The 288,358-nt window shown below is 39.4% G+C and overlaps 3 protein-coding genes across 5 annotated transcripts; all 3 read right to left on the bottom strand.

Annotated features, from left to right (window-relative positions):
• Positions 1 to 11,916: 11,916 nt before the first annotated feature.
• On the bottom strand, positions 11,917 to 17,352 carry ACTC1 (actin alpha cardiac muscle 1). Its single transcript, XM_003418642.3, has 7 exons — positions 17,257 to 17,352; positions 16,437 to 16,587; positions 14,937 to 15,261; positions 14,114 to 14,275; positions 13,767 to 13,958; positions 12,799 to 12,980; positions 11,917 to 12,250 (listed from the first exon to the last, which is right to left on the bottom strand). The coding sequence occupies exons 2-7, from the start codon at positions 16,563 to 16,565 to the stop codon at positions 12,107 to 12,109; spliced, it is 1,134 nt and encodes a 377-aa protein (XP_003418690.1). The 5' UTR covers positions 16,566 to 16,587; positions 17,257 to 17,352; the 3' UTR covers positions 11,917 to 12,106.
• A 75,371-nt stretch (positions 17,353 to 92,723) lies between these two features.
• On the bottom strand, positions 92,724 to 213,840 carry AQR (aquarius intron-binding spliceosomal factor). Of its 2 annotated transcripts, XM_003418728.4 has the most exons (35): positions 213,555 to 213,840; positions 211,054 to 211,110; positions 208,638 to 208,678; positions 202,052 to 202,087; positions 197,223 to 197,343; positions 195,036 to 195,176; positions 193,559 to 193,627; positions 192,417 to 192,517; positions 182,937 to 183,013; positions 180,537 to 180,601; positions 179,240 to 179,356; positions 177,723 to 177,836; positions 175,682 to 175,785; positions 171,100 to 171,202; positions 168,274 to 168,394; positions 162,169 to 162,310; positions 159,561 to 159,739; positions 156,707 to 156,874; positions 147,324 to 147,493; positions 142,967 to 143,208; positions 141,003 to 141,149; positions 140,190 to 140,259; positions 135,823 to 135,933; positions 133,039 to 133,148; positions 129,964 to 130,099; positions 127,671 to 127,880; positions 125,367 to 125,504; positions 122,802 to 122,873; positions 121,563 to 121,750; positions 120,751 to 120,922; positions 114,234 to 114,404; positions 110,064 to 110,149; positions 98,958 to 99,132; positions 96,436 to 96,549; positions 92,724 to 93,385 (listed from the first exon to the last, which is right to left on the bottom strand). In XM_003418728.4, the coding sequence occupies exons 1-35, from the start codon at positions 213,627 to 213,629 to the stop codon at positions 93,011 to 93,013; spliced, it is 4,518 nt and encodes a 1,505-aa protein (XP_003418776.2). In that variant the 5' UTR covers positions 213,630 to 213,840; the 3' UTR covers positions 92,724 to 93,010. The 2 variants fall into 2 exon arrangements, with proteins under 2 accessions (XP_003418776.2, XP_064148289.1); XM_064292219.1 differs by lacking the exons at positions 211,054 to 211,110; positions 213,555 to 213,840 and having other exon boundaries at positions 202,023 to 202,087; positions 208,638 to 208,654.
• Positions 213,841 to 221,052: 7,212 nt separating this feature from the next.
• ZNF770 (zinc finger protein 770) lies at positions 221,053 to 231,878 on the bottom strand. Of its 2 annotated transcripts, XM_023558634.2 has the most exons (3): positions 231,761 to 231,865; positions 227,403 to 227,602; positions 221,053 to 226,961 (listed from the first exon to the last, which is right to left on the bottom strand). In XM_023558634.2, exon 3 carries the CDS (start codon positions 226,903 to 226,905, stop codon positions 224,788 to 224,790), a length of 2,118 nt encoding a protein of 705 aa, XP_023414402.1. In that variant the 5' UTR covers positions 226,906 to 226,961; positions 227,403 to 227,602; positions 231,761 to 231,865; the 3' UTR covers positions 221,053 to 224,787. The 2 variants fall into 2 exon arrangements, with proteins under 2 accessions (XP_023414402.1, XP_010596617.1); XM_010598315.3 differs by lacking the exon at positions 227,403 to 227,602 and having other exon boundaries at positions 231,761 to 231,878.
• Between the last annotated feature and the right edge of the window lie 56,480 nt (positions 231,879 to 288,358).

Below are 288,358 nucleotides of genomic sequence, written 5' to 3'. Positions count from 1 at the left end.
CTCCAGCATCCCTAGGCCACATCACACATATCCAGCTGTTATGATCCCCTAGAGACCTAACATCCAGGGACAGCCTCTTCTTCCTTGGGCCTATGGAATTATTCCAAATACCCAATCCTCAGGAAGCCCATGAAACCTAGCTAACCCCACCCTACTTGCATATCTAAGCCATCTTCTCCAGTTCCAACTTGCTGTTACCAGTTGTACCAGGTACAACTTCCTGCGCGGCCCTCCTGGCAGCTTTCTCTCATTTGGAACTATTAGTAACAAAGAGTTTTGTCTTTCATCTATCTGAGTGTCTTTGTGTTGTATCTCATTATCCAAAGAACCTGTAATAATACTTAATATCTTATAACTGTTAAACAGATACATCTACAACATGGATGAACTTTGAAAACGTTATGCTAAGTGAGAGAAGCCAGGCACAAGAAGTGACATATTGTATGATTCATTTATATGAAAAGCCCAGAATAGGCAAATGTGCAGAGACCGAAAGTAGATTAGTGGTTGTTCAGGGGTTGGTGGGAATGAGGGATAGAGGGCAATAGCTAAAGGATATGGGGTTTGGGGAGTGACAAAAATGTTCTAAAACTGACTGTGGTGATGGTTGGATATATCAGTGAATGTACTAAAGACCACTGAATTATATATACTTTAAATGGGTGAAGTGTATGGTATGAGAATTATATATCAATAAAGCTTTTTTTTTTTTTAAAAAAAATAATTCCATGATGAGCCAGTTAGGGTGCAAACTTTGGCCAAAGTAAACTGGATGAAACCCTTTATTTTGACTTTCTTACTGTCACCCATGCTGGACCAACCAGATTCATCGAGTACCTGGAGTAACTTCAGATATATTTTCTATTTCATTCATATTTACAAAGCAAAAAAAGAAAAACTCCTCCCCTCAAAATGAAATAAGATTACCCAATAAATTGACAACATGGCACTTTGGATACCCTGAACATCCCTCCCAAGTGAAACAGGAAAAATTCTGGATAACATTTATTGTTTTAAATATTTTATTCAGCTGGCATGAGATCACTTTTTTTTTAAATCCTGGTGGGGAGTGGGGGTGAATGTCCAAAATGGATGAAAACTAACAGAATGGGCTGGGTTTTGAAGTGGTTAAGCTAACAGTTTGTTTCTCACTCATGCTTCAAGTCTGCAGGGACCTTTCCCAGGTTGATGGAGGCTCCAACTCAACATGGGAGCGTTGCAGATTTTGGATTCCTTAGACCATGCTTCCTTCTCTTACAGTTTGGATATATATTTTCTTTCTTTTTTTTTTATCCTCCCTATTAAGATTTTTTTTTTATTAAGATTTGGTTTTGGAGTAAACACTCATCAAGTTCTTCCTGCTGAACCCCTCATCCCTACCATCCTACGGATTTCTTTTTAAAAACTGGAATCCTTATACCATATTTCAGTGACGAAAGCTCCCTTTTATGTATTAAAATCTAACCAGTTATTATAACACAATGGCATTGACACTCTAGGGCAGTGGATATAAAAGGGGATATGGCTTTCCTTACTGTAAAACTTAAACAGTTTTAAATAAGTTCCTTCAACTGAGAGGAGACTCAAAACGGTATGAAAAGTGCTTCCTACACTTAGAATTCAGGAAGTCAATTTAGATAAAAGGCCCCATATCGTAAGGTCATGGTAATTATTAATCAAACTCCTTAAACCCTGTATCATGAAGCCACATGTTTTTCTTCCTTCAAGAAGCTATGTAGGTCAGTCTTTCCTTTGGAAGACAAAGGAGAAACTAGCTCTACATTCATGGTATTTGAGGCATTGCTCCCTGAATTTTCTAGTAGTGACTCTTGGACTGTTAAATTATTTAATAAGGATCTCCTGCATACTATTCTGGACACAATTGCCAGAATTCATCTTGTTTAAACATGATTTCAGTGGACCACTTCTCTCAGAAAATGTCATCAACAAAAAACATATATTCTCTCGTATCAAATCCAAATTCCTGTGGCTGTCTTTCAAGTTCTTCCACAATCTGGCTCAGTTGGCCCATAATAATGTTAATAACAATGATTATAGAGTGTTAATTAAGGTCCTACTATGTGCAAAGTCACAGTAGGAGCCCCTGGGTGGCGCAAATGGTGAAGCACTGGGCTACTACCTGAAAGGTTGGCTGTTCAAACCCACCCAGAAGTGCCTCTGAAGTCAGGCCTGCTGATCTGTTTCTGAAAGGTCACAGCCTTGAAAACCCTACAGAGCAGTTCTACTCTGATCACACCTGGGGTCAGAGTAGGAATCGACTTGACAGCAACTAACAACAACAATGCTTACAGCAAACCTGAATAAAAGGTGCTGGAGCCCTGGTGAGGCAGTGGTTAATAGCTTACACTACTAGCCAAAAGGTGAGCAGTTCAAATCCACCAGCTGCTCCTTGGAAACCCTATGGGGCAGTTCTATTCTGTCCTATAGGGCCACTAAGAGTCAGAATCAGCAACAGGGTTTGGTTTTTTGATTTCATCATCATTCATGTTTTATAGGCAAGAACACTGCCCACCTGTGTCTCTAAAACCATGTCCCAATATACCTGATTTCTGCATCCCAATACCATCTGCCTGTCCCCCAAACCAATATGTCTCTGCTCACTTACACAGCTTCTCTCCCTTTTTTCCCAGCAAAACTTTAGCACTTTTCAAGACCCAGCACAAATCCTATCATCAGGCTACTCCCTCTTTCTGATGTAGGACTGGAGCTGCCTTGAATTCCGTTGTAAATATATAGCCCACACACTTGTTCAAGTCAGAAGCCTGGGTAGTCTCCCTGGTTCCTCCCTCTTCTTTCCTGCCCCCATCCAAGCCACCAGCACATGCTGTAATTGCTGCTTACCTGCACATCTAGATCCTGTCCATGTTTCTGTCTTCACAGCTACTGCTGGGTCCAAGCTGTGGACCTTACCTGCATCAATATAAGAGCCTCCCAATGGTTTACTTGCCTCCAGTCTTGCTGCTTGTGAGGAGATAGTCCTTCAGACAAGGCGGACGACTATGGTTTTCTCTGTTCCTCACCTTGTTTGAGGACTGATTCTTGTTACACACGTACACCTGTTGCCTTTGAGTCGATTCTGACTCATAGCGATCTTATAGGACAGAGTAGAACTGCCCCATAGGGTTTCCAGGAGCACCTGGTGAATTCAAACTGCTGACCTTTTGGTTAGCAGGGTTAAAAAAGAGACAATTCTAGGCTAATCACTCCCAGTCCTCAGGAAGTCAGGAGAGCATGATGCAATAGGGTGTTTGTTAGCAGGGTTAAAAAAAAAGAAAATTAGTCAGCCTTAGGTAGGGGTATAACATACCTGGTAGAGGTAGTTTTCTTTGTCTTCTCAGCTGTAATGTTAATGGGCAGCACACACAACATTAAGCTTACAGCCAGCCTAAGTGGGCCTACCTGGCCAGGGGAGGCCGACAGAAGGTAGGTTCCCATTGTGTCACTCAATATGTCCCCAGGGCCTGCATGGAAGAATTCCAGCAGGACATTTCCCAGAAACGTGTAGTGTTATTGTCCAATTTAAGTGTCTCATCCATGACACAAAGTAGGGGAGGCATGGAAAAATTATCATCTCTGCCCGGACAGCTTTCGAGCCAGGGGCACTGTTCCTCTGTTGTATTCTGTCCAGTTCTTGTTATAAGTAATAAAAGCTACTTTCCATGTGCTAATACGTGTTCAGATTCTGATGAGAAGGACATGATGTTTACGGAGCAATCCATATTAGCTATTAGTTCTCTTTTTCTAATGGCTTCCTGGCTAGCTAGAAAATGGGGACGACCTGAGGGTACAATGCAGATTTGCCATGTCGCACATCCGATTTGGAGCAGCAGAGTCTAGCGGTACTGTCATTCACTTCTCCAATCCGGTCTCCATGTGGCAACCTAGAATGATCTTTGAACATGTGTGTTGGACATCACTTCCATGCTTAAAACTCTTTAGCAACTTTGTTAGTTTCTAATTAGAATTGAATCCAAATTTCTTACACGATCCATGTGGTCTGCCCTTTGACAGTCACCTCTCCAGAGTCACTCAGTTCACTTCCCCCTCACTTTCCATCCACTTGGTCTTCTCTCACTTCAAACACTATTTCGTCTGCCCGCTTTTCTCATTCTTGAGGTCTCCGATTTAATGTTGCCTTTTCAGAGAGGGTTTTCCTGCCAAACTTACCCTCCTCTCCATTTGTAACCTGACCTTACGAATGCCAATAAATTTCTGTTAGTCCTTAAACTAGCCCAAACCAGATTTGGACCACCCTGCACGCACAGAAGAGCCAGCTGTGACCACTAATAGACTTCAGCAGAAGACTCAGCAACAGGTAGAATGAACCAGAAGGAAAATCAGCACCCGGACCCTGTTCTGAAGAGAGAGGTCCAACAAGAACCATGTCACCTCCTGTTTCCTGGCCACCATCTAGATTTTTCCCTCCCCATTATGCCTGCTCAGCCACCATCTTGCTCCCCAGATCACATATAAGCCCTGCTTCCCTGTAGCTCAGAGAGCCAGATGTGAGGAACTTCCTCCTGGCTTCTTGCTGTGTGCATTGCAACAAAATTACTGTCTCTTTCTCAAAGACTGGTGTCCAGATAATTGGCAAGTCTGAGTGCACCAGACAAGGACCCACTTTTTAGGGTTCAGTAACACATTTTTATCACTGCACCCTGTTAATCTCTCCATGGGCTGTGTATTTGTTTACTTGACTAATGCCTGTCCCCCCACAAGACTGTCAGGCGCATGAGCACAGGTGCCATGTCTCTTTTGTTCATCACAGTGTCCCCAGCACCCAGTGGGAGGAGCACAATAAGTACATGTTGACCAAATTAATCAGTCAATCAAACAAACAATCCTCCCAAATAGATTGAAGGGATTGAGAGGGATTATTGTTACTTTCTTCTTCTTAAAGCATCTGACCAAATACTGAGAATATGACAGGTATTCAAAAAACTCCTTACTGGTGGTTTGAATTCATGCTGAAAACATGTCCTCTTGTTTCCAGCTACCCTTGCTGCTGACGAGATTCACCAGGCTGCTGATAGGGAAGTAGACTGGCCTCAAGAATGTGGACTCTGATCTTCAATCTTGGTTCCATCATTTACTAGCAGTGTGACTTAGAGCAAGTAGCCTCTTTGTGTCTCAGTACTTCATTGTTTCGTTGTAAAGTTAAATTAGATATATTTGAAGAGCTTAGTAGCAGTACTATTATAATCATTATTTTAGGCACCCAGTTTATTGATGGGGTTGTTTATGTCTGAGGAAGCCAATGAGAGAAGCACAAAGACCCAAAACTAACCTCCTAAGTGGAGAAGCCATGTCTATTTCACTCCAGGAAACAGTAAAGATTCCCTCTATGTGAGTATTTTATCTCCTACCCAATTTAATTCAGCAAAACAAAAATATATCCTATACACCAGCTACCCTTGCTAATGATAACACTGCCCTCTCAGCAGCTCAGAGGATATATAAGGAACTGTTTGGGCAAGGGGAGTAGGGTTTTTAGGGGTATAAAAAAAGCAATGGGATGCCATTAAGGCCCTCAAGTTGCTTCCTTTCTTATCCACTCCAGCTCTTCTTACAACTTGTGGGAACTCAGAATTGAGAATGTCAGATGTGGTGGGGAGAACAACAGGAAAAAAAAAAAAATACACCCAGGTATCTGACATTAGAGAAATAAACCTTTCCCCCAAAAGTCTGAGGTCAATGGACATTTCTATCTGGCCACTACACTGCCAACAACTGAGCCTGCTTGCTTTATATTTGCAATTGTCCAGGAGAACAAAGTTTCATCCTGTCTGGCCAGTCTCTCAATCAGTTCTGGAGGTGGAATAACTTCTTCTTTACCCAAAACCACAGATTGTGCACAGAGCCATATTCATGGTTTTTCTAAAAGAGAAAATACCTTGACTCTTTGGATTAATTAAGCCAAGCAGCCCAGAATAAGATGTCAACATACCTTTCATAAGCATCTTTAATATAATGAAGATAGTGTCAATGTCTTATATCATTCAGTAAGCCCTCACTAAGCAACTCATAATACTGAATAAATATATGAATAAGATAGCCTCCTGCTCTCAAAAACTCCACGGTCTAGAGGGGATTCATAAGTACACCAACAATAATAATTTAATGTGATAAGTGCTCAGCAGAGTCCAACACCGGATGCTAGGGGAACATAGAGGAGAGACTCCTAACATCTGTACTTTCTCTATGACAGAAGATATGTTTCCAAATATGGATAAATGAGCATCTGGACAATTCAGGGTCTGAGTTTCAGAGATCTAAACACTAGTATGGGGAAAAACGAAGAAAAGATATAAGTGATAGAATTAAAACCTTGGAGTCAGACTTACTAAGAAATGAAATAGTTTTTTAGAAGCCCAACACACACACTAGTCCTTCCCACTTGCTTAAAGATATCTGAAATCCCGCCACAGTCACTTCATTTATTTGGAGTTAAATACAAATCCTCTAGGAAGTATGATAGCATGAGTTGCTCTCAATCACTCACTCTTAAGTTTGAATGTGTTTTGAGTTAGATTTCTGACAGGGATTTAAGATCCTGGGATAGTGTTTTGCCTAAACCCTCCCGTAATAACTATCTCATGTAGACACACAAACAACCCCTACCAAAGAAATGGGTTTAAGTAGTTGTGTTTGTCTCCTCAGATATAACAACTTCATTTTCTTGTTTCTCAACACAGGTTTTAACTTCCTTTGCTTTCTCAACCCATCATAGCCACCACCTGCAATGTGTCAGTTCCAGACACCAGGAACAACTAACAGCATTGTCTGTGCCTCTTAGTTCAAACTAGAGAAATAGAAAAAAGTACAAGTCCTCAATCACATATATCCCCCTCTGGTCCCATCAGTCCTAGAGCCATGCATGAAACAATCCTGCCTACCTATGGCCATCCCTAGGGGTGTTATATGAGTAAGTGTGTGTGAGATGGGTACAGTTCCTATATAAGGGGTAGCTCAGTTCCTGATGGCCTTCCAGTTGTTAACTTTTCATTTCCTGTGAAGACTTACTCTACTTCATATCCTCAGGTTCTAGAAGTTCCTTTATTTATATTCAATAAACTCCCTTCCTAACTTGATCTAGTTTGAGGGATGCTCTGTTCCTGGACACTAAATGAGCTTTGGCTAGAACCTAGAGCCACCATATATGGAATCCGACCCCTCAAGAAATCAAGAGAAAGCCCACGACGCTGGAACGTTCCACAGAGCCAGGAAGCTGAGTGAACGTAGAGATGGGGCAATGTTTCTCCCTAAGGACGCCTCCTCCAAGAGCCCAGTTGATTGGAGAAGGAGTTCATTGAACGAGTTTGTTTAGGGAGTCAACTCCTCTCATGTCAGCTTTACTTGAGTGAATCTGCTTGTCTATCTAATCTGATTCTATAGACACAAAGTGAAGAGAGGAAAGCCAGGCTATTGAATGGGGATGAGAGGAGGGACAACGAGGATGGTGGAAGATGAAGAGCACAAAAAAATACTCATGGCCAACATCCTAGCTCTTTGTTGATTGTTTCAGCCCGTTTTATGTGTGGGAGTACAATCGTTGCGCATGTGCACGCACACACACACACAAACACACACACACACACACGGACTCTGCTTCTCTGGCCTCCACCACAATTCTCTTTAATATCTTTCAGGGATCCACGAAAGAGTCTCTGGTTTCCACCTTGCCCTCCTTTGCTTCCTCATTCAAATCCCCGTTAGCTGCTATCTCCCTCCTGAGCTTTCTATTCCTTCAGTTTTCCTGTTTTGATTATTTGGCTCAAGAAAGACTCAGAATCTATAGAGCTACCATGACAACGCATTCACCTCTCCAGAAATACCTCTATCAAGATCCAGTCTAATACACTTCTTTCTATCCACCCCCTCCAGATTCAGCCTCCAAAGTCCATGCTAGAAACAAAGAAAAAGGGGAAGGAGGGGAGGCAAACTTTGATAAACCCTTTATTCCGAGCTGACCACTGCACTGTGTGTTTTAAGTGCAGGATATCATTACATCCGTATCACAACTCTAAGAACAGAATTTCAGCTAGCCCCTCTTTACTGAGGTTCAGAGTGGCTCAGTGATTTGCTTAAGTTCACTCAACTAATCAGTGGCAACACTAGGATTCGAATTCGAACTCAAAACATTTCCACCCATAGCCAGTGCAACATCAACACTTCAAGTTCGTCTAATAAAATATTACGTGCAGGAAACTATTGTTAAATTACACTTGTGTTCACTGGCAGAAAGATCTGTTCTAGCTTTTTCCCAAGGACATAGATTAGGTAAGTAATACCTTGATTAGCAGATTCTGCTATCCAAGGGCAGCAAGGAAAGGACAGGTAAGTTTCAACATGGGAGAGTGGTAGGGAGTGTTTCTAGTAGCTGGTGTCTAGGGATGAGAAACGCTGGGCATGTCCAAGCACTAGACTCTAGAGTTCACGATGTGTTGGGGAAATTTCATGGTTTTGCCTAAGGTAGATTTGCATTTAACTTTCCTACAGGAAGCCTGTGCTATCGCTACATGATGCCTACCCTGCACTATCCAGTAGTATTGTAAAAGTTCCCCAAGTTCTGGGTTAAACGTCCAACTTGTTGATCTACTTCCTTGCCTTCTGTGCACTTACACTTGACTCCTGGGTCCACTTCTCATCTCCTATTAATGCCATGTTTAGTTCAGCTTTACTACAACCTCCCCTTGGGTCTATTTTTTTTTAAATCTCCCCTCCCCACCCCTGATTTCTGTAGAAGCTGCAGAAAAATAAACCAACACAGATACTGAAGGCCATGCAGACTACACCTGCTTAACTGTCTCCTGACTCAGCGCCACTTTTTTGGCCTCCACCAGGGTGGGGAGCGGGCCCAGAACGAGAAGGACTTAGGGCAGTTTTATTTGAACTAAGGCTCTTTATCCTCATAGTCGGCCTTGCTTGCATCTATGGCTAGTGAGTGAACTGCAATGAAAATCTTCTAGCAACAAGCTCACCTGCGACCAGAACGCTTTGATAGCCTCCTCCAAGCTTTTTTCAAAGAGGGTGAGCTTGGTTGGTATGGCAACAGCCAAACTCTGCCCGGGGGAAGAATTCCTTATATAAAGAGCCTGAAAGACCTTAAGGTGAATGTAGGCAACCTTTGTTGTTTTAGGCCTATCAGCTAGTAGAAAATACTTATGGCATTTATAGCATGTTAACCATAAAGTAAAACTGACTTATTAGTTATTTTCTCTTAAAAAGTTGGCTCATCTGGTCATATAGACATCACGGGGTTCCGGGGTCTCTGGGCCACATTGGGTTCAAAAAAAAAAAATTGTCAATCTTATATAAACCACTATCTAAAAGTTCTTCATCTCGCCTCCTAGTTGTGAGTAAAGTCACTACCCTCTCAGGACCTGACAAATCAAATCAAACTCCTGAATATGAATATTGGAGCCCTCCAACAATTGGTCCCTCCCCTTCAAACTGCATCATTTTCCTCCTGCTCTAGTGTATTGGATATGACGTATCTGAGCCATTCTGCTCCCTTCCTTTGGAGAATCACCTCTCCCCACTCAATAATATTGATTATTACCTGTGGTGGGGATGGTACGACTCAGTTCCCAAGCCCGGCCAGACATAGAGACTTCCCTGGAACTTTTGCTGAAATTGCATGGGAAGACACTCTTTTGTCCCAGGGACTAGTAATTTGGTAGGCCATTATGTTCAACATGTGGAGAGATGCCATCCAATAATGGAGACAAAGGTGGGGCACCAGTGACATTTTCTGAGGCCCTGGATCCCGCAAATCAGCCCTACCTCCCCAGATACTACATTTTCTTCAGTAATTTTCCTTTTTAACCTCTAACTCTACTCTCTTGAATATTTAAACACATTTGCGTAATCACAATTGCTTGGTTTAAAAAAAAAGGAAGAAATTGTGTTTTGGGGTCTTAGCAATTATTAAAAAACACTATTTTAATTATAAATTGAGAAGAAATATGATCTATGTAGACTTTGTACGTTATATTTTAACTAAAGACTTACACACTGTGTTGGTTTTGTTAGGTGCCATTGAGTTGATTTTGACTCATTCCTACCCCACATTACAGAGAAGAACTACCTCATAGAGTTTTCTTGGCTGTAACCTTTATGAAAGCAGATTGCCCGGTCTTTCTCCTGCAGAGCTGCCATGTGGATTTGAACTGCTAACCTTTCAGCTAGCACCTGAACGCTTAACCATTGCGCCACCAGAGCTCCTTTCTGTATGAACATAAAGATGCAATTATGACAAGGAACTCTAATGACAGTGGCAACTTATTAAGGATGTCTGATGAGCCCAATGTACTCCAGACTTTGATGCTAACCTCCCAAAAGGGTGTGTGAAAGAATGGGATAACTCCTGATAAACTATGCCTAAAGTAAGACAAGATAGTTTTAGAGGCGCCATCAGATTCAAACCAAAACCAAACCTGTTGCCTTTGTGTCAAAGTCGAGTCAATTCCAAATCATAGAGACCCTATAGGACAGAGTAGAACTGCCCCATAGAATTTCCAAACAGCAGCTGGTGGATTCAAACTGCCCATCTTTTGGTTAGTAGCCTGAGCCTTTAACCATTACGCCATCAGGACTCCACCATCAGATTAAGTGTCAGAAAATCTGGGTTCCTGGTCTGGTTATTCCGCAAACTGTATAATACTATATAAGTTGCTTAATCTCTGTGTCTTGATTCCATTATAATAAAGTTGAAGTAAGTCCATTTGAACGTCCCTGTGGGCTCTAACAGTTCATGAACAACTAATTTGCAAATGAAAAATTTGAAGGATTCTTCAGTCAGGTTGAAATCTACCTTTCCAACTTGATTTCCTAAAATTCATTAGCATGTCTTTTCTGCTCCCAGCAGCCTGCTCTGTGCCTTGTACCCTGGCCTCTGCCCCAATTTCCCTCTGCTAATATTTCTCCCCTGCTTTCTCACTTTTCTAATTCTAAACCATTCTTCAAGACCCAGATCTATGTCCACACCTAATTGAAGCCCCCCAGACAACCCCTAGCTCCAAAAAAGGTAGCAGTGTCCCTTAGCACATTGGAACGTTATGTGTTGTGTATGTGAGCCCCTCAAGGACAGAGTGTGATTCATTTTGATGTCGCCCCCCATATTTTGCAGACAGCCCCAGCATGGAGGAAAGTGAATATCATGGATTTCTCCTCCCCTTGCTCCCTTGGGACTTCATAATCTCATGCCACCCAACCTAAGATTCCAAGATTTCGAAGAAACAAGAAGGTAGAGGATCTCTGTCCCATGGTTAGGAGGAAGTATCTGGTGGCCATAGTTTTCTCTCACTTGTTTTGAACATGCCCAGTGGTCTCAATTTGTTTAGAGGACATTTGGAATGGGAAGCAGCCCGGCTTAACTGTCGGCTGACATCAGCGTTTCACCATTAACACACCTAGCCTCTAGAAAGATGTCCAAAAAATTGAAAATTTAAGTGAACTCATTTAAAATAATCTTGTTTTTCCATTACCAAGATATGTGTGTTTTTTGCAAAGTGATAAAAACAATTGGAACATACACTAATACAATTTTTTAGTGTCATCCAAAAGTTAACTCATAGAATTGCCTTATCAGATTCCATTTCTTGCTTATATGGAGATAAATCTAATCTACTTTTCAGGTATGCAATATATTCTTGATTCTGTTCCAAAGTGTAAAATTAAAATTTAATACTGTAACGCCCAGCTAAATCTCACACTAGTTCATCCAATGAACTTTATGGTGCTGTAATGCTATACAGTATAATATATACAATGGAATGTAATACTGTACATTGCTCATGGTGTCCAAGCCATTCATGTACAAGTTGACAAGCTGAATGAAGTAAGCAAACAACTGCCCCACATCATGCCCACCCCCAAAAAGAAATGAAAGGCTTTCGTAGGTTGCAGGTCCTGGTCTGGTTTATTTATAAAGCAATAAATATTAGAAGCACAAATAAATTGCACGTGTGTAAACAAACTGTACAATGATTGATGAGAGAAGAGGGAGGGTGGCTGGGAAGACTCCAAGAAGCATAATACTGTTGTCATCCTGAATGGTACGTACACTCTGAGGGGAGGCACCTTAGAAGCATTTGCGGTGGACGATGGATGGGCCTGCCTCATCATATTCTTGCTTGCTAATCCACATCTGCTGGAAGGTGGAGAGGGAGGCAAGGATGGAGCCCCCGATCCAAACAGAGTACTTACGCTCAGGAGGAGCAATAATCTGCAGAGCGAGAAAAAGAATTACAATGAACTTCCAAGTTCGCAGCAACTGAGCAAGAGGAACGTAGGAAAGATTCGCAGAAGAAAATATTCGTTATTGATTCAGTGTAATGTGGGATATTTCCTACTGCAAAACAATATGGCCAGGTTGAGTTTTGTGAACTTCCCCCTATTTCACCATTTCCATTATCAAAGGGTCTACAAAATAAGAACTTCCCCTGTTCTGTGAACTAGAGTATAACGGAGCAATATTAACTTACATATAACTATGTATGGTGGAAGCTAGCCCAAGTGTTGAGGACTTTTAAAATGTGTTCAAAGATTTCTTTTTTTTTTTTCCTCCAAAGATATATTTTTATCCACTGCTTCAAAGCATTTTTAAAATTTCCTATCTTGGAACTGGTGCTAGAAAACCCAGATGCTGCAGAAGCTAAAAGGTGAAGTGTATAGGAGACAGGAAGCTAAGTGTGGAGGAAAGGAGTTGAGAGTCCAGTTCTGTTTGGAATATCAAGACCTGCCTTGGCTCTCCCACCTACAGATGATCTTTACCTTAATCTTCATAGTACTGGGAGCCAGGGCAGTGATTTCTTTTTGCATACGGTCAGCAATACCAGGGTACATGGTGGTGCCTCCAGACAAGACGTTGTTGGCATACAGGTCCTTGCGAATATCGATGTCACACTTCATGATGCTATTGTAAGTAGTTTCATGGATGCCAGCAGATTCCATACCTAGGAACAAGTTTTAAAAAAAAAAAAATCACAGTGCACTCAGGCCAGAGTAGGGGGGAAGAGAAAAGGACTTCTGTGTCACCATTTGTCTCCGAAACATATGTTCCCCTAAAAAATACACTCCAGGGCATTTGTGGAACAGGTGTTTCTTAAAAGGGCTGACAGTTAATCCACCACAGACTGCCAAGAAACGAACAACTGTGTTTAGCACTCTGTTTGGAGCAAACACTTCCGTAACCATCAGATGGATGGCGAATGCTTTGGTGAAGGACAAGACACATATTTAAGTTAAATTAATGCATTTCTTATTTATGGACTAAAATAAGAGCTTAACAAGCTTCCTCTTGGAAATTATTCCTTATGAAAAGATGTTTGGTGACAGAGACATGTCTATGTATTACTCGGAGTAGGATTTTTGCATTTAATGACGAGTTACTTAGAAGAAAAGTCCAGCTACTTGGTAATTGGAACTTAATGGAGTAAGTCAGCTCTCTTGACTAACTGTCCCTCCTTTCCTGGAGATATGTGATATTCACTTACTACTCTGTCTCATCTTTTATTTGAAATCAACTCAGTATGTCATCCCTTATTTTATCACTGGAGCAGAATATGGACTGTCCATTTAATGTGACATCAAAGCTTGAGACTGAGCTCTGTGGGACTCAAAGCTATGACTTCTCCTAACTCAAGGACTGCTTAATCCTTCCTGGTTGTGATAGATCGCTCCAGGAGACCCTAAGATTCTCAGGGGAAGGCTGTGGCTCTGCATCAGACCCTACAACTCACCGATGAAGGAGGGCTGGAAGAGTGTCTCTGGGCAGCGGAAGCGTTCGTTGCCAATAGTGATGACTTGGCCATCAGGCAGTTCATAGCTCTTCTCCAGAGAGGAGGAAGAGGCAGCTGTGGCCATCTCATTCTCAAAATCCAGGGCGACATAGCACAGCTTCTCTTTAATGTCGCGGACAATTTCTCGTTCAGCTGCAGAAATAAAGGGTGTCACAGTCAAGCTCTGAATAATGAAGTCAGTTGTGGGGAGGTAGGTGGATTCGTCGTGGAAAGGAAAAAGCAGAGACATCTGTGGTAGGCCACACACAGACACAGACACACACACACACATACATACAAAGACTCACCGGTGGTGACAAAGGAATAGCCACGCTCGGTGAGGATCTTCATGAGATAGTCAGTGAGGTCCCGACCAGCTAGATCCAGACGCATGATGGCATGGGGCAAAGCATAGCCCTCATAGATGGGGACATTGTGGGTTACACCATCCCCAGAGTCCAGAACAATGCCTGTCAGATGAAACAGACCAAAACAAGGTAAAACCTGCTGCTCAACCTTGGCTAAGAGATGCAAGCACTGAGCATTGATCTAGATAATATCAGATCTCTAACACATGAAAAAGAAAAACGAGCCTAATGGTTACTAAACCTGAAGCCGGCGAGAGCTCATCCTTTTAAATATTGCTGTAAAAAATTTCCCCCAGGCACTTTCAAATGGCCACCTCTGGTATCAGCCATTAGCCCATTAAGTAGGCATCCAGTCCTTTTTTTTTTTTTTTCCTTCTCCTGTCTAACTTACACGCTTCTCTCTTTTTTCACTCACTTTGTAGGGAATGTGGATTTTCTCTGAAGATGTTTGCCCAGGGGCTGTGATGGTATAAATGACAGCTGCATTCCAGGGTGCTACATTATACAGAGCCTTTATGTGTGACAACAGATACTTTAGATACGGGAAGAATCTAACCCAAAATACTCTAGCTCTTAGAAATGGGCACGCTCTGAAGCTAACCTTGGGGTACTATTGTTATTACTCTCTCAGCACAGATAAAAGTCATGTCAGGGCATGTGAGGAAGGGACCATTCCTTCTCCAACTGGAGAGACTGATTCACAGCAAGGCCAATGACTTGGGAATGTGACTAATCAGTGACTGTCTCCATAGCCCAAGCATACCTGTAGTACGGCCAGAAGCATACAGGGACAGCACCGCCTGGATGGCCACATACATGGCAGGGACATTGAAGGTCTCAAACATGATTTGGGTCATCTTCTCACGGTTGGCCTTGGGGTTGAGCGGGGCCTCAGTGAGTAGGGTGGGGTGCTCCTCAGGGGCCACGCGGAGCTCGTTGTAGAAGGTGTGGTGCCAGATCTTCTCCATGTCGTCCCAGTTGGTGATGATACCGTGCTCAATGGGGTACTTGAGAGTCAGGATACCTCTCTTGCTCTGGGCCTCATCGCCTACATACGAATCCTTCTGACCCATGCCCACCATAACTCCCTATACGAAGAAAAAAGATGCAAAACTCAAACTTCGACCACGTCACTAATATAATTCATGAATTACCAATTTACTTCTAACTAGTTTTTTTAGTATAAATACCATCAATAATAAATGACTGTAGGATTTTACACCAACTTAGAAAAATCATTTAAAATCAATCTTGTACCCTCTCCTCCCCTTCCTCTAAAAGAGGTATAATTTTATTGTTCAGAATATTACTGGGACTTGGGTACTGAGTCTGGGTTATTTCCCTGAAGAAGCAGGTCCTTACCTCATTTTAAAAATACTGTACTGTAATGCCTTCATTAAATTAGTAATCTCATCACCCATGCCAACCAAAATATAGATGGCTACACTTTAGAATGACTGAATTAATGGCACACTGTATCTCTGCTAGGAAAGGGTTTTGACATTCATCAAGTGAACTTAAAAAGATGGACAGCTATGCCATTATCACCCTGACAGTGAAATCCAGCCTGCCCAGAGCTGTCCTGGAGAACCCATCAGTCACGGACACTGAGGAATGCAGCTCTCCTGCCCTCATAGCCTGTCTGGACAGGCATGTTGCAAACCCAGAGAGCATGGCATTTCTTTTAATAAACAAGGTGGTATGTCACTATCACCATGGCACTGTCATGCCTGGATTCTAAAAATGCAACAGCCAGAAAGGAGATAGATTACATCTTTTGGAAGCCCTGTAAACTGTGAACAAGAGGGAGGAATTTCAGTTGGATCCTGGTTGGTTGAGAGAAGTTACATTATTGTAAGTTTCGAACAGGACTGAGCAGGGAGGGCAGGGAAGAAGTGAAGTGTGTAAGAGTTAGAAGAGAAGATGCTGAGGATTAAAAATGCAGAAGGTTGGGAGTGGAGGGGAGAAGCTGGTGGCTTTTCAGACCACTGAGTTGGATCCTTTGAGAAATGTGCAACTGGAGTCGATTGGGGGAAAAGGGTACATTCCTTGGTATGTTGGGGGTTGACATGGGTATTGCTTGTCTTGGCCTGGGTTTCAAGCGTATCCATCTTTTCCTTATTTGACCTAAAGTGTTCATGGAACAGGAGGGTCAGGTGAGTCATTTCCTAGATTGCTCAGCTAAGGAGGTGAAGGGAAGGAGCACGGAGTGGGGCTGGGGCCTGCTCCAGGCCGGAGCAGGCCAGGAGAGGGGAAGGTTTACCTGGTGGCGCGGGCGGCCCACGATAGAGGGGAAGACCGCGCGGGGCGCGTCATCGCCCGCGAAGCCGGCCTTCACCAGCCCGGAGCCGTTGTCGCACACCAGGGCGGTGGTCTCTTCGTCGTCGCACATCTTGGCACAGCTTCAGCGGGGTCTGCAGGTTGAGGGGAGCAGAGTGGCCCATGCTCAGTGCCTGTGGAGGCTGGCCTTAGCGCCCCCGGAGGAGGGGACAGAAGGTAAGGGGTACCTGGGGAAAACGCCTGCCATCTCTCCTTCCCTCGGGGCAAATACAGAAGCGGGAGGAGGGAGAAGGCTCAGAGGAGACTAAGGCGGGAGGCGGGTGGGGTGGGTGGTGGTGGTATATGCCTAGAGAAGGGGAGAGGAACCCACCCAGGCTCCCTGGCCGGGAGTCTCAGCTTCGGTTCCAGGTGCGAGGAGGGACCGTTCTAGAGACCCAGGAGACTCAGCCCCTTAGCGGGTCCTCCCCAACCCTTTAACTTTGCGTCTTTTCACCAACCGGGAACCTACCACGCCCCATGCCGGTGCCTCAGCTAGAGGAAAAAGCGCGCGGAGCGCTAGATCCCCAAACGCCGGTGGGATTGCACGGGGCTCTCCCTCTGTGCGCCCGCTCCTCTCCTGAGATGACTGAGACCCAGGGCCAGTTAGAACTCAATCTAAAAGTTTGGGCATAAGTTTGGGCAGCGGGAGCGCAAAGCCTTGGCTCAGGGCGGGTCGGTGGACCGGGTCCTGCTGCGGGGCTGGTGTCCGGCGCAGCCCGCGGAGCTGGGCGGGGAAGGGAGGGCGCAGGGGCGGGCTGACTCACCGCGTCCGCGGGTCGGGCTCGGCTCGGCTCCGGTGAGGCTGGCGCTGGGTGTGGGGCGTGGGGCGCCGGGCGCGCCGCTTTATAGAGCGCTGATGGACGGGGTCAGTTGGAGCGGCCGGGGCCAGGGGTGGGGGGCCCGGCCGGCCACCTTGCCTTATTTGGTCGCCTTCGCACTATCGAGGAGCGCTGAGGCCATTCATGGAGCCAAGGGCAGGGGAGAGGATCAGCCGGGGGCCCCCCAGACCATGTAAGGAAGGGGAGGGGGCAGCCAGGGGGATGGCCAAATAGGGAACTAGGGAGGGGCGGGCGGTGAAGGGTAGGGGGCAGGGGAAGACAAAGTGACGCCAACCCACCCCCTCCCCTTGCTAGGTTGGGTGCTCCCAGGATGTGCTGTGGGTTTGTTCCTCCCAGCCCACCAGCCTAAGAGGACAATAAGCCACATACATACAAGTGGGAAGGCTTGGCGTGCTGCCCTCTGCTGAGGGGTCCCGACAGCTGGGCCAGGGCAGCAGAAGAGCGACAGCAGCTTCTCATCTTCCAGGACTGGGAGCTGGAGGAGCAGAGCCCTGGCAGTCCTCATGGGCACAAAGGGCACCCCAGCAGCACATTGGGTGGCTGGGAAAGGATCCCTGGGACAGGGAACCTTCTGATCTAGTCCCCACCAACCTGGGTGGCTTTACTTTGGGAATTAGGGCTGTGCCCCTCAAGGTCAGAAGCTGAGATTAGCAAACACCGCCTTAGCCCTCAACCCATGCATGGCTCAGGGTCTCCCTAGGGAAGAGGCTGAGAAGGGCAGAGTCTGAATGACTGGTGTGAGAGCTTGCTTAAGTCTTGCTGGAGAAGGGAACAAGGTTTACCCCAACCCAGATATGAGGTATCCCTCATCCATACTGGGAGGTGGACGGAAAGGAGACACTTGCTCAAACTTAGGCTCTGGTCTTTAAGCCAGAAAAGGATCCCTGGTCATCAAAGTAAATGAAGAAAGAAATGCTAGAAGTAGCTTGCCTACTTGCTGACGGGTGGACATTTTAATCTAGAGGTAAAAGCCTGTCTTCCAAGTAAAGATGAGACTGAATAATCAAATACAGGCAGTCCCTGTATAATGAGTTCCATTCCTAAATCTGTCTCTAAGTCGAATTTGTATGTAAATCGAAACAGTTAGGTACATTTGGTCTCTAACTTCAGTTAGTTAAATGTTTGTCTTAGTATATAGCATATAGTGTACCTTTGTATGCATTAAAAAACATTAAGGCAACACTTCCAGGTACATTAAAACATCTTTAACATAATAATGCAGTAATAATGATATATATTTTTAATTTTATTGTGTTTTAGGTGAAAGTTTACAGCGCAAATTAGTTTCTCATTCAAAAACATAGACACAAATTGTTTTGTGACATCGGTTGCAATCATGGCAACACGTCAGCGCCATCTTCCTTGTTCTTTCCACCCTGGGTTCTCTGTGTCCATTTGTCCAGTTCTTGTTCCTTCCGCCTTTTCATCTTTGCTTTTGGGAATAATAATGTTTCCATGCAAGTCGCAAAATAGCACCTGTTTGCTATTATGAACCATTGTGTATACCTCGGATTTTTAATATAATAGACTTTACAGAGGTTGGTTCCTAAGTAGTTGTATGTAAGTCAGACGTTCATACCCCGGGGGCTGCTTGTGCTCTGGTCGGGATGATAACAGCAATTTAAATCATACTAACGTGTAAACCCACACAAAACGTGGTCTGTGGATTAGCAGTATGCACGTAACCCGGGAACAAGTTAGAAATGCAAAATCTCAGGCCCCACACCCAAACTGCTGAATCAGGCCTGTGTTTTAGCAAGACCTGCACCCCACCCAACTGATTATACGTGCATTGAAATGTAAGAAGCGTTGGCATGTATGACTGATATCCACTCCTTCAGGGAAAATATATTTTGAAAGCTCAGTGGCTTTTGAGGAGGAAAAGGAAAGGCTGCATGAAGTGAGGAAGGGGGAGGCAGAGAGACGGGGAGACCCCTAAGAAGGATGCAGGCCACTGGTTTGCCCTGGCGTGCCCTGTATTCTCAGTTCTTGACTGGCACATTGATTTTTAAGGCTTGTGTTTTTCCTCCAGTTCACACCAGTTAAAAATAGAAAACTGGGCACAGGCATCCCTCTTTAGAGTGGTCTTGGATTGATATGCTGAGGAGGCCTGCTGATTAGAGATACTTGTCCATACCGGGGAATGCTAGGCGTCCCCCTGAGCTCCCCAACCATGTTTGGGTTGGTCTGGGGACAGCTGTGCAACAGAGCCAGGTGAGAGGACTGGCTGGGTCCGTGCCCTGCAGAGCAATAGGCATTTTACAATGAGTGCAAAATCGTAGAGCTGCCTTGGTCCAGGCAGATGTGAATGAACTAAAGAAAAGGGGAAAGGGTTGCCCTTGGTTCAAATCCTGTCTCTATCACTTCCTATATTTTTGGCCTTGGACAAGTCACTTAACCTTCACGAGCTTCAATTTTCCCTTCTGTAAAGGGACCCAACAATTTCTCTCTTATGATTATTATAATCATTAGAATCAAACGATCCAAGGCACGTAGAAGATACAAAGCAAATTGTCAGCATTACAATTCAATAATAATGACGCTTTTTGAGACAGCAGCCTGCACTTTTGAAGAATCGGGTCAATTTCACTCATTCATTGATTCAGCCAAGAACTGTGCTAGACAAAACAGAGCAGGACTCATCCTCTGTGGCAATTACAGAATAGTTGAAGAGAGAGCTATGGTATGTGCCACCAAAGAGGGGAAGGGGGTCTGAAGGAAGGCTCAGAGAAAGCCTAACTGAGGAAGTGTCATTTAATTGTTTTTAAAGCAGGGTAGAACTGAAGTTCATCAACAGTTGTGTGGGAGACAATTTCTCCCTGGGAGTGGCTGATGGGAGATTCCCACGTTTGCTGCCATGTGCAAATGCCCCTGGGAAGTCCAGCACACTGAGCACCACAGTCGATGACCTGAATCCCTTGCACTGATTCCAGGGCTCAGGAGACCAATTCCAGCTCACCCACACCTGGATCAGTGTGCCCTATTGGGGGCTGGGTAGGTCAGTGGAGGACGGACATCAAAGTTTCATGAAACAACATTTGCTTTTAATTTTTTAAAAAATGTTTTCTATGCCATTCAATTTCATTTTAAAATGCCAATTATGACTGACTAAATTGATATCAAGACTCAGGAATGGCTGTGTCCTGCAGTTTAATAACCAGGTAAACCAGTTGCCATCAAGTCAGTTCCAAGTCGTGGTGATCCCACGTGTGTTAGAGTAGAACTGGGCTCCATAGAGTTTTCGATGACTGATTTTTCCAAAGTAGATCAACAGGTCTTTCTTCCAAGTGCCTCTAGATGGACTCAGACTTCCAATATTTTGGTTAGTGTGTTAGGCTTTTGCAACATCCAGTTTGATAAAGACTAAATTATATCTTATAATGCAAGGAACCACTGGGCCTGTTTTGCCTGAGGTCACATAAATGAGCAAATGGTAAAGTGGATTCAAACCCAGGCAACCTGACTTTAAGCCCTGTTACTACCCACCACCCCAAATGCCTTCCTGTCTACTTGGACTGCTCTTTCTCAGAGTATGATGCTAGAACTTGTTGTTGTTGTTAGGTGCCATCTAGTCAGTTCTGACTCATAGTGACCGTACATATACAGAATGAAACACTGCCTGGTCCTGTGCCATCCTCACAATTGTTGTTATGCTTGAGCCCATTGTTGCAGCCACTGTGTCAATCCATCTCATAAAAGGTCTTTCTCTGTTTCGCCACCCTCTACTTTAGCAAGCACGATGTCCTTCTCCAGAGACTGGTCCCTCCTGATAACATGTCCAAAGTATGTGAGACGAAGTCTCATCATCTTTGTCTCTAAGAAACATTCTGGCTGTACTTCTTCCAAGACAGATTTGTTCATTCTCCTGGCGGTCCATGGTATATTCAATATTCTTTGCCAACACTATAATTTAAAGGCATCAATTCTTCTTTAGTCTTCCTTATCTGTTGTCCAGCTTTCTCATGCATATGAGGTGATTGAAAACATCATGGCTTGGATCAGGTGCACCGTAGTCCTCAAAGTGACGTCTTTGCTTTTTAACACTTTAAAAAGGTCTTTGTAGCACATTTACCCGACACAATGCATTGTTTGATTTCTTGTCTGCTGCTTCCATGGGCATTGATTATGGATCCAAGTAAAATGAAATCTTTGACAACTTCAATCTTTTCTCTCTTTATCATGATATTGCTTATTAGTCCAGTTGTGAGGATTTTTGTTTTCTTTATATTGAGGTGTAATCCATACTGAAGGTTGTGGTCTTTGATTTTCATCAGTAAGTGCTTCAAGTCCTCTTCACTTTCAGCAAGCAAGGTTGTGTCATCTGCATAACACAGGTTGTTAATGAGTCTTCCTCCAATCCTGATGCCCATTCTTCTTCATATAGTCCAACTTCTCGGATTATTTGCTCAGCACACAGATGAGTAAGTATGGTGAAACAACACAACACTGATGCACACCTTTTCTGATTTTAAACTATGCAGTATTCCCTTGTTCTGTTCGAACAACTGCCTCTAGGTCCATGTACAATTAAGTGTTCTGAAATTTCCATCCTTTGCAGTGTTACCCATAATTTGTTATGATCCACACAGTCGAATGCCTTTGCATAGTCAATACAACACGGGGAAACATCTTTCTGGTATTCTCTGCTTTCAGCCAAGATCCATTTGACATCAGCAATAATATCCCTTGTTCCACGTCCTCTTCCGAATCCGTCTTGAATGCTTGGTGCTAGAACTACTTGCAGCCAAATTTTACCTGGAATACTTAATAGAAATTCACATTCCCAAGTTCCACCCTGGAAGATGAAATCTGCATTTAAATACGCCACCTCCCTTCTTCCCCAGGTGATTCAGGGTAAGAAATTTGGCAGCACAGCCTGGCTGTTCTCCCCCAGGCTCACGGAGCTTTGTTGGATGCCACCCAAGCCGCCAGAGCTGGCAGGAGTCCAGCCTGGCTGACCTTGTGCATCCCAGTGGGACAGCAAAGCCAGGGCATATCCCCAGGGCTCTCGAGGGCCAGCAAGGCCCTTCTTGGTAGGGTCAGGACGTGAGGGAGACGTGCAGGGCAAACTGAAGGAACAGAAGGTGGGACAGTCCCCGCTGCCCTTGCCTCAGGGGAAGCCTGTTTCATCCACCATCTGCTGGGATCTGGAAGGGAGCAGCCCAGCCTCCTCCCCGGCACTGGGGGATTAGCAGTCACTTATCTCAGCTGTTCCTCCATTCGGAGGTGTCCCAGTATTCACAGAGAAGCCACAAACAGACTGAGCCACACTTAATTCTTCCCCAGGAGTCTTCATCGTAGCCTCCTGTCCCTCCTGCATTCCACGGGCTAGGCGGGAGGGAGAGGCCCTTTCTTGACTAGACCACAGGTCGGGGGAGCCAGCCTTCCTAAACCTTTCTATTTTCTTTCTCTACACATTTGTTCACCCTCACTGCCCTCTGGCTGGAGCTGGGTTTCAGTTTTCATTAAAAGAAGCAAGTGACGTGACTAGAGGGATGAAGGCCCCCACACATCCTGGTGCTCAGAATTTGATACCAAACCATGGCTAATCTCTGCCGCATGCTGCCCCGTGTTTTACATGCAACCACCAAAGAGCTTAACCCAGAGGGTGGGTATAGAACCGCAAAGTGGATTCTGTTCTCAGCAGATTCCAGCAATCACTGCTTTCTGACGTGATAGGACCAACTGTGATGAAACATTTCATGCATTTTTGAGAAAGAGGAGGAGAGAAGTGGGGAGGGGAACAAGATTCTACTGGCTCCTGGGGTCACCTGGGTCTAATTACCTAAAGTCTGCATTTTTGCTCCCTATTCTGGTGTGAGTTAGGGAAATCACAAAGGATTTCTAGGTAGACGTTTTAATTCCTTAAAAGGAGTTCGTCCTTCAAGAATGAAATGCAGGTTCCTGCTTGGAAGGTATTCCTCTTAGCTCAGGTTTGGCTTGCTCCCCACACTGGTAGTAATTCTATTTATGGAGTTTCTGTTTTTCCAGTGTTACCTGGAGCGAGCCGGCCTTTCCCAGAGAGCCCAAATGTGGCATTCTTCAACCTAAGCCTGGCCATGTTTCCAGCAGCAGAGGTGCTAGAGGGCTTGTGTAGGAGATGAGAGTTGTGAGCTCAGAGAGACTCCAGATAGCCTTCCACTTACCTGCACCAAATATAGACCTTCTCTTCCCAATTAAACATCAGGTGCACACCTGACAAACAATAATAGTAACAGCAATAATAATTGCCAACACTTACTGAGCACTCTCCTGAGACTTTATATAAATGTGTGGTCAGTATGACCAACTTCTAGATGAAGCCAGACTGATGGCTGGCTGCAGAATCCATTTTTGTTGAACTGCTTATATTGAAGGACTGGGCAAGAAATAGGTCACAGCCTCTATGTAAGGACATTGTCATGGCGTTCATCATAGTACACACTGTCTTCTTTATGAGCCTATTGGAAGAATTTCCTGTCTGGCTTTGTACCAAGAACAGTAGCACTTCCACGAGCAATTGGTTTGTTTTGACCTGTGGGCCCTCAATCAAGTGACCGACCAGGTTTCCCTTGTACTGGTGGCTGAGAAAAATCTTAGAAAATCGCATGTGTGGCCCAACTGTTAATGTGATTGTAAGTCAATATGATCTGTTTTAGATGCCCAACTTTATTTATTTTTCTTTTTCTTCCAATTTTAACTTTTTAAAAAAAAATTTATTTTTTTGTTGTTGTTATCGAGAATAGAACATATACCAATTCGACAATGTCTACAAGTGCAATTCAGCAACATTGATTACATTCTTTGAGTTGTGCAACCATTCTCGCCCTCCTTTTCCAAGTTGTTCCTCCCCCATTAATATAAACTCACTTCCCCCTAAGGTTCCTATCTAATCTTTCAAGTTGGTGTTGTCAGTTTGATCCTGTATAGATAGGTCTTAAAAGAGCACAATGCTCAAGGCAGACATTCTTTACTAGTTAAGCTAAACTATTATCCAATTTTAACTTTTATTTTTCCATCTTTGTAAGATGACACAAATATTTTATGAAACAAAGCAAATGATGAATGGATGGATAGATGATTGATAGATAGATAGATAGATGTGGTGTGCCATCATGTCTATTTCAACTCATAGCTACCGCATGTGACAGACTAGGACTGCCCCATAGGGTTGTCTTGGCTGTAATCTTTATGGAAGCAGATCACCAGGTCTTTCTCCTATGGACCCACTGGATGAGTTTGAACCACCAACCTTTCGGTTAGCAGCTGAGCACCTAAACTTTTGCATCACCAGGGCTAAATAGATTAAAAAAAAAAAATTTCCATCGATTTTATTCCAACATATGGCGATATCGTGTGTCAGGGTAAAACCGTACTCCATCGGGCGTGATCTTTTGGAAGCAGATCCACAGGCCTTTCTTCTGAACATTTCTGGGTGGATTCAAACCACCTTTTGATTAGTAGCCAAGCACCTAACCATTTGTATCATCCAGGGACTCCATATAGATAGATAGGTCGATAAAAATGAACCTATAGGAACCAAGAGACAGAATATTTGAAATTGGAATTGCAGTGATCACTGTACAGGTAGCCAAGAGTTCAAGATGACTTGCCTATGTCTGTAGATTCCTTTCATCCCAATTACAGCATATTATGCTTAATGAAAGTGTCCACTACCTATAAAGTGTCTTATCATTTTGATTTTCCCCTTAAAATCACAGCAAATGCAATTGATAATCTAAAATAACTTCCTCCATTGTAAGAATAATATATGCTTATTATGCTAAACTAGAAACACTGAATGGAAAGATACAAAGAAAATGACATATATGAGCACGCTTTTAAAGGCCTAGACTAAAACAAAAATGCACCACAGAATTCCTGAGACCTTGGCTTCCATATATACTTACAGCCACTGAACTGAGAAACGACAAACAGCCTCCTACTCTGGTAGTTTGCAAGAATGTCCACTTGTTCATCAAAGAGAGACATGCAATGCAAAGAATTTGTATTAAAAGCATTTCTTGGTCCTACTGTTATAATCTAAATTCACTCTCCTCAACAGCTGGAACCAAAGAACACTAAACTGGGAGTGGCTTTGCTCTTGGGATTATACCACCCATATCTCATTTATACATTTTAGAGGGTGGCTCTAGTTTCCCACTCAGCTGTTGAACTCTTTCAAAATTGCAGTCTAAGAAGAACAGTGATCTACTCACAAATATAAAACTAGAATACATAAATATATTGCTGAAGGCTTTGTTCTTACATGGGGAGTCTGAAAGTCGTTGTTTTAGGGAAAATCTTTACAGCAATTTTATGGTCATTATTTCCAAAGTCTTTATGGTTAGGACTAGAAACAATGAATTCATTTTACCTTCATAGCTGCTAATTTAACGTCATAAATTAATAATAATAAAGACTTTGCCTACAACCAATTATCTGTATTAAGCAGGGGAAGGAATCAGAGATTGTGCCTCTGGGAACAAAATGGGAACAGCCCAAAAGTCTTTTTAACCGTTACTTAAGTACAAATGTTGGCACTCATACAGATAAACAGGCCTGGGGCTTATGGCATTTTAGAGAGAGGAATCAACCTTCAAGGACTGAGAAAAGAATCAGCCATGAAACCATGATGTGGTAGAGCAAACCTGAGCATGACCCAAAGGATACAATAAAGCAAAGCATTACATCATCAAAGAAATACCTTCAATGATTGATTAGACCGAAGGTGAGAACATTCATCAGGGGTAAACAAGAAGGGTACTCTCTGTTCAGTTAACCCTTTTGCAAGCTCTGTTTAAATATGCAACTCCCCAAGGAGAGATTCTAGTTGCTGTTTAATATTTCTCAATATTTATAGCTGCCAGAAAATATTTATGGAGTAGGCTCATCTCTGCACTAATGGGTATAGCCATCTTCTTTCTGAGTCCTTTGTTCCATGATATTAGAGTCCAGAGCCCCACTCCTGAGAGTGCAGAGAGAGAGCCCTCAAATCCTAAACCAAGCCTGATCTCTTTGACTGGCATAACTGGTCATTTCTGGTGTCCACCCAAGTATCACATCACTAAGCTACTAACTCAAGGCAGTGTGTAGGGGTGAGGAGAGGGGGTAGGGATGCAGTGGAAAACCTTAGGTAAACTACGCTGATTTGGTAGGTTCTCCAAAATTGTGACAGAAAAGGCAAAATTGATCCCATTAGGCAGAAACCATAAGTATTAGGATAGCTTCAATGTTCTGGTTCTTTCTAGAAGTGTCCACACCTCAGGCTTAAATACCAAACCATAACATATCATTGTATAATTTATATCTTTGTATAATCAGATTTCTCTTAGATCTATTCTGGAAATGAGCCCTTATTGTGACTAAATGTGAAAAGTTAAATGTTAAGTTTGCTTACATTCTCACCTGGAAGAGGCTTGTGCAAATCCGGGAGAATTAGTCTTGAGTGAGTTTATTGCCTCTAATTCCTCCATGTCATATAGATGCCATACGATTAGATCAAGCACATCTTTCCGAAACATCTGATTCAGTCACAATCATGTAGACAGGGTTTCGAAAATCTTAAGATTAGTGTTGGGCAACAACTAATAACGAACAAATGTTCTTTGTTTTCTCAGATATTTGTGAGTGTATAAGATCTAGATAATGCTGAGAATGTGATATGTATATACCTTTTACAAAGAGATGTAGCATGTTAGGAAAATACAGGATCCTGTTGTCACAGCGTGTATTATTTCCAACAAAGTGTCTTTTACCCACCTGGTCTCTCTGAACATTACTTAAATTCTCAGCGTTAACCAAGAAGACAACCAGTTCTCAGTGATTGATTTTGAACAAAGAACTTCAGATGATGTCTCTGAGAGAGCCAAGGTTTGCTTTCACCTATGTGGAAACTCAAACTTGCTCTGAGTCTCTCATTTTTGCAAATAACTTAGCAAAACATCTCAGGTGAATAAACTCTTTGATTCGAAAAGGCATAATTTTTAACTAAATAGAATCAAAATAGCAATACTTATTGTGCAAACGTAGATATGAACAAGAGGAAATACAGTGGCTAAATGTGGCTCTCTTAGAATAAAAATGTGGTTTATTCAATCTCTTCATCAATCAATAGTTATTGAATGCCTTCTCTGCTCAAGGCATTATACCAGGTACAGCAGGGAATGTCAGAATGAATGAGACGGTGCCTGCTCGCCAAGAACACATTTACACTATATTATACAATACACAGAAACCCTGGTGGTGTAGCGGCTAAGTGCTATGGCTGCTAACCAAATGGTTGGCAGTTCAAGTCCGATACAATACACAAACTGAGACATCCACCACAAAGATCTACACTAAGCCTCACAAAAAAGTCTTAAACAAAGGCTGGGGGGTGGGTGGGAGGGAGCAGAATTGGAAAAAGGGAGCGTATTCTTCCTATTAAGGCATTTGAGCAAGTCTTCATTGTCTATAGATTTTCAGCTGAGCCTATAAGGGCTAATTGATTAATAGGTTCCTTTCCAGTCCCAGCACTCATGAATCTGACATAATTTTGCAAAGAAATTAGCAAAGAGGACAGGACTACTGATGGCAGGTGAGACTTCAAAGATAAGAAAATACTGGGGAGAAACAATTAGTATTAAGCTTTAGTCTATTGTGCTATTTTGGTGAAATTATTTTTTAGCCTAGTCATTTTTTTTAATGAAGAAAACAAAAACAGATATGTTGTTCCCTCTTGGAATAATTACAGATACTTATTGAAGGACTACTATGGGCCACATGCCATACTTCTGAGACGACAACATTAAAGTCCCATGTAAAGTCAGAAATAAACACACTTTTGAAGGCACCACTGAAAGTCTTCTGGAATGAAAAATGTGCACATGTGTTAAAAGCTAGCTACATCTTAACTCTTCATGAATTGAAACCTGCTAGGCATCTGAGAGAAATTTCCCCATTTATCCCAAGTCATCTTCCACAATTGGTTTGAAAATCTCCAGCGAGTGAAGGATTTCAAGTTCACCTGCATATAGAAACTTTTGACTGCTGAAGGCTGTCACTAAAATGTAATCAAACACACCAAACTGTTAACAGTGGAGAGAGTGTTGAAGGGCAAGGAGGAAGGGACCAATACATTTTTTTTTCATTTTATACTTATATATTGTTTGAATATTTTTCCAGAAGCATGTATTAATTTTATAATTTTAAGAAAGGAAGAAGGCAATTTAATTTAACATCCTCTTGTTGAAATTCAAGCAGGTTTTGTCTTGTTTACCCAGTGGAGATTTCTACACAATAGCTTCTACATATTTGAAAAAGATATTCATCCCTCAGTGTTGTTTCAGATCTTTTTCACCAGCGGTGCTATTTTTAAAACTTTCTTCATATTTGGGCTATAATCAACTCTGCTTCAGATTTTCCATGCACAATAAAATCTCCTTCAGTCAAATTGATTAGAGATTGGGTTTCTGGTTAAGTTGGAAACAACTACCATGATTCAGAGAATTAAACTCATCTAAATACACCCAAGCAAAACTACAGAGAAGATAATTTGATTTTTCTTTGATGTTTCAGGAGTTATTTAAAGAATATTTTCATTTTGAAAACTAATTCTTGTCACGTACTGTGGTATAATAAATATGACTGATGCAGAACATTAAAGCATTGGGCTAAAGCAAAACTATAACATTCTGAAAAGCTGCTTATATGAATTAACTGTTGGTATCAGCATATCTGTCATCTATTTGTTTCTGTTAAAAATCAAGTATAGACCAGACTTCTGGTTCTGGTCGAGATGGAGCAGCCCTATCTCTCCCAGGTCCTCCCACTTACAATGACAAAATTCCAACATAACACAACAACCATAGGAAGACTCTGAAAGGTAGGAAAAAAGACGGCTATGGATCTCAGAACTTGAGAAAAAATATGGCAGTGAGTTCCCTGGGTTTCTTTTTTAATCAACTTCAACAACAAAACCCAAACTCATTGCCGTTGAGTCAATTTCAACTCATACCCCCTCCATGTGTTACAGAGTAGAATTGCTCCACAGTACTTGCTTGGCTGTAATCTTTTACAGAGGCAGATTGCCAGGACTTTCTTCCATGGCACTGCTGGGTGGGTTTGAATTGCTAACCTTTAGGTTAGTAATTGGGCACAACTATTTGTGCTACCCAGCTTCCCACATATCCCAGAGAGAGTGCCACAGAAGCTTCCAAACTGGAACTGCAAATAGGCACAAGCCAAAAAGCCCCCACCCACCCAAAAAAAAGCCTGTTCCTCCTAGTCAAAGGACTGCAAAAAGGGTGGACTCATAACAGAAAACCTTTTTTGGCAGCATCAGCCCTACTCCAGCCAAACGGTAATGGAAAGACTGCATCTCCCTTCCCCTATGGTTTCAACTGATTTTCCTCCCCAACTCTTGTCCCTTCAGAAGTAGTGGAGGTGCTCCAATTTCCCTGCACAGTAGCATCTGTGGGGCTGAACAGGGAGCTAAACTTTCATTTCCCACCTAGTGGGAGCAGGCAGTGCTTGGATTCTCCCATCAGGATAGGGTCAGCAGGGTCCAGCAGCAACCTGAGGCTTTACCCCCACCTGACATCAACGAGACCTAAAAAGGCAATGGAAGTTGGGACTAGCTAACACTCTACTTCAGCCCCATCTCTGGTGTCAGTGGAGCCCAGTGGGAAGCTGAGCTGCTCCACCCACCCAGCAACAACTAAGGAGAACGAGGTATTGGAAGGTAGGTCTATATGGCCTTCTGCTTCCCCGCACCCCCGCCCCATCCTCTCCCATGGTTTCAGCAGGGCCCTGTGGAAAGCCGAGCTTCTGACTCTCCAGCAGCAACAAAGTGGTGTGAGTCAGCCCTCTGCTTCTCCTCTCCCTGGTGACTGTGAGGCCCGGGAGGGAGCTGAACTTATACGCTCATTTGGTGGCATAAAGATGGTAAAGTCAGTGCCCCACTTTCACAGGGAAGGTGTCAGCAGGGCAAAGAAGGAATCAATTTTCCTTCTTACCTACACCTCTGCAACGAGGCAGTATGAGTTAGTGCACCACTTTTGTCAGGATGGTTTGGCAGGGCCCAGGGGGAAGCTAACCATACATACTAACCCAGTTCTCAACACTTCAACAGGGGGACTGCCTGCTTCAAAAAAAAAAAAAATATATAATATGATCCAGCATCTCATAATCTAATATCCAAAATGTCCAGAATACAAATAAAAATCACAACATGGATGAGGAAAGAAAATCAACAGATGCCAACATCAAGATGAATATGACATGCTGGAGTTATCTGACAAGAATTTTAAAGGACCCACCATAGAAATGCTTCAACAAGTAATTACAAATTTTTTGAAACAAATTTAAAAAATGGTAAGTCTCAGCCAAGAAATAGACATTATAAAAAAGAACCAAGTGGAAATTATAGAACTAAAAATACAACAACCAAAATAAAAAAAACTCAGTGGATGGACTCAGTAGAGTAGAAATCACAGAGTAGATTTGGTGAACTTGAGGACAGATCAATAGAATTTACTCATTCTGAACAACAGAGAGGGGGGAAAAAAAAGATGAACAGAGTGTCAGGGACCTGTGAGACAATAACAAAAGAAATAACATCTGTATCAGTGAAGTCCCACAAGAAGAGGAGAGAGTGGAACTGAAAAAAGTATTCAAAGAAATAATGGCTCAAAACTTCCCACCTTTGATGAAAGACATAAACCCACATAATCAACAATTGAGAAAACCCCATATAACATAACCCCAAAGAAATCCTTCTGCTTGATGCCGAGACAGATCATCGTTAAACTTCTGAAAACTAAACCAAACCAAAACCAAACCCACTGCTGTCGAGTCAATTCTGACTCATAGCGATCCTATGGGACAGAGTAGAACTGCCTGATAGAGTTTCCAAGGAGCGCCTGGAGGATTTGAACTGTTGACCTCTTGGTTAGCAGCCGTAGCACTTAACCACTACTCCACCAGGGCTGAAAACTAAAGACAAAGAAAAAATCTTGAAAGCAGCTTGAAAGAAATGGTGCAGTAGTTGTAGGGGAATATCAATTGGAATGACAGCAGATTTCTCATCTGAAACCATGCAAGCCAGAAGGAAGCAGCACAACATTTTTCAAGTACTGAAAGAACAGAACTGTTAACTGCAAACTCTATATGTGCCAAAATATCCCTTAGGAAGGAAGGTGAAATAAAGACATTCTTAGTTTTTTTTTAGATGAAGGAAAACTAATAGAATCTGTTACTAGCAAACCTATCCTTAAAGAATGGTTAAAGGAAGTTCTCTAAACAGAAAGGAAATGATAGTAGAAGAAAGCTTGAACTTCAGAAAGGAAAGAAGTACATTGGAATGGGTAAAAATAGTGTTAAATAAATAGAATTGTCCCTCCTCTCATGAGTTTCTTAAATCATATTCGATGGTTGAAGCACAAATTATAACACCACCTGATGTGATCTGATGTGGTCTCAATGTAATTAGAGGAAATACTTAAGACAATCATATTTAAAAAGAAAGGAGGATAAAGGACCTAAATGGAAGTAAGAGTTCTACCATACTCAATGTGGTAAATCATCATTATCAGTAGGCTTGATAAGTTATGTATGTATATTATAATACCTGAGCAACCACTAAAAAAACTACACAAAGCAGCATTTGTCAAAGTGTGTCTTCAGATTACGTACAAAGGAATCATCTAGATATCCTCAGACCTATGGAATCACAGTCTCTTGTGGGCATGACTCCAAAATATGAAATGTTAAAGAAGCTGTCATCAAGTGGAGCTTATTTCAGAGTTGTAATCTGAGTACCATGCCCATAAATTGAACATAAAATTCCTCTTCTTCTATTTCTTAGAGTGATATCTTGTCTAGGGTTGCTTTTAATGTTATTTTAAACTTCCGGCTTAAATTTTTGAATTTATAATATACTGTTTTGAGTATATCAACTAGAAGGGTAAATAGTTTGAGAAAAGAAGTAAAATTTAACATTTAACCTTTCGTGGAAGTCAGTATTGAAATCAAAGACTATCTGAGCTATCTGTTTCAAAACCTAAACTATTTCAATATCTGGTGGCTATGGAAACCAACTCAACACGTAAGATAAGCAAAACACTTTCTTTTAGAGGAAAATCTTTTTTAAATTACACCTACATCTCTGACCTCCATGTTGTACCTCCTCAATTTAAACAACTCAGTATTTAGACTTTTTAAAATAAGATTGACACAGTGGAGTTTCTTGGAAAACCATTCCTGCTTAAGGAATTCTTCTGATTTAATGTTGTCAATGAGCACATAAATTTGAATGACGCAAACTTCTCCTCTGGCCATGATGGACTAACATGTTCCCATCCAGAACAACTTGAAAAGCTAGATAAAATATTTTTAAAACACTTCTTTCAAGGCATCAAAGAGCTATCAAGGCAGGGAGGATATTAGGGACTAAGATATAGGAGAGAAGGGAAGCAAAGGGTTGAACCCAAATTTGTTGCTGCTTTTCCCATTTAGGCATTTGCCAGTTTGTAGGGAGAGAGAGAATGAATCCCAGTTAGAGCAGAAGCTAAGAAGAAAATGGCAGCTGAGAAGCTGGGCAGAGATTTGAGCAGTCCCATAGTTTTTTTTTTTTATAGGTCTGGGGTGGGGGAGAGACAGAATTGGACTACAGGGCCTGCCAAGGAAGAGCGGAGTGGTCCTGATAAACAGTCTAGGCCTTCAGCTGAGACCTGTAAAGGGTTATACCTTAGGAGTAACAACTGAGAGTAAATAGACTACATTTGTTACCTGCAAACTCTATATGTGCCAAAATATCCCTCAGAAAGCAAGATGAAATACTAACAAACCAAGACTAAAATGATTGGCCTTGCCTTGCCTGTCAAAAAAAAAAAAAAATACCCTTTGGAAGAAGATAATATCCTACAGAGCTTTAAATTATATCTACAATTTCTCATACATAGCCTTGCACTTAATTTTAAAAAGATACTTTAATGGAAAAACCATAAGAAGAAAACAGACAATGGAAACAGTCTATCAGAAGATCCAGATATTGAAGTTTTTAAAAACTATGTAATATGTTCAGGGAAGTAACGGCAAAATAGACAATTTCATTGAAGAATTAGAATCTATTTCTAAAAATCACATGGAAATTCTAGACCTAAAAAAATACAGTAATAGAAATTAATGGCTCAACAGATGAGTTTAAAAGCAATTGATACAGCTAAAGAGAAAATTAGTGAGCTGTAAGATAGGTCAGTAGAACATATCCAGACTAAAGTATAGAGAGCAAAAGGGCGGGAAATACAGTAAAGTGCAGAAAAGACAAATGGAACACGGTGAAAAGGTTTAGCACACATGTAATTGGAGTCCAAAAAGGAGAAGAGGAAGAGAATGTGGCAAAAGCAATGTTTGGATAGATAATGGTCAAGTCTCCAAAAGTGAAGAAAGACTCAACTCACATGTTCAAAAGTTCTACAAACCTCGAACTGAATAAATGCAAAGAAAACCAGATTGAGCACATGGAATACAACTGCTAAAAATGAAAGAAAAAGAGAAAATCTTATAAACAGCCAAAGAAGAAGACACATTACCATCAAATAGGTAGTAGTAGGAATGAAAGCTCACTTCTCAACAGATAAAATGGAAGCTGGAGGCAACATAGTAACATCTTCCAGCACTAAAGTCCGGGGCGATGGTGAGAGGAGTTGGTGTCCTCAGGTGCTTGCATTGCCTGGTAAGTGGAAAAATGCCTGGAAGTGCATTGCCATTTAACAAAAACCAAACCAAACCTAGTGCATTCGAGCCAATTCCATCTCATAATGACCCTATAGGACAGAGTAGAACTGCCCCATAGAGTTTCCAAGGAGCACCTGGTGGATTTGAACTGCCGACCCTTTGGTTAGCAGCCGTAGCACTTAACCACTATGCCACCAGGGTTTCCCATGGCCATTTAGACTATAATAAGTCAAGAATAAAAATTGTATTATCTAGGATAATCATTAAAAGATTAGTAAAATAACGTGTAACTAATAAATTAACAGAGGGGAAAATGAGGTAATAAAACTACTCAATTAATGCAAAAGAAATCAAAGAAAAAAGAGCAAAAAGTAAAGCAGGTTGAACAAATGTAAAACAGATGGCTGATTTAAACCCAATTTAGTAGAAATTAAAAAAATTCCAATTAAAAGAGAAAGATTTCCAGACTGGATTTAAAAAAAAAAAAAATACCTAAATTATGTAATGCATACTAAAAATACACCTAACTATAAAGGTACAAAATGTTGAAAGAATAAGTGATGGAAAGAAGTATATTATGCAAATAAGAACCAAAGAAAACAAGGTAAACTTCATAAAAATATCAGAAAAGGAAGCATTACCAGAAATAATGAGAAACATTTCATGACGATAAAAGCATTGATCTGACAGGAAGATATAATAGTACTAAATTCATAAACCTAATAATATGACCTTAGAAAATGTAAATACAGTTCGACAGAAATTAAAGAAGTATCTACAAACAAGCAAATCAACAACCACTGAGAATATATTATTGCCACTGATTGACTTTAACTCAAGGCAGTCCCATGTACAACAGAACACAATGTTGCCTGCTCCTGAGCCAGCTTCATGTTTGTTGATATGCTCAAGTCCACTGTTAAGGCCACTGTGTATTTTGATTGCCTTTCAACCTGGGGGTTCATCTACCAGTGCTGTATCAGACAACATTCTTTTGGTACCCATGGTGTTTTCATTGGCTAATTTTTGAAAGTACATTGCCAGGCCTTTCTTTCTAGTCTCTGTTAGTCTTAAAGCTCTGCTGAAACCTGTCCACCATTTGTGACTCTGCTGGTATTTGAAATAGTTGTGGCATAACTTCTAACATCATAGCAACACACAAGCCACCACAGTATGACAAACGGACAGATGAGTGGTGGACTGAGAATGTGGATGATTTTAATCACAAGATCAAATAAGTCAATTTGCAGTGAAGCGGCAGGTTCATGAGAGAAGATTCAACATTAAAAAGATACCAATTCACCCCGAATGAAATCCCATCAAATTACCAGCAGTATGTGTGTGTGTGTGTGTGTGGGTGCGTATGTAAATAAGAGAGGCTGATTCTAAAATTATATAGAAATACAAAGGACCGAGAGTAACTAACATAACATTTAAAGAAGAACAAAGCTAAAGAACTTACACTACTGGATATCAAGTTTTATTATATGGTTATCCTAATTAAATGGGGGTCATTATGGTGCAATTTTAGACAAATAGCCCAGAAACTGGCTCACACATAAATGTATTCTTGATGTTGACAAATGTCACACCAAACAATATTGAGGAAATGACGGCCTTTTCAACAGTGTTGCTGGACAATTTGGACAGTCATATGGGAAAAATGAATCTTTACCCCATCTTACAGCATATGCAAAAATCAACTCCAAGTGAATCATATATCTAAAAGGGTGAGTTTAAAATATTAAGTTCCTAAAGTATTACAAGTTTAAAAAATTAAGTTCCTAAAGTATTACATAAAACCAAAAACAAAATCAAACCCATTGCTGTTGAGTGGATTCCGAATTATAGCAACCCTACAGAGTAGACCTGCCCCATAGGGTTTCCAAGGAGCACCTGGTGGATTCAAGCTGCCAACTTTTTGGTTAGCAACCAAGTTCTTAACCACTACTCCACCAGGGTTTCCGATAGAACACAGAATAACAAATTGATTACTTTGAGATAGGCAAAGATTTCTGTCAAAGATTTTAAACAGAAAACACTAACCACAAAGGAAAATGATGATAAATTGCACAACAACTTCTCTTCAACAAAGACTCTATTAAAAGAATGAAAAGATAAGACATTCTCTTGTAGGAGAAAATATTTGAAATATATGTATATATATATATATATCCAACAAAGGGTAGAATGTATAGGGAATTCATATAAATCAATAAGGAAAAGGCAGACACTCAAATATAAAAATGGGCAAACTACTTGAATAGGCATTACACAAAAGATGATATCCAAGCAGTCAATAAACATAAAAAGGCACTCAATCTTAACAGTAATAAAGGAAATGCAAATCAAAATTACAATTACAGCTACAAAATTACAATTTTGTAATTGGCAGACCTTTTTAGTTAAGCTAAACTACTATTGGGTTTTAAGATGACTTCAGGGATATTTTTGATTTAAGGTTTAAAGATTATCTCAGGGCAATAGTTTCAGGGGTTTGTCCACCCTCTGTGGCTCCAGAAAGTCTGGAATCCATGAGAATTCTAAATTCTGTACTTCATTTCCCCCCTTTGATTAGGATTCTTCTATGCAATCTTTGATCAAAATGTTCGGTAATGGTAGCTGGGCACCATCCAGTTCTTCTGGTCTCATGGCAAAGGAGGCAGTTCTTCCTGGAGGCAATTAGCCACACATTCCATATCCTCCTTCTATTCCTGTCTCTCCTTCTGTTGCTCCAGAAGAATAGAGACCAATTGTTGTGCCTTGGATGGACACTTAAAGTTTTTAAGACCCCAGGGACTACACAACAAACTAGGAGGTAGAACAGAAGCCCTAAACACATTATCAGGCCAATTAACTGCACTGTCCCATGAAACCATGGCCCTAAACCTGCAAATCAAGGAACCAAATCCCATGAGGTATTTGCTTGTACATAAACAGCCTCAGCAGCTACCTTTTTTTTTTTTTTTGTCTGTGTTGTAAATATATCTATCACACAAATTTTTGCCAGTTCAACTTTTTACAGGTGTACAATTTATTGATAGCAATTACAATAATTGGCTGTGCAACCCTATCCTTAATCAATGTGATTATTCTGTCACTGTTCACCCCTTCCCCCCGCCTCCCACACCTAGTAATCACTAATAAAGTTTACTCTCTATACATTTACCTTTTCTTATCTTTTTATATAAGCGATATGGTACAATATTTGTCCTTTTGTAATTGGCTTATTTCACTCAGCCTAACATCTTCAAGCTCCATCCATACTACAGTATACATCAAGATTTTATTTCTCCTACTGGCTGAGTAGTATTCCATTGTACGTATGTACCACGTTTTGTTTATCCATTCTTCTACTGATGGGCATTTAGGTTTTTCCACCTTTTGGCTATTGTGAATAGTGCTACAGTGAACAATGGTGTACAAGTCTATTTTTGAGTGTCTGCTTTCAAGTCTTTTGGGTATATATCTCGGAGTGGAATTACTGGATCATATATTAGTTCTATTTTTAGTGTTTTGAGGAACCGCCACACTGTTTTCCACAACAGCAGGACCATTTTGCATTCCCACCAGCAAATGGATGAGGGTTCCAGTTTCCCCACATCCTGGCCAGCGTTTGTTATTTTCCGCTTTTGTTTGTTTGTTTTGCTTTGTTTTTTACCTTAGCCATCCTAGTGGGAGTGAAATGGTATCTCACTGTGGTTTTGATTTGCATTTCTCTGGTGGCTGATGACACCGAGCATCTTTTCATGTGTTTCGTGGCCTTTTGAATGTCCTCTTTGGTGAAATGTCTATTCAAGTCCTTTGCTCATTTTATGATTGGGTTATTTGTCTTTTTGTGGTTAAGTAATGGAAGCTTTATATATATTTTGGTTATTAGATTCTTATCAGATATATGGTTTCTAAAGATATTCTCCGAGTCAGTAGCTTGTCTTTTCATTTTTTTTTGGTAAAGCCTTTTTTTTTTTTTTTTTAATTTTTATTAAGCTTCAAGTGAACATTTACCATTCCAATCAGTCTGTCACATGTAGGTTTACATACATCTTACTCCGTACTCCCACTTGCTCTCCCCCTATTGAGTCAGCCCTTACAGTCTCTCGTTTCGGGCCAATTTTGCCATCTTCCCTCTCTCTCTATCTTCCCATTCCCCCTCCAGTCAAGAGTTGCCAACACACTCTCCAGTGTCCACCTGAGTTAATTAGCTCACTCTTCATCAGCATCTCTCTCCCCGCCACTGACCAGTCCTTTTCATGCCTGATGATTTGTCTTCAGGGATGGTTCCTGTCCTGTGCCATCAGAAGTTCTGGGGAGCATTGTCTCTGGGATTCCTCTAGTCGCAATCATACCATTAGGTATGGTCTTTTCATGAGAATTTGGGGTCTGTATCCCATTGGTCTCCTGCTCCCTCAGGAGTTGTCTGTTGTGCTCCCTGACAGGGCAGACATCGATTGTGGCCGGGCACCAACTAGTTCTTCTGGTCTCAGGATAATGTAGGTCTCTGGTTCATGTGGCCCTTTCTGTCTCTTGGGTTCTTAGTTGTCGTGTAACCTTGGTGTTCTTCTTTTGCCTCTGCTCCAGGTGGGTTGAGACCAATTGATGTATCTTAGATGGCCACTTGTTGGCATTTAGGACCCCAGGCGCCACAATTCAAAGTGGGATGAAGAATGTTTTCATAATAGAATTATTTTGCCCATTGACTTAGAAGTCCCCTCAAACCAAGTTCCCCAGACCCCAGCCCCTGCTCCGCTGACCTTTGAAGCTTTCATTTTATCCCGGAAACCTCTTTGCTTTTAATCCAGTCCAATTAGGCTGACCTTCCTTGTATTGAGTGTTGTCTTTCCCTTCAGCCAAAGCAGTTCTTATCTACAGATTGATCAATAAAAAGCCCTCTCCCTCCCTCCCTCCCTCCCCCCTTTGTAACCACATAAGTATGTGTTCTTCTCCGTTTTTTCTATTTCTCAAGATCTTATAATAGTGGTCTTATACAATATTTGTCCTTTTGCAACTGACTCATTTCGCTCAGCATAATGCCTTCCAGATTCCTCCATGTTATGAAATGTTTCAGAGATTCGTCACTGTACTTTATCGATGCGTAGTATTCCATTGTGTGAATATACCACAATTTATTTACCCATTCATCCGTTGACGGACATCTTGGTTGCTTCCAGCTTTTTGCTATTGTAAACAGAGCTGCAATAAACATGGGTGTGCATATATCTGTTCGTGTGAAGGCTCTTGTATCTTTAGGGTATATTCCGAGGAGCGGGATTTCTGGGTTGTATGGTAGTTCTATTTCTAACTGTTTAAGATAACGCCAGATGGATTTCCAAAGTGGTTGTACCATTTTACAATCCCACCAGCAGTGTATGAGAGTTCCAATCTCTCTGCAGCCTCTCCAACATTTATTATTTTGTGTTTTTTGGATTAATGCCAGTCTAGTTGGTGTGAGATGGAATCTCATCGTAGTTTTAATTTGCATTTCTCTAATGGCTAATGATCGAGAGCATTTTCTCATGTATCTGTTGGCTGCCTGAATATCTTCTTTAGTGAAATGTGTGTTCATATCCTTTGCCCACTTCTTGATTGGGTTGTTTGTCTTTTTGTGGTTGAGTTTTGACAGAATCATGTAGATTTTAGAGATCAGGCGCTGGTCTGAGATGTCATAGCTGAATATTCTTTCCCAGTCTGTAGGTGGTCTTTTTACTCTTTTGGTGAAGTCTTTAGATGAGCATAGGTATTTGATTTTTAGGAGCTCCCAGTTATCGGGTTTCTCTTCATCATTTTTGGTAATGTTTTGTATTCTGTTTATGCCCTGTATTAGGGCTCCTAGGGTTGATTCTATTTTTTCTTCCGTGATCTTTATCGTTTTAGTCTTTATGTTTAGGTCTTTGATCCACTTGGAGTTAGTTTTTGTGCATGGTGTGAGGTATGGGTCCTGTTTCATTCTTTTGCAAATGGATATCCAGGTATGCCCGCACCATTTGTTAAAAAGACTATTATTTCCCCAATTGACTGACACTGGTCCTTTGTCAAATATCAGCTGCTCATACGTGGATGGATTTATATCTGGGTTCTCAATTCTGTTCCATTGGTCTATGTGCCTGTTGTTGTACCAGTACCAGGCTGTTTTGACTACTGTAGCTATATAATAGGTTCTGAAATCAGGTAGGGTGAGGCCTCCCACTTTCTTCTTCTTTTTCAGTAATGTTTTGCTTATCCGGGGGTTCTTTCCCTTCCATATGAAATTAGTGATTTGTTTCTCTATCCCCTTAAAGTATGACATTGGTATTTGGATTGGAAGTGCATTATATGTATAAATGGCTTTTGGTAGAATAGACATTTTTACTATGTTAAGTCTTCCTATCCATGAGCAGGGTATGTTTTTCCACTTAAGTATGTCCTTTTGAATTTCTTGTAGCAGAGTTTTATAGTTTTCTTTGTATAGGTCTTTTACATCCTTGGTAAGATTTATTCCTAAGTATTTTATCTTCTTGGGGGCTACTGTGAATGGTATTGATTTGGTTATTTCCTCTTCGGTGTTCTTTTTGTTGATGTAGAGGAATCCAAGTGATTTTTGTATGTTTATTTTATAACCTGAGACTCTTCCAAACTCTTCTATTAGTTTCAGTAGTTTTCTGGAGGATTCCTTAGGGTTTTCCATGTATACGATCCTGTCATCTGCAAATAGTGATAGCTTTACTTCCTCCTTACCAATCTGGATACCCTTTATTTCTTTGTCTAGCCTAATTGCCCTGGCTAAGACTTCAACTACGATGTTGAATAAGAGCGGTGATAAAGGGCATCCTTGTCTGGTTCCCGTTCTCAAGGGAAATGCTTCAGGTTCTCTCCATTTAGAGTGATATTGGCTGTTGGCTTTGCATAGATGCCCTTTATTTTGTTGAGGAATTTTCCTTCAATTCCTATTTTGGTAAGAGTTTTTATCATAAATGGGTGTTGAACTTTGTCAAATGCCTTTTCTGCATCTATTGATAAGATCATGTGGTTTTTATCTTTTGTTTTATTTATGTGATGGATTACATTAATGGTTTTTCTGATATTAAACCAGCCTTGCATACCTGGTATAAATCCCACTTGATCAGGGTGAATTATTTTTTTGATGTGTTGTTGGATTCTATTGGCTAGAATTTTGTTGAGGATTTTTGCATCTATGTTCATGAGGGATATAGGTCTAAGATTTTCTTTTTTTGTAATGTCTTTACCTGGTTTTGGTATCAGGGAGATGGTAGCTTCATAGAATGAGTTGGGTAGTATTCCGTCTTTTTCGATGCTTTGAAATACCTTCAATAGTAATGGTGTTAAGTCTTCTCTGAAGGTTTGGTAGAACTCTGCAGTGAAGCCGTCCGGGCCAGGGCTTTTTTTTTGTTGGGAGTTTTTTGATTACCGTTTCAATCTCTTTTTTTGTTATGGGTCTATTTAGTTGTTCTACTTCTGAATGTGTTAGTTTAGGTAGGTAGTGTTTTTCCAGGAATTCATCCATTTCTTCTAGGTTTTCAAATTTGTTAGAGTACAATTTTTCATAATAATCTGAAATGATTCTTTTAATTTCATTTGGTTCTGTTGTGATGTGGTCCTTCTCGTTTCTTATTCGGGTGATTTGTTTCCTTTCCTGTTTTTCTTTAGTCAGTCTAGCCAATGGTTTATCAATTTTGTTAATGTTTTCAAAGAACCAGCTTTTGGCTTTGTTAATTCTTTCGATTGTTTTTCTGTTCTCTAATTCATTTAGTTCAGCTCTAATTTTTATTATTTGTTTTCTTCTGGTGCCTGATGGATTCTTTTGTTGCTCACTTTCTATTTGTTCCAGTTGTAGGGACAGTTCTCTGATTTTGGCTCTTTTTTCTTTTTGTATGTATGCATTTATTGATATAAATTGGCCTCTGAGCACTGCTTTTGCTGTGTCCCAGAGGTTTTGATAGGAAGTATTTTCATTCTCGTTGCTTTCTAAGAATTTCCTTATTCCCTCCTTGATGTCTTCTATAACCCAGTCTTTTTTCAGGAGGGTATTGTTCATTTTCCAAGTATTTGATTTCTTTTCCCTAGTTTTTCTGTAATTGATTTCTAGCTTCATTGCCTTGTGGTCTGAGAAGATGCTTTGTAATATTTCGATGTTTTGGATTCTGCAAAGATTTGTTTTATGACCTAATATGTGGTCTATTCTAGAGAATGTTCCATGTGCACTAGAAAAAAAAGTATATTTTACAGCAGTTGGGTGGAGAGTTCTGTATAAGTCAATGAGGTCAAGTTGGTTGATTGTTGTAATTAGGCCTTCCGTGTCTCTGTTGAGCTTCTTACTGGATGTCCTGTCCTTCTCCGAAAGTGGTGTGTTGAAGTCTCCTACTATAAATATGGAGGTGTCTATCTCACTTTTCAATTCTGTTAAAATTTGATTTATGTATCTTGCAGCCCTGTCATTGGGTGCATAAATATTTAATATGGTTATGTCTTCCTGATCAATTGTCCCTTTTATCATTATATAGTGTCCTTCTTTATCCTTTGTGGTGGATTTAAGTCTAAAGTCTATTTTGTCAGAAATTAATATTGCTACTCCTCTTCTTTTTTGCTTATTGTTTGCTTGATATATTTTTTTCCATCCTTTGAGTTTTAGTTTGTTTGTGTCTCTAAGTCTAAGGTGTGTCTCTTGTAGGCAGCATATAGATGGATCGTGTTTCTTCATCCAGTCCGTGACTCTCTGTCTCTTTATTGGTGCATTTAGTCCATTTACATTCAGGGTAATTATAGATAAATAAGTTTTTAGTGCTGTCATTTTGATGCCTTTTCATGTGTGTTGTTGGCCATTTCATTTTTCCACATGCTTTTTTGTGCTGAGACGTTTTTCTTAGTAGCTTGTGAGATCCTCATTTTCATAATGTTTAACTTTATGTTTGTTGAGTTACGTTTTTCTTGGCTTTTTTCTTGAGTTATGGAATTGATATTCCTTTTTGTGGTTACCTTATTATTTACCCGTATTTTTCTAAGTAAAAACCTAACTTGTATCCTTCTATATCGCCTTGTATCACTCTCCGTCTGGCAGTTCAACGCCTCCTATATTTAGTCCCTCTTTTTGATTATTGTGATCGTTTATTGATTTCCATGATTTCCTGTTATGTGTATTATTTTGTTTATTTATTTATTTTTTAGAATAAGTCTTAATTTTTTTTGTTTTTGTGCTTTCCCTATTTGAGTTGCGTTGATATCAGGACGTTCTGTTTTGTGACGTTGTATTGTGCTGGTACCTGATATTATTGGTCATCAGGCCAAACAATCTCCTTTAGCATTTCTTGCAGTCTTGGTTTAGTTTTTGCAAATTCTCTAAACTTGTGTTTGTCTGTAAATATCTCAATTTCTCCTTCATATTTCAGAGAGAGTTTTGCTGGATATATGATCCTTGGTTGACAGTTTTTCTCTTTCAGTGCTCTGTATACGTCGTCCCATTCCCTTCTTGCCTGCATGGTTTCTGCTGAGTAGTCTGAACTTATTCTTATTGATTCTCCCTTGAAGGAAACCTTTCTTTTCTCCCTGGCTGCTTTTAAAATTTTCTGTTTGTCTTTGGTTTTGGCGAGTTTGATGATAATATGTCTTGGTGTTTTTCTTTTTGGATCAATCTTAAATGGAGTTCGATGAGCATCTTGGATAGATATCCTTTCGTCTTTCATGATGTCAGGGAAGTTTTGTGTCAGGAGTTCTTCAACTATTTTCTCTGTGTTTTCTGTCCCCCCTCCCTGTTCTCGGACTCCAATCACCCGCAGGTTATCCTTCTTGATAGAGTCCCACATGATTCTTAGGGTTTCTTCATTTTTTTTAATTCTTTTATCTGATTTTTTTTCAGCTATGTTGGTGTTGTTTCCCTGGTCCTCCAGAAGTCCCAGTCTACATTCTAATTGCTCGAGTCTGCTCCTCTGACTTTCTATTGTGTTGTCAAATTCTGTAATTTTATTGTTAATCTTTTGGATTTCTACATGCTGTCTCTCTATGGATTCTTGCAACTTATTAATTTTTCCACTATGTTCTTGAATAATCTTTTTGAGTTCTTCAACAGTTTTATCAGTGTGTTCCTTGGCTTTTTCTGCATTTATCCTAATTTCATTTGTGATATCTTTAAGCATTCTGTAAGTTAGTTTTTTATATTCTGTATCTGATAATTCCAGGATTGTATCTTCATTTGGGAAAGATTTTGATTCTTTTGTTTGGGCGGGTGGAGAAGCTGTCATGGTCTGTTTCTTTATGTGGTTTGATATGGACTGCTGTCTCCGAGCCATCACTGGGAAACTAGATTTTCCAGGTAGTCAGCTAAAAAAAATGCAGTCAGATCCCTATCTGAATTCTCCCTCTGGCTCCGGGTATTCGGATGTTAATAGAGCCGCCTGGGGAGGGTGGGGGAGGGATCAGAGAGCTAGGAGTGTAGCACCACAGAATATAGAGCTGAACACCGCGTTCACGCTCCGCCCCCGTCCGCCAAAATCCTGGCGGGACAGGTCCCTGGCTGGGATGCTGCTTTCCCCGCTCCGAGACCAGTCACTTCCTCCCGGGGACTTCTCCCTCCAGTGCGCCGCACCACATGGGCGGACTGGGTGTGCGTCCCCCCGCACGAACGTGTGGGCCCCGCCCTGGGGTCGCTTTAGGGAAATATAGCTGACCCCCCCCACTCGCGCCCCGCCCGCTTCCCGCCAAACTCCCGGCGGGACGGCTTCCCGGCTGGGACACTGTTCTCCCCACTCCCAGATCAGTCACTGCCTCCCGGGTGCTTCTCCCTCCGGCTGCGCCGCTACGCCGCCCGCGCCAACCAGCTAGACTTCCTCCCGGGATGGGTTCGGGGGGGGAAGGGCTGGGCCCCCCTTCTGTGCTGTCTGCCCCCCTGGGCTCTGCCCCAGATCGGGCTCCGAAGGTCACCTGCCTGGTACGCTGGCTCCTAGTTCTGAAAACAGTCGCTGTCTGCCCGTATTTGTTCGTTTTCCATCTCTAAGTCTGTGCTTGTTGTTCAGAGTTCGTAGATTGTTATGTATGTGATCGATTCCCTTGTTTTTCCGAGTCTTTGTTGCAAGAGGGATCCGTGGTAGCGTCCACCTAGTCTGCCATCTTGGCCCCCCTGCTCCTGGTAAAGCCTTTTGATGAACTGAAGTTTCTGGTTTTTATGAGGTCCCATTTATTTATCTTGTCTTTTGCTCTTTGTGCTTTTGTTATTGTATTAGATAATCCATTGCTGAAGGCCAGGCCCCTGCTTATTCTTCTAGGAATTTTATGGTTTTAGATTGCACTTTTAGGTCCTTAATCCATTTTGAATTTCTTTTGTATGTAGTGTGAGGCATAGATGCTGTTTCATTTTTCCGCATGTGGAATCCAGTTTTCCCAGCACCATTTATATTAAAGAGACTGTTTTTTCACCCTGGAATGAACTTAGCACCCTCGTCAAAAATCACTTCACCATAGATGTGTGGGTTTATTTCTGGACTCTCAAGTCTATTGCACTGGTCTCTGTATCTATTGTTATACCAGTACCAGGCTGTTTTGATTACTGTAACTATGTAGTGTTTTAAAATCAGGAAGTGTGAGTCTTCCTACTTTGTTCATCTCTTTCAACACATTTTAGCTATTCAGGGAAATGAGATGGTTTTAAATAATTTTATTTTTGTCAGTCTTTGAAAAGGAAGTTTTGTTCCGTATTTTGATTATTAAGGGTGTCTGGATGAGAAAAAAAAGCTCTTTAAGAATTTGGTTGACTTTGCAAATGCTTAAATTCAACTTACTGCTTTGACAATCTTGAAAAACAGCCAAAAGATTATAAATTTTCTGAGCAACAAACTGAGATAGAATTCTTTTCCTGTGACAAATCATCTCTAGATTCTATTGAATTACATGGAAAAAATTTTTTTTTACTGTGTGTGTATAGCCCTGGTGGTACAGTGGTTAAGGCACTGAGATGCAAACTGAAAGGTTGGCAGTTCTAAACACACTAGTGGCTTCATGGAAGAAAGATGCAACAGTCTCCTTTTGTAGAGATTTACAGCCTTGGAAACCCCACAGGATTGCTACGAATCGGAACGGACTCCATGGCGATGTTTTTTTTTTTTTTTTTTTTGGTGTGTTGGGGGAGGGGATGAAGGGATACACAGGTGCTGCTATGTACCATTCATTATGCATAACATTGTGTCAATACAATGGAAAATAATTGAACTTTGGCCAAAGGAGGAAAATCAGAGTGTCACAGATCTATGCTGGTCCTGTCACTCTGCCCTGCCTTCAGAGTCAGGGCCAGATTCCCATCCTGTGCTAATTTATGGATTTTCTCTGGTAGAAAGTAGGATGTGAATCTCACCTCCAAAGTCAATTTGAGATATTTAATTCAAGACTACATAAAACGGAAAAAAAAAAACCTCATAACCAAAGTTCTTCTCATTAAAGTGTCAGCGAGTCTTCAAATGTCTCTCCTATTTCATATAAATGAAAAGACAATTAGCTGACACAAGTCCAGGAAAACAAACACCATGGTTGTCACATCCATGCGTGAGTGAACCAACACAGTCTGAGTAATTCACGGTGCACCTGGAGGCATAAGGTGCTCCGTTCTAGGAAAAAACCCCACGTGCTCTCCACAGTCCACCCGACTGTGCTGTCCTCAGCGTCTGGCAGTGGCAGGGAGAGTCACCAGAAATATCACTGTCCTCCCTTCTCCCCAGTTCTCAAAACTACATCCCTTACTAGTCAACTAATTAAAGGGTCATTTAGGATTATCAAGATTTTTCTTTTTTCCTTTTACCTCAGGAAGGTGAAGCCTAACCAAAACAAACAAAAAAAACAAACCCACTCATAGCAACCCTATAGGACAGAGTAGAACTGCCGGATAGAGTTTTCAAGGAGCGCCTGGTGGATTCAAACTGCCGACCTTTTGGTTAGCAGTCGTAGCTTTTAACCACTACTCCACCAGGGTTTCCAAGCCTACTGTATTGTAAATATACACTATTCTCGATTATTGACATTAGGCTTTATCCACTTCGATGATCCAAAGGCAAAGGAGATTTTAATTGGAACCAAAGTCACTTGATCTCTTTTGCTGGCTTGAGCTGGCTGGCACGATGACATAAAGGGCACTGGGACATTGTTATTGTCACATGGGTCAGCAACGATGTCTTGTTTTACAACAACAAAGAGACAGACAAGAATGCTAACTGGCACAGGGGAGGCATACTTAGAAGACTACTGGGGAACTTGACAGTGGAGAAATTTGTGAAGGGGAAAAGGTGTACATTATTTTTACCAAGTGCCCTTCTGCAAGCAACTGTAGACTGCCGAAAGTCTCCTCTGCTGGAACTCTGCAATGGATAGATCGCATCTCCTAGTATTCATTTGAAAAAGTATAAATCACAGTTCCCACTCTCAAGGACTTTGTCGAGTGGGGAAAGAGATTATGACAGCTGCAATGATCAGGAAAGGCTTCCTGGAGGAGGTAGTATTTGGTCTTGAGGTCTAGGTTGAGTTGACCAAGAAGACAAAACAGAAAAAGCTACAAAAGTGGGAAAGTTCGAGATGTTTTCAATGGAAACTAAGGAAAGTGATCTGACTGAAGCAGAGATGATCAGGGATATAGATTATTAACTGCATTTAACCATTTAATTAAGAGAGAGATGCGTTCCAATGACATACTTTTTTTCCCTTAACCAGAAAACCCATTGCTGTTGAGTCGATTCTGACTCATAGCAACCCTAAAAGACAGAGTAGCATTGCCCCATATGGTCTCTTTATGGAAGCAGACTGCCACGTCCTTCTCCTGTGTAGCAGCTGGTGGGTTCAAACCACCAACCTTTTGGATAGCAGCCAAGCTGCTTAACCACTGTGCCATCAGGGCTCCACAAACAATTGTTGTTAGGTGCCACTGAGTTGGTTCTGACTCACAGCGACCCTGTGTTCAACAGAACAAAACACTGCCTGGTCCTGTGCCATCCTCACAATCATTATGCTTGAGTCCATTGTTGCAGCCATTGTGTCAATCCATCTCATAGAGGGTCTTCCGCTTTTACACTGATCCTCTACTTTACCAAGCATGATGCCTGTCTTCAGGGACTGATCCCTCCTGATAACACATCCAAAGTATGTGAGACGAAGTCTCACGATACTTGCTTCTATGAGCATTCTAGCTGTACTTCTTCCGAGACATATTTTTTCATTCTTCTGGTAGTCCATGGTGTATTCAATATTCTTTGCCAACATCATAATTCAAAGGCATCAATTTTTCTTCAGTCTTCCTTATTCATTGCCCAGCTTTCACATGCGTATGAGGCAATTGAAAATGCCATGGCTTGGGTCAGGTGCACCTCAGTCCATAAAGCGACATCTTCGCATTTTAACACTTTAAAGAAGTCTTTTGCAGCAGATTTTTCCAATACAATGTGTCACTTAATTTCTTGACTGCTGCTTTCATGGGCATTGATTGTAGATCCAAGTAAAATGAAATCCTTGACAACTTCAGTCTTTTTTCCATTTATCACGATGTTGCTCATTGGTCCAGTTGTGAGGGTTGTTTTCTTTATGTTGAGGTGTAATCATACTGAAGACTATTCTTTGATCTTCATCAGCAAAGGCTTCACTTCCTCTTCACTTGCAGCAGGCAAGGTTGTGTCATCTGCAAATTGCAGGTTGTTAATGAGTCTTCCTCCAATCCTGATCTAATGTTCTTCATATAACAATTGTATTCTTCTTCACATAGCCCAGCTTCTTGGATTAGTTGCTCAACATACAGATTGAGTAAGTATGGTGAAAGGATAAAACCCTGAAGCACACCTTTCTTGAATTTAAACCACACAGTATCCCCTTGTTCTGTTCAAATGGCTGCCGCTTGGTCTATATACAGGTCCCTCATGAGCACAATTAAGTGTCCTAGAATTTCCATTCTTTGCAATGTAATCCATAATTTGTTGTAATCTTCATAGTTGAATGCCTTTGCACAGTCAACAAAACACAGGTAAATATCTTTCTGGTGTTCTCTGCTTTCAGCCAGGATTCATCTGACATCAGCAGTGATATCCCTTGTTCCACGTCTTCTTCTGAATCCAGCTTGAATATCTGGCCGTTCCCTGTCAATGTACTGCTGCAGCCACTTTTGAATGACTGTCAGCAAAATTTTACTTGTGTGTGATATTAATGATATTGTTCAGTAATTTCTGCATTCTGTTGGATCGCCTTGCTTTGGAGTAGGCACAAACACGGATCTCTTCTAGTTCGTTGGTCAGGTAGCTGTCTTCCAAATTTCTTGGCATAGATGAGTGAGCACTTCCAGCACCGCATCTGTTTGTTAAAATGTCTCCATTGGTATTCCGTCAAATTCCTGGAGCCTTGTTCTTCTCCAGTGCCTTCAGTGCAGCTTGGACTTCTTTCTTCAGTACCATCATTTCCTGATCATATGCTACCTCCTGAAATGGTTGAATGTCGACCAATTCTTTTTGATGCAGTGACCCTGTATATTCCTTCCATCTTTTTTTGATGTTTCCTGCATCATTCAATATTTTCACTGTAGAATCCTTCAATATTACAACTCAAGGCTTGAATTTTTTTCTTCAGTTCTTTCAGCTTGGGAAATGCTGAGTGTGTTCTTCCCATTTGGTTTTCTAACTCCAGGTCTTTGCACATTTCATTATAATATTTTGTCTTCTTGAGCCACCCTTTGAAGTCTTCTGTCAACATTTCTTCCTTTTGCTTTAGCTACTCTACGTTCAAAAGCAACTTTCAGAGTCTCTTCTGACATACATTTTGGTCTTTTCTTCCTTTGTTATCTTTTTAATAACCTCCTGCTTTCTTCATATATGATGTCTCTGATGTCATCCCACAGCTGGTCCAGCCTTCGATGATTTAGTGTTTGATGCATCAAATCTATTCTTGAGATGGTCTCTAAATTCAGTGAGATATACTCAAGGTCTTACTTTGGCTCTCATGGACTTGTTCTAATTTTTCTTCAGCCTCAGTTTGAACTTGCATATAAACAATTGGTGGTCTGTTCTGCAGTCAGCCCTGGCCTTGTTCTGACTGATGAGCAAACATAAATAATAATAATCAAATGCAATATACACGTGACTGACATAAAACCTGGCCCTAGATGAACACACCATCCACCTTCTGTACACCCCAGCGATTGAAAACTGGTGGGGATATTTTACCCAACACAGCATCTAGAATCCTGGAATCTCAGCACCATCCAGCAGTCTTCTAGTTTCTCTGATCAGCTCTTGAGTTGGAATTGACTCGACAGCACACAACAGTAACAGTCAGCTCATGATTCCATTCTCCACACTCCTTCACCCCTTCTCCATTCTCTTCAAACCTCCAGTGACCTCCTCCTCCTGAGCCAGGCCTGTGAAAAGGAGTTTCAGAAATGAGGCTAGTGGGTAAATCACAGTCAACCCCAGGCGTTTGGAACGAGATAGCTCCACCAGCGTCATTTTCTAGGGCTTCATTTGTCCCATCTTTTCCTGAATTTCTCCTTCCACGTTTTGTACATACTAACTTCAGAGCTTTCTCTGCTCTGACCTGTCTACTCTCTCACAGTGGTGAGCTGGTAAACTGGCTCGCCAGAAAAATAAAGCCTTGATTTGTAGTGTTTGCTGCTTACTGTGGTATAAATGCTCCTACCAGGGCTGATTTTACAACGGACTCATGAGCCCTGGGAACTGGCTCTAGCTCTCTGGGTCACCTGCTCTTTAAAGTGCATCTTCTTATTCCCAAGGGGCTCTGGGCTCTGGCCTTGGCAGGGATTTTGTGCTTGATAATAAGGTCACAGCATACCACCTGTCTGTCGGTTTGCCACACTGTGGTAGCTTGCACTTTGCTATGATGCTGGAAGCTATGACAAATGTCAGCAGCATCACCCATGATGAACAGGTTTCAGGGGAGCTTCCAGACTAAGACAGACTAGGAAGAAGGCCTGGTGATCTACTTCCAAAAATTAGCCAACGAAAACCTTATGGGTTACAGCATAATACTGTCCAGGATGGTGCTGTACAATGAGCACCCTGAGTTGGAAGGTACTCAAAATACACAGTGATAACAATAGTAGACCCAGAGATCACGAAGATGGCATAGGACCAGGCAACATTTTGTTCTGCTGTACATAGGTAAGTACAAGTCAAAAACAACCATGGTAAGCTGCTGAAATATCCTCCAATAACTCATGTCAGAACTGGGGGACACTAAGCTACATATTTTACTGTTCACATGGTAGGGCTTACCTTCTATCTCTCATGAAGCTCAATATTCTAGTAGGACCGGGTAATGTTAGGGAAGCACAACAAGAAGCATGCAAAAGCCTCTGCTCTATTCAAAAAAATTCTGATTCCTTAGCGTTCTGGGCATGCTTCTCTCTGTGGCTACACTCCAGACAAGAGCCTTCAGATAGGTGTTTGATGCACTTTCATGTATATACAATTACCTGGTGTTATGGATTGAATTGTGTCCTCAAAAATGCTATGTTGATGATCTAACCCCTATGCTTGTAAATATGACCCTGTTTGGAAACAGAGTTTTTCTTTTGTTAGGTTAACAAGGCCATACCAGAGCAGGTCATGTCCTAAACCTAATCTCTTCTGAGTGGTGTCTCATAAGAGGAGAAGAATAGACACAGAACCCACAGCAGGAAGACAGGTACCAGGTGAAGATATCTACATGCAGCCAAGAAACACCAATAAATGCCAGAAGCTGCAAGAGTCAAGAGCCTTCCCCCTAAAGCCCACAGAAAGAGAGAGAGCCTAGCCTTGTCAACGTCCTGAATTCCAACTCCTAACCTCCAAAGCTATGAGACAATAAATTCCTTTTCTTTAAAGCCACCACTTTTTGTTGTTGATGTTGTTATGGCAAGAAATCCATAGTGAGATCTTATTAAAATGCAGAACCTAATCAGGAAGGGGGAGACACTGAGATTCTGCATTTTTAACATCTCCCAGATGGTGATCTGAGGACTATACTTTGAATAGCAAAGAACTGGGCAACCTCTAACATCCTTTCCAACCCTGGTTGGAGAATCACCCCATGCAGGTCCTCGGACCTCTGCTTTGCATCTACACTCAACAGCCCTAAGAACTCTAGCGAGAACTGTAGCCCTTCATTGCCATGATCCCACTGCCCTCATTTTTTGCGGCACCTTGGTTTGAACTCTTGACTGCATCTCATCCTGGCAAAGCCAACTCGCATCCTCTGCTCCTCACTCAGTCACCTTCAAAGCATTTCTCCTGACCCCCTCTTCCCTCCCACCAACCCACCTCCATTCCCAGCTCATACCCACTTCCCAGGCTAACACGTCCTGATTCCAGGTCCTCGATCCAGTTTCAGCAGTGCCCTTAGCACTTGTACGTTTCTAAATGAGTCCTATTTACATGGTGTCACTTTCCTTTTGTGTTCTCATGCACATAATATCTATTTACCTCCTTTCTTGAGTCTTCAAGGATAGAGGTCATGACTTTTCTCCCTTTTTCCCTTTGTTGAGAGCCAGATATGGAGCTCTACATAGGTTGCCTCAGGAAAACAGCATTCAAATATGTCAACCAGACTCTTCTAGGGGCTCATCTTCTCTGTTCCTTCCTACGTCCATTCCTTGACCAACCTTTCTTTTTCCATGCTGCAAACTTCCCTCTGTTCGTCTGCACTGTGATATTACTAGAAAAACAGGGGCTTTAGGGTCATATAAACCCAAGTCTCTCCCAGCTTTAGCATGTGAGGCAGTATCATATTAAGAGCACAGGACTTGGGATGAGAAGGTCCTGGATTCAAATCTCACTTTTACCTCTCAATAGGAATGCATCTTCAGGTAAGGAATCCTAGTGGCACAGCAGTTAAAGTGCTCAGCTGCTAACTGAAAGGTCAGTATTTAGAACCCACCACCTTCTTCTCAGAGAAAGATGTGGCAGCCTGCTTCCATAAAGATTATAGCCTTGAAAACCCTATGGGGCAGTTCAACTATCTCCTACAGGGTTGCTATGGGTCAAAATCGACTCAATGGCAGTGGGTTTGATTTTGGTTTTATCTTCAGGTAGGTTATTTCACCTCTTTAAAACTTTCTTCTGTAAAATAAAGTGGTGGGGTGGCGGGTATTAGTAGTGCCAAACCCAAGAAGTTATTGTAAGGGTTACATAAAATAATTCATGAAAAGAATGTAATACAAAATAGCAAAATAACAAAAATGTGTGACCTTAAGAAAATTATATAAACTCTCCAAGCCATGATTTCCTCACACACAAGATAGGAATACCGGTATCCATCAAACAGCGTGTATGGAGTACCTCAACACTCAACCCACAGTCCATTGGTTATCTTCTCCTCCTGTATAGGCAAAGAACTCCTGAGGTAGGACTTGCTCCTGGTACATTTTCTCTTTCCCACACTGCCCACCCCATACTCATTTCCTCAGGCTTCTTTCCTTCTCTCCCTTCCTTTATAAATGTCCCTTAACTTAATGACAATGTGAGGAGAACGGAATAAAATTGTTGGTCTCCCTTTAGCTTAACTGATAAAGAATGTCTGCCTTGATCATCATGCTCTTTTAAGAACTATCTATATGGGATCAAATTAACAGCAGCAACTAGAAAGATTAGATAGAGAACTTAGGGGGCAGAGGGTTTATGTCAAGGGAGGAGGAACAATACAGAAAAGAAGGATGAGAATGGTGGCACAACTCAAAGGATGTAATCAATGTCACTGAATTGTACATGTAGAAATTGTTGAATTGGTGTATGTTCTGCTGTGTCTATTCTCAGCAACAGCAACAACAAAATCATTGGTCTCCCTTATTCTCCTGTGCACTTAAAAGCATGTGATGGAGAAAGACCAGGAGAGGTAAAGGGGGATCAAAATACAAAATAATGGCCACTTCTACATTAGCTCTTTATTCAGTCACTGGAAACTAGGCACTGTGGGGAATATCTGATTATCTAAGACATAATGTTTAGACGCTTATGACCTGACAAACCTGAAGGACAAAAAATTTAAGCAAGACTATATATTGAAGAATTCAACCTCAAATAAACATTCAATAACCTAAAAAGTCAATGGTCCCAAACTTAAAATAACAATCTTTTTTTTTTTTACTTCACAGCTGCCTAAAATCAGTCTTTGCTTTTGTCTGTCTCTCCTGTTTCAATTTTTACTTTGATAGTTGCTTAAAAGAAGAGGAAAAAAAAAAAAAAATCAAGCCCACTGCAATGAAGTCAATTCCAACACATAGCAGCCCCACAGTGTTTCCAAGGCTGTAAATTTTTACACAGAGCTGCTTGATGGTTTTGAACTACCCATCTTTTGGTTAGCAGTCGATTACTTTAACCACTATGCACCAGGGCTCCTTAAGTGATTTTCCTCTTTTGTCTTTCAACAGGTCCCAGAGGTCATGTAAAACACAAACAACAAAACAAAATTTAGAAAAAAAAAAAAAAAATGGAGAGGGCAGGAATGAGAAGAAAGTCCCAGGAAACAAGTCCTTGGAGAAGAGATGAAGAAGATGGAATTTACAATCTTCCTAGATGCCCTTTAAGTTTAATTGCTCTCAACCCTAGCTGCAAAGTGCAATCACCTGGGAAGATATTTTGAATTACCAAAATCCAGGCAGTCTCCATGCTAGACCAATTAAATCAGAATTTTTAAAATCCGAGACCTGGGTTTCAGTAGTTTTATAAGCAGCAACACCCCACCTCCCCCCTGAAAAAACCTCATTGCCATCAAGTCTGTTCCTACTCTTGATGACCCCATGTGTTACAGATTAGACTGCTCCATAGGGTTTTCCTGACTGTAATCTTTATGGAAACTGATTGCCAGGCCTTTCTTCTGAGATGCCGTTGGGTAGGTTTGAACCACCATTAGGTTAGTAGATGAGTGCAAACAATTTGTGTCAACCAGGGACCCTAGATAAGCTCCTCAGGTGATGGCTAATGGCAACCTGGATGAAGAAGCACTGTGGTAGTTGACCTACAGCAAACACCACCTGTTGATTGGTAAGGAAGAATGAAGAATCCAATGTCCCCTGGCAGTGGGAAGGGCCAGCAGTGAGAAGCCTCCAACACTGAGTTAATTAAGAGACTTTTGGGGGACTCTCTTTAGACCTGAGATGGAAGCAACAAAAATATGACACAAAAATAATAGTTATTCTCACTTCTTCTTGTATGGCATGAACTAATGGAAACTGGAATGATTTCTCACTCCCTTACAGCTATGAAGGCACTTCTGAAAGGAGGTGTTCATTATGTGATTACCAAGTGAAGGGAAAATTAATTTCAAGAAGCCAAAGAAGGGGGAATCTCAGAGATGCTAATAAAGTTGCTACGTATTACCTATGACTGAAAAGATAGGGAGCACTTGTGGCACAGTTATAAGCACTTGGCTGCTAACCCCATCAGCCACTCAGCCGGAGAGTGAAGATTACAGCCTTGGGAACCCCATGGGGGCAGTTCTACTCCATTCTACAGGGACACTATGAGTCGGAATCGACAACGGGTTTGGTACGACTGAAAAGGGATTATTTTGTTCAGAGTTTGGTTTGTGTTCTTGGCTGCTTTAAGGAAGAAGAAACAAAGCAAATCTAAATCAGAAGGGAAAATACACTAAAGAAAATGAAAAAATATGTTTTTAAAATGTGAAATAATAAAAATATTTTTAAATTGCTTTTCAAAGTTATATTTTTCATAAATTTTTATAAAATTTTGATGCATTTTAGAAGCAAAATGCCAGAAATGGCCAAAACCAAAAATCCCAAAACAAACCCAGTGCTGTTGAGTCAATTCTGACTCATAGCAGCCCTATAGAACAGAGTAGAACTGCCCCATAGAGTTTCCAAGGAGCGCCTGGTGGATTCGAACTGCTGACCCTTTGGTTAGCAGCCATAGCACTTAACCACTATGCCACCAGGGTTTCTAGAAATGGCCAAAAGGAATATAAAATACATATGTTTGTATTTTTCAAGTTATTTTCACTTAACTAGATGTTTACTTTTTTAATAATATTTTACTGAAAAAAAATTTTATTGACTTTTTGGTGAAAGTTTACACAGAAACTTAGGTTCCCATTTGACAATTTCTACACAAATCCTTCAGTGACATTAGTTACATTTATCACAATCTGTCTGTAGTCTTTTTTTTTTTTTTAAGTTTCTAAATTACATTTATTTAATGACATTGATTACATTCCTCGAGCTGTGCAGCCATTCTCATCCTCTTTTTCTGAGTTGTTCCTCCCCCATTGTCTTAGGCTGGGTTCTCTAGAGAAGCAAAACCAGTAAAGCTATTGTAGAGGCTGGAACATCCCAAGTCCGTGGATCAGGATAGAGGTTTCTCCTGACTGACATAGCTGCAGGGGCTGATGAACTCAAGATCCACAGGTCAGAGAGCAGGGCTCTTGCTCACAGGCTGTGAAGGTTGATGAATCCCAAGATTGGCAGGCAAGACGGCAAGGCTTCTCCTGATTCATGTAGCTGCAGGGGCTGGTGAACCCAGGATTGGCACATCGGAGAGCAGGACTCTTGCTCACAGGCAATGAAGATCAAAGAATCCCAAGATCGGCAGGTAGGTTGCTAACTCAAGTACCAAGAACCAGAGGTCAGGTGAACACTAAGCAGCTGCAGGATCCAGAACCAGCCAAAAGCCTTGGCAAGGGGAGCAGGAAGGAAGTAGGCTGCCAAGGATGGAGAGATGAAGGCTGAGGAGGCAGTGAGCCACCACAGGCCCCTCCCCTGCCAGTACCACTCAACAGATTCTATCACGGGGGTGATCACATATCAAATTTCATCAAATTTCCATCACAGGGGTGATCACATATCAAAATCACAATATTATACAACTGCCAGAACACTGAGAATCATGGCCTAGCCAAGTTGACACACAATTGTTAACCATCACACCCATTAACATAAACTTACTGCCCCTAAGGTTCCTATCTAATCTTTCGAGTTGTTGTTGTCAATTTGACCCTATATAGATAGTTCTTCAGATCCTGGTGGCGCAGTGGTTAAGAACACTGATACTAGCCAAAATGTCAGCAGTTCGAATCCACTAGCTGTTTCTTGGAAACCCTATGGAGCAGTTCTACTCCATCCTGTAGGGTCACTGTGAGCCGGAATCAACTCAATGGCAGGTTTGGGTTTTTTTTTTTTTTTTTTTTTTGTAGATAGTTCTTAAAAGAGCATAATGTTCAAGAAGGACCTTGTCTTTCACTAGTTAAGCTCAACTATTGTTTAAGAAGACTTTAAGGGATATTTTTGGTTTAAGGTTTAAAGATTATCTCATAGCAATAGTTTTAGGGGTTCATCTACCCGACATGACTCCATAAAGTCTGGAGTCCAAGAGAATTTAAAATTCTGTCCTACAGTTTCCCCTTTTTGATTAGAATTCTTGTATGGAATCTTTGATCAAAATGTTCAGTAATGATAGCCAGACACCATCCAGTTCTGGTCTCATGGCAAAAGAGGCAGCTTTTCATGGAGGCAATTAGCCACACATTCCATATACTACTCCTATTCCTGGCTTTCCTTCTTCCTGTATTGCTCCAGGTCAATAGAGACCAATTGTTGTGACTTGGATGGCCACTTGCAAGCTTTTAAGACCCCAGGCACCATGCAACAAACTAGGAGGTGGAACAGAAGCACTAAACATGTTATTAGGCCAATGAAATGGGATGTCCCATGAAACAACGACCCTAAACCTCCAAACCAAGAAACCAAATCCCATAATGTATTTGTGTTACATAAGCTGCCTGGGCAGCTACCGTTTTGTTGTTGTTGTTGTTGTTGTTGTAAATGTATCTCTCACATAACTTTTGCCAATTCAACTCTTTACAGGTGTGCAACTTACTGACAGTAATTACAATAATCAGCTATGCAACCCTACCCTTCCAATATGATTTTTCCATCACCATTCACTCCCTTCCCCCCCATCCCCCCACTGCTGGTAATGACTAATAAACTTTATATATTTCCCTTTTCTTGTCTCTTCATGTAAGTGATGTCATACAATATTTATCCTTTTGTGATTGGCTTATTTCATTCAGCCTACTGTCTTCAAGCTCCATTCATACTGTAGCATATATCTCCATCTGGCCAAGGAGTATTCCATTGTATGCATGTACCACATTTTTTTAAATACATTCATCTACTGATGGTCATTTAGCTTGTTTCCACCTTTTGGCTATTATGAATAGTGCTGAAATGAACAATGAAGTACAAGTCTCTTTTTGAGTCTCTCCTTTCAAGAATTATGGGTATATATTTTTTTTTATCTAGGACTGGAATTGCTGGGTCATAAGTAGTTCTATTTTTAGTGTTTTGGGGAATGACCACACTGTTTTCCACAACATGTTCACCATTTTGCATTCCCACCAGCAATGTATAAGCATTTCAGTTTCCCCACATCCTTTCCAACATTTGTTACTTTCTATTTTTTTATCTTAGCCATTCTAGAGGGAGTGAAATGGAATCTCATTGTGGTTTTGATTTGCATTTCTATGAAGGCTAATGACGTTGGGCATCTTTTCATGTGTTTGGTAGCCATTTGAATGTTCTCTTTGGTGAAATGTCTATTCAAGTCCTTTGTCCATTTTATGGTTGGGCTGTTTATCATTTTGTTGTTAAATTGTTGATGTTTTATATATATTTTCATTATTAGATTCTTGTCAGATATATGGTTTCTGAAGATATTCTCCCAGTCAGTAGCTTGTCTTTTCATTTTTTTGGTAAAGTCTTTTGATGACAAAAGTTTCTAATTTTTATGAGGTCCCATTTATTTATCTTGTCTTTTGCCATTCGTACATTCGTTACTATATTAGATAGTCCATTGTTGAAAGCTAGCCCTGACAGCATTGCCCCTGTTTGTTCTTCTAGGAATTTTATGGTTTTAGATTGCACATTTAAGTCCTTAATTCATTTCAAATTTGTTTTTATTTATGGTGTGAGGTATGGATCTGTTTCATTTTTCTGCATGTGAAAATCCAATTTTCCCAGCACCATTTATTGAAGAGATTCTTCTTTCTCCATCAAATGGACTTATCAACCTTGTCAAAAATCAGTTGACCATAGATGGGTGAGTTTATTTCTGGACTCTCAATTCTATTCCATTGGTCTATGTGTCTATTTTTATACCAGTACCAGGCTGTTTTGATTACCTTAACTGTATAAAAAAAGTATGTCTTAAAATCAGGAAGTGTCAGTCTTCCTATTTTGTTCTTCTCTGTCAACATTGCTCTAGCTATTTAGAGCTTTTGCCCTTCCATATATAGTTGAGGATTTGTTTTTCTATTTCTAGAAAGAAGTTTGTTGGAATTTTGATCGGGATTGCTTTGAATCTATAGATCACTTTGGGTAGCATTGACATCTTAACAATATTAAGTCTTCCAATCCCTGAACATGGGTCATGGATAGAATTGTGTCCTCCAAAAACATGTGTCAACTTGGTTAGGCCATGATTCCCAGTACTGTGCAGTTGTCTTCCATTTTGTGATTGTAATTTTATGTTGAGAGGATTAGGGTGGGGTTGTAACACCTTTACCCAGGTCACATTCCTGATCCCTAGGGAGTTTCCCTAGGGTGTGGCCTGCACCACCTTCTATCTCTTAAGAGATAAAAAGGAAAGAGAAGCAAGCAGAGAGAAGGGACCTCATAACTACCCAAAAGCAGTGCCGGGAGCAGAGCACATCCTTTGGACCTGGGGTCCCTGCTGGGAGAAGCCCCTAGCGTAGGGGAAGATTGATGAGAAAGCTGACAGAGAAAGAAAGCCTTCCCTGGAGCTGGTGCCCTGAATTTGGACTTTTGGCCTACTTTACTGTGAAGAAATAAATTTCTCTTTGTTAAAGCCATCCACTTGTGGTATTTATGTTATAGCAGCACTAGATGACTAAGACAGCATGGAACATCTTTCCATTTATTGAAGTCTTCTTTAATCTCAGCAGTGTTTTATAGTTTTCATTGTATAAGTCCTTCACATCCCTGGTTAGATTTATTCCTAGGTATTTTAGTCTCTTAGACGCTATTGTATATGAAATCGTTTCCCTAATATCCCTTTCAGATTTTTCACTGCTGGTGTGTAGAAACCCAACTGATTTTTGTTTGTTGACCTTGTGCCCTACAGCTTTGCTAAATTCCTCTATTAGTTCTGGAACTTTTCTTGTGGGCTCTGTGGGATTTTCTATAATAAGATCATATCATCTGTGAATAGAGATAATTTTACTTCTTGTTTTCCAATCTGGTTACCTTTTATTTCTTTCTTTCTTTTTTTTTTTTTTTTTTTGTATTATTGCTCTGGCTAGGACTTCTAATACAACATTGAATAGAAGTTGTGAGAGTGGCACTCTTTTTCTGATTTCAAGGGAAAAATTTTCAGTCTTTCTCTTTTAAGTATAATGTTGGCTGTCGGCTTTTCACACATGCCCTGAATCATACTGAAGAATTGCCCTTCTATTTCAATTTTCTTTATGGTTTTCATCAAGAAAGTGTGTTGGATTTCATCAAATGCTTTTTCTGCATCCATCGAGATGATCGTGTGGTGTGATGATTAAGTTTGTGTGCCAACTTGGCTGGGCCATGATCCTCAGTGGTTTGGCAGTTATGATGTAGTTTGGTAGCTATGTAATGATATAATCACCTCCATAATGAGATATGATGGAATGTGATCACCTCCACGATGAAATCTGTTGTGAGCAGCCTATCAGCTGAAAGGGAGTTTCCCTGGGAATGTGGCCTGCACCCAATATAGATGGACTTTCTGGCAAGGCTCACTGGCTTTTGCTGTCTCTGCATCCTGCAGCTGGCTCCCGTTTGTCTGATCTTCAGCTCTTGGAACTTGAGCTAGCAGCTTACCTGCCATCTTACCTGCCAGTCTTGGGATTCATCAGCCTCCATAGCCTGTGAGCCAGAGGGCAGCTCTCTTACTTTCAGATCTTGGACTCACCAGCCACTGTGGCTATTTGAGTCAGGAGATGCCCTCAGCCTGACCTACAGATTTGGGTCACATATGACAATCAATAACATAATCACAATTTGTAAGCTGCCTTTTTTTTTTTTTTTACTGTAATTCTTCCCCAAACCAAACAAACAAAAAATTTCCTAATGTAATCACATGTTCAAATGTTATAGTTAGGTTGGGTGGCCCTACTGTGAAGAAGTTAGAAAGAACAACTGTAGTTCTTAATTTATTGAGAACTAGTAACTTAGCTTGAAGAATTATAGCTTCTGGTCAGCATTTCATCATCATTACTAGAAGGGCAGGCACCAGTCTCATTCATATGTAATGTAATTAATGGTGGCTAAAAAAAAAAAAAAAAGAAAGAACGTCACATTTTCAGATATAACATAGCAAGTTCATTGGTGTTTCTTGGTAAGCCCCAAAGAGTGTTCTTAGGATGAGAAAATTGACAGTGAGTTTAGTTTTTAGGCTTAGAAAGTGTAGCTTTTGCTAAGTTGTCAGACAAGACAATAAATAAATTCCTACTACATATATACTTATGAAGTAGAGAGTTTATCCTAAATTCACATACTCCCTACCTTCAGGGATAGAGAACTCCACTGCAGACCTTTAGGCCATACACTCATTCATCCAACAAATATTTTTCAAGCAGGTAGCTCTCACAGGACACCATGGAGGAAAAACAACAACAAAAACCAGACATGATCCTTGCCCCTCTCGTGGAGTTTATATTTAGCCCAGTGGTTCTCAAATTTCAGCCGGCATCAGAATTGTCTGGAGGGCTGGGTAAAACCCAAAGTGCTGGGCCCACCCGAGAGTTTTAGATTCAGTAGGTCTGGAGTGCGGCTGAAGAATTTGCATTTCTAATAAGTTCCCATGTGTTGTTGCAGTGTGATGGATCACTTTTGTACGGCCTTTCTCGCCACGGTCCTGTAACCCTCACTCAAGTGACTGGGTAAACCAAAAACCAAACCAAACCCAGTGCCGTCGAGTCGATTCCAACTCATAGTGACCCTATAGGACAGAGTAGAACTGTCCCATAGAGTTTCCAAGGAGCACCTGGAGGATTCGAACTGCTAACCCTTTGGTTAGCAGCCATAGCACTTAACCACTACACCACCAGGGTTTCCAAGTGATTGGGAAGGACTGTGCAAATAAGGTAATTTGGCCCACCAAGGGTATTGGTCAGTTTTGCCATCCCACTAGGCTTAAAAGAGAGCCAATTCCAAAGCAGGAAGAGGAACTCACCATAACCAAGGAAGAAGAGCCAAGAGCAAAGCACATCCTTTGGATCCGGGATCCCTACACTAAGAAGCTTCTGGAACCAGGAGATTGACAGAGAGAGAGAGGAGAAATGTAAAACTGAAGACAGAGAAATGGCAGAAGGAAAGACAAACAGGAGAGACCCACAGGAGATGGTGCAGTGTGCGTCCCCACCCATGGAGCCAAAAAGCTGAGTGTCTTTGGGCAGGAGGCTTGCTGGCAGAGTACGGTGCCTCCACGCACTTGGTGAAACTAGGTTTGCTGACCCATGGAACTAGAGTTGAGTGCCTTTTGGTCGAGGCTTACTGGCGAAGTGGGTTGCCTCCAGGCACTTATTGGCAGAACTAAAAGAGCATTGTAACACTTGTCTGAGCAGGACAGAGGCCAGGGGCCAGAAAGAGGCATGCCTGCAACCACAGCTGAAGAGAGGCTATTCTGATGGAAGAATTGTATCTGGAGCGTTCCTGAACCTTAATTCCAACCTGTTACTACCCTAATAAACCCCGTAACCTTGAGTATGGTCTGTGAGTTCTGTGTGGTCATTGCCTTGTAGGAATCAGCCTTGGGCTGTTGGCCTTGATTCTCCTTCACCCTTGTGATGTTGCAGGGGGTCAGACAACACCTCTGCCACACCATTTTTGCAGTTGTGATGTGACCATACTTTGAGAACTTCTGTTCTATCAGGGAGTACAGGTAAAACACAAATAATTACACAATATACATTATTTACGATTGAGATAAATGTGAAGGAGAAGTATGTGGTTAGCAAAGGCTTCCTCGAGAAATTATTGAGCTGAACCTTCAGAATGAGCTAGAATTGGATGGGTCAAAAAGGAGAGAGAGAAAGATCATTCTAGGCAGAGGATCTTTGTGAAGATTCTAGGTTGCAGGGTGGGAAGGGATTGGATGCATTTTGGAATTGAAAGAAGGCTTTGACTGGAGTGCAGAAAGAGCGAAGGTATGACCTGAGATAAAGTTGATATTGTTGGCAAGGGCCAGCTCACTTAGGGACTTAACAGGCTTTATTAAAGATGTTAGTGTTAAGAGGAACTGGAACACATTAAAGGATTAAACAGTATAATGACAAGTTTAGAGGAAGGATAGAGTGATCTATAGCTAAAAGACACCAGCTTCAAAGGAGGAAGGTCCTTACAACAGGAAGGAGGAGCAGTCATGACAAGTGGGAAAGGAAGACTCTGGGCAGTGAGGGAGAAGGAGCTGGTGCCCCTCTGAAAGGCTGGGGAAGGCAGACCTTGGGGAAAGACTGGTTCAGCTAAGGCCCAAGGGGAGGGTGTGGGAAGAGACATTTGAAGAAGAGGTTTGAGGAACTGGGAAACTGCAGAGTGCCCCTGGAGGCACAGGACGGCTCTGGGGTTCTCTGTGTTGGGGGTCAGGGTGGGAGCTCTGGGAGGAAGAACAGAACGAACAAACCAATCTCAACAGTCTCCTGGAGGAAGGGAGGAAGGTAGGCACTGGACCTAATGGCAGACTTCCTAGTTTGTGATATTGTCTGCCAGGCAGCTACAGTCTCAGATAAAGTGGATTGTGGCCCATATAATTTCTAATCATGAGGAATTTAGCTCAGCATTAAGGAGGACCCCATATCCTTGTTCCATTAATAGTGCCCGGATTTTGGCCCTGATCCTTGGAACTGTATGCCCCAAATACGATACTCGTTCTCATTCTCATAAGTTGGTGGATACGGTTGCACTTTCTTTTTCTCTCATTCGTTCATCTACCATGTGCCAGGTAGTTGTCATGGATTGAATTATTTCCCCCAAAAAATGTATGTATGAACTTGATCAGGCCATGGTTCCCAGTATCGTATGGTCGTCCTCCATTTTGTGATTGTAATTTTATGTTGAGAGGATTACGGTAAGATTGTAACACCACCCTTACTCAGGTCACCTCCCCGATCCAATGTAAAGGGAGTTTCCCTGGGGTGTGGCCTGCACCACCTTTTATCTCTCAAGAGATAAAAGGAAAGGAAAACAAGCAGAGAGTTGGGGAACTCATACCGCTAAGAAAGCAGCACCAGAAGCAGAGCGCCTCCCTTGGACATGGGGTCCCTGTGCCTAAGAAGCTTGTCGACCAGGGGTAGATGGAGGCCAAGGACCTTCCTCCAGAGCCAACGGAGAGAGAAAGCTTTCCCCTGGAGCCAACACCCTGAATTTGGACTTGTAACCTACTAAAAAAAAAAAAAAAAAAAAACCTACTAGCCTGTAAGAAAATAAATTTCTTTTTGTTAAAGCCATCCACTTGTGGTATTTCTGTTATGGCAGCACTAGATGACTAAAACAGGGAAATAGAACTGCATTTTGAAAAGGTATTTAAGTTGTATGAAAATCCATATGCATGAGGATAGCCACACAGCAGAGAACATTTAGCCAGGGCTTTTTTTCTTTTTAACAAGAAAACAGTGGAGTCCCTGGGTAGTGCAAAGAGTTAATACACTTAGCTGCCAACCAAAGGTTGATGGTTCAAGTCCACCAAGAGGCTCCTCAGAAGAAAGGTCTGGCAATCTACTTTTCAAAAAATCAACAATTGAAAATCCTACTCTGACACACAGGGGGTTGTCACGAATTGGAATCGACTCAACAGCAACTGGTTTGTTGGTTGAAGAAAAGAAAAACAGCCACTCCATTTCTGCCGGATGTGCTACGCTCCACCAAGCTAAAGATGAAGGCAATGTTTTCATAAAATAGATTATAAAACAGGTAAAGAGACAAATTCTAGTAAAAGATGAGACAATGAACTATGCTAGAAATCCAACTCTTTCCAAAAGAGAGAATCGGGTACATTTCTGTCTTATTTTAACGCCTCTAGAATAAAATAAAACCAAAAAGATCATGTGGAAGGGGAGGAGGAACGAAGGCTAATAGTTATCCCCTTTTTAGCAAAAATTTGAAAACATGGTAGGAACCGAACAGATGGAATTGAATTAAATTGGAGATTCCACGAGGCAATATGGCTGGCTTCAGGGAGGGTTTTTTTTTTGTGGCTCACCGTTGGAAATTTAACATCTCATTTTTCATTCTATTGAGTGTTATGCTAAAAAAGCCCCCACGTTTCTATACAAAGTAGTGAGGCCTGAAATTATGTCATTTTAACACATGGTCTTATTTCTGATATGCTAATTTTGGTAGCTATTTGGGGTGTTTAGTGCTAAAAAAATGAAATAAGAAAAGCTACCACCTACATTCTACTACAGCAATGTTTTTCACTTAGTGTTTTCCAACTGCCAACACTTCATTTGAATCAACTTTTATTTTCTGTTGTCTTACTATCATTTTAGTAAAACGACCCTTGAAGTTGGTATTAAGAAACAAAGTGGCTAATGATTCCAACAGCTAAGTAATCAACCTTTCTAACCCAGAGAAACATGTGTCTCTAGGTAAAACCAAGTCTTAACCCATCCATGGCTGTGGAGTCAATTCTGACTCCTCATAACGACCCTCTCCAAGGCTGTAAATCTTTACAGAAGCAGACTGCCAGGCCTTTCTCCCACCAAGCCACTGCTAGAACCGAACCCCCGACATTTTGGTTAGCAGCCAAGCGCTTAACCACTGTGCCACCACGGTCTTCCCAGTGCATCTCTCAGCATGCATGCATTCCAGAATTTTCAGCTGTATCTGCACTTTAGTGCTAGTAACAGCCAACAGTATGAAAAGAAGATACCAGAAAAAGCAACTCAGGTCATAACTGCACCAGGCAAATTACCAGCGTTGCAAAAACCCAGCGCCGTCGAGTCGACTCTGACTCATAGCGACCCTATAGGACAGAGTAGAACTGCCCCGTAGAGTTCCCAAGGAGCGCCTGGCGGATTCAAACTGCCGACCCTTTGGTTAGCAGCCATAGCAGTTAACCACTACACCGCTAGGGTTTCCACCAGCATTTGCAAGGGAATACAATTCACTGATTTTTGTCTTTTTTTTCACTGAAAGACTGAAATTATTTTATTCTTTTGACAAGTAAATGCAGTTCACAAAGTAAATATTTTCAGTCATCAAATAAATACTTGCATATAAACTATGTGCAAGACACTGTACTTACTATTATAAAACAGACTGAACAAAAGGTAGAAGATTTAGTCTCCAAATTTCCAGTTTTAAAATGTTCTTAGCTTATTTCTCCCTATCAGTGTTTCCCCTGGAGTCATTCAATCCTCATGCCATTTAAAACCTGTTGCGGTCAAGTCGATTCCAATTCATAAGGACCCTATAGGACAGAGTAGAACTGCCCCAGAGTTTCCAAGGATCGCCTGGTGGATTTGAACTGCTGACCTTTTGGTTAGCAGCTGTAGCACTTAACCACTACGCCACCAGGGTTTCCTCATGTCATTTAGAATGCCGTAAAAATGATGCTTTTGTTCCATTTGTACAACTTCTTTGAAACTTTGACTAAACCGGTTTAACTATGTTTAATTTTTTTCCAATTAAAATAAACACTTTTTCAAGATTTTCTTTTTTTTTTCTGGGTTTAGGTTATCTCAAGAGCATGTTTGAAAATGGTCCCCAGAAAACACAACCTGACAAAAAAAATGTTACTCCTGTGAATAATTCCCCACTTTTTTTGTCTAGTAGGGGTAAGCATCTGGGTGTCTGACCCCCAGGTCCCAATCCTCTATGTCTGCACACAGTACTTGCATGTTTAGGAGTCTGTCAGTTGTGAGATACACCACCGAGTCAATAACAGACATTTGGGAAAGAAAAAGCCATTCTGTAAAATAGGTACAATATTATAGATGTTAAAACAGGGAAAAGATATATCTTAGAATCCAGGAAATCTAATTTTCTCATACAACAACATATATATATTGCATATATACATATATAAAATGTTTCTAATAAATGTACATCTATATATTTCAATGTCTTGTGCGTGTATGTAAATACACACCTACACACAACACATCTATGTGGGAAAACCTCCAACATCGCAGTAAGTATATTTCAATCTCACATCCTGATTAACACATGCCATCTGTAAAAGCACACTTCTCACATAAGTGATGTAATTATCACAGTTTGGGTGCAATTTTCCCTTCTTTAAATATTTCGGTGCAAATGAGAATTTCAGTGTGACAATGTCATGGGAAGTTTAAACTTACCACGGCCAGGAAATTCCCAAAGCAGATGAACAACTTCTGAATATCACATGTGCACAAGATGGCTGAGTGCAAACAGCAATGGTGACTTGTTGTTGTTGTCAGGTGCCGTGGAGTTAGTTGGTTCTGACTCATAGCAACCCTATGTACAACAGGACGAAACACTGCCTGGTCTGTGCCATCCTCACAATCGTTGCTATGTTTGAGCCCATGGTTGTAGCCACTGTGTCAATCCATCTCATAGAGGGCCTTCCTCTTTTTCACCAACCTTCTACTTTACCAAGCATGACGTCCTTCTCCAGGGACTGACCCTTCCTGACAACATGTCCAGAGTACTTGAGATGAAGTCTTGCCATCCTTGCCTCCAAGAAGCATTCTGACTGCACTTCTTCTAAGACAAGATTTGTTTGTTCTTTTAGCAGTGATGGTATATTCAAAATTCTTTGCCAACACCATAATTCAAAGGCATCTATTCTTCTTCAGCCTTCCTTATTCATTGTCCTGCTTTCACACGCACATGAGGTGATTGAAAATAACGTGGTTTGGGTCAAACACATCTTAGTCCTCAAAGTGACATCTTTGCTTTTTAACACTTTAAAGAGGTCTTTCGTAGCACATTTGCCCAATGCCATCTGTTGTTTGATTTCTTGACTGCTGCTTCCATGGGTGTTGATTGTGGGTCCAAGTAAAATGAAATCTTTGACAATGTCAGTCTTTTTTCTGTTTATCATGATGCTGCTTATTGGTTCAGTTTTGAGGATTTTTGTTTTCTTTATGTTTGAGGTATAATCCACACTGAAGGCTACAGTCTTCGATCTTCATCAGTAAATGCTTCAATTCCTCTTCGCTTTCAGCAAGCAAGGTTGTGTCATCTGCATATAGCAGGTTCTGAATAAGTCTTTCTCCAAACTTGATGGCATATTCTTCTTCATATAGTCCAGCTTTGTGAATTATTTGCTCAGCATACAGATTGAATAAGTATGGTGAAAGGATACAACCCTGACACACACCTTTCCTGACTTTAAACCACACAGTATTCCCTTGTTCTGTTCCAACAACTGCCTCTTGGTCTATGTACAGGTTCCTCATGAGCACAATTATGTGTTCTGGAATTCCCATTCTTCACAATGTTATCCATAATTTGTTATGATCCACACAGCGAATGCCTTTGCATACTCAATAAAACACAGGTAAACAATGTTCTGGTATTCTCTGCTTTCAGCCAAGACCCATCTGACATCAGCAATGATATCCTTGGTTCCACATCCTCTTCTGAATCTGGCTTGAATATCTGGCAGTTCCCTGTTGATGTACTGCTGCAACATTTTTTGAATCATCTTCAGCAAAATTTTACATGACTGTGATATTAATAATATTGTTTGATAATTTCTGCATTCTGTTGGATCACCTTTCTTTGGAATGGGCACGAATGTGAATCTCTTCCAGTCAGTTGGCCAGGTAGCTGTCTTCGAAATCTTTTGGCATAGACGAGTGAGCACTTCCAGCACTGGGTCCATTTGTCAAAACATCTCAATTGGTGTTCTGTCAATTCCTGGAAACTTGTTTTTTGCCAGTGCTTCAGTGCAGCTTGAACTTCTCCTTTCAGTACCATCGGTTCTTGATCATATGCTGCCTCCAGAAATGGTTGAATGTTGACCAATTCTTTTCGGTACAGCGACTCTGTGTATTCCTTCCATCTTCTTTTGATGCTTCCTGTGTCATTCAGTATTTTGCCCACAGAATCATTCAATATTGCTACTTGAGTCTTGAATTTTTTTCTCCTGTTCTTTCAGCTCTGAAACTTGCTCTTGAACATAGAGTAGCTATGGTTTTCTATGAAACTGGATTCGTCTTATATTTCCTATGGTAGCTTTTGGTTTTCTAACTCCAGGTCCTTGCACATTTCATTATAATACTTTACTTTGTCTTCTCGAGCCACCCTTTGAAATCTTCTGTTCAGTTCTTTTACTTCATCATTTTTTTCCTTTCGCTTTAGCTATGCCCTTGATGTCATCCCACAACTCATCTGGTCTTCGGTCATCAGTGTTCTTGAGATAGTCTCTGAATTCGGGTGGGATATATTCAAGGTCATACTTTGACTCTTGTTGACTTGTTTTAATGTTCCTCAACTTCAGCCTGAACTTGCATAAGAGCAATTGATGGTCTGTTCCACATTATTGCATTAAAAAAAAATCAAAGCCGTTGCCATTGAGTTGATTCCAACTCACAGCAGTCCTATAGGACAGAGTAGAATTGCTGCATAGGGTTTTGAAGGAGCGGCTGGTGGATTTGAACCGCTAACCTTTGGGTTGGCAGCTGAATGCTTAAACACTGCGACACCAGGGCTCCCTTATTGCATTTAGTGCTATTTAAATCACGCCACAAATGAAACTGGATTCTTCTTATGTTAGTTGATGTAATTTTAAATGTTCAGGACCAATCACTTTTTAAAATTCAATGTAGCAAATAGGTTAGATGTCAGATTTTGTGTACAGTTAAACATGGCTCATAACCACAGGAGAAAATATAAGGCAAAAGAAAAAAGATTAACAAAAATAGAAGATGATATAGCCATCTGCCAGCCTCCCAAAGGATATGCTGGTTTTCATGATAGTGTTTTTTTTTTTTTTCAGTGCTTTACTGGACAGCATGCTGCTTAGGTAGCAATACGTAGGTATAGGGTTCAGAGAACTACTGATAAGAGTCAGCTGCCTTCAGATATTCCTGATAATAATTTGTCTTGTCCACTAACAAATTTGGGGCAATGGTTTTAAAGCACTGGTTTTATCCCATAATGTTCTCAAAGCTCCTGAAGGGAAGATGGACTTCTTATGCGTGTGGCTAAAGATACCATAGCCAAAGTCATTAAGAAGGTAAGTTTTCCTAGTAGGTAGTATACTGGAATATCCCTAAACCCTTCCATGACAACTGGAAAAGCCAGATAAAATACAGCAATATTTCCTATAAGCATCAAGCTGTCTCTGTAAGAAAGGGAAACCCTTGGAAATGGTAGAGCTAAAGAGGAAACTGAAAACCTGAGAGGTAAGCCTGTGTTCTGATGCAGTGACTCATCTAGAAATATCCACCTCAGTAACCTATGGGCTAGAGCACTTTTTCCCTTTTATATTGATTTAAAAGCTCCGTAAGTTTTACCCCAGAATTACAAATCTGAAGTGTGTAACTTGAGTCTTGAAAAAAATGTATGCCCCCATGTAAGGTACACTCCCAATCAAGTTACAGAGCATCTCTATCACCCAGAAAGTTCCCTGGTACCCCTTGCAGTCAATCTCTGTGCCCATAGGCAAGTAGCGTTTTGACTTCAATCACCATGGATTAAATGTGTCTGTTTCTGAATTTCTTATAAATGGAATGATTATACATGTACTCTTTTGAATATGGCTTCTTTCACATAGCATACTGTTTTGGAAATTCATCCATGTTGTGCATATTAGTAATTCATTCTTATTCACTTCTGAGTAATATTCCATTGTATAGACAGAATATTTGTCCAGTAGATGAACATCTGGGTTGTTTGTATTTTTGTTATCAGTCTCATATCACAACTTGCAGTGCATTGTATGGTAGCCCCCCAAAAAGATATGTCCATATCCTAACTCCTGGAACCTATGAATGTGACCTTATTTGGAAAATGGTTTTTCAGATATAATTCAGCAAGGGGTCTTGAGATGAAATTATCCCAGATGATCCAATGACAATATCCATATAAGAGAAACACAGAAGAGAAGAAGGCCAAGTGAAGATGGAGATGGAGATCAGAGTTAGGCACCCACAAGCCAAGGAATGCCTGGAACCATTAGAAGTTGAATGAAGCAAGGTAGCATTCTCCCCTAGAGACTTGAGAGAGAGTGTGGCCCTGCTGATACCTATGTTTCAGTCTTCTGTCCTCCAGAACAGTGAAAGAATAAATTTCTGTTGTGTTAAGCCACCCAGTTTGTGAAGATCTCTTACAGAACCCTAGGGAACTAATACTCACCTCATCAAGAAGCTGGTAGAAACCCTTGACTAGTATGGGTGGAAAATAGCCTTTGTGTTCGTTCTATCTCTATGGTACAAAATATTCCATCACACAGGCATGGATCTGTGTGCAGATGTTGTCCTTTTCTTCAAGGGCCACAGTTTCAGAGTTTGGTCTTCACAATACACATTTGTCAAAAGGGTTACCTTCAAGCATTGAGTTTTTACTTGTTAACCTGAATAATCCCACAGCTTCCTGTTTCTCACCTGAGCATTCTTGGTCTTCTATTTCTTTGGAGCTGAGGCTCAGGTGGGCTTCAGTCTGTCTTCCTGGGACAAAGATGTTGGAAAGCTTCAATATGTAGTCTCCTTGTAAAAGCCTCTTTCTGCCTGAAGAAACTTTTGTACTGTACCTTGACGCTTCCTCCAAGAAATAAGAGCACAGACGTTCCTTTTAGTTATACTATTTCCAAATTTGTATAGATCACAACTCAAGCAGTGTAGAGCAGTGAGGACCTCTTTAAAGTGTTGAAGAGCAAAGATGTCACCTTGAAGACTAAGGTGCGCCAGACCCAAGCTATGGTATTTTCAATTGCATCATACGCATGTGAAAGCTGGACAATGAATAATGAAGACCTAAGAAGAATTCACGCCTTTGAATTGTGGTGTTGGTGAAGAATATTGAATATACCATGGACTGTCAAAAGAACAAATTAATCTGTCTTGGAAGAAGTACAACTAGAATGCTCCTTAGAAGCAAGGATGGTGAGACTGAGTCTTACATACCTTGGACATGTTGTCAGGAGGGATCAGTCCCTGGAGAAGGACATCATGCTTGGCAGAGCACAGGGTCAGCGGAAAAGAGGAGGACCTTCAACGAGGTGGATTGACACAGTGGCCGCAACAATGAGCTCAGGCATAACAATGATTGTAAGGATGGCTCAGGACTGGGCAGTGTTTCGTTCTGTTGTGCATAGGGTCTCTATGAGTCGGAACCAACTCAATGGCACCTAACGACAACAACAACAGAGCAGTGAGAGGCTATGTTAGGGATTCTTGTCTGGTTTCCTTTTACCTTTTCTGAACAGTGGGGAGGACAGCAGTCTAGAGATGGTATGACATTTCATTGGCTCTCCAGATAAGGTAAATAAAGAGATAGATTGATACAGGGACGGATGGACGGACGGACGGATGGATGGATAGATGATAGCTAGATGGATGAATGAATGAATGTTCCCAGGAAAAGCTAACATAAAAAAAGAAACAACTATAAATTCCCCATTTCTACATTTTATTATGCACACCAGTGTATTTAAGTGAGTGAGTGTTGTAGCTTACTGTGTCATGATTGATGCTGACACTAAGCAACATAGAAAGCTGCAGAAAGGCCAGCATCCTACAGGTGCTCCAAACTAATGGGCATATGATTAGTAAACTGCCCCCCACTGAGTTCTTAAATGGGGCCATGATAGCTTCCCAGGCTTGAAAAGAAATGCAGGTGATAACATTCGAGCGCATAACCTTGTGATGAGTTTTCTAACAGCACCTCTCCACTTGTTAACATCTCTGTCAATATGTGCACCACTTTTATCCTAGAGAAGCCCTGGTGGCACAGTGATTAAGAGCTGTGGCTGCTAACCACAAGGTTGGCAGTTCAAATCTACCAGCTGCTCTTTGGAAAGCCTATGGAACAGCTCTACTCTGTCCTACAGGGTTGCTTTGAGATGGAATTGACTCGACAGCAATGTGTTTAGTTTTTCTCCTAGCAGTCAAATTTTAGAAGTTTTAGTTAGTCCATAATGGCAAAAGGTCATCTTTGTTTGAAGCTCCAGGAAAGATTTAATCATAGCAGCTCAGGGCTGGAATGGCCCAGAAAGGTCTGGTCAAATCAAGGCTGCTGAGATTCAGGCTTAGTGTTCTGTGGCTTCTCCATCTTAAATGGCATTGGACACCTTCTCTGTAACAGCAGATGAAGGAGGAAGAAAAAATTTCAGTTAGGACAAGATGAGTGTGGAAAGGAAAAGAGATTAGAAATGACTCTGCACCTCATTCAGCAATGGAGGAGCCTATGCTCAAGTAAATGGGGCACTGGTGATCTCACCTTCTATCTTTGTCATCTAGTGCTGCTATAACAGAAATACCACAAGTGCATGACTTTAACAAAGAGAAGTTTATTTCCTCACAGCGAAGTAGGCTAAAAGTTCAAATTCAGAGCGTCAGCTCCAGAGGAAGGCTTTCTCCCTCTGTCAGCCTTCTCATCAATCTTCCCCTGGACTAGGAGCTTCTCCTCGCAGGGACCTCAGGCCCAAAACACAGGCTCTGCTTTCGGCACTGCTTTCTTGGTGGTATGAGGCCCACCCCCCTGCTACTTCCTTTCCTTTCCTTTTTATCTCTTGAGAGATAGAAGGTGGTGCAGGCCACACCCCGGGGAAACTCCCTTTACATTGGATCAGGAATGTGACCTGGGTAAGGGTGTTATGGTCCCACCCAAATCCTCTTTCACGTAAAATTACAATCACAAAATAGAGGACAACAACACAATACCGGAATCACGGCCTAAAAGAGTTGACACATATTTTGGGGGGAGACAATTCAATCCATGACACCTTCCATGCGGGAAACTCCAGTTCAGTTCCCAGCCAACGCACCCCACGTGCAGCCACCACGTGTCTATCAGTGGAGGCTTGCATGTTGCTATGATGTTGAACATGTTTCAGCAGAGCTTCCAGACTAAGACAGACTAGGAATAAAAAGCCTGGATATCTACTTCCAAAAATCAGCCTACCAAAACCCTGTGGATCAGAATGCAACGGTCAGATCTACAGTCTATCAGTGGGTGGTGCAGGACCATGCAGTGTTTTGTTCTGTTGTGCATGCGGCCATGAGGAGCTGAAGACTGATTCTACCACAGCTAGCAACAAGGCTCAAGTGGGAGGGAAAAAGCCCCATAGGCCAGTGAGGAAGAGGGGACTGGGATGGTCTGAAGAACCAGAAGCTTGCACAGGGAAGTTGCAGCAAGAGTGATGAGGAAAAGCAAAAGGGACCCATGGAAGAGCCTGGGCCATGAGCCAGAAGCTGAGGAGAGGACTTTGAATAGCCACAGCCCAGCAAGGAGGCAGCTACTGTGTGAATTCCTGCCAGAGCCTCTCTCTTGGCCAGGGGCAGTCGCAGCTGAGCTGTGAGTCAGCACCAGGCAGTCATTCATCCTTTTTGAAGCCAAGAGTCTAGTTATTTCTGAAGAAAAAAAATAAAAAAACAAAAGACCAAAGAAGAGAAACTGCTTTGTTTCCTTCGGAACTGGCATGAGTGAACCCGTTATGTGTTTTACTAATAAAAGCAATCCCCTCTTAAGAGGACCATAGGTTTGAGAGATGAATGTTACTTTTTATAAAATTTTGTCTAAAATTTTGCTGCAATGGTGCCAAAGGATAGATATAGTTTGCCCAGCAGTAATATGTGAGGGTAAGACAATGCACCACCAAAAAAAAAAAAAAAAAAAAAAAACCCACTGCCGTTGAGTCGATTCCAACTCTTAGTGACCCTTCAGAGCAGAGTAGAACTGCCCCATTGGGTTTCCAATGTGGTAAATCTTTATGGAAGCAGACTGCCACATCGTTCACCCAAGGAGCAGCTGGTGGGTTTGAACCATTGACCTTTCGGTTAGCAGCCGAATGCTTTAACCACTGCCACCAGGGCTCCTTCCAGTGCATTTAAGAAGGCCATGTAAGGGCTTTCACTCATTTAAGAGGCCGGAATAAGCCAGCTCATGCACATACGTATTTCAGTAAGAGACAAAAATGGATTTTGTGCCATTTCTTCTCTCTTGGTAGGCTCTTCTCCACACCTCCAAAGCATCCATGTTGTTTCTTGGGGCACAGAGCTCCATACTGAGCCACCTCCTCCTCTTTTCTGTAATCTAGAGTCTTCCCTTATGGGCAGTACCTCCATACATGAACTGAGTCCCTCAAGTTTCCTGGTTCAAATCCTAGCTCTACCACTTACTGGCTGTGTTAACCTTGGACATGTTTCTTAATTTCTTTGAACCTGAATTTTCTTATCTGTAAAACCCAAAATATAATAGTACCACGGGATTGTACTGAGAATTAAATGTAATTATGCAAAACACCATAGTGTCAGATACATAGTAAATATTTATCATTACTATTATTATTACCATCATCATCTCAGGTCTTTTCCCCACTCAGACTTTGTCTGCTCTGTGTCTTCCTCCCTCGAGGTCCTGTTCTCTAACACTGGTCTGATAAACCCATGTGTGCCAAAAGCGGAGGATTTGGACAATACCAGGACTGAGAAGAAACATTCTTGACCAAATCCTTTCAAATGTTTAAAACCATGCAAAGCAGATAAAAGACAAACCAAAAAACCTGTTGCCGTCAAGTCGATTCCGACTCATAGGTACCGTATAGGATAGATTAGAACTGCCCCCATAGAGTTTCCAAGGAGCTCGTGGTGGAGATAAAAGATGGCACATATTTATTTTACTATTGGTCAGTCTCATGGAAGGGTGTGATACATGATAATGGTGCCCTAAAAATTTTTGGCCAAATAAATGATTCCTGGAAATTTCTGACTAGCAAACCAAGCCAGGTGCTCCTTCTTTATATCAGGTGGTTTCTAACCTGCTTGAAACAGGAAGTCTGCCCTGGATTCTGGTGTAGGATGGAGAGAAGAATGTCCATAAACAACTAAGTGTATAACTAAGTGTATGCATCATACAGTAATGCTACGATTCAAATAGATGATTATAATAATGGTAATGACCAACCAAAAACCAAACCTGTTGCCGTAGAGTTGATTCCAACTCATAGCAACCCTATAGGACAGAGTAGAACTGCCCCATAGAGTTTCCATGGAGTGCCTGGAAGATTCAAAGTACTGACCTTTTGGTTAGCAGCCATTGCACTTAACCACTACACCGCCAGTGTTTCCATGGTAATGACAGCTATTATTTATTCAGTCCCCACTATGTGCCTGGCATTGCACCACTCAATTTGCATATCCTGACATATTTAATCCTTACAACACAGGGAGGTACCATTACCTCAACTATGTAGATGAGGAAACCAAAGCAACGTGGTTAAAGGTCACCCCGATAGCAAGTGGAAGAGCCAAGATTTAATTTGGGCCTAACTCTCAAACTTCTATTCCACACGAGAAGGCTAGAAAAGGTGGTGGTGGAAGAGCATGGATGAGGAGTGATTGATTTTATAAGGAAGGAGGTTAGGCGAAGCATCACTGAGGAGATGAATTTGATCTTGTAGAATAAAAGAGTTTGCTGGGCCAATGAGAAGGAGCATTTTAGCAAAAGAGGCCATGCAAACAATGATACGGAAGCATGACATGTTTGGAGAACAATGATGGACCAGCCCAGTGTGATGATGGCACAGAGCACACGGGATGGGGCTGAGTTGTTCAGCTCACTGCTGCCCATTGTCTCACTTCATTCACAACCTTCAATGTGAACCATGTTGTCTTGCCCCACCTTGCCTTGTCCCACCTTGGGTGACATTTCCAGTCTGTCCTTGCTCTCCTGACATTTAATACTACTCTTCTGGACTGACCCTTGGTTTCTTTTCCTGATCATCATTTATACCTCCAACTGGACTGCTTCAACCTGTTCAGTCTAGCTTGAGACCTAAGATGTTATCCACACACTATCTGTTTCCCCATTCTAGCAATGGGGTTGGACAAAGCCAGTTCAGGATCTTGGACTTTACCCCCTGGGCCAGGCTTCTTAGAATACATGGATGGGATCCATGGACTCACAAATCATTACAATGCTAGGCAAAATATTGTACGTGAATTTTTAAAGGAAGATTGTTCAGAACTTTCATTAGATTTCCAAAGGGAAATATGACTTTCTCAAGTGATTAAAAACCACAGAAATTCTGTGCTGTCCAGTATTGTAACTAAAAGCTATATGTGGCTCTTTAGAGTATCTAAAATTAAAATAAAATGAAAATTTTAGTTTCCAAGTGTGGTACATACATACAATGACATGTTACTCAGTTATAAAGAGAAGTGAATTTCTGATACATGGATGAACCTTGAAAACATTATGCTAAGTAAAATAAGTCAGTCACAAAAGGACAAGTATGCGATCCCACTTATATGAAATGTCTAGAATAGGCAAGTGTATACAAACAAAAGTCTGTTAGTGGTTTACTAGGAGTTGGTGGGAGGGAGGGGAAAAAGGGAACTTATTGCTTAGGGGGCAATAAGTTCTGTAAGGGTGATGGAAACATTTGGAAATGGATAACGGTGATGGTTGAACATAATGCCACTGAACTGTACGTGTGAAGAACGTTGAAGTGGCAAATGTTTTGTTACATATGTAGTTACCACAATAAAAAATTCAGTTTCTCAGTCTTGCTAGCCACATTTCCAATGCACATGTGGACGTTGGACTGCAGAGATAATAGAATATTTCCGTCATTGGGGAAAGTTCTCCTGGACAGTGCTGACATAGAACGGGGGACTATCAAAGACGTTAAAGAGGAGGATAACATGATCGGGTACATGATTTGAAAGACTAACTCTAACGGCAATGTGGAGGACAGATTTGGAGAGAAAAAGCCATGAATCAGGGAGACTAGCTGAGAGGAACTGATCTCATGCGGTAGCAATGGGAGTGGAAAGGAGGTCGTGGTTCTGAATAATGTTTCAGAGCACTTGGAGAAGGACTAGACCAGGGGATGGAGGCAGAGAAAGAAGTCAAGGACAACTCTAAACTTTCTAATTTCAACAACAGTAAATTCCAGAACTGGTTCCTCCCCTCACTTTCTATTGTCCCTTCATTCTCCTTGAGCACCTGGGCCAAGTCGTCATGGTCCTTCCACTGCTCTTCCCTCTGCCCAGAATATTCTTCTTCCAGCTATCCAAATGTCTCCCTCCCTCACCTCCTTCAAGTGTGTGCTCAGTGAAGCCTTCCCTCACCAGCATGAGTGACTAGGAGTCCGGGATACAAAGAACATCATAGAAGCAGGTGTGAAGGTGAGGAAGACGATGGGTCATTCTGTAAGTGCTGAGTTCGAGCACCCACCCCCCCGATAAAATGCCAAGTCTTCAAAGATCAGTAATTTGTAGTCATTGAAGAAGGGTAGAATGTTGATAACAGGCCAGGCCCTGGACAGCATTTTCAAACGGGTGAAATTGCCCTCTTACACCAGATACCCTCCATCTTTTCAAATTTTTTCTCAGGAAATGTCCTCATAAACACATTAATACTAAGGCATGAATGACTAATAGGTGCAATGTGTTGTCCCACCCAAATGATTTTCATTTTAATGTGGGAAATGGTCCTCAGCACCAAGACTGAATCTGGTGAGAACACACTTCCCTCCAGGACCTCATAGTTAGCTTTCTGATCTTATGAGCTGACTAAAGCAATTTTTGAAAGACATTCAGCAAAAGGTGGGCGCAAAAATTCTTTGTGATTAACTCCCCATTACTCAGAACATTTTGTGGGTAAAACGTCCCAACCCCTCGCCCTCTGAGTCTGTTGGTAATCACAATGTTACTGTATAATATGAAAATTTTCAAAGAGAACTAAACTCAGGTCTATAAATATACATGATTAAGGCTTCAAATATAGCACTGCTTTATTTTCATGGGGCTATTTCTGTGTGGTGATTGCCTGGCTGGTTTGCAATTTCAGAATACAAATGGCTTTTCTCCATAACTAATGGGAAACTTGGCAGAGGGCCGCACACCCAGGCCCTCTCTGAGGAACAGTCTGCTCAACAACGGTAAGTGCTCTTCTTCTGAATTGCTTAACACGGCTGACAAGTGGGAACAATGCAGCTCCAGGTCCTGCTAAGATCAAATAGTGCCTGTTTGGTTTCTCTTCTGGTGCTTGAGGCATACTAATCTTCCTGTAATAAATAATAAAGTGATCACGAGCACTTATCTCTTTGATATGCTAAATTAAAGACGCTGATATGAATTAGGAAGAGATGCCCTCAGAGATTTCCCCGACACTGGACTCACAAGAGGAGCCCTGGTGGCACAGTGGTTAAGAGCTCGACTGCTAACCAAAAGTTTGGCAGTTCGAATCCACCAGCTGCTCCCTGGAAACACTATCAGGCAGTTCTACTTTGTACCATAGGGTCGCTATAAGTCAGAATCGACTTGACAACAACAGGTTTGGGTTTTTTGGGCTCGTGAGTAAATTAAAAAAAAATTTTAATAAGAATGATGTAAAAAAACTCATAACCATAGTGACTAAGCCATGGAGGAACTGCCTGAAGCAAAATCTATGGCTGTTATAAGCAAAACACTGACTAAAGAGCTTATTATCTCCATAGAAAGGGAATAAAGAAGATGTTTAACCATATGCTAATCTCAGTATCATAAAGCAACTTTTCCAATATCATCACAGAAAATAAATACCTCTGAGTTAGGCCTTTCTAGGAAAATATAAAATGGTGAGATTTTGTAGCAGTTCAGAGGATGGATTTTAGAGTCAAAATTCAAATCCCGTTTCTCTCACTTACTAGTTTTGTGTCTGGACAAATGTGGCTTAGAGAAGTTTTCTCATTTGTAAAATGGGGATTCTAAAGTAATACCCGTATCTCAGGGTTATTGAGAAGATTAAATGAGATAAAGCATGTAAAGCAGAATATCTGGCATCTAGTTTTTTTTTTAGTTAAAACCAATGGAAGATAAACATCATCAATATTTGGACTTTCAGCTGCTCATTACAAGAGGATTTAATGATGGCAAAGGCAAGCTAGGAACAAAAAGTTTAAACCTGAACCAGAGGCAGGGTTAGTATGAAGCTAACGAAGGTTAAGTTTCAAAGCTCCCCTCTTGCATGGCTCTTTCCAAGACCTTATTCCTAATTTTATATTTGTAATTTTGCATTATATTTCCTAAAGATGGTCCTAAAAACTATTTTGCTTCAGGTCTCCCAAAACCTGTAACTGCCCCTGCCTAGTAGTGCATATGCTCTGAGCTTGACTGGTAGCAGGGATGTCTGGAAGCTGTGGATCACGGGGTTAGCCTTATTTTCACCTCCTTTTTTTTTTTCTAGTGAATCTCCGGACTGGCCAGAAATCAGTGATAAGGATAAGCCTGCAGGTAGCCTCTAGAGGTTCCTATCATGAAAAAGCCAAGGTGTGGCAGGAATGAGGTGGGTTCTGACTGAGCTGAATATTACGGCTATTCCCCAGAGACTTAGGGTTCAGTACGAGGAACGAGATGTTATAAAAACAGGTACAATAAGATATTAAATCAATGTTTCTCAAATGCCCTTCTGCTGTCCATAGCCCGGCTATGATGGAATAGCTGGACCAACACGTTCATCAAGGATAACTAAAGAAGAAATCTGTTGGAAGGTAACAGGAAGTGCTGAGACATCCAGGACTTGAAAAAAGAGAAATTTATTGAGATGATTCCAACTTTCACACACTACTTTATCACTTGGGACATTTGAAAATCCTTGGTGCAGGGCCAGCAGCTTTTGGAAATTTGATGGAGCTGTAAATGTCCCTGGGTGGTGCAAACAGTTTGTATTCAGCTATTAATTGAAAGTTGGTGATTCAGACTTACCCAGCAGAACCACTGAAGAAAGGCCTAGCGGATCTGCTTCGTAAAGATTACAGCCCAGAAAATCCTATGAAGCTAAGTTCTGCTGTATAATATATGGGGTCACCACGAGTAGTGCTTAAGAGCTATGGCTGCTAAACAAAAGACCATCAGTTCGAATCCACCAGGTGCTCCTTGGAAACTCTATGGGCCAGTTCTACTCTGTCCTATGGGGTTGCTATGAGTTGGAATCGACTATACAGCAATGGGTTTTTTTGGGGGGGGGGTGGAGGGAGATAAAAATTGAAGTTTCGTGTTTGAAGCTGCCAACTCAATTAGGACTTGTAGAGTTAAGATCCTGGAGAGAAGATGGATACCATAAAAGCGAGCCCAGCATCAGCATCAGTTTCCTTCAAACTGTTCACTGATTAAGTTGTTCAGCACAAGAGACTGAACAGAAAGGGGGAGAAAGAGCAGAGTGAAATTTTTGATGGTCTTGTAGTGCTATGGAGACAAAAACTGAGTTCAGAGCTTTGCAAGGGAGACTGGTCCCAAGAAGTATACTAGGCCCTCAGCTGGGACCTCGAAGACTACATTCAAGGAGCGAGTGTGAGCCAGAGGTACACTGGCCTTCCCAAAGACTAAAAGCCAGTCTTGGGACAGCTTGGTCCCAACTGGACCAAAGCGTAAGCTTTTAATAACATAGCCTCAAAATACATAAAGCAAAATCTGATAGAACTAAAAGGATAAATAAACAAACCTATGGTCACACTAGAATTTTTTTTAAATACATCTCTCTTGGTTACTGATAGAACAGATAAAAAAATATGTGAGGATATAAGGAATTTGAACAAAATCATTAACATACTTGATGTAATTGATACATAAAAATATGGTACCTAACTACTGCAGAATTCCACAATCTTTTCAAGTACACGTGGAACATGTACGTAAAAGTCATAACAAATTTCAAAGGATTATCACCTGGCCAACAGTGAAATGAAGTAAAAAAAAGCTAGAAATTAATAACAAAAAGATAGAAAAAATCCTCAAATGCCTGGCAATGAAGTAACCCAATTTAAAAAAAAAAAAAAAGGCTAAGGAAGAAATCACAATGGAAATTAGAAAACAATTTGAACTGGATGTTAATGAAAATTTGACATGGAATGTATGGGATATACTTAAGCTGTGCTACGAAGATATTATTCATTACTTTTGTCAATATCAATTTGAAAATTCAGCTGAAATAAACAAATTCCTAGAAGAGCACAACTTACCAAAAGCAAAACAACAAAAAATAGAATAGTCCTATACTGTTAAAGAAATTGAATCTGAAATTTAAAACCTTCCCACAAAGAAATCTCCAAGCTTAGATGGCTTACAAACTCTTCAAGTGAATACAAGAAGAAACACTGTTTAATGCATTTTATGAGGTCAGTGTAACTTTGATATTCAAACTGACAAGGATAATATAATAATTATAGACTAATCTCTCTCATAAAAACAGATGCAAGAATCCTAATCAAAATATTAGTAAACTCAATACAGCAATATATTTAAAACAAGAATAGAAATGTAAAGTTGCTTTAATATTTGAAAAATCAGTGTGAGGACTTCTACTTCTGCTCATCACCCTACTACAATCAACTAGAAAATTGGACAAAATATACAAAGCAACTATTTTCAGACACTGAAGAACAGGCAGAATAGGTCTGTGATCCCTGAAAGAAAGAAAAGAAACAAGGTGAGGCCTATGATAGCCCTGGAGGCAATTTCCAAACAGCAGCTCAATGAAGAAGAACATAAGAAGAAAACCAGTGGTCTCACTGAATTTAGGACTTAGGATTTAGGGGGGCTAAACTTGCTGGAATTTGTGGGGCAGAGTGTCTGGGAGGGGTTACACATAGAGAGAGCCCCAAAATCTGAAGAGAGGTCCCCTAAGACTTTAACTAAATACTAATCTGCACACGCAGAGGGTGAAACTCTATTAGGTCAAGCAAAGAACAACTGTCTGGGAGCTATAAGCTAAATAATTCCCAGAGCTCACAAAGGTTAGGAAATGTTTAAATTTCTACCAGCCTTAGTGAACAGACCTCACTGACAATCTGGGGCATTTGATAGGGACTGAACAACTCTGAAGGATTACAGCTTAGTGATAGAGCTAAACTATCCCTGGTTAAGCGATCCACTGCTAACAAAAAGGTTGGCTGGTTTGAACCCACTGGTGACTCTGCAGGAGAAAGACCTGGTGATCTGCTCCTATAAAGATTACAACCTAGGAAACCCTATGGGGCAGTTCTATTCTGTCATACAGGTTTGCCATGAGTTGAAGTCGAGTTGATGGCACACAACAACAACAACAAAGCTGAAAAACAAACATCCAAAGGCGAGACCTAACCCACAAGCAACTGCCTGCCCAAACAAACTTCAACACTCTTCAAAGGAAGACAAAACCAAACTTTCAACAACATAGCATTTTTAATGTCCAGCACCCAATAAAAAATTACAAGGCATGTGAACAAGTAACACTATATGACCCAGAACCAGAAGAAAAATCAATTACTAGAAAAATAAATCAATAAAATTTATCATATTAACAGAATAAAGCAAGAAAGCAAATAATCATCTTGATGGATACGGAAAATGTACTTATTAGAATTCAACATCCATTCATGAAAAAAATTCTTAGCAATCTAGGAACAGAAGGAAATTTTTAAATCTGAATCCTATAACAAACATTATACTTAATAGTGAAATGCTGAAATCTTTCTCCCTAAAATTGGGAAGATACAAAGATGCCCATTCTCACTGTCCCCATTCAACACGGAAGACCTCAAAAGTGCATTAAGGGAGGAAAAGGAAATGAAAGACATATAGATTGAAAAGAAATAAAGTGTAAGGATTGAACAGGAAGAAATACTATTAATATTTACAGATAACATAATTATGTATGCAGTAATTCCAAAAGAATCTACAGTCAAACTTAATAAATAATAAGAGAATTCAAAAAAGTTAATACATACCAGGTGAAGGTATAAAAATCTATTATAGCTCTAGCAACAAACAATTAGTGTAATGGAAATACTATTGCATTAAAAATCAAACAGCTAGGAATAAACGTAACAAAAGATGGCCAAGACCTCTCTATATAAAACTGTAAAACATTATTGAGATTAAAGAAGACCTACATAAATGGAGGGAGCTACTATATTCTTAGATTGTAAAGATGCCACTTCTCTCCAAATTCATCTATAGATTCGATACAATCCCAATAAAAAATCCCAGGATTTTTTTTGTGTGTGTGTGGAAAGTGACAAGATGATTCTATAATCTATACCAGGACTAAGAATGGCCAATAATTGTGAAGAGGAATATAGCTAAAGAATATACACAATTACATGTCAAGATTTATTATAAAGTTACAGTAATTAAAATAGAGATGCTAGCATAGTAAAAGGAAAATAGACCAGTAAAACGAGAGATTCCATAAACTGACCCACAAATATGTGATCACTTGATTTAGGACAATGATGACAGTACAGTGCAGTGGGGGGGGGGGGGGAAGGGTGATCTTTTCAGTAAGTAGCATTCAGTTAATGGGATATTTACATAGGAAAAAAAAATTAATCTTGATCCCTACCTCACATCATACAGTGAAATGTATTTGAGAAAGCAGACACAAAAACATATGTTCTATGTGATTTCCTTACATAAGGCTCAAAAACAGGCAAAACTAACGGTGCCAGAAGACAGGATGATTATTTGCTTTAGCAGGTAGTAATGACTGGCAAGGGAGCCCTAGGGGTGCGGTGGTTAAAGAGTTCGGCTGCTAACTAAATGATTGGTGGTTCAACCCCACCAGCCGCTCTGCAGGAGAAAGATGTGGCAGTCTGCTTCCATAAAGATTTACAGCCTTGGAAACCCTATAGAGCAGTTCTAAGCTGTCCTATAGCATCGCTATGACTCGGAATTGACTTGACGGCAGTGGGTTTAATGACTGGCAAGGAATCCAACAGGGAATTTCTGGGGAGCTGGTACTATTTTATTACTTGATTTGGGTGGTGATCACATGATTGTGTTCACTTTATGGAAATGTACTGAGTTGTTTATCTATGACTTGAGTACTTTTCTGTCTGTGTAGTATATATATTTCAATAAAAGTTTACTTAAACTGAAAAAAAAATGGTCTAGACATGGCTGGCATCAGGAATAAAGGAGTTTGCTTGTTAAAAATTCAGATTTTTAGGCCTCACCCTAGACTCTTGGACTCAATCACTGGGAACTGGGAGTGGCTCATGCAATCTGCATTTTTATCCATCTTTCCACTATGGGCATGGGCATCTGAAAACCACTGCATTAGAAAGTAAAGAAAGGTGGCTAGAATTTTACTTCTGAAGTCATTTTAAATGAGTTGATTTTGGTGATCTAGTTTGAACATGGCATTTTAAAGCCATTGTTTCATCCTGAAGTATCAATAACAGCTGAGATTCACGATTCTTTTTTCCAAATCTAGGACTTCGTTTCTGCATGGGAGACACATTCTCTACATGCACAAAGGCACCCATTCTTTCAGTAAGAGTTCAAGACTTGCAATAGTGGCCTCTAAAAAAACTTATCAGTCGGTTTCTGTAATTGTTTAAAACCAAAAGTCTTGTTTTATTTTGCTTTAAAAAGACATTTCTTTCTGGGACCTTTAGCTCACATGGACATTCTTCTCTGTTCCCAAATGCGGTAATGCTTGGCTTGTGACAGGAAGAGTAAAATTGGAAGGCTGAACCAGTTGATGTGTAATGGTAACATCAAGTGCAGATCTTGGTACCAGTCTCTTTTATAACTATCCTTATTAGTGGCGTCTGGGGTCTTAAATGCTAGCAAGCAGCCATCGAAGATGCATCAATTGTTCTCAACCTACCTGGATCAAAGGAGAATGAAGAGCACCAAGGACCCAAGGTGATTACGAGCCCAAGAGACAGAAAGGGCCACATGAACCAGAGACTACATCATCCTGAGACCAGAAGAACTAGATGGTGCCCGGATATAAATGATGACTGCCCTGACAGGGAGCACAACAGAGAACCCCTGAGGGAGCAGGAGAGCAGTGGGATGCAGACCCCAAATTCTCATAAGACCAGACTTAATGGTCTTACTGAGACTAGAAGGACCCCAGTGGTCATGGCCCCCAGACCTTCTGTTGGCCCAGGACAGGAACCATTCCCAAAGCCAACTCTTCAGACACAGATTGGACTGGACAATGGGTTGGAGAGGGATGCTGGTGAGGAGCGAGCTTGTTGGATCAGGTGGACACTTGAGACTCTGTTGGCATCTCCTGCCTGGAGGGGGGACGAGAGGGTGGAGGGGGTTAGAAGCTGGCAAAATGGACACAAAAAGAGAGAGTGGAGGGAGAGAGCGGGCTGTCTCATTAGGGGGAGAGTAATTGGGAGTGTGTAGCAAGGTGTATATGGGTTTTTGTGTAAGAGACTGACTTGATTTGTAAACTTTCATTTAAAGCACAATAAAAATTATATAAAAAAAACCTATCCTTATTTAGCCTCTTCTGCCTTTGTTTAAAAACAAAACAGCTTAAGGATAATTAGCATTCTATAAGTACAGATAGTACTCCTCACTGGAGTACTTTCCCATTAGGTATTTCTCATAGCCTTTTCTAACCAAATACTAATTTGGCTTCCACTCATAAGTACATACACTATAAACATTGAAGCATGCTTTCTACAGGCTTGTTATTTCTTTTTCTGATTCTGGCAACTTAGCATCCCCTCTAGTATTCTAACCCTAGGAAGACTTTCTTGTTAGGCTTGCTTTACTCACATGGGAAGTGTGAGTGTTGCTTCTTCTACTTTGATGTGTCCCAAGGTAAGAAGTTTAAAGAACGGCATGGTAAGGGATTTGCCTGAAAGTCAGACCGTGGTTCTAGTCTCAGTTCAACTACTGTAATGTCCTGGGCAAATCACCCAATCTAGATGCCCTTATCCATAAACTAATGGCACACAGCAGGCACTCAGGAGTCTATGAATGCACAAGAGCTAGATCCTTTCAAAGGCATCTTTCAACTTTTTATACTCAGTTCACTTCCGTGAAAGAAGTCAGCAATCAAAACAAGATGCAAACTAACCAGGTCAACTGCTAGTCCACTGCTCTTCTTGGGGGAGTCTGAGATTGGAGGAAACCAGCACCGGGAGGTGGTACTAGAAACAAAGCGGGTAATGAAAATACTGTCACAGAGTAGGCACTTTCATTTGTAAATGACTGAACTAAAAACCAAGAACCAAAACAACAAAGTGGCCAAAATAAACCAACGAATGAAAGAAGAGAAAGATGGTATTTTATATGACCAGTTTCCAGCCAAAACTCCTGACTTTTTGAAAAATGTCAATAAGCTCAGCTTCTTAAAAGATCTGCTTTATATTAAATCAGGCATCTCCAAGGAGAAGCAGCTGCCTTTGAGGTTCTAGCAGTCAGTATACTCACTCCACATAAATCATTAGATTTATTGCAAACAGGAGGCAAGTGTGGCGTGAGTATACAACGTGAGCCACAGATGGAGGGGAAGGGAATGAATGGTGCGGGCACTCGTCCCTGGAGATTAACCAAGAGAAATCAACATGTCTGTTGGAAAAGGTAACTTTTGGAGTCCTCTGTATTAAATATTAATATAATAGGAAGCTTTCTTCATTTTTTATATTTACCTTAATTTTCTTCTACTACTTCTGAGCCACCCTGTTGGCAATGCTAAATAATTCCTTTCCTTTTTGGAATTTAAATGCTTTAAAGGAACAAAAATGTAAAGAACCAAGAAAACAAGACTCATCAGAAACATAACCTGTTCTTTCACTGCATGGTAAGAAATGAGAAGAAAAGCTAAGTGTGAAATGCTGGTGCTTAAAATTACAATGTAAACAGAAAGCGCACAGTGACCCTTTCTTAGGAAGCTCACATGGAGGAACATTGTGGTATGCTGACCAAACTTTTGTTCATTTGTGGTTTCAGGATGTTGCTGTTAATGCCAGATGGCACTCAACAAATTACACTACAATATGACATTTTGTACAAATCACTTCACCCCTAGTTTACTTTTCGCTTGTGTTTCTGCGTCTAGTTACTTACAGAAAAAAACCAAAAACTGTATTATGGCCTTATTTTCTAAGGGGGTGTCAAAGTTCAATTGCTAATGCAAAGACAGTGGTTCCCAGACTTTGTTCTGAGGAGATCGTTCCCAAAGGTATCTTAACAGAAAACAAAGGGGGGACAGTTCCTATGGTCAAACAAGTTTGCGGAATGCTAGATTCAACAAAATTAAACAGGATTCTTACCAGCAGGAATTCTCAGAACCTTTAATTAGCTAACAATGCATTGTGATTCTGCAAAAGGAAAATATTAATTCATTGTGTTCCCAAAACTTATTCGACCATGAAACATGCTTTTCACTGAGTTTTTCAACGCAGTGTTTTCTGTGTTTGCAAATAATGAGATCAGGCATCTTTGTACGTACAGAAGTTTAACCAGCCACTGAAATAAGCATGAGCCAAAGGTAGAGCACTAACTGAACAGTGTTGGCACACTCGTAGTCAGCAGGGACCATGCTGCATGGAGTAACTCTCCAAGGTACTATCCTAGAAAGAAAAACTAAAGTGTCCAAAGCTTCTCGATCTCATTTAACCCAACCCCCTTCTAGGGCACTAAAGAACACCAGTGGATGAAGGAAAAATGATCTCACGTCTTCATTTCCATACTTGGCTCAATAGAGCTCCCGCTCCGTTATTCTCAAACGTCTATTAACATGATTGCTTCATAATTACAAAGGCTAACTGCCAAGAATTTTTCTCAGGAAGCAAGGCACTGCTTGTCTTTAACTGCTCTTCCGGCACGTGCAAAAGGGTCAAAGTTTTTTTTAAGTTTCCTATCTTGTTGTTTTAACTGAATAATCACTAAAAATACCATTTGAGTGACTGCAAGATAAACAGAGAAAAACATCGTCCAAGGCACAAAGTAAATCCAACAATATAGATGATTTTTGATGGGAGTACAGGATTCTGAATTGACGGAAGTTATCAGCTCCATGGACCAGAAGTACGATAGCACCTAATGCTTTCTCTCTGGTTATGCTGTTCTGCCAGAATTTTAATTCCTTCAAAGACCACCCTCAAAGTTGCAATGGACAGCCTCACAGGTTCCCTGTCAGTAGACTTTATCCTTGATAGATAGATCCTCAAAGGTCAGTTGCTACCCATGGGTGCCTTCTTCATCTTTCTTCGTTGTTCCTGAATAGAGAGGCACTGCTAAGCACCTTTCTCCCACCCAAGTTAGAGGACCGATGAGCGATATCCTACATCGTCCCAAAGCTTGGGGCAAAACGGAGAGGGGGAAGGTATTTACAGAGCACTCAGTGCCAGATATTTTCATAACTATTTCCCCATTAAAAATAAGGAAAAAAAGAAAGATTCCTTCCTTGTTTTGCAGATAGGAAAACTGGGGCTTAGAGGAGTTATAAAACTTGTTCAAGGTCAAACAGCTAGTAAGCAAATTAGGTAAAATTTGAACCAGGTGTGGGTGAGCCCCAATCTGTTTTACAAATGTCAAGCTATCTCCTAATCACAAGAAACTTCACTTTATACAGGAGCACATATGGCTCATTTATTACCATATCTTTCAGTATCTAGCAAAACATCGCAACTTCTTTGAGTTATGTAGCCCTTTATTATCAACTAAAATAAAGAGTATCTGTTGTACAAGTTTGGTAATGCAACTTATTAAAAAAATTCCACCATTTTGTTTATGTAAATAAAAATAGTGCTATCGTTTATGTAGAGCTTGCCAAACTATTTGGAAAGAGAATATATGTGCATCTCAACTTATATCACTACTCCAACTCATGTTCAGATCTTCTCATTCATTTGCTCAAATCCATGGAGTTATTTATTCTTGACTGCTGGGAACAGACTTTCTTAACTCAGCATTTTGTGAAAAAAAAGTCAAAATACTTGAATAGCTTCATTTCATGCTCATTATCTCGGCTTGCATTTTTTCCTTTTGTTTGTTTCTTTGCTTTTAAAAATAGATTTCCAAATCAAGATACATTCAGATAAAAAAAAAAAAAACAGGATGGAAAGCAATGCCACCAATCTGAAAGTCACATGGCTACAGCACCTGTGTCTGCAGTAATCCCAAATTAAATATGAAACTCATATAATTTATGAAACAATCTCTTGTGTACTTGATTAGAAAAATAATAATACGTCCTAGGACTGTAGACTTGGATTCTATTCCACTCTAACAGTTGCCACTCTGGTTAAGTCTTTCTGATTGTTTCCTCATTATTTAAAATAAGAGATCTTTTACAGTTCTTTAAAAATCCCCATGATTCACTAGTCAATTGCAGCTCAACTGCCTTTCCAATGAATAAACAATTTAAAATGATCCTACCCTCCCACCCCTTTTTAAATTTCTTTGGCAAAGGCCAAGGACTTACCCATCTTCCAGTTAAATGTGCTTTTTAGTGTGACAGAAAATTAAGCAGCAAAGTACAGTCACCAGCTAGACAAAGTGATGAACAGTGTTTGAAAAATGGTTTACTAAATTAGAAAGCAACAAACCAGTTTGCTTATTTTGGCTGCAGGTATCATAATTCATATCCTCTCAAAAGGTAGAGAGAAAAAGTAATCTTTTCTAGGAAAGGCTGCAATACAGTAAAGCTGCTTTCCCTCTTGCTTAGCCTGATATTGTATATTCACAAATGAAAATAATTCTGAGGGCTTTTCCTCATATAGATGCCCACAACACCTGCTTTCAAATTCTTATAATCAGAAAAATTATGTAATAGACTATCTGGCTAGATCCTTACTGTGGTAACTAATAGCTTCATCCCATGAGACCTAGGTTTCCCAGTGTAGTTTCCTTGGCATTTCACTCCCTCAGAATCAACTTGAAGGCAACGCGTTTGGAGTCCTGGTGACACAGTGGTTAAAGAGTTTGGCTGCTAACCAAAAGGTCAGCAGTTTAAATCTACCAGCCACTCCTTGGAAACTCTACAGGGCAGTTCTACTCTGTCCTATAGAGTTGCTATGAGTTGGAATCGACTCAACAGCAACAGGTTTGGTTTGGTATTATCCCATCGTTTTCATTTCCCTTCTCACCTGTTATGGATTGAATTGTGTCCCTCCAAAACATGTACTGTAAATCCTAACCTCTGTGCCTATGGTTCTAATCTCATTTGGGAATGGGCTACCTTTATGTTAATGAGGCAGGATTAGTATAGGGTGTATTTTGAGTCAATCTGTTTTGAGATAGAAAATAAATTAAAACAAGCAAGCTAGGCAAGCAGAGATGGGGGAACAGACATGCCAAGCCACATGAAGATTGCTCAGGAGCCGAAGCTCAGAAGAGACAAGGACCTGCCTCTAGAGCTGACAGAGACAGAAAGCCTTCCCCTAGAGCTGGCACCCTGAATTTGGACTTTTAGCCCCCTAAACTGTGAGAAAATAAATTTCTGTTTGTTAAAGCCACCTGCTTGTGGTCTTTCTGTTATAGCAGCACGAGATAACTAAGACATCACTCAACATCTACGCAATTGTCCTGATGTAGTAAGACACACTGTAAAATGAGAGTGTCTAAATCATTTCCATGACAGTTTGGTAGAGTTGAGCAAGCATCAGTAACTCAAAAATCTCATTGACTCAACCTGATTTTCTGGGTTTAATTTACGAGTTACTCCTTCCAAACGTCAGCATTAGGAGCATTTCAATGTCAGTGTGCAGTCCTTGTGCATTTCTCTCTTCACAGGTTCCTGGGACATGGTCATGTCTATAGGGAGATGTACTAGAGGAGACTCTTTGGGGGAAAACGCTCCCCTAAGCTACTCTCTCTAGCAGATGATCAGCTAGTGGACAATTTCCCCTTCCCATATACACATACCCATCTCTTTTTCACAGCTCTGGCCACCAGGCCCAGGGACCATACAAGCTAACATTCCTTGTCAGAAAACTTTAGTCACACTAGCTATAAACCTAACATTATTGCCTCATTTATGTGGACAGCAGAATCATCTTAGTACGGTGCTTCTTTACAGAGTGTGTATGAATCAACTGGGGACTTTGCTAAAAAGCAGATTCAGAATAAACAGGTCTGCGGTAGGGCCCAAACTTCTGCATTGCTAACATGTTTCCATACAATGCTGACACTGCTGGTTTGCAAACCACACTTAAGTATCAAGGTCCTAGCACCTTTGCCTTCTCCAAATTTGGAGCATATTTTAGCTGAAGGTGTCCTTGTGGGAAATGCAGGATCTCTGGACTGGAGAATTCCACCCTGCACAAAGGGGCTGTTTGCTGGCTGTAACTGCTGGGACTCAGGATCCTGCCTCCTACCCAGATCTATTCGCCAGATTCTTCCTAGTTAATTGAACGGCCAATCCTGGCTCAGCCTCATCAGCCTTGCCTGAGGCACTCTGCCAGCAACCCAAACATCTGTGGCGTGGAGCACTTGCTAAAAATGTAGATTCCTGGGCCCTATCCCTGCAATTCTGATACCTTAGGTCTGCAGTGGCTCCAAACACCCGCAGTTAAACAGACAGCCTAGATGATTCTAATGCAGGTGGCATCAGGAACCATTCTGAGATTCTGGGGAAGGAAATGTATGAAATCTCTTTGATGGATTGGAGAAATCTATATCCTATGGTCGCTGAAGCCTTTATATCAAAGAAAAGACACCATAGAGAGGTGCGAAAAAGAAAAAAGGACTTCAGTATCTGATACTACGATAGAAGAAATAATTTCCTCCCCATTTGGACAAACTGTCAAAGCTTTTATGGTTAATTTCAATATATTCTGTCTTTTTCCTTGGAGAAGTTCCTTAAAAATGTGCAGTATGTCTGTGTATTCTATAGAAAATCCTTTTAATGCCAGTATGATTACAGATACAGTCCATTAATGATCAAAATATCAAGGAAATGGCTATTTGCCCTCTGACTAAACAAATGAAACAGCAGTGTGTGTGGGTACATGTACATTTTTAAAAAATATATCCAAGGAGACAAACATTGAAATCAGTTAATAAAAATAAGGAATGAACATTTTAATCAGTGCCACAGGAAATGGCAGAAACAAATGTAAAATGCAAAAGTAACTTCACTTAGGCCTCTGTGAAGAAAATGTCCTCTCTAAGAAGGGTTGCCATTTGGCTGCTTGGTCTCTGCTGGGGCAGGTGTGGCATCTTCAGGGGCATGAGCCTTTGTCGGTGCAGTGACAGACGCTGCCACAGCAGCAGTGATCTCTGCTGGCGCAGCAGTGGCTTCTGGGTCGGAGCTGGCTGTCTGACTGGGGGTGGCCTCAGCTCCACCTGGAATGATCTCGGCTAAATCCGGGGTGGTCTCAGTTTCAGAGGCTGATGTTTCTTGACTGGAGCTGGTATCTGCTGAACTGTGTAGAACGTCCCCTTGAACAGGTGGGGTCTCTTCTTCTGTTTCCAATTCTGTTTCCTGACTTTGAACTTCCTCACCTTCTTCTACCATAGCAGGAGGGAGTTGCAATAAAGTCTAATGAAAAAGAAGACAACGTCAATGTGAATTCAAATGAAAAAACACTGTGATTTACAATGCCAAGTTCTCACATTATGTTCCTAATAGATACTGTTCACACCAGAGCTCTACTCCAAAACACGGAGCAACTCTCACTGGCAACAGTGGCCTAGGTTTTGCTGACCCCACAGAATATGCCTACCTGTATGTCACATATTAATGATCAAAGTATGTATTAAACCTTCAGAGATGAAAACTACACAAAAAGAGGCTGTTAGATATTTTAGCAAAGAAATTTGCTGTAACATTTCTGTGAAAAACACTGGCTGATTAGGACTAATGGGCACATGAACTCAAGCAAAGACCAACTCTAGTCAAGAAGTCCTGTGGAGGGGTAGTGACGAGCCAAGCCTTGAGGCAAGGCCATGGCAGGGAGGGAGCAGCAGGCAACAGGGCTCTGCCCTCGCTCAGATCAGAAAACTGGTGCAGATCTATATGCTGGGCCTATGGCACCCCATGGCACCTAGAGCTAAGACTTGGCTTCTCTCCTTAGGGAGTGTTTATCTTGTTGGAGACTGAAAAAATGATTTTTTAAGGGCCACTTACAATAGTAGCAAAAATACACAATGCTTAGCAATAATGCTATCAAAATATGTGTAAGGTTTGTATGCTGAAAACTAGAAAATGCTGATGAGAAAATTCAAAGGAGATGTAAAAAAATAGATACCATATTCATGGAATGCAAGACTGAATACTGTTAAGATGTTAGTCTTCCCAAATTGAAGGTTTATAAATTCAAAATAAATCTACACAAAATCTAAGTTTTTTTGGGGGGGGGGGCGGAGGGAGGGGTGTAGAAATTGACATGCTGATTCTAAAATGTATATATACAAAAGCAAAGAAACTAGAAAAGCCAAAACAGTTTTGAAAAGGAACAAAGCTGAAGAACTCACATTACTTAATTTCAAGATTTATTATAAAGTACCATAACGAAGGTAATGTGGTGTTGGCCAAAGATACACAGATCAACAGAACAGAACAGATCCTAGAAACAGAGGCCCGCGTATATGGTACACTGATTTTCAAGTAAGATAACCAGGCAGTTCAACAGAGAAAGAGGAGTCTTCTCAGCAAACGGTGCTGAAACAACTGGATGTCCACATGAAAATGAATAAAACCACCCGTACTATGCGCCATATAAAAAACTAACTCAAAATGTCCCATTGCACTAAATGTCAAACCAAACGTAGAAAACTCCTCGAAAAGAACGTCAGGGAAAATCTTCATAACTTTGGGGTATGCTAAGATTTTTTAGGACATAAAAAGCATGAATCATAAAGAACAAATTGATAAGGTGAACTTCATCAAAATTTAAAACTCTTGGAAATATTCTGTTAAGAAAATAAAACAAAAAAATTATAGACTTGGAAAAAATTGTAGTAAAACACATATTTAATATTTGTAGCCAGAATAAATTTTTAAAAACTTTCTAAACTCAATAAAGCAAATAACCCAATTTAAGAAATGGGCAAGAAATCTGGACAAATCCTCAAAGAAGATATAAAGATGTCAAATAACCACATGAAAAGATTCTCAAGATCAATAATCATTAGAGAAACACAAACCGAAACCACAATGAGACCACTACACACCTTATTAGGGGAATGGCTGAAATAAAAAAGACCAGCCATACCAAGTGTAGGTAAGGATGCTGAACAACTAGAACACTCATACACTGCTTGTGGGAATATAAAATGTTACAACCACTTTGGAAAATAGTTCGGCAGTTTCTGAAACAGTAAAAATATGCCAACCATATTATCTAGTCATTCACTGCTAGGTATTATGCCCCAAAGAAATAAAAGCCTATGTCCACACAAAGAGTTGCACAAGAATGCTCACAGCAGCTTTATTGGAAATCGCCAAAAACTGGTGTCATGGATTGAATCATGTCCCCCCAAAAACGTGTGCATCAACTTGGTTAGGCCATGATTCCCAGTTTTGTGTGGTTGCCTTCCATTCTGTGGTCGTAATTTTATGTTGAGAGGATTAGGGTGGGATTGTAACATCACCCTTATTCAGGTCACCTCCCTGATCCAAGGTAAAGGGAGTTTCCCTGGGATGTGGCCTGCACCACCTTTTATCTCTCAAGAGATAAAAGGGAAGAAAGCAGACAGTTGAGGACCTCATACCACCAAGAAAGCAGCACCGGGAGCAGAGCACATCCTTTGGACCTGGGGTCCCTGCACCTGAGAAGCTCCTTGACCAGGGGAAGATTGACAACAAGGACCTTCCTCCAGAGCCTACAGAGAGAGAAAGCCTTCCCCTGGAGCCGACACCCTGAATTTGGACTTGTAACCTACTAGACTGTGAGAAAATGAATTTCTCTTTGTTAAAGCTATCCACTTTTGGTATTTCTGTTATGGCAGCACTAGATGACTAAGACAAGTGGAAACAATGCAAATGTCCCTCAACAAATGAATGGGTAAACAAATGACGGCACAGTCATACAATGGCATACTACTCAGAAATAAAAAGGAAAGAACTATCTATACACATGATAAATGAATGAATCTCAAAAAAATTATGTTAAATAAAAGTAGCTGGGTGGGGGGAAGAGTACATACTATACAATACTATTTACTTAAGTTTCTAGAAAATGGAGGCTAATCTATAGCAACAGAGTACAGACTGTTGGTTGCCTAGGGGCAGCGAGGGAAGGGGTGGTGAAGGACGGAGGGGGAATTACTAATGGGCACAAGGAAACTCTCAGGGAGAGTAAATATGTTCTTTATCTTGACTGTGGTGATAGTTTCACAGATAAACACTTAGGCCAGAACTTACCAAACTGTATACTTTGAATATGTGTAATTTACTGCATGCCAAATATATCTACATAAAGGATGTTTAAGAAATATGAATGTATTTATGTAACCATGAACAATCACAGTCAATTCTAGTTTAGTTGCTTTTCTACAAGGACTCGAATACTTCAAAGATTTATTCTGCAAAAGAGAAGATTCTTCTTACACCAAGAAAAATAAAATATTAATTCAGAGAAGACTCACCTGATGATAGTGATGTGTAGTTTGTATCAAATGCATGTACATGTTGTACACAAAGTTTGCCATCTGCGGCATATTCTTTATTATCTGTACTTCATGAGATGGTCTCTCTCCATTCTAGAAGAAGGCAAAAAGAAAGTATACAGTGAAACACCCTAAAAACTAACATTTCAATTGAAGCCCAGGTCTCTATCTTAGCTACAAACACCATTAGGGCAAGAGGACATAAGACACAAGCAACACGGGTGTCCAAGAGAAACGTCCTGAAGAGTAGTGACACAATTCAGATTTAGAAAAGCTAGAGTCTAGGAGTACAGGTTCACTATGAGTCACAACTGACTCCACGGCAGTGGGTTTAGAGTCTAGGAGAGCAAAGAGTTGCCAGTTTTTAATACAGTTTCCTGCTGGCAAACAGAAGGCAGCTGTAGTCAATAAAGCTATGTAGAGAATCGGTAAGGGGTAAGGAATCATTTCAATAGAAAGAAAAATCAACACGTCTAAAGTAGTGGTCTCCGGCACTGTTTATGCCCCAAAGGGAGTACACGAGATAATTCAGAACTATTTTAACTATTCTTCCTGTTGACGTTTTCTAAAAAATAATAAGATTTACTATTATTTAATATATAGGTTGTTAGTCTGGGGTGAATATTCAAGAGTTTTTTTTAACTAATAAAGTATATGATTAAAATTTTTGGCAAATTTTGTATAGACTTTGTGGTGTCCATCAGAATTGCCTAAGGAGTTTGTAAAACCGCAGACGTTCCAGCCCCTGGAGATTCAGCTTCGGCAGATCTGGGGTAGAAGGAGATTATTCTGACGGAGTAGTTCTGACAGTACTCTGAGAAACACTGCTCTGTTAATGTAGGCAAAACAGTAAACTAAAGGAAAAAATACAAGATTTGCACCTTCTTCCTAAACCACCCTAGAATAAAGATTAATTTTTTTGTCATTAAAATGTTTATAAAGTCTTCCTCTTTCTTATTATAGGAATAATTCAGAAAACTTATTCTAAGAAAAAGGATTGTACTTTAAAATAAGAAATTATTTAAAGCATAAAAAGTTAGAAATAGCACATTAAATAGTATTGTTCAGAATTAAGCAGGATGGCTGTATTACATGTATGCGGGTGTCCCTTTTGATACTGATCCCTTTTTGCAATCCTTACAACTTCCGTGTGCACAGATGCCATGCTATATTATGTCTTCAATTCTGAAATATTGCCTTCAAAACACAAGGTTTTCTTGTTTTGTTTTGTTTTCTGGTGGGCGCTGCCTCTCCTGAGATGCGTGCTAACTGCTCAACCCTTCCATCCCCCACACTGTCACTAGAGCAGAAGATGAGGAGATGTTCTCAGCCCTCAGCCCCCAGGGGCTTGAATCCATGAGTACTGTGGAAAGCAGCAGTTTCCCAGCTTTCTGTTCACTGGTATAGCCCGAGGTAGCCTCCAGGTTATGTGCCTGGAGTCCTCGTATGGGAATCACCTCACGAGTAGGTTAAACATGAAGGCGCCTAGGCTATGCCACAAACCGCTTGTCAGGAATCAGCCTGTTTAACAATCAGTTCACAAAAGACTGAGAACTGGAGAACTTTAGGGTGCATCCAGACTTCAGAGGAGATACTCGAGGTTTTAACGATCCCAACCATCATTATCTTTCCACCCTGTTCTCCCTATTCCCCCACAGCAGCATTTAAAAAAAGGGGGAGGGGCAGTTAAACATACGTATTTAGCATTATTATAAAACAAACATACATCATTTACTTTTTTTTAAGGTGGTGGGATGAAGAACTGTACCATGAACATTTAAGGACATACTGTTAAATGAAAAATGCAAAGTCAAAAAGTATGCTACCCTTTGTGTAAGAAAGAATATAAGGAAATACAAAGGTTTCTGTACTCCTTCGTGGCAAAAGGAATACAAGAAGGATAAACTAGAGAGACCGGTTACTTACGGAGGGTGGAGGGGGGAGTGGTAAAAAAAGGGTTAGAAAGCGGGTAGCGGGGCAAGGAAGGAGTGGTATGTCTCTGTCTATCCCTCCTTCACTCCCCAGACTGTAGACTTCTTAAGGGTTCATCAGTTAGTTAGAGAAGTTCTCCTAACAAAGCTGAAGACAGGCAGCGCATACAATGATTATGAACATGGACTCTGGAGTCAAACTGCTTGGATTTTCAAAAACTGGGCCCTACACCTATTAGATGTGTGGCTGAGCTACTTAACCCTCTAACCCTTGGTTTCCTGACATGTAAAGTGGAATTAAAAAAAAAACTAACAGGGTTGTTTCCGAGACGAAACGAGATAATGTAAAGTACAAATAGCCCAAGACATGCTGAGTACTCAATAAATGTTAGCTGAAATTATTATTTTAAGATAAAAAAATCTAATTCAGTTCCTTCATGTAAGAAGTACTTTAGACCAGTGACCAGATTATTTGTGACGATGTTCCTAGCTAACGTGGTCACCTCTAAGAGGATCCTAATCTCCCACTCTGGTGAACGCTGTACTATGCAACAAGGAAAGAAGTCCTACCTTTCTAGCAGTCGGGAAAGGCTCTGTTGGAATTATATGCAAATGAAGTGGGCGGGCTGTGAGCTGGCTGAAAGCTGGCGTTAGTTCAAAACAGTTTTGGAAGAGGGACACTCTGGCGAAGATGTAAAGTCCAAGCCTGGCTCTGGACATGGCCACCACTAAGCGACGGACATCCCTTCAGGAAACAAACAAAATAATAATCAACACACTTCTACATTAGTTACATATTTACTTACACAACTTTCTTCTTCTTTTTTAACATATACCACTAAATATTTGTTAAGCTATGGCAATAAAAAATTAAGCTTCTTAAAAACTTAATAAGCACAGAGGGACTGCTTTGTTAACTGATGCCATGAGTCTAATGAATGAAGGAAAAGTTAATGCTTTCTTACTAACCTCTGTTTTTGTTTGGCAGGGAGGGGGATCACAAAATAACCAATGCAGATGGGGCCAAGACAGAGGGATAGCCAGATGCTTCTGGCGGTCCCTCTTACAACAAAGACCCAAAACATCAAGTGAAACCATTATATTTATGACAAGCTAGGAGCCCTGAACATCAAAGGCAAACTTAGAAAACGGACTGAGTGGCAGAGGGAGAGAGAGACTGTTCAGAGGCAGAGAGGAGTTGCTGGACCTGAATCGCTGGTAGCCCTCAGGCACCATTTCCAGAAGCAGGTGCGGCAAGCTGGTGGTAGCATTTGGCTGCAGTTTTCTCAGGGAAAAGCAGCCAGCTACACAGCCTATTCACACCTCTGGAACCAGAGAAGAACGGCGCTCTCGGGAAAAGCCAAGTACTTGTGGATATTTTACCACGCCTGCCCCGCCCCCAAGCTGGCTTCAGTGGCTATTGATTTCCCTGGGCCTGAGATAGGCCCTGTTGAGCACCCTGAGCCATGCTCCCAGACTTTGAGAAGGATAATTTGCCAGCTCTACTAACCTAGGGAGCTCAGGACAGATGCGGCTCCTGCCCAGGCATAAACTGTCTGTGGACTTTGAATACCTTTGCCCCCTGCATGGACCTGTGTGGGCCTACTCCAGGAGAATAGGCCCTTGCTGGCCGACTGCAACTGTTTAAGCTGGGGGGTGGAGGGGTTGGTGTTTGATATTTGACACAGCTTTGCCTATTAAACAGGGTCCTCACCTACCCACATTAGGGGTCTAAGGACTGGTGGCTCCACTCAGGTCACCCAGTCACCTGCATCAGAGGTCCAAGGATAACTGATACCTCCAGTCCTTACAACCAAATGCATTGGGTGCCCATGGTCTGTCTGCAGAACCAAACCACCAGAATGCTCTAGGGAACAAGGACACGCTTTCCCCAGAGACACTTGGGGATCAGTTCTCAGCCCCCTGCCTTGTTCAGAGCATAATCCCCTGCTGCAACCTGATACCAGTACCTACACCAAACACGCCTGCCCCTCTAAGACTGTAGGACAGCCTGTACCACACACTTGATAACCAGCTACCTGGATACCTGAGATGAATCCACACAAGAAAAGTGAACAGACTCATAAGCTCATATACCTGATAACGGCCCTAGCCATCTGGTGACAGGACGTCAGAGACCCAAAATGCGAAAATAATTAAGTTAGCTCACTCAAGCAACGCGTTTGGGCATATCAAAACAAAACAAAGCAAGAAACTAGGATACAGTAAGCAAACATAAACTAATACAATAACTTATAGATGGCTCAGAGACAACAGTCAATATCAAACCACATAAAGCAACAGACTATGATCGCTTCAACAATCTCACAAAACAGAGAATCAGAGGATCTTCTAGATGAAGGTACCTTCCTGGAATTACTGGATGCAGAATTCAAAAGATTAATACACAGAACTCTTCAAGACATAAGGAAGATCAGGAAATATGCAGAACAACACAAGGAACACACAGATAAAACAGCTGAAGAAATTAAAAAGGTTCTTCAAGAACATAATGAAAAATATAGTAAGTTGCAAGAATCCATAGTGAGACACCAACTAGAAATTCAGAAGATCAACAATAAAATTACAGAATTAAACAACTCAACAGAAAGTCAGAGGAGCAGAATCCAACAAGTGGAAGGCAGAATGAGTGACCGTGAAGATTAAGCACTTGGCACCAATATGTTTGAAGAAAAATCAGATAAAAGAATTAAAAAAAATGAAGAAACCTTAAGAATCATGTGGGACTCTATCAAGAGAAATAACCTACTAGTGATTGGAGTACCAGAACAGGGACAGTAAGAGAAAACACATAGAGAATTGTTGAAGATTTGTTGGCAGAAAACTTCCCTGATACCGTGAAAGATGAGAAGATACCAATCCAAGTTGCTCATCGAACTCCACTTTAAAAGAAAGTCACCAAGACATAATATAATCAAACTTGCCAAAAGCAAAGATAAAGAGAGAATTTTAAGAGCAGCTAGGGATAAATGAGAAGTCACCTACAAAGGAGAGTCAATAAGAATAAACTCAGACTACTTGGCAGCAAACATGCACGCAAGAAGGCAATGCGATGACTTACATAAAGCACTGAAGGAAAAAAATTGCCAGCCAAGAGTCATATATCCAGCAAAACTGTCTCTCAAATATGAAGGTGAAATTAGGACATTTCCAGATAAACAGAAGTTTAGGAAATTCATAAAAACTAAACCAAAACAAGATATACTAAAGGGAGTTCTTTGGTTAGAAAATCAATAATATCAGGTATCAACCTAAGACTAGAACATTGGACAGGGCAAAAAGATGTCAATCCAGACAGGGAAATTACAAAAATAAATCAAGATAAAAAAAAAAACACTCAAAACAGGGAAACAGCGATATCATTATGTAAAAGAAGGCCACATTAAAATAATAAAGAAGGACTAAGAAATGTAGTCATAGATCTTTCACATGGAGAGGAAGACATGGCGATATACAGAAATAAAAGTTAGGTTTAAACTTAGAAAAATATGGGTAGATATTAAGGTAACCAAAAAGGAGATTAACTATGCTACTCATCAAAATAAAACACAAGAAAAAAATACAGACTCAGCAGAAACAAAATCAACAATATGAGGAAAAGACAATATATATAACAACTCGGCACAAAAAATTAAGTGGGAAAAAGAAACTGTCAACAACACACACAAAAAAGACATCAAAATACCTATCCATAATTACACTGAATGTTAATGGATGAAAAGCACCGATAAAGAGAGAGTGGCAGAATGGATAAAAAAAACACGATCAATCTATATGCTGCCTAGAAGAGATGGACCTTAGACTTAGAGACACAAACAAACTAAAACTCAAAGGATGGAAAAAATATATATCAAACAAACAACAAGCAAAAAAGAGCAGAAGTGGCAACATTAATTTCTGACAAAATAGACTCTAAAGTTAAACCCACAACAAAGGATAAGGAAGGACACTATATATTGATTAAAGTGACACTATACCAGGAGGATATAACCATATTAAATATTTATGCACCCAATGACAGGGCTGCAAGATACATAAAATGAACTCTATCAGCATTGAAAAGTGAGATAGACAGCACCACAATTATAATAGAAGACTTCAACACACCACTTTCAGTGAAGGACAGGACATCCAGAAAGAAGCTAAATAAAGAAATGGAAGATCTAAATGCCACAATCAACCAACTTGACCTCATAGACATATACAGAACATGCCACCCAACAGCAACCAAGTATACTTTCTTTTCTAGCACGCATGGAACACTCTCTAGAATGGACCACATATTAGGTCATAAAGCAAGCCTTAGCAGAATCCAAAACATCAACATATTACAATGCATCTATTCTGACCATAAGGCCATAAAAGTAGAAATCAATAACAGAAAAAGCAGGGAAAAGAAATCAAACACTTGGAAACTGAACAATACCCTGCTCAGAAAAGACTCGGTTATAGAAGATATTAAGGATGAAATAAAAAAATTCGTAGAAACCAATGAGAATGAAAACACTTCCTATCAGAACCTTTGGGACGCAGCTAAAGCAGTGCTCAGAGGTCAATTTATATCAATAAATATATACATACAAGAAGAAGAAAGGGCCAAAAATTAAAGAATTATCCCTATAACTTTAACAAATAGAGGGCAACAAACGAAACCTTCAGACACTAAAAAAAAAAAAAAAAAAAAAAAAGACACTAGAAGAAAGGAAATAATAAAAATTAGAGCAGAATTAAATGAAAAAAGAAAACAGAAAAACAATTGAAAGAGTTAACAAGACCAAAATCTGGTTCTCTGAAAAAATTAACAAAATTGATAAACCACTGGCCAAACTGACAAAAGAAAAACAGGAGAGGAAGCAAATAACCCAAATAATAAATGCGATGGACAATAGTAAAACAGGCCTAACTGAAATTAAAAGAATCAGATGAGATTACTACGAAAAATAGTACACTAACAAATTTGAAATGGATGAATTCCTAGAAACATACCACCCACTGAAACTAACACAAACAAAAGTAGAACTAAATAGACCCATGACAAAAGAAGAAATTGAAAAGGTAATCAAAAAACTCCCAACAGAAAAAAAGCCCAATGGCTTCACTGCAGAGTTCTACCAAACTTTCAAAGGTGAATTAACACCACTACTAAAAAAAAGGTATTTCAGAGCACAGAAAAGGACCGAATACTCCCAAACTCATTCTATGAAGCCAGCATATCCCTGATACCAAAACCAGATAAAAACACCACAAAAAAAGAAAATTATATTTTTGTGTTTTTACAGACCTACATCCCTTCTGAACTTAGATGCAAAAGTCCTCAACAAAACTGAAGCCAAAAGAATTCAACAACATATCAAAAGAATAACTCACCAGGACCAAGTGGGATTCATACCAGGTCAGCAGGGATGGTTCAACATCAGAAAAACAACTAATGTAATCCATCATATAAATAAAAAATGAGAACCACATGATTTTATCAATTGATGCAGAAAAGGCATTTGACAAAGTTCAACACCCATTCATGACAAAAACTCTCAGCAAAATAGGAGTAGAAGGAAAATTCCTCAACATAATAAAAGGCATTTATACAAAGCCAATAGCCAACATCATCCTAAATGGAGAGAGTCTGAAAGCATTGCCCTTGAGATCGGGAACCAGACAATGATGCCCATTACCACCACGCTTATTCAACATTGTGTTCGAGGTCCTAGCCAGAGCAATTAGGGTAGATAAAGAAATAAAGGGCATCGAGACTGGTAAGGAAGAAGTAAAAAAGTATCTCTATTTGCAGATGACATGATCTTATATACAGAAAACCCTAAAGAATCCTCAAGAAAACTAGTGAAACTAATGGAAGAGTTCAGCAGAGTATCAGGATACAAGATAAACACACAAAAATCAGTTGGATTCCTCTAAAATAACAAAAAGAACATTGAAGAGGAAATCACCAAATCAATACCATTTACAGTAGCCCCCAAGAAGATAAAATACTTAGGAATAAATCTTACCAGAGATGTAAAAGATCTATACATAGAAAACAAGACACTACTGCAAAAAACCAACAGACCTACCTAAGTGGAAAAACATACCTTGCTCATGGATAGAAAGAGTTAACATTGTAAAAATGTCTATCCTACCAAAAGTGATCTATAAATACAATGCAATTCCGATCCAAATCCCAATGACATTTTTTGATGAGATGGAGAAACAAATCACCAACTTCACATGGAAGGGAAAGAGGCCCCGGATTAAGTACAGCATTACTGAAAAAGAACAAAGTGGAAGGCCTCACTCTATCTGATTTTAGAACCTATCATACCCCCACAGTGGTCATAACAGCCTGGAACTGGTACAACAAGATACATAGACCAATGGAAAAGAATTGAGAATCCAGACATAAATCCATCCACATATGAGCAGCTGATATTTCAGAAAGGCCTGAAGTCAGTTAAATGGGGAAAAGATAGTCTTTTTAACAAATGGTGCTGGCATAACTGGATATCCACCTGCAAAAAAATGAAACAAAACCCATACCTCATACCATGCACAAAAACGAACTCAAAATGGATCAAAGACCTAAATATAAAATCTAAAACGATAAACATCATGGAACAAAAAAATAGGGACAATGTTAGGAGCCCTAATACATGGCATAAACAGCATACAAAACATTACTAACAATGCAGAAGAGAAACTAGATACCTGGGAGCTCCTAAAAATCAAACACCTATGCTCATTCAAAGACTTCACCAAAAGAGTAAAAAGATTACCTATAGATTGGGGAAAAGTTTTTAGCTATGACATTTCCGATCAACGTCTCATCTTTAAAATCTATATGATACTACAAAAACACAAATAACCCAATTAAAAAATGGGCAAAGGAAATGAACACACTTCACTAAAGAACACATTCAGGTGGCTAACAGATACATGAGGAAATGCTCACAATCATCAGCCATCAGAGAAATGCAAATCACTGAGATTCCATCTCACTCCAACAAGGCTGGCATTAATCCAAAAAACACAAAATAATAAATGTTGGAGAGGTTGTAGAGAGACTGGAACACTTCTACACTGCTGGTGGGAATGTAAAATGGTACAACCACTTTGGAAATCGATTTGGTGCTTCCTTAAAAAACTGGAAATAGAACTACCATAGATCCAGCAATCCTGCTCCTTGGAATATATCCTAGAGAAATAAGAGCCTTTACATGAACAGATACATGCACACCCATGTTCACTGCAGCACTGTTTACAATAGCAAAATGATGGAAGCAACCAAGGTGCCTATCAACGGATGAACGGATAAATAAATTATGGTATATTCATACAATGGAATACTACGCATTGCTAGAGAACAATGATGAATCCGTGAAACATAATATGGAGGAATCTGGAAGGCATTATGCTGAGTGAAATTAGTCAGTTGCAAAAGGACAAATACTGTATAAGACCACTAATAAGAACTCAAGAAATAGTTTAAACAGAGAAGAGAATATTCTTTGATGGTTACGAGAGGCGGGAGGGAAGGAAAGGAGTTTTCACTAATTAGATAGTAGATAAGAACCATTTTAGGTGAAGGGAAAGATGACACACAACACAGAAGAGGTCAGCACATCTGGACTAAATTAAAAGCAAACAAGTTTCCTGAATAAACACTTCGAAGGCCAGTGTAGCAGGGGTGGGCGTTTGGGGACCATGGTTTTAGGGGACATCTAAGTCAACTGGCATAATAAAATCTATTAAGAAAAAATTCTGCATCCCACTTTGGAGAGTGACATCTGGGGTCTTAAACACTAGCAAGTGGCCATCTAACATGCATCAGTTGGTCTCAATCCACCTGGAGCAAAGGAGAATGAAGAATACCAAAGACGCAAGGTAATTATGAGCCCAAGAGACAGAAAGGGCCATATAAACCAGACACTATGTCAGCCTGAGACCTGAAGAACTAGATGGCGCCCGGCTACAACCGATGACTGCCCTGACAGGGAACAGAACAAAGAACCCCTGAGGGAGCAGGAGAGCAGTGGGATGCAGACCCCAAATTCTCGTACAAAGACCAGACTTAATGGTCTGAGACTAGGATGACTCCGGAGGTCATGGTCCCCAGACCTTCTGTTAGCCCAAGACAGGAACCATTCCTAAAGCTAACTCTTCAGACAGGGATTGGACTGGACTATGGGATAGACAACGATACTAGGGAAAAATGTGCTTCTTGGATCAAGTACACACATGACACTATGTTGCCATCTCCTGTCTGAAGGGGAGATGAGAGGGTAGAGAGGGTCAGAGGCTGGCCAAATGGATGCGAAAGGGGAGACTGGAGGGAAGGTGACTGCTGTCTCATTAGGGGGACAGCAATTAGGAGTATATAGCAAGGTGTTTATAAATTTTTGTATGAGAGTCTGACTTGATTTGTAAACTTTCACTTTAAAGCACAATAAAAATAAAAAAAAAAAGTAAAATAACTAATGCACCAATTAAAGCCAAAGTAATAAATCAGTACTATGGTACAGTTCAGCTTTCAATAATCAATTTACTTTACCATCACTGTTGAATCAATCTGAACAAGCCCTTCCTCCAAATTCTCAGACTTCGCTTACCAAATCCTCAAGGTACATCGAGATCAAATCTTACTTACTAGATAACTCTTGCCACACTGTTTATACTTATGACAAATACACATAATACATAGGTATAACATATGATATAATACCATGCCCTATTCACGTATTTACTTTAGTACCTAAGCGCACAGCTTTGTCTACAATGTGCATTTAAAGTTCACATGAACAGTAATAAAAATGGCTAAATTGAACAATTTGACTATATATGTAGCTGACTATCTGATAAGTGATGTCAGTTTTCTTTAATCTATCTTCTAAAAAAGCTATAGGTTCTAAAAAGGGACTTGAAACAAATTTATAAAAGAGGATCTATATTTTAAGTCTCATTTCACCTCACTATTACACAGAATGCGTTTTAGTGAGAAAAGATAATTTTGGTTTCAAATACAGAGAACCGTTTGCTTGTTTGTTTTTTCCCTGAGATGATTTTAGACGGCTATTGAAATCTGTGAATACTCTACAAACGAGAAGACTTTCACAAAGAATAACATTTTGTGAAGGAATAACATTTCCTGAAGGAAAATGTTAAAGAGTGTTGCAGAGACGTAAGGTTACAAAGACAGTAATTAATCAGACAGAGAACCAGTGTTGGGGAATGGTCTGCCTCTATGCCTCCTATGTGGGATGCCCAGAACATTCTGATAAGGAGACTGAAGATTGGATCATACCCTCTCTCCCAGTTCCTTCTTCTTATCGGAGGTGGCTTTCCCCTATTCTGGGCACAGAATAACTTTCTCTGTCTCTTGAACATGTGCAAGCACTTTATGGCACCTGGCCAACCCCATTTCTGTATCTGTTCCTGGTGGCAGAGAGGGAACACGGTCTCTCTTGATTGTGGCACAAGAGGCATGCACGAAGAACACTGGCCTCGCACCGGCCTCACAGCCCACCAGTGAAGCTGATCTCGTTGTCTCTTGTCTATGTGAGTTAAGCATTAATACACGAACAAGTGGAGCATGAGTGACTCTTCTGTTGGCGACCAGGAGTTGGAATGTTTACATAAGGACTTTTGTCTCTGTACAATGTTAGATATTTAGGAATATCTCTAATTCAGCCCCATTTTCCATGGTGTTTATGGCCCTGATAGCAATCTAGTTTCCCTTGTCAGGACGTACTGTGTTACATCAGTACCTAACGTCAGCATGTATGTGGGGAGGGAAGGGATAGACACTCTCCTCCCCTACACAAAATTAAGACATTTAGGCAGAAAGAGCTTGGAGAAAATAAACCCCTTTGCAGTTTGTTTTCTCTACATTAGCCAGACACTGGATTCATAAAGGAAATACTATCTTCTAGGTTACTATAAGACAAATTGCTTTTTATTTTCTTTGCATTTCCTCAGTACCCTAAGAGGTCATGCTATAGGTGGGTGGTTCTAAAACTGATAAATGGATGTACAGTGCCAGAAATACTTAGCATGGATTCTCACACAAATATTATAAAGAAAATTATGGTTAAAACTTAATGTTTCAGGAGAAAAAGGAGGAGGTGGAGGGAGGTGACCTAAACTGTTGGTTTCATGGTAATGGCTGTATTATTACATTCAGGTCTCCCCTTCACATCCAGAAGGTATAACAACACGTCCTCTTGCTGAGGTGGAGAGTACGCACCAGCTTACAGTAAGCAAGGTATGCACAGCTTAATTGTGTTTACTTCCTCATCTGTAGTGCAATTTCACTTGGGTTTCACGTCCCTGATGTGAAAAACAGGTGAAACCGTGCACTATGATTAGTAAGTAAGTACAATTAAGCCCAGGCAGACCTTGCTCACTGGGTCATCTGTCCCTGTTCTTGAGCATTTATGGGGGGAAACAGGCCTACTTTCATCTTCCTTCCACACTTCGTATAAATTTAAGGCTAACCTGCAAGAAAGGGAGAATACATCATAGCTTCTAAGAGAGAAACTCTGTGGGTGGAGGACTCTTCTGCTAGACAGTCATTACAAAGATCACAACTTGGCACTGCTGTGCCTAAACACAGCCACCTGGGGGCTAGATATTCAGGCAAAGCAGATACAGCTCTATTACAGTGACATCCTGGTCCCTCTGAGGAAACTTTTCCTGACAGGCCTCAGTGCTGTACAGCAGTATTCAAGCTGATTTTTTCGAGAGGTGTTAATTATGTAAACCATAAGGATGGCCCATTTAGGCAGCAGTTATCAATCTTAATGTGGAAAAGGAGCTTCTTTTTAGAAATTTCATCTCCAGATACATGCTTGGGATGCAAATATATAAGCCAAAAGTATTTTATAACACTAGTCTTGAAACAATTTCTTGAAACACTGTATCTTTGCATACTCTTACATAAAAGTTATCAGTCTAATGGAACCTGATCACTGGGTTAAGCTCCAAATAGATCTTGACTTAATGACAATGTTATAAAAGCTTGGAGAAATTTCTTTTTATATCCACTAAATAAAATAATAAACTCTCCTTATAAATTTTGCTAGCAAGTCATATGAGATGAAGGTTTACATAAAACTGAACAGCTGCTTTCAATAAGATATTATTCTCATAAATGTCTGGCACATAAATACATCATAATAAATTATAAAAAATAGATTATTTTCTGTTTTGACAATTCTTAATCCTGGAAAAACAAATGGCTTCTTTATCCTTTAACACCACAGCTGAAAGATTGTGTGGGGAGGAAAAACTCATGAACTCTAAGCAACGAAAAATTTATTCCAAAGAGACTTTTTACCACTATACCTCCTTTAATTTTTGACATTAAATTTCCAGCAGATATAGAACAGATATATTAAAATTTTATGATAAAATGCTATCTCCACATGTTACTGAAGAGTGAGAACTACTAAATCACTTATGAGTCAAAAAATTCAGTAGCAATGACAATGGTTAACCCTACAAGGAAATCTGATCTTCCTATATTCTAATAGAAAGCACCAAAAGTTGTCGTAACAATTATCATTTAAATTAAAAAAAAAAAAAAAACTACTTAGACACGGAAGCTCGAAACTGAAGAAGGTATAGTAAAGGTCAACAGTACGATGAATACTTTTTCTTACATACCTCAGGTGGCCCACTGCCCTGGTTCGGACTAGAGAAAGAAGAATATAATCATTCTGTTGACCTTGAAATCTGTCAACAGTTGTCACCTAGGAAGAAAAGAGAAATGCGGCTTATTTTCAAAAACACAATTAAAAAACTCCAGAGATCATTTAAATAATATGCTAACAAACATCCTGCCCTTAAGATAACCAAACCCAAAAGAAAACATCACCAAACACTTGGAACTGAGTGATCAAATAAATTAATACTATTGAAATAAAACACAGTAACCAGACTAGGCTATGTCCCAATGTTACTCACACTTATATCACTCTTTACATTTTGCTTATCATAATTCTGATTAAATAATTATTTATGGAATTAATTAATAATTTCCCCCCACTAGACTGCCACACTCATGAAAGCAGGGACATCTAGCTTGTTAACTGTCATCCCAGTTGGACGCCCAGCAATATATTTCAGTATGCTCATTTATTAACATATCTCTAGGACTCACCTACAGCATTCTTCTGTCAAAAAAAAAAAAAAGAAAAAATAATCTTCACAGTACTTTTTGCTGAGTTTGAAAATATATGTATAAATAGGAAAGTTCAGGAAGGTTTCTGAATCTCTGATATGAGCACTCATGTATTTATCTCTTTTTTCATTAATTCAGTAAACCGTAAGTCATGGTCCCTACCTTTAGAAAGTTTACAAAACATTTCTTTTTAAATAAACTTTATTTAGGTAGAAGTTATACACAATAAAATGCACCCACTTTAACTGTTCCTGTAATTGGATGAATTTTGACAATACACACAACCATGTAACCACCAGCACAATCAAGACTTCCAATCATCTCAAAAGAATTTCCTTAATGCCCTTCTGTAGTCAAACCCTCAATCCCTCTTATCCCTAGTCCCAGGCAATCACTGACCTCCTTTCTGTCACTATAGGTTATTTTTTGCCAGTTCTAGAATTCCATAAAATGGAATCATGAAATATGAACTCTTTTGTGTCTGGCTTCTTTTACTCAGCATAACATTTCTGAGCTTCACCCATGTGTTCTGTGCATTACAAGCTTATGCCTTTTTATTGCTGAGTGGTATTTCTTTAATAAACATATCACGATTTGTTTATCCATTCACCTTTTCATGGATGTTTGGGTTGTTGCTAGTTTAGAACTATTTTTGAATAAAGCTGTAATGAATATTCATGTACAAACGTTTTTGTGAACACATGTTTTCATTGCTAGGAATGAAGTTATTATGTTAGATGGTTAAGTGTATGTCTAGCTTTATAAGAAACTGTCAAACCGTTCTCCAAAGTTCCGTACCACTTTATACATTCACCAGCAATGTTCCAGTGCCACAGCTCGTTGTTCCACACTCTTGCCAACATTTAGTATATTGTCAATCTTTTAATTTCAGCCATTCTATTGAGTCTATAGCTCCCTGGGTAGTATAAATGGTTGTACTTGACTACTAACAGAAAGGCTGATGGTTCGAACCCATCCAGCAGCACCATGGAAGAAAGGCCTGGCAGTTGCTTCTATAAAGATTACAGCCAAGAAAACCCTATTCAGCTTAGTTCTACTCTGTAACACACGGGGTACCCATGAGTCGGAACTGACTCGACGGCAACATTTTTTTTTTAATTGAGTGTGCAGAGGTATCTCATTGCAGTTTCAATTTGTATTTTCCTGACAACTAATGATGATAAGCATGTTTTCAGGTGCTTATTGGCCATTCACATGTCTTCCTGTGTGAAGTTTCTGTTCATATCATTCGCTAATTTTGTACTGGGTTTTCTTACTTAACAATGACTTTTACTGGAGTTCATACATTCTGGACGTAAGTCCTTTGTTGTTATGTGCAGATGTTATACTTGAAGATTCTCTTGCCATCCTGACCATGAAGAAAGCTTGTCTGAGAAATGGGCTGGATGCTGAGAATGGCAGAGCAGAAGGACGAAATAAACCTGGGTTCCTGGTGACATCTGATAAAGAGTACTAAAATTTAAGGCATTTGACAGAATGAAGGGCTCTACCTAAACTGTGAAACAAATTCACTCCATTTTATCTTTCTAAATGAAACTTCTGTCATATAATGCAGCCTGTCACTTTGGTAAAATTTTCACTGTACCTCTGACCTAGAAACATGCAATTCTACCGGAAAACGTGGTTTTGTTCACCCTATTCTGCTTGTCCTAAAGTTCTAGGAAGATGAGCTTGTGGCTGGAAATGGCCGATGTAAAGAGATTACCCAACTAGTACAGGTGTTAAACACGTGACCTTCACTGCAATGCTGATTCTAAGAAGATACCTCCCTTAAGCCCCTTCAACTATACATGTAATTTTCCAAACTTTTGTTCTAACATAGCGTTTCTGCATCAAAACTTTTTTTTTTCCCCTTGAGCAAAAGAATACTTAGGATTTTCACTTGTGATCCTTTTCTTCTTTCAGCACTCTTTGCTTCCATATTTTAAGAGTCCACCAATAAAATGCAGATCTAACTCCATTATTGTTCCCATGACCACTTCTCAGAAACTGTTTTGGCTTTGCTGACCTCAGACACAGGTGTCTAGATACCAGAAAACATGTGACATCATTTGATGACATCATTTTGTGACATCATTGAGCCACACTGGGAGCCAACTCTGGAACCACTCTTTTTCTGCTTTCTTGTTATGAACGATAGTAACATGCCTTATTATTCAAGTGAGTTAAGGTTTTGTTACTTATAAAGGACAGGATTCTGATACTGAAGTCCTTCTATTTCTAAACTCAATATTTCTAAGTTATTAGTTTCTCATTTTCATTCTCTATACACATTATGATGAGTTCTGCAGCGTCTATTCCTTCTTGTCTTCTTTCCGACTGTGTCTTTATTTCTATGATTTTGTTTCATTTTCTTCCAGCTTGTTTTATCTCTTCCTAAGTTCCTGCATTTCTGCTTTGTAGCTCTGCCTCTGAGCAATGGTTACTTCGTTACGTATTCAGAAATTCATAGCAAAATGTATATTCACAACTTTCATCTGTTCCTGGCCAACACGCACACTGTTTACTAGTACACTTTGATGCGCTTTCATTTTTTTCCTATATTAATAGTCCTGTGCTGGTTCTCTTTTATTATTCATTATTGAATAAATTAACTTCTAAAATCAGCTATTTGCAAGAAGTTAGGTTGGGGTGAGCAGGGCTATTTTCTAAAGACTGAATAGTTTTCACAACCAAAGGACCTCTTTTCCTCTGCTGGTACAGAGACAGTCTACTTTTGGCCAATATAGCTCATCTGTAGGCTTTTTTGAACCAACGTGGGACCAGGAGAGCTTCTGTTCACTACGAATCCTACCACCGCTGCTGAATGACAAGGAGGTGGTGTTTCTATTTCAGCGTAGGCCTCTCACCTTCAGAAAGTGTATTTTTTGCCACACCTTCAAGACTGGTCCTCTCACTTCTCTTCCCCCTGTGTTTTCTGCCTGATCTTAGTCACCTGATCTGGGCATCTCACTAAAAATCAAGTTTATGCCCTTCTCCTCCCATTTTCCTTTGCTGCTTTTGGACAATTTCCAAGAAAAGGCGAAAGAGCTGACTTATACAGCCATGTACACAAGTCCTGATTTTATCATTAATAATAGTACATTTATGTTTTGTTATTTTATCTAATTTATTTAACTTTTATTAATAAAATCAAGCACATTCTTTTTATTTGATATTACTCCATCATACTGTATAAAAATAAAAAATAGTCCTAAGGTTCGAATGCCCTTTACAACCTTCTGTTCACTCACGGCAAAACACATCTCCACATACAACAAAAACAATACAAATTACACCTTTACAAAACAAAACATGCTTCAGTTCATATTTCGGTAATGGTATATAAACTATAATGTGATTTCATTATCATTTTACTAACAAAAAAGCTTTAGAAACATTTATTTCTGATTACTATCAACAAAAACTACTCTTCAGTGTGTTAGCCAATATAGAAATTCACAGAAAATCAGTAAAACTAATCAGATAGGGTTGCCAGAAAATTATTTATAGTCCTTATTATTTCATGTCCACATGTATCTTAAAAGGGAGAGAGCAAAGACACAAAATGGAACAACATAAATCACTCATAACAACTATATGCCTTTCCATCTTACCAACATGACAACTAAGAGCAAATATTGTACGCATACCTTATTTGGTCTTCCAATCAATGGATTGCTTCCACATCGTCTATTGATGATGTCACGAATGAGATGTTTTTGCCCATTATATGTTGTTAGAATACTGATCTTGTCAGCAGGGTAACCAAGTAGACACATGTACATAAAAAGTGCTACTACATATTCTGCCTCTCCAAGATTCTGCAAATGCAAACATAACCAGAATGTGCAAGTATTTCCTTTGGTTCTCAGTTTTACAGAGAAAATGGTTAATCAAGCAATTTGTTCACTTAGCATGCCACAGGAAGTGAAGAGTTAATAACCTGGGCAATAAGATAACCTTTCATAAAATTGAGAGAGGTCCTCATCTTAGTTTAAGAATAATAAATAAAATACAGTAGGTGGTAATTGTTTTCCTTTGACAAATACAATATATTTGCAATATATGGATCAATAGTGAAACAATACAGCAATTTAAAGGCCTAATATTCCTGGGACCACAGAAATCACAACAAAGATTAATAAAATTTTGCTACAGTACACAAAGCTCTTCCTCCTTCCTTAGGCTTCTCAGTGTTTTTTTGTTTTGTTTTGTTTTTTGTTTATGTTCTCGTACTCATGGTTGCTGTATCTACCAGACCACTTTAGTGAGAAGAGGATGTGGCCTCCAGCTGGCCAGTCTGGCTTGCTGTTACATTAGAGGTTCTGGTTAAAGGCTGGTGGCAAGGAGATTAAAACCAACAGCTTAACTGAACTCGAAAGAGAGGAATCATACATAAGGCTGCTCAGTTCAGTTTAGCAGAAAATACATTCAAAGTACTAGTTGAAGGAAGAAATTCAAATGAGAACACGAACAGAACATGAAAATAAAAAACCAAAGCACAGGAAGATGAGTTTCATGTAAAGGCAATAAAAAAATTACAGGAAGATCTTCAAAAAATCATTTATATCCTGGTTCTTGACTACAGGCTCACACAGCCTCAGTTACCTCTGTCACCTAAATTTGCTAGTTCTTTGGCGCTCTGGTAGCACAAACGGTAAAGCGTTCAGCTGCTAACCAAAAGGTTGGTAGCTCAAACCCACCCAGAAGGAGAAAGACGTAGCTATCTGCTTCCATAAAGATTACGGCCGAGAAAACCCTATACAGCAGTTCTACTCTGTCACATGGGGTCGCTATGACTTGAAAACGACTCAGTAGTACCAAACAACAACAGAGGTCTTTGAAAGACAGGAAGGAAAAGGACTCACCTGACTATATGAATCTTTCCCATTTTGTTTATCAGTGGTAAACTACATTTACCTATACAATAGCTCTAATACAGATAAATGAACAAATTGGGAAATGTGAAAACGGCCATAACAAAAGCTAGGGTTGAAATTTACTTTCAAGGTGTATTTTTGGGAAGACTGACGCAATGAGTCCTCCAACAAATAGGACCCATTTCTTTGTTCACATGAAAGCTGAACACTGGCCAATCTGGGACTTTGCTCAAAAGTCAGACACAAGGTATTAACAAAAAGCAACATGAAATATATTTTAACAAACATTTCAGAACTCTCCAAAAATTCAAGTCCCTTGCAAATTTGTCACTTTTATTCATTTATCCACCCATTCATCCTCTTCCCTTCAGACACTAACTCCTCCAATTTTATCCCTTAAAAGTGGAGTGCTCTTATTTGGGTAGAAAATGTCCTCTTCAGAAATTTCTTTAATAGCAACAAATCATTTTAAAGTGTATTTATTTTTCAAGAGCTGGGTTTAATGAGTAAGAAAACATAATCTACATAATAATGTTTCAGATCAATACTATGGTATGGCACAGGTAACACAATTAACTGAAAAAGAAATTCCAAAAACAGTATGTAACGAAAACATAAGAGAAATTCCGATAGAATACTTAGTAGCCTTCCAAGGTGGCTATAAAGAAGTATCACTAATTTGAGTCACGCTTTAGTATTTTCAAAGTTGTCATTTAAAGGTCACATCTTTTCTCAGGCTTTAAGATACAAATGAACAGTAACTTGATTTTAAAAAACAAAATATTTGGAGGAAAAGTAAGATCTTCACGAGCTATGCTCTGTTGTTGTTATGTGCCATCAAGTTGGTTCCGACTCACAGTGACTTGTGTGTACAACAGAACAAAACACTGCCTGGTCTGTGCCATCCTTACAACTATTGCTATGTTTAAGTCCATTGTTGCAGCCACTGTATGAATCCATCTCGTTGAGGGTCTTCCTCTTTTTTGCTGACCCTCTGCCTTACCAAGCATGATGTCCTTCTCCAGGGACTGGTCCCTCCTAGTAACATGCCCAAAGTACGTGAGACAAAGTGTCACCATCCTCGTTTCCAAGAAGCATTCTGGCTGTACTTCTCCCAAGACAGATTTGTTCCTCCTTGTGGCAGCCTACTCAATATTCTTCACCACCACCAAATTCAAAGGCATCAATTCTTCTTCATTCTTCCTTACTCATTGTCCAGCTTTTGCATGCATATGAGGCGGTTCAAAATACCTCAGGTTGGGTCAAGAGCACTTTTGTCCCCAGAGTGAGGTCTTTGCTTTTTAACACTTCAAAGAGGTCTTCTGCAGCAGATTTGCCCAATGCAATATATCGTTTGATTTCTTGACTGTTGCTCCCATGGGTGTGGATTATGGATCCAAGTAAAATGAAATCCTTGACTACTTCAGTCTTCTCTCCATTTATCATCATATTGCTTATTGGTCCAGTTACGAGGATTTGTGCTTCTTTTATTTTGAGGTGTACTCCATACTGCAGGCTGTAGTCCTTGATCTTCATCACTAAGTGCTTCGAGTCCTCTTGGCTTTCTACAAGCATGGTTGTGTCATCTACATATTGCAGGTTGTTAATGAGTCTTCTCTAATCCTGATGCTGTGTTCACACAGTACAGCTTCTGGGATTATTTGCTCAGAATAACTGCACTGAGAGGATACAACTCTGACTCATACCTTTCCTGATTTTAAAACATGCAGTATTTCCTTGTTCTGTTTGAACAACGGCCTTTTGGTCTACATACAGGTTCCTCATGAACACAATTAAGTGTTCTGGAATTCCCATTCTTTGCAATGTTCTCCACAATTTGTTATGATCCACACAGTCAAATGCCTTTGCATAGTCAATAAAACACAGGTAAACGTCCTTCTCGTATTCTCTGCTTTCAGCCAAGATCCATCTGACATCAGCAATAATGCCCCTCGTTTCACATCCTCTTCTGAATCCAGCTTGAATTTCTATAAGTTCCCTGTCAATGTCAAGCATTTTTGAATTATCTTCAGCATAATTTTACCTGCTTGTGACACTGGTGATACGGTTCAATAATTTCCACTGGCTCCACATTCCATCGGACCACTTTTCTTTGGATTGCTTATAGTCAGTTGGCCAGGTTAGCTGTCTTCTAAATTCCTTGGCATAGACAAGTGAATGCTTTCAGCATTGCAACTGTTTGTTGAAACATCTCAACTCATATTTCGTCAATTTCTTTAGCCTCGTTTTTCACCAATGCCTTCAGCGCAGCTTGGACTTTCAGCATCATCAGTTCTTGATCATGTGCTACCTTCTAAAATGGCTGAACGCTGATCAATTCTTTTCAGTACAGTGACTGTGTATTCCTTCCATCTTCTTTTGATGCTTCCTTTGTCGTTCAATTTTTTGCCTATAGAATCCTTCAATATTGCAGCTTGAGGCTTTAATTTTTTCTTCAGTTCCTTCAGCTTGAGAAATGCCAAGCATATTCTTCCCTTTTGGTTTTCTAACTCCAGATTTTTGTGCATTTCATTGTAATACTTTATCTTCTCGAACTGTTTTTTGAAATCTTCTGTTCAGCTCTTTTACTTCACCGCATCTTCCTTTCATTTTAGCTGCTCTGTGTTCAAGAGCAAGTTTCACAGTCTCTTCTGACATCCACTTTGGCCTTTCTTTTCTATCTTTTTAATGACCTTTTGCTGTCTTCATGTATGTCATCCTTGATGTCACCCCACAACTCATCAGGCCTTTGGTTATTAGTATTCAATGTCTCAAATTTTTTCTTGAGATGGTCTCTAAATTAAGGTGGGTTATACTCAAGGTTGCAGTTTAGCACTCATGGACTTTCTTTAATTTTCTTCAGTTTCAACTTGCACTTGCATATGAGTAACTGATGGTCTGTTCTGCAGTTGGCCCCTGGCCTTGTTTTGACTGATGGTATGGAGCTTCTCCATCACCTCTTTCCACAGATGTAGTCGATTTGATTCCTGTGTATTCCATCCAGTGAGGTCCAGGTGTGTAACAAACTCATTGCCACTGAGTTGATTTCAATTCATAGCAGCCCTACAGTACAGAGTAGAACTGCCCCATAGGGTTTCCAAGGCTACAAATCTTTAAGGAAGCAGACTGCTACATTTTTTTCCCACAGAGCAGCTGGAAGGTTAGAACTGCTGACCTTTTTGCTAGCAGCTGAGTGCTTTAACCACTATGCCACCAGGGCTCCTTCTCCATGTGTATAGTTGCTGTTTACATTGTTGAAAAAAGGTATCTCCAATGACTAAGTCATTGGTCTTGCAAAATTTTATCATGCGATCTCCTGCATCCTTTCTACCACCAAGGTTGTATTCTCAACTACTGATCCTTCTTTGTTTCCAACTTTCACATTCCAATTACCAGTAGTTACCAATGCATCTCAACTGCATGTTAGAACAAGTTCAGAGTGTAGAAGTTGGTAAAAATCTTCATCTTTGGCATTAGGGGTTAGTATGTAAATTTGAATAGTCTGTCTTCCTTGTAGGCGTATGGATATTATCCTATCACTGACAGCGTTGTACTTCAGGACAGATCTTGAAATGTTCTTTTTGATGAAGAACGTGATGTCATTCCTCTTCAATTCGTCATTCCCGGCATAATCAACCATATGATTATCCAATTCAAAATGGCCAATACCAGTCCATTTCTGCTCACTAGTGCCTAGAATATCGATCTTCAAGTGTTCCGTTTCATTTTTGTCAACTTCCAATTTTCCTTGATTCATACTTTGGATATTCCATGTTCCAATTATTAATTGACGTTTGCAGCTGTTTCTTCTCATTTTGAGTCATGCCACATCAGCAAATGAAGGCCCTGAAAGCTTTACTCCTTCCACATCATTAACTGCACTTTGGGGAAGCAGCTCTTCCCCGGTCGTATTCTGAGTGCCTTCCAACCTGAGGGGCTCATCCTCCGGCACTACATCTGACAATGTTCCGCTGTTATTCATAAGGTTTTCACTGGCCAATTTTTTCAGCAGACCGCCAGGTCCTTCTTCCCAGTCTGACAGTCTGGAAGCTCTGCTGAAACCTGTCCACTATGGGTAACTCTGCTGGCATCTGAAACACCAGTGGCTTAGCTTCCAGTATCACAGCAACACATAAGCCATCACAGTAGACAAACTGACAGACAAGAGGTGGGAGCTATATCTGTATGTACACATTTTAGCCAGTGATGTACGATGTTTTCTCATATGTAACTCAAGATTTTTGATTTACTTAACAACATAATTATTGAGTATTTTGCTATAAAGACAAAAAAAAGAAAACTGAGAATCACCTTAAATGCTATTACCTAAAGACTACCATCTTTTCTTGTATATCCTGGTGGATTATTTTTATATAGATTTGTATATATTTTCATATGCCTGTTTTCATGGTTCTTTTTAAAAATAAAATATAGAACACTATAGATACTGCTTTGCAACCTGATTTTTTTCATTTAATGTTAACAATTTTCTTATCAGTAAACAAAATTATATTATTATCATTCTTAGTGATTATTCAGCATTTCAGTATATGGAAGAAGTAATAATGTAATCAATCCCTACTGATAGTCATTTAGGTTGTTTCTCATTTCCAAAATAATTTGCAGTAAAGAAAATGATGTGCCGAATATTTTTACATATAAATCTTGGTAAAAATTGTCCGGTTATTTCTTTAGGAAAAATTCCTAGAAGTGGGAACATTAATTTTAACATATACTGACAAATTTGTCTACCAAATTACTTCCCCACTAACACTGTGTAAGTATAAAATTTCCCCCAAATATACTCCAACACTAAATACTGTCAAACAGGTGAAAAACAGCCCACTGAGTGATACTTGCTATAAATCTGTATCTTTGTTTGTGAATTGTGTATTCTTGCCCTTACCACATTTTTCTGTTGGGGTGTTGATTTTTTTTTTAAACTGATTTATAAGATATATATATTAAATTTAAATGTTGACAATAAATTTTGCTGTCAAATCAATCAGTATCTTTACGATTTCTGCTTTTGGTAACATGCTTAGGAAGTCCTTTTCGCCCCAACATTATACATCCATCATTATTCTAGTACTTCCTAGTATGTTTATAGTTTTTCTTTAATGTATATACCTTTAATCCACCTGAGATTTAATTTTTTGTGTTGTGTTTGAGGTGGGGACCTAATCTTCCTTATTTTCAGTGGCTAGCCAAATGTTATCACTGATTTAGGTAGTACTTCAGCCAAGCAAACGCAAAATAAACTTAAACACTTCACGTTTTTTGTTACCTGATAGAAGTAAGGATTGGGCTCAGATTCTCCAACTCCCTGAAAGTCTTCAACGTTGATGAGCTGGAAGTCATACAGCAATCCGGCATTTGCTGTACTGAACTCCGGCAAGAGCTGCACATGGGGCAAGTTTCCCAGATTCTTGTATCGCCAGTTGTAGAGGTTGCATAAGCTTTCCCAAAACAAACCCCCCCGCAAAGGAGATTAGCAACGTAAAATTCCTTTTACTACACATAAGGAGGTTTCAAAGAAACTGTGTTTCCTTTGCAATGTTCGTATCACTCATTTTTCTGGTCACCGTTTTAGCAACAATGTCTTTCCAACCTTAGCCACCCTATTTCAAGTAACCAAGTGTCAGAAGAGTGATGATATTACAAAAACGACAGCTCCATTGTTCTCTGCTATCTTTACTCCTGAAGTATAAAAATCAGGAAAGATTGTAAATTGAGGAAAACACTGAGGTAATTACAAGACAGGGCCTGTGCACCTTATATAAAGTAAGAGTTACATGTTTTCCTCTTGTTTAACTTTGCTTCGAGTTCAAAATTATAACATCTGTATCTTTTGGGAACGTTAAGAAATGGGAACAGGCAGTGAAAAGAAGCCCTCAGATTATTATTCACTTAAAAAAAATCTCAATGAATACAAGAAAGGAAATAATTTACTTCGGTCAATGTACACCTCATTCGTAAATTAAGCTCCTGGATAGTAGGAAATGCTAGGAGCCTATACAAAAGATGTTTACAAATAGTAGGGTCACTGAACTGATGTCCTTCAGTAGGAGTGATTTACTTTCCCTTTGTCTCCCTTACCTTGCTCTGGCTCTCCCTTGGGCATCTAGATCCACAGTAGGAACCCCCACACGAACAAAGCGAGTGAACAGAGACTGCTCCATGTTGGAATACTTCTGAAAGGCCATGTTCTTAATGACTGGAGGTAACTGGTGATGATCACCAATCATAATCCATCGTTTCAGCCGGCTAAACCCATCCTGAGGATTCTAGAAATGTGAGGAAATGGCAAAAGAGTCTAATTTAAAGTTTCCAACTTAACATATAAGAGTCTCATTCTATATAAACTGTACGATTAGCTTACAAATTCTCCATATTCACCAGCTCCACACAGAGGAATCTGGTAAATCTACGGAATGCCTTGTGAATCAAGTTTGGGCACCACTGCTCTTGGCTGACGGTGGGCAAGGGCTGGTAGAGGGATTAAGCAAGCACAGAACTACCCTACTTTAACAGGTAGGGTAATCCAAAGACATCTGGGAGGCTCAGGTTCAGCACTAGCAAAAGGGTGCATAGGGAGAGACAGATACCCAAGAAGGGAACTGGAGAAATGTCAAAGCAAATACCTTGTATCAAAATTACGCTCAGGCCAGTTCTGGATTCCCCTAAGTAGCAAAAACTATCTTCTTTCATCTCCTACACAACTACTTCATTTTCCTACTCTACATATCTCCTTGTTCCTCAAGACATATCATGATAAAATGCACTGCAAGTTCCAAATAATCTGGCTTATAAGACAACTTTTAGAACCTAATCTATTTGTAAATTAGAGCAGTCTCTATCTTTAAATTTGGAATTCCACATTTTGTTGTTAATGCTTCAATCATAAAGACTATTGTACAGAAGTATTCTTAAACATTATCATTTAGGTAAAAATTCAGGCCTCAAGAAAGGCAGTGTCCTCAGGGCACATCAAAAACAATTCTAGAAACAACTTTAACAAAGTAAGCAAAAAAAAAAAGGTACCCTCCAAACTGTTTAACAATGTAATTTTCTTGATTACAATTACCAAGTCTTTTCAAAACCACTCTATAAACGATAAATTTTTAAATAGTACTCCCTGAGACAATACAAACTACTAACAACCAGTGAATAGATTCAAGGAAGTTTACAGGCTTAAAATAGAATACCAAATATAATGACACTAAGGGTAATGCATAATTGCGGCAATTAGCACCCCGGAACTCTGTCATTTTCTGATGCTGCCCCCAAAATTCTTAAAAGCGTACTTTCTGTTTGACTTAAACCTTAATTTCTTACCTGTAAAAGAAGAGGTATAAAAGTTTCTATCTCCAGAATCTGAGCAGCCTCTTCCATTAAAATGTTGTCATACTAAGAATGGGAGAAAGGGGAAAACTTGTCAAAAAGACAGCTAAAAAGCCAAACAACTACTACCAAAATGACCGTTCAAAAAGACCCAAATAATTTCAGATAAGAAACAACATACAAAGTACTCAAATAGAAAACTTCATGGTCTTATTGATCATTATGCCCCTGCTTCACCAATTCAAGTCTTTAACCTCAGGGAAGTACCCTAAATGTACAACTCTACATTGAGATCTCATGTATCATTTCTTGGAACACAATATCAACACTTTTTAATGCAGCTCTTTAAGTTCTACATAAGCAAGAGTCAATTTATAACTGTATATGAGGCCACTGCCATTGGTACTCTTATGCTGGGTGATATTTTGAGGTTAAATTTTTTCCCCTCATGGGTTCTATTTGCACTCCACAATCTACTTCTCTGTCACCCCTGCACATTCAATTCATCACCCAAGCACGTCAATTCTACCTTCAAAACTATCTTTTGAGCCCATTCATGCTCATTTCTACCCCCACTCCACTCTAGTCCCAGCCCCCACTCTGACTACTGCCAATAAACTACCTACTAGTCCCTCCTCTTCCTGTCTTGCCTCCTCTAAACCACCAGAACAGTCACAGGATTATATCACCTCCAGGTTTCAAGCTTCCTACTGTCTCAGGAAAAAAAACACTTAACGAGACCTGCATGGCTCTGAAGACAACTGGCCCCTGCATTCCTCTCCCACCTCATCTGTCATCTTTCTCTCACTCACAAAGCTTCAGCCACATCGACCTATTCCAGTTTCCCAGAAATGGCAAAAGCTTTCCTGCCTCAGGTCCTTTGCACACACTATTCTCTCTTATTTTCTGTCTGTTTAGTCCTTTCATAGCCTTAAAGTACCAGCTTAAAGCCTACTTTATGAAGCATTCTCTCAACCTCCCAATCTAAAGCTGGTCTCAAACAGTATTCTGTTTCTTTGTCTCATAGCACAACACAATCCGTGTATTTAACTTGTTTAATGTCTGTATCCTCCCACTAATCTATAGTCTAGCCCAGTTCCCAGTAAGGCTAGGCACTGCACATTTCTTTTCTGGGGAGGTGGAATGTAGAGGGAGAATATTTACCCTTAATGCTTGACCGCACTTCTCCTTTGAACTAATTTTTATATGTCCTATAATTCCTGTTTTGCTCGTTTTTCCCAAAAGGTATCTATATTTGTCTAGGATTGGTGGCCTAGCTAGATTCCATAGTTCCGGAAAATTTTTAAACTCTTAAACTAGATTCATATATAAGTTTGATAAAAGTAATGTTTAAAAATTAAAAATAGAAAAACCCTAAGGACACGCTCAGCACTCATGCCGACCACCTTTAGGTGTACCGCACGATTGAAGTACAGAGAATGCTCAATGCAAATCCGGTAAGTTATGAGTAGCGTCTGCAGAATGCATTTGAAAGGCTGCAGTGAAGGCATAAAATGCTAATTATGATCGTGTCATTTCCCTTTGTTATTAAATATCAAATTGAATGTATACTGTAGAAGAACAAAATATTTAGGTCAAAAATTCTCACTAATAAACTGCAACAGGGTACATTCACACCGCTAGGGTAAGTTCACACAACCTCTTAGTAAATGATCACAGTTGTCCTACCTTGTAGCTGAGGAACCTTTCATCCAAGGTAACAACAGTTCTAGCTCCTTGAATTTATTTAGCACCTATCTTGCAATGAGTTTTTAACATTTTAAAACTGTCAGTTACTCTCAACAGCAAACATTTTGCTCACCTTGAATTTAAACCAGCACACAGCCCTTATTTTAAACATCAGCTAAACTGACTGTGGGAAGTTAACATTAAAACTTGACTTTAAGCCAGTATCGCTAACTAAATCACAAAGTTTGAGAATTCCAACTCACTGCTCTGTCGTTACATTCCACTTCAATTGAGTCACGGGCTAACAGGATATCTTGCCTTCTAGCTTTCCTCCTGTCTTAATCATGCGATGAGGTCATTTTATTTCTCTGTATAAGAGTATTCCATATCCTCATATGGAAGGCTCTTCATCTACCCAGTGGTCGAATAACCAGGGACTGGATGTGTGCTTAATATGGGAATGATACCAGCACACAGATGTCTACTACGTGAAAACCACAGTCAAATGTTATTTTTATAGCTTATAGTTCTGTTTGAAGAGCTTTTTAACAGGTAAATGATACTTCGTGACAATAAATTAACCTACCTTAACAAATACTAAAACTTGGCTAGACAACCATATGGTTACAATGCTATTTAATGAATACTACCGATAAACAGATTAAGTAAATTAGATTTAGAGTTTTCTAAACATATAAACATGTGATATCACAATCTGCCTTTAAAAGAGACATTTTTAAAAAATTATAAATGCAAACTTCAATAAGGTGTGAGTCAAATCCCAATGGATGGCCTTGGTAATTAAAATAAAAGAAACAAAAACCTAACAGCTGAATAGATGATAAATTAAGGAACTAAAATAGACTTCACCTTGAAACCTAACTTGACCAAGTCATGTCGTTTTAAGGCAGCATGAGTACAGGTCATGGCAATGATTTTGGCTTCCTTCACCAGAAGGTATTTAGATCTGTCCAGTCCACTTCGAAGCAGTTCAGAGGCTCTGAATTCCTGTTGCAGGAGGGAGAAACTATGTTAGGAAAATAAACATAGTTTATTCATATATTCATATAACTTAACTCCTGAGAAATTAACATTAACAATACAAAAAAAAAAACAACAAAAAAACCATTGCTGTTGAGTTGATTCCGACTCTCAGCAACCCTACAGGACAGTGCAGAACTGACCCACTGGGTCTCCAAGCAGCAGCTGGTGGATTTGAATGGCTGACCTTTCAGTTAGCAGGCAAGCTCTTAACCACTGCACCACCAGGGCTCCATTATCATCCACTAATTCTTACTACTTCTCTTTGTACTAAGTCTAATGAATCATAACACTGGTTCATTATTAGTTAGGTACTAATTGAGTTCAAACAATAGCTGATATTGAAGCTTTAATTTGGACTGGCTTTTGTGTAAGGTAAAATATTTACAACATAAACAAGAACACTCAATAAAATATCAATCACCCCTGTACCTGTACCACTCGGGATCTCTCTAGGAAAACAGAAACTATTTCTAGTATGTTCCAATTCATTGACAACAAATACATTCATAATAAAGGGAAATTAATGCAGGGAAGTAGTTACAGAGGTGATGGCACAGCTGAAAAGCCAACCAGGAATGGTCAAGTAACCCAGAGATTAGCCACGACACTGGGAGGAAACGGTGTTATCAGAGCCTAGGGGATAGGGTCACAGAACAGCGGCTCAGCCCTGCACAAGCTGGTGCCACGGAGGAGAAAAAAACACAAGGCAGGGGGGAAAAATACCCTGGTTTTTCTATGTCTTCATTACCCACCACATCTCTAATTGGCTAAGCCATCCAGAATGGCTGACATGGGAGGCTGGGAAATTAAACCTGTAAGGATCAGCCACCTGCAACCACGGGAGAGGCTACACCACAGAAGAGAGCAGGGAATGGACACGAGATGGATATGAGAAGCAGACAGGCCCGTGCAGACTTCCCAATATCAAGTTTTCTCAAATCTGAACATTACATCATATTTACTTCAATCCTTTTTAACATTTCTTAGTTTTTTTTTAATAATAAAACTATAGATACAAGTGAGGCAACCTATATATCCTTCTCCCCATCCCCTTCCAAGGCAACTGTTATTATGAATTGAGTATGCTTTTATCCTTTTGCTTTGTGTTTATGTAATCACAAACACAACATACTCCTGTTTTGCAGGCTTGAAATTTTTATTGTTAACATACTATGTATCTAAATCTATCATTTGTACCTACCATCCATTCATTCATCCATCCACCCACCCATACATGTCACACACGCATTAGATATTTACTGAACACTGTTATGTGCTTGGAAACCCTGGTGGCGTAGTGGTTAAGTGCTATGGCTGCTAATCTAAGGGTAGGCAGTTCAAATCCAACAGGTGCTCCTTGGAAACTCTATGGGGCAGTTCTACCCTGTGCTATAGGGTCGCTATGAGTCGGAATTGACTTGATGGCAACGGGTTGGTTTGGTTATGTGCTAGATTCTAGGAAGAGGGATACAATCATATACCTAAGAGATACAAGGACAAAAGAGACAAAGTCCCGTCCTTTTTACCTGGAGCAATCCTAAATCTTCTTACTGAGGAACCTCAGCCTGAATGTGATCCCTACAGGACTGCCATAGTCTCCCAAAGATGTTTGCCACAAAGCATGTGAAAACTAGGGTGTGACCGAGAGTCAGTCCCTGGATTCCAGACATATTCTTCTCTGTCCCTTCTGTGTAAGAGAAACTCTTATTTCACCTTAATAATCGGGATCAGTCATCCCAGCTAATCAGGTAACAGTATTGTTTGCCTACTGGTCAGAGGGCATGAGGAATTCAGAATGGCCATATGGCTGCCTCAAATTCTCATTTAAAAAAAAACATTCTTGAATCCCCTGATAAAAAAAAAAAAAATAGAAACAGTCTTTTCTTAAATACTAAGATGTTTACATAAGAAAGGTCAGAATAATAAAGATCTAATTCCTATCTTAACTTTTACTTTGTCTCTTAAATTAAAACTATAAATATTTTCAATAACCTCACATATAAGTAACAATTCACTCAGTGAGATCTGAACATTCCACATTTACTTCATTAAAACACACACACACACACACACACACAAAACTAAACTTAAAACCTTTAAAGAAAAGGTTTAAGATTTGAGATTCCTTACCTCGAGCTGAGTAAAAATCTTCTTAATATGCCTAAAACATCCTTCAGCAATTTCCATGTCTTCTTCATAAGATCTGCCTTTAAAAATAGGCTGAGGGGCATTCGCAAAGTATTCGTGAAAAGGGAAGAAAGTGGAGATTTCCGCGACATCTGGCAACGTATTACCTTTATTTTTCACTTTGCTGATATATTCTTCCCAACGAGACATTACCTGTAGGCAAAAGGACTTGAGGTTAAAGTCTAACTAATTATTATGTTTATAATGACAAAATAAACAAGGAATCTAGTAAAAATAAGATCTTTTAGGCGAAGGAGAAAAAATGCAGTCTTTGACCCAAAATGACTACCTCTCAGGCGAGTCACGGATAGATATTCTTCTTCCACAAGAGTAACCTTTATGATCATAGAAAAAAGGCTCTTTAGTGAAAAGCACAGAAACTGAAAAGAACCTCAGGGTCATCTCATGGGACTTTATCTCAAACATTACAGATTTTTCATGTCTACTCAAGAGAGTTGCTTATTGACCTTGTTTTTAAAAAAGCTCTCTGGGCAAAGAAATTGATTTTTTCCAGTATCTCAGTTTCTCTCCATAGCAGCTTTTTAATCTCCTTGATTCTCTCCTATCCTTCTCCCAGATCTTAATAATTTTTGCAATTCTCTTTAGTATATTTATAAAGAACTTTTGATTAAACCAAAAGGTCAGCAGTTTGAACCCGCCAGTGCCTCCACGGGAGAAAAATGTGGCAGTCTGCTTCCATAAAGATTACATCCTTGGAAACCCAATAAGGCCATTCTATTCTATCCTTTAGCGTTTCTATGAGTCAGAATCGACTCGACGGCACACAACACACACACACATACAATGTTAGCCAGAGGCCCTCAGAGGTGCAAATGGCTGATGTGCTTGACTGCTAACCGAAAGACTGGAAGTTCAAGTTCTCCCAGGGGTGCTTCAGAAGAAACGTCTGGCAAAAGATCAGTCATTGAAAATCCTTTGGAGTACAGTTCTACACCGATACACGTGAGGTTGCCATGGGTCAGAATCGACGCAATGGCAACTGCTGGATAATGTCAGCTATGTCACTACAGCCAGTTCATACTTAACCTCAATTTTTTAAAATTCTCCCAGATCATCTTCTGCTATAGCTTTAGTGTTTCTCGAAATGTGTTCATTAAGCAGATACCTGATAAGCTAAATAAAAATGTAGGTTCTTGCATCCCACCCCAGACATACAGAATGAAAAGCTCTGGCGACAGGGCTTAGGAATTTTCCTTTTAAACAACTTTCCCAATGTGATTCTTACATACATGGAATGTTGGAAATTGTTGATCTACACTGTGAAGCCTCAAGTTTATTTTTCCTGGAATTTATTACAAGTGTCCAAAATTTATAGATCATTTATCCTACTTTTAAAAGCAGTTTTCACCTAGAGACTAGTGATTTTCATTTTATACCTAATACTCTTTTAAGCATGTTCCTTCTTTCGTGAGAAACCACCAATCAGTTCGTTTTGAATGGTACTCAACTGGGGTTAGGTATCAACTTAAAATGTCTTATGGACATTCTTTCATATATATTTCAAAATTTCACTGTTATGATTTATACTTAAAATACACAAATGCATTAATACAAAGAGAACACATAAAGTTATACCAAAAATCATCATTATTTAATTACTCCTTGATTTATTTAAAGTTTAAAATTATTAGTAGACTAAGTATTAAAGCTTATTTTCATTCAGTTTGTTTAGCCTTCAATTTCTAATAGGTTTTCATACCCCAAAAATTAACTCTAGAAAAAGTGAAAGCACACCTCTAAATTGAAGTCAAAAGGCATTTTAAATTTCACTGTACAATTAGTTCTGAGGAATAATTTATTTCTACAAGTTTTTAAGGATAATATATTTTTCTTCATTAGCTGATTAATACACATAGTAAAAGTAGGTTATAGAACTGTACTTTGTTACCACTGGGTAACTAGAATATTCAGTTATATTTCCACAGCAAAAAAAAAAAAAAAGGACTGGAAAGTTTGCTAGTAGCAAAAAAAGAAAAGAAACAATATACAAAGTAGCAACATTGGCCTTTTACTGAATGAGTCATCAAAGTTATTTAGCAAAGAAAATTGAAAATAACAGAAAATACAAACATTCATAATTACAGCTTTAAAAACAGTGTATCTTTTCATCTACCCAACCAAAAAGGCTTTCAAGAAGTATCTCAAGAATCTATCCCAGTTTCCAACTGGGGACCACATACAATTAATAATGATTTTAAAACACTTAATCTCTTACCTGATATAAGAAGAAATAGCCAGCAGTTTCACAAGTATATGAGGCATCTCCTGGAACCCCTAGACTCTTCTGCAATCGTTTCACTTCTTCTAAAAGTTCTATTCTTCGAGCCAGGACATAATTAACTCGTCCATACCTACGAATTTCAAGTAAGCAAAAACGCAAAACTGTGAAATGAAGAGACTTTTAAGGAAACTGTCAGCAAAATCGTCAAGAAGAACAGAAACTATGAACAGCCAAATAAAAAACTACAGTAGAAAACGTACTTGATATTTAACTATAAGTGGTAGTCTTGGGTTAATTTACACCAAAGCTACTTAAAGTGTAGTCAATGGACTAATGCTGATCTGCAAATTTGTTACTGGTCTGTGAGAAACAAGAATCAACTACACCATTAAGTTTAGCTTTTTTTTTTTTTAATTCATAACAAGACTTTCACAAAGAAGGAGGCAGTACAGTACACTGCATCCTGGTACAAACTCCGTATCTCGTGACAGACCAAGAACAGATTACAGATTTGCTACTTTGAGTAGCACTCTTTTAAATGATCATACAAGTAAGTTAGTTCTAAACACTTCAAAAAATACTTTTAAAACATATTTAACCATATCTTGTCCTCTACGAATCCCAGCATATAGCCTGGCATCTGACCCTAGTAGTCTCATAAATAAGAAAACTGTAAGCGTGAAGAATACCTTACCCAGAGATATGCAGTTAAGAAAGAAAGTAGAAGAGTCAGAATTGGAACCCAAAGCCTATACATACGTTTTCCACAATAACAACTCTTTACTACTAAAAAAAGACTAAACTAGTTTAATCACTGCTGTTCACATGTTTAAAGACTTGACAAAGTAAGAAATCAAATCTGCATCCTTTAGGCAGAAAGGAATGATCCGAAGTAGAAAAGAGGTATGACACTGTCTATGTTTTTGAGAATTTTTCAACTTATTAGGACATAAACATTAACCAGTAATATTTTTCTATTTGCTTATTTATAAAATTCTTTCTACAATGAACACTTCTGCAATGCAAAAAAAAAAAAAAATTAGGAATGCTTATAAAGAGTCTAATAAAATGCTAAAATTCTTGTGATACGATGTTTAATTTAGAAAGAAATACACAAAATTATAGAAACCCTGGTGGCAGAGTGGTTAAGAGCTATGGCTGCTAACCAAAAGGTCGGCAGTTCGAATCCCCCAAGCGCTCCTTGGAAACCCTATGGGGCGGTTCTACTCTGTTCTAAATGGTTGCTATGAGTTGGAATCAATTTGACAGCAGTGGGTTTGGTTTGGTATACAAATTATAAATAATAGCATGATTACAACTGATTATTGAAAAAAAAAAGACTAACAAACACTTGGGGTAGTGGAATTACGGATGATACTACTTCACTGTGTTTTAATATATTCTTTAGGGGAAACTGTACTACTTTTATGATGAAACAATAAATGCTATTCTTTCTAATTATGACAAACACAGACAGCATGAAGGAATAGGCCCGACTGAACAAGCACGCACATACTAACAGAACTCGAGGCTTGGCTTGTCCATCTGAAGCCAAAAATTATTGTCCCAGAAACTTGGTAGCATCTAAAGTCCTTTTAAAAATTCTACTTCCGTCCTATTACAATATTCTTTACCAAACCAAAAACCAAGCCCATTGCTGTCGAGGCGATTCCAACTCATAGCGACTCTATAGGACAGAGTAGAACTGCCCCATGCGTTTCCAACGAGCACCTGGTGGATTCGAACTGCCGACCTTTTGGTTAGCAGCCGTAGCTCTTAATCACTATGCCACCAGGGTTTCACAATATTCTTCAAGAACTATAAATTCTACTACAATATAATTACAGTATTAAGCATTTCACTGACACTAAATTATGCATTATTAGATTTTTGGGTTTAACCCACTTTGGTAAATTAGCTTTACTATGAGGTTTATATGGAAACTCTGGTGGCACAGTGGTTAAGAGCTATGAAGTTTATATATGGGAAAATCTGAGAAGTATCTCTGACTGATCCAAAATTAAGAATTCAGAGCTCCAAATAACTTACCACGTATTATTTTCCCTCTGCAACAAAATCGCCCTTTTACAAGCTAACAAATGTTTAGTGAGCTCTGGGGAACATAATAATTTAGTACTCTTTTAGCTCTTTTGATGTCTATGATCAATTTAGTCAAAGGTCATGTTCAATGGCCAAAGACTGTATTAAATATATACAGCTGTTAGTTTTCCTACAGTCTGAGATGGTGCTTTAAAAATAGATTCCAATATAAATGAAGTAAGTTATTATAAAATAACTTTAAAGGAAAAAAATTTAAATACAAACAACAGAAGAAATGTAAGTTATAAAATTTTAGCTAGTTTGTAATATAAACATAAAGCTCAGCGAAACTGGCAGTGGAAACCCTGGTGGCGTAGTAGTTAAGCGCTATAGCTGCTAACCAAAAAATCAGCAGTTCGAACCCACCAGGCTCTCCTTGGAAACTCCATGGGAAAGTTCTACTCTGTCCTACAGGGCTGCTATGAGTCAGAATCGACTCGATGGCAGTGGGTTTGGTTTTTTTTTGTAAACTGGCAAAGAGTACCTCAAACAATACAACTCCAAAGCTTATACTATCATTATCTTCAATTTGCATTTCATTAAATAAATCAACCTCTTGGTGGGTAGCTAAAACGTTAGCAGGATTAAATGTCTAGGTGAAATGTGAAAAAGGAATCGTCTAAAGTTACACAGGTTTGAGGGTCATGAATTGGTAACATTAAAAATTACCTCAATAAATAGAAAGCAAATGGCTATCTACGGTTTTTAAAAGGCCAACAAGATAGCTCTCTTCATTGAAGTAGCTACATACATGAGGAAACAAACGCATAAACATACAGACTGGAAGCTGAGGGAGATCGTGACCAATGTTTTAAGTCAATCTATCTCTATCATCTAAGTAGGTTATGCTAGATCCTTTGAGAATTAAGTTAGATTATTCATTGCTTTCTTCTCCTGATATTTAATTAAAAAAAAAAAAAAGAGGAGGAGGTTAAAAATTCTTCCAAAACTCACCCCCCATTTGCTCACCTGCTGAAATCTTTCTCGGTCTCCAGTTCTTCTTCTCCATGACCAAGACGCAGAAGGTGGCGTTCATCAATGTCTAAAGCCATGATTTTCTCAAACAACTGGTTCAGGGCCTGGAGAACAAAATACATAGAACGATGGTGAGTTTTAAGAAATCAGCAAGTTTCTTCAAAAACAAAAAACATTTAGAAGGATGGGAAAAAATGAGCATTGTGTAGTCACATACGAATCAAAACTGAAACAGAGAAGACAACAGGTCTTACGTCAGGCCATTTACAATTTACACAAAACAGCACTTTTATTGACTTCTGAAATTGCTGCTTATGTATACGTGGCCAAATGATTAACTAGAAACCATAAAAATCACCCACTCATCAAACCTCTGCTTCTTATTTGTGAAAAGTGAAAGGCTTTGGTTCAGCTGCTATTTCTAAGTAGTTATAAATCAACTCCTAAAATAATGAATAGTCACACGGAGTTCTGTTTCACTCAACGGCATTTCCCTGGGTTGAAGGAAATGACAAAGGTTTTTGCAGCTGGAGAAGAACTCTCAGGCAGTGAGCGTACAGGGAGGCCATCTCAAGAGAATCGCAGAGCAGAAAGGTAAAGTGGATCATTCAAATCTTAGGCTGAAATTCTAAAGTTTTCTATACAATGATGGGCAGAGTACTTATTTATGGCAAACTATGAATACAGCCATTTAAGTGTCACCTCTTTCTGCTTATAAAATGTTCACTTTAAGGATCCCCTCAGATTCTCAAATCCAGACCCCTGAAGTTACTAGGTTGGGCAGAAAGACAGAAGTTTCACAGTAGGGAAAGACCCACCAATAAAGGTATCACTGAAAACAGACTCCACGCCAACACTGCTCCTCATTTACCACCTGTGTCCACCTCTGCCCATCAACATCATCTCATAAACAACACATTATATATAGATATCCTTTGTTTTCAAAATTCTGGTGGTTAGAACTCAGAAACTGAGTACATTAACAAAAATATTCAGAAAAATTCCCTACTACCTGAACTCTCGATACTCACCATCCAAAACTAAGGAACCCAGTAGATTCTGACCACATAGCAAAATTTCACTATCCAAACTCCAGAACCACATAGATTTGCACATTGCAATCTCAGAAGAAAAAAGATTGCGTTGTCAACTAGATTGATGTTAAAGAACCGCTTGGATTATATGCAAATATAGATCTGGCAAATAGAACAGTTTACTGAAGGGAAAAATTAACAATTTGGTGGACATCAAGGAGATGGATTTGAATATCAAAGGATCAAGAAGAACCTTAACAATGAAGTTTTTTTACTAATTTTGCAAAATAACCTTCTCTATGATTGTGCAATTCAAATCAATAATTAAATAAAGCATACTACAGGAAGCCATATCAAGCCATGACAAAATCAGTCAGAAATATTATGTCAAAACAATAATCAATGCATGATTTATTCTTTGCCCATTCTAAGAATCTGAAATTAAATGCAATTATTACATACTAAATTTTATTAAACAAAAGAAAAAACTTTTTTCCATAATTTTTTTTTCATTTATTAAGATAAAGCCCCCAAATCCCAGCCCCCCATCCCCCCCACATGATTTTAGTATATTGTATAAAACCCATTGCTGTTGAGTCGATTCTGACTCATAGTGACCCTAGGGGACAGAGCAAACTGCCCCAAAGAGTTTCCAAGGTGTGCCTGGCGGATTTGAACTGCCAACCTTTTGGTTAGCAGCCACAGCACTTAACCACTACGCCACCAGGGTTTCCAGTATATTGTATATATAAAAAAAAAAAGCATGTCACAATTACTTATAAACTTAAAAATATAAGAAACATGACCGCTGAATGAATTAGAGAGTATCACTAAAAAAACTGTAGATTAAAAGTTGATGAACCTGTAGATTAAAAGCTGACATTTAGCATTCTAAAAACTCACCACTTGTTCGTAGACTAATCCTTCTAAACAGCTGGTCAGCTGAAGTCACCATTGTTAATACTTATTCTCAGAAAATAAGTCCCCTCAGAGGTTTAGCCTCTCCGTTTAAGTTTTATAATATTCCAGGATGTTTTGAGGGCTGCCAGTCATATTTTACACCAGGGTTAATAAACTTTACTTGCTCTTCCTTCCTCATTTCTACAACTAGTGATAGCTTTAGAGTGACTGCCACAGCACACAGAGAGATGTAAAGATTGTTTTATTAGTCAGTACATACAAAAAGGATTTGTTTTCATTGCTTTAGGTCTGTTTATATATGGCTTACATAATAGACTTGTAACTTAAAATAATCCCTCTGTGTAATATATATACTCATATGTATACTTCACAAGAGTTTTCAGTTGGACCTAGTATTAGACTTTTAGTAATACTCATTATACTAAATAAATAAAATTACTATTACTAAGGGTTAATGCTTCCAATCTCAAAATAAAAGCTCTAGCTTAGCACTGGAGAAGGAAAAAAAAAATGGCAATTTAATTTAATCCAAATATTTGGCCACATACTCAAATATTCTTCTTAGTTTTTCCATATTTTGTCCATCTCCAGGAGAAATAAGGGGTGGTTTTTATAAATCCCTCAATATAATCTACTCATGACCAGTGATAACCCATGAATAACTCAATAGCAAATACTACATTAATGGGCCTTTCCTGGTATTCTGTGGTGCCTATGAGGAAGTTATCACACCTGGCCAAATCTTCTCCACTGTGTTTTCATGTAGCCCCCTTCCCTCCCACCTCTCTTCGACCCCCTCCCCCACACAGATGCAGTCATTTACCTGATTGGAGTGAGTGACAATTAAAGTCCTCTGCTCTGGGAAATTGTGGTAAATGTTGGATATGATTTGGACTGCCACATCAGTTTTCCCTGTACCAGGTGGGCCCACAACCTAAAAAGGAGACAAACACATAGCAGACTACTAAATTATCACATTTTTTGAAAACGCAAATTTTAAAACTGAAAGTTAAGCAAAATTTAAAAAGTAACTAGATGGGCTCAATAACAGAATAGACAGAATAGACAATCAGTAAACTTGAGGATAAATCAATAGAAATTACTCAGCTTGAAGAGCAGAGAGAAAAAAGCTGATAGAAAATAAACATAGCATCATGAATCTATGGTACAATACCAAAAGGTCTAACATCCATGCCACTGGAGTACTAGAAAGACAGGAAAATGAGTACAGTGTAGAAAAAAATAACCCATGAAGTAATGGCAGACAACTTCCTAAAACTGGCAAAAAAATATAAACCTACAAATTCAAGAAGCTCAGTGAACCCCAAACAGGATAACTTCAAGGAAATCCAAACCCAGACGCATCATAATTAAATGACTGAAAACTAAAGACAAAAAAATCTTGACAGCAACTACAGAAAAATGACAAATTACATATTGTTGTTGTTATTGTTAGATGCCATCGAGTTGGTTCCAACTCATAGTGACCCCATGCACAACAGAATAAAACACTGCCCGGTCCTGCGCCATCCTTACATCCTGAGCCCATTGTTGCAGCCACTGTGTCAATCCATCTCACTGAGGGTCTTCCTCTTTTCCGCTGATCCTGTACTTTACCAAGCATGATGTCCTTCTCTGATCCCTCCTGACAACATGTCCAAAGTATGTAAGGTGCAGTCTGGGCATCCTTGCTTCTAAGGAGCATTCTGGTTGTACTTCTTCCGAGACAGATTTGTTTGTTCTTTTGGCAGTCCATGGTATATTCAATATTCTTCGCCAACACAATTCAAAGGCGTGAATTCTTCTTCAGTCTTCGTCATTCATTGTCCAGCCTTCAAATGCGTATGATGCAACTAAAAATACCATGGCTTGGGTCAGGTGCCTCTTAGTTTTCAAGGCGACATCTTTGCTCTTCAACACTTTAAAGAGGTCCTTTGCAGCAGATCTGCCCAATGCAATGCGTCTTTTGATTTCTTGACTGCTGCTTCCATGGCTGTTGATTGTGGATCCAAGTAAAATGAAATCCTTGACAACTTCAATCTTTTCTCCGTTTATTATGACGTTGTTTATTGGCCCAGTTGTGAGGATTTTTGTATTATGTTGGGGTGTAATCCATACTGAAGGCCATGGTCTTTGGTCTTCATCAGCAAGTGCTTAAGGTCCTCTTCACTTTCAGGAAGCAAGGCTGTGTCATCTGCATAACACATGTTGTCAATGAGTCTTCCTCCAATCCTGATGCCCCGTTCTTCTTCATATAGCTTCTCAGATTATTTGCTCAGCATATAGATTGAATACAAACAGTGAAGGATTTTATAAATGACTGGATTTCTCAACAGAAAGAATGGAAACCAGAAGGAAGTGGAAAAATATTTTTTTAAGTACTGTGCGGTACAATTGCTTAATATGGCCCTTCTAGCAATGGTCTTTGTGACTCACACAAAATGACTGAGTGGGACTACGCAAATAAGGTATATGGAATCTGTGATGGTTGGGGTTATGTGTCAACATGGCTAGGCCATGATTCCCAGTATTTTATGGTTGTCCTCCATTTTATGTGTTGAAAATCCTAACCTCTATGTGTTAATGAGGCAGGATTGGTATGGGTTATACACTTTGAAGGAGGGCGTGATTCAAGTTCCCACCCTTACTCAATTTACGCCCTTCCCTGGGGTGTGGCTTGTATCCAAGGTATATACATGGGTGTCCTGACGGGTGCTCTCTCTCTCTCTGCATCTCCATCCTGCGTCCAGTTCGTGATCATCTAACCTCTGGTTTTTGGGACTTGAGCCAGCGGTCTGCCATCTGATCTGCTGATTCTGAGATTCGCCAGCCTCTGTAGCCCCCTGGCCAGCGGCCTATCACCTGACCTGATTCTCCAGCTTCCACAGCCTTGTGAACTAGCAGCCTGTGGTCTGACCTGCCAGTTTGGGTTCGTCAGCCCCAGCAGCCACATGGGTTGGGAGAAACCTACACCTGATCCCCAGATTTGGTACTTGCCAGACTCCACAACCATGTGAGCCATTTCCTTGATATGGTTCATGAGTTCTGTGAGACACTGCAGTGAATTATGGAACCCCCAAACAGGAGGGAGCGTACTCAGGGGAGGAGGAGCAGCTGGTGTTGGAGATGATGGCGTGGTATAGCTGTTTGTAGATATTAGACTTTGGGTCATCTTTTAACCTCTACCTCATAAGAACCAGCTTTGTGCTGATTCTTATAAATTATTCATTTATACTGAAGGGGAAGAACTGTTAACCCAGAAATCTACATCCACTGAAAATATCTTTTAGGAATGATGGTGAATTAGAGACATTTTTAGATGAAGGAAAACTAGGATAATTCATTGTTAGCAAACCTGTTCTAAAGGAAATGGTAAAAGAAGTTCTTCAGACAGAAAGAAAAATGATACCAGAGGAAACCTGGATATCAGGAACGAAAGAAGAGCAGGAGAAATGGTAACTATAATAATATTCTTCTCCTTTTGAGTTCTTTAAAATATGTCTGATGGTTGAAAGCAAAAATTCTAACACTGCCTGATGGTGTTTTCAATGTATGTAGAGGTAATACGTAGACAACCACAGCATAAAAGGGAAATGTAATTGGACCTATATGAGAGTAAGGATCCTCCATTCAATTAAAGTGTGAAAATACTGATTCTAAGTAGACTGTGAAAACTTATGTATATTGTAATTCCCCAGAGCAACCACTTATAAAAAACTATATGAGATAAGTTAAAAAAAACCAAAAAACCCACAATAGATAAAATAGAACAATAAAAACCATTCAAATAACCCAAAATAAGGCATAAAAGGAGAAATAGAAAAAGACAAACAAAAACAATAAAATGGTAGGTTTAAATCTAAATATATAAAAAATTGCATTAAATGTAAAATGTTCTAAATATACCAATTAAAACTCACATCAAATATAATAAGTAGGTCAGAAGTACACCTTCTCCTCCCTTATCAACTACCTCATTATCTAACATTGTGCATTTATGACAATAGTAAAAAATTTACTATCTGACTATTTTGTGCATTAACGATGTACGTTTGGCAGTAATAAACACCAAGGTGCGTGACAAGAGTAACGCTAGCTTTGATGGTTAAGGTTATGTGTCAACTTTACTGGGCTGTGATTTTCAGTGGTTTTGCAGTTACATAATGATGTAATTTGGCAGTTCTATAATGATGTAGTCATCCTCCATTTTGTGACCTGATGTGGTCATCCTCCATTTTTGCCTAACAGTGATCTTGCATAATGATCTGGTCTTTGGTACCTAACCATGTTGATAAGCGACGAGAGGCACACCATCCAAACACTAATCAAAAGAAAGCTGGACTGGCTATATTAACATCAGACAGAGCAAACTTCAATACATAATGATAAAAGGGTCAATTCACCAAGAACACACAACAATCCTCAGTGTGAATGCACCTATCCACAAAGCTTTGAGATATATGAAGCAAAAACTGACAGAACTGAAAGCAGAAATGGACAAATCATAATTTTAGCTGGAGATGTAAATACCCCCTCTCAGTACTTAATAGAAATAGCAGGTGCAAAATCAGCAAACATACAGAAGAACTGATCAACACTATCAAACAAATGGATCTAACTGACAGTTAAAGAACATTCCACCAAACAACAGCAGAATATATACTCATTTTAAGTGCACATGAAACATTCACCAAAAGAGATCATATCCTGGGCCTTAAAACCAATCATACCATTTAATTAAAAAAACAAAACAGAAACTGAAATCATACAAAGTATGTCCTCTGACCATAATGGCCTTAGAAATCAGTAACTGGAAGAGAATGAGGAAAACCTCATTGCCAAATACATGGAAATTAAACAAAACACTTCTACATTAGGGGTCAACAGGCTTTTTCTCTAAAGGGCCAGATAGTAACTATGTTAGGCTTTGTGGGCCACACAATCTCTGTTGCAAGTATTTAACTCTGCAGCCATAGACAATATACAAACAAATGGGCATGGCTTTGTTCCAATAAAACTTTATTTATGAACACTGAAATAAGCAGCAAAATTTCCATATGTATATCTTAATTATTTAAAAACACTTGAATTCAACTGAGTTTTTGTGCTTCAGATAGAACACACTCAATATTTGGTGCTTACTTCCAGTCTTAATCAATTTAAGAGCATGTACAACAATACTTCTCTTACCATAGTCAGCCCAGGCTGCATTCCAGCACGGATAGCCTCTATCTGTGTATGAGTGAACTGAATTGTATTACTGCAAATAAAAAAGTAGATGAAATGCTGGTGAAAAATACAGAGGACATTTAGTAACTATTTAGATAACAATGATCAGAGGTCTTAACATCTGCTCTGGTTCTCTCAATCTCTTCTAAATGACCTCCTTCTTCCTTTCCCCTCCATGAATCAACTAAAACTGAATAAATTTTGTGGAAAGAAAGACTAGTTATTTCTCAACACACCTGGCCCATCTGAGACCTTGTCTGGAGTGTCAAAGCTCTAGTTCCCAATCTATTGTCAGGTAAAATGTCACTTTATTAGTCACGGCACACAAGTGTGGGTGCTGCTGCCATATGTTACACAGGGTCCTGATGTGGGTCTTCTCAAATTAAAGAAGTCCTCTAATATTTATTTTCTCACAGCCCCATTGTTGAGTCAATTCTGAATTATAGCGACCCCACAGGACAGAGCAGCATTGCCCCACAGGGTTTCCTAGAAGCAGCTAGTAGATCTAAAATGCCAACCTTTTGGTTAGCAGCTGAGCTCTTAACAACTGTGCCACCAGGACTCCTTATTTCTTATAGTACCTGAAGATGTTTCTTTTTGAAATATCATGACTACAGATATATTCAGCTAACTAACAAGATAGAAAGAAAAAGGGTGCAGAAACAGAAGCTTCCTGGAGTTTTCAAAGAACTTGAAAATTTAAAAACACTACTAATCCATTTTAAATAGCAAACTCTTATTTGTTAGTACAGTTAGCATAGGTAGTACGATTACCGTTTGGGCTGGTTGTAAGGATAAGGCCCCCTGTTAGGAATAACGTGAGGTTCAACAATTAAGGTTTTTGCCTCTTCAGTGTCTTCATCTTCCCCATCTGCATCTTTCCTTTTTTTCCCTTTTCCACTTCTTACCGGGAAAGTTATCCTAAAAGACCAAAATTCTTGTTCATTTTTGCCATTTACAACAATTTACTGAGCACCTATCTTGTGCATGACATTGTATGGAGGAAAACCAGATGAGTAAGAAACACTGCTGGCCAAAAAACTCATTATCGGTACATAAATTCCGAAAAAACCATATTTACAAGCATTAAAGTTAGTTAGGAATAGAGGGTTAAAGGTGTTCAGGTTAGAAAAAGTCTTCTAAGGGAGAACCAAAGAAGAAAAATTTAAATACTTATGTCACATGCATTGTGAAGTGCTTTAGACAATGTTCCTCATTTAATCACAAAAGGCTTTCATGGGAGAGGTGGCTTGTAAGAGAAGCCTAGAAAAATTTAGACATACAAAGATGGGAAGGGAAGACACTCCAGGACGAAAGACAACAGCAGAGGTTCCAGTACAAGTAGCCTAGCTTTTAGGGAACAAAAAACCAAAACCAAACCCAATGCCGCTAAGCCAATTCCAACTCATAGTGACCCTGTAAGACAGAGTAGAACAGCTCTGTAGGGTTTTCAAGGCTGTAAATCTTTATGAAAGCAGATTACCACATCTTTCTACCATGGAGTTGGCTGGTGGGTTCGAACTGCTGACCTTTTGGTTAGCAGACAAGCACTTAACCGCTGCGTCACCAGGCTCCTTTTTAGAGGACGGTAGAAAAAAATAAGGATAAAGAGATATGCTACAGCTTTGTTATGACACACTTGCCTTTAAGGCAGAGGTTCAGAGCCTAGAGTCACGAATACCTTAGGAGGTGACTCCACAGATACCTGAGGGAAGTCAATGAACTCTTGACCTCTTTAAAATTAAACTGCAAAATTCTCCATGTGCACAGTTTAGGAGATTGTCTAGTTTTTCTTCACACTCTAAGAGGACAGGCGATATAAAAATCTTAAGAACCAAGAGGTCAGCCCTTATTTTGGTAAGCAACAGCTAGGAACTGGGATGGCTCCAGCAGCATGACATGCAACGGCTTTTGGTGAGGAGGTAAGAGGCAGGAAAGACACTGTCATCACAAGGACTGAGAGGTAGCAGTCAGGGACGTCCTGTGAAAAAGTTACCCTTAAGGCTGACTCTCTAAGACATGGCAGGAGTTATAGGAATAAAAAGATTCAAAATCAATGCTGAAATTTCAAGATGGGGTGACTAGAAGAATGGGCAATATGGTGGAAGACTAGGCTTGGGTGGTGTAAAGGATACAATTTTTTAATATGTAGAATTACTGTATTTAACTGCCAATTGAAAGCTGTGTGTTTTAATTTCCAATAAGAAGCAAGCCCCAGGCTACTACCTGTAGGTGTACCACACAGGAAGGAATTCAGGGAACAGCAATCAATTGCTTTGGGTACTTTGTTCCATTTCTACTCAAATTTTAAAACCAAGCTCATTTAACATTAAATGTTATAAATATGTAATACTTGTGAAAGCAGGCAAGGTTAAAAAAAAAAAAAAGATTTTTTTTCTTAAAAAAAAAAGCTCAATATTACATGGTCATACATACTAGTTAGGAAATTCACAGGACGCAATGACGTGTTTCTTTAGTGAAATGCTATAAATTATTTACACATTACTTTTCAGGCAACAAGTATTTACCGATCCATTGTAAGGCTACTTTTATTGTGGGCTTCTGTAGCAAGTATTAGAAAAACAGATTCAAATAAATGTATCTCAGTTATTATATGGTGAAGGCAGAGGTTGTTAAAATCCAGATACAATACCCAAAAATTCCTTTAGCTAGTAGTCCTGATGGCCTGGGACTGACTACAAAATGCTCGAAAAGAGCATATTCAGTTCTAACTTTACCTGAAAGGGGGTATCTGCACAGCTGGGTCATCCACAGTTACTTTAACATTGTGACCAGGAAAGCTGGCTTTTAAATGCTCAATAGAGAGAAATGTATCATTGAAATCAAGGGTGGCAATCTGATTGGGCATTTTGGAATAATGTGCACTGCTTGGATCCCCATAACCTAAAATGATGTCATGCAGCCAGTCAGGTACCACACAATCAGTGTTCATCAGGTTCCGAATAGTCTCCAGCACCGCCTGTCAATAAAAGGACAGAAGAGGATTGTGTCAATGAGACATGTCAAATATTTGCACTTGACTGGCATGCAGAGCTGGCTGCACTAATCCGGCATTCCTGATTGTTACGGGGCAAGAAGCTATTTTCTGCTGACAGGTGCTTGGCTAGACTGAATCAACAGCTATATTTTCAGCTGATACCATACAATGAGTTAAACGAAAGACCAAATTTAGCGAGAACAGTTTATCCATGAGGAGTTCATTTAGACAGAATGTCTTAAATGAGTTTACCACTTGATTCCGATTAGGTAGGATGAAAATCCAATTTAGGCTGACCTAAGAGTAGAAAACATCGTAGAACAAATCCTTTAAGAAAATGCTTCCTTCCTCTTAGAAACCCCCGGAGTTTTTCCCTCCTTATATTCTATTGTCCATCAATGCTAAGAACATATATACCACAAACATATTAACACATGTCTGAACTGTGAAATAGTTCTCAATTTAGAAATATTAAAATCTGCATGGTTAGAAATAATTAAAAAATGAACACAATTATAACAATGAAAGAAATGTCAAATAAATTTCAACTGTAAGAAGTAATTACTACAAATACTGTCATAATTAATTACCAAGGCTAGACAAATTCTTAGACTTTCCAATCATCATTTCAACAAAGTGATCTATCCCACATATGGAAATCAGGAGGCTAGGCTACTGATTTCACATAATAAAATAACCAGATATACCATTTTTATATCATAAATGCTATATAATCCAACTTTTAAAAAGAACAGAACAGTACACATTAATCACACTGCTTTGTTTTACTTTCTGGCACCTATCACTACTTGAAATTCTCTTGTTCATGTACCTGGTTAGTTGTTGTTTATCATTTGTCTAACCCCCTCTAGACTATAATTTCCTAAACGCATGGACTTAAACAGCTTAAGTATGGATGGGTGAACGGATGGACAGGCAGATAAATGAGTATGTTCACATAACAATGATGAACAAGACGAGGGCTCTACCCTCTAAGGACATTACAATTCCAGTAGGGAGATAAAACATGTCCTTAACTACAATACAAAGCAGTAGAATGTGGCAAATAGTAAAGCATATTATAAAATACGATGGAAACACAGTCTGTGGCAGGAGAGAGAGATGGATGTAGGGGAGACTTTTTGGCTTTAGGAAAGACTGCACGGAGGAAAATAGCATTTTAATTTAGCTCAGATAAAAGATTTGTAAAAGAGCTTTGATTCAATCATTAATGGAAAGTCACAGAAGTTTTCTGAGAAGCAAAGAGAAATGACCAGTGTTATACAGCGGGAGGAAATGTATGAAAAACAATATGAGGAGAATAACGACAGAGACAAAGAAGGCTACTACAGCTGTCTAAGCAGGAGTAAAGCATCCGGATTAGGATAGGCAACTAGAAAAGGGAAATGGAAATAAATGAGGGAGCTGTCTAGGTATATAATGGAACACCAATAATACCAAAATGAGCATTCTTCCTTTCCCAAAAAGGAAGTGGATCAGTCCCCCTTTCCTGGATCAGAACCTGACTGCCTCCTTCAAATCTCAGTGAGACTTATATCTGCATCATTCTGATGGCATTTGGTATCTCCCAATATTCCATGGTAGTTCTTTGTTTATATTTTTAATTTCCCTTAGTAGTAGTCTAAGCTCCCCAGAGGTATGAACTGTGTTTTATTCATCTAAGTTCCATATAACTTAGCACAATACCAGACATGCAGTATGCACTCAACAAAACGGCCGATGAATACAAGAAAGGAACGTTTTTAATGACGTGACTGAGATTCAGTAATATTTACTGAAAACTGACCAAATGTGAGACCCTTCTCAAAACTGACCAAATGTGAGACCCTTCTCAAAACTGACCAAATGTGAGACCCTTCTAGGTACTGTAAAAATTGGAACTCTTGAATTTCTGCACCCTTCATTCACTCAGTATTTATTAAGTATGTACTAAGACCAAAAGGCAGTCATATTTATACTGCCTGGTTCAAAATTGGAAAAGGCATATGGCAGGGTTGTATCCTTTCACCATGCTTATTCGATCTGTACGCTGAACAAATAATCACTTATCTTCAAGTCATTCAAAAGAATCTTTAAAGAACAAAATAAATTTCAAGCCTCAGGTGTTAACACTTAGGCATTTTACTCATAGCAGAAAGCCCCAGAGTACTTATTTGGAACTCATTAGATAATTATTCTTAAGGTAGAATTCCAATACCCAAACCCATGCAGTCCAGTAGATTGACTTATACTGACCCTCTAGGACAGAGCAGAACTGCCTCATAGGGTTTCCAAGGCTGTAATCTTCATGGAAGGGGACTGCCACATCTTTCTCCCATAGAGCAGCTGGTAGGTTTGAACCTGTGACCCTTCTGTTAGCAGCTGAGTTTTTAACCACTGTGCCACCAAGGCTCTTTAGAATTCCAGTACCCATGAATATTATAGCTTTTGCCTTGATGTGCTACGTCATGTGTATACCTATTCGTGTAAATGTGTTTCCTCCATTAAATTATAAACTCCTTGAAGGTAGGAGCAGTTCCTTGTTCTCTCCAACTTTGCCCAAAACAATACCTTAGCCCCAATTTTTCTGTAATGAAGGGAACATGACAACTCTTTGCACCTAGGAAGTAAACCCCAACACCAGGACAGATGGTTTGGAGCCCAAGGGCTGAGAAAAAAAGCGAATCCAGTCAGAGATTGTAATAAACTCACTTCGTAAATTTAGTATGTATTAAAACTTTTTTTCCATGTGAATGTTCTTTCATTTCCTTTTTATTCTTCTTCTTTGTCTTTACTACTGTGTATTCATCTGGGTAACTGCAGATTCCAGGACTAAGGAACTCTGAAAACAGAACTGCAGCTGTTTTCTAATGCCAAAGAGTAATTACAACCAACATGGGGAGAGGGTGCGGATAAGTTGAGAGCATACAAATACCACAACATATTTTTTTTCCTAGAGAATCATCTAGTTACTGTTAAGTAAGGAAGGTAAGGCAGGCAGAGAACAGTCCTATGCTCTAGCTAGAATTCTACTTACAATCACTAGAAGTGATATTAATTCTAAAGACTACCACAACAACCACAAAATAGGCATTTCTCCTGTAATGAGGTCTGTAAAACCATACTGCACATAATTTGACTGATTAATCAGAGGACACAATTTGTACTACTTAGTTTATAACTAGGTTCCTCCATACATGAAGTATTCTTTTGTTTATCATAGTAATGGGTAAAAAAAAGTGATAAACTGTAATAATGTGTAATAAGCACTGTGTTGGGGCGGAAGAAAGGCACTCTTGTGCAAAAGTTAGATGTTACAAAATGCTAAAACTGCTGAACATTTTAGTTTATAGTTTCAAATAATTATTTTTAAAAACTTTCCTTTCCTACCATTCCTTCTTCCCCCCAAAGTTATTGCAAAATTGAAACTCTTTAGCTCCCAAATCTCCTTTTTCCCACTAATGAGCAAAGTATAAATAGACCGTATCATACAGTAATTCAGAAACCTGAGTTCCCCATCTTTATTCTTAAGTTATTTGGAAGTGCACCCATTTTTGACTCATAAAAGAAGCCCCAGTAAGCAAGTAAGCAAGCAGTTTTCTTCACTTAACACTGGGGTGTAAAATGGGCATCTAATATTTAAAAAGCAAGGAAGGAGGCAGACCTTTGAATAATAAAATTATACCTGGGTTAATTTATATTTTAAGTCTTTAAACTCCTCAAAAGAAAAACCGATGTAGCAAATGAATTTCCTTAAGGTTTTATATTTAATCTATATGTTAAGAATTTAAGTGGAATATTCAGAATCAAATAAAAGCAGTAATTTTATTTTCTCGACAAGTGTTTTTCTTTTTCTTAACCATATCAACGTACCTGCTGCCATCGAGTCGATTCTGATAGTGACCCTATAAGATGGAGTAGAACTGCCCCACAGGGCTTTCAAAGAGCAGCTGGTGGATTCGAACTACTGACCTTCTGGTTAGCAACTAAGCTCTTAACCACTGTGCCACCAGAGCTCCAACTGTATCATGTACTTATGCCTGAAAAGTTATTCAAATTACAACATAGCACTTTTAGTTATATAGACCAAAAATTACCTTGAAGTTATTTTCCTTTGGTTTTCTCCTCATTATTATATTGAATGTCTCATATACATCTTCTGCTCCATTTTGTATAGTATTGGTCATATCTTGCTGATACTGGTTTGGATCCAAAAACACTCTAAATGTCCTTGACTCTCCTCTAAGATTAGGTCTGGGTTCAGGTCCTGGACATTTTGAAAAAGTATGTTAGAGGCGGGGCCAAGAGGGCGGACTAGGTGGACGCTACCGCGGATCCCTCTTGCAACAAAAACTCGGAAAAACAAGTGAATCGATCACATACATAACAATCTACGAACCCTGAACAACAAACACAGATTTAGAGATGGAGAACGAACAAATACGGGGAGGCAGCGATTGTTTTCAGAGCCTGGAGCCAGGTACCAGTCAGCGGATTTTCTGGAAAAACTAGTTTCCCAGTGATGGCTCAGAGACAGCAGTCCATATCAAACTACATAAAGAAGCAGACCATGACAGCTTCTCCAACCCCCCAAATAAAAGAATCAAAATCTTTCCCAAATGAAGACACAATCCTGGAATTATCAGATACAGAATATAAAAAACTAATTTACAGAATGCTTCAAGACATCACAAACGAAATAAGGCAAACTGCAGAAAAAGCCAAGGAACACACTGATAAAACTGTTGAAGAACTCAAAAAGATTATTCAAGAACATAGTGGAAAAATCCATAGAGAGACAGCATGTAGAAATCCAAAAGATTAACAATAAAATTACAGAATTAGACAACGCAATAGGAAGTCAGAGGAGCAGACTCGAGCAATTAGAACGCAGACTGGGACATCTGGAGGACCAGGGAATCAACACCAACATAGCTGAAAAAAAATCAGATAAAAGAATTAAAAAAAATGAAGAAACCCTGAGAATCATGTGGGACTCTATCAAGAAGGATAACTTGCGGGTGATTGGAGTCCCAGAACAGGGAGAGGGGACAGAAAACACAGAGAAAATAGTTGAAGAACTCCTGACACAAAACTTCCCTGACATCATGAAAGATGAAGGGATATCTATCCAAGATGCTCATCGAACCCCATTTAAGATTGATCCAAAAAGAAAAACACCAAGACATATTATCATCAAACTCGCCAAAACCAAAGATAAACAGAAAATTTTAAAAGCAGCCAGGGAGAAAAGAAAGGTTTCCTTCAAGGGAGAATCAATAAGTTCAGACTACTCGGCAGAAACCATGCAGGCAAGAAGGGAATGGGACGACATATACAGAGCACTGAAGGAGAAAAACTGCCAGCCAAGGATCATATATCCAGCAAAACTCTCTCTGAAATATGAAGGCGAAATTAAGATATTTACAGACAAACACAAGTTTAGAGAATTTGCAAAAACCAAACCAAAGCTACAAGAAATACTAAAGGATATTGTTTGGTCAGAAAACCAATAATATCAGATACCAGCACAATACAAGGTCACAAAATAGAATGTCCTGATATCAACTCAAATAGAGAAATCACAAAAACAAACAAATTAAGATTAATTAAAAAAAAATAATAATAATACACATAACAGGGAATCATGGAAGTCAATAGGTAAAAGATCACAATAATCAAACAGAGGGACTAAATACAGGAGGCATTGAACTGCCAGATGGAGAGTGATACAAGGCGATATAGAACGATACAAGTTAGGTTTTTACTTAGAAAAATAGGGGTAAATAATAAGGTAACCACAAAAAGGTATAACAACTCCATAACTCAAGATAAAAGCCAAGAAAAACATAACGACTCAACTAACATAAAGTCAAACACTATGAAAATGAGGATCTCACAATTTACTAAGAAAAACGTCTCAGCACAAAAAAGTATGTGGAAAAATGAAATTGCCAACAACACACATGAAAAGGCATCAAAATGACAACACTAAAAACTTATTTATCTATAATTACACTGAATGTAAATGGACTAAATGCACCAATAAAGAGACAGAGAGTCACGGACTGGATAAAGAAACATGATCCATGTATATGCTGCCTACAAGAGACACACCTTAGACTCAGAGACACAAACAAACTAAAACTCAAAGGATGGAAAAAAATATATCAGGCAAACTATAAGCAAAAAAAAGCAAGAGTAGCAATATTAATTTCTGACAAAATAGACTTTAGACTTGAATCCACCACAAAGGATAAAGAAGGACACTATATAATGATAAAAGGGACAATTGATCAGGAAGACATAACATATTAAATATTTATGCACCCAATGACAGGGCTGCAAGATACATAAATCAAATTTTAACAGAATTGAAAAGTGAGATAGACACCTCCACAATTATAGTAGGAGACTTCAACACACCACTTTCGGAGAAGGACAGGACATCCAGTAAGAAGCTCAACAGAGACACGGAAGACCTACTTACAACAATCAACCAACTTGACCTCATTGACTTATACAGAACTCTCCACCCAACTGCTGCAAAATATACTTTTTTTTCTAGCGCACATGGAACATTCTCTAGAATAGACCACATATTAGGTCATAAAACAAACCTTTGCAGAGTCCAAAACATCGAAATATTACAAAGCATCTTCTCAGACCACAAGGCAATAAAACTAGAAATCAATAACAGAAAAACTAGGGAAAAGAAATCAAATACTTGGAAAATGAACAATACCCTCCTGAAAAAAGACTGGGTTATAGAAGACATCAAGGAGGGAATAAGGAAATTCATAGAATGCAACGAGAATGAAAATACTTCCTATCAAAACCTCTGGGACACAGCAAAAGCAGTGCTCAGAGGCCAATTTATATCGATAAATGCACACATACAAAAAGAAGAAAGAGCCAAAAGCAGAGAACTGTCCCTACAACTTGAACAAATAGAAAGTGAGCAACAAAAGAACCCATCAGGCACCAGAAGAAAACAAATAATAAAAATTAGAGCTGAACTAAATGAATTAGAGAACAGAAAAACAATTGAAAGAATTAACAAAGCCAAAAGCTGGTTCTTTGAAAAAATTAACAAAATTGATAAACCATTGGCTAGACTGACTACAGAAATACAGGAAAGGAAACAAATAACCCGAATAAGAAACGAGAAGGACCACATCACAACAGAACCAAATGAAATTAAAAGAATCATTTCAGATTACTACGAAAAATTGTACTCTAACAAATTTGAAAACCTAGAAGAAATGGATGAATTCTTGGAAAAACACTACCTACCTAAACTAACACATTCAGAAGTAGAACAACTAAATAGACCCATAACAAAAAAAGAGATTGAAACGGTAATCAAAAAACTTCCAACAAAAAAAAGCCCTGGCCCGGACGGCTTCACTGCAGAGTTCTACCAAACTTTCAGAGAAGAGTTAACACCACTACTACTGAAGGTATTTCAAAGCATAGAAAATGATGGAATACTACCCAACTCATTCTATGAAGCCACCATCTCCCTGATATCAAAACCAGGTAAAGACATTACAAAAAAAGAAAATTTTAGACCTATATCCCTCATGAACATAGATGCAAAAATCCTCAACAAAATTCTAGCCAATAGAATCCAACAACACATCAAAAAAATAATTCACCATGATCAAGTGGGATTTATACCAGGTATGCAAGGCTGGTTTAATATCAGAAAAACCATTAATGTAATCCATCACATAAATAAAACAAAAGATAAAAACCACATGATTTTATCAATTGATGCAGAAAAGGCATTTGACAAAGTCCAACACCCATTTATGATAAAAACTCTTACCAAAATAGGAATTGAAGGAAAATTCCTCAACATAATAAAGGGCATCTATGCAAAGCCAACAGCCAATATCACTCGAAATGGAGAGAACCTGAAAGCATTTCCCTTGAGAACGGGAACCAGACAAGGATGCCCTTTATCACCGCTCTTAGTCAACATCGTACTTGAAGTCCTGGCCAGGGCAATTAGGCTAGACAAAGAAATAAAGGGTATCCGGATTGGCAAGAAGGAAGTAAAGTTATCACTATTTGCAGATGACATGATCTTATACACAGAAAACCCTAAGGAATCCTCCAGAAAACTACTGAAACTAATAAAACAGTTCGGCAGAATCTCAGGTCACAAGATAAACATACAAAAATTACTTGGATTCCTCTACATCAACAAAAAGAACACCGAAGAGGAAATAACCAAATCAATACCATTCACAGTAGCCCCCAAGAAGATAAAATACTTAGGAATAAATCTTACCAAGGATGTAAAAGACCTATACAAAGAAAACTACAAAGCTCTACTACAAGAAATTCAAAAGGACATACTTAAGTGGAAAAACATACCTTGCTCATGGATAGGAAGACTTAACATAGTAAAAATGTCTATTCTACCAAAAGCCATCTATACATATAACGCACTTCCAATCCAAATTCCAATGTCATAGTTTAAGGGGATAGAGAAACAAATCACCAATTTCATATGGAAGGGAAAGAAGCCCCGGATAAGCAAAGCATTACTGAAAAAGAAGAAGAAAGTGGGAGACCTCACTCTACCTGATTTCAGAACCTATTACACAGCCACAGTAGTCAAAACAGCCTGGTACTGGTACAACAACAGGCACATAGACCAATGGAACAGAATTGAGAACCCAGATATAAATCCATCCACGTATGAGCAGCTGATATTTGACAAAGGACCAGTGTCAGTTAATTGGGAAAAGATAGTCTTTTTAACAAATGGTGCTGGCATAACCGGATATCCATTTGCAAAAGAATGAAACAGGACCCATATCTCACACCATGCACAAAAACTAACTCCAAGTGGATCAAAGACCTAAACATAAAGACTAAAACGATAAAGATCATGGAAGAAAAAATTGGGACAACCCTAGGAGCCCCAATACAAGGCATAAACAGAATACAAAACATTACCAAAAACGATGAAGAGAAAACAGATAACTGGGAGCTCCTAAAAATCAAACACCTATGCTCATCTAAAGACTTCACCAAAAGAGTAAAAAGACCACCTACAGACTGGGAAAGAATTTTCAGCTATGACATCTCAGACCAGCGCCTGATCTCTAAAATCTACATGATTCTGTCAAAACTCAACCACAAAAAGACAAACAACCCAATCAAGAAGTGGGCAAAGGATATGAACACACATTTCACTAAAGAACATATTCAGGCAGCCAACAGATACATGAGAAAATGCTCTCGATCATTAGCCATTAGAGAAATGCAAATTAAAACTACGATGAGATTCCATCTCACACCAACAAGGCTGGCATTAATCCAAAAAACACAAAATAATAAATGTTGGAGAGGCTGCGGAGAGATTGGAACTCTCATACACTGCTGGTGGGATTGTAAAATGGTACAACCACTTTGGAAATCCATCTGGCGTTATCTTAAACAGTTAGAAATAGAACTACCATACAACCCAGAAATCCCACTCCTCGGAATATACCCTAGAGATACAAGAGCCTTCATACAAACAGATATATGCACACCCATGTTTATTGCAGCTCTGTTTACAATAGCAAAAAGCTGGAAGCAACCAAGGTGTCCATCAACGGATGAACGGGTAAATAAATTGTGGTATATTCACACAATGGAATACTACGCATCGATAAAGAACAGTGACGAATCTGTGAAACATTTCATAACATGCAGGAACCTGGAAGGCATTATGCTGAGCGAAATTAGTCAGAGGCAAAAGGACAAATATTGTATAAGACCACTATTATAAGATCTTGAGAAATAGTAAAAACTGAGAAGAACACATACTTTTGTGGTCACGAAGGGGGGAGGGAGGGAAAGAGGGAGAGGGTTTTTTATTGATTAATCGGTAGGTAAGAACTGCTTTGGGTGAAGGGAAAGACAACACTCAATGCATGGAAGGTCAGCTCAATTGGGATAAAATGAATGCTTGAAAGGTCAGCGGAGCAGGGGCAGGGGCCTGGGGAACATGGTTTGAGGGGACTTCTAAGTCAATTGGCAAAATAATTCTATTATGAAAACATTCTGCATCCCACTTTGAAATGTGGCGTCTGGAGTCTTAAATGCTAACAAGCGGCCATCTAAGATGCATCAATTGGTCTCAACCCACCTGAAGCAAAGGAAAATGAAGAACACCAAGGTCACACGACAACTAGGAGCCCAAGAGACAGAAAGGGCCACATGAACCAGAGACCTACATCATCCTGAGACCAGAAGAACTAGTTGGTGCCCGGCCACAATTGATGACTGCCCTGACAGGGAGCACAACAGAGAACTCCTGAGGGAGCAGATCAGTGGGATGCAGACCCCAAATTCTCATGAAAAGACCAAACTTAATGGTCTGACTGAGACCAGAGGAATCCCGGCGGCCATGCTCCCCAGACCTTCTGTCAGCACAGGACAGGAACCATCCCCGAAGACAACTCATCAGACATGAAAGGGACTGGTCGGCGGGTGGGAGAGAGATGCTGATGAAGAGTGAGCTAATTATATCAGGTGGACACTTGAGAGTGTGTTGGCAGCTCTTGTCTGGAGGGGGGATGGGAGGATAGAGAGAGAGGGAAGCTGGCAAAATTGTCACGAAAGGAGAGACTGAAAGGGCTGACTCAATAGGGGAAGAGCAGGTGGGAGTACGGAGTAAGATGTATGTAAACTTATATGTGACAGACTGATTGGATTTGTAAACGTTCACTTGAAGCTTAATAAAAGTTAATAAAAAAAAAAAAGTATGTTAAATGAAATAAGAAGTACCTTCCAAATATCAAAGAAAGTTAATAGTACTCCTTTTCTAGAAATTATGAGAAAACCGTCCAGATTTAACTCAATCACTTCCCGATCACTGGAATGCCCTCTTTCTTCATTCATTTCAAATTCCAAGAAGCTGGAAGTATCTTCTCTTTTCTCTAAATTCTTACTATTTCTTCCCTTTAACCCACCAACCCACTGCGCTCGAGTCGATTCCGACTCATAGCGACCCCACTGGACAGAGTAGAACTGCTGTACAGAGTTTCCAAGGAGCGCCAAAACCATGTAATACTTATGACTGCCTTGAACGGTAATTACTTGGACACGCCCTCAATAATAGCAGTTCTCAGGAGTCAAAGATCTTTATTCCTGTCAGTCACTCATAATTCCTACATACAGTAAGTACTCAATGAATAGTTTCTGATTAAATAAATACCTGTGTTTTAACTTGTCCCTGTGCCTTCCTAGCTTTTTGTCTTAGGCCTTCAACTGTGCTTCCATTATGTAGCCTTATGCTTATTCCACCTATCCTGCTTTTCCTTTTCCTATTTTATTCTAGTGATAAGGGTAGCCTAATCATTAACAGCTTAGCAATGGTACACTTTTGAAATCATAGGTACTAGGAGCTGATTAAAGTTTTGAGAGGAAGATCCAGCAATCCCACTCCTAGGAATACATCCTAGGGAAATAAGGGCCACCACAGGAATAGACAAATGCACACCCACGTGCACTGCAGCATTATTCACAACAGCAAAAAGACAGAAACAACCTAAGTGCCCATCAACAGAAGAATGGGTAAACAAACTATGGTACATACACACACTGGAATACTACGCAATGATAAAGAGCAACGATGAGTCTGCAAAACATCTCACAACATGGATGAATGTGGAGGGCATTACGCTGAATGAAATAAGTCAACCACAAAAGGAAGAATGCTATGAGAGACCACTACTATAAAAACTCATGAAAAGGTCTACACACAGAAAGAAACGATCTTTGATGGTTACTAGGGAGCGGGGGAGGAAGGGAAAAACACTAACTAGACAATAGAGGAGTAGTAACTTTGGTGAAGGGTAAGACAGTACACAATACTGGGGAAGCCCGTACAACTTGACCATAGAAGCTTTACAGACGCATTCAAACTCCCTGAGGGAATGAACTACTGGGCTGAGCGGTGGGGACCATGGTCTCAAGGCACATGTAGCTCAATTGGCATAACACAGTTTATAAAGGAAATGTTCTACATTCTACTTTGAAGTGTAGTGTCTGAAATCTTAAAGGTCTGTAGCAGCTATCTCAGATACTCCACTGGTGTTACCCTGTCTGGACCAAGGGAGAATGATGAAAATCAAAGACACAAGGGAAAGATTAGTCCAAAGGACTAATGGACCACAACTACCACAGCCTCCAACAGACTGAGTCTAGCACAACTAGATGGTGCCCTGCTACCACCACCGACTGCTCTGACAGGGATCACAATAGAAGGTGCCGGACAAAGCTGGAGAAAAATGTAGAACAAAATTCAAGCCAGACTTACTGGTCTGACAGAGACTGGAGAAACTCTGAGAGTATGGCCCCCAACACCCTTTTAACTCAGTACTGAAGTGGTTCCTGAGGTTCACCCTTCAGCCAAAGATTAGACAGGCCCATAAAACAAACAATAATACACATAGCTCAACCATGTGCACAAGACTAAACAGGCACACCAGCCCAGGGGCAAGGACGAGAAGGCAGGAGGGGGCAGGAAAGCTGGATGAATGGGAAGGGGGAACCCAAGCTCGAGAAAGGGAGAGTGCTGACACATCGAGGGGTTGGCGACCATGTCACAAAACTATATGTGTTATCATTTAATGAGAAACTATTTGCTCTGTAAATCTTCGTCTAAAGAACAAGTTAAAAAAAGTTTCCAGAGGAGTTTAGTGACTAAATTATAAATTATCACTGAATATGGATAGTCATAATTTAAAAAGAAGTATTACAAAGAAAGTCTGGGCAACATAAGAAAGAATTTCAAATGGACGATTAGCAATATTTATGCGTAAAAAATCAAAGAGCTGGCTAAAAACTTGTTAAGGCAGAGTTTCTACATGGGCAATGCTGGCACCTTGGGCAGGACAATTCCCTCTATAATACTGTTCTGTGTATCACAGGATGTTTAGCATCCTTGGCCCCTATCCACAAAATCGAAGAATTCACCACTCCTAACCCCCACCCCAGTCATCTGACAATCTAAATACGTCATCCATTTCCAAAGACAGGAAAGTACTGTTCCCATTTGAGAACCACTGTTATAAATAAATCAAATCAGTAAAACTTAAGAAAAAATTAGGCAAATAGAAAAACTTAAGGAAAAATTAAGCACAAAAAAGCCTGAATAATTGTAAGAAGATTATCTTAAAAGAGATTATCTTAAAAGCAGTATTATTAAGTATTATAAATGAAAAGTTTTGAATAAACGTGATTTCAAAAGACTTTGTCCTTTCAATATCTAACATAGAAGTTTGACACCATATTACCTATTTCTAACACTGGGCAGTAGGTACCCCACATATATTTTATACATCATCTTTTGTAACTATTTAGTATACAGGTCAACTAAAAATAGTACCTATGAAAATTAAAGGAAAAAAGCAAATAAATTTATCTTCCTGAAAACATATTCTCTCAGAAACATAAATCACCATACCATCTTCAATGACACGTCCTTTATCATCCAGCATGCCCTGGATTTCACAGCCTCTGACATAAACCAGGCCAACCTGCTCAATAAAAGGTCTCCTCCGGTCAAACTTAGTGCCATAAGGTTTTGTGGGGCGTACAGTAATTAAAAAGCATACATCATGCTTACGGAGACCTAGTAAAACATAAATATATTTTCACTGATTAGAATTTCATTTTTTTCAGTCTTTTGTCACCAAATTCTCATCCTCTTACCTTTGCAAGAGATAAATAAACATTTAAAACATCAGAGGTGATCAATAATTATATTTGCATTGTAACACATTTATGGGTTTTCCTATAATCTTTTGCCAAAGTCCACAGCTCCTAAGCCATTAGACCAAACAATGTACTTAACTGGTTTCCAAACTTTATTAAAACTATAGAGGCAGGAAGACAGAGGACAGAGAATTAGACTTCACAGCATGTGAGGTTCCACCACTTACCTTCGCCTGTCTGACCCATTTTTTTGTTGGCCACTGTATGATACAAACATATTTCGAAACAATCATACCTCAGTAACTAGATGTAGAACTAAATCAAATCAGTAATGTATGTGGGTCATTACAGTTGGTTCTAGTTTGGAACAAGCATCAAGTGTGGGTAAAGCTAGAAATAACTATGATTCCTAATATTGCCTTTATTGTTCACTTCCCAACAAATTCTATGCAAAGCAGCATAAGAACCAATGAGAATGGCTCTATCTGAGTCGTACTGCTTGCATGGTTTCTGATCTGCACAAATTATTACAGCCAAAGATGTGGCCCTGAGAAGCCATTTAGTCCCAACCAATGTAGACACTTCCCAGTCTTTCGTTAGCAAACTCTCATCCTCTAATCTTTGGCATCAGTGAGGGATGGCTGACTATCCTCTCCTAAAGTAGACCATTTTACTGTCATATCTTAATCTATATTAAAAAGATCTGTATTATAATGAGCTCATCTACCTCCCTTTCAACCATCTATGCTCACCTGTCCTAGCTGCACCTTTTGGAGCAGAACCCAGCATCTTGATTTCTGTTTAATTCTTAAATGGGAGTAACGGAGAGGACAAGAGGTTGAGCTTCATCGCTTCTCAAAGGGACAAGAAGAATGTTTCATAATATTTACTTTAAAATCTTTTATAAGACAATATTCATTACTGTTTACAGAGCCCCTCTCTCATTTTTTTGGCCATCCATTTTCAGTTACTCCATCTGCGATCAATACAAGGCCTAGACTTTCATGCTGGCTTCCCAGAAAACATCTTTCTTTCCACTATGCTCCATAACAATCAGTTGTCCCACAATACCCTCTTGTTCCCTTCTCTTGTCCATCAAAATCTATCCATCCTCCTTCTCATTCTGCCAGAGGCCTATGTTTAAAAGAAAAGAAAAAAACAAACAAAAGCTGATGGCTTTCTGATAGCAGCCTCCAAAGTTATGATGGAGGGGTTCCCAAGAAACATTCTTTTGTTCCCTGTTGTCTCGAAATTCCTATAAAGGGTCTTTTGTTTTGATTTTAATTTTATTTCCAACCAGTACTACCTCTGGGGATAGCCAATAAATTACCGAAGTTTATTACCCACTGTGTAAAACAATGTTATTTTAATACCTCCTTAAGCTTCAAGGGATAATAAATACAAGACCTTCTCCAGCTCCTTAATGCCTTTCTTGAGCTTCAGTAATTGTAATAAAGGTATGCATTATTCTAGATGTGTAATATGCCAGACTGGAACTTTTTTAAAGGATACAAGGGCCACAATGACAATCTGTCCCAAACTATACCCCCTACAATGGCCATTTGTTAAACATGTGGCCAGTTTTGTTGCTGGATTCCTTCAGAATTCTTTGATAAATATATCATTTGGTGCCTACGGTTATAAACAGCTATACCAGGAGCAATGATTTTTGAAAGCTGATCCATTAAGAGCCTATCCCTTTCCTTCTGGAATGCCAAGAAGGTAGGAGGACATAAAACCTACCAGCTACTGTTTCTCACAATGAGGCAGCAAGCGAGAGCTCTCGCAGACAGCTGGGAGAAAAACATTAAAATGCTAATTAAAAACCAGTTCATGTGCCATTTCTGACACGTGTTACCTATATTACTACTGAGTCCACTTGACATAGTAACTTTGAACCGAACCGCTTCTAAATAAAATTGTGATATAGACCTCCCCTCCATTAAATTTTGCCTAGTAAAGAAAGAGTATCTCTGCAATTATTATTTATTCTTGAATACATCTGATTTTATTGAGTCTTTAACTTCCTTCTTTGGTGCAAAGAAACTGCTATTATTTCTTTCTGAGTTGTTTTACTAGAACTTCTCCCCCCTCAAATTCCTTTTCAGGTTGCCTAACTTTAATTTTTGCATCTTTATTCACCACATATTATATACATTCCTGTTTTTTTCACTTTGGCTGTTTTTATCTCTTGAAAAATAACAATTTTCCTTACTTGCCTGGCATGTGCACATTATATGTGTTGTTTTTCCCCTTTCTTTGGGGAACACTAATGTTTTTATCCTTCTTATATTGATCTTACAAATTCATAAATATTTACTAAATTTAAGACTTAAAACAGTATCCCTTTTGTAAGCTGTAATTTTCAAAACACTTTGACTTGCATGATATTTCATGCTAAGGTATTTAATTATTCTTGCATGATCCTTGGTACTTTTAGTAATAACAATCAGAAAGACAAATGACATTTTTAAGTCAAATTTTACGGATAAAACTTAATAAAAGGATAAAACATTGAGTAAAAATGCTTTGCTTGATGCTCTAAGTGAAAGCCTATTTAAAAGAGGGCAAAAGGTAACTTCATTCTTGAAATACAAAATTACCTTCCCATTCATCTTTGATGTGATCTCTGACATTCAGATTGATGGTAACGTCAGCACGAACCCGGGTTGGCCAGTTTTCACCTATGTTGGGTTTGGCAACCTCGACTACCGTGAAAGCCACGATGGGCTGGGCCATTCGTGCCCAACCCCCAAACACCACACCACCATACTCAGATTGCCTGGAAAACAAAGAGGTGGATGATTATCAAACAAAACACAACTTTCCCCCAACTTTGGACAAGTAAGACTAGTAAATAAGGGTACATATTTAGCTAGTATTTAAGCCCTAGCATTAGTAACCTGGATTTCCAAATTTTTTTTTTTTTTTAATGTAAGCCTCAATATATAGTGTAAATCGTAGTTCATGGTCCAGAAAAGGAAGGAAAATAGGAATATCTCCCCCCGCCCCTGCCCTAGAAAAAAAGGTAACACTCTGTACACAAGTGCCACTTTATTAAAGAAAAAAAGAATGCAGTACTATTAACTTGATTTTAAGTTCTTATCCTTTTTCTCTCTTCATCAACATAGTCTCATCTGTTTATTATTTTATTGTAGTGTATTTCTATAATTTGCTTCAAATACATTTTGGAACTAGCAAAAATTAAAAAAAACTGAGTAAACACCTTGCTTTAGGGTGTAATATTTAAGTCATTTAAAAGACGCTGTCATGGATAGGGGAGGAGAATCAGCTAGTTAAATAACTAGACCCACTATGATCCAAAAACCCATTCTTTTATATTGGTCTAACTAGTGATTTACTATTTACATCAAATAGTTTACCTGGAGACTCCATAGCAAAACTGCAGCAACACTACAGAATTGGAAAGTACTGCCAAAAGCAATGTTTATAAAGATTAAAAAACCCAATATCCTACATAAATGCTTTATGTGTCACAATAAAAAACTAGAAATTAATAACATCAAACAGAAACTAGTTAAAAATAAGGCATCCTGGCCCTTTTAGACCTCATCATTTTTAACAGCTTTCAACGATGGCCAAGTAGGAATAAAATTTTTTTTAAGTTATTATGTATGTGAATGAACCAACTCCAAAAGTGACGTTTTCTTCACTCTACTGAAAACACTGTAACTGAAAAAAAGTCTTCACTTAATAACATACTCAGTACTCTGGTACGTTTGTTCTGTTTGGCACTAAGTGAAATGTAAGTGAGTCATATCTGAATTGCTGGTTAATAAATCCCTACTTTGCAAAATGGCCAAAATTAGGCCCAGAATCTCAGCATATAAACTCAAGGTAACCACACACTCTAAGGAAGTTTTCTGATTCAGCACTCTCCCAGGGTCCAAACAACGGACAGTAATTTCAGCAAAACTGTGGACAGGGATGATCAGCCAGTGGTTTACAAATGTCCAACTGTTTGCCCGTGTACTGACTCAACTGATTAAAAAAACCCAGCGCCGTCGAGTCAATTCCGACTCATAGCGACTCAACTAATTATTAAGTCAAAAATATTTTTCCTTAAATGTTGTGTTTTATAGTTTTACCCAGAATAACTTTTCACATAATAATTAATTAAAAAATAGAACTGTGTATGAAATAAAAATCAGCAGTGAAAAAATCAGATTATAATCACTGTATCCATGTAGCTCTCTGCAATCAGTAACGAGAAAAGCCTGGAAGATACCTCAATCAGTTCACATTCAAAAACTGTTAAGCTTTTTATAAAGAACGCAGTATAACTGTTTATGTATCCATGATGTAACCTAATGTAATGAAAAATCATTTCACCGAATAAATTTTACTCATTTGTAGCCACTTCCTAAACGTAATAACTTATTTCCATCAATTTCATACTTACACTGAATTTGGGAATGAAGGGCATTTACCCAAAGTCAGCCATGTCTAACAAATTAACCTTTGTAAGTCTTGTAATGCACAGGTCCCTACAACTAACTACAATGAAAGGCTTTTATTAGGGAAAGGAATTCCAGACATCAGCTGGCACATGGAGAGTCGAGTTTAAACAGAAAAGTCCCTGAAGTAATTAGATCTCCTTAACCGGCCCCACAAGTAAATTCTGATGATTTAGTCTCTTCAAGGTAAACTATGGGGAGAGGGCCAGAGAAGACTTTCCAATGTCCCTCCCCATGCAATGTCCAGCAATGCTCCTCACCCCCCACTTCTGACAATTCTTTCAGAGAGGCTGACTATTGGTGACAGTCACAAGAGCAGTTGGGGTGGTGGGATACCCCTTTACCATAAGCTTCTCCCAGGACTTAAACTGTCTTGCCCTGTGCTGGCCTGGGGGCCAACTCATACCCTTCCTTCTCTCTTTACACTTTTACTAATGTCCGACCCACTCTCCTTTACATTTCTCCCTTCCCTCCCTGAGAATAATGACCTCTCTTCCCTCATCCCCAGTCTCCCAGCCCCATCCCCAAAGGATCCAGACTCATATTGTATATTCTGACACTTTTGCTATGTTTTAATTCACATTAAATAATTTCTCAAATGGTAAACATCTCCATTTTGGAGGGCATCTTCATGCCAGGTATATTATTTCTAAATACACTGCTGAGGTTTCTGGCAAAAGTATGTCAATCACTGCTTGCCCCTCTTCATTACGAATAGAACCATTGTACTAACCAGGGCTTCATCCTGCTGACGCTATCTTCGATGTCCTGCCTAATTTCATAAGTTGATTCTAAGCGGAAGAGATTAAAGTTCCTGAGGAGATAGTCATGAAGAGTCAAAAACTGCAAATTTAACTTGGGAAGAGCAAGACAACCTGAAAATGAAAATAACATCCATATTTGAATTATTCTTTTAATCATGTATCTGTTTTCCTTATAAAAAATGGTACCACAAATTTGATAAGAACCTAATTTAATGAGGCCTAAAACACAGCATAGTTGATACATATTATCATGTTTATTTTCACCCCAAAATTGGAACCAAGTTAAAAAGTGCTGTCTATTAAGAGTTTGAGCTGAAAGACGAGTTTCATTAATATACGTGATCTGCGTATCAGCGACCCATATACAAACAGTGCTACTTAAAAGTATTTGAAAATACCTGAAATTAATAGTCAAAACAAATTCTTCTTTTGTCACCTAATTTATATTTGACAAACCCTGAAGTAACTAATGCTACTATAAACTAGATCCATGACTAAATTTATCAGGAAAAACTGACTGAGCAGATGACGTTACCTAAGTTGACCTCCAACGATCACTGCTGTCTTCTGAGCCTCCCTTCTGGCTACCCTTCAAGGGCCAGGTCTCATTTGTATGTTATTACAGACCAGCTATTCCTGGAGTTATCTGACCCTTCTCTGACTAGATTAATGAACGATATTTTTCTGTTATCCTCACTTAACACTATTTCCCTTGGGTAGTAACCGACCAAGAAGTCAGCAGCAATGTGAAAAAGATAAAAAAAATAAACAGAATCTCAAAACACGTTTTACTGGGAAATCATATTTTCATTATTCTCATCCCCACCTACCAGAGCCAGAAGCAATAATGAACCTAAATGTATAAATGTATAATGTATAAATGTATAAAAAGCTCCACATAATTGACCTTGGTAAATTCTGATTGGTAAACTATTTCTTTTAGGCTTTCAGGTTGAAGGATCCAAGGTAACAGCTATGGCTCACTGTGGACTTATACATGTGTGCACAACTAAATACACAAAGAAACCACTATTGTGCTTAATTCAAATACACAGACGCAAGTAACCCAGAAATTATTCCGGATGCCCTTCTAAATAAAACATTGTTTCAAAGGCACCCATAGAAAATAAATATTCTGGTAGTAAAGGAAACAATTCTTGCGAAGGACAATCACTTTCTTCTCCAACTTCAAAAACTAAGTATTTACTAGGGCTCTAAGAAAAGGAATGCATCACAAAATGACCAGATTAATAGATAGTAAATAATTTGATCTCTTTAGATAGCTGCAAAAACTAAAAAACAGTTCTCTTGAGCAACATATACAATTAGGTATTACATGAAACAGAAAAATTGAGATTAATAATAATAATAATATTCTTAATAGAATAACATGGATTCTTTATAGTGCTTAACTTAAATAGCACCTTTCTTCTAAGTTGCAACACTCGATGAATTAACAAATCTAAGCATTAAGCATCAATGGCCACTAACACCACAAAAAGAGAGCACCAGACATTACATGCTTCCTGATGAAAGAATGTACCACCACCTATGCTCTTGCCACAGACACAAAACCTCAGCCTGATCAAGCCTTTAGATTCAGCTGCCAGTTAGCAAGAAAAATAAAGACCAGAGAAACAAGGTGTAGTACACCATGAGTACTCAATCAGAAAAATCTAGACCATGGGAAACCTCTAGGTAAACAATCCGGGTTCTTCAATGGACAAAAAGAAAGAGGTATGGGGTACCGGTAAAGTAACAGGGATTCTAAAAATAATAGGCAGGATTGATTTGGGCATCTAGGGATGCATACTTAGGTAATAAAGTTATAAAGAAATGTTACAAAAGTCAGCAAATGCTTTCTTTCAGGTAGAGGGAGGGGGCTGTGCAACTGGGACAAGGCACATGGAGGGGTTCCAGGGTAGCTGGCCTGGTAGTTACAAGGGTTTCGTGGTTTCTCCTATTCATTATGCTCTATATCTTGTATGACTTTCTGTATCTTTTTTATTTTATTATAAAAAGGTAAAAAAGAAAAAGATTTTACAAAGACTTTCTTTACAATTCTTATTTAAATTTTTTACATCTGTCCCAATTTCACAATTATTTTCTTTCCTTGGAAGCTGGAAAACAGCTTGCACAATACGCAGCATTAGCTTTGATCTTTGCCTACTTTACAGTGATAGAAATTGGGCCCAAAAACACAGCCCTATGGTTAATAAAAAACAATGGCACCACATAGCCAAGTCTCTGATAAAACTGCATGTGACAGTTACACCATGTGGCAACCAATACTGTTCTGAAATGCTTTCATTCCATCAAAGGTATAAAGACCCTTCAATTTTGAGAAGTATTCTTTTTCCACTTAATCACAGGGGTGCAGAAAAGGTAGTATTTTCCACTAAGCAAATGATGTCGTAAACTCAGATCAGCACCACTGGACAATACTCAAAACTAGACATAAGACTGTTTACTTTTTTTTTTTTTTAAAGGACTTGTGTACTTTTTGACTATTAAGAAGACAAAATACTCTTAAGTGCTGTTCTGTCTGTCAGGGACTAACTACTCAAAGAGACTAGGAAGAAAGATACAGCAGTCTACTTCTGAAAAAACAGGCCAGTGAAAACCTTATGAATAGCAGCGGAACACTGCCTGACACAGTGCAGAAAGATGAGCCCCTCAGGTTGGATGGCACTCAAAATACGATGAGGGAAAAGCTGCCTCCTCAAAGTAGAGTCAACCTTAATGACATGGATGAAGTCAACTTTTCAGGACCTTCATTTGCTGATACGACGTGACTCAAGACAAGAAGAAACAGCAGCAAACATCCATTAATAATTGGAACTGGAACTTATGACGTGTGAACCTAGGAAAATTGGAAGTCATCAAAAATGAAATGAAACACCTAAAGATTGATATCCTAGGCATCAGCAAACTACTGGCCACTTTAAATCAGACAATCAATGGTCTACTATGCTGGGAATGACAAATTGAAGAGGAATGGCGTCACACTCATCGTCAAAAAGAACATTTCAAGATCTATCCTGAAGTACAATGCTGTCAGTGATAGGGTAATATCCACATGCCTACAAGGAAGACCAGTTAATATGACTATTATTCCTATTTACGAACCAATCATTAAGGCCAAAGATAAAGAACATGAGGATTTTTACCATCTTCTGCAGTTCATCAAACATACAATCAAGATGCATCCATAATTACTAGTGATTGGAATGCAAAAGTTGAAAACAGAAGAAAGACTGGTAGTTGGAAAACATGGCCTACTACTATCACTAGATACAAATGACATCAGAGATTACATAATAAAATTTTGCAAGATCAATGCTTCTTCCTTGCAAATACCTTTTTTCAACAACACGAACAGGTGGACCTCACCAGATGGAAAACACATGAATCAACTTGACTACATGTGTTGAAAGAGACAATAGAAAAGTTCAGTATCATCAGTCAGAACAAGGTCAGAGGCCGACTGCAAACAGACTATCAATTGCTCATATGCAAGTTCAAGGTGAAGCTGAAGAAAATAAAGATAAGTCTGTGGGAGCCAAAACATGACCTTGATTATATCCCACCTGAATTTGGAGACCATCTCAAGAACAGATTTGACGCAGTGAACACTAATAGCCAAAGATCACAAGTCGTGGGATGACATCAAGGATATCATACATGAAGAAAGCAAAAGGTCATTAAAGACAGAAAAGAAAGAAAAGACCGAAATGGATGTCGGAAGAGACTCTGAAGCTTGCTCTTGAATGTAGAGTAGCAAAAGCAAAAGGATGAAATGATGAAGTAAAAGAACTGAACAGAATATTTCAAAGGGTGGCTCAAGGAGGCAAAGTACTATAATGAAATATGCAAAGACCTGGAATTAAAAAACCAAAAGGGAAGAACATGTTCAGCATTTCTCAAGCTGAAAGAATTGAAGAAAAAATTCAAGCCTCGAGTTGCAATATTGAAGGATCCTGGGGGAAAACACTGAACAACACAGGAAGCATCAAAACAGGATAGAAGGAATACAGGGTCACTGTACCAAAAAGAACTGGCTGACATTCAACCATTTCAGGAGGTAGTATATGATCAAGAACCAATAATACTGAAGGAAGAAGCCCAAGCTGTACTGATGGCGTTGGTGAAAAACTAGGTTCCAGGAATTGATGGAATATCAATTGAGATGTTTCAGCAAACGGATGCAAAGCTGGAAGTGCTCACTTGTCTGTGCCAAGAAATTTGGAAGACAGCTACCTGGCCGGCCAACTGAAGAGATTCATATTTCTGCCCATTCCAGAGAAGGGTGATCCAACAGAATGAGGAAATTATAGAACAACATCATTAGTATCACACGCAAGCAAAATTTTGCTGAAAATAATTCAAAAATTGTCACAACAGTGCATCAACATGGAACTACCAGAAATTCAAGCCAGATTCAGAAGAGGACATGGAACAAAGGGTATCATTGCTGATGTCAGGTGGATCTTGGCTGAAAGGAGAGAATACCAGAAAGATGTTTACCTGTGTTTTATTGACTATCCAAAGGCATTCGACTGTGTGGATCATAACAAATTATGGATAACATTGTGAACAATGGGAATTCCAGAACACTTAATGGTGCTTACAAGGAACCTGTACATAGACCGAGAGACGGTTGTTCAAACAGAACAAGGGGATACTGCATGGCTTAAAGTGAGGAAAGGTATGTGTCAGGGTTGTATTCTTTCACCATACCTATTCAATCTGTATGCTGAGCAAATAATCCGAGAAGCTGGACTATATGAAGAAGAAACGGAACATCAGGATTGGAGGAAGCCTCATTAACAACCTGTGTTATGCAGATGACACAATCTTGCTTGCTGAAAGTGAAGAGGACTTGAAGCACTTACGGACGAAGATCAAACCCACAGCCTTCCGTATGGATTACACCTCAATGCAGAGAAAACACAAATCTTCACAAATGGACCAATAAGTAACATTATGATAAACGGAGAAAAGACTGAGGTTGTCAAGGATTTCATTTTACTTGGATCCACAACCAACACCCATGGAAACAGCAGTCAAGAAATCAAAGGATGCACTGCATTGGGCAAATCTGCTGCAAAAGACCTCTTTAAATTATTAAAGAGCAAAGACGTCACTTTGAGGACTAAGGTGCACCTGACCCAAGTCATGGTATTTTCAATCGCCTCATATGTATGTGAAAGCTGGAAAATGAATAAGAAAGACTGAAGAAGAACTGATGCCTCTGAATTATGGTGTTGGTGATGGATACTGATACCATGGACTGCCAGAAGAGCGAACAAGTCTATCTTGGAAGAAGTACTGCCAGAGTCCCCCTTGGGATCAGGGATGGCAAGACTTTGTCTCAGGTACTTAGGAGGGACTAGTCCCTGGAGAAGGACATCATGCTTGGTAAGGTAGAGGGTCATTAAAAAAGAGAAAACCCTCAACAGGATGGCTCAACACAATGGCTGCAACAATGGGTTCAGACATAACAATGTGAGGATGGAGCAGGACAAGGCACTGTTTCGTTCTGTTGTACACAGGATTGCTATGAGTTAGAACCGAGTCAACAGCACCTAACAACAAGGTCAAAGAGTTAAGATGTCACATGTATATGGCCATAAATGTTTGCAGTTCGAACGAATTAGAAAAGTGAGAAAACAATGCATTAACCACTGTAAGAACGTAAAAAGATACGACATCTGCCTATCCTGAACTCTAGCACAGTTCTTGCAAAGTCAAAACAATTTTACTGGAATTATGGTTACAAGATGACTCTGAAGTACCAATTTTTCTTTTAAATAAATATACTAGAACATATACATGTTATGTCTTTAAAATAGTCACATTTCTTCCAATAATGATGTTGTTCAAAAGGTTTCCTGAAATGTCTTTTGAAACACGCCTTCAAAATGTGTCAAAATACACTTTCGCACTAAGCATGCATTCAATTATGAGGATGAGTGAAAAAGTCATTTAGAACCAAATCTGGTGAAATAAGTGGGTGAACAAGGTAGAAAATACCATTTTGGATCCAAAGTGTATCTGTTTTTGTACCATACCTTCCCCAGAATAGTATTCGGTCGGGACGATATTTTCATCCCATATAATTTTCTCTGTTGGATACAAAGGCATCTGGTTTAGCTGCTGAATCTGAGAAATTCGTCGTTCATGACGAGACACCTAAAAGAAAGAAAACAGGCACGTTTAGAAAGTGAGAAGCACCCTTTTCCAGTCAAAATAATTTATGGGGAAATTCACCTAAAGTATGGGATAAGAAGTTTCATGTCTTTCACAGTTAGTATAGCATTTGAAAAAGTTTTTTTTTCTTTTCCCATTTTCTCCATAAGTCAAAAATGAAAGAGTGAAAAGTGTGAGGGGCTTTGGAATCAGATAGACCTGAGTTCAAATCCCAGGTCCTCTAATTTAGGAGCTATGTGAAAACCTGGATAAGTTCCTTCAACCTCACCGAGCTTAGTTTCCTTTTCAGGAAAAATGATAAAATACCACTCACCTCTCAGGCTTCTCGTGAAAATGAAAGGGAATACTGTAAAATAGCGTCAACGCGCTTGGTACTTGCCAAGAGCTTAAAATCCTAAGTCCTGGGTTATAGTTTTCATTCTTTACTAACTAGCTATGAAATTTGGGAAGGGTCAATCTTTACTGGTCTCAGTCTTCTACTTGGTAAAATCAGAGTGTTGGCCTCAATGACCTCTATGTACTCTTCCATTGTTAATATCATAATAATCTATCTCAAATACAAAAAATAAGTTTGTTACCTAATCAACAGCTGCTAAAATAACAATATATTCAGGAAAAAGCATCACATTCTCTTCAGTAAAGATAGTATTTTAGGCAAGATGATGATGTGCTACCACCTCAATAATACGTATATTACAAATTTTTGATCACGGTTTGGGTATCAGAAGACTCCAAAGCCCTGAGGAAATCCTTGGAAAGGGCTGAAATGAAGGATAATGTAGCACTATAGATTTTTAAAGTTATTTTCTTTGGGTATAACTAAGGATGAAATTCTAGCTACAACATCTTAAAAGACACAGGATCAGCTTTACACTTAACCTTATTTTCCGCTACCAAAAGTCCTGAAAAAAATCCTCATTTCTTTTTATAGTAAGGATTTGCTATTAATCCCAATCTTCTGAGAGAAGATTTTACATTGTCAGAAAACACCACAAGGAATTTTTAGAAAGCACTTGTACTCTGAGACAATGAAAAATTTCCAAGGAGGAAGGCAAAGATGATGACCTAAGACAAACACTGCATGCAAGTAACTATATTGACGGAAAAGAATTTTCTGACTTGAATTAATTTTCAAACCCTTCCCAAGGACTTCTCTGCAAATGGTAGTCAAACACCTGTTGCTGGGCTTAAGAGACCTGCTACAAATAGTTTCCTGTCACTGCCCTCAAAATGAGCACACCATCTTCTTTCCTACAGCGAAGGAGCTCATTTTACCCCACGTACTAAAAGTATTAGCTTGGAAAACAAGTCACCAAACAGCGTGCCTAATATGGTCCCATCTGTGTCAGAAAAACATGCACACACTGGCACGCTGCGTGTTTTGCATAGGCACAAAACAATTTTTTGGAAACATACGAAAAAGCTAATCAACTTTATAGAAGCAGGAAACAATTAAAACAAGCTATCATTTTTCTTTTTCACTCCATTCCGACTCATGGCAACTAACAACAACATACTACTCAAATGGTCTGAACCCAAGAATACAATATTATACAGGAAAAGAAGGCAAGCTGCTAAACAAAGTATGATCCAATTCATGTTTAAAAAATACACACAAAACTGGATTCCTATATTGTGTGTATTTACACGTAAATGCACATAAAAAAGTTCTAGAAGAATGTAAATTTAGGCCTATACATTTCCATATTATTATTTAAAAAGTACTCACGTATTACTGGATTTTACGCAAATAATGCACACTATGTTTTTTTGCCAACCACACCATCCTCCCACTAGGTATTTTCGGAAGCACACTATGCTAATTTTTTATTACAACAACATGTAAAGAAAAAAAAAAAGGCACAGCAGTACTTACGGAAATACCTTACAGGGGAAGGGCACAGTTGGCAAACAAATGTAGAAGGTACATGTTATCTGTGTAAAAATACAGAACTTCTATAATTAAAGAAAACCATGATTTAAAAGACATCTGGAAGGACATGGATGGAAGTGTTACGTATGGGGGATAGAATTGGAGTCAAAAGGACAAGACTTCCACTTTTTAACCTTGTATACCTCAGTTACGGGTTTTCTTTATAAAATGCTATATTAAATTAAAAAACTGATACCAAAAAAGTATTAGTTTGGGAGTTAAGGCCTCTCATCTTCCAAAAGGACTGCGAAATCCCTTGGATTTCTTAAACTATGAAGTCAGTGATAACGTACTCTATTTCTAAATATCCCAGAGGTCTTTTAATGATAAAGATATGGCTCAACAGTCAAGGCACTGTATTTAAGCAATCACTTTTAAAACGAACATTTATATACATGAATTTATATGTACTGTGAGAGTGTGTGTCTGTGACTGCCTTAACACCAGGAACAGTGTCAGCCGGTGACATGTCCTCAATGTCCCGATCCAGCCCCTGACACAGAAGCTGTTAAAAAAACATTTGTTAATAGAATAAATTTGTGCCATTAAGCATTTTAAGAGGTGAAAGACTTAATAAAAGAAATTTAAGAGGTGAGAAAAACAATCTGACAAAACCAAATGATATAATTCCAAACGGGTGGGAATTCTCTAATCTTCAGTCCAGAGACTAACTGTACCAGACCTGTATCTTCAAGAATGACTCAAAAAGGAAGTAAAAAATCACATGCAAAACACAAAGAAAAATGATATTTACCAGCAATTCTAGAAGAAATTCTTTATCGAAAGCTGTGTCTTCATTTTTAGGAAGGGTTGGCAACAAGCAGAGGTATGATGCCACCTGGTGGAGTGTATTTGAACTGCAGAATAAAGAATATTTTCTTCTTAATTTACGTTACTTCACTTTTGAAACACGTAATTCTACAGGTAGCTTAAAAAGTTTTACCTAGAAAATATAATTCTGCAACATAGGCAGCAAATACAAAAAATCAGCAATGGAAGTTAAACCCTAATACAGGGTTCCCAAAGTGTCTTCTGCAAACCTCTGGTGGTCTCTCAGATTCCTTCAGGGAGTTGGCAAGAAAAACAATTTTTTTTTTAATAAATACTAAGACATTATCTGTTTGGCTTTTTTTCAATCACTGTCTTTACATATACACTGACAATGCAAATGGTTCGTAAAACTGCTGGCAACTTAGCAAGGATCAGGGCAGTGGCAACAACTGGTCCTACTAGTAGGTATAGCACTATTTCGATAAATAAAAATTTTCTCAAAATGTGTATGTCTTTCCATTTGAGGGGAGAAAAACGAGAACATCTGTGCTAATGGTAAAATTTGAACTTCCAAGTGAAAAATTAGAAGTTGGGAAGACTACCATGAGCTTGACGGCTTGCCAATAATTAAGTTTCCTCATCCCTAAAAACTCCTCTTTTATAATCAACTCCTCTGCCCATCCCAGCCCGTGGCAATCATGAATCTGTTTTCTGGCTCTGCAATTTAGCCCTTTCCAGAAAAGCAAATAAACAGAGCCATACATTACGTAGCCTTTTGACACTGTCTTCTTTCACTTAGCATAATGCCTTTGAGACTCACTCTTGTTGTTGGGTGTATCAGCAACTGGTTCCTTTGCATTGTTGGGCAGTATCCCATTATAAAGATGTATCACAGTTTGTTTAGTCAATTACCAGTTAAAGGATATTTGTGCTGTTTCCAGTTTTTCACAATTATGAATAAAGCCATTATTTACATTTTTGTAGATTTCTGTGTGAATATTACTTTTCATTTCTCCTGGTGTATCTGTAAGCAGAAATGCTGGGCTGCATAAAGTGCATGTCTAATTTTACAAGCAATTACCAAAATTTTCCAAAGTGGCTGTACCATTTTGAATTCCCACCAGCAATATATGCGTTCCAGTGGTTTCACATCCTTGTCAAGAGTCAATACTGTCTTTTTTTTTTAAAAAACAAATAAACAAGCAAACAATTCTAATGGTTATGTAGTGGTATCTCATTGTAGCTTTAATCTGCATTTCCCTAATAACTAATGATGTTAAGCATCTTTCGTGGGCTTATTGATATCTACCTATATTCTTTGGTGAAGTGTCTATTTGAATTTTTTGTCATTTTTTTTTTTTATTATTATTAAGTTCTGAGACTTCTGGATGTCGGTCCATTATCAGATATGTGCCTTACAAATATTTTCTTCCAGTCTATGACCTGTCTTTTCATTCTAAAAATGTCTTTCAAAGACCAGAAGGTTGTAATTTTTATAAAGTCTAATTTACCAATTTTTTTTTAAGGATTGTAGTTTGGTGTCCAAAGAAATCTTTGTATAACCCAAAATCACAAAGATCTTCCCCTATAGTTCCTTCTAGAAGTTTGAGCTTTGACATTTAGGTCTATGATACATTCTGAGTTAGTTTTTGTATCTTATTTGAGGGATGGATCAAGGCTCCTATTCTGCATATGGACGTCCCGTTGTTCTAGCACCACTGTTAAAAAGACTATACTTTTTCTATGAGTAGCCTTGGCGCCTTAGCTGAAATTCAACTAGCCATGTATGTGTGGCCTACTTCTAGACTCCCTATTCCCTTCCATTTATCTATGTGTTTATCCTTTTGTAAATATCATGTCTTATACTACAGCCTTACACTAAGTCTTGAAATCAGGTAATGCAAATCCTTCAACTTTGTTCTCTTTCAAAATGGTTTTGGCTGTCCTAGCTCCCTGTCTTTCCATATAAATGTTAACATAAGCTTGTCAACTTCTATAAAACATCCTGCTGGGGTTGGGACTGCATTATATCTATATAGATCAACTTGTGAAAAACTCACACCTTAACATTACTGAGTCCTCTCATCCACAAGCATGGGTTCTTTATTTTTAAAATCAACTCCTTTTAATTGTACAGAGTTCCCTGACATAGTTTCAGATTCCACAGTGAAACTAACTTTTAAGAAACTACCACTGTTGAGTTCTAGTAGAGTATCAAAGAAGAATATCCCGAACTAGTAGAAAAGTTTTTAAAATATGCTTGCTTCCCTTTTCCATCTACATATCCGTGTAAGAATGGGTTTTCTTCATTTATTTCAACCAAAACATCATCTCACACAACAAACTGAATCCAGAAGCAGATAAACAAAAAGCTGTCTTTAATTAAGCCAAACATAAAGAGATTTACAAAAATGTAAAGTAATGCCAATCTTTTCACTATGCTTTTTTTTTTTTTTTCATTTTGGAAAATATATTTTTCATTAACAACATGCATGCTAACATATACTGGATTCTTACTGATATTTTAGAATGTATTAATAAATACTTTAAAATGTTCTCAGTTTTAACTTCTAATATACTAAATATTGATATAATCCACATAAACAAAAGTTCTTTGGGATTCTCAGTAATTTTTAAGAATGTAAAAGCAAAAATACATTTCCCAGATAAATTATGTAACTAAATTAAATGTAAAAAAAAAAAAAACCTATGAAAATATTTTTATAACTTTATGGTACAGAAAGCCTCCCATATAAGGCACTTGTTATGGCTATAAAGAATACTGACACAGCTGAACAGCTGACTAAACAAAAACATATAACGTCCATAACAACAAAAAATACCATAAACAAAATTAAAGAGTTAAATGAGAAACAAGAACATATGTACAACACAAAACAGGATTACATTTTAAGAATATGTAAGGACTCGGTAAAAAAATCTAAAGAAGACAAGCAATGGAATACTAAATAAATAAAAAAAAAAATAGCAAGGGATATTAACAAGAAATTCACAGAAAGGCAAATGGCTGGAAAAAAAAAAAGAGAGAGAGGTTCAATTTCCCAAGTAAAATCAGAGAAAGCAAAGTAAAACAAATTTTTCATTGTTGCTGATGTTCTAGGATTAGTAAATTATTAAAGATTTACCTAGTGTTGGTAGGGGGAGAAATACCCTTCATACACTATTGGCCTAAGTGTAAATTTAGTAGAGCCTTTGCTAACCAAAAAGATCTGCAGTTCAAATCCACCAGCCACTCCTTGGAAAACCTATGGGGCAGTTCTACTCTGTCCTACAGGGTTGTTATGAGTTGGAATTGACTCGATGGCAGTGGATTTTTTTTGCTCTTATTTTCTGAAGGAAACTTAAAAAAATTTTATACACATATTTCCCTGACTCAGTTAATCTGCCCTTGGGAATCAAAACCAAAACTTTTTGCATAAAAATAAAAAGGACACTTGCTGCAGATCGTTTGCAATAGCAAAATATTTAAAAGCTAAAGATCCATCAACAGAAAGAATGATTAAAAAATAGCATGGGAGACCCATTCAATGGAATTCTAAACAGCTATTATTATAAAGAGTGAAGTAGATCTATTTGTTATGATTTAAAAAAAAAAAAACCCAAACCCATTGCCATCAAGTCGATTCCAACTCATTGCGACCCTACAGGACAGAGTAGAACTGCCCCAATAGGGTTTCCAAGGAGCGGCTGGTGGATTTGAACTGCCGAACTTCTGGTTAGCAGCCATAGCTCTTAACCACTGTGCCACCAGGACTCCATGAGTTATTAAATCTTTGTATCAAAATGAAAAACCAAACCAACCTCAGTTTGTTTCATTTTAAATGGCCAATGAACTAAACATAATTTCTCCTACCAGTTAAGGACAATAAAGAGATGATAGAGCATAATGGTGAATATTTAAGGCTCAGCAACCAGACCACCTACGTTTTAAGCCTGTCTCTGACATTTACTTCCTGTGTGACCTAGACAAATTACTTAACTATTCTGTCCCTCAGTTTCTTTATATGTAAAATGGTACCTACTCCTCACAAGAATGTTTTGAGGATTAAACTATTTACATACTTAGCAGAATGCCTATGATATAATAAACAAATGTTTACTGCTACTGTTTTTTAAAAACTGTATTAACAGATAGCTAAGTGCCAGAGAATATTACTGATTTCATAAATTATAAACATGCATAAGTGTTCTTAAGTCACACCTCTAATATCACATGTAAATAAACATTAACCGGTTTTTGCTGTGTTGTGTTTCGGACTGACAGGATTCCAGTTTTGTGTTCCATTCTAAAAAAATTTAAGATCTAGGAAAACTAAGTAAATCATAAAAAATATAAATTTTACAAAAAAGAAAAGATGGATAATTATAGTCAAGTGATGCAAAGATACCAAATTGCTAGAGAGAAGCTCTAATTCTAGACATGGTGCACCAACACTACCTAAAGTAGTGCAATTAATTATAAAAGTGATAAAAAGCAACAAAGAAAATTAAAATTCAGGAAATATGATACCAAAGAGAATAGTTTTCCTTTCACGTTGTCTTACCTAAGAGGTCCAAAACACTTGACCAAGGATTCCCGAGTATCTACTTCCGCCACATTTGAGAGGGCAAAATCATATAGTTCAGGAAAATGTGCAAAAGCAGCTCTCTAAAAAGAACAATAAAAATCTCAGCAATTAATATCTACATATTAATACAACCATCTACAATTGATATACTATACAATGGAAATATATATTTTTTTAATATTAATACTCTTTCCTTTCATATATGCTTCTCACATGTGACCACGACCTTATTCAGCCACAGGCATCCAGTATAATGGGAAAAAACAGAAAGTGTTCTAGAGCCCTGGTGATGTAGTGTTTAAGCGCGTGGCTGCTAACCAAAAGGTCAGCAGCTTGAACCCAGCAGCGGCTCCGTGGGAGAAAGATGTGGCAGTCTGCTTCCGTAAAGATTACAGCCTTGGAAACCCTATGAGGCAGTTCTACTCTGTCCTATAAGATCGCTCTGAGTCTGAATTAACTCGATGGCAATAAGTTTGGTTTTTGGTCTTGGTTCTAGCAGGAATATAAAACAAAGAGTCAATGTTCAGTTTTTTTACTTCAAAAACTGGATTTTGAATATACTTCAAAACAGCCCTGTCAGCCACCTTTATAGACAAGACAAAGAAAAAGAATATTAACAATAACAACAACAAAAAACCCACTTTATTACCAAGAACTGGCCTAACGAGACTAAGAGAAAGTTCTAAGGGAATCCCACTGGAAAGACAGCTTGGGGTGGTGGGGTGGCGGGGGGTTGGGTACCAAAAACATAGTGTGCTTGGGCCCTGTTTTTGTCTAGAACTCTGTGAAGAGAAGGACCTGACAGGGTAACACCCCCAACTAATAAGGGGTAAGCTGTGAAAAAATAGAAAAAAAAAAATAGAAATAGAAATAGAAATAGTAGTACCAGGGTGAGTTCATAAAGCTGACTAAGATAACATGCCTGGTCTTTTCTGATGTTCATGTGGCACTGAAAGGATCCAGAAGATTTCACATGTCCTGTGGTAGATGACATAGAAGGTAACCAAAGTTACGTGTGAACCTGCCATGGAATTACTACCAGTTGCCATAGTCAATTCCAACTTACGAGACTGCTACAGGCAATGACAAAATGACCTTGCAACCCAAGTCTGAAATTAGGCTGTCCAAGCCAGGGGATGAATAGGAGGAGACCTCAGGCTGACAGCACCAACGAGAACAAGGCTGGGTCCTCCCCAGCAGGGAAGATAGCCAGGGCAACCATCATATCTTGCCTGTGCCAAAAGAACGACCCACATGTCACATCAGCTGTGGTCACTTCAAGGGCAAAGGGAGAAGGACAAAAATACTAATTCTCAGAGAAAAGTAAGAAGAGCCATCCGAATCGGGATAGTATACAGATCACTCCTCTTCCAAAATCATGAGGCTACGTTAGTGTCACCATATACCCAGATGCCATTTGGAGAAAGAAGAAGGGAAGCAGAGACTCCTTGAGAAAGAGTGAAACTGATCATGAAAGGAAATTTAAATTTAAGTTTGACTGAGCCTGTACCCCAAAAAGACTCTTCTGAAGAGAAAGAGCTGGACTACCATAAAATGGCAAACAAAAGCTTCCTTCTGCCATTGGAAGAAACGGAGTTGAAGAGCAAGATGAAATCAGGAACAGAAAACAAAGGTACTTCTTTGGTATATGCGAATTATATCAGAAAATTTCAGCCCCATTACATGTGTGTTACTGCAAAATCTGCAAACTACATATACCTTGACGTATGTTGAAATAATCTTCCATAAAATAAAACTGACAGGAGAGCCAATATTTAAATGTACCAAATTCATCTAGTAACTAGTATTTCTGAGCATCAAATACCAATATATTGACTCTCAGGATTGAGACAATTTTTTTCATGAATTTGTCAGAATTAGCAACATTAAAAATAAAAAACAAGATAAAAATACCATGAAAATCAGTACCTTTTTTCTATCTGTACTATATATAATCTAAATTACAGTATGACCCAATCTTTCAGAGCATAAGCAAAGGCACTGTCCGTTCAATTACCTGTAGAGAAGTGATTCTATCATAGTGAATTGTGGTCATCTCATTCTCTGTCAGAGCATTTCCAGTCTGGTCATTAATTTCAAAGCCAGTGTAAAATTTAAGCATGTCCAAAAGCTGGAAGGATACATTTAAAATAATAAACTATAAGAACATAAGAACAAGAAAGCAGGAACAAACAGAATTTAATGTAAATAATAAACAAGTCCATACACCTTCTTAAAGGTGCTGAAAAGCTTTTGGGATGTAAATGTTGCAATAAGCATTTTAGAACATACCTGAAACATGTTTTATTAATGTAAAAATAAAGCATGTGCCTTAAAAATAAATTGTGAATAGTCTATTTCATGTGCATGGTCTCCTACAGAAAAGAGCTTAAACTGAAATCCCAATGCTTAGACATTAAGGATCAAATGAAAGGAAGCCAGGCATTTTCATGGGGGAAAAAAATCTACGTCACTACAGATTAATAAAACCATACACTAGAGGGAACCCTTGAGGTCTTTAACTTAGGCCACTTAGGAAAAGAATTTTCTGAATGAGGGTTCTGGAATTCGTAATAGTGACTACTCCTCTCTATGGGCTGCTTCTGTTAGGGAAAACAATTAAGGTGGGCAAAGCTAAGTTATTCATTGCTCTCATCAGCCTCCGCGGCCATCAGGCCCTTTTGCTGGCTTACTTCCTGCTGCTAATGACAATGGGGCTCTGCTTCCTCCTGGGGCGGCAGCATCACCCCTACAGCACCTACTGGCTGCATTCGCTTCACATCTTGGCTCATCGATTTTGTTCTAAATAATAGCAGATGAAATGTTAGGATTTTAATATATTTTGTATGTAGCAAATCACTGGATAGAAATTTTAAAATAGAAGAGGAATGCTCACAGACACAAGATAAAAGAATTTGTAAAGGATTAAGTACACACACATAAAATGCATATTTCTAATTATTATCTCATTGAAAGACAAGCATTAGAAGAATGCACGGAAGTATGGAAGACACGCAAACCATTAACACTTTGCCTTCCTATCGAAGGCAACAAACTGTATCTGCCTTCCTAGACTAGGCAACAGACATAGACATCCATGCTGTCATCAGCCTCTGTCACCATCATCTTACAAAAAGAGAGATGCACAGTAATGAGACACAATCCACTGAAAATTAATAGAGGAAATCATCTGTTATATTCCAGGTGTATGGGACACAACTTCTGCTTTATGGTTAATGACATAAGATATGTGAAGATGTGAGATTACATCCCCTAAATCATAATTTAGGCCAATAATAAAACCACATATATTTGACAAACCGTTATATAATTATTAGAGGCCACCTTTACAAGGATGTATTCATTTTGTATATTAAGATTTGACTTTAAACTTACTAATTAAAATTGACATTATTCAATTCAATACTTAGAAAGACTTAACTTTGCGTCGTGAGCTGGTACTCCCAGTTGTGTCGCAAAGAAATCAATTTAGAAAACAGAACAGTAAGTATGTTCAGATACACCAATGCTCACCTGGGAAAAAAGATGACCATCCTCTTCCCTATGAACAAGATAGGAAAGGTAACAGTGAACCAGAAGATGTGAGTCATCCAGGATGGTATTAAACCAGCGCCTTGTGGGAAGTAGGGCCTAGGGAAAAAAGCACCCAGCAGTAAGTTAAAATCATTTCTCTGCAGCTAGTTGGGAAGTCTACTGATAATTGAACTCAGTGGTGCTAATTGCATAAAAGTACCCTCTAACTTTCCAAGACACACTATGTACAAAGCAAGGGTTCTGGTTAAAGCTGTAAATAAACGCAGCAATATTTCTAGCTTTAAATACTGTAATGATGATAACAGAACTCAAGATAAAATTGGAAATAAAATTCAGCACTGAAAGGAATCTCACAGGTCATCTCAGCCACTAGCTTTTAAACAAAATCCTTCATGAAATCCCAATTGGTATCATGTACAGATTTAAAAGTGGAACTATTCTGGAAGAAAAGTGAGTGGGGGCCCTAAGTGGAGACTCCTTTCTTTCTCCTTCTCCCTTCCCCACCATAACACGCAATAAGGCAAAACTGAGAAATTCTGAGACTGTGACAAACACAGTTTGAAAAGCACTTGTCTAATCAAATGCCCTTATTGTAGAGATGAGGTTGCTGCACTCCTCAATGGTTATAAAGTAGTTACTGGCAGAGCTACAATCTGAATGAAGATCCCCCGGCTGACTGCTAGCTCGATATCCTAATACTCATTTCAGGAAATCACTCCACCTCTTCAGAAAAGGAACAGGAAGGATTTTCTTTGAATTTCTCACATTAAAAAGGGAAAGGAAGGAAATTAACTTAATCTGAACTACGCCAACTCTATATCTGAACTTTCCATTAAAGTCTGGCACCTAACGTATGAAATCCTCTTTTTAAAGACTTTTAATCTAAAAACAAAAAAAAATTGACAACAGCAACTATATTTCTATTCATCAAGAATATTAGGTACATTTAGAAAAGTGAGATTATTAGATAGTCATAATCCCATGGCATGGGCCACTATTACAAACTCTATGAAGAGGTATTAAAATATGATAGAAAATAAACTGTCATTGCACTAAAGAATATTTTCTTTTCTACAAACAGCAGTTCACACTGGATTGGACAGTCATCTGAAAATCTCAAGGGCCAATTACTCATGACTCCTTTTTCTAGGTGAGACCTTGAAACAGATACAAAGACCAGTTTGAGATGATAAAGAAATATATCAAATACAGTCATATGCTTAGTCTTAGCACCCTTAATGATTCTCTAACAGAAAAGTAACTGCAGATTTCTTACCTCTAGATCAATCATAAGTTCGATAAATCTTTCACAGTAATGAACTTTATCCATAGTGACGGGTTCTAGACACAGGAGAAAAACACGTCAGAATTGTCTTACTAAGCCATCTGGTGTGCTACATATGGAAACTGGCAGTTATTTTATTATTTAAACAAAGTCATCTGGGTCATATTCATCCTGATCCCACTATAATTCAGAGTAGGGCCCTCATACACCCTTATATTTAGCTCTACACGAGAGATTGATTAAAAACCCAGCTGGGGTCAGAAGCATATTTTAAAAATCAGGTTTGAAAAGCTATTTTTAAATTATTGATTAAAAAAAAATCCATACTTAATAGATTTTTTTTAAAACTTAACCCAGTGCCATGGAGTCGATTCCAACTCTTAGCAACCCTATAGGACAGAGTAGAACTGCCCCGTAGAGTTTCCAAGGAGCGCCTGGTGGGTTTAAACTGCTGACTTTAAAAACTTAGAGACATTGAAAACTGGAAAAGCAGTTTTATATCAGTTTTTGCTTTACCTTTCCTGTCTTCACATACCAAACCTCTAAAAGTTCTGTCATATGCCCAAATACATACATGTATGTGCACAAGTGTATAAACGCACATGCACACGCATCTTTAAAATGCATAGGGAAGGGCTGAAAAGACATACGCCAAACTAATTCCCACTGAATTTGTATTCCTTTGGACATTAAAGTGCCAGCGCTACATAGAGCAAAAAAATATTTTTTAAGATCATTGTCTTACTTTATGTTATTTCTGAGCTTTCCCTACTGTACTATTTTTAAAAACATTTATTTCTGTTTTTAAGTAATTATAACCTTGTGACATGACATACTTTCAGAGTGCAAGTTTTTTATTTCCTAATACCAGGAAATGGTCTACCATTTTACCAGCTAAAACCATCCTGCCAAGATTATTTTGATTAAAAAGGAGGTAATTGTAGGGTCCCTATTGCTGCTTAAGTCTAAGGACTTCCAACATAGACCAACACAGTGCCAGATCTACAGAACGTACCCAACGAATGCTTAAATAAATCCATTTATTTGTAGTATACTAGAAAACGAAAGGCTTCATGTGAATGTTTTCGTGACTAATATACGGAAATGTTAATTTGGAACCTCGACAGTTAACACATGCCCATACTCTAAAATAACAAACCACAGAATTTAATAATTGAAAAAGACCTTAGAGAACAGCCATTCTAGATGAGAATTTTCTAGGTGAGAAACTCAGAATCAGAGAAGGTGATTTGAGGAAGGTGTTGAGCTACTTAGTGTCTAGGTTAGAACTAGAATCCAAGTTTTCTTGGTCATGCAGCTGTTTAAACAAAAGAATTTAAAGGAGTAACTTGTTAATTAAATCCATTCAAACTAGCTCTCTGCTGTTATTTTTTCTCCTTGTTACTGCCAAAAGAAAATATTTTTGTCAAAACAAAACAAAAAAAAAGCAAATTCTGCATCCTGTATCTTTATTTATAGCTTGAGGAAATGACTGGCAATGACCTATTTAGAATTTGATGCTCAAGGTCTGAGCTCTGAGGCTGACAGAGTTTCATGTTTTCACGTTAGCTGGCCCTACCGGGCAGTATTATTCAGAGCTGACAACTTGTTATTCCAGTTTCAGACACAGATACAGCCTTGTCTTTTGCTTCTTAGGGGTGTGTCTGTGTGTTTTCCCCTTCTTCTGATGAAAGTCCTGACATCTCAGGTTATCCTGTGCAGACTTCCTTTATAACAACTAATCTGGACATAATGTTTTATAACCCCATAAAATGAAGCTACAATCTTTTTTAAAAATCAGCTTCCCATTTTCCAAGTACATACTCCATCTATTTTCACACCCTCTCTGAAGTGGCATATTTTATTCATCATCTTAAAAACCTAGCATATAATTTTATTTTTTCATCCATAAATGGGAGCCACGAAGGAGGAAAGTCGTTTCCATTTTACTTTCTGTATTTCTGATTTCATTCCATTTTGTACCTCATACAAAGAACAACCATCTTCTTCCCCTCCAAACAGTTACTTGATGTCACAAGGAACACTACTCAGCATCATACTGTAAACGCCATGGGGACAGGATCTGTGCTTGTTTTGCTCAGCATTGTATCCCAGCACCTCGTGCAGGGGCTGACTCTAGTCAGTAAGCTCAAAAAACATTTGCTAAATAAATGGACATTTTAATAACCAAGCCAATGCCTTTAAAATAACCCATCAAGGCAGTCACACACTCAGACTGGTAATATACTTAAAAAGCTAAGGGCACATACTTTGTAATTACAAGCGAAAAATCATCCAAAGAGCACTTTTTAGACTAGAGGTACAAGTAAACACGACAGGGGCATCTGAAGGGTAACTTCGTAAGTGAACTGAGTAGAGGAGGAAAGTTACCAGAAAGTGGGACTGATTTCAGCACAGAGATAAACTTCTGGATGAGCTGCGACAGAAATCTTCTTTCTTGATAGGCCCTAAAATCAGAGATAATGTATTACTTTTCAAAATAGTTATGTTGAAAGTATATTTTCAAATATTGAATGTGGCTTTCTTACACTGTCCAAATGTTCTACTTCTCTGTGAAACTGGAAACATTATTTGAACACACAGCTTCTTTGTATGTAAACACAGCACTACCGTAAGAAAAAACAGCCTCATTACTGGCCGAAAGAGCCAACTAAGAAAGCACTTTTTTCTCTTACTATAAAAGAGTTTTCCTTTGTGATTTCAGGGTTAGGACCAGAAAGGAGTTTAATTGCCCCCTCCTTTAACTTCTGTGGAGCCCTGGTGGCGCAGTAGGTAAGTGTCTGGCTGCTAACCAAAAGGTTAGCTCTTAGAATCCACCAGCTGCTCCTTGGAAACCCTACGGGGCAGTTCTACTCTGTCCTATAAGGTCACTATGAGTCAGAATCGATTCAACAGCAACAGGTTTTAACTTCTACAACTTCCTAAACTTTATCATGCTTTGGATATTTTATTTCCACTTCCAAGGGCCTGGCATATCCCAAAGCTTTTTCTTTTACTGTCTTTTGGTTTTACTTCCCTCTCTCCCAGAGGTTTATGAGAAAACCAAGGTTTAGAGGAAATAATTAGCTAGCCCTAAAGATATAAATCTACGTTGCAGCAAAATTAGTAAGAAATCAGAATTTTATTTTCAATGTGACGAAGAGCCCTCAAACTATTTTATCAACAGAGTGACATAAGCAGAGATTTACCTATTAAAAGATCTCTGTGGAAGCCGTTTAGGAGACAGATTTTTGCTGGGCAAGACTAGGAAGGGGTGAAAGGTAGTTTTCATACCCAGACAAAAGCTTGAACTAACACAGTGGCAGTGGGAGTGAAGAGATGGTAGAGGAAAATGGACAGTATTTAATGGATTTTAGTGAACTGCTGGATGTGGGGTTGACAGAAAACACCTAGTGTCTGGCTATGTGACTGGGTGTTAGTGGGATACTCACCCAGATGGGGAATGTAAGAGGGAGACTGGGTTTGGCAGTAGAGAGAATGAGTTCATTTTTGCCATGCCGCATCTAGCAAGAAGTGGAAGTTACGAGAAATGGAGCACATGTAACCTGTGTAGGTACACGTGCACACAGTAACCATAGCCATGAATATGGGTGAGGCTATTCAGTGAGGTTGCATAAACCATGAAAAGAGGACTGAAGACAAAAGAAGGTAAAACCTGGAGTTATGCTGGCTGATAATGAAAAAGGGAAGAACTGAAAAACTACAAGTCAGGGAAGATTTTTGGGAGTAAGGGAGTTACAGCTGGAAGGATAAGATGTTAGGGTCGGAGGCGGAATATGCATTTCATCAGTCCTTCCCTTTTTTAATTCCCAGCTTCAGTCTCATCTCTCTCATGATATCTTTCCAACCAAACGCCTCTTGGTTGGACAATCAAATGCTATGTTCTCAGGTCTGTTCTTCTTCACATCTTTGCAGCATCTGGCTACTCTTTGTTTTTGAAACCCTCTCTTTTCATTCTTCCTTCACTCTTTTCCACTGTGGTTCATTTACTTTTGCAACTGCTACTTTTCTTTTTCTTCGCCAGGTTCTTCTTTTTTAGCTTATATTTTAACTCTTCTTTTTCAGCTGTGACTCTTCCCTGAGGTTGAGTCCTTATTCCTTTGTTTTATCGTTCTTCATTCCCCCTCTCCCACATCCCCCTCAGCCCCTCAGTGATTTCATGTACTCCTCCAGCTTTAGCTGTTACCTCGATGTGATTTAATCGTAACTCTCTCTGGCCCTCCATTTGCAGTGCAATTGATTATATTTGTGTGGCCTTTCTAGTCATGGTCTTCTAATTCCCACCCAGGTGACTGGGCAGGAGAGAGACAGAGAGACAGAGACAGAGAGAAATAAAGACAGACAGAACAACCTGTAACCCTGAAGACGGTGAGAAGCATGGGCAGCAGAGACCTGGCTACACGAGACAGGCGGTGGGCTTCCCAGGCGACTGAGGAAGAAAGCAAGCTGAGTGCCTCTGGGGACAGGCCGAGGGCCAGGGAGAGGCGTGCCTGCAAGCATGGTCAGGAAGATGCTATCCTAATGGAATGATTGTATCCTGAGTGTTCCTGAGTCTAAAATGTAACTGGTACTTACCTAATAAAGCCCATAATCATGAGTACGGTCTATGAGTTCTGTGTGGCCACTGCAGTGAATTATCAAACCCAGCAGAAAAGTATACAGTGCTCTGTGAGGGATGGTTGGTGTCAGAATTAGTAAAGACGGCGGAAAAAGGAAGCTTTTCTGACCTCCACCTCATGGGAGTCAGCCTTGTGCTGTTGAACTTCGTTCTCTTCCCCCTTGTAGAGTTGGAGGAGGTCAGAAACTGCCCTCAAGCCATTTTACATCATTCCAGCCTTCAATATGTAATTCTTTGCTGCATACTTTCACTTGGTTGCACTGACATGAACTCAAATAAGGTTTAGCTAAATAAAGCTCATTGTTTTCTCCTGAAAACTACACACAGTAAAATCTGTTGATTTAAAAAAAAAAATTAAACTTGGTAGAAGTAACTAATCCATTTTTAAAAACCACCTTAATAAATAGCTTAAAAGCACATGATAAAAATGCAGTGATCTAAGATGAACAAAATGAATCTTTGTTATAAAATTTAGATCTAATTGGATTTGGGGTATAAAAGTCACCAAAGAAAACTCAAAAAAGTAGAGGCTAGAATTAGCAAAATTTGATTTGGATTAAAAAAAAAAGTTACCAACGAATCAGACCTTTGTTGTAAACATCATAAGGAAAATAATTTCAGTAATGAAATGTTAAATCAGCAATACAGAATTTATACTAAAAAATGCTTCCTAAATAAATATGCTTCAATGTTGAGTAACTTCTTTTAAAAAAAATCTAAATTCCTTGAGGTAAAAATGACAGCATCAAACGTTATGGACTTGAACAGAGCTACAGAAACGTTCTGGCTTACAGAAGATAAAGGAGGAGGGGAATCATACCATATAGCTTCAACCTTCCTTTGTAAATTCGATTTAAGAGAATTCAACAATTAACTGATCATCTATCATTTTCCAGACATTGTGTTAAATAGAGGTGATGAGAAGACCAGATACGGTCCCTATTTTCAAGCTGCTCTCAGTCTAATGGAAAGGCAACAAAAAATCACAAATCACCAGGGCAGAATACTGTAGTACAGATTTAGAAGGTACAATGGTCGAACAAAGGAAGGAGTAAGCAACGCAAGCTGAGAGTAAGGGAAAACTTACAGAGAAGATGCTTACTGGTACCCTGAAGAATGAAAAGAATTTGAAGAAATTCACCACGTAGGAGCGGAGAGAGAGACATTCATAAGGAGGGAAAGCACACGCAGTATCGAGACACAGGTTCAAAACAGCCCTGAGGCTTAGGAAGTTTATGAAGATTTCAGCTCCCAGCTATGTTCACTCTCCAATACTCTCAATAATTCTTGGTGGTTTCAGTATCCACATAAAACATCCATCCAACTCCTTGGCTTCTCAGTTCCTTGTCCTATTCTCTGCTAATGACCTTGTGTTCTACCCTACTCAGCCACTAACTTCTATTGGTTTTACCAAGATTTTACATTTACCAGGAATTATAAACTTTCCATAATCTCAGTTTTAAGTATCCCATATTCTGACTACCATTTCCTTAAGAAATCCAACAATGTACCTTCTATCACAATCCATGGAGTCAATCATCTTTTCCCTGTGCCTCACCTTCTCATGTCCTCATCTCCCTACTTACTAAGCTTAAAGTACAACAATCAAGTTTCACCACTTCCTTGCATTTATCCTCAACTCCCTTGACAGCTTTCGTCACGCTCACATGATTAAATCCCAAGCCCTATTAAATCCAACTTTCTATTTACTACAGGCCTATATCTACAGCTGAACATGGCTGGAGAAACACACACAAACATGCATATTAGCCTCATCTGAAATACCTGACCAACCTCAAATGATCCCTAAAGGCTGTACCAATCCAGCTATTTCTTTAGCCCACTCATTTTACCACTCTCCAGTCTATACCCTTCCTACTTTCCTCAAACCTCCAATACCATTTATCCCATTCTCACACTCAGCTGATGCCTTCACATCCTGTTGCACTGAGAAAACAGATGCAATCAGAATGAATTTCAACCAGTCCCTAGCATCCTATCATCCTACCCACCTGCATCTGTGCTCATCACTTCTGTTCCTAACAATGAATTACCCATGCTCCTAGCATAGGCCAATACTGTATTTGTGCATTTCTCACGGATTTCACTCCAGCAGTTCTCATCCTCTCTCTTGTACATCATCCTTTTCTCTCTTTCTTCTGGATCAGTCCCATCAGCATGCAAGTATACTGTTAAATCTCCAAATAAAAGTAAAACAAATCTTAATTTCCTCTCCAATCACTACTTTTCTCTTTCCTTTTCAGGAAAACTCTTTGAAAGAGCTGTCTTTAATCACTGTCTCCAATTTCTCTCCCCACGTTATCTCCTAAACTCATACCAGTCAGGCTTTTGTGCCCACCACTTCACTGAGACAGCTCCTGTTGAGGCCATCACTGATTTCCCTGTCGCTAAATCTAAAAGACAGCTTCTCCTTAAGTTGCCTCTACAGTCCTATTGTAAAAACTGCAAAGACTCAACCAGATCTTCAGTCATCTTACTTGACCTATGAGCATATCTGAAGGTCAATCATCCTCTCCTTAAAATACTTTCTTCTCCTGGCGTCCAGGAACTATAAGTCTCCACGTTTTCACTCTACCTCTGTGGCTGCTCCTCCACAGTCTCCTTTGTTGGTTCTTCTTCCCAACTTACTAACACTGGAGTGCCCCTCCCCGCCAGGGCTCAGTCCTTGAACAATGTGGAAGGCAGAATAATAATGCTCCTCCAAAGATGTCCATGTCATAAACCTCATAACCTGTGAATATTATATTACATGGCAAAGGGGAAAGAAGTTTTCTAATTAGCTGCCCGTAAAATAGGGAACTTAACCTGGATTATCAGGGGGCCCAATGTAATCACAGGGTTCTAAAAACTGAAACTGGGAGGTGGAAGAGAAATGTAAAAGACTTGACTGGCCACTGCTGAACGAAGATGTAAGGGAACCATAAGTGAAGGAATGTGAGTAGCCTCCAGAAGCTAGAAAGGGCAAGGAAAACGGACTCTTCCCTAGACCCTCCAGAAAGAAACGTGACCCTGCTGACACCTTGATTTTAGCCCAGTGACACCCACATGAGATTTCTGAACTACAGAATTGTAAGAAAATAAATGTGTGCTGTAGGCCACTAAATTTGTGGTAATTGTTACACAGCAACAGGAAATTACTACGACATCATCTTTTTTCTATCTACATTTCCTTCTTTGGTGGTATGACAATGACTCCCAAAATTTGTTTGTTTATATATTTATATATAGATATACACAGATATAGATATATAGACACAGGGGCACTGGTGGTACAGTGGCTAAAGTGACTGACTGCTAAGCAAAAGGTCAGTGGTTCAAAGCCAACAGCAGCTCTGCGGGAGAAAGATGTGGCAGTCTGCTTCCACAGAGATTACAGCCTTGTAAACCCTAAGGGGTCACTATGAGTTGGAATCAACTCAAAGGCAGCAGGTACATATATACCAAAAACAAACCCACTGCCATCAAGTTAATTTCGATGGCTGCTAACCAAAAGGTCTACAGTTTGAATCCATCTGCCACTCCATGGGAGAAAGTTGTGGAACCCACCAGGCGCTCTGCGGGAGAAAGATGTGGGAGTCTGCTTCCTTAGAGATTATAGCCTTGGAAATCCTATGATGCAGTTCTACTCTGTCCTATACTGTCAGATACAGATACACACACACACACACACACACACACGCATGACATATAAAGCATACAAATATAACCCACTAAAAACCCACTGCTGTCCAGTCAATTCCGACTCATAGCAACCCTATAGCATAGAGTAGAACTGCCCCAGAGAGTTTCCAATACAGGATATATCATCACCTAATGTTGTTGCTGTTGTGTGCCATCGAGTCAATTCCAGCTCATAGTGACCACAAAGGACAGAGTAGAATTGCCCCACAGGGTTGCCAAGGCTGTAATCTTTATGGAAGCAGACTGCCACATCTTTCTCTGATGAAACGGCTGGTGGGTTCAAACCTTCAACCTTTCAGTTAACAGCTGAACTTAACCACTGTGCCACCAGGGCTCCTTCAAAGGTATATAATACATATATAATATATATGACACATACAAACATATGTATGTCCCAGACTTCTCTCCCCAGAACTTTGAAACCATCCATTATCTCCTCTGAAATGTCTAATAAGCACCTAAAACCTAACATATCCAAAATTAAGCTCCTGAGCATTGCCCCAAATCTCTATCTTCTATAGTTTCCCCCATGTGAGGATATGACGATTCCATTTTTCCACTTGCTCAAGGTGAATACCTGAAGTCATCCTTGAGTCTTCTTTCTCTCATATTCTACACCTAATCCAAGAGTGAATCCTATCAAAACATACTCACAACCTGACTATGTTTCACCCCCTCTGCTATTACCACTATCCACTATTTCCCTGGCCTGGTGCCATTTCTTCTCAATCTTCTTGCCTCCACCCATGTCAATCTTTTTTTTCCTTTAATTTATTTATATTGCACTTTAAAATCAAACCAAACTCATTGCCATCAAGTGGATGCTGACTCATAGTGACCCTATAGAACAGGGTAGAACTGCCCCATAGGGTTTCCAAGGAGCACCTGGTGGACTTGAACTGCCGACCTTTTGGTTAGCAGACGTGGCTCTTAACCACTATGCCACAGCGTTTCCTATTGCATGTTAGAGAGCAAACAAGTTTCTCGTCGAACAATTAATACACATATTGCTTTTTGACACTGGTTGCTAACCCCACAACATGTCAACACTCTCCCCTTCTTAAACTTGGATCTCCCACTACCAGCTTTTCTGTCATCTCCTGCCTTCTCTGTCTTGGCCCTGGGCTGGTGTGCCCATTTAGTCTCGTTTTTGTTTTATGGGCCTATCTAATCTTTGGTGGAAGGTTGAACCTCAGGAGTGACTTCATTACTGAGCTATAAGAATGTCCAGAGGCCATGCTCTTGAGGTTTTTCCAGTATCTGTCAGACCAGTAAGTCTGGTCTTTTTTGTGTGTGTGTGTGAGTTAGAATTTCGTTCTACGTTTCTCTCCAGCTCTGTCCGGGACCCTCTACTGTGATTCCTGTCAGGGCAGTCAGTGGGTAGCCAGACACCATCTCGTTGTGCTGGACTCAGTCTGGTGGAGGCTGTGGTAGTTGTGGTCCATTAGTCCTTTGGACTAATCTTCCCCTTGTGTCTTTGGTTTTCTTCTTTCTCCCTTGCTCGAGACAGGGTAAGACCAGGGGAGAGTTTTAGATGGCCGCTCACAAGCTTTTAAGACCCCAAACACTACTCACCAAAGGAGAAAGTAGAACATTTTCTTTATAAAACTATGTTATGCCAACTGAGCTGGATGTTGCCCAAGACCATGGTCCCCAGAGCCCTCAGCCCAGTGATTTGGTCCCTCAGGGAGTTTGGAGGTACCTATGGAGCTTTCACGACCTTGCCTTGGACAAGCTGGGCTGGCTTCCCCAGTACTGTGTACTGTCTTGCCCTTCACCAAAGTTACCACTTACCTATTGGTTATTAATGTTTTTTCCGCCCACCTCTCCCCTCCCTCGTAGCCATCAACAACTGTTTCTTTTTTTGTGTAAACCTGTTCGTAGGTTCTTATAGTAGTGGTCTCATATTTGTCCTTTTGTGAATGACTTATTTCCCTCAGCATAATGCCCCCCAGATTCATCCATGTTGTGAGATGCTTCACAGATTCATCATTGTTCTTTATCATTGTGTAGTATTTCACTGTGTGTATGTAGCACAGTTTGTTTATCCATTCATCTGTTGATGGGCATCTAGGTTGTTTCCATCTTTTGCTGTCGTGAACAATGCTTCAGTGAACAGGGGTGTGCATATGTCTATTCATGTGATGGCTCTTCTTTCTCTAGGATACATTCCTACAAGTGAGATTGCTGGATCATGTGCTATTTCTATTTCTAGCTTTCTAAGGAAGCACCATTTCATTTTCTAAAATGGCTGTACCATTTTGTATTCCCATCAGCAGCACATAGAGTTCCAATCTCCCCACGGCCTCTCCAACATTTGTTATTTTTGGGTTTTTTTGATTCCTGCCAGTAATGCCAGGGTGAGATGGTATCTCATTGTAGTTCTGATTTGCATTTCTCTAACGGCTAATGATCGTGAAAATTTCCTCACATATCTGCACCCTTGTCAATCTTTAGTCTATTCTCAGCAGAGCAGCTACAGTGATCCTGTTAATATAATCATATCACTGCTCTGCACAAAAACTCTTCAGCAGCTTCCCACCTCACTCAGAGTAAGAGCAAACTCCTTTCAATGGTCTAAAAACCTAACCTAGTGCCGCTGAGTTGATTCCAACTCAATGGTCTACACAGCACAAATACCACCAATTTCTTTGTTACCTCTCTAGCCTCATCTCCTTTGCTTACTCTGCTCCAGCTATGTTAACCTCCTTGTTTTCCTTGAGCACCATAATGCTCCTTCCTGAAAGCCTATGCACTTGCTGCTCTCTCAATCGGGAATGTGCTTCCCTCAGAAATCCACGTGACTAACTCACTTCTTTCAGGTCTTCTCTCAAATATTCACAATGCAGGGAGGGCTTCTCGTTCTTTCCACTTGAAAAACCACAAACATCACCCCCTACACTACCCTACATGCACATATACCCTTACTTGCTCCTTTAGTCCCTATACCTGATTTATTTTTCTCCTTAGCACTTTTACCATCTAATATACTAAATAATTCTCCTGTTTATTGCTGTCTCTCCAACTAGAATGCAAGCTCTACAACAGCAGGAATTACTTCCGGTCTTGTTCTCTACTATATCCCCAGTGCCTAGAACAGTACCTAGCAAAATAATACAAACTCAATATTTGCTTAATGAGTGAATAAATTATGGTTGGAGTGTGTCAGAGTCATTGTTAAGAGTAAGGGAGAAAAACAAAGAAAAATTGGATTGCTAGCCTGAAGATTATGGAGAATATTGAGAACTATCTGTGAGGGACAGACCAAAATAGGCAGGGAGAAGAACAGTTGACAACTATGTATACACTTATCACTGGCACAGAAAGAAGGGAAAGAAGAAAAGCATGGTGGTGTTGTGCCTTTTCCTTTAGAACTCTGTGGAAAGTACTCCTATGACTGTTTTAAGTAAAAGCACTTATTAACATTTATTTGGGCTCAACACTATAGAATGAAACAAACCAGTCAGCATCTTCTAGAACCTACAATCCAGCACAATAAACTGATGTGGAATGAAGCTTTGCCAACATACTGTTCTCTTGCTTCTGGATCCATCTTTTCATCATTCTTTTTAATCAAGTTCCAGAATTTTCTTAGCTTAGGTGTCTTTTTTAATTCTAATTCCAATCGTGCCTGAAAGACAGATATATTAAATCACTACTAACCTCGAATTTTATAAGGATAAAAGTTAGATCAACTATTAGCTAGTTTTCTAATATATTGATATGATATACAGTAATGTAATAAAACCTGAGAGCAACGTGATAAACTAGAAAACTAATAACTATATTATGAAAAATTTCTCAATTTTAATACTTCTTAATAGAAAAAAAAAGAAACTCTTCTAGTCAAGACTCTAAGTTCAATAATCAATTAAATATCTTTTTTATTTCTAACATAAAGGATTTAAGCCTAAAAAAAATGAGCATTAAAGCTTAGGAACATAAGCATTTAAGCCTGAAAAATATGTCTGAAACAATGAACATAGAACAGCCATCACAAGCGAACAACAAAGAAATGCCCACATTACCATATTCTCTCTCATGGCACGCACCACTTGTTAACTTAGTATTAATTACTTACACATACCTTATGTTTTCACCCCCACCAATTGGTACCTACAAATGTGCCTGCATATCTGGGTGTGTATAAAAACACCCATGTGCAGGAAATGGAATTCTGAATAAAGTATTACATGGAAATTTGATATTTTTAACTTTACTCCCCAAGAGCTGTTAATCTGGCTTTGATACATGAACATAAAAATCAATAAATAAGGATTTAATGAAAAATGAAGCTGTTGATATTAAACGTGATCCAGACCTTCTCCTACAGCTGTATGTACAAGCAAATCAACGTAAATCTGCATTTAGTCTCATCCAAAGACGTACATAAGGATAATAATACTTTGCTAAATTAACCCCCATTTCTCAATAAGCTCAACATATATATTTTATTTTACAATACCGTCATCAGGTGAAGCATATATTAGCCTGCAGATAAAAACTTTAAAACTGTAAAAATTACAACTACGATAAATTAATAAAAATTTTCTAAGCAGGAAAGAGGAATTTTAGCTACCACTTTTACATCCCTATTTAAAGTAAAGAATCTAAACACACATGGTCCACTTATGACATATATACACACACATTTCTGAAATTAGATACTTACAGGTTGCAAACCCATCCACATTGGAAGAGAGATAAGCTGCTGTACTTGACTCCGGATCAAGTCTACTTCCTGTTTAAGACATTAAAAAAATAAAAAAAACAAGTTTATAAATGTACCAACGTTTCCACTTAAGTCGCTACATAAGGCACACACTGCCTGTTTAAGTCCTGCATGGAGAACACGACATCGATAGTTTCAAATCACTTATTTTAATATTAAGAAATTCAATACTAAAAAAATTAAAAAGGCAGCATTTCAATAATAAATTAGTTTTTAAGTTGGCTAAGACTGTAGAAAATTTCAAGTACTAGAATCACTATGGGTATGACCTAAGGAGGCCTGGTGGCGTGATGGTTAAGCACTTGCCTGCTAACCAAAAGGCTGGTGGTTTGAATCCACCCAGCAGCTCTGTAGGAGAAAAGACCTGGCGGTCAGCTCCTAGAAAGATCACAGCCTAAGAAACCCATGGGGCAGTTCTACTCTCTCACACTGGGTCACCATGAGTCAGAACTGACTCGACCGCGCCTAACAACAACGACAAAGCTGGCTAAACCTGGCACCAAACTACTAATTAAATTCTGTTATTTGTTGAATTTCTGATAAGGAATCATGTCTATTTATTTATATTTGTTCTGTTTATTTTAATAAATGTTTAAAAGGTAATAGTGGGCACTGGGTTTTTGGGGGTTTTAGTGGCCTCCAGTGTCTAAATTATTGGAAGCATCATAATTTTTTTTTTAAATGAAACTTCCTGTGAGGCAGTACATAGAGGAAACAGGAAATAACAATCCATCCAGCTGATACTGATAATTCACCTTCAGTCTTCTTGATAAAAAAGAATTCAATGCTTTTACTGCATGGGTCTAAGCGTACTATCAATTCAGAAGCACTTCATACAAATATGTATACACCTTTAGATAACCACAGCAGGGGAGTATAAATGAAATATGAATTATTGCAAATGTCTACTGTTTTAGAAGATAATCTTGTGAAGGATGAAAATGTATCAGTACACAACACATTTTCCAAAGATCACCTGCAAATGGTCTTCATCAGTCAACTCAAGATACAACTCTCCTGCTGACTTGCCAGCCTGACCATTAAGCACAAATAAAAAGGAATGAAACTACATCTTCGTGTGCAGCTTGTAGCACGTATCTCACTACTCGACCCTTATAATAACCAGACTCTTTGCTGCTTCTCCTTTTTGTGCTCTACCTTTGGACATGTCAGTTCTCACTATCGTTTTGCTTCAAGTCTGGATAGAGAAAAGGAGAGATCAAGTCCAAATCCATTAAAAAGCGAGCAGGTCTTATCAAATAGTTTTACTGGGAATGGGCTAAAATCATGCTTTTAGCATTATCCTCATTCCCCATTACCATGGACAAAGAGTTGGCTACAGAGGTAATCTTATCTAAACTCAACCTAGACGATGAAGAAAACTTGAAAATTCCCTGAAAAGACAAGGTACAATTACCAAACTATTGAAGCAATGATCCAGAAAAAGCAACAAGACCGTCTGTTCATGAAGTGAAAATTCCCCATCAGTTTCTGCTAATGCCGCTTTCAAGATGCACTTAAAAAAGAATGGGAAGTGGTCCGGCTTCTTCTTAAAAGTCTGAAAACAGAGAGAATAAAACTTATTTTTGAATTAACTTGCTCACCTACTTTTCCCCCTTAAAGAAACACTGGTAGGGTTTTAGTAGTCTATTCACAAAACCAAATAATTACAAAAAGATTATTTGTATATGTATAAAAAAAGCATTAAAGTTTTATTTATAATGAATGGTAATAAGTCAAATGTAGGTTTCTGGCAGGAATATGAAAGAGTTGCAGAAACCTTCAGCAAATAAAATAATTTTAATTTCTTTAGTTTTTCTTCTGTAGATTATACACATATTTAACTGAGGCTTTATTTCTTATAAGGATTTGAAATGTTTTAATTCTTCTGACTTAAAAGAAATAACACTCTTTAGCAAAAATTGTAATTTTCCCACTCTAATTAACCTCAAAAAAAGCCTCTCCTGTTTTATATTAGCTGTTAACTCTTAACGTGTAAATAGTGTAAGTATATTTAAGCCACTCTTTAACTTTTTTTTTTTTTAACCTACCTTTCCTTCTAGTTATTGGCACATCTCTCTTCCTTCTGATATGTGCTCCAAATGTATGGTCTAACCTACCACTACTTTTCTACCATTCACTTCTCTGAAACAAGCTTCCACCCATACCACTCCCCTGAAGCTGTATGACTATCAAGTCCAAAGGACCCTTACAAACTTTTCACTGTGCTGAAATCCCTTATCCTTTGTTTGCTACTTAAAAGGCAGTGCTCCTGGAGTTCTGTCCTCATTCTTCTTTTTCCCTGGCCATTATTTCAACTACCATATACTGATTCCAAACACACATCTTCAGTTCAGATTCTCTCCTTAGCCCTAGGTCATTAGAGTCCTCTGTCTACCACATAATTTCATCTAGATATTCCAAAGGCAATCTAAACTTATTATGTTCAAAATTCAATTCAACAACTCTAATCTCCAAAGCATTCCTCTAGCCTCTATGACCTATCTTAGTAAATGGCACCATCATTTACTCTATTTAGATGCCCAAGCCTGGAAGGTTATTGAAAATAACACCCTTTCTTAACTTCAAATTAATTATCAAATCCAATCAATTCCACTTTGTAAATCTGTGTTTCCTCTTCTCTTAATCTTTACTGTTTCCCTATTTCAAGCCCTAATCACGAAAATGTTTTTTTTATAACATGCAAAACTGATCAGGTCATTCTCTGACTCAAAAATTTCTCCCTCTCTCCTCCATTACCTTGAAGCATCTTTGAGAAATGCCTAGAATCTCTCAGTAAAACACAGGACCCACAGTTTGGTTTGGGCTCTAATTTGCCCTGAAATGACAGTCACTTAATGAATATTTGAGAGAACAGACCATAGTTTTACCTTAAAGAATTCAACACCTTCTCACTTTGGAGGCCATACCCTTAAAATAGATAAAAAGTACCCATGCCTAGTCTTCATTTAAAAAAGTGTGACTGGCAGGGAAGGAACTCTGTTTATGAGCTGACCATTTTATGGCGGCCAAAGAAAAGCAAGATTTTGGACTTCCACTGACCAAGCCTCTGTTGTACCAACACAAAGAAAAAACATCAGTTCCTTAAAAATTTCAAGAAAGGAGAAGATACCCCAAATCAGGGACAAAGAAACAATGGAAATCATAAACATCTGTCTTGACTTTGGAAACAACACTTTATTCAACTAAAACTACAAATGTATATGCTCTGTAGTAAAACAAGATATTATTATTTCATTTGAGTACTACCTGTTTGCAATTATTAATGTAAATTTTACTTTGTCAGTTCCTGATGTACAAGTAAAACTTTATAACCCGTGCTATTCTTAGTTTCAAGCACAAAGCAAAAAATAACTCCACATGCATAATTTTTCAATTCATAGCAAGTTAGTTTAAAGACAGCATTGAAATCAAAAGAAAACTGATATTATTGTCTTTCCTATATCCATTCTCTCCTCAACATTTATTATTGGGTAAAGTGCTACTCTAAAAGCGTTATTTGTTGTCAGCAAAAAGTTCTGCTACTTTGTAATGGCTCGAGTGGGCACAGCATGACAGCTATGAAGTAATGTAAATCTGTTACCTCCCACGCAGGGACATTTTCTCTGAACTTCTCATTCACCATACAGCAGATTGACATTAAATAGGCCTTGCTGGACACCTCGGGAGAGTAATTCATCCAGAGGTAATTTTCAAGATACTGGCTGTGAAGAGTGAAAAGGCACAGAATATTTCATCAGTTACCACCACCCACTGCAATGTGTCACTCACTTGGAAATGTAATTATTCAAAACTTTCTGAAAACATTTTGAAAGCTGATATTTATTATTTGAGAATGCTTCACAAATTTACCTGTAATCTTACTACAAACTAAAATGCAGAAGATGTGGCTTTATAAAATAAGAGTTTTATACTCTCAACTAGGAAGACACCAAAGGTCACTGACATACATGATTATCACGACCACACCATGGGATATTTCCGTACCTAAGGCTCTTCAAGAAGTGAAAAAACAAAAATACCTGATAAAGAATAATAGCTCTAAATAAAATGAAATGATGGGTACTTTCAGAGATAAATGTATCTGAGACATTAACACCAGCTCATATCAAAACCAAAAGACTTCTAGAAACTAAGAGACTCAATCAAAAAGAAGCTTTTAATACTTAATTTACAAGGTATTCGACATAAATGAGTTTTCAAGATATTAGCATTTTCACTTCAAGGTGCCAAAACTCTAATTTTAAGACTTCAGTGAAAACACCCCTAAACAAATTTAAGTATTTCTGATTTCCGAAACATATCCTAGCCATTTCTTACGATTCAGGATAGTTATAAACATCAATAACTGTACTTGGCTGTATAATAATCTCGTGTGCTAACAGAAAAAGCAAGCCCTTTTTTCCTACTCTAAATTACCCCACATGCATAATCTTTCAATCACACACACACACACACAAACCGTTAAGCATTTTAGAATCTGCTATAGTGCTATAGTTTTTCTACTTCCTCTTATGGTCCAAGGGCCTGCTCTCACTGGTGTTTCCTGGGTCTAAATCTGACAATCCTTCTTGCAATTTAAAGCAACCTAGGGTCTATCTCTGACAATCCTTCTTGCAATTTAAAGCAACCTAGAAAACTAGATAAATAAGATTCTGCCCAAAATGATGGTCAAAATGCTCTAAGTGACACTAGAGTACTCCTTCATAAATAAAATGCATGAAGCTTCACTTCATTCTTCCCTTAAGAATCTAAATTCCTTCTTCCTGAGTTAGGTATCTTAGAAATTCTGTCAGCAAGTTTGGTAGTGTTAATCTATCTTTGCCTGAAATTGGATTATTTCATAACAGTTTAGCTAGGTACAGAATTCTAGTTTAATAGGGATTTTTTAAATCTCTGTACTAGTCTCATTCTATTTTCTATTATTGTAATTGAAAAGTGTAAAATCAATTTGTCCTTCCTTCTTTCAAGTAATCTTTTCTCTCTAGCACATTTTAAGATCTTCAATCTGTCTTTAATGTTCTGGGAGTTGCTCTGTTCAGATTTTCTCTAATTCCTGAATCTAAATGGTTCATGTGCTTCATCAATTCTTGACCATCATCTTCCCTAAAGTGCCTCTGCTGTACTCTTTCTCTGCCTCTTCTGGAACTCCTACTGGACCTGCTCGTTTTAGCCACCATATTCATTAACCCCTTCTATTTCTCATCTCTATTTCTCTTTGCTATCTAGTTAATTTCCTCATATCTATCTTCCAGTTCACCAATTCTCTCTTTAGCTGTGTATAATCTACTATTTAACTCTGAAATTTTTTTATTTTTAATGAATTTTGATTTCCATGCTTTTCGAATTTGTCCTTCTTTATTACTTTTATCTTGCTCACATATTTCCTCTTTTATGCCATAATAATTTTAAACATGATTTGACAGTATGTCAATTATTTAATATCTGAACTTCTTGTGACAGATCTAATTCTGTTTGTTGTTTTTTCAACCAATTCTTGCTTATAGTGGATTATTGCCCTCATGTGCTTTATAATTTGGAAGTGCGAATTCACCTTCAGCAGAGTTTTATCTATAATTATTTGCAGTGTAGTTGGAATACATAGCGTTCCAGAATACTTCTATATTTGTTTCTGCCGGATGCTCCAGGCTTGCCACAATTTTTTTTTTGTGTGTGCTTTAAGTTTACAATTGAAGTCAGTTTCTTATACAAAAACATACACATCGTTATGTGACCCTAGTTGATCTCCCTATAATGTGACAGCACACTCCTCCTCTCCACCCTGTATTTCCCATGTGCATTCAACCAGCCCCTGTCCCCCTCTGACTTCTCATCTTGCCTCCCGACAGGAGCTACCAACTTAGTCTCATGTGTCTACTTGAGCTAAGAAGCACACTCCTCACCAGTATCATTTTGTATCATTTTATATAGTCCAGTCTAATCTTTGTCTGAAGAGCTGGCTTCGGGAATGGTTTTAGTTTGAGGCTAACAGAGAGTCCAGGGCCCATGTCTTCTGGGGCCCCTCCAGCCTCAGTCAGACCATTAAATCTGGTCCACTAGAATTTGAGTTCTGCATCCCACTTTTCTCCTGCTCCATCAGGGACTTCTCTGTTGTGTTCCCTGTCAGGGCAGTCACTGGTGGTACCCAGGGACCGTCTAGTTCTTCTGGTCTCAGGCTGATGGAGTCTCTGGTTTTTGTGGCCCTTTCTGTCTCTTGGGCTCATATTTTCCTTGTGTCTTTGGTGTTCTTCATTCTCCTTTGCTCCAGGTGGGTTGGGACCAATTGATGCAGCTTAGATGGCTGCTTACTAGCTTTTAAGACCCCAGATGCCACTCACCAAAGAGGGATGCCGAACACTTTCTTAATAAACTTTGTTATGCCAATTGACCTAGATGTCCCCCGAAACCATGGTCTCCCGAACCCCACCCCTGCTACTCTGTCCCTCGAAGTGTTTGGTTGTCTTCAGGATACTTCTTAGCTTTTGGTTTAGTCTAGTTGTGCTGACTTTCCCTGTACTGTGTGTTGTACTTCCCTTCATCTAAAATAATTCTTGTCTACTATCTAGTTAGTGAATACCCTCTCCCTCTCTTCCCACGCTCATAACCATCAAAGAATGTTTTGTTCTGTTGCCACAATTTTTAATAGTAATGTCTTATCTTGGTATTATCTGACTACACAGTGAAGCTCCAAATCTATTCTTACCATTTTTCTGTTGAGGAAACCGAAGGAGTAAAATTTAATGACTTGCTCAAGAGGATAGTTACGATTCTAATTCCAAACTATATCTCTTTCCTCCAAATTCAAGCATTTATTTAATAACTCCCTGACCTTTTTCAGGTAACTGTAGCAAATGTAATTTAGATAACACAACACCTCCCTCTAATGATTTTCATCAGCAGAAACCCTCTTTGTTCTCAGATTGCTCTCCTATACCCAACCACCTTCTCTTTGTCATCTCACTTTCCATCTAGCCATAGACCATCAATTATCTCTACTACAAACTTTAGACTAGTTATATCTGGAGGCTGACACAGAGAAAATGGCATTCCCAGGCAGAAATCACATAAAAGTTCCTGAAAAGTAAAAATACATTTTTTCAGTTATTAAAGTCTTTCTCTGTCATTGATGCCTTCCATCTGTTCTGTTGCTTTCTCCTTCCCTTCTACAGTTCTTCTGGTTTCTGATATTTGCCAAGACTTTGAACTTTAGCTCAATTTTTTATCAGTATCCTCTTGATTCTTATCTCTCTTCTTCAAAGAAGGCACGATATAGTAGAAAGTACCTATTTGTTTAGGGGCCAGATAGGTCCAATTTCTAGCCTTAGTTTTCTCCTCTCTAAAATAAGGGAACACATCTTGGGATATTTTGAGTATTAAGTGAGATTGTGTATTTAAGGTATATAACACAGTTCTTTGGACACAGTAGACATTCAACTTACTGGTTACTTCGTAACTATGAACTTTAATTTCCCCTTTTGTAGAAGGGATACAACCACCTACTTCATGCCATTTTTGTTAAGTTTAAATAAGTGTTATGTAGGGAGTAACAGTCAGTATAGAGGCTCTGGCTTTGATGAAGACCAGATCTCAAGACAGTGTGGAAAAGCTGAAAAATCATGTACTAGCCTCATTCCATTATCTTTTCTATTATTATAATTGAAAAGTGTACAATCAATTTGTCCTTCCTCTTTGAGTAATCTGCCTTTTGGGCATCAGACATAGGTATCCAAGATCTGCCAATTACTTAACTGTATTGTCTTGAGCAAATTACTTCCTCTCTCTGATCTCAGCTTCTTCTTCCACTAAATGGAGAGGATAATACTCTTCAGGGTTGCTGTGAGTGCTCTGTATGTAAAATGCCTAACAATGTGTCTAGCACAAAGCAAGTCTTCAATAAACAGTAAATGCTGCTATCATCCACAACAGCCCTGGCTTGTATTTTCAGTTTACTGGACTTACCTAGCTTCATGATTGAAAAATAGCATATATATACTCTTCTGTTTCAGATATCTGTGTTATCAGTGACTAGGTCAGAATAAGGCTACATGGGTAATCTCCAACTGACAATTTAGCTTAGCAGGGAAAAAAATATATATATAGGTAAAGATTTCACTCCAATTTAATGCCACTGATCACTAGAGGATTCAAGTAAGAGTTTATAAATTGCTCTGCATGTGGTACTTTAACCACTGAGAAGCAACTTCAAATATAAGTTATACTGAAAACAAGGCGTTATCTTTGAAAACGAAGGATATCATACACATGTTCCAAAATAAGCAAATCACAAAAATATTAATCTTTACAAATTTAGCATTTTTTCTTAACTACTCTCAAAATGATTCAGAAAATATAGCTAAAAGTTAAATTACGTTGTCATCCTTACCTTCATCAAGGAAAAGGCTTTGAACTCACCTAAATTCCAGAAGCATTATCTTTCTGATGGCAAATCTAAAAATGTAAAAATAACAAAATTATTTTAATAGCTATTTCAGTTACTAATGCAAATGTATTTTGAAATCTTTTCTTTTAATATTAATTCACATATGAGACTAAGTATATTTTATTATCCACTGAAAATAAGCTAATTTTGCTTTTAATTTTTTTATGTTTCTATTTTGTTTCAGGGTGGTTTATTTTGTTTTTAAAGTTGTCCAAGAATATTTACATAAGTGAAATCATATCCTACCCATGTAACAAACACAATCAGCGCCATTACCTACTGAGAAAGTGAGCACATCGATTAATAAGCCAAAATAATTTAAATCAAAACACAAGTGTTCATCAATATTCATAATACAAGATCACAACTGTCAAAACCTAGCCTATTTCAACTTCTTAAGCACTGGCCAACATTTTTTCATTTAATATTCAAATGAAACATTCTGCTAAAGAGTCACGCTCTTCTAAAAACACCCAGGACATGCGTAATCTATATTGCAAATGTGAGAATCAGAACTTTTACATGGCTCTTAGTCTCAATATTGAACCGAAAATATGACAAAATTGTAAAGGGAATATAAGATATTCCACTTTATTATACTGTCTCCTTTAGTAGAAGTACTTTTACAAGAATGAACGATGCTATAGTCATGGGGTATCGCTCCAAAGGCAGGTTCAAATGTCCACTAATTTAGTTTTATCATTTTGAATATTTAAATGAAGTAGCCAGACCAGAACGTGGCCACTAGATAATGGTCTCCAGCTTTGAAAATTAAACACGTAGGCATTATAAATTTATAATACCCCAGGAAACCATTATCCTGTCAAAATTCTATTCCACTGATTTCTGATCTCTTAAATAGTTTCACGGAGAAAGCAATGTTACAAAACTTTAGTGATAATGAAATGAAGGTTTTTACTGTGCAAAAGCACAAAGATAGAACACTCCCAAGGTACTGGCCTCTACAGTCAGCCAGGCCACCGAGTGGATATGACATCTTCAGTGACACGCCCTTTTATCTCCAGCTGTAGACATTTCATTTTAATTGCATGTTAACAACATTCACTCAATGTCCACTGTGTCCAGAATCGTTTAAAGCATCTTAAAACAAGCTTCTTTTTCCTAATACAGCACTACACTCCACAGGCTGCTAAGACAAAGGATGCATGGTTATTGGAAGCTGCTAGAATTTGTTTTGTTTCAATTCCTCAAATAAATCCAAAATACAGTGAAGCCTGTGAGAGCCAGAACTCGATAGGACTGCCTTGTTTTTCCAGATACCGCAAGTTTTCCACCTCTGACAGGGTGCGATCTTACCACTTTTCTATCACTTGTTTTACAGGAAAATATTTGAGTTTTCTATCTCTAACACATTTCCACCTTAAATAGGTTGTAGCTTTTGCAGTTTTACTGTATTATTTCGACATGTAATAAAGTTTCAAAAATTGAGGTATCGTACATTCTTTTTTTGTATTCAGTCTCTTGTGTACTGTCAGACAATTTGCAAGGCTGAGCAAAGTTTTTGTGACTAAAGAAATTATGGAAAAAAGGAATGAGTACTTTACCAGCAAAGCAATTCACAATGACAATAATTTCTCACCTAGGCTATTTCTGAACACTTTTTACTTTCCTCTTTTTGTGTTAAGGTTTTTTTCTAGTGGTATAAAGGAGAACTGCCTTTCAAAATTTACCTTCTCCACAAAGCTTGACCTCTCATCTTTGTTACCTTTTACAATACCTAGTATTCCCTGTTTAAAACAACAATAAAAAAAACAGGCCCTCAATAAATAACTGAAACAAAAATTAGATTAACATTAATTATTATAGCATTAATAAAAGAACAGTACCTTAGGAAATGAAGACTTTTAAACAATACTTAAATTCCATATGCTTTCATATAGATAATTAATTTTCAGACACTGGTTCAATGTAGTTAACAGTTTTTCCAATTCCTGAGATTATATGAGAGTCTGTTATAGAAATTTTTACTAAATATGATTAATATCTTTTTTAAAAAGCTCTATTAGTCACAAAAAGGACTGCATAATGAAGGAGAGAAAACCTTGGCTCCTGAAAAAAAAGAACAGGATTCTAGTCTTGACTTGGTGTTAACCTGGCACAGGCTTTTCAACATTCTGGGACTAGGCTTCCTCACATAAAATAAAGAGGCAGACTGGTCAACTCTTTCTGGATGATTGGATAAGCGCAAAAATAAGTCAAGATAAAGGAACAACACTCTGAAAAACACTCAATGTCTCTTCTAACAATCTTGGTGGCATTCATTCATTACATTTGGAGTTTTATGCTTCTGCCAATGAACTCTGAGACAGGTACAGTGAATAGCTTAGCTAAAGGTATACATATAAAGATGAATGGTCTAGGGACTAGAAATCATGACAGAAGAACTTAAAGGTAAGTATAAAATCTATAAGTGATAATAAAGAAGACAAAAATATTTTGAAGGATTTCTGGATGGCTTTTTTTTTAATTACCAATTGCTCAGTGCTTGCTTTGTGCCAGATACTGTGCCAAGGACTTAATACGTATTTCACAAAACCTCTGGAAGTTCAATAATTTATGTCCAATAAGCTGCATCTATTAACTGCATCATTAAACTTGACAAGAAAAAAAGAGGGGGCATGCAAAGTGGAGTTCTACTGCTGCCATGATTGGCCCCCGCTTCTTCTCCTGAGATACGGTTATGTGAAAAACATAAGGTCTGGAGCTGGGGCTGCCTCCTTGTACCCACGTTAAAAAAAAAAAACACAAAACCCGTTGCCATGAAATAATTCCAACTATAGCGACCCTACAAGACAGAGCAGAACTGCCCCATATGGCTTCTAAGGCACACCTGGTGGATTCGAACTGCTGACCTTTTGGTTAGCAGCCATAGCTCTTAACCACTACACCACCAGGGTTTCCTGCAACCACATGGGAGAAGCAAAAAAAAATTTGCTGAGAAGTTGACAAAGGCCTGACAAACTTTTAAACTACTTCCAAATGCATTGTTAACAAAAACAACTAACAATAGTAAACAAAGGAAGCCAGCCACAAAAGAGTACATACTGGGTGATTCCATTTGAAGTTCAAAAACAAGCAAAACTATAGGACAGTGTCCATGTTTGCATATTTACATATATATGAAAACATTAAAGAAAAAAGGCAAGCAGGGACTTCTGGAATGCTGGCAGTGTTCTACTGTTTTTTTTTTTAACCTGGGTGGTGGATTCAGAGGTGTTTGCCTTATAATAATTCAAAAGGCGACACATTTCTGTTTTAAGTCCTTTTCTGAGTTATAAAAAACCCAGCGCCGCAATCCTTTTATTTCTCAGTTATATTTCAAAATAAAAGGATTAAAGCATTTTGAATAAAAATAAACACACTTTGGCAAAAGTAAACTGCTCTGTAAGAGCATCACTCTTCTCTTTTAGGCATAAAAACCACTTGGGTGAATCCATAACAGGAGATAACAATCATACCAAAATGTGCAGGCTAAGAGGTTCCTAGAGGGCAATGGACCCTGTCCTATTTAAGAATAAAGTATTGGATAAGAGCCAGAAAACCAGTCCCTGGGTGGCACAAACAGTTAAGCACTCGACTACTAGCTGAAAGGTTGGCGGTTCGAACCCACCCAAAGGAGCAGTAGATTCGAACTGCTGACCTTTTGGTTAGCAGATGAGCTCTAAACCAATGCACCACAGTGCTCTGACACACAGTAAGCACCCAACAATTATTATTTTTTACTATTTTAAAATCAAAACTGAGATTAAAATATTTAAGACAAGCTTGTCAAATCTGATAATGGCAAGGACAGCAAATATGAATCAATTATAAAACATGCTACATGTTACATGGGTGACTGGGCAACATAATCTTCTAAGACTTGGACTAATTTTGAGATCCTAGAAGTGATCATTTATACCAGAAGAATATTAAGAACTGATTACTATATTCCCTGAAATGCCTCTGGAGAATCAGGGCTGAGGTGCAAAAAAGTATAATGTTACCAATACCTTAACGTATACTATTAAGACTGCCTTATGGTTATATACTTCCTATTTTGAGAGTCTTGAAATGAGTTAATAAATCTTACATCAAGCCATTCACCAATACCAAAGATGCCAGAAGCAGATAACTCTGCAAAACAGCTTCTTTACCCACTAGTCTAAAAAAAATGTAAATGACATTTTTAAGTACACACCACATTTTGTGTGTTATAGACGTGCATTAACCTTTGAGATTTGGGAGCAGATTGCAATCAGTTCACTTTTAAGTATTCAAAAATGTGTAAGGATGAGAAAATGGCTAAGAGTGCTGTGATAAATCTTGGTAAGCTGCCCGATGATGTTTAGTTTTTTCAGCAGTTGCAAATAATGTAACCAAGTCTACATCGTTTTAAAAACACTGGCAACTTTAAGTTATTTTGTAATAAAAATTGTTTTTGAGAAAGAAATCTTAATAGCAAAGGTTTAAATGGAAAAAACATAAAATAAGCAATTACAATCCTCTGGGATAAAAGCCTTCTGAAAAGAGGCAGAGAAATAGTTCTGAAGATTCCTGGTGATTTTCAGATTAATACATCCTTAAGGAGCCCTGGTGGTAGGGTGGTTAAGCACTCAACTGCTAATCCCAAGGTCTGGGGTTTGAACCCACCGGCAGCTCTGCCTCGCATTTATCTGCTCGCTCATCTTTAGTTTTATCTCCTCAGGGAATTTCATCAGCACCCACCCTCAGACCAACTAGTCATATGTTCTATACCTGCTCAGATGTTATCTCTTCCGAGAGGACTTGCCTGATCATCGTATCTAAAACAGTGGCCTTTGTTGCCATCCCCTAATCATACTTTATTTAAATTCACAGCACTTAGTCCCCCTCTTACATCATATCTCTGTTTTTTGTCTGCCTCCCCCCAACAGAATATAAGCTCTATGAGGGTAGGGACTTTATCTGCTGTGATCACTGTTGCACCGTTAGCATCTACATGGTGGCTGATGGAGCCCAGTCCTCTTTTCTGAGTGCTATATCCAGATACCCAACTACTTAATTACTTAGCTTTCAACATATCCCAAAGTGAACTAATGATCTACCCCAATTCCACCCAGCAACAATAGCAAAAATCGGTAATGGCACAACTGATCATCCAATCAGGGAGCCATCACCCAGAAACTTAAGCCAGAAACTTTGGGGTCATCCTTAACTCCTCCGATTTCCTAATCTACCACATTCATCCATCGAGTCTCCTCACTTCTACCTCTCTCAAACCTGGCAGCTCCTCTCCATCTCAACTCTCCACACTAGTTCAAGCCACCATCATCCTGAACCTGATCACTACAATACTTGCTCAACTAAATTCCTGCCTCTTGTCATCCTCCAAACTCTCTTTTTAAAATACTACCATCATGCTTATAACAATTCACTGGCTTAATACTACTCTTCAAATAAAGAACAAAATCCTCAACATGGCCTTTGGCCCAACCTACCTTTACAGGCTTATGAATTAATCATTAAAACAAAACAAAATAAATAACTAGTCTCCCATATTGACACTGCCATTGACTTGCCTTCACAATATTTAACAGGAGAATCTAACGCAGAAAAATTATCAAATCTGAGATTTGACAGTCTGTAACAATCATAACATAAATGTTTCTATTTCACATTAAAACATTTAGTCATTTACAAGAAGGCAGGAGGGGACAGGAAAGCTGGTAATAGGGAACCCAAGGGTGAGAAGGAGAGAGTGTTGACATGTCGTGGGCTCGGCAACCCATGTCACAAAGCAATATATGTACTAACTGTTTAACGAGAAGCTAGTGTGTTCTGTAAACCTTCATCTAAAGTACAATGAAAAAAAAAGTAGTCATTTAGCCTATAAAATATTCACTTGATATACGTGTCTACAGGTGAAGATACGAAAAGATGTTCAAGATACATTGTAAAATTAAAAAAAAAAAAGCATGATGCAGTATGGTATGTGTAGTATAAACCCTCTGGTGTTTTAAAAAAACAGAGGAAGGAGAGGAAGAGGAGGGTGGTGAGGAACAGACATATACCTAGCTAAACCAATCGGGATTAAGGAAAACTTAATCCCTTCTGTCTTTTTGTTCAAAACGAAGTTTTATTATTTATTTGATTTTATGACTTCATATACATTTTATATGTCATATATAAAATGTTTTATTATTTTATATTTCGTTCCTTGTTATTATGCATATCTTACTTTTATATTTTTTAAAACAATCTTTTAAAAAAGATTTACCAGGAAATTGTAAGAATATTAGCACTGGCTAAATTGAAATAAGCATTCCCTTCAAAACCCAAAATATCCTATAGGATTTAATTCCTTTAGTCTGAGCCAATAATCAGAAGGCAAAGAAATAACTTCTGACTCTTCAGCACCTAGATATAAACTTTTTCTAGCCACCATCTCCTGATAACCAACTGAAAAAAAAAAGAAGAAAAAAGCATTCCAAGTTATAAACACATTAAGTTTAGAAGTTCATACAAATTCCATTTTGGTCCAGCCCTAATCTCAACATAAGACAAATGTGTTCCTACCTTGATTTGACAATTTCTTTTTCATATATATCTTCAATGACCTGTTACCAAAAATATAAAAATACTTAATATCTCTAACAAATTTTTTTAGACCCTAAATTTATAGTTTTTAATACCTGAGATTACAGAAAATATTCTGGTTTAAGAAAGCTATCAAAAATTACTGCTACTGAAACAATACCAAAGACTTATATATACATATAGTCAAAAAAAAAAAAAAACCAAACCCAGTACCGTTGTTGTCGATTCCGACTCATAGCGACCCTACGCGACAGAGTAGAACTGCCCCATAGGGTTTCCAAGGAGTGCCTGGTGGATTCGAACTGCCGACCCTTTGGTTTGCAGCCGTAGCACTTAACCACTACGCCACCAGGGTTTTCATATATACATACATATATATATATATATATATAAAACCCCATGACAGTGCTCAAAATGTTAATAGAAAACAAGAGCAGAAAATGATAAAATACATATCTACATAAAAACAGAATCTTAAAAATCATTAAAATGATATGTTTATAACAGTTTTAAAGAAAATAAAAAATTCACAAGATCAGAGTATTTTTAAAAACTTAATTTTAAAGTGTATAGCTGTCATCAGACTCTACCTGAAAGTCACAGTAACGTGCTTTGAAAAGCAAGACAGACAGTAAAATTAAAGTATGAAGACATAATAGAAGAAAATACTAGTCATTACATCCTGTTATCCGAATGGATATGATAAAGCCACAGAACTTCCACTCATTTGAGTTAAGACAGGCAGGATGGTGTAATACTTAAGAATTCAGGTTCTGGAGTTGGAAACCTGGTTCAAACCATCCACTTCCAGTGCTGCTGGCTAGAAACTTCGGACAAATGCCTGATCTCTCAAAGGCTCAGTTTCCCAATCCACAAAATGGATCTAATAATACACACTAACCCACATGCATAACACGATACATCTAAAGAATTTAGTACAAGGCCTAACACATAATAAGCCTTCAAAATAGTATCAGCAGTAGAAGTAATAGTAGTACTAGTGATAATAAAAACCAAACCCATTGCTGTTGAGTCGATTTTGACTCATAGCAACACGACAGGACCGAGTAGAACTGTCCCATAGCATTTCCGGGGAGTGGGTGGTGGATTCGAACTCCTGACCTTTTGGTTATCAGCCTAGCTCTTAACCACTGTGCCACCAGGGTAGTAATTTAAAAAGTCTACTGTAAAATTATGAAGTGCTTTAACACATCATATTATTATTTTATGGTATAGAGTAATATCTTTTAACTGCTCAAAGTGTATTTCTCAAATAAATGTGGGTGGTAGCAGGAGAAGACAAGGCAAGCAAGTCTAATTCAATCTAGATAAAATTTTCTGTCATTGCTTTTCTTTTTATCAAAAATTAAACTAAATAATAAAATGAAGGGCAAAACTAAAACCCATTGATGTCGAGCCTTTCTGACTCATAGTGACCCTACAGGACAGGGTAGAACTGCCCCATGGGGTTTCCAAGGCTATAATCTTTATGCAAGCAGACTGCTACATCTTTCTCTTGTGAAGTGCTTGGTGGGTTCAAACTGCTGCCCTTTCAGTTAGTGGCCAAGTGCTTAACCACTCTGCTATCAGCACTCCTTAATGAAGGGCATGGTTCTCTTTAAATACCAACCCATAATAAGGTTCTTCTCAACAGTCATACATAGCTTCATCTAGAATTATCACTAGTAGTACCACTAAAATCATCTGGATATGAGTTTAATCTGTAAAAACCTCACCCTGATTAGGTTTAATTCAATCTGATAGTGCCATTGGGCTGTTTTGTTATTCATGAAAAATGATCCAACAAACATAAACAGCATATAATAAGACAGAGTAACCCTGCTGATAATTGAGAATAATGTATACCATGTTCATGAATATTCTCTTAATGAATAATAAAATGGGATTAACTGGCAAAAGGAAAATAAATGAAATATTCAAGCTTAAATATTGGAAGAACTTTTCGGTTAAGAATCTCACTTTTACCAAAGGTGCCAAAAGCATCACAAATCAATTCAAATGAACTGTCAAAAACTTGTATCAAAATTTCTGTATATTTATAAAGACTTTCATACATGGTCAATTTTAACAATGATAAAGTATAATAAAAGATAAAGTATAATAATAAGACTCTATTAGAGAAAAACGGTTAAATAAATTATATACACGTCTGTTTAAAAAGCTGAAAGGAAATACAACAAAATGATAGTAGAGATTATCTCCAGGGGGTAATTTTTATTTTCTAACATGAATTACTATTAGTTTGATAATCAGAAAGCTGTATTTTTAACTTTTTTAAAAAAATTATGAAAAGCTTTTTTACATTAACCCTTAAAAAAAAAGATAAAAAAGGCATACCTGTTCAAAAAGTATGTTGCAAGCAAAAAATACTTACTTTTATATCAAAAGGTGATTTTTTCTTGATGTGAGGAGCCCAGTATTTACATGCCAACTGCAAAGTAAAGAGTATAAACCATAAATCGTAGATCCATACCACTGAAGAGCTGGAAGACCAAGACCATTTAGTGACAAGCTGTTTCTAAAGTCACGCTACTGGCGTTGAAGACAGACCAATTCTTCCTTCTGGGGGTATGGAAGGGGCATGCAAGCTATTTAGCTCCTTGGCCCCAACCAACTAAATGCCAATGGTACTTTGCACTCCCCCCCTCCCCTCCACACACAATGTGATAAAAACAAAATATATTTTTCCAAACACTCCTAGGAAAGCAGTATGGCCTGGTTAATAATAACAAAGTCAAATATCCTCAGCCTCATGCTAGGGAAACCAAGGTCCAGAAGATTAAGTAAACTACCCAAGATTATAGGTAACAGTTGAGCCAGTATTAAAAACCAGACCCAGAATCTTCATGAATGTTGATGTGTAAAACAACGAACCTTTAAATGATTAGTGTACACACCCTCAAACATACATAAAACCCCCCCAAAAACTGTAGTCTATCAACTGGTTACTACAAAGAATACAGGAGTTAGTATGTTATATTTCATCAGATTAGGTTTTACCTGGAAATTGTGAATGTTAAATACATATACACAATATCACCAGATGCTTAGACAGACTGTACAATACTTAAGAAACAACATGGCTTTGTTGATTTTTTTTTTTTAACTAAATCATCTCTTAAAAAATAGAAAACCGGCAAGTACAAAGATTCATTAGTATATTTATGAAAAGGTGAATCTTCATAGTATCTGGCACACTAGAGGCATTCAAATAATATTTGATGCATGGATGGATGGATAAACCAAAAAAACTAAACCCACTGCCGATTCCAACTCATAGCGACCCTACAGGACAGAGTAGAACTGTCTCATAGGGTTTCCAAGTCTATAAATTTTTATGGAAGCAGACTGCCATGTCTTTTTCCTTCGGAGCAGCTAGTGAGTTCGAACCACCAATCTTTCCTTTTGCAGCCAAGCACTTAACCACTGTGCCACCAGGGATCTTTGGATGGAGGAATGAATTAATGAAGTAAAGAAAAAATGTTACCTTTTCTGTGAGGTTTTTCTCAACCTTACTTGGTGGTAATAATCACTTTTCCATTCTCTTCATTTTGTAAATAACTATTATAGACATCTTTCCGTATTATAATTATTTAATTGCTTATCTATCTTTGCTGCCCACTGAATTGGAACATGTAAGAGGTGGGACCAATGTCTTGTTTGCTTCTATAGCTCAGCATCTAACACAGTAAACACACTTAAATAGCCTCCCAAGAGTTAGGACAGTTGACACTGAGAAAAAGTTTCTCAAAAATATTATAGTAATTGACCACTTCTATCACACCTTCCCAAATTGCCAATCACTCTCCAACCCAAGAGAAAATCCTCGCCCCGCCCTCCATTTTTCTGTGGTGTCTGCCCCCTATAAGCATCACACAAACTCAGTCATCTTCTCCTTACATCATACCCTTAACTGAACTGAGTCTGATGTGTTGTCATGGATTCAAGGACTTCCAAATAAATATGTAGGTTCTGTCTTATGATCCAAACCACTTACTGTATATCGCCATTTGGCTGATGATCTGGTAAACATTTATTAAGGACCTACCATGTCCTCTTTTTTCTCCTTGAGTTTCTTCTTCTCCTTGGAGTCTAACCTCTCAAATATCGTTTAACCTGTGACCTCTCAAACATCTCTATCTCTAGGAATACACTGCCTTCCTTCACACTCCCTAGTCTCATGTAGAGCAGAAACTCTTTCCATTCCTCACTTAGTACAGCTATGACAGCACAGATTTTCCAACTAAACTTTACTGAAGACAAAAGGGAAAGATACAGCAGCATAAAAAGCCATCTGTCAGCTTGTCTTACTGTGGTGCCTTACCTGTTGCTACGATGCTGGAAGCTATGCCCAACGCAATGCAGTAAACAGGTTCCAAATAAATGTTTTCAGGCGGCAAAATTAGTCTGTTCACAGAGTAATCTATTTGCAGTAGGTGTCTTGTCAGATTCTTGTCACTTCCCTCAAAAACCTAGGTTACTCGACCGTCAGAAAAATGCCTGTTCTTCCCTCAAGAGACAGTCCAGGATCACCTTAGTCTTTATGCCAATTCCAGGTAGACTGGGGTGTTCCTTCTCTGAACGCCCTGCTCCTGCGACCAACTCCAGCAGAGCCAGTCTCACACAATAGTTCTATTTTCCTGTGCCTGTCTTCCTTAGGCAGTTAATTCCTTAAAAGCAGGGTGGTTTCTTTCACCACGGTATCCCCAGCATCTACCACAGTGGCCGATGCTCAGAAAAGACTTAAGTCAATGAAACCATGAGCAAATACCTCCTGGGTGCTCTCAGTTTCGAGAAGAACGCCAGTCTTACCCCCAGACCTCGGGGACTCGCCCCTTCATCCCCTCACATACAATAAACTCGCCCAGAACTCACCTGGGTCACGAACTCCGCGTTAATTTGGGACACGGTAGGAGCCACGATTTTCTTGGGCTGCGCAGGGGTCGCCATGGCAGCACACGCCCTCCGTTCTGGTGAAAACGAAAGAACCGCTCCGGGCAGCGGTGAGCCCCGTGTACGTCCCCTAAGCGGCGTCAGCAGCTGCTTCACCAGCGTTGCAGGACCCCGTCTGCCCGAATACTCCCCGCTCTCAGGATGGCACAGGGAATTGGGACAACAGCCCCTGAGCTCCCCCGGAAGAGGAACGGAACGAGGCCGGAAGCCCTGCAGACCTCGAGTCTGAGCTAGAGGGACAGTGACTTCGACCTCCCCCGCTCCCGCCCCCTAATGGGCAGAAGAGAGAGAACACCCAGGCGGCCGGATTGAGGTTGCAGGGGGTAAGGACCACCTTGGTGTCTACTCTCTTCTGCCCAACCAAGGGGTGGGTTGCTCCTTATTAGTGAGTGGGTGGAATTGAGGTTTTATTCAACCCTAATGAGAGCTGTAGTGGAAAAAACATAGACTGGGCATCTGGGGGCTTGCATCTTATAGCTCTGTGGAGGCATAAATTGACATACAATAAACTGCAAATATTTAGAGTGAAATCTGATACGTTTTGACATATACATACATCCATGAAACCATTATCACAGTCAAGATAATGAACATATCCACCCCCCCTAAAAGTTTCCTCATACCCCTTTGCAATCCTCCCTTTCACCACTCCCACGAACCCATCCCTGGGCAACCACTAATCTGCTTTCTGTCCTTATGGATGTATAGATTCGTTTCCTTCTTAGAAAATTATATATAAATGAAATTATACAGTAAGAACCTTTTTTTTCCCCTGGCTTCTTTCACTCAACGTAATGATTTTGACATTCATCCATGTTATGTGTATCCATAATTTGTTCTTTTTTTAATTCTGCGTAGTATTCCGTTGTGTGGGTATACCACATTTGTTAATCCATTCATCCGTTGATGGAGATTTGAGTTGTTTCCAGTATGGGGCAGCTATAAACAAAGATTTTACGAGCATTTGTGTTTAAGTCTTTATGTGGACATATATTTCCTTTTCTCTTAAGTAAACACCTAGGAGTGGAATGGCTGGGTCATATGGTAGGTGTATGTTTAACTTTTTGAGAAACTGCCTGTTTACCAAAGTGGTTTTATTTTACATTCACACCAGTAACATATGAGAGCTCTAGTTCCTGCTCATTCTCACCAACACTTAGTGTGATCAGTCTTTCATTTAAGCCGTTTTAATAGATGTGTGATATATCTCATTGTGGCTTTAATTTGCATTTCCCTAATAACTAATGTCACCTGCAAGTAAAATTTTGCTGAAGATAATACAAAAACGGTTGCAGCAGTACGACAACAAGGGCCTGCTAGAAATTCAAGCCCGATTCAGAAGAGCATGTGGAACGAGGGATATCATTGCTGATGTTAGATGGATCTTGGCTGAAAGCAGAGAATACCAGAAAGATGTTTACCTGTCTTTTATTGACTGTGCAAAGACATTCAACTGTGTGGATCATAACAAATTAATAGATAACATTGCGAAGAATAGGAATTCCAGAAAACTTAATTACACTCACGAGGAACGTGAGCATAGACCAAAAGGCAGTTGTTGGAGCAGAACAAGGGGGTACTACATGGTTTAAAATCAGAAAAGGTGGGCACCGGGGTTGTATCCTTTCACCATACATACTTAACCTGTATGCTGAACAAATAATCCGAGAAGCTGGATTATATGTAGAAGAACACAGCATCGGGATTGGAAGAAGTTTCATTAACAACCTGCAATATGCAAATGACACAGCCTTGCTTGCTAACATCGAAGAGGACTTGACACCATGATTAAGATCAAAGACTTCAGCCTTCAGTATGGATTACTCTTCAACATAAAGAAAACAAAAATCCTCACAACTGGACCAATAAGCAACATCATGATAAACTGAGAAAAGATTGATGTTGTCAAGGATTTCATTTTACTGGGATCCACAATCAATGCCCATGGAAGGAGCAGTGAAGAAATCAAATGATGTATTGTGTTGGGCAGATCTGCTGCAAAAGACCTCTTTAAAGTGTTGAAAAGCAAAGATGTCACTTTGAAGACTAAGGTGTGCTTGACCCAAGCCATGATGTTTTCAATTGCCTCAGATGCATGTGAAAGCTGGATGATGAATAAAGAAGACTCAAGAGTTAATACCTTTGAATTGTGGTGCTGGCAAAGGATATTGACTGCTAGAGGAAGAAATAAATCTGTCTTCGAAAAAGTACAGCCAGAATGCTCCCAGAAGCACGGATGGCAGGACTTAGTCTCATGTACTTTGGATGTTATCAGGAGGGACCAGTCCCTGTAGAAGAACATCATGCCTGGTAAGATAAAGGGCCAGCGAGAAAGAGAAAGACCCTCAATGAGATGGATTGACACTATGGCTGCAACAATGAGCTCAAACATAGCAACGATTGCAAGGATGAAGCAGGACTGGGCGGTGTTTAGGTCTGTTGTACATAGGTTCACTATCAGTCAAAACTGACTTGAAGGCACCTAACAAAAACAATTACTAATGATGTTGAGCATCTTTTCATGTGCTTATTTGCCATTCCTATATCTTTTTTGGAAACCCTGGTAGCATAGTGATTAAGTGATACAGCTGCTAGCCAAAAGGTCAGCGGTTCAAATCCACCAAGTGATCATTGGAAACTCTATGTAACAGTTCTACTCTGTCCTATAGGGTCTCTATGAGTTGGAATCAGCTCAATGGCCATGGATTTGGTTGGTTGTTTGGTTGTTTTATCTTTTTTGGAGAGGTGTCCAGATTTTTAATTGGATTGATTATTTTCTTATTATTGAGTTTTGAGAGTTATTTATATATTCTGGATTCAGGTAGTTTATTGTATATGGATTTGCAAACACTTTCTGTCTGTGACTTTTCTTAACAGTGCCTTTCAAAGAGTGCCCATTCTTAATTTTGAAGAAATTCAATTTATCATTTATTTTTCTTTTATTGGTTGTGTTTTTGACGTTGTATTTAAGAAACCAAATCTTTACCCATTCCAATGTCACCAAAATTTTCTACTGTATTTTCTTCTAGGACTTTCATAGTTTTAGGTTTTACATTTAGTACTATGATCCATTTTGAATCAATTTTTATATATAGTGCTATCTTAGGCTAAGTTCTGTAGAGAAGCAAAACCAGTAACCAGTGATATGTATATGTGTGTGTATATATGCACACAGAGAGATAGAGATTTATAACAAGGAAATGGCTCACACAGTTGGCAAGTCCCAAGTCCGTGGGTCAGGTATCAGGCTGGAGGCTTCTCCTGACTAACGTAGCTGCAGGGGCTGATGAACCCAAGATCAGCAGATCAGGTGGTAGGCCACTGGCTCACATATTGTGGAGGCTGATGAATCCCAAGACTGGCGAGTAAGTTGCTATCTCTAGTCCCAAGAACCAGAAGTCAGATGATGAGGACCCAGGTGCAGGATCCAGAGCAAGAGACTTGCTGGAACATCTAGCTACATACTGGAGGTAGGCCACACTCCCGAGGAAACTTCCTTTCAACTGATTGGCTGCTCACAGCAGATCTCATCATGGAGTTGATTAAATCACTACGCAACTGCCAAACTACATCATGACTGCCAAACCACTGAGAATCATGGCCAAGCCAAGTTGACACACAACCTTAAGCATCACAGGTGCTTAACTTGGTTTTGATGCTAACTAGCTATGTGACTATGTGATTTTATCTTATTCTTATGTAAGTGAGCTGTCCCAAGAATTGGGTTAAATGTGCCCCAAGGCCCCTTCAAGTTTCAAAAAAATAATATAAATGATGACGTGTGTTGATAAGAATTTATAACAATCTTGATCAGACCTAGAATGCATTGTATAAGATTTTCTAGTGTACTAAGGCATATTGTGCAAATTATCCTAGGAATCTTGTTATTGAGAATTTCCTCTGCAGTACAAGTCATTGACGCTTTGTGATGCACATTTACCAAGCATTTAGAAAATAAAGATAACAGAACGTCCTGTGCAAGTCTGCTAGGGCCTCACACAGTTGTTTCAGAGTGGCTAGCAAGTGTTAGTCAAGTCCATGAGGCGTTATTCAGCCTATATCACATGTGAAACCAAAAATATCTAATACTGAATGATCATGAAGGAGAGTGGGTCATAATAAGAACACAGAATCTGAAACTGGGCAGATCTGAATTCAAACGCCAACTGTGCCACTTAATAACTTACGTAAAGTCGGACAAATCACTTAATATTTAATCTCCCTGAATTTCAGTTTCTCTGATTATAAAATTGAGCAAGTAATATCTATTTTTCAGTTGTTGGGAGATATTAAAGAGTTCAGATATTAAAGTGTACAGGCTGTTTGGCATGTGTGGCTGCTCAGCATATAGTAATTGCTTTTTTGGTTGCTTGGTTTGCTTAGAACTACAGATATTGTAGTCTGGTGGCTGTTACATGTTGTGGAAATTATAAATATGACATCAGAGATAACTGAATATCTTTGATGTAAATAGTTTATATATTCCAGCTATATTCAGCTACTTTTAATTTTAGCCATTCTAAAAGATATGTAATGGTACCACACTGTAGCTTTAATTTGCATTTCCCTAATGTTGAGCATCTTTTCTTGGGCTTATTTGACATCCATAGATTTTATTTGGGAAAGTGTCTGCTCATATCTTTCACCCATTTTTAATTGGATTGCCTGCTTTCTTATTACTGAGTTTGAATGGACACCTATTGAACAGGAATGCCTACCATTTCCAAATCCATACATAAATTAAACATGTAGCTTTAGTGAACTGTCCCTTGATGAACACATACAAGAAACAGGTAACACTGTTGCCTCCAGGAAGGAGAACTGGAAGGAAGAAAGGACAGGAGAGAGGAGACTTATTTACATTTTATACTGTAAATATACAATCAGGGAGGTAAAAACAAACAAAAAAAGTCTTCGATATGGAGATTAAATGCAAAGTCCTTTTTTAGCGCCTTCTACATGCTGTTGTATAAAGTTTGTTTATAGAGCTAGAGATAAAAATTTACATGAGTGATCACAATTTTAAATGCAACAGATTTTGTATACATAGTAATATCTATTGACATTTTATTTCCATATATTGTGTCTGTAAAACAGGAGGTAAAATAAGATTTTCTAAACGGCTTTTATGATGAATCTTAAAAGATTAGATTTGACACAATATTTTTAGTATAGTCACAGCACAGATAAAGCCACAGAAGCAGGCCATGCTGGGAGAATATTAGTCAATTCTAACTCATAGATCCAAACCTGTATGGAAGTAGACTGCCACACCTTTTTCCTGAGGAGTTGCTGGTGGTTTCAAACCACTGACCTTTCAGTTAGCAGCCAACTGCTTTAACCACTGTGCCACCAGGGCTCCTCCAGGGCCATGTTAGTAGTGAATGATAGATAAGGCTTGATGTCTCGAATGCCTTGAAAGGGGAGTGTATTCCTCATGGAAGGCAATGGAAAGCCATTGATTGGAAATATATTTTTGGAAAATGACTTCTTAGTGGTATGTTAGATGGGTCGAAGTAGATAGCATGGGAATGGGAATACTAGCTGGGAGATTTTTTAAAAGGCCTAAATTTGAGTTTTGCCCGTAAAAATGAAGCAGGAGGAATAAATGTACAAGATACTGACAAGATAAAGAGAAATTCATCCTACATAAGTGAAAGGGTACTGAAATATTAATAGCACGATAGAGAAAACAGAGCATAACAGGTTTTCAGAGAAAAGATGCTTCTATTTCTCTAGATACAGCCTGAGGTAGCAGAAGATCCAGGTGCTGATAAGCTGTTTGTCAATTTACATATTTATTAGATTCGTAATTTATCTCATGTTTTTGTGGCCAATAGGTAGTGAGCATATTAAGCCAATAAGCTCCAAGTCATAGGTAGCTTTCTGCTCATCTATGTGAATGATTTTAATTTACAATACCTAGCAGATTTATGGCAAAATACAGAAAAAAATAATTTCTCTCCCTATCATCTGTCTATCAACCTATCATATCACTTCTCTCAGCCAAGTTTTTGACTGGTAGGTTTTGATATTTGTAAAATCCTAATATGTGTATTTTATGGTTTTCCTCTGTTTTATAAATAAGGAAATTGGCTAAAGGAATCAGGCAGTCAAAATGAAGGGTTTTAAAAGGCAACAGTGTCAGATGCTTCAAAGAAATCCGAAAGACCAGAAATCAAAAAACCATGAGATTTGGTAATTAGGAGACCATTGGCGGCCATTCCTAGCTGGGGTATTTTGATGTTGTTGTTGTTGTGTGAAAAACAATTTAATTCCAATTGGCTTAAACAAGGAAATCTTTTTAAAAATAAATTTAAAAGTTTAGTGATGTTAGGCTTCTGGCATTTTGATCAGGCTTCCCGTTCCATTTTTCTGTGATTCTTTGGCTTTGCCCACCAGATGGGCATGTGGAACTTCATCCCCAGGCTAGCATTCCTCATAGTACCAAATGGTCATTGCAATTATGGGCTTCTCTTCTACATACTTCTCCTTCCTCAATCATTAAGTACTAGGTTTCACTATGATCTGATCAACTTAGGTCAGTGCTCACCTCCAAGCCAATTACTCTGGCCAGTGTAATGGTATGCATTCACTGGCTTAGATCTGGATTACCTATACCGAAACAACCATGATGACAAGGAGATATGTGTATTGTGATGGGTTTAGACTCCTTAGGACCTGTTGCTAGAATTGAATACAGGAAACTTTCTTTTTTAAATAGAGGTGGTTGTTGTTCTCGATTTTAGTAGAGGGGAAGGGACAAATGGAAATGGAAAAACTAAAGATGCCAGAAAAAAGAGGGGTCTAAGGGGAAAGAGGGCAAGGGAAAGCTGGCCTCAGAAAGATGATTGTTGTCAAGTGCCATCAAGTTGATTCCAACTCACGGCGACCCCAAGTGACAGAGTAGGAGTGCCCCATAGGGTTTTCTTGGCTGTAATCTTTAGGGAAGTGTATCACCAGGCCTTCCTCCTGCGGAGCAGCTAGGTAGGTTTGAACTAAAACCTTTTGGTTAGCAGTCGAGTGCTTAAATGTTTATGCCACCAGGACTCCTTTTGGAGGAACCCAGCAGGGTTCATTTTGGAGGAACATTTTTATTCTAAGGAAGACGGAGAGAAAGAGAGGACAAGACAGAGACATTTTGGAGTGAAGAGGAGGGAAGTTCACTGTTCGTGTAACAAAGTAGAAAGTAAGCTCACCCTCTAAGTGGAAGGATCTCAGTGAAGTTACAGATTTAAGGGGAGTGTAAAAGTTTGGAATAACTGTTTCATTCATTCATTTCTTCCTTTATAAATTTAATGTACATTTGAGGACCTAATGTTTGCCAGATCCTGTATCAAGCCCTCTGTTATAAAACATAAAAAGACACATCCCCTTGTTTTTCAGAGGCATGTAGTTGAGTCCAGCGGTTCTCAAAGCGCAGTCTCACTGCTGCAGCATCACCTGAGAACTTGTTATAAATGTGAATTTTGAGCCTAACCCCAGACACCTAATCAGAAACTCTGAGGGCGAGGGCCCGTAAGCTAATAAGCCCTCTAAGTGACTCTGATGCACACAAAAGCCTGAAAATCCCTGGTCTGGGGGAAAATGAGCAGTGATAATGGAGTTATGAACGAAAGGTAGTGGGAGCACAGAGAGTGGGTAAACCAGAAAGCCTTCTGGATAAAGTAGAATTTAAGCACAAACTTCAAGGAATGAATAAAAGTTTGCCAAAGTAGTAGATGCAAAATATTGCACATTCCATATTCCATTTAATACCATTCTACCATTTTCTCTTTCCTTTTGTTTAGTTCTAATGGAATTCCAGCACTTAGCACTGAAATTCTAAGCCCTTCTAACTGGCAATGGGAGAAATCTCAACAAGATAGGGATTCCTTCTTTCCCAGCAGCTTCTGGAAAGCAGATAGCATTCTGCATCTTATGATAGTCTTTCCAAATGTTATTTCGAACAAAAAAAGGTCTTGTAAGATACCCAGACTTCAAAGATTGTTGCTATGTTCTAAAAATGTCTGCAATTCTAATTGGTTGTCTTACATGGTATGTAAATTGAAATCTGTATTTTCTGCAGGTCAGTTTTAAGTGAAAAGAAAATCACTGGTACTTCTGTTTTCTCCTATAATTATGGAAGTCAAGAGACATGAATAAAACCCAACTCAACTAAATATCTTTTTGGAACAGAGTATGAAAGTCTGTGTCTAATTTAACATAAGGTGGAAAAGACGGAAGGAGCCTGGTGGTGCAATGGTTAAGCTCTCAGCTGCTAACCGAAAGATCAGAGGTTTGAATCCATCAGTAGCTCTGTGGGAGAGAAGACATGGAAATCTGTTCCCATAAAGATTTACAGCCTAGGAAACCCTGTGGGGCAGGTCTACTCTGCTCTACAGGGTCGCTGTAAGTCAGAATCGACTCAAGGGCACAAAACAACAGACAAAATAGAGGCAACAAGAATGATCATATGTATTAGAAGAACTGATTCTATATGTCTTCAGTACAAATCTGGAGAGGAAAGCCAGAGAGGGCGAATGGGCAAGCGGATCATATGATATGCAATGGAGTTAATATAGTCTTTTGTAGGTGATAAGGGACCATCAAAGAAATATAATCTGAAACAGAAGTAAAATATATTCCTGTCAGGAAGTTCAGTGTGTGGAAGATGGACTGGAGTGGGCCCAGGGAAATGTCTGGCATTCGGTACAGGATTATGTGGTTTTTTTGCTTAACCAAAAAAAAATCCAAACTGTGTAACTTGAAACTTTATTTTTAAAAATATTCTAAAATTTGAATTTTTCAAGGATTTAACCACCATCTATGATACACTTTAACAGACACATTTTCACGCAAAAATGGTAGGCACTACTGCAGTACAAAACAAGGGACAGTAATTCCACTAACTCAGCCAATCAAACTATTTCAGTAAATAGTCATGCTATGGCCTGGAAGCACCCAAATACAAAATTCTTCTAGTTCTCTTTAAAGATATTTATATAAAGTTTGTGTTTTAAGGAAATCAACGTAATTGATTTAACAATACTAACAGTTCTAACATGCAGCAAACTGTTATTTAACACCTAATGTTTAATCTTCTTCATATGAATGTACAGTTTATTTTTATTCCTATAAAGTTTCCACAAGAAGCTTGCAATAATAATAAAGTTATGAGTATTTTGATACAGGTACTCAAATAGCACTACAGTACATCTTTGACAAAATTTTTACAATATTCCAACTTTCAATATGAAACAGCATAAAAAGGCATGGACAAAAAAGTATAGTAGTATCACTTAGGCAAACAAAGTCTCAGAATCATACAAGCACAACACTGTTAGAATATAAGACAACTCCTTCAAATAAAGTTACATAAATAGCTTAGGAAAACACCCAAATACATAATTTTAGACACATTAAGGAAAAAAAAAAAACTTGAATATTTATGTAAGCATTCTTGGAAAAATGAACTAGTCACTTCTTGTTTTGATGCAATAGATGTGTTCCTGAAATTTCTGCATCAAGCAAATCCTGTAAACCATCATCTTGCTGCACTGGAGGGGCGCATTTCTAGAAAACCTAAGAGAAGTTCTTCTGTAAAGCATATAATTAATCACCTTCTGCTTTAGCTGGATGTCTCTATCCGAATGCTTTTAAAAAAAAAAACACATTTGCACATCACTGGGCATTTTACCTTTATTGTCATTTTTCATCTCTGCACATTAAACCCAGGTCACATAGAATTCACTTGCATTAATAAACAGATCTCCCCACCCACCCCCAAATTTTGTTCATTTATCCATATTCTCAATAGGGTTTTTCACCATATTTAAGCGTGCTTTGTTTTTTTTTAGGATAAAAACTCATCTTTTTGTCCTTTTGCAGAAATATCATGGTTATTTCCGAAAATTGTAATTAAAGATTTTACAAAGAAGGGCAAACGTGAAGGACAGTTTGTGGGATAAATCCCTTATGGCTCAGGATTAAGAATTTCCCACATCATGCCAACTCTGTTCAGAAAAATGACAGCCTCAATAATATGCACATCTTATTTCTACACAGGAATAATTCATTACCCTATTAACGGAACAATAATTTAATAAGGGTCAAAACAACTTTTTTTTTTTTTTTAGCATTACAAGAATAAAAACTAAAACTGGACCACTGCTATTTGATCAAACTTAACATTAAAGGCTTAGGTAAATCGTAGGACTACTCAATTAAAGAGGCATGAAATGTTTTACTAAAGTCAATGTAAAAGTCTTCTGGAGATTAGGTCTCCAGGTGAAGAGTCTTAAGTCTGCTGCCACTGTTGTCAACTATTAGTAAGCAAATCCACGATTTATTCCTCTGAGAAGATAAAACTGCATACATGTTAACAAGACGATTATGGCACTTGGAAAATATACAGGCAAGTGAACATGGCAAATAAACAGGTACATCCTGGCCTCTATCCTACTTTTAAAATTCTTTTGGGAAAGACAACCACAGCTTGAGGGCAAAAAGAAAAAAAAAAAAAAAAAAAACCCGAAACAATTCTCATCACCTGAGGAAAAGCTGAAACAACCACCAAGTCCTAAACATAAACGGCTTTGAAGACACTAATGAAAATAGTGCGGTAACTTTCTCAGCCATTTTCACGTCTGTTACCTCTCTGTATTTTTTCACTCAAGAAGGAAAGTCTGCACTGGAATCTGCACCGCAGGTGGACAAAATTATGCTTTCATGTTAAACATAAAGCAAATGAAACACAGTGGGGCTATTAACTGCAGGTAAGAACCAATTTTTGCCTCTCAATCTTCTGAGTCTGTCTTAAAGGAGATGGCATGTCTTACAGAATAATTTTTAAAAAATGAATGAGGCTGAGTCATTTATACAGCATCATGGATTTACAACACTTTCATATAGCCAAAGTATATGCTTATAATATCCAAACAAAATAAATGGTTACTTTCCAGCATTAAACCATATTCTTCCCTCTAAAAGTTAATTTGGCTATCCCTAGAGTATGGTACTAATTTTCTGTATATTATGTTATCATGCAAGACAAGCAACTGCCTACAAAATCATTCAATCTAAGGCAGGCCTTTTCATAACAACCCATCTTAAATGACACAGGTTTTAAAAACAAGATCATCACAGACCACAAATGTGTTAGTGATTGCATCAGCTACATGACTGAATTTAGGACAACCATTTCCTCTTGTGGTCGTTCTTTAAAGTGAGTAAGTTGATGTCTCTTCCAGTGAGGAGCCTGTCTGAATGTTTTGCCACAAACTGAGCATTCAAATGGCTTCTGCCCTGCATGAATTAGATAGTGTCTTTCCAGTTTAGATGGAGATCTGAAACTTTTAGAACAAACACTGCATTGGTAAAGGAGGCCGTCATTCCTCTCAGTACGCCCCGAAGAGCTACAACGGCTGTGACGACTCTGCTCCGATTCCAGACGTGTGCTGGAGAGACAGGGCTGTCTGTTCCTACAGTGGGTACCAAGAATGAAATCCTCTGATTCTGCCTTAACTTTTATTTCTGACATTTGGTCTGACTCTGAGACCTCATATTTTTGGAAGCCAAGAGCCTGATATTGTTGGGAAGTGTTACAGTTAACATTATCACCTGGATGACTGAAAAGTTTGTTCAAATTTTCAAATTCTACTTGGCAAAGAGATCGTCTATGAGGAATCTTTTCAATATGAGTTAGTTTATGTCTTTTTAAGTGAGCCGACTGTCTAAAAGACTTCCCACAGACATTACAGCCAAAAGGCCTCTGTCCAGTGTGAATTAAATAGTGTCTTTGTAGTTTGGATATAGAGGGAAATACTTTCTCACATTTGTCGCAAGGACACATTTTATGTCCAGCATGTATGTTTTCACTTGGAACTGAAAAACCACACTGAAGCATTTCACAATTATCAAAGAATTCCTCACCTGATGAACCACAGACAGACATGTCTTTATTATTTACCGAATTATCCATAGTTAGCAAGCTTTGTGTTGTGAAGAAACCTTTCAAATTTTTCCCCACATTTTGGGTCTGGAATTGCTTTTGCCAAGAAAACGGCCAAGTCAATGTTTTCTTCTTTTTATTGCCAACTGTCTTACGTGTTCCGTATTTGCCAAGAGAACCCATAAATCTTTTCTGAGTTTGTTCGGAGCCCTGTTCACCAGAAGTAAGATCACAATTTTTCAAGAAACTGGTTTTAAGGACTTTCTTCTCAGATCGCGAGTTATCTAATTTCTTACCCCCGGCATGTTTAAGCTTGGCCAGGATTTTTTTAACAGTGGTTTTATAGTTGTAGCTTCTTTTAAGCCTGCTTGGAATTTTGCCACCTCCGGCAGGAAAACACTTGTGATCGTTGAGAATCTGCTCTGATTCAAAACATTCTTCACACTCTGGGCACTGAAAAGGAACGATATAAATAGAGTGGACGTCAAGTGGATTGTTCTCCTCAGATTCACCCGTATCACCATTTTCAAAACCATCCTGCTTTGAATTTAATTTATTAGGTAGCGGGCACAATTCTGGACTCTTGATCTTTAATGAAAGAGGCTGAAAAGTCTTATTCCTGGTATGGATTTGTTTATGCTTCAGAAGTTTGCTTTGAATCTTAAATCCTTTTTGACAAAAACAACACTGAAAAGGCCTTTCTTCTGAATGGGTGAGTTGGTGAATTTTTAAATGAGTTGACTGTCGGAAAGACTTGCTGCACAGGACACATTTAAAAGGTCTCTGACCAGTATGAATAAGCGTATGCCGGTCGAGTTTTGATTGTGACGGAAACATCTTACCACAGATTGTACACGTATGAATGGTTTTTCTTCTCCTCGTAGGGTTGTATGCGGTATCAGGTTTAGAGCATGGGTGTAACGTCCATCTCTCCTCTGTGGTAAAAGTTCGATATACTCCATAAACTGGCTTTTCTTGCTTGGCCTCCGTCAATCTCCTGACCTGTTTAACATCATTCTGAAAGGTTTCATTGTGAAGCTGCTGGTGCTTCACAAATGTTTTCAGATTTTTAAAGTGCCGTTGACAAATATTACATTTAAAAGGCAGATTATGAGTTAATTGATGTCTTTCCAGATGAACCAGCTGCCTAAAAGTTTTATGACACACTTCACATTCAAATGGCTTTTGACCAGTATGAATAAGATAATGTCTAGCTAATTTTGATGGTGTTTCAAAGTGCTTGAAGCAAATATTGCAAATATATGGCCTATTCCTGGGTAGTTTGTTGGCTACTACACACTGTTGAATCTTCAGCATTTTAAAATTGTTTTCAGCCGTCATATTCTTCAGTGATATACTCTGATGAGCTCCATGGCTTTCTTAAACTCCACAGATGTCTAAAAATTAGAAATAAAAAGGTATTAAATTTTTTTTTTTTATTCATCTGAAAAGAAGCAAGTTTTCCTTTAGGCTAAGATGTTACGGGTAAAGTAGAATCTGGGCTTTTCCTGTGTCTAAAGGTAAGTTAATAACTATTTTAGAAGAATACTTCAGAATTGTAAAACTAATTTCACACACATAGAGAAATGATGAGTCTTTTTAAAGAAATCTCTAAAAATCTTAGTTTTTAAGCAAGATTCTAATTAATTGAGATGCTATATTAAAAGGAGACTCAGTTGAATTTCTTGACATTAAGTAGACCTTTTTTCCAATTTTCCTAGTTCACTGTTAAGTAGATTTGTCTCTATTTAACTGCATTTTCTTTTTTTTTAAATAATTGGGATAGAAAGGCAAAAAGTATAAGAATTAAAATAATACTAAAAATAAGATGTACTTACATTGAATTATAGCATCCAGGGATATGATTTGAGAACGGAATGTTTCATTTACCAAAATTGTATTTTCTTAGCCCCATTAACGCTGTTTACTCTTAATTACTGCTTCTTTAAACCAACATGGAAAACACAGACAACTGGGAGAAAATGTCCCACAGGAACGTGGTTCTAGTGCTGAATTTGCCACTATTTGATCTTGGCAGCTAGAAGAAGGAAAAAAACAGATTCCCTCATCTGTAAAATGCCTCCGCACCTGCCCACCACATCGGGTTGTTTTGAGAATCAATGAAAGTAATGCATGTCAAAACTGTTAAGGCAATATATAAATGTAAGGTATGATTTTAGCTCAACACTAATTAAATTTTAAAACTTTATCCCTATCTACTTAGTAGCAGTTTTAGGGTTTCTAACTAGGAGATAATATACTGACTAAATTTACAGTTCTTTTTAAGCTTTTTTCCACTTTTTTGTGGAATTCCTAAAAGACAAGTACTGAGGCAATGAGGAAACCCTGGTGGTGTAGTGGTTAAGAGCTATGGCTGCTAACCAAAAGGTCGGTAGTTCGAATCCACCAGGCACTCCTTGGACACCCTGTGGGGCAGTTTTACTCTGTCCTACATGGTCACTATGAGTCAGAATCGACTCGACGGCAACAGGTTTGGTTTTTTTTTTTTTGGAGGTGATGAAGTAGACAAAGAGCGAAATAATTGGAAGTTGACTGGGTTCACTTCTGAGGCACTACAATACAAAGATCATTTGGTTTCAGATAACATAAAGATAAAAATGCCCTCCCTATACACACACCTTTGTATATAGGGCACATACAAAAATTTTACCAGGCACATTCATAACACTCTACCCTCTTTTATCTAAGAAGCCAATTTTCTTCTCATCCTTCCCCAACTACTGCATTGCTCTTAAATAAGAAATCAGAGATTAAAACAAAAAATGCTGTAATAGCTGGTTCATTCTAACACTGTATCTCCTAGTTGAGATCAGAGTTGACAAGTCTACCAGAAACTTAGGGCTCCTTTGCCAGATGACTTGGCAAATACCAACACATATGTTGTTTACTGTCTTTTCCTAGAAGACACCTTAAACACAGAATCACAGACACACCCACTGTGGCTCTCTTTAGCAATATGAATTAAAAGCAGGAAAAAAAAATCATAATTTATTTAATGAGTAACTATCTTTTACTAGTTGCTCCATTGCTGTGTTTTTCAAACTGCAGGGAACTACCTATTAATGGATTCTGAAATTAGCTTAATGGATCATGATCAGCATTTTTATTTAATAAAACAGAATAGACATATCGGAACACATAACATACAACAGTAAGGATAAATGTTGTTTTGTGAAACTTCTGTAGGAAGATGCTAAAAAAGTTTATGAATGCTGCTAATAGCATACTTCCTCACACAACACTAGACCAAGGAACTCACAACAAATCAGTAACTTTATCCAAAGTGGTCAAGTAACCTATTAAGTTGATAAAGATCAGGGCCCTCAGGATAAGACAGAACAACTGAGGAGAGCAAGTGTTCAGTTTTCTTCAATTGGCCCACGTTAAATAAAATATGTCACACGAATATACACAATATAATCTGACTACAAGTCACTATATTAATTTATAAAATATACTTTATAAATCAGATATCCATCTTAACAACAATCAGCTGTTGGCAGTAGGAATATGCATTTTTCATTACAGTGAGTTTGAGAAATTACAGGTGAACCTCCTCCAAAATCTTTAAACATGCTGACCCAGAGCAAGAATCATGAGCATTAAAATTAAGGCATGAATCCAGTAAACTGCCAGGAACTTGGTAATTTACTTAATTCCTGCTGAACAATTAGGTGTTGAAGAGATCAGTTAGGACAATGAGCCAAATGCAAAGCAACAATCAAGTCTTTATTTCTTAATTTTATTCACTTACTGTGACAGTGCAAGTAAGTGGTAAAAAAAAAAAAAAAAAGATACTGGCTCTCCAGTATTTCACTTTTCCCCATGGAACAGCACTGGATGAGCACAGATGGGGAATCATTTCACTGCCCAGGAGCCCGAACAAAAGGCTCCTGCCTCTTTATGGAGCAATGTGGTGTATGGCCTAAAATTAAGGCCCAATATTATGTGCTGCCTTGACATTCGGTAAAATCAGGAGGGCCTCGAGTGGTCTAACCACAAGTTCCCATCTCTGCTCTTGTGGTTAAGTCCCCTAGCCAAACAACTCTCCGAATCCAAGGAACCCAGGCACAGTTCCTGCTTATCCTTAATTAGTGGGTTTCTGTTCTGTGCCAGCCTGCAGAATTATTCAAACAATCTAATCATATCCTCCTGGGAAACCAGGGGGCATCCCACCCTCTTGACACTACAAAGTTTGCTCCCCCCAGCCCCTGGCTGTTCACTGTGTTCCTAAGTGCAACCCCTGCGTGGCCCTGTGTGCTCTTCGGTGTCCCTCTTCCCCAAGCTGTGAGTACACATGACTAATAAGCCACATTGATCTCATCTATCCAGTGTCAGGTGTCATGTGTTAGCCATGCCCATAACCTAGGGCAGAATTCCTCCCTCAGCCAACAGGTGAACAGGAGGTGATTAGGAATGGAATGTAGATGGAATGGAAAGGTACCCAGTCAAAGTGTCGAAAAGTGATTCAGCCAAGACCCCCAATGAGGAGGTCTTGGTGGAGGTCCCTGGGAAGTGCCTCATGCACAAGGAGGCCTCCGAATGGAGGCACCTGGACCATGAAAGCAGGCGTGCTTATAAGCATGGCTGGAGGTGGCAGGGGTGGGAAGAGTGAGTCCTTAACTGTAACTCTGGCAAAATGCAGTACTGTATGCTGGCTGTGCACCAAGTCTGGTGTGGGGAGGGCAGCTTCCCCATGAAGCATGTCAGGCAAAGCCTGATAATTGCCTATGATCGGGCCTGAGCCAGACTTTTCATTTCCTTTTTTATGTCTCTCTTTCCCTTTAATAATGTTTCTGTGGAACACTCCTGAAAAAAATCCCACACTAGAAACTACACATGACGATCACCTCTGATTATAACAGGAATTAGCCACCTACAGCTCCTGTACCAAAAAGTGCCTACAGCTGATCACCACTAACATTACTATGACTTGCCTTCTTATCACATAGAAAAGCACTTACTGAAGCCCCATAATGTTACAACCATTAGTGACTGACAAGTGGTGATATCATTTCCTACTTAGAAGTGTCAGCTCAGGGATCCCTACCACTCCAACTGCAGTCTCCCACACACTTTTACAAGGGTAAACCAAACCTCTTGCCATCAGTCAATTCTGACTCACACTGACCCCACAGGACAGAGCAGAACTGCCCCGTAGGGTTTCCAAAGCTGTAATCTTTACTGGAAGCAGACTGCCACGTCTTTCTCCCGTAGGGTGGCTGGTGGGTTCGAACTGACGACCTTTTGGTCAGTGACCTTTTGTTTAGAACCACTGCACCACCGGGGTTCCTTATATAAGGGTACACTTTTAATACAGCTCCAAATCCTCTTTAAATTGGTTTTCTGTTCTCTCAACTTTTTTTTGGCAGTACCATTTAAAAGACAAACCCAAGACTGTAATTTTTACTAAGTTAAACTGAAGATAAAAAATGAAATAGTAAACCTGCTCAATGGTTCAACCAGGAAATTATGAACAGGAACAAGACACATTCCTAAAGACTCTGAAAACTGACCTCAAGGAAACCCAATGCTGCCTCAAGGCTGGAAGGCTGTTGATTTTCCAAACATAACAGCATTCAAACGAAAAACGGATGTTACAAAAGTCCTTACACAAGAAACGAAAGATCTGAGAGAAACTTAGAAAACTTTCAGTTGGGCAACAATCTCTGGCGCATTTATCACAGCCTTTTCCTCTTTCCAGTTTCTTCTGCCCCGTCCCCTCCTGCCCACTCTCTTGCCCTTGAACCTTCACCCCTCCCTCTCAGATGGACAGCGAACCTTGACAGCCCTAAACACTCACAACCAATAAGCACCAAGCGGTCGAACTTGAGTCCAAACCAAAAAACCAAATCCGTTGCCACCAGAGACTGCAAAATCCCACACCTGGAAAGGAAGGGCAAACGTGAAAACTGCTTTGGCCGCAGCCAGGGAAACAGAATTGCCGTGATACGACCCTCAGCAGGGAAAAAGCATTCTTTCCGCACCTTCCTCCCAGGCTCCCGCTCCCCCTGAGGTGCCCTCAAGGGGCCGGGAGGTGGGACAGGTGAAGGAGCTGGGGTCGAGGCGCCCCCGTTCTGGGCCGCTGGGCACCTTGGCAGGATCCAGGCAGGTCCGACCCTCCCCGCGGGTCGCTCCACCTCGCACCCCGGTTCCTGAACTCCTCCTCACGCACCTGAAGCTGGCAGGTACCCGGCAGCCACGCATCTCAGAGCACAGGCGCAGCTAAGGCAGCCAGAACACGTCCCCAGGGCCGGCGCGGCGGCGGGCTGAGCGCGCAGGCGCAGTTCTCAGGCGCTCCTGGGGATGTGGTCCGGCTGGAAACAGACTCCCCCGCCCCGTGTCAGGGCCGCCCGGGCCGCGCCTAGGCGCGCAGGGCGCAGGGGGAAAAGGCGCTTAGAGGCGAGCCACCAAGCCCGGCACCGCTCACCCTGCACTATAATTGCGGTGGACAGAGCTGATTGGCGTCATGAAGGGTGCATTTTCCATCTCACTTCTAAACCTCGACTAGTCTGTATCCAGAATTCAAGGCCCCGCTGGAAACCAGTGAGTCCACGTTGAAAACTCCATTAGCTAGTACTAACTCAGAGTGACAAATAAAATGTCAGGTATTAAGACAGGGAGCAAAGGCCCTGAGATCAGAGGATGCCTGTTTGAGGAACAGCGAAGAGACTGGTGTGGTTAGAGAAGAAGCAAGTAAAAGAGGAACAGACTATACTATCAGGGAGGTAATAGGGGATTGAGTGTGGAACCTAGAGACAGTAAGACAGAGAACACTTGTAATAAGAAATGGGTCAGGGCACAGAAACAAAGCCATTCCCCAGAACAATAGGGCAGAGTATCTAAAAATAGCCCAAAAACTTCTTTAAAGTTGCCTTCAGAAGCAGGTGGAGAAAACCAGGCCCAGGGACATGTGCAGAACATCCACCTGTGACCCTTGTGTGACCTTTCACGAGGGGTAGTGAGGGGCTACAGCCCCAGCAGGGGACTCATACCCGGAGAGCCAGAGATTGCACAGGCGGGACACCCCATGATAAGTCCTGCTATGAATCCCAGAGGCCTCTGGGACAGGAGCCATCCTGGAAAGCTGCTGCGCATGCACCGTAGTTAACATATCCCCGCCTGTGCTTATGAATAAACACGAATCTTTTCCCACCCAAGAACTTATAAAAACTCGGGCGGTCTTTTGTTCTGTGAGACAGGGGTATGTGTTGTTCTAGGCCCTCCTGGCCTATGCCTGTAAGCCTCTTCAATAAACCTTTGCTCATGTGGAAAACTACGTGCCTTACCTGCTCATTCTTGACCAGGGAGAGGCAAGAACCTTATTCCGGTAACAGTATTAGGGGCTTTCAGTGGCACGACTGACCTAAGCACTGAGTCCAGCCTAAGTAAATGTAACATAGAAGTCAGGGGCCTCGGCTTTGTGTTCAAACAAAACTGGACTCAACTCCCGAACCATAAAACCCATTGCCGTCGAGTCCATTCCGACTCATAGTGACCCTGTAGGACAGGGTAGAACTGCCCCATAGGAAACCAAGGAGCACCTGGTGGATTTGAACTGCTGACCTTTTGGTTAGTAGCCGAGCTTTTAATCACTGTGCCACCAGGGTTCCAGATGTCATTCTAGGTCCTACTGATGGCCTGAGGCTGTTGACCTTGTTACCTTCTATGAGCTTCATTCATTTGATATACTTTGGTTATCTGCAATGTGCATAAGTCCTGTGTTTAGTGTCTTAGTTTCTTCATATTGCTCTGATAATTAGATGAAATGCATACAAAGTGCTCAGCATAATGCCTCATATGTAGTAAACCCTCAATTATTGGTTGCTATTTTTTTTATTATTAGTGTATTAAAAACTCACAACAGCTTTATGTAGTGATACCATTCCATTTTAAGATGAGGAAAATGAGGCTTAGAAACATTAAGTAACTTACTGAAGGTCACACAGCTGATAAACAATAAAGGTGGGATTTGAACATAGTCTGATATCAGACCTGCACTTTTGATTCACTACTCAAATTATAGATATCTCAAAATGTTATGCAGACACAAAACCAAAAACCAAACTCATTGTTAACAAGTTAATTCCGACTCATGGCCACCCCATGTGTTACAGAATAGAACTGCTCCGTAGTTGTGCCACCCGTGGACCTGTATAGATACAAAACCAGTTGCCCTTGAATCAATTACCACTCATGGTGACCTCCTGTGTTTCAAAGTATGTGGTGAAATGAGTTCCTTTATGTGGCCTTTTGCCTTAGTTCTTTGGAAAAACAGTTTGACATTGTTTTCTCCTAAACCCTATGAAGTTACCTTTGTCCTAGTTTTCTAGCCAGAGGGTTTATTCTACCCCAGATTGATTGACATTTCCTGGGTTTTGATACTTCCTGTTGTCCCTGGGCTGCGGCCTGCTCTGTGATTGGTCTATCAAACCACTGAGAATCATGGCCCAGCCAAGCTGACACACAACCTTAATCATCACCAAACCACAAAAAAAAACTTGTTGCCATTGAGTCGATTCCTACTCATAGCGACCCTATAGGACAGAGTAGAACTGCCTCATAGAATTTCCAAGGAGTGCCTAGTGGATTCGAACTGCTAATCTTTTGGTTAGCAGCCATAGCACTTAACCACTATGCCACCAGTGTTTCCTTAATTATCACACCTATTATGCAAATTAAGTATCTGTGGCCTACAGGCAGTGGATTGGTCAGTTCATGGCCCTGCTGGAGGGGCCATACCTTGAAATTGACTCGGAGCTTGCTTTTATATGCAGCCAACCCCACAGAGGTGGGCAGACAGAAAAAGAAGGACAAAAGAATCAGGAAAGGAGAAAAGGCAAGAGAGGCAAAAACAGAAAAGCAGCAGAGAGAGAGAGGAGGCAAGGAACCTCCTAAAAAAGCCATCACACAGGTCAAGGGCTGTAACACTGAGGACAATGAGATGCCTAGAAGAGGCCCTAAGGTAGAGCTGGTGGCGACAGGCCCAGAAGTGGCCCTGCAGCAGGGTCTGTGGTGACGGCAGAAACCTGTCACTAGGAATGCGGCTAAGAGAGCTGAACAAAACTGCTACAGTGGCTATGAGTTGGGTCAGTTAGTAGTGGATAGGCCGAAGATAGAGAGGCCTGCATGGCTGAAAGGGGTGTGCGTGACCAAAAGGAGGCCTGCCTGAAGGGGCTGAGAGGAGGCTTGTCCTCAAGAAGCTGAGAGGAGGCCTGTACAGCAGAGAGAAGGGCCCACTTGTTTGCATGGCTGACAGAAACTGAGAGAGTTGTCCTGTGCTAAAAAGGGAGGGATGTGCTCTTCACTTCTGTGGAGATTTCCAGACTCTGCCTACATTCTTCCTGATTCTGATCCCGAGTTGTACCCTGTTGCTTCCCTAACAAGCCACTTAACTGTAAGTATGGTATGTGCATTCTGTTTGGTCATTGCAACGGCTTATGGAACCCAGAGGAGAAGTAGAGAGTGCCGTGGGAGGGACAGCTGGTGTCAGAATTGGTAAAAGTTTGGAGAGTAAAGATATGTCAAACCTCCACTTCATAGGGATCAGCCTTGGACTGATCTTGAAATACATTATCCCCCTGAAGTTAGACAGGTTCTGAGGCTACTGCTACCATTTTACAGAGTAGGACTGTGTTTCACAGGGTTTTCAGTGGCTGTGATCTTTCAGAAATAGACAGCCAGATCTTTCTTCTGAAATACTTCTTGGTGGACTTGAACTGCCAACTTTTCAGTCAGCAGTCAAGTGCTTAACCATTCGTGCCACCCAGGGACTCCATGTAGACACAAGAAAAGGTCAAACGTTGTAGTACAGTAACAGACTTGGGTCTGTAAGAATGTACCACCCTAGTCTGTTATTGTACTACCCTACTTAAGAACAGGATCACATTCACGGATAAGGGGTTAGGGCTTCAACATGTATTTTTGGGAGACATAAGCCAATCCAGAACAGGGTGTGCTTTTGTGGGAGGGATAAAGGAGGCAGGGAGAGGCAAGGAATATTTCAAACACAGAGGACACACAATGAGAGAGCCTGACAAACCGGAAACTACGAGTAATTCGATATTGCTGATATGTAAAGCACAGGTTGGGAGAGTGGGAGAATGGCAGGAGAGTCAGTTACTCATTCAACAAATAAGTGTGGAGCACTGATTGCTCACCAGGCACTTTGCAAGAAGCTGGGAAAGGCCTTATATGCCTTGCAAAGGTCTTCTTTTCTTTTTTTTTCAGTCCAGTAGGCAATGGGACCACCACTCATCTGTCAGTTTGTCATACTGTGGTGGCTTATGTGTTGCTGTGACACTGGAAGCTATGCCACCACCAGTGTTTCAAATACCAGCAGGGCCACCTATGGTAGGCAGGTTTCAGTGGAGCTTCCAGACTAAGATATACTAGTAAGAAGGACCTGGCAGTTTACTTCTGGAAAAATTGCCAATGAAAACCTTATGAATAGTAACAGAACATTGTCTGATATAGTACTGGAAGATGAGTCCCTCAAATTGGAAGGCACTCAAAATACAACTGGGGAAGAGCTGCTGCCTCAAAGTAGAGGTCAACCTTAATGATGTGGATGGAGTAAAGCTTTTGGGACATTCGTTTGCTGATGTGGCATGACTCAAAAGGAGAAGAAACAGCAGCAAACATCCATTAATAATTGGAATGTATGAAGTATGACTCTAGGAAAATTGGAAGTCATCAAAAAATGAAATGGAATGCATAAAGATCAATATCCCAGACATTAGTGAGCTGAAATGAACTGGTTTTGGCCATTTTGAATTGGACAATCACATGGTCTACTATGCCGGGAATGACAGCTTGAAGAGGAATGGCATTGCATTCGTCACCAAAAAGAACATTTCAGATCTATTCTAAAGTACAGCACTGTCAGAGATAGGATAATATCCATACACACACAAGGAAGGCCAGTTAATATGACTATTATTCAAATTTGTGCACCAACCACTAATGCCAAATATGAGGAAATTGAATATTTTTACGAACTTCTGCAGTATGAAATTGATCAAACATGCAATCAAGATGTATTGATAATTACTGGCGATTGGAATGTGAAAGTTGGAAACAAAGAAGGATCAGTAGTTGGAAAACAGGGCCTTGGTGATAGAAACGATACTGGAGATTACATGATAGAATTTTGCAAGACCAAAGACTTCTTTGGTGCAAATACCTTCTTCAACAACTTAAATGGCGACTATACACATGAACCTTGAGGATGGAATACACAGCATCACATCGACTACATCTGTGGAAAGAGACAATAGAGAAGCTCAATATCATCAGCTAGAACAAGGCCGGGGACTGATTTTAGAGACCATTTCAAGAACAAATTTGACACATTGAACACTGATGACCACAGACCAGATGAGTTGTGGGATGATATCAAGGACATTATACATGAAGAAAGCAAAAGGTCGTTAAAAAGACAAGAAAGAAAAGACCAAGATGGATGCCAGGGGAGACTCTGAAACTTACTCTTGAACGTAGAATTGCTAAAGCAAAAGGAAGAAATGATCGGCTAAAAAGCTAAACAGAAGATTTCAAAGGGCGACTCAAGAAGACAAAGTAAATTTTATAATGAAATGTGCAAAGACCTGGAGTTAGAAAACCGAGAGGGAAGAACACATTCGGCATTTCTCAAGCTGAAAGAACTGAAGAAAAAAATTCAAGCCTTTGAGTTGTAATACTGAAGGATTCTATGGGCAAAATATTAACAATTCAGGAAGTGTCAAAAGAAGATGGAAGAAACAAAGCCACTGTACCAAAAAGATTGGTTGACGTGTAACTCTTTCAGGAGGTAGTGAAAGATGAAGTCCAGCTTGCACTGAAGGCACTGGTGAAAAACAAGGCCCCAGGAATTGATGGAATACCGATTGAGACATTTCAACAAATGAATGTAATGCCGGAAGTGCTCACTTGTCAATGCCGAGAACTTTAAGACAGCTACCTGGCCAAATGACTTGGAAGAGTTTCATATTTGCGCCCAATTCAAAGAAAGGTGATCCAACAGAATGTGGAGATCATTGAACAATATCATTAATATCACACACAAGTAAAATTTTGCAGAAGATCATTAAAAAGCAGTTGTAGCAGTCCATCAACAGGAAACTGCCAGAAATTCAAGCTGGATTCAGAAGAGGATGTGTGTGATGGTTAATGTGGTGTGTCAACTTGGCTGGGCCATGACTCTCAGTGATTTGGCAGTTATGATGTCATTTGGCAGCTATGTAAGGATGTAATCACCTCCATAATGAGATCTGATATAATGTAATCATTTCCATTATGAGATCTGTTATGAGCAGCCAGTCAGATGAAAAGGGGTTTCCTTAGGGCTATGACCTGTACCCAATATAGGTGGACTTTTTGGGCAAAGCTTACTGGCTTTTACTTGTTCTGAATCCTGCAGATGGCCACTGTTCATCTGACTTTACTTCTTGGGACTTGAACTAGCAGCTTACCTGCTGTCTTACCTGCTCATCGTGGGATTCGTTGGCCTCCACAGCCTGTGAGCCAGAGGCCTGCTGTCTGCTGTCTGACCTGCCAATTTTGGTTTGTTAGCCCCTGCAGCTACGAGAAGCCTCCAGCCTGACCCATGGACTTGGAACTTTCCAGCCTCTGCAATGAAGCGAGCCATTTTCTTGATATGAATTTCTCTGTCTCTGTCTCTCTGTATATATATAGGCTTCACTAGTTTTGCTTCTCTAGAGAACCCAGCCTAAGAAAGCGTGGAATGAGGGATATCATTGCTGATGTTAGGTGGATCTTGGCTGAAAGCAGAGAATACCAGAAAGATGTTTACCTGTGTTTTATTGACTATGCGAAGGTATTCAACTGTGTGGATCATAATAAATTATGGATAACATTGTGAAGAATGGGAATTCCAGAACATTTAACTGTGCAGCGGCAGAAGCTGTACATAGACCAAGAGGCAGTTGTTCAAACAGAACAAGGGAATACTGTGTGTTTTAAAATCAGGAAAGGTGTGTCGGGGTTGTATCCTTTCACCATATTTATTCAATTTATGTGCTGAACAAATAATCCAAGAAGCTGGACTATATGAAGAAGAACACGGCATCAGGATTGGAGGAAGATTCTTTAACAACCTGTGATATGCAGATGACACAACCTTGTGTGCTGAAAGCAAAGGGTACTTGAAGCACTTACTGATTAAGATCAAAGACTACGCTTTCACTATGGATTACACCTCAACATAAAAAAAACAAAAACCCTCCAACTGGACCAGTAAGCAACATCATGATAAACAGAGAAAACATGGCATTTGTCAAGGATTTCATTTTACTTGGATCTACAATCAATGCCCATGGAAGCAGCAGTCAGGAAATCAAACTAAGGATTGCATTGGACAAATCTGCTGCAAAAAGATCTCTTTAAAGGGTTGAAAAGCAAAGGTGTCACTTTGAGGACTAAGGTGTGCCTGACCCAAGTCAGGTATTTTCCATTGCCTCATACACATGCAAAAGCTAGACAACGAATAATGAAGACTGAAGAAGAATTGATGCCTTTGATTTATGGCGTTAGTGAAGATATACCATGGACTGCCAGGATAAAAAAAAAAAAATATGTCTTGGAAGAAGTACGGCCAGAATGTTTCTTAGAAGAGAAAGTGGTGAGACTTAGTCTTATATACTTTGGACACATTATCAGGAAGGACCAGTGCCTAGAGAAGGACATCATGCTTCGTAAAGTAGAGGGTCAGTGAAAGAGAGGAGGACACTTAATGAGATGGATTGACACAATGGCTGCAGCACTGGGCTCAGACATAGCAATGATTATGAGGATGGCACAGGACCAGGCAGTGTTTCCTTCTGTTGTATGTGGGGTTGCTGTGAGTTGGAACTTATTTGATAACAGCTAACAACAACAACAGGTAATGGGAAATGATTGAAGAATTTTGAGCACAGGTGTGGCCTGCCTATATTTGTGTGTTGAAAACCTCACTCAGAAACAGTATAGATAATGAAATGCAGGGGCAAAATCAAAATTATCAGTCGTCAGCTAGAGACTCCCTGCTCCTCAAATATTTGGATTACTTGGATGAAAATCCAATTTGGTGGCGTTTGACAGTCTTCTTGATACATGTGAGATCCTGCAGTCTGCTCCTGCTGCTGTGTTCCTCTGTAGTACTTAACCTCAAGGGCTATGTATTGCCGTTTTAGAAGTATGCATTGAATGTTGAACTTAGCTTCTTCATCAATTTCGGGAAAAAAATTTCCATGACCATTAAGTATTTTTTTAAATTTCATTTATGGTTTAGGAGTCACTATTTTTTTTAGGGAATAGGACTGTAAAAATAGCTTGGTGGCATTGTCTGGCCTCTTCCAACCCCACAAGGGGGAAAGAGAACCAAGATGAACAGTGCAAGGCTGACTCCCATAAAGTGGAGGCCACCCCTCTCCGCCGCCTTTACTAATTCGCACACCAACTGTCCTTTGCACAGCACTTCCTGCTTTTCTGCTGAGTGCAATGATTCATTGCAATGGCCACACAGAACTCACAGACCATACTCATGATTATGGGGTTTATTAGGGAAGTGACAGTTACAATTCAGGCTCAGGAACACTCGGGATACAGTTTTTCCATTAGGACAGTCTCTTTCTGACTGTGCTCACAGGCACGCTTCTCCCTGGCCCCAGGCTTCTCCCCACAGGGGCTCAACTTTCTTTTTCTGTGGGCCAGGAAGCCCACTGCGCCATCTCCTGCTGCCAGGTCTCTGCTGCCACTGCTTCTCAGCATCTTCAGGGTTACAGCTTTCTCTTTCTCTCTCTCTCTGTGTCTGTCTCCTGCTTCCAGAAGCTTCTCAGTACAGGGATCCCAGGTCTAAAGGCTGTACTCTATGCTCTTGGCTGTTCTTCCTTGGTGATGGTGGGATCCTCCTCTCTGCTCTGGAATTGGCTGTCTTTAAGGCAAAACTGATCAATCCCCTTGGTAGGCCACAATTTTCCTACCGCATAGTCCCAACAGTCACCTGGGTGGGAATTACAAGACCATGGCTAGAAAGGCCAAACACAACAGTAATTAATCACACCTCAAGGACTTCCTCTGGAAGTGTCTGGAATCTGGAGGCAATTCAGCCGTTCTATCTCTCTTATCTTTCTTCTCTCCCCTTCTCCATGCATTTGTAGAACAAACCAACAAATCTGTCTGCTTTCTTTGTGCAACATAGTCCACCAAAATCTATATCCCTCAGACATCAGCTTCTACCCCCAAGCAATTATCAAATATCAACAAAGATAGCTCTCCCTTTCTAAGAAGATTTTGGTGAATAAAATCCTCTTCTTCTCATCATATGCTCCCTCTAGAAATGTATTTGTAGCCTGTTGTTTATTTTGCTATACAACTTCTGAGGGCAGGGTGGCAGATCAAGGAGTGGCGGTGAGTTGAGATAGAAGATATGACACCGTACAGCTGTATTTGACTTACGGCAGATGGACCACCTCCAACTACAGGCTAGTACCCCTCTCCCAAAGAGATGCTTCATTTGTGACAATGCCTCTTGGATTTCTGGGTCTACTTAGGTAGCAGCATCCCATCCCAAGAAGGAGTGAGAAGCTATGTTATCTACCAAGCTCTTGTGCTTATGGGGTCAAAAGAGCTTCATACAGTGCCCCTGCCCCTGTTGCTGGGTCTTAATTGCTGGAGGATAGTGATAGGGTCCTTCTCACAGGTACATTCTACCACAAAATACCCCTCTGTGTGACACCCAGAACAGACAGGCAGGCATTTCCCTTTTCAGTCCCACACCCAGGGTTTTAAATCTGCCATGGTGGCTGCAAGACTCCAGGGGAGTTAATATCTGAGAGATTACCAATCTCCTGTTTAGGTCATGGCTTCTGGATTAGGTAGAAAACCAATAATCACCATTTCTTCTTAATGCCCGAGGGCTTTTTCTGGTGTGCCTTCTGACATAAAGTAAGGAACCCACTTAGGCCACATCTGAACTCAGGTAGATAAGTTTCATCTCCATCTTGCCACCCCTTGTACGCTGGACTGGTGCTTGACTGGTTCCCTGAATGGCTGTTTTTTCCCCTCTTTTCCACTTCTTGACTGAAGTCTTTAAGAGCAAAGGATGGGGAGGAGATCTCAAGTTTTCACAGGAATCGACTCGAAGGCAGTGGGTTGGGTGGGTCTCCTATAATTGGAAACCCTGGTGGCGTAGTGATTAAGTGTTACAACTGCTAACCAAAGGCTCAGCAGTTCAAATCCGCCAGGCGCTTCTTGGGAACTTTATGGGGCAGTTCTACTCTGTCCCATAGGGTCTCTATGAGTCGGAATTGACTTGACGGCACTGGGTTTGGTTTTTGGTTTTTTCTCCTATAATGCTTTGCAGTAAATTTCTCCTACAGCAACATGCTCCAACAAGCTTGATTTTTCCAAACTACTTTCTAAGAGCTATGTGGAATGCTTTGTTGCAAAAGCCTTTTGAGTGCTAACACAATGTAAAGGTCATTTCTCCTTTCAGCTGGAACATTGTCCAGGACCTGACTAACAAATGCAAGAATTTACCACATTGCCAAGTATTGTTGAGCAGTCAGCTACCCAGAGAGATACATACATTCCTGATTGTATCTTTGTGACTACATATATCCCTGATTCTGGATCCTGCAAACCTTTCATTATTTATTGTCTACAGCCTGACCGCCATTCTTCTAACATTTAAAAAAAAAAAAAAAATTTTTTTTTTTAAATCCTCCTTTATGCATTGCCTGAAAATGTCTTTATTTCTGGTATTATATAGGATTCTAGGGACACTAATTGTTGTTATTATTGCTGTCTAGTCAGCTCTGACTCTTATATAACAGAACAAAACATTGCCTGGTCCTTTGCCATCTTCCTGATCGTTGGTATGTTTGAGTTCATTGTTATGGCTGTTGTGTCAGTCCATTTCATTGAGAGTTTCTCGTATTAGCTGACCTTCTACTTTACCAGAAATGATGTCCTTTTCTAGAGATTGGCCTTTCCTGGTGACGTGTCCAAGTTTGACATCTAATCTATGAGGGACCCTTTCTAAGTAGGAGAAGCAGGCGTGATAGGAATCCGTAATCAGCACAAATATTTTTCTTTATTCATTTAACAGACATCTATTGAGACTATCATATTCCAGGCAGAGAAACAAGACAGACAAAATCAATCCCTACTCTTATAGAGCCTATATTCTGCTAGTAATGTTGGTTGGAAAGATAAAAAATAAGCAATAAATAGACAAGATAATTTCTGGTGGTGATAAAAGCAAAGACAAGGTGACATGTGAGAATATTGAGGTGTTGGGGAAGCTTCTTTAGATTAAGCCGTCATGGAAGAACAAAGTTGAGGAGGCAACATTTGAACTGAAACCTGAATGAAAAGAAAGGCTATCTATCACCTTTTCAGCAATAATGTTGACAAGTGGAAACCTCAGGTTTTGCTTGGTGGACTCATCACAGCCAACAAACAAGAGGCCGATGTGGGAGAGCAGAAGGGCGTCTTTATTTTGTTGCACAAAGAAAGGAACAGTCAAGGCTGCTGCCTCCAAGACTATTCACAGGCAGCTTGGGGGAGGCAGGCTTTTACTGACAGCAGACAAGGAAATGTAAATTTATCATGAATATTCAGGAATGACCTTTGTACAGGCATCTAGGTCTTGGGAGTGACAATGCATTTTCTCCAGTCAAGGGTTCAATTCCCCAGGATGGAGGAAAAGGGCAATTTTCCTTTATAAGTACCACCCAGAGGCAGGTGCTTATATGTATTTTGCACTTAAAGAGAATAGGTCACTTAAAGGGCTAAAATGGTGTTAAAACCCTGCTAAAGCCAGTTGAGGCCAGCTATGGCCATTCTGTGGTTATCTTGTCAAGGACAATTTCGGAAGAATGTGTGGCCTATTCTGCTTGGTGTAGGAGGATAAGCCAGAACAGGTGCCTCCTAGAAGGGCTGAGCTCTGCCGCTGCCTGTCTCGGTAACACACTGAATGTAGAACTTAGCTTCTTCATCAGTTTCGAGAGAAACCGATGGCATCTAGTGATGTGAAGATTAATTGGAAGAGTGTTCCAGGCAGACATTACAGCCGGCCCAAAGGTCAACAGGCAGAAATGACCTTGTTGTATTTCAGTAACAGGTAGAAGGGCTATGGCTCAAGAATGGCGAGCAGGGGCAAGTGGTGCAAAATGAAATGAGGTCAGAGGAGTGATAGGGGTCAGATCCCGTGGAGTCTTGTAAACCAAGGTGAAGAGTTTGGGTTTTATTCTAGATGCAATGGGATGCGTTTGGAAGGCTTCGGGAATGGTCTGATTTACATTTTTAAATGATCTCTACTGCTGCCATGTTGCAGTGAGTGGCAGGGGTGTGGAGGATTTGTATTGTGTCAGTCTAGCTAAACTGGAATTATATTTCCTAGAATCCTCTTTCCTGCTTGGCTCAGGGTTTGTGAGCTAGTGATCACTAGGCATTGTTGCACACTACTTGGAAGGCGTAAACGGAGCAGTAGGCTATTGTTTTTATACTTGGAAGGGTGGAGAAAGGCACAAGGCACTGTTGCAGCTCACTCACTGCTGCTCATCTCTTGGCTCACATTGCTGGCCTGGGGTAACATCCTACCCAGCTCCTTTAAGGATGACAAACTTTCTTCTTCAGTTACTCAGATTCCTGGGCTAGGAGCATATCTAGCCACATGACTAAGAACTCCCTAAATTGTGTAAGGTCAAAGTCCTATAATAAATTCATATATATATATATATACACACACACACACACATAAATTCATATATCTATATACACATACATTTTTGTGTGCCATTGAGTCCATTCCCACTCACAGTGACCCTAGAGTACCAAGTAGAACTGCTCCATAGGGTTTCCCAGACTGTAATCTTTGTAGAAGCAGGTCGCCAGGTCTTTTCCCCCCGCAGAGCCACTGGTGGGTTCCAACTGCTGACCTTTCAGTTAGCAGTTGAGCACTTAACCATTATGCCACCAGTGGTCCTTGTATGAACATATATATTATGAACATTATCATGGATTGAATTATGTCCTCCCAAAAATGTGTGTTTCAATTTGGCTGGGCCCTGATTCCCACTATTATATGATTTTCCTATATGTTTTAAATTCTGTCTGTATAATGTTAATGAGGCAGGATGGATGGCAATTGTGTTAGTGAGGCAGGGCTCAATCTAGAAGACTGGATTGTGTCTTGAGGCAATCTCTTGAGATATAAAAGAGAGAAGTGAGCAGAGAGACAGGGGACCTCATACCACCAAGAAAGCAGCACCAGAAGCAGAGCACGTCCTGCGCAGAGAAGCTCCTTGTCCAGGGGAAGATTGAGGACAAAGACCTTTCTCCAGAGCCTACAGAGAGAGGAAGCCTTCCCCTGGAGCTGACGCCCTGTATTTGTACTTTCAACCTACTTAACTGTGAGGAAATAAATTCTCTTTGTTAAAGCCATCCACTTGTGGTATTTCTGTTATAGCAGCAGTAGATAACTAAGACAAACATATATGCATACACACATTGATGTAATAAATTCACACATATGCATTTATTTTATACATAGGAATTTATTACATAGATGTGTATATGTATATATGTTCATATAAATATATGAGTTTATTACAGGGCTTTGACCTTATACAACTGCAGAAATCTCAGGCCGTGTACATTCGTGGAAGAGTCAGCTTATTGTCCCTCAGCCTCTCTCTTTGCCAACTTCCTCTGTAAGAGACCTTCCACTTTTTAGCTGGGCTCTTGGCCTCCTGGGATAAAGACTACACTTCTCAGCCTTCCATGCAACTGAGCATAGCCCTGCAGTTATGTTCTGTTTAGTGGGTTATGAGAGGGAAGTGGTGGGTGCAATTTCCTGGATATGTCTTTAAAGGAAGGGGGTAGGCCCTTCCTCTTCCCTTCCTCCTTCTAGCAGACTAGAGTTTGTGTGCATTGACAGGAATCCCAGCAGTATATAGCAGAGAAGGATCCTGGTCCTTTGACATTACAGTCATGCCAGTTCTGGATCACCTACCTCTGGACTTTTATAAGAGAGATAAATACAACCTTATTTAATCCACCACTATTTTGGATTCCTGTGACATGCACCCAACTTTAATCGTAAATGATACACTATCCATATAATTAACTCCTTATCTTTTAAGGATACCAAATGACTATCTGCTTGCCAATACAAGAAAGTCTAATTAGAACAATTTTTTTTCCTACTCAGGCCATGTGCAATTTAACTTTCAAACAAACAAACAAAAAAAAAACCCCTACCCAGCCCATACTTTGCTTTCTTTTTTAAAGTCCTAAAAGAAATATAGGCACTCTAACTAGGATCTATATTTTAAAAGTACCATTGCCTCCTCTAGGGAAGCAATAATTGATCCACATTTTCCAGGCACCAGCTCACGTTTCATAAATGCTTGTTAAAATTAACCCCGGTCATTAAACAACACACACACAAAAATTTCTTTTTTGAAATTACACAGTAAAAGCTCGCTTCTGAGGAACTGGAAAAAAAAATGAGTTTACATGTAATCTCAGATAAGGCGACCAAATATCCAAAATTGGCTAAGACAGTCCCAACTCCCAGATTGCAGCTGCTCTGGTTTCTGTCTCAGAACACGTCCTGTGGTTCCAACCAGATGTCATCCAACTTAAGGGCTGGAATTCCTGCCACTACGCAGGAGAACAAGCCACTGAAAGTGGGAAGAGGCAACATGTGAAGTGTGAATGGCAACTAAGCTGCGATTAACATTTTAGTTCTTTGTGTGACAAATTTTGGGAGCACTGGTGAATCAATATTTTGTCCTTCAAAGTGTGCATGGCATGACCCATTCCTGGGGCATGAGATCTACTTAGTGGGTTATGATCAATATTTTTAAAAAGTGGTATAGACTAGAATACCAAAACCAAAAACCCAAACCCATTGCCATCAAGTTGATTCTGACTCATAGAGGTCAGAATCAACATATAGGTCAAGGTAGGCCTGCCTCACAGGGTTTCCAAGGCTGTAATCTTTCTGGAAGCAGACTGCCATATTTTTCTCCCACAGTGCTGCTGGTGGGTTCAAACCACCAGCCTTTTGGTCAGCAAGCCAAGTACATAGACAAGCATAGGACAGACATTTCCAGAATGCATTACACACATAAGGGTGGGTATTTTTCAAAAATTTCTGTGTAGGTTGTATCTAAATCTGTGGTGGGAGGGGATAATCAAAATAACTTAAAAAAACCACTGATGTTAGTCATTTATGAGTACACTCACACATTGTTTTCTTGAACCATGCAATATTGTTACCTGATTAGGGTCTGTGCCCTGGAGCAGTCAAGCCAATGAAACATACTCCAAGTCAGAAAGAGTGAGAAAGTTTACATCACCAGGGACCCAGCAGGAACTCAGGCTGTCTATGGAGTCCCAAAGAGCAATTTTACATTAGAGCTTGTATAGAATCTTACAAGGGTTAGAAGTGCCTTTGTAGTCCGCAGATGGCCTGACCGGAGGAGCTACGTATTACAGTAACAAAAGACTCTTTATCAGAGAAACATATCAGATACCTGGGCTGTGTTGTCATCAACATTAGGTCAAAACAAAGTCTTTAACAGAGGCATTCAAAGGAGGAGGCAGTTAGAGGAAGGAGAAAAACTTACAGGTTCTTCATGGTGTTAGTTATGTCAAGCTCTCAGTTGCCCATTTGGAAAAAGGAGAAAACATGCTGGGGAGTATTAGGGTCACAATATTAAGAAATTCTAGACCTTTCATTTGATATATATTAACATATGTAACAGTAACAGTACTTGTGAGTTCATCACTTCTCTGGGTGGGGTTTCCCTTCAAGGTCCATTTGTTACCAGAGAATGGCCTCGGTTCTTGTCTTCCGTGTAGGAGAGAATTCAAACACTGAGGTAAATAGTGCCAAACGAGCAGAGGTTTATTAGCAAGCAGAGGGTTAGTAGTAAAAGTACTCTTGACTAGGGAGTGTCAAGCGGGCTACTCAGATATAGAGAGAATCTGAGAGCCCTGATAGTCCTTTTTTTAGGGTTTTATACCCTTCTCGTCTATTACCTGTCTCTGTTAACATTTAAAAGACAGGACAGGACTGCCTATGGAGACTATTTCTTTGGCTTAAGGTTTAGCTGTGTAGGGACCATCTTATTGAGGAATGTCACCACCCCCTGTCTCTTCCTTTGCAGGGACTATCTTATTGAGGAACGCCACTACCCCTTGTCTCTTCTTCTTGAGTGTAAGCTCTCCCCCTCCCCCTTACACATTCTCACACAAGTTTTCCAAGCCTTCTGTTCCAGGGACTTTACGAGTGTCCAGGACTGTGGGGTGGTAGGGAGTTTACAGGGGTTTGGTCAGTGGATTGTTTACCCTGGAAGATTGCTGGGCAGATGGTTTTTAAAGTCAGGCAAGTAGACAAGGAAAGGAAGGGCATCCCAGAAGAAGGAGCTGTATGCATTAAACAGAAGAAATAATATAATGTGTGAGTCCACAATATCTTATCTGAAACTCCAAAAAAAAAAAAAAAAAAAATGTTCTAAAAGCTGTAAACTTTTTCTTAACCCAGTAGGCAGGAAAACCTAACCTCATAAGATCTCAATTCATTTATAAGCTGCATTTGTCAGGGACCCATCAGGAAACAGTTGGCCTTCTCAAATTGGGATAATTTGCTTACTTACAATGGTGTGAGTGGGGTTGTCTTAGTTATCTAGTGCTGCTATAGCAGAAATACCACAAGTGGATGACTTTAACAAAGAGAAGTTTATTTTCTCATAGTAAAGTAGAATAAAAGTCCAAATTCAGGGTGTCGGCTCCAGGGGAAGTCTTTCTTTCTCTGTCGGCCTTCTCATCAATGTTTCTCCAGACTAGAAGCTTCTCACACAGGGATCCGAGGTCCAAAGGATGTGGTCTGCTCCCAGCACTGCTTTCTTGGTGGTATGAGGTCCCCCTGTCTCTCTGCTCACTTCTTTTATATCTCAAGTGATTGCCTCAAGACACAATCCAATCTTGTAGATTTAGTCTTGCCTCAAAAAAAAGGTTTTTTTCTTTTTTTCACTAACACAACTGCCGCCCATCCTCCCTCATTAACATCACAAAGGCAGGATTTAAAACATACAGGAAAATCACACAATACTGGGAATCATGACCCAGCCAAATTGATACACGCATTTTTGGGGGGACAAAATTCAATCCATGACAGAGGTGTAGAGAAAGTACAAGGAATAGTACAGTACCCTGGCACTAGAAACAGCAGAGCTGTCCTCCCCCTAGACACAAAGAGATGAGAGAAGAGAGTGGTTTCTGGAACCCAGAAGGAAAGAGTCATGTTTAAGAGCAGGAGTGAGTGTTCATGTCCTTCAATAACCCTCAGATGGTCTGTTAGGCTCCATATCTGCCACAACCTATCAGAAGCCTGGGAGCAATTAAGTGCAGAGCTGAAGCCCAGTAGGTCACTTTCCCAGGCCACAGAGCTGGGTGGAGAAGGGTGGGTTCTGGGTCTGTAGGGGCCAAGAGAAGTCATCTGGCTGAGTGGTGAAACCAGACCTGAACTGACCCAAGGCCATTTGTGGCCTGATCACACTCACTGTGAATATTTAGGTTTGCTGCAGAAATATCAATGTGTTTGACAGTGAGTTACGCCTTAGACCCTGCTGGGATGTTATGTAATGTACAGTATAAAAAATGATGAATTCTGAAACACTTCTGGCCATATGAGTTTCTAATAAGAGAATCTGGGTCCACATGTAGTGAGCAGCAGAGATTTCCATGTGGCTGGAAGCACATGGAGAACAGGGTGGGAGTTGATGGCATTGTAATATGGAGGGCAGGTGAGAAGGCTGGAAAGATGGACTGAGGCTGTGGCATAAAGAGGCTTTTATGCCAGCAATGAGTATGGACTCAGTTGTAAATGGTGGGAAACTGTAATAAAGGATTTTAAGTGGGGATGGCATGGTTTGATGTCTGCAGCTCTGGCTAGAATGTGGAGGTTGGGTTGGTTCTCTTGAGCAGCAGAGTACAGGAGGGCCTGGGTTTGGAATTTTATTAAAAGAATAAGGTCTAGCTATACATTAAAAAAAAAACCCTGTTGCTGTCAAGTCAATTCTGACTTCTAGCGACCCTATAGGACAGAGTAGAACTGGCCAGTAGTGTTTCCAAGGAGTGCCTGGTGGATTGGAACTGCTGACGTTTTGGTTAGTGGCTGTAGCTCTTAACCACTACGCCACCGGAGCTTCCAAACATCTATACGTATTTACACAAAAATTAAGTGAAAGAAGTTACTAATTGAAAAAAAAAAAAGGTGAAGACTGCTACTATTATGCCATTTTTGTAAGAAAACTACCCAACAAAGGACATTTGTTTTGGTATAACATATAGGCATGTTTGGACACAAATAGAAAAAAGCCTAAAAGAATATGCACAAAACTGTTAACGGTGGTTACCTCTGGAGAGTGTGCTGAGGTGGAGGACGGGTTGGTGAAAAGAAGATAAATTTTTATTTTATAGACTTCCACTTTCTTGTGATAGGTTAAGATTCGCCAAATGCACATGAGTTAAAGCACAACCAAGCATATGGAAACCATTAAACAATCGGAAAGAGATTAAAAAATAATCAAGTGTAAATAAGCTGTGTCTAAGTTTGACAAATAGGCCCATGAGATATATCATATAACCACTATATGTACTGGTTCTCCCATAACTGTGTGTAAATTACTAGGCTAACTTTACCAGACTTCTATTTTGCTAATGCTACGGATTTTGAGGTCTTATTTTTATTAAAACTTAAAGAGAAATAAAAATGCCTTCCAAATAAGTAAATCAGTAGTTAACACACTTGTGTTTTAGCCCTATATATTCTTTTTAAAAAACTTATACACACATTTATACAGACCATCACCATATTTCAGACTGATAGAATGGCAGTGCGGTATGATAAAAAAAAAAAACTACACAGAATTAGGACAGTTCAGGTCTTATTACTAACTAACTGGGTAACTACTGCTGCTTTAAACCTGTTGTTGTTGTTAGGTGCCATCAAGTTGCTTCTGACTCATAGCAACCCTGTGCACAACAGAAAGAAACACTGCCTGGTCCTGCACCATCCTCATAATTGTTGTTATTCTTGAGCCCATTGTTGCAGCCACCATGTCAATCCATCTCATTAAGGGTGTTTCTCTTTTTCGATAACCCTCTACTTTACCAAGCATGATGTCCTTCTCCAGGGACTGGTCACCCCTGATAACATGTCCAAAGTATGTGAGACTAAGTCTCACCATCCTCTCTTCTAAGGAGCATTCTGGCCATGCTTCTTCCAAGACGTATTTGTTCATTCTCTTGGCAGTCCATGGTATATTTAATATTCTTTTGCTAACACCATAATTCAAAGACATCACTTCTTCTTCAGTTTTTCTTATTCATTGTCCAGCTTTTGCATGCATATGAGGTGACTGAAAACACTATGGCTTGGGTCAGTCACACCTTGGTTCTCAAGGTGACATCTTTGCTTTAAACCTATGGATCCTCATTTGATCCTCTTAAAAAAAAAAAATCTGTGATTCAAAAAAGCAAGACAATGGTATCATTCTTGGTTGACTGACGATGAAACTCAGGTCCAAGGCTGCCAAAGCCTTGCGAAGCAGCTTACTAAGAAGTGCAGAGATGCTGTCTGAAACAGTTATCTGTGTCCTCTCCATGCCCCTTGCATCTGTTTCACCTGTTTCCTCCATGTTCCATCCAGTGTCACCTTGTACATTACTAGCTGTCACTGGACTCAGCCTGTCACATCTCTCTGCTTCCCCTCCTCTGCTCCTTCTCCAACCTCCACACTGTAGCTAGAGTGAGCTTTCTAAATCAGACATCTAGCCATGTGCCTTGATTTTCTAGTGCTGCTGTAACAGAAATACCACAAGTGAATGGTTTCAACAAACATAAGTTTATTTTCTCACAGGCAAGTGGGCTAGAAGTCCAAATTCAGGGCATCAGCTCCAGGGGAAGGCTTTCTCTGTCTGCTCTGGAGGATGGTCCTCGTCATCAATCTTCCCCTGTTCTAGGAGCTTCTCAGTGCAGGCACCCTGGCTCCACAGCATGCACTCTGCTCCTGGCACTGCTTCCTTGCTGTTACGAAGTCCCTGAATGTCTCTGCTTGCTTCTCTTTTATATCTCAAAAGAGATGGGCTTAAGACACAATCTAATCTTGTAGATCTCATCAACATAACTACTGCTAATCCATCTTATTAACATCATCGTGATAGGATTTACGACACATAGGAAAATCACATCAGATGACAAAATTGTGACCAAATCACACAATATGGGAAATCATGGCCTAGCCAAACTGATACACGTATTTTTTTGGGAAACAATTCAGTCCACGACACCATGTTATTCCCATTTAATATTCTTTGTTAGAGTTTTCCATCATTTACGACTGAGTCCATACTCTTGTCTGGCATAAAAGCCTTTTTATGCCACGGCCGCAGTCCACCTGTCCAGCCTCCTCTCCTGCCTTCCACCATCCTCTTCACTGTAGCGGTTTCTAAATTCAGTGCTCACAGAAGCCCTATATTTCAGTAGTCTGTTCCAGATGTCTAAACTTCTAATGAGAAACGATATTTAGGCTAAAGAGAAAATGGACAGTTACTGGGTTTACTTCTCAGATTGTTGTTAGCACATTTTTTATGCTCAATGGAATAGGAAGAGAAGATTTGCAAAATATATCGTAGGAGATACTGAATCAGATCTCAGAAACATAAGTACAGTGAAAGCTGTCTTGATTCTCGGGAAATCTGTGACTTTTTGAACAGAGAAAAATAAAATTCATTGACATACATCATTGTGATAGTTAAGATTGTATGTCAAATTGGCTGGGCCATGATTCTCAGTGTTTGGCAGTTGTATAATGTTGTGATCACTTTCCTGTTGAAATTTGATATGTGATCATGCCCACAATGGAATCTGCTGAGTGGTACTGGCGAGGCTTACCGCCCCTTAGCCTTCATCTCTCTGCCTTCTGCCGCTACTTCCTTTTCCTGCTCCACTTGCAAATATTGTTGACTTGTTCTGGATCCAGCAGCTGTCTCTCGTCTGACTTCTGGTTCTTGGGACTTGAACTAGCAGGTTACCTGTCCATCTTGGGATTCACCAATCTTCATGGCCTGTGAGCAAGAGTCCTGCTCCCTGACCTGCCTATCCTGGGTTCACCAGCCCCTATAGCTAAGTGACTCAGGAGAAACCTTACAGTCTTGCCTGCTGACCTTGGAGATTCCTTGACTGTCACAATCTGTGAGTGGGATCCCTGCTCTCCAACCTGCTCATCTTGTGTTCACCAGCTTCTGTGGCTCCATGAATTGGGAAAGGACTCTATCTGATCCAAGAACTTGGGACGTTCCAACCCACTTGGGATGTTCCAACCCTACAATCGAGTGAGCTGTTGAATCTCCCTCTATATATTTATACACATTACTGGTTTTGCTTCTCTTGAGAACCCAGCCTAAGACAATCATCTAGAGAGACAGGGAAGGAGTGAGGGAATGAGGGGGAGAGAGAAAGAGCGAGAGCCCTTGTGGTGCAATGGTTAAGCACTCGGCTGCTAACTGAAAGGCCGGAGGTTCGAACCTACCAGCCATTCCTCAGGAGAAAGATGTGATAGTCTGCTTCCATAAAGATTACAGCCTTGGAAACCCTATGGGGCAGTTCTACTCTGTCCTATAGAGTCCCTGTGAGGTGGAATCAACTTGACAGCAACGGGATATGTATATCCCAAGTTTTCTAATTTTAATTCTACAACTTTTTAGAAATACAGACAATTTTTATTTACTCAAGAGCTGGTTAGCCACAATCTGAGATTTTACAAGTCTCTTATTACCATTTGTCTCCCACCTGCCCCCTGTAACTTCCTGCATTTTGATCAATGGCAAAGCATTTGGAGACACGTTTGCAGTCTATTTTCTCTTAACACGGCTAGACTTCCAAGGGAAACCAAATAACATCTCATTTCTTTGTTAGCAGGAAGCTACAGGGCTAAGGAGCCACTCTTGCTGGGAGCATCCAAATTCTCTGAGGTCATTTGACTGGCATTTATGTTGAAGACTCAGACCAAGTAGTTACACATTCTTGTCTGCTGTCTCAGGATTTAGTTTCACCACGAAGTTGTGAGTCTTACTTTCTCCTATTGTCACTAACAGGACTTGGGGACTCGATACCAGCTTTCAACCCCAGCTTCAGCATAGGCTCATATTTGGAGGATTTCGCAGATTTCTGATGCTGAAAGAGGGGGTGGAAATGAGCATGCTGTGGGTAGCCGCCGAAGTACTCTTGGACAGCTGGTATTCATACTTTAAGGCTTTGATTAAAACACTAGGAAAGAGGCTGTGGTAGACTTAGAATTGGGTATTTTCTATGCTTGTTTATTCTATACCTCACCTTGTTCCTCAATAGTTAAGCAAAGCTCTTGTATGATTCTTCTTCTAGGGCAGCAATGGGAAAAGATAGAGAGCTCTCATTTCTGTTCTTTCTCCCCAGCCTGCAAAAGTTTCACTCTATAATAATTTCTTTGCAAACTCGAGTTGCTCAGGCAACTACCCTCTTTGCTCTCTCACTTGACCCCATTTCCTGATGAATAGTCTTTTCATCTTTTCACTAAGTCCTAAAGGCTTTCACGTTCTGCAATCTTCTCTGCTAAATAGCTCTAGGCATAACTGCTCATAAAATCATAGACAATCATAAAACCTTAGATTTGGAAAGAACCTTAGAGATCATCTAATCCAACCACCTCATTTTAAAGGTAAAGGAATTGAATCCCCAAGAGGGTAAATAACTTGTTCAATGTCATCTAGTTAATTAGTAGACTGGGCAGAATTTTCCCAAGCTAATTTTTGACTTGGGTAGAACCACAACTAAAACCATTTTAAAGGGCACATACTTCCCCCACCTTGATCCCTTTGAAATATCATGTGAATATAACGTACAGAGCCAAATTTATGACTCCTGATCCTAAAAAATCACAGCTTCTAATACCGAAAAGGAAACCCTGGTGGCATAGCAGTTAAAAGCTGCACCTGCTAACCAAAAGGTCGACAGTTTGAATCCACCAGGTGCTCCTTGGAAACCCTATGGGGCAGTTCTACTCTGTCCTTTAGGGTCGCTATGAGTCAAAATTGAGTCGATGGCAATGAGTTTGGCTTTTAATACTGAAAAAACTCGGATGTGAGAAATAATTAAATGAGGTTTGGTATTAACATACTTTTTAATAGAACATTTATTACAACTTTGGCTTCAGGTGGACTAGTTAATTCAAGGTTGTTTAGATCAGCCTAAAACAATTGTTTCTTTTAGCTAATGACTTTTTTTTTTTTTACTGGCTTTGAGGGAAAATGGACCAACACAAACAGAAAAAATGTCAACCTGGGAATCAGGTTAGGCTCAATAATCTACTGTATTATTCTTACTGCCAGTATAATACCACACTTTGTGCTCACAAGGTCATAACTCTAGTTTGGCAATATGAAGTCCAGATAAGAAATTACAAATTAACCTTTGTACTCAGAACTTGCATATAGCTAGAGCCAAAGATCTGTGGTTTCCCTGATGTCCCATTCTCTCCATGTATACCATCTTCCTCTGTGGCCACAAAACTCAGAGAGCCTTTGAAGAGCCACTCTTGGTAACTGCTCTAGGCCTCTTTTTGCAAGACAATATAAGTAGGCTCATTCCCCATATTCGTGGGCCTTCGGCAAGTGTGCAAATGAATGTCTTTTTCTCCTAAGGTTCAGTAACCCCAGTGGCACAGTGGTTAAGACCTACAGCAGGTAACCAAAAGGTCATCAGTTTGAATCAACCAGCCAGCCACTCTTTGGAAACCCTATGGGGCAGTTCTACAGGGTCGCTATGAATCAGAACTGACTTGACAGCAACATTCCCCCCTCCCCCCATGGCTCAACCCAGAGCCCTGGTGGCACAGTGGTTAAGAGATAGGGCTTTCTAACTCAAAAAGAAAGACCAGGCTTGCTGTCCTGACAGAGAGTGGAGGAACCCTGAGAATATGGCTCCTGGACACCCTTTCAGCTCAGTCATGAAGTCACTCCTGAGGTTCACCCTTCAGCCAAAGATTGGACAGGCTCGTAAAACAAAATGAGACTGAAGGGGCACACCAACCCAGGGGCAAGGACTAGAAGGCAGGAGGGGACAGGAAAGCTGGTAATGGGGAACCCAAGGTTGAGAAGGGAGAGTGTTGACATATTATGGGGTGGTTAACCAATGTCGCAAAACAATATGTATATTAACTCTTTAAGGAGAAACTAGTTCTGCAAACCTTCTTCTAAAGTAAAATAAAAAAAAAGAGAGAGAGAGATAGAGATAGGGCTGCTAACCAAGAGGTCGGCAGTTCGAATCCACCAGCTGCTCTTTGGAAACCCTATAGGACAGTTTTAGTTTGTCCTATAGGGTTGCCATGAGTTGGAATCCACTTGATGGCAATGGGTTTTGGGTTCATGGCTCAACTCCCTTCTCTTCATACTGACCTCGAAGAGCCTTGAGTGTAAATGTATAGACTCCATCCCACATATCCAAGATCTGTCCACACCTCCAAACATATTCTACAAACAGCCACCTCTTGACCAGGCTTTGAGCAATGCAGTCTGCCCTTTAGAGGGCAGAGAAGGGAGAAGCTCAAGCAGACTCTGGAAGCAGGCTCAGGGCTTTACAGGCAGGGAATTCTGGGTTTCCTAGGTAGGCGGAGCTTGACCTAGAAGACAGAAAGAGGTCTCCAGATGGGCAAATCCACTTGTCACACAGACTCATTACCCTGTAGGAGGGAGGAGGGCCAGAGGGGAGCCAGAATAGGGTCCTCTAAAACACAGAACTCAAGATAGAAGTCCTGGTTGGCTGGATCAAGAGAGTGCTGCCTCCAAGACAACCAAGGAACGGAACCCCCCTGTAGGCATGTTCTCTTGCGTTTGACTTATACAGGGAATGGAGGCAAAAATATTTGATGGCCAGAAAGAGGCAAGCTTAAAGAAGATATTTTTTAAACAGGGGAGGTTCAAGAGATGTTCTAAAAGGACAACCAAAAGAACAGCCTGTTCTAAAAGTACGCCATGTCAAAACTGGAAGGAATCGTCAAGATTAACTAATAAAGAAGGAAAGAGATCAGGGAGACAAGCAATTTGCCAAAGATCAAACTGCAAGTTAGTAATAGCACTCAGGCAAAACTTTGGGCTTCTAGACTCTCAGAACTGAGTTCTTTCCATGGCCTGGTGCTGGATCCCTTTGAAATATAACTTCAAGGTGCAACGAAGAAGGCTGGACACAGGGTGGTTTTTATCCTGTATTTCTTTTTGACAATGTGAAAGGGCAGAGCTGCAAATACCAACAGCTTCTGCTGAAACTCCAAATCAAAGACCAGCCAGATGTGTGTGTGTGAAGATGAGGAGGGGGGGCGCGGAGGGGGGGAGGGAGGGAGGGAGCTCTCAAGCAAGAGATGGATGGGAAATCAAACGACAGGAGGGAAGCATTAAAATGCAGAAACCCATGTCCTGGTAGAGATGTTGAGTATCAGAGAAGCTTTATTTTCCTGTGAATAAAAATGAGCAAGTGATATTATCAGCACTAGATGTCTCAACAGCACGGGGTAGATGTCTCAGTTGGGGAAGTCGGTGCAATGGGAAGAGGTAGAGATGAGAAAGACAGCTGGAGGGAGCGGGTGGTGGCTCTGAATTACCCCTTCGCTCCCACTCACCTCCGTTTTGGGACTATATATCAACTCCATTCATAGTCTCCCACACTGTCAGTTTGTTTGTTTTAAACATAAAGACCAGGAAATAAAATGCATTAAAGTGGCAAATATGGCCTAAGCACTGATTGATAGTGTTAAAACAAATTAATATTTGTGGTCTATGAAAAAGATAATTAGACGGGAGGACAGAATTTGAATTCCAGTCCCAGGCCTGGGGCAAGGCATTTAACCTCTCTGTGTCAGTTTTCCCAAAGGTAAAGTGTAAATAAGAAAACTAGTTCTTAATATTTATAACAATGAAAAATGAGGAAAAGCCTAAATGTCTGACAGCACTGAAATAAATTACAGAATATTTATACACTAGAATATTGTCAACATTATAAATTATGGTTTTGAAAAATTTTAGCAATACAGTAAAAGTTCATAATATAATGTAAAGTGAAAAAAGCCTGAAACAAGAACTATATCTATTGAATTATATACATTAACACAAAATACAAACATGCACGCAAAATACTTGAAAGAAAAATATCAAAATGTTTATTTTACTGTATCTGGGTGGTAAAAATTAGAGGTGGTTTTAATTTTTTATTTAATATTTTCAAAATTGTGTTTAATGGATGTATAGTCATTTTACCATGATGAAAAGATGTTTGTAGTAGAAACAACATGCTCCAGCCTAATTCATAAGGATGTTGCGAAGAAAATGGAAAAACGTGTGTTTAAAAACGCTGAATTCTGACAAATGTGTTAATAATCTAAATACTTACATTAGAGGAAAATTTGATGTATGTCTCCACATATAGTTTCTTTCTTAATAACGAAAGGATGCGTCTGGGGTCATTGTCCCAGTCATTGGAGGGGCACACTATGTGTGACATTAAGCGCTTCAGAATTACTTCCCTGTGTTGAGCTGTTGTCCAGGAAAAATCAAATGGACCCTGATCAGCAGAGAAGCAACTTCACCCAGTTACCAGGAGGGATGGCTAACTCTGGGAAGGTCTTCGTGTTTGTGGTGGTGCCTGAGGTAAGAAAGTAGGGATGGGAAATGCATAGACAGACTCTTTTTCCTGTGGCTTCAATTATGGAGCCTTGGTGGTGCAGTGGTTGAAGCGATGGACCGCGGTACAAAGCCTCCAGTGGCATCACAGGAGAGAGATGTGACAATCTGTGTCCGTAGGGATTAAAACCTTGGAAGCCCTATGGGGCCACTGTGAGTCGGAATGGGCTGGATATCAGTCAGTTTGCTTTTTGGTTCTCAGCAGGCAGGAGCCCTGATGATGCAGTGGTTAAGCGCTCAGCTGCTAACTGAAAGGTCAGAGATTGAAACCCACCAGCTGTTCCATGGGAGAAAAGATGTGGCAAGTCTGCTTCCTTAAAGATTTCAGCCATGGAAACCCGATGGGGCAGTAATACTTTGTCCTTTAGAGTTGCTATGAGTCAGACTCTATGGCAACGGGTTTGGTTTTGGCTTTTTATAGTGGAAATATTGGTGTGAGGAGGCACAAATCATGTTCCTGTCTTGTACCACTGACGCTTTGGTCCTGCCCGTCTCTTACACAGTCCCCTCACATTGCCTTCTGTCTCCTCCAGGCCTTTGCACCTCTATTCACTCTGCATGGGACACTCTTCTGTTCTCTCTCTCACCTTCTTTCCTTTCTCCCATCATGTTATTATTAGCCTGTTGGGTTTCAGCTTCAGCATCCCTGTCTTAGGAAGGCTTCCCTGACATAAAGATTCAAGACTTTTAGTCTCTGTTCTCACAACGTGCTATCATCCAGACCAGACCCATTGTCGTCAAGTCGATTCCGACTCATAGTGACCCTATAGGACAAAGTAGAACTGCCCCACAGCGTTTCCAAGGAGAGCCTGGTAGATTCGAACTGCCATCCATTAGGTTAGCAGCTGTAGCACTTAAGCGCTACGCCACCAGGGTTTCCACGTGCTATTATAGCATTCATCATATCTCACTGTTAGTACTTATCTAATTGCCTAGGTCCCCTTTCACTGTGAACTCTGTGAAGGCAGGGACATTTTCTTTCTGATCTGCCCCCGTTTCCTCCAGGCTAGCCCAACGCTCATTAAATACTCGTTGAGTGATTGAATGAGCTGCAAGTCTGAGGCTATTGCATAGTGAGCCTCTTAGTAAGGCCAAGAGCTTGAACTGGAATTGTGACCAGTTCACAGAAGCCCCAGTGTATAGAGTCCCTAACTTTACCAAAGCTCAACCTTAACCAAATTATGGCTTCAAGAGTCCCGGATGAGAATCAGGAGCACAAGGGTCACCCAGGTGTGTGAACTTGGCCAGTTGCTCAACCTCGTCAAGAGCCTTTCCAGGTAAGCAAGGAAAGTGTAGGAAAGCACTTTGAAAACAATACACATATGATGGATGAGTCCACGTCAGTGGAGACAGAGGGTAGAAGTGGTTATTTTGAAAGGACTGTAGTTGGGGCTAAGGGGCCGAACTCTGGTTCCCGTTTTTCCCACCTCAAATCATACGTCTAGTGGAGTCAGCACGGTCAGTACGGTGATGCCCTTCAACTCTCACTCACCACTGCCATTATCTGGCTGATTAATACAGTTTGGGTGTTATTGCAAGGGAAACAGGAGGTTATAAGAATGTGGTGGATCTGTCAAAAACACTTTCCAGATTCCTCTTTCTCTAGGGAATAATTTCTGCTGGTATTTTGAGATCTCAAAATTAAATACCTGGACCACAACTGCCATCTATCTCTAAGTGAAAATCTCCCGCAGCTTCTTAACATGAGAGGTTTTAAATAATAGCTGCCTTAATGAAGTACCATATGGATAACATTTTAGAACAAGCGGTAAAATGGTGGTCAGAAAAAAAGACAAGAAACGGGAAGAAGAAAAGATCAACCATAAAAATAAGCTACAGAACTGGAATCACAGTTGCTAGATTTAGCAGATAAAACTAATCTGGGACATACTTATACGTACTTATATAAAAAATTATTCACTGTTTATCTGAAATTCATTTTTAACTGGACGCCCTGCATTTTGTTTGGCAACTGAAATTGGAAGGCTTCTCTCTCCTTTTCCCTTAGCTCTGCTCTAATTATTCCATAGTGAAAAAATAAAACATTGTTTTATAGAAATATTCATTCTGAAAAATTTTAAAGCATATATTGTTTAAAGTGGTTGAGTATTATCATTTAGTTCCTTTAAAATTACATTTCCCTTCAAAATAGCCATTCTTTCTTACTCATGGTTTTACACAGGAGATTAGAATTTAGTTTACTATTTCAATTATTACTTATATTTCTTGGGATTTTTCTACATTTTAACCTTAGTCAATAAAGTTTTTTTTTTTTAAATCAAGATGATCCCTTTATTTTATCCTAGTTCAATAACATGTATTAGTCCATATTATTTGAAGAGAAATAAAAGAAATTACCCCTGAATTTTATTCATTCTGCTTACATTCAGTGGGATTGTTTTTATTTTATTTTTTTAATGGAAAATTCCAAATGTATATAAATGTAGAAAGAATATTACTGTGAAGCTTCATGCATTATCCCCTAGCAACAATTATAACCTCATCGCCAATCCTGTTTACCTCTCACCTCCAACTATTCCTACCCATTCCCACCCCGCACCCCCCTGTTATTGCAGAACAAGTCCCAGTCATCATATCTTCATTGGTAAATATTTCCGTGTGTATTGCTAAAAAGATAAAGATCTTCGAAAAAATATCTACAATGCCATAATTACACCTGAAAAGAATTAACAGCATTTCTTTAATGCCATTAAATAACTAATGATGTTTCAACTTTCCCTGGCTGTTTCATACTATTTTTATAGCTTTTTTTTTTTAACCAGAAACCAAATAATGTCCATTTATGGTAATTTCTTGATCCACTTCCTCTTCCCTCTTATAATTATTATTTTTAATTACTTGCCATTTATTTGTTGAAGAAACTTGGTTATTTGTCCCGTTCAATCTCCTGTGTGATGGATTTTTCTGAATGCATCCCCATAGTATCATTTAACATGATTGCCTGTCCCAATATTTCCTATAAATCGATAGATGGACCTAGAGATTTAGTCTGATTCAGGTTAAATATTTTTTTGCAAGTATACAAAAGTGTGGTGATGTGTACTTCCCGCAGGAGGCACATGATATCCAGTTGTCTCTCTGTGACATTAACACTCATTGATAATCATTGCCTAGATCCATCATTTAATTAGAAGTTTGCAAAATGGTGTTATTCTTACTGTATCATTCTTTCTCCATTTATTATTGAGAGAAATTTTTCTTATCAACTATTTTTTTACCCTGAGATGTATTTCATATGGGAAAGTATTATAGGTCAGTTCCCTGAAAAACAGACTGGTGATTGTGTGTCAGAGGTTGAAAGGGGAGAGCTCTCAGGAACAACACTTGTAAGAGATGAGGGAAGCAGGCCCGAGCAGAGGGAAAAGTTGAACTGCACTGGAGTTGCAGTTAAAAAAAAACTTGGGCAGTCTCATGGGGAGCTTTGAAGCTGGGATAGCCTTTCAAAGTTCAGGTGGTACCTTTCTATCCCCACCCCACCACTGTATTAACTAATCATTGATTGCGGGCTGCCCCTGGGGAGAGGAAGTAATCTTGGTTAAGACAACTCCCTTCAGGACCATTCCTGGGGCGGTGCTCAGCTCAGAGCCTTTGGCAGCGAACACTCCTGGCAGCTGGGACAATGAGCATCTCAGTCCTGAAGGGCGCTCTGGGTGGTACACAGAAAGTCAAGTTAAATGCCTGGCTCTTTGCCTTTATTACCAGATGTAAGACTCATGAGCTGGTTCCCTAGCATATTTCAAGGGTAACCAATGAGGTAGTTTTTTAAATAATAAACTCATGGATTTTAACATACTTGATGTGTTTGAAATCCACTGCAGTAATTGTTCTTACAGATTTCCGTCTTTGTCCAGGGGAAACCTTATCAAGTAGGATCTTGAGCCCTTTGAAATGACCCCAATAGTTTTAGTTAAGTAAATACACAAATAGCTATTTGTATTCACTGCTTTTTCTTACATAAACAGAAATATATTTTTCTTTACTTTGCTTTTTCTCTCCCCCACTTAATATTGTAATCTGGAGATTGTTCCGTAACAATACATAGAGACAGTCTTCATTCCTTTTGGCTTTCCATTGTATGGGTATTCCTTTTATCCAGTCAGTCCTTGGTAGACATTTGGGTCGTCTCCAGTATTACAAACAGTAGTTCGATGAATAGCCTTCTTCATAATTTTTTTCTATATTTTTAAATAGATTAATACAAATGAGATTGCTGGGTCAAAGTGTGAATGAATATGTATTTTTGCTAGATATTATCAAATTCTCCTCATAGGGGCTGTGTGATATTGTATTCTAACCAACAATGTATGTATTTGTTTTCCCATAATTTCTCCAAAATGTGTTGTCAATCATTCAGAATTTTAGCCAAAAGCAAAGGTGAGAAATGGTATCCCAATGTACTTTTTTTTTAATATAATTTTTATTGTACTTTAAGTGAAAGTTTACAAATCAAGTCAGTCTCTCACATAAAAACCCATATACACCTTGCTACATACTCCCAATTACTCTCCCTCTAATGAGACAGCCAGCTCTCTCCCTCCACTCTCTCTTTTTGTGTCCATTTCGCCAGCTTCTAACTCCCTCTTCCCTCTCATCTCCCCTCCAGGCAGGAGATGCCAACATAGTCTCAAGTGTCCACCTGATCCAAGAAGCTCACTCCTCTCCAGCATCCCTCTCCAACCCATTGTCCAGTCCAATCCATGTCTGAAGAGTTGGCTTTGGGAATGGTTCTCGTCCTGGGCCAACAGAAGGTCTGGGGGCCGTGACCACTGGGGTCCTTCTAGTCTCAGTGAGACCATTAAGTCTGGTCTTATGAGAATTTGGGGTCTGCATCTCACTGCTCTCCTGCTCCCTCAGGGGTTCTCTGTTGTGTTCCCTGTCAGGGCAGTCATCGGTTGTAGCTGGACACCATCTAGTTCTTCTGGTCTCAGGATGATATAGTCTTTAGTTCATGTGGCTCTTTCTGTCTCTTGGGCTCTTAATCACCTTGAGTCCTTGGTGTTCTTCATTCTTCTTTGATCCAGGTGGGTTGAGGCCAATTGAAGCCTCTCAGATGGCTGCTTGCTAGTGTTTAAGACCCCAGATGCCACTCTTCAAATTGGGATGCAGAATGTTTTCTTAATAGATTTTATTATGCCAACTGACTTAGATGTCCCCTGAAACAATGGTCCCCAGACACCTGCCCCTGCTATGCTGGCCTTCGAAGCATTCAATTTATTCAGGAAACTTCTTTGCTTTTGGTTTAATCCAATTGTGCTGACCTCCCCTGTATTGTGTGCTGTCTTTCCCTTCACCTAAAGTAGTTCTTATCTACTATCTAATTAGTGAATGTCCCTCTCCCACCATCCCTCCCTCCCCCTTCTCGTAACCACAAAAGAATATTTTCTTCTCAGTTTAAACTATTTCTCAAGTTCTTATAATAGTGGTCTTATATAATATTTGTCCTTTTGCAACTGACTACTTTCACTCAGCATAATGCCTTCCAGGTTCCTCCATGTGATGAAATGTTTCACAGATTCCGCACTGTTTTTTATCTATGCATAGTATTCCATTATGTGAACATACCATAATTTATCTATCCATTCATCCATTGATGGGTGCCTTGGTGGCTTCCATGTTTTTGCTATTGTAAACAGTGCTGCAATAAACATGAGTGTGCATGTATCTGTTCATGGAAAGGCTCTTATTTCTCTAGGATATATTCCAAGGAGTGGGATTGCTGGATCATATGGTAGTTCCATTTCTAGCTTTTTAAGGAAGTGCTATATCCATTTCCAAAGTGGTTGTACCATTTTGCATTCCCACCAGCAGTGTATAAGAGTTCCAATCTCTCCACAGCCTCTCCAACATTTATTATTTTGTGTTTTTTCGATTAATGCCAGCCTTGTTGGAGTGAGATGAAATCTCATTGTAGTTTTTATCTGAATGTCTCTAATGGCTAATGATCGTGAACATTTCCTCATATACCTGTTAGCTACCTGAATGTCTTTTTTAGTGAAGTGTCTATTCATATCTTTTGCCCATTTTTTAATTGGGTTATTTGTCTTTTTGCAGTTGAGTTTTTGCAGTATCATATAGATTTTAGAGATCAGGCGCTGATCAGAAATGTCATAGCTAAAACCCTTCCCAGTCTATAGGTAGTCTTTTCACTTTTTTGGTGAAGTCTTTGGATGAGGATAGGTATTTGATTTTTAGGAGCTCCCAGTTATCTAGTTTTTCTTCTATATTCTTTATAATATTTTCTATACTGTTTTATGCCATGTATTAGGGCTCCCAACATTGTCCCTATTTTTTCTTCCATGAGCTTTATCGTTTTAGATTTTTTATTTAGGTTTTTGATCCATTTTGAGTTAGTTTTTGTGCATGGTGTGAGGTATGGGTCTTGTTTCATTTTTTTCTGATGAATATCCAGTTACGCCAGCACCGTTTGTTAAAAAGACTGTCTTTTCCCCATTTAACTGTTTTGGGGTCTTTGTCAAATATCAACTGCTCATATGTGGATGGATTTATGTCTGGATTCTCAATTCTGTTCCATTGGTCCATGTATCTGTTGTTGTACCAGTACCAGGCTGCTTTGACTACTGTGGCGGTATAATAGGTTCTAAAATCAGGTAAAGTAAGGCCTCCCACTTTGTTTTTCTTTTTCAGTAATGCCTTATTTATCCGGGGCCTCTTTCCCTTCCATATGAACTTGGTGATCTGTTTCTCCATCTCATTAAAGAATGTCGTTGGGATTTGGATCGGAATTGCATTAAAATATATAGATCACTTTTGGTAGAATAGATATTTTTGTAATGTTAAGTCTTCCTATCCACAAGCAAGGTATGTTCTTCCACTTATGTAAGTCTCTTTTGGTTTCTTGCAGAAGTGTACTGTAGTTTTCTTTGTATAAGTCTTTTACAGCTCCGGTAAGATTTATTCCTAAGTATTTTATCTTCTTAGGGGCTACTGTAAATGGCATTGATTTGGTGATCTCCTCTTCGATGTTCTTTTTGTTGGTGTAGAGGAATCCAGCTGATTTTTGTGTTTATCTGGTATCCCGATACTCTGCTGAACTCTTCTATTAGTTTCAGTAGCTTTCTGGAGGATTCCTTAGGGTTTTCTGTGTATAAGATCATGTCATCTGCAAATAGAGATACTTTTACTTCTTCCTTGCCAATCTGGATGCCCTTTATTTCTTTGTCTAGCCTAATTGCTCTGGCTAGGACTTCCAGCACAATGTTGAATAAGAGTGGTGATAAAGGGCATCCTTGTCTGGTTCCCGATCTCAGTGGGATGTTTTCAGACTCTCCATTTAGGGTGATGTTGGCTGTTGGCTTTGTATGAATGCCCTTTAATATGTTGAGGAATTTTCCTTTTATTCCTATTTTGCTTAGAGTTTTTATCATGAATGGGTGTTGAACTTTGTCAAATGCCTTTTCTGCATCAATTGATAAAATCATGTGATTCTTGCCTTTTGTTTTATTTATGTGGTGGATTACATTAATTGTTTTTATAATGTTGAACCATTCCTGCATACCTGGTATGAATCCCACTTGGTCATGGTGAATTTTTTTTGATATGTTATTGAATTCTATTGGCTAGAATTTTTTGAGGATTTTCGCATCTACTTATTCATGAGGGATATAGGTCTATAATTTTCTTTTCTTGTGGTGTCTTTACCTGGTTTTGGTATCAGGGATGGTAGCTTCATAGAATGAGTTTGGTAGTATTCCATCCTTTTCCACACTCTGAAATACCTTTAGTAGTAGTGGTGTTAACTCTTCCCCAAAAGTTTGGTAGAACTCTGCAGTGAAGCTGTACGGACCAGGGCTTTTTTTTGTTAGGAGTTTTTTTTGATTACCTTTTCAATCTCTTCTTTTGTTATGGGTCTATTTAGTTGTTCTACCTCTGTTTTTGTTTGTTTAGGTAGGTAGTGTGTTTCTAGGAATTCATCCATTTCTTCTATGTTTTCAAATTTGTTTGAGTATAGTTTTTCATAGTAATCTGATATGATTCTTTTCATTTCAGTTGGGTCTGTTGTAATATTGCCCCTCTCATTTCTTATTTGGGTTATTTGCTTCCTCTCCTGTTTTTCTTTTGTCAGTTTGGCCAGTGGTGTATCAATTTTGTTGAGTTTTCCAAAAAACCAGCTTTTGGTCTTGTTAATTCCTTTCAATTGTTTTTCTGTTTTCTATTTCATTTAGTTCAGCTCTAATTTTTATTTGTTTTCTTCTGGTGCCTGTGGGTTTCTTTTGTTGCTCTCTTTCTATTTGTTCAAGTTGTAGGGATAATCCTTTGATTTTGGCCCTTTCTTCTTTTTGGTTGTGTGCACTTATTGATATAAATTGGCCTCTGAGCACTGTTTTTGCTGTGTCCCGAAGGTTCTGATAGGAAGCGTTTTCATTCTCATTGGATTCTATGAATTTCTTTATTCCATCCTTAATGTCTTCTATAATCCCGTCTTTTTTGAGCAGGGTATTGTTCAGTTGGGAATCCTGGTGGCGTAATGGTTAAGTGCTAGGGCTGCGAACCAAAGGGTTGGCAGTTCGAATCCACCAGGCGCTCCTTGGAAACTATATGGGGCAGTTCTACTCTGTCCTATAGGGTCGCTATGACTCGATGGCACTGGTTTTTTTTTTCTTGTTCAGTTTCTAAGTGTTTGATTTCTTTTCCCTGCTTTTCCTGTTATTGATTTCCACTTTTATGCCCTTATGTTCAGAGAAGATGCTTTGTAATATTTCAGTGTTTTGGATTCTGCTAAGGCTTGCTTTATGACCTAATATGTGGTCTATTCTAGAGAATGTCCCATGTGCACTAGAAAAGAAAGTATACTTGGTTGCTGTTGGGTAGAGTGTTCTGTATACGTCTACGAGGTCAAGTTAGTTGATTGTGGCATTTAGATCTTCCGCATCTTTATTAAGCTTCTTTCTGGATGTCCTGTCCTTCACTGAAAGTGGTGTGTTGAAGTCTGCTACTATTATTCTGGAGCTGTCTATCTCACTTTTCAATGCTGATAGAGTTTGTTTTATGTGTCTTGCAGCCCTGTCATTGGGTGCATAAATACTTAATATGGTTATATCTTCTTGGTGTATTGTCCCTTTAATCAATATGTAGTGTCCTTCCTTATCCTTCATGATGGATTTAACTTTAAAGTCTATTTTTTCAGAAATTAATACTGCCACTCCTGCTCTTTTTTGATTGTTGTTTGCTTGATATATTTTTTTCCATCCTTTGAGTTTTAGTTTGTTTTTGTCTCTAAGTCTAAGGTGAGTCTCTTGTAGGCGGCATATAGACGGATCTTGTTTTTTAATGCATTCTGCCACTGTCTGTCTCTTTATTGGTGCATTTCGTCCATTTACATTCAGGGTAATTATGGATAGGTATGAATTTAGTGCTATCATTTTGATGTCTTTTTTTGTGTGTTGACAGTTTCTTTTTCCCACTTAATTTTATGTGATGAGTAGATTTTCTTTATATATTGTCCTTTCCTCATAATTGTTGTTGTTGATTTTGTTTCTGCTGAGTCTGTATTTTTCCCTTGTATTTCATTTTTTTTTTTCCATATGTTTGGAAATTTTTTTTTTTTAATAACTTTTATTAAGCTTCAAGTGAACGTTTACCAATCCAATCAGTCTGTCACATATAAGTTTACATACATCTCACTCCCTACTCCCACTTGCTCTCCCCCTCTTGAGTCAGCCCTTTCAGTCTCTCCTTTCTTGACAATTTTGCCGGCTTCCCTCTCTCTCTATCCTCCCATCCCCCCTCCAGACAAGAGTTGCCAACACAATCTCAAGTGTCCACCTGGTATCATTAGCTCACTCTTCATCAGCATCTCTCTCCCACCCGCTGACCAGTCCCTTTCATGTCTGATGAGTTGTCTTCGGGGATGGTTCCTGTCCTGTGTCAACTGAAGGTCTGGGGAGCATGGCCGCCGGGATTCCTCCAGTCTCAGTCAGACCATTAAGTTTGGTTTTTTATGAGAATTTGGGGTCTGTATCCCACTGATCTCCTGCTCCCTCAGGGGTCCTCTGCTGTGCTCCCTGTCAGGGCAGTCATCGATTGTGGCCGGGCACCAACTAGTTCTTCTGGTCTCAGGATGATGTAGGTCTCTGGTTCATGTGGCCCTTTCTGTCTCTTGGGCTCTTAGTTGTCGTGTGGCCTTGGTGTTCTTCATTTTCCTTTGCTCCAGGTGGGTTGAGACCAATTGATGCATCTTAGATGGCCGCTTGTTAGCATTTAAGACCCCAGACGCCACATTTCAAAGTGGGATGCAGAATGATTTCATAATAGAATTATTTTGCCAATTGACTAAGAAGTCCCTGCAAACCATGTTCCCCAGACCCCCGCCCTTGCTCCGCTGACCTTTGAAGCATTCATTTTATCCTGGAAACTTCTTTGCTTTTGGTCCAGTCCAATTGAGCTGACCTTCCATGTATTGAGTGTTGTCTTTCCCTTCACCTAAAGCAGTTCTTATCTACTGATTAATCAATAAAAAACCCTCTCCCACCCTCCCTCCCTCTCCCCCTCATAACCACAAAAGTATGTGTTCTTCTCAGGTTTACTATTTCTCAAGATCTTATAATAGTGGTCTTATACAATATTTGTCCTTTTGCCTCTGACTCATTTCGCTCAGCATAATGCCTTCCAGGTTCCTGCATGTTATGAAATGTTTCAGAGATTCGTCATTGTTCTTTATCGATGCGTAGTATTCCATTGTGTGAATATACCACAATTTATTTGCCCATTCATCCGTTGATGGACACCTTGGTTGCTTCCAACTTTTTGCTATTGTAAACAGAGCTGCAATAAACATGCGTGTGCATATATCTGTTTGTATGAAGGCTCTTGTATCTCTAGGGTATATTCCGAGGAGTGGGATTTCTGGGTTGTATGGTAGTTCTATTTCTAACTGTTTAAGATAACGCCAGATAGATTTCCAAAGTGGTTGTACCATTTTACATTCCCACCAGCAGTGTATGAGAGTTCCAATCTCTCTGCAGCCTCTCCAACATTTATTATTTTGTGTTTTTTGGATTAATGCCAGCCTTGCGGGTGTGAGATGGAATCTCATCATAGTTTTAATTTGCATTTCTCTAATGGCTAATGATCGAGAGCATTTTCTCATGTATCTGTTGGCTGCCTGAATATGTTCTTTAGTGAAATGTGTGTTCATATCCTTTGCCCACTTCTTGATTGGGTTGTTTGTCTTTTTGTGGTTGAGTTTTGACAGAATCATGTAGACTTTAGAGATCAGGCGCTGGTCGGAGATGTCATAGCTGAAAATTCTTTCCCAGTCTGTAGGTGGTCTTTTTACTCTTTTGGAGAAGTCTTTAGATGAGCATAGGTGTTTGATTTTTAGGAGCTCCCAGTTATCGGGTTTCTCTTCATCATTTTTGGTAATGTTTTGTATTCTGTTTATACCTTGTATTAGGGCTCCTAGGGTTGTCCCAATTTTTTCTTCCATGATCTTTATCGTTTTAGTCTTTATGTTTAGGTCTTTGATCCACTTGGAGTTAGTTTTTGTGCATGGTGTGAGGTATGGGTCCTGTTTCATTTTTTTGCAAATGGATATCCAGTTATGCCAGCACCATTTGTTAAAAAGGCTATCTTTTCCCCAGTTAATTGACACTGGTCCTTTGTCAAATATCAGCTGCTCATACGTGGATGGATCTATGTCTGGGTTCTCAATTCTGTTCCATTGGTCTATGTGTCTGTTGTTGTACCAATACCAGGCTGTTTTGACTACTGTGGCTGTATAATAGGTTCTGAAGTCGGGTAAGGTGAGGCCTCCCACTTTCTTCTTCTTTTTCAGTAGTGCTTTGCTTATCCGGGGCTTCTTTCCCTTGTATTTCATTTTGATGAGTAGGATAGTTTGTCTTCTTTGTGATTACCTTATTATTTACCCCTATTTTTCTAAATTTAAACCTAACTTTTATTTGTTTGTATCGCCGTATCTTCCTCTCCATATGGAAGGTGTATGATTACATTTCTAAGTCCCTGTGTATTATTTTAATGTTGTCTTCTTTTATATAATAACATTGCTGTTACCTATTTTGGGCTTTTTTTTTAATAATCTTGCTTTTTTTTTGGATTTCCCTGTCTGGGTTGACTTCTGGTTGCTCTGCCCAGTGTTCTGGTCTTGGGTTGATACCTGATATTATTGATTTTCTAACCAGAGAACTCCCTTTAGTATTTCTTGTAGTTTTGGTTTGGTTTTTGCAAATTCCCTAAACTTGTGTTCCTCTGGAAATGTCTTAATTTCACCTTCATATTTAAGAGACAGTTTTGCTGGATGTATGATTCTTGGCAGGCAATTTTTTTCCTTCAATTTTTTAAATATGTCATCCCATTGCCTTCTTGCCTGCATGGTTTCTGCCGAGCAGTCGGAGCTTATTCTTATTGGCTCTCTTCGTAGGTGACTTTTCATTTATCCCTCTTTGCTCTTAGAATTGTCTCCTTATCTTTGGTTTTGGCAAGTTTGATTATAATATGTCTTGGTGACTTTCTTTTAACACCTACCTCATGTGGAGTTCGATGAGCATCTTGGATAGATATCTTTTCATCTTTCACAATATCGGGGAAGTTTTCTGCCAACAAATCTTCAACAATTTTCTCTGTATTTTCTGTTATCCCTCCCTGTTTTGGTACTCCAATCACTTGTAGGTTATTTCTCTTGATAGAGTCCCACATGATTCTTAAGATTTCTTCATTTTTTTTTTAATTCTTTTATCTGATTTTTCTTCAGATATATTAGTGCCAAGTGATTTATTTCAAATCCACCAGGCGCTCCTTGGAAACTCTATGGGGCAGTTCTACTCTGTCCTATAGGGTCGCTATGAGTCGGAATCGACTCAATGGCACTGGGTTTGGGTTTAAGTGATTTATCTTCGAGTTCAGAAATTCTAGCTTCTACTTGCTAAATTCTGCTCCTCTGACTTTCTACTGAGTTATCTAATTTTGTAATTTTATTGTTAATCTTCTGAATTTCTGATTGCTGTTTGTCTATGGATTTTTCCAGCTTATTAAACTTTTCATTATGTTCCTGAATAATCTTTCCAATTTCTTTAGTTGCTTTATCTGTGTGTTCCTTGGTTTGTTCTGTGTATTGCCTCATTTCCTTCCTGATGTCTTGAAGGGTTCTGTATATCAAACTTTTGTATTCTGCATCCGGTAATTCCAGGAATGCACTTTCATCTAGAAGATCTCTGGATTCTTTGTTTTGAGAGCCTGTTGAGGTGATCCTGGTCTGTTTCTTTATGTGACTTGATATTGTCTGTTGTCTCCGAGCCATCTATAAGTTATTGTATTAGTTTATGCTTGCTTACTGTGTCATAGCTGCTTGCTTTGTTTTGTTTTGGTGTACCCCTATGGGCTGCTTGAGTGAGCTAGCTTGATTGTTTTTGCCTTTGGAGCTCTGGTGTCCTGTCCCCAGCTGGCTAGAGCTGTTATCAGGTATATCAGTCTAGGAGTCCATTCAGTTTTCTTGTATGAATTCAGCTCAGGTTTCCAGGTAGCTGATCATCAAGTGTGTGAGCCATAGGCTATGTCCTACAGTCTTAGAGGGGCAGGGGTGATTGGCATATATACTGGTATCTGATTGCAGCGGGGGCTCATACTCTGAACAAGGCAGGGGGCTGAGAACTGACCCCCAAGTGTCTCTGAGGAAAACGTGTCTCTGTTTCCTAGAGCGTGCTGGTGGGTGGGTTCTTCAGAGGGACCATGGGCACCCAAAGTTTTTGGTTGTAAGGACAGGGAGGTACCAGTTATCTGTGGACCCCTGTCGCGGGTGGCTGGGTGACCTGAGTGGAGCTACCAGTCCTGGTTAATGGAGCTGGCAAATTATCTTTTTCCCCCAGTTGCAATTTTTTTCCTTCCCCGAGGCTGGGAGGATGGCTCTAGGTGCTCACCAGAGTCTATCTCAGGTCCAGGGATTCAGCCACTGATGCCGATTTGGGGGTGGGGGGCACAGTGAAATATACTCAAGTACTTAGCTTTTGCCGAGAGCGCCATTCTCCTCAGGTTCCAGAGGTGTGAGTAGGCTGTGTGGCTGGCTGCTTCTCCCTGAGGAAACTGTGGCCTAACGCTAGTATCAGCCAGCCGCCGTCACCACCGCTGCCATTCCGGGAATGGTGCCTGAGGGGTCCCCACGATTCAGGTCCAGTAACTCCTCTCCACTTCTGAATGGTCTCTTCCTCCCCCTGCCCCTCAGTTGTTGTCTAAGCTTGCCTTTGATGCTCAGGGCTCCCAGCTTGTCACAAGTATACTCGTTTTACTTGTTTTTTTAGGTCTTTGTTGTAAAGAGGGTTCGCCGGAAGTGTCTGTCTATTCCGCCATCTTGGCTCCGCCTCTCCCAATGTACTTTTAACTTGTCTTTATTTTATAGTGCATTAAGTTGAGTATCTTTTCATACTATTAAAAGCAATTCGCATTTTATTTTCTGTGAAATGTCTGATCACATCTCTAGGCCTTTTTGCCTTTCTTTTAACTTGAAAGTTGGTATATAACTTCCCAAAAATATTTTTAGAGACTATGTGTATTCCAAAAACCAAACTCACTGTTATGGAGTTGATCTGATTCATAGTGACGCTATAGGAGAGTGTAGAACTGCCACATAGGGTTTCCAAGGAGCAGCTGGTGGATTCGAACTGCAGACCTTTTGGTTAGCAGCTGACCTCTTAATCACTGGGATAAGGTCTCCCAGGAAAGGTCAAAGGGTGGATGGGGTGGGAAAATGTGCAACTTATATCACAAAGGGTTAAAATCCTGCAATTTATAGCACAGAAAAAGAATTAAAATTCCTAATATGTAAGGGGAGCCCTGGTGGTGCAGTGGTTAAGATCTCAGGTGCTAAAAAAAAGTCGGTAGTTCAAATCTACCAGCCACTCTCTGGAAACCCTGTGGGGCAGTTGTACTCTGTCCTATAGGGTTGTTATGAGTTGGAATTCACGTGACAGGAAACGGGTTTTTTTTTTTTTTTTTTTGGTGAAGGGAGGTTTTTTCCTTAAGGAGCTCTGGTGGCAGAGTGGTTAAAGTCTTGGCTATAGACTAAAAGGTTTGTGGTTCAAACCCCATGGGAGGAAGATGTGGCAGTCTGCTCCCATAAAGATTACAGCCTTGGAAGCCCTATGGGGCAGTTCTACTGTGTCCTGTAGAGTCACCGTGAGTCAGAATCAACTCAAAGGCAATGGGTCAATGGGTTATGAGAGTCCCTCTACACAGTCCTAATTAACTATGAGTCAGAGTCCACTTGAGGACAACAGGTTTGGTTTCGTGTTGGGTGCTTTCCTTTGCTTATGGGCCATGCCAAAAAAGAAAAAAATCCAGACACACACACACAAAGCAAGCACCAAAAGAAAAAACTCACATTATTTTAAATTTGTATATAATTAAATTTATCAGTCTTTTCTCTTAATGCTTTTTGATTCTGAATCATAGTCAAGAAAATTTCCTTCACTCCGGGATAATAGAGGAATTTATCCTAATTTTTACCTAGTATTATATGATTTCATTTTTTACATTTAAATCTCTGATCTATTTGGATTTTATCTCTGAGTGGGAAGTAGATCGAATTTTATATTTTTTTCGTCTCATGTTATTCTTTTATCTCAATATGTCTCTTTATCCTGAAGACTGACATTTTTCTTAAGCTCAGAAAAATTCTCTCTTCCTCCTCCTTCTCCTTTTCCTTCTCTTCATCCTCTTATTTTCTTTTAAAAATTTATTTCCCACTCTATTGTCTTTGGTCCGAGAGATGTTGAACTTCCTATGCATTTCTCTCATATCCCATTGTTTCTCAATTCTGTCTCATATTTTCTGTTTCGTTGACTTTCTACTTCATGTAATAGAACTTTTCCTTGTTTTTACTTTCCTGATTACCAGCTGATCTTTAGTACTGTCCATTTTATTTTTCAGATATTTGAGTGTTAGCTATTCTTAGTCTTCATTGAGTTTAAATCTCAAAAAAATCATATTTCTGATTTCCTGTTATTTAATGTTATGGATCTCTGCTTTTTTTTTTTTTTCATAGCAGCCTGTTCTTGGTTAATGGACTTAATGTTTTCTTGACTTTCTCTAATCATGCCAATTAGAATTTTTTAAAAAACTTTTATTTTGAAATAATTATAGATTCACAGGAGGTTGCAAAGAAATGTACAGGGAAGTCCCAGGCACCATCTCCTGAGCCTCCTCCAGTGCTGACATCCTATAGGCTGTAGGACAATATCAAAACTAAGAAATTAACACCAGTACATTCATAGAGCTTATTCAGGCTTCAGGAAGTTATATATGCTTTTATGTGTGTGTGTGTGCGCGCACACGTGCGCACACACAGCACTATGCAATTTTATCACATATATAGCCTGATGGTTTAGTGGTGTAGTGGTTAAGTGCTACGCTGCTAACCAAAAGGTAGGCAGTTCTAATCCACCAGGTGCTCCTTGGAAACTCTATGGGGCAGTTCTACTCTGTCCTGTGGAGTCGCTCTGAGTTGGAATTGATTCCATGGCAACGGGTTTTTTTTTTTTTTTATAGCCTTGTATAACCACCACCTAATTAGGATAAGGAAACCCTGGTGGTGTAGTGGTCAAGTGCTAGGGCTGCTAACCAAGAGGTGGGCAGTTCAAACTCACCAGGCGCTCCTTGGAAACTCTATCGGGCAGTTCTACTCTGTCCTACATGGTCACTATGAGTCAGAATCGACTCAGCGGCAGTGGGTTTTCGGGTTTAATTAGAATAAAAATTTTTTTTGCTTTTGGTCCCTGAATCACTTGTCTACTTTTTGAAAGCTGGCGTGATCTTTCAAAAGTTTTGAGGTTTTCTTTTGGGAGCAAAAACCAGATGCCAGCTTTATATATTTTCCTTACATGGAAGGGGGTGGGTAAGAGCGGGTGAACTGAGGCACTTGACTAAAGTAAAAATGGCTGTTTTAGGGTTTGGGACCCTACTCCATCTTGCCTTTCTTTTGATATATGCAAACCCTTGACTCATTCTCTACCTAAATAGAAACGAAAGTTTTTTTTTTTCCTTTTCTCTGTGGTTAAGCTGGGAAAATAACGATAAACTATTTCCCAGGCCTATCAAGATTCCTGAAACAATGTTCGGGAAGAAGGCCTTGATGCTGCCTCTTATCTGGATCTCCAAGGCAACTGCTGACAGGAAAATTTCACTTCAGCAAGTTGTTTCTAAGAGAGAAACATCCTTTAACCCTCCCCCCATGTCCCCACTTCCAGTAAATTGGCTTTGTGTTCATTTAAGTTTGTAATGTCCAATCAAAATAGTGCACCTCAGGTTTTTTGTTCTCACCCTTTAAAAGGTTGCAGGTTTGCCATTTTGGAAGCATTTGTTCATTCTGTAAGATCAAACAGTTTCTCCAGTCCAGACTGTTTTTTAACATTTAATGAATCTCCTTGCATTTATTATAAAAGTATGAGTTATTACTCTTGGAAAAAGGAAGAAGAGGGACCCAACCTCTTCTGTTATTCTCAATGAAATTATAAAATTAATGACCTTGCTTAGTGTTTAATCTTAACCAAGGTTTAATCATACTTCCCTACTTGAGCCTCTTTCAGGGTTTCCTAGGGAAAGGTTTCTCTTACTTTTGGAGATTTGGGCTACAAATTTCCCTGTTTTGTTTTCTCTATAAATAGTCATATCCTACCTTTTCCTCTAATATTTTTTGAAACTTTCTGGTCAAATACAGGCTCCTTTTCTTGTTTTCTAGCAAGATATGAATTCTAATGACCTTGGGAAGAGGTGCGTTTGCTCAATCTGCTATTTCGAAACAGACACTTCATAAAGCCATCAAAAACCAAATTCTGTTTTCTTACATCAGACATCAGGTTATTTCCAATTGTTCTGCCAGAGCTCCTTAATTAAGAAATATATTTAGAAACCTAAGAGCCTGCTCTTGATTGCATTTTATTCATACATTTACTTGTTTTTAATTCTATATTTACTTATAAACTACATTGTTGCTGGCCTTCTGGTTAAAATTCTGATCCTCAGCCATATAGCTTAACCTGCCATTGGCAATAACAATAGAGAAGTGTCTGACCTCTGAGCTGTTCTTTTTTTCTTAACCCTTATTTGATTGATGGGTATTTCAGAAGGCTGTCGAAGGTTTATCTGAACAGCAAAGTTCAAGTCATGATTGCTGTATACTTTCAGAATCAGAGTGCATAGGATATTCTTAATTTAATATCATATGGGAAGCCAGGTTATGGGATAAGTGGAAGCCATTCAGATAAAGCTGTCCTGTTGGTACTGGGAAATACAATTCTAGGACTAAGGAGAAAATTCGAGGAAATGCCACATGGGTCAGGGTGCTTACCGACTGTTTTCATTCCACCAAATGATAGAATGAATGTGCCTGCACTTAAGCTGAAGCCAGAATGCCTTACAAAGAACTTTCTGGAAGGATGAGGATCTTAATGTAGGAGATAGTTTAATAGCTTTCTTTAGAATTTGGAAAGGTTCTCATCAGTATGGGCCGTAGATTCTTATCTGGGGGATGGGTTCGGTGGCTAAATAGCTTCTCAACATACTCTCCAGCTCCAGGAGTCAGTAATTTAGTGTACTTAAGTAGGGATTTCCCTGACATTTTTTGCACTGAATACCAGAATAAATAGGTACTAGCATATCCATATAACTTCCTAACATGCCGTTTAGGCCGCCTGAGGGCTGCAGTAATTTGCTCTGCCATCTTTTTAAGTGAGTATACAAATGCTAAGCATCAGTGATAAGATCGTCTTGTTTTATTTTATTATTTCCCCTCCCCTCTGGTGCTGAGAAATGAACGGCTCTTGAGAGGGAAAGCGGGTATTGGTTTAGCAACTTGTAATCAGATACACCGCACAGCGAATGTGAACTTTCTATTTCCCTGTTTTAGCCATTTCTTTTTCCCCAAGAGGGACAATAGGATCTCATAGTATGAAAAAGGGCGGTAGGAATATTTGAACTTAAAATGCCCAAAGGAATTAGGTGCAAGTGAGAATAAAGCAATAGGATAAACCAGGGATTAGTGGCTATCTTATTGTTCTTTCTAAAAATCATACCAATTCAATTAATAATAATGACATAACATAGGGCTTATAGTAACTGTTCTAACATCTTTATTAAAATACTTGCAACAACTCCATGAAGTAGTTAATGTTGCTATCTCCATCTTATGTATGAGGGAACAGAAACATAGAGGTTAAGTGATTTGCCCACACTCACATACAGAGTACTAGGCTAGGTCTGTGCTAAAATGCCCCTAATGAATTACTGATTTCCTGACTGCGTTTGAGTTTGTTCAATACTGTGTTTCTAGAGAAGACTTGGTCAGTTTTTTTTTTTTTTTTGAGAAAACGTGGTGTTCAGTCCAATTTCAAATTAGGAAGAATCTTTGGCTCAATTCCTTTAGTCTCGAAAAGTCCCTCAGAGCCTTTACTTGGATAATTAGTTGTGAACAATATCAATTATGTCTAAGTGGACAAATTTAATTACTACAGAAGAGCAATTGATTTTTTTAATTATCATTGATTGCTCAGTGGTTATCTCAGTGTAAAGACTGGTACATCCTGAATGTTTAATTTAATTGGTTTATTAAGTAGTGCAAAGGTTGACAACAAAGTAGAAGAGGCGAATTTTTCCCTCCTTTCTTTTCTTCTCAATGAAAGATAAACACCATTGAAGCCTAAGACGTTTAACAACATCATCAACAACAACAATGAGTATTAAATCATGTGTAAATTTTTGGGTGATTTTCTCATTTTTTATTTTAGGGGATTTATTGGGTATAATGATACCCTGGTTTTCCTATTGGTAGGGACAGAACTTGCCAAATTTCTTACTGGCTACCAGGATGCCGGTATTTTTAATCCTTTAAGTCAAATGCTAGAATTCACAGTGAAGACAGTTAAGATTATAAGCATTATTAGACATTCACATGGATTTAGAGAGAGGAGAATGGACTCTACTCTTCGATCTACCTTACCCTTATTTCTTGCCTCAACAATAACTGACCGTGTGATTTAACTTTTCTGTGCCTCAATTTTCTCATCTTTAAAATAATGGTAATTATATCTCTCTTACCTATGCTACAAGCCAAGTTTGTGACAGTGTGTTGAAAAAAAAGTAAATTCAAGGATCATTAGTACTTAGATACAACCACAATATTTGCATTGAATATTGCTGTAAATATACTGCCTGGCACTAACTGTATCAGTTATTGATTGCTGAGTAACAGCCTTTCATTATTTCTCATTAATCTACACATCGGCTGGGGGGGTGCTGCTGTTCTGTGCCAGGCTCAGCTCTTAGGTAGGCTTGCTTATGAGTCTGTGATTAGCTGGAGAGTCAGCTGGGATGATTTGGCTCTCTTTAAGTGGTCTTGAATTCTTCAGCAGGCTACCATAGATCTGTTCTCATCGCAAAGGAAAAGAAGCAAGAGAGCGCATGTGCATAAGCCTCTTGATGCATTGGCTCAGAACTGGTACCCCATTAGTCTATCACATTCTACTGGCCAAGGCAAGCTGCAAGTCATTCTGATCCAAGGGATGGGAGTGGAGGGTAAATAACGTCCACATCTTGATGGGAGGAGCCGTGAAGACACATTGTAAGAACGGGAGAAAAATTGCAGCCATTTTTATAACCAATCTACCACAGTAATTCAGTCACCAATTTAAACCCTTTTTTGTTTTTATCAACTTTACAATATCAAAATCTATTACCATTCAGTCTATTTCCACTCATAGTGACCCTGCAGGACAGAGTAGAGCTGCCCCATAGAGTTTCCAAGGTTGTTATCTTTATGGAAGCAGACTGTCGCATCTTTCTCCCATTTTCAAGTTTTAGGTCACTGGGTTATATATTTTTTTATGTGCCTGCATATATTCATTTCCACAGCTTGTTGCCTGTATATACGATTAAAATAAGACATTCGAATATATTTGCAAATATTGCAACCAACTCTTACCTGGAAAATCTATTAGATACATTCTTATTGAATTAGTAACTCATGCTATACCAGCATATGTATAGGGAAATAAAACAACCAGCAGATCTGATTAAAATAATTATTGGAACTCTGCGGGCCATGCCCATGATGTGGTTTGTTCTACTGGATTCTCCATTGCGCTGAAATGTTGCACTTCATTACTAGTCTGATGAGCAGTCGGATTAAATGGAGAATTGAGACAATGTTAATAGAAAATACAGGTCTCTAACCCTGCCATTTAGGAAGAGAGGGATTGTGGTTTTCTTTTATTCTGTTTGAGCTACCCTGAGCCCAACTGATGTCTATATTGATTAAATTCCCCGAATATATGTTTGGCTCTCAATTTCACTTGGATTTAGGCATTGGGTTGAGGTTGTGTCTATATGATGCCAAACATCTGGATGTTTTTCCTCAACAGTGCCAAATATACATCTATGTGTCGAGGAATATTCCAGAGTTTGCGTTTACTTGGCATCCTTATGTATGCGAGATACACTTCACCACCAGGACAACTCCAGAAGCCTGGAACCAAAAGGCTTATTTCCGATTAGTTTTAATTTTAAAAACTGTAAATATAAACTGTATAAATTACGCAATATGTACTTGGCAATACCCTGTAGATACTAACATCTTTCTCTGTTGGCATTACATTCAGAAACTTCTAAAACATATTGCCATAACATTTCCTCAATGACTGTATTGTAGTTTAATGTTATATTTGGCAAACACAACCTAAAACACAGTAGTTAATAGTAAAAGCTCATTTTTATTTGCATACCATTGTTAACCATTTTCATGTAGTACTTTCCCAATGTGTCAGATTGTTAAGATCTTTTTAATGACTTAATGGATGAGAGATATTGTTCTTAAATTCAATTATACCCTTTGCACCTCTGGAATTAAGGTCATGTCAGCATTTCTATTATATAACTGCCTGGGTTTAGAAATTTATAACTGAGCTATAAAAATTGGATTCCAACTCAAATCTTAGTAATAAAGGTCACTGCCTGCGGGGGAATTTCTTTCCCCTCTCCCCCAATTTTAGCATGTATGGCTTTTTTGTGCATCTCCTGCTTTCTAAAATATTTTAAGAAAAAATTCCATTAAGGTTCTCATACGGCAGAAGGAAAGCCTTTTCATTTCCTGGTTGCTTTATAAGTCCAGGCTTTTCTTCCTTGCTGAGTAGCAGTCATCTCTCAGACAACCTGGCTTTTAATACATGTTTCACTACTTACTGTGTCTGTAATCATGAGCTGTCACTTAGCCACTTTGTGCCTCACTTTACTTTACTCATCTGCAAAATTGACTATTAACAGTGCAGACCTCATGGTGGTAAGGATTTAATGAGATAATATACGCTACAAGTTTGGAACAATACATACTAATTGCTCAACAACAGTTAGCTTTTATCATTATTAGTTATGAAATTTAGTATAGGCCCATTCGACATTAGAGGAACATCTGAAAAGAACAGGATATCGAGGTGAGATTTGGCATTTATAGAGAGGTATGGAAGAGGCTACGGCTATAAGACAGTCATCCGCCTAATGTCAATCAATAGTCTTCTTTTTAGAAAGTATGATTTTGTTTTCCACTTTTGCTTAGGAAGTGAACAAGTCTTCCTTGAAGGAGTTGTAGTGGGTAAGTTACTGGACTTGCAGTGTGTGTGTGTTGATAATGAAATACTCTAGGCAACTCCATGTAGCTGCATGTAAACTTTAAGAAGATAGACACATTTTCTTGGGTGCAGGAAAAAAAAAAAAAACAACACTCCTTTATTGACTGTTTTCTTTTACATAATTCACTGAGAGATTCAATTTTCCACTAACCAAGGGCTCAATTTGTTCCTGAATAACCAACATGGAAGTTCTGCAAAAATTGGAAAGCAGCTGATTCATTGACAAACTCTGCTTTCCTCTTTGTATGTACTCACAGCAGAATTGCTGGTTTGCTAGCTGCCCTGACATCTTGTTTCTGCTGGGGACAGACTACTGTGTGAGGGACTCTATGCAACCACGTAATCATACATGACTCTGCAAAGGTGGACTTCCCAGCGCTGGTAATGTGCCACAGTGCAACAATTCCAGAAAATCAGATAAACGTGATGGAATCCAAAAACCCTTGGAAGGATTTTCATTGTTTTTTAAAAAGAAACTTTCATTTCAATGTGCGCTGTCTGAACACTGAGAACTGTAATTCCCAATTTAATGAACTAAGTTTTAACCTCTACCAGAAATCTTTGGACTGCTCTATTTGATCTGATTCAGGATGGATTTGATGTTTTTCTCCCTGACAAAATACAGATGACATTCACACAACTAAAAACTACAATCTGTTATTTTCATTCTGTCATCCTAGAGCTGGAAAGTCCTGCAGAAGTAACTCATCTAGCCCTCAATTCTTACAAATAAGTATCGGATGTTTGTGCTACTGTGCTCACATGATCTCCTTTTCTTTTCTTAGGGGGGAAAACTCTACAGTCTTCCATGGGTTTAAGTCTAAAAGAAGGGGAATGCCATTGCAGCTCTTGCCACACAGAAATATCAATATTAAAGGAAACTAACGGTATGAAGAAAATCCAAGATAAAAACTTTATAAAAGGAAATAAGGTTGTGCAGAAGTATCACACAAGCATTGGTCTATTATCCATTTGTTTCAAACTTATTTTTTTTTTAAATCAAATGTAGTTTAAAATAAAAGACTTGGCGCATAGCGGTTGAGAGCTCGGCTGCTAATCAAAGGGTCAGCAGTTCAAATCTACCAACCGCTCCTTGGAAACCCTATAGGACAGTTCTACTCTGTCCTATAGAGTTGCTGTGAGTTAAAATTGACTCTACGGCACCCAACAAATTTGAAATAACCCTGAAATGTTTACCAGTGAAGAACAAACCAGTTAGTTGCCGTTCAGGATTCTAGACAACAGGCCATTTATGATCTGATTGCCAAAGAAGTTAGAGAAATATTGAATTCCTTTTCAAAATTCAGTTAATGGTTAAAAGATTGCCCACAAAATGCTGCCCAGGAATCTGAAAGCTGCTACGGTTTCTGAATAAATTTGGCATATATCAGTTGACCACAAGCCATCAGTGCCAACTATACAATGGAAATTATATTGTTCAGTGATCCATGTTAAATCTATACCAGTATGAGATTAAGACTGTGTGATGGTACAGTATCTTAGAAAGTCATTGCTACCATTCTAGATATTCAATTTAACCAAATTAACTAGGGAAGTGACCGGCATAGATAATAAGTAGCTATTTTTTTTTCCCTTAAAATATCTACTCTAGGCGTATTTCGAATAGAAACAAAAATGTAGTCATTAAAACAGAATTATGTACAGTATAGTTGGAGACGAATGCCTCAAAGTCAAACAGTTGTCTGGAACAGGGCCCAGAGCCCTGATGGTAGCCTCTATGTGAATGGTACCTGCTAGAATTAAGCTTTTAACACAGGGACAGATTATCCAACAGGCAGGGCAAGCACAGTGTTTACCTTGCTTACCAGATCATCTGTAGTGAACAATTCCACATTTTTCACCACATCAGAGGCTCTGCTACCAGGTATGTCTGGCATCTGCCTCTCTCCCAACCTCCCAGCACCATCCTACAGAACCAAAGCCTCTTCAAATTTACAATCCCTGACAGGGGTGGAAGGCCCAATTAACAAGGTAAGCACAGGCTTACTTGTGCTTACATATTCATCTGTAGTGAACAATTTCATGTCTTTGATGTAGTGAAACTCATTTGAAGTTGTTCAGCACAAATGATCTGGTAAGCAAGGTAGGCACTATGCTTATCTTGCGTACTGTATAATCCACCCCTGTGGACTTAACACTACCATGCAGTGGTAAATTAACCAAGGAACTAGTGTTTGTTGACCAACAATGAATTATTATCAACCCATTGAACAACAAGCACAGCAAAAGGTGGTAGATAATTTGGTCAATTTAAAGAAAATGCAGACTTTACAAAACAATGATGAACTGGCTAAGAAGTCTAAAAGATGTTTTCAGCGTTGCACTCAGAGGGTCTGTGATATTATGTGCCTCCATACTTTAAACTGAAGAAAAATATCTAGTCATAAAGCAAGGGACCAAGTAATATATGTGCATAAACCTTCCCATCTCTTTCCTTGTGGAAACCTCTTCATCCTTTTAGTTCCACCTGAGATGATGGTGAAGCTTTCTTATACTCATGGAGGCAAAGTTAATAGCTCTGCAGCCCTGGAGTATGTACATATTCTTCTAGTGTTGCATGCATCCCGTTGCATTGTAATAATTTATGTTAGTTTCTCTATTAATTAATATAACAGGAATTCCTTGAGTATTGGGACAAATGTCTTACGTTTTCAGCTGCATAGCAGATCCATACTAATATGCATTGAATGCATGTCATTGGTCAATGTAATGACATGCATTCAATGCATATTAAGAGAGAAAGTAGTGTTCATGATATCTGGGATACTTGTAATTCCAAAGAGAGAAGGGCTAACAGGCAAAATAAAACTCTCAGACCTGATTTCTGTTTACCAACAACACCTGCTTGCCAGACCAGATTATTTGAAGATCTGAAGATAAAACTCTAAGATCTCTTGAAAAGTTGGAAAAATCATCTACTATAACTCAAGATGATATATAATAGAAATAAGAATCAATAACAGTTTTATTATTTTTTATCAGCTCCTGTGTCTTTTTTTTTTTTTTAATAATTAGGTAAAGATAATGTGGGGAACAAGAGGAAAATATACACTTAGAAAAACACATTTTTACTCTAATATTCAATTTGGGAATATATAACTTTTCTCTTTGTTTCTTAACAGGATAGGAGTAACGAAGAGGGTGACTGGTGATTCCATATTACTGAAAGTGTACTTACTTCCCCATCCTATGAGTTTGCCTGGTGTAAAAATGGTGTGGCGGTGGTGTCTGACATCATCTAACTTGACAAGGGGGAAAGAGAACCAAGACCAACAGCTCACAGCTTATACTTATGAGATGGAGGTCAGACATGCCTTCTTCTCTCTCCGAAATTTTTACCAACTCTGACACAGCCGTCCCTCACGCAGCACTCTTTACTGGGTTCAATAATTCGCTGGACTGGCCACAAAGAGCTCACAGATTATACTCATGATTATGGGGTTTATTAGGGAAGTAAGAGTTACAATTCAGGCTCAGGGACACTCAAGATACTGTTCTTCCATCGGGATATCCTCTTCCCAGCTGTGCTCACAGACATGTCTCTCCCTGGTCCTCAGTATCTGCCCAAAGGCACTCAGCTTTCTCTCTCTATGGGCCAGGAAGCCCACCATGCTATCTCCTGCTGCCAGGTCTCTCTTGCTGGTCTCTCCTTCTTTGACGGTGGTGGTTTCCTCCTCTAGGCTCTGGAATTGGCTCTCCTTTAAGGCAAAACTGACCAATCCCCTTGGTAGCCCACACTTATCCTACCATACAATCAATCACCTGGGTGGGAGTTACAAGCCCATGGCTAGACAGGCCACACACAGAAGTAATCGCACTGTACCTGGCCACATTGATTACTGGTCATATATTTCCTCCTTTAGGGTGATAACATTTTATTAACCCATTTATCTAAAACTGCAAGCAAAAAGTTGTTTTGCTAAGCTAAATCTTTTTTTCAATGCAATTTAAATATGTTTGCTCTTGTTTGTTTAAATCTAAAAGACACCAATTGCTCTCATTCCAGAGTTGTACCTGACAAAGCTGACAGTTGTTAAGTCTTTTTTTAGCCTTACTTTTCTTTACTTTTTTCAGCCTGTCTTCATGGGTGCAATGTTCCAATTATTCAGTACATCGTACTTGTTTGAAATTCCTCTTTAGCAAAGGAGCACAACCAGGGTATGAGAGGGTCAGCTTAGAACTAAAGTTAGGGAATCTTTCCTCACAGTTTCTGTTTATGGTGTGGTCATGGATTGAATTATTTCCCCTGATAAATGTGTGTGGCAGCTTGGCTGGGCTATGATTTCCAGTATTGTGTGGTTGTCCTCCATTTTGTGATTGTAATTTTATGCTAAAGAGGATTATGGTGGGATTGTAACACCCTTACCCAGGCCACATTCCTGATCCAATGTAAAGGGAATTTCCCTGGGGTGTGACCTACACCACCTTTTATTTCTCAAGAAACAAAAAGGGAAAGGAAACAAGCAGAGAGCTGGGGGACCTCATACCACCAGAAAAGCAGCACGAGGAGCAGAGCATGTCCTTTGGACCTAGGGTCCCTGCACCTGAGAAGCTCCTTGACCAGGTGAAGATGGATAACAAGGAATCTTCCTCCAGAGCCAACAGACAGAGAAAGCTGCCCCCTGGAGCTGATGCCCTGAATTTGGACTTGTAACCTAGTAGACAGTAAGGGAATAAATTTCTCTTCGTTAAAGCCATCCACTTGGGGTATTTCTGTTACAGCAGCACTAGATGACTAAGACAGGTGTCTAGCCTCCCAGTTGACTGTTCCGCCAGCACGAGCACCACCATGCACATCTTCCTGTGTATTTCATTTGGAGACACTTTGAGCGAGGACTTGGGGGCCTACAAATGATTTCTTGCTTCCCCTCCTTGGCAGCTATTTGATCTGGGGCAGAGATTTGACTCTCAGAGTTCACATAAATAAAATGAGGATAAACTATTTCATGAGGTTGTTATGTCAATGAAACCACGTATACAAAAGCGCTCATGAACTGTAAAATAACATAAAAACGTTAGTTACGATTATGACTTGATCTACTGTAACATCCTGAAAACGTGTTAATATGGAATATGGGGAGCCTCTTTCTTTTTTCCAAATGTGCTCCTCTTCAAGTAGTGGAGACTTACTTCATTCGCTCCCTGATTTTTTGAGGTCATTTGAATTCTGATGGTGCCTCCACCTTATCCCTAACACAAAATTCACTGCCAACCAGAAATATAATGGTGGTAATCTCAATTCCACCTGCTACCTCCATTGTTTTTGGTCCTGGCAGGGTCAAAAGTCAGAAGATACGGGGAGGAAATACTGTAAGGCAGAATTTGCAGGAGAGGAAGTTGCAACTGGGTAATATGTGTTGTTGTTGTTAGCTGTTGTCAGTTGGCCCCCGATTCTTGGTGACTTTGTGCACAACAGAATGAAACGCTGCTTGGTCCTGTACCATTCCCACGATTGGCTGCGGATCAGACTGTTGTGATGCATAGGGTTTTCATCAGCTGATTTTCGGAAGTACATCACTAGAATCTTTCTACCTAGTCCGTCTTACTCTGGAAACAGCCTTACTATTTTGGAGACCACTGGATATAGCAATTCTTCTAGAAATGTATTATGGATCGAATTATGTCCCACCAAAAATGTGTGTATCAATTGGGCTGGGCCATGATGCTGGGTAGTATGTTGTAAATCCTGCTTCTATGACGTTAATGAAGGAGGATGGGTGGCAGTTGTGTTAGTGAAGCAGGGCTCAATTTACAAGATTGGATTGTGTCTTGAGGCAATCACTTGAGATATAAAAGAAAGAAGTGAGCAGAGAGATGGGGGGCGGGGCGGGGGGGAGCCTCATACCACCAAGAAAGCAGTGTCAGGAGCTGAGCACATTCTTTGGACTCGGGATTGCTGTGCAAAGAAGCTCTTAGTCTGGGGGAAGATTGATGAGAAGGCCGACAGAGAGAGAAAGCCTTCCTCTGGAGATGATGCCCTGAATTTGGGCTTTTAACCTACTTTACTGTGAGAAAATAAACTTTTTTTTGTTAAAGCCATCCACTTGTGGTATTACTATTATAGCAGCACTAGATGACTAAGACATGTATCCTAAGAAAATAACTAGAAATGTGCACCCAGAGCTATCTGATAATGTTAACAATATTGTAAGTAGGCATCCCTTATGTCCATTAACTGAAGATCAGTTTAAAAATTAATGGTACATAATGTAACCATTGGAGCCCTGGTGGCGCAGTGGTTAAGAGCTATGGCTGCTAACCAAAAAAGGTTGACAGTTTGAATCCTATCTGGCAGTTCTACCCTGTCCTATAGGGTGGCTATAAGTTGAAATCGACTCAACGGCAGCAGGTTTTTTTTTTTTTTTTAATGTAACCATTAAAATCTCATTGAAGAGTACTTCTTTAAATTATGGGGATATGGTCATACTATAGTCTTAAGTAAAAAAAACAAAAAAAGACACAAAAGAGCATATACAATTAAGTAATAAAAAATACCATTGGAGCCCTGGTGGCGCAGTGGTTAAGAGCTATGGCTGCTAACCAAAAAAGGTTGACAGTTTGAATCCTATCTGGCAGTTCTACCCTGTCCTATAGGGTGGCTATAAGTTGAAATCGACTCAACGGCACCAGGTTTTTTTTTTTTTTTTAATGTAACCATTAAAATCTCATTGAAGAGTACTTCTTTAAATTATGGGGATATGGTCATACTATAGTCTTAAGTAAAAAAAACAAAAAAAGACACAAAAGAGCATATACAATTAAGTAATAAAAAATACAGGTAGACATATATGTATTAAAAAAACTTAGAAATTATTCAGCAAAATTTAATGGCAATCTCTGGGTGTCAGAGTTATTAGTGATTTTAATTCATTCTTTGCAATATTTTGTGTTTTACAATTTTTTTCCAATGACCATGTATTACTTTTATCATCAGAAACAAGATATAATTAAATAAAACCTCAAGCATGGGCCACCTGCCAAGAAAGTCCAGCAATGAACTCTGAAGCATTTCAGCTGTGAACACTTATGTAATTGGAAATTGGGAGGACCATAAAAAGTGGCCACTGGGGGCTAGTATTTGAATGAAAAACCCAAAGAGCTAGTTTCGAATCATGTCGACTTTCACATTACTGATATAATTAAAGCAAGTAAATCAGGGAGGCAACATGCCACTCACCCTTCAGACACACGTCACAGCTGTCTGCAGCCTCGCTATCTTCACCTTGCTCAATCTTTACAATTTTTAATATGAATATCAATTCCCTTTTTCATAAACCGAACCTATAAATGCCGCAACTCCTCGGAGGG

The sequence above is a fragment of the Loxodonta africana genome, chromosome 10, assembly GCF_030014295.1.
Source record: "Loxodonta africana isolate mLoxAfr1 chromosome 10, mLoxAfr1.hap2, whole genome shotgun sequence".
NCBI classification, from domain to species: Eukaryota; Metazoa; Chordata; class Mammalia; order Proboscidea; family Elephantidae; genus Loxodonta; species Loxodonta africana.
Note: the sequence above shows the minus strand (reverse complement) of the source record. Positions and strands in the feature narration are given on the sequence as shown.

Excerpts from the sequence above, each read along its gene's own strand:
- ACTC1 (XM_003418642.3), bottom strand. The coding sequence starts at position 16,565 with ATGTGCGACGACGAAGAGACCACCGCCCTGGTGTGCGACAACGGCTCC. Across the intron at positions 14,276-14,936 it reads TGCTTCTGGCCGTACTACAG|GCATTGTTCTGGACTCTGGG; the intron begins GTATGCTTGGGC and ends TTCATCTGACAG. Across the intron at positions 12,981-13,766 it reads CTTCCAGCCCTCCTTCATCG|GTATGGAATCTGCTGGCATC; the intron begins GTGAGTTGTAGG and ends ACTTGTTCCTAG.
- AQR (XM_003418728.4), bottom strand. The coding sequence starts at position 213,629 with ATGGCGACCCCTGCGCAGCCCAAGAAAATCGTGGCTCCTACCGTGTCC. Across the intron at positions 141,150-142,966 it reads GTGCAGATACCCCCTTTCAG|GATAACTTTCCCGGTAAGAA; the intron begins GTAAAGTTAGAA and ends TTGGTCTTTTAG. Across the intron at positions 140,260-141,002 it reads CCTTACAACCAGCCCAAACG|TAATACAATTCAGTTCACTC; the intron begins GTAATCGTACTA and ends TTTTATTTGCAG.
- ZNF770 (XM_010598315.3), bottom strand. The coding sequence starts at position 226,905 with ATGACGGCTGAAAACAATTTTAAAATGCTGAAGATTCAACAGTGTGTA.